General features: G+C 42.9%; 4 protein-coding genes and 1 non-coding gene across 5 annotated transcripts; all 5 read left to right on the forward strand.

Moving 5' to 3' along the window:
* The first annotated feature begins 5,702 nt into the window (after positions 1-5,702).
* LOC139211340 (gamma-aminobutyric acid receptor subunit pi) lies at positions 5,703-36,463 on the forward strand. Its single transcript, XM_070841631.1, has 9 exons — positions 5,703-5,755; positions 25,339-25,451; positions 27,356-27,423; positions 28,101-28,318; positions 30,104-30,186; positions 34,343-34,480; positions 34,658-34,810; positions 35,683-35,873; positions 36,101-36,463. Exons 1-9 carry the CDS (start codon positions 5,703-5,705, stop codon positions 36,461-36,463), a joined length of 1,380 nt encoding a protein of 459 aa, XP_070697732.1.
* Positions 34,094-34,175, forward strand: trnal-uag (transfer RNA leucine (anticodon UAG)). Its single transcript has one exon. It is a non-coding gene; the product is annotated as a tRNA-Leu (tRNA).
* A 49,530-nt stretch (positions 36,464-85,993) lies between the features above and the next one.
* On the forward strand, positions 85,994-222,959 carry LOC139210718 (adhesion G protein-coupled receptor A3). Its single transcript, XM_070840850.1, has 19 exons — positions 85,994-86,323; positions 100,692-100,763; positions 110,820-110,891; positions 112,894-112,965; positions 113,109-113,180; positions 113,422-113,585; positions 120,131-120,344; positions 129,571-129,735; positions 131,910-132,129; positions 132,583-132,732; positions 134,048-134,209; positions 134,552-134,785; positions 177,107-177,317; positions 177,883-178,091; positions 196,715-196,842; positions 203,482-203,605; positions 213,399-213,544; positions 221,094-221,189; positions 221,515-222,959. The coding sequence occupies exons 1-19, from the start codon at positions 86,106-86,108 to the stop codon at positions 222,944-222,946; spliced, it is 4,161 nt and encodes a 1,386-aa protein (XP_070696951.1). The 5' UTR covers positions 85,994-86,105; the 3' UTR covers positions 222,947-222,959.
* Positions 222,960-240,208: 17,249 nt separating this feature from the next.
* On the forward strand, positions 240,209-276,600 carry LOC139211341 (kinase non-catalytic C-lobe domain-containing protein 1). Its single transcript, XM_070841632.1, has 32 exons — positions 240,209-240,397; positions 240,572-240,775; positions 244,935-245,133; positions 247,804-247,862; positions 250,065-250,211; positions 251,977-252,094; positions 252,185-252,324; positions 252,825-253,457; positions 254,158-254,272; positions 254,538-254,609; positions 254,792-254,853; positions 254,947-255,105; positions 256,908-256,985; positions 257,182-257,269; positions 258,569-258,761; positions 259,267-259,970; positions 261,106-261,244; positions 264,556-264,803; positions 266,073-266,446; positions 267,215-267,308; positions 267,388-267,485; positions 267,587-267,771; positions 269,654-269,764; positions 269,874-270,021; positions 270,422-270,577; positions 271,042-271,248; positions 271,413-271,495; positions 272,442-272,595; positions 273,735-273,857; positions 274,241-274,300; positions 274,731-274,888; positions 276,372-276,600. The coding sequence occupies exons 1-32, from the start codon at positions 240,209-240,211 to the stop codon at positions 276,598-276,600; spliced, it is 5,727 nt and encodes a 1,908-aa protein (XP_070697733.1).
* Positions 276,601-281,839: 5,239 nt separating this feature from the next.
* Positions 281,840-282,837, forward strand: LOC139211246 (homeobox protein pv.1-like). Its single transcript, XM_070841531.1, has 3 exons — positions 281,840-282,128; positions 282,239-282,471; positions 282,580-282,837. The coding sequence occupies exons 1-3, from the start codon at positions 281,864-281,866 to the stop codon at positions 282,835-282,837; spliced, it is 756 nt and encodes a 251-aa protein (XP_070697632.1). The 5' UTR covers positions 281,840-281,863.
* Positions 282,838-288,358: the final 5,521 nt, after the last annotated feature.

Below are 288,358 nucleotides of genomic sequence, written 5' to 3' on the forward strand. Positions count from 1 at the left end.
GATGACGGAGGCTAAAGGTCGGTGAACAGGTTGGTGGCGTTGCCTCCTTTTGCTGTTGCTGTCCAAAGGCATTTCCTGCAGACTGGGGTGAAAAACAAAATGGAACTCAAAAAGCTCCGGCACCGGTGAGCCGACTTTTTCAGATTGGGGTAGACATTTTCGGTCACACTTTATTAGGTTACCTTGCTACCTAATGCTGTGGCAGAAGGATTGTGACAGAGGGTGAGGGCTTCATCAAGTTCATTTCTTTATGCACTTTCCTACCATATGTGTGTGCTCACCTTTGTTTCCTAGTTTTTCTGCCTGACTGCATATGTCGTTCATATGTCATCTGATTTGTGACAAAGGCCTGTTACTGCTACAGTGTGCAGCACTACTACTACTACTACTACTACTACTACTACTACTACTACTACTCCCTTCAGAGTAAAGTACTTGGTTTTCATTATGCAGCTCATAGTAAACGAGTCATTTTGGATATCTGGTCTTTGTTTGGGTGCTAGCCTTGTCTAGGCCAGCACCCAAACCTGGCTTTTATATCAGGTACAGTGGCAAGAAAACGTATGTGAATCTTTTGGAATTTCATGGTTTTCTGCATTAATTTGTCATAAAATGTGATCTGATCGTCATCTAAGTCATCTAAGGGTATTGACAAATATAATGTGCCTAAAATAATAACGCAAAAAAATGTTCATGTCTTTATTAAGAACAACCATAAAAACCTCATAGTGCTAGTGGAAAAAGTGTGTGAACCCTTGAGTTAATGACTTCAAAAAAGCTAATTGGAGTCAGGTGTGAGCATACCTGGAGTCTTGTTAAGTAAATGAGTTTGGAGGTGTGGACTAGAGCTACTTTGACTGATAAAAGCCACTCAAAGCTTTTGAGTTTGCGCCGCACAAGAAGAATACGCTTATGTGAGTCATGCCTCGCTGAAAAGAGCTTTCAGAGGATCTACGATCAAGAATTGTTGGTTTACATAAAGCTGGAAAGGGTTACAAAGGGATGTCAAAGACTTTAGAGATTCACCAGTCTGCAGTCTACAAATGGAGACACTTTGGGACTGTGGCTACTCTACCAAGAAGTGGGCGCCCAGTCCAAATGACCCCCAGAGCACAACGAAGACTCATCAGTGAGGTAAAGAAACAACCCCGAGTGACAGCCAAAGATTTGAAGGCGTCATTGGAACTGGCTAACATCTGTCTTCATGAGTCTATAGTACGTAAAACATTGAACAAGCAGGGTGTCTATGGCAGGACACCACAAAGGAAACCGCTGCTTACTAAAAAGAACATTGCTTCATGCCTGAAGTTTGCAAAAGAGCACAGTGACACTCCACAGCGGTATTGGCAAGATGTTCTGTGGACTAATGAAACGAAGATTGAACTATTTGGAAAGAAAACACGGCACTACATCTGGCGTGAAAAGGCCACAGCATATCATCATGAAAACATCATCCCAACCGTAAAGTGGGGGGGGAGTCAAGCAGGTATTAATTCTAAGGGTTCACTTACTTTTTCCACTACCATGTTGAATGAGTGTGTTCAATACAGACATGAAAGATCAGATTTTTTTATTCGTGTCATTATTTCAGGCACATTATGTTTGATTTGATTTCTACGAAGATCAGATCACATTTTATGACAAATTAATGCAGAAAACCATGGAATTCCAAAAGGTTCGCATACTTTTTCTTGCCACTGTATGTTAGCATACGTCTACGTTGTTTATATTGGGTATTCTTAACAGTGATGGTTAGCTATCTAGACACCATGTTCGTGCCAGATCGTGATTTTCTTTTTCCTTTTTGCAGCGGCTGTGGTGCCTGCTGGCGACTCTTAAGGCTGGTCAATAATCATTCATGCAGAAAAAGATGTTTTGTTGTATATTTTTAGGGCTTTGAAGAAGCACAAGACTAAATGACTTAAAACATCACTGCCATCCTTCAGTAAGTCTATGACAGAGAGAAATGAGAATATGGAGGAAAGGGTGAATTTGTGTATGGACTAGCAGCTCGGAGGCCACGAAGGTTGATGTGCTATTGATGTGACTCATCCTGTATGTCAGGAATAAGTAAGTACCTCAAAGATCAACAAAGGAGAGAAAAGCCTGAGAATTAGATCAAGTGACTCAGTTCTGCCTGACATATATTTTTATATTTACTGCTGCCCTTTTCAAGTTAGCTTAAAATCAAATTGCCAGCAGTTAGAGTCACTGCTGAAAGACAGGTTTCACTTTCAGAGGGCTGCTACCTGTCCTCACGTTCACTAGGATGGTCACTGAGCTCGGAGTGATGCCGGGACAGATGGGCTGACAAACATGGGCTGAAGAGTGGAGATATCTGTGCATTGGTTAGCTGTGGTGCTGCGGTGATAAAGCATGGTCTCGTCTCCTAAAGAACAAGTAAACAAATACGTGGTACTTTGAAGATTTGGGTTAAAACAGTGGTAGTCAGCAGCCAGCTCTCTATGTGCTCGATTTTGCACCCGTTCGTCTTTCTAAGTGTATTTTGGCTGGAGGTTGTGTACTGTAAATGTAAAATAAGGCCATACAAGCTTGTTGGAAAGCTGTGTGGAATTTATTTGCTAAGAACAAAAGGATGTGAGCAGACAGATGGATCCAAACACACCAGATAGTGAGAAAACTAAAGACTAAATTGTTATGTAGTTTTCTCATTAACTGTCTGTTCCATCTGATCCACTGACAACTAGGACTTATACAGACAAGACAAAACAATCTTATACCTACAGATTTTTTTTTTTTATCACTAACGTGAATGTTGTCAGTGTTTTGTCTCCCTAGTTAGTGTCCAGAATTTTTTTCAGGGTTGAAAACAACTCATGAATGGATGTTTGCAGGATTAAAGTAAATGCATTATTTTGAAGGCATATGTCTTGTTAGCTTGTTACAAGTTTGCTGCATGGATTCTGTTCATTTTTAGTATTTTCTCACAAGCAGTTAAGTTTTCTCTTTTCTTGCACTGGAGTAAAAACTCTTCTGGATCAATATATGATGAGCGATGATGCAATTTAAGAACTGGATCATGAAAATTATCGTTTTGTAGGATGCATCCCACTTTTTTGCAGTTCACTTGGTTTGTATTGTGGATCTTACATCACTGTTTCAGACATCATAACTATCCTCTTGACATAGAGTGAGGGTAAAGTAAACACAGATATCAGATAGAGTCAAGCATTCGGATTGAAAGATCAGTGGAAGTCACGCAGGCTTACCGACTGAACGGCTTCCACGTGAGCAGGCATAATTCATCCATTTTAATTCATTACCACCGTGCATGTATAGATAATCATTTCTAATGGCATCTCTCAGTAGGGGTCCCAGCATAATGTGCCGGGAAAGAAGAAGCAGAAATAGTAATGCATTTACTTGAAGTATTTAACATGCACAATAGCGCCATGTAATTTGTAATTTTATATTGAAATATTTCAATGCTCTGAATTTTGACTATTTTATGCTGAATTTGCTCACTATTCTAATTCCCCAAACTTTACGTTTGTACCATTTACAGTACGGACTAACACTGTTATGTCTGGTTTTGAACATCCTTCATTGAGCTTACAGCACTCTCAAATGCGCACTCTGGGGTGCAAATGTAGTACACTCAGTCATTAGCTCAGCCGGCTGTGAGTGGCAGGTCAGTGAGGAGGTGTACAGTAATCAGGTTAAACGATTTAACATGATGGCAACGTCCCTTTTTTACTCATACAGAATATAATACATGGCTGTTAACAATGTCAGGCTTTCATAAGGAATGAAAAAAGCCAAGTTAAATTCATTGTGCAGTAATGGTAAAAAAAAAAAAAAGAAAAGTTAAAGGACTGCTTAACTTACACAAATAACTGGAGACACGTCGCAAAGAAACACAACTGAGGAGACAAAAGGTGCCTGACTGCTTATAATTTATTCATTCAGACATTTTTGCTCTATTTTGAATACTGACATTTGGCAAAACTTGTACTTTGAATCAAAAACGTTCTTTCTTTTGTGGAACTATATCATAGCCTATCAAACTCCCTGTGCAGCGTTTGTTTATCGTGAACATCGCTCCATGGACGGACACGCTTTGCAGGGTGTTTTTGCATCATTGCAACATCTGAACTAGTCATATCTGTAAATATTCCCTCTCACTTTCTCTTATATGATGTAATCAGTATCAGAGGCCTCATATATTACATTTCTGAAGCTTACCCAGCGCAGCCAGTGATGGGTGGGTGGACCTCTCGTGTATTTTGATGCTTCAATTCAATCTCTCTGATGTTATGGATTGCTGTTTTGGAAAAGATTCTCGCTAGTAGTGTTTGACGTGGCCACAGCCCACAGTATCCTGAGTCTTCTATTTTTAAGCTTTGATTCAAAAGCCTTAACTCTGTCTCAGTGCAGACTAAGGAGAAACACTACAATGGAATAAGTAATGCTAGATTTTACAGCGTAATGCTTTGTGTTACTTCTGGTTGCTGTGCCTGAACATTCATCTGAACATCTCCCAGAATGCAGTGAAAACTGCAATAACAATACATGATAAGTAACAAGTTAAACAAATCTCTCAGTTTTCTCTTTGCAGCCAGATTGATGCATTTAACGTGCATTTAAACATTTGTTAAAATCCAAATCTTCCTCTGAGGGGATATTCTCCAGACAGCCCTAATTTTCTTTATCCACACAACGTTCTCAGCTTTCCTATCCCTGACCTGTATCCCTGAAAACTGAAAACTGAAGCTTGTGCAGCGTTGTAGCACTGAGAATTAGTGTCAGGAACATCACAAAATCTGCCTCCCACTTGGACAACCATGCGCAATAATGCCATGTCTCACCTGCTACAGAACCACACACCGTGCATTATGTAATCAAAACTGTAGTCACAGCGCTAAAATTACCACCAACAGGTCTTACTGTATTTCAAGCCTCCACCACTGAGAGCCACTTTAACGCAGCAGCTGAAGAACTTTCAGCTTTACATTTAATATTTCTTTAGCCCATCTTGCCATCTGCGTTAGACAGGTCTCTGTGGTTAAGTCATTCTGGTCTCTGAGGGTTCTCTGTCTGCTTTCATCCTAAAAGATGTATGGGAGAGACAGAGAGAGAGAGAGAGAGAGAGATAGGAAACAAGAAGATTCTCTTTGAAGGAAACTGCAATATGTTTTATTACTTTCCACCCAAGTCTGGAGCATACAGTGCCGCACTTGGAGCTGGGCTGAAATGAGCAACAAGAGGTCATTGAGCTTTTGAGAGAATGTTCCTCAGGCATGTCAGGACTGTAGCTTCCTATTGTTTGATTCAGAAGTCCAGGGGAATTGTCCTACGTCTCAGTGTCGGTGAGAGAACTGCCGTTACCTGGGTGATAGATATCGCCTCAGTAAAAATCATCTCAGTAAAAAAAACATTTGTGGAACTGCAGACTGTAAATATTAAGATAGGACACGGGTCACAGACCATCTGTGATGTGTGCCGGCTGATTCAGTTTGAAAACTGCTCCTGAAAAAGGAAGATGTAGGAGTGACTGAATTAGTGTTATCTCACATCCTTGCTGATGCGTATCAAACAAGCTTGGTTTCACAGGGAACAACGTTTCTGTATCTTCTTTATGTACTATCATCATCTGCATCTGTCTAAATTGCATGTTATTGTCCTCTGTGATCATTTATTCCAGATAAACTCCACGTGGCGTCTCCAATCCTTCGGCAGCCATGGCGTTCACCGTATCTGGGGGGACCGTGTTCACCATCCTCCTCATTAGCAGGTAAGAGGTAGAAATGCACCAGCTACGATGTACCAGCCACACAGCTATCTAAAGAGGCAGGAAGCACGCATGAGGTGAGCTGAAGAGGAGATAGAGAGGTACTCAGCTGTATCATTTTCTCCCAAACCATCAATACTCAATGGCAACTCCCCATGCATCTGACAAAGAGCACTGAGATTCCGCTGCAACTTTCACGGCGATGCGGAGCAGAACCGATGAGGAAGGATCGAGCATCACATGTATCAGTCAATGCATACAATTGGTGTTATAATCCCTGCAGAGGTCATACAGAGAGAATGATGGGATGTTTTGGTGCATATTTGTCTGTTACCGTGAAGAGAACCCTCTCCTCCTCTTGCAGTTTATTTTCAAAGCACAGAATGCACTTTGCACATTTTAGATAAGGCAAACCCTCTGGGTCTCGCTGAATCTTGCTGTAAGATATTCTCTGTGTAGTGCAGCGCTTCTTTGCACATCATCAACATCAGCTGGGATTAATGTGCTTACAGCAGGTTGCCTGCCTCACTAGTACAGTATGTTTCCATATGCATATGCTTTTAGTGTAAATACCGTATGCTAGACAAAATGATCTCATCTAATGAACCTGTGAGCTTCCAAAGAACCCATGCAGATTACCTTTGCATTGATCTGTGTTATTTTTGTGTCAGTCTCCGATGTGTAATGACACTGTAGTCACTATACTGTGGGCACAGAGAAAGCCTTAGGAACATTTGTACAAGCCAGACCAGAAACATGACTACCAAATATATATTCAGCGTAATTGGTGGGTTCTAACTGTATTGCAGCAGGTCTTTGTTCTATTTGTCAATTTGATCGATTCAAGCGGATATGCTGTCAGCGCTGATGACATGACGACAGAAACTTTGCAAGAGAAAAATATGTTTTCTGATTTGAGACAGAGAGAAACTGTGGGGGGGTGACATGTATCATCATGCTGCTAGCAGAGGTGACGTTCTCTCTTTATTTGGGCATGTTCAGGTAATTCAGGGTCAGGTCTAATTAACCTGGGTCTGTTCAGACAAGGTCTGAGTGGTCTCTGCTCCCTTTTTAAACTTTGACCCCATACTCTTTTCTCTAGTGTCGTCATCAGGTCAAACTAATGACATTCCCATCAGCCTCAGCTGTACTTTGTGATTAGTGCTAATAAGCAAATGCTAATCTAAGATGGTTAACATGGTGAACATTATACCTGCTAAACATATATCATTGCTGTAGAGTCTAAAGTCTTGCTGACGATGTATTCTTGCAGGTAGGGTTTGTGCAGGTTGTCATTTACATCTATGTGAAAGCCTATTTTCAGATACATACATATACAGTAATAACATGTCATGATGTTATAATAAGAAATGGCAGTCTCTGCAGACCAACCCTACATGCAGACCTCTGAGGGTAACGGACTCTCATTTGTAATAAAAAGAAAACGGTTCAGTGTGCAGCTTCGCCTTGCGATGCTCAGCTGCTTTGACTTTGACTGTTTCTGCTTGCGACTGGAAAATAGAACAACGTCTTGTTTTCCTGTGTCTCAGTGCAGAGATGTGCAGCCCACCATAAAAAGGGGGTGTTTTTGAAAATTCAACTTGAATTTAGTGACAAGTCGCCTCTTTATCTTGTGATTTGTAGCATTTCAACATCAAATGTTTGCATGTGTGCAGGATAGATTCTGACTCAGACAGACCTTTATCCTTAAATTACATATTATGGATAACAAATGCTATTCCTGCTCAACGCTCAGTCCTTTTCAATTACATCTCTTTATTGCACATTGAGACAGGCCGCCAACGTAACAAATCTTTTTTTTTTTGTTTGTTTGTTTCTAATTTGGTCTGTTGTTGGCTTAATAAACAAACTAATCCTGTGTTATTTAATTATGTAAATGGTAATCCAATGATTTCAGATGGTAACAAATTACTCAGTATGTAATTACTATGATCTCCAAGACAGTGTGAGTATGAAGGTGATTTACCATGGCCTGCGGTCCATCAGCATTCAGCATGAGGGACTCAGCTCAGAGGCCTTGATATCTTGACCCATTAGCAAACACTGCTTGCCCTCCGCCACTGTAATACAAATGCACTGCAACCATTTCCACTAATATAAATGGCCACATTATTGACCGTGCAGCTTTACGACGACTGTCCCTAACCTTGACAATGCTGAAACTGCCAGGACCCTCACCTTACAGCAAACAAGTACCTCATTACAGGTCAGGTCACAAGCAACATAAGCTCATAACCAGTCATGGAAGTCTCACATTCATCCAGCAGAAAAGGCTCATGGGACGTGAATGGCCTCTTTGAGAAGACTGATGTGTTGTGCTTCATGTTGAGGACACAATATATCACCTATGTGGCTGAATTCCAAAATGACATGTCGGCACATGCTTCAGTGTCAATCCAGGCCCTAGATAACTTCCTATTTTTCTCCCTGAGTCAAAAGAACAAAGCAAAAAAATTCAAGAGCATAGGCTGAAGATCACAGCTGAGCTTGTTATAAAAAAACCCAAAAGAAAGCTTAAAGAAAAAAAACCTTCAGTGTTTGTCCTCTGAGGCAGCCAGCCTTGACTTTGGCTGGCATGCGAAGTATTTACTGATTGTTGACTAAACATAGCAATGGTCCAGAACAAACATTTAAGTCGCCTTGAAAAATGTATTGATTCATCTGCTCAAATTTGAACTGATGATCACTTTGAGGCTGGTGTCTTGCAAGCTAAAGGTCAACAGAATAAAAGGAGAAGATGCTTGAGGAAAAACAAAGCACCTGCCAATAGAGTTACAGTGAACCTGCAACATGGAACATTTCAAATATTTTATTTACCCAAATAAACAGAAACAATAAATGTGACTGCTGCAATATCTGACTGACCTTTTGCTGAGCCCATCCACCTTTGTTACTGTTGTTAAAGTGCTTCACACACCCAAGAGTGCAGAGAATGTTTTTTTGTTGGTATGAGGAACTTTTTACTGGTCGTTCTTGGAAGAATGAACTCGTAACGTCACGTGAGACAATGCAATTGTGCAGGTACATAAATTAAGCATCTCTATATATATATATATATATATATGATGCATCTGTAAAATATACTTAATTTCTTCCAAACTGTAAAAACCCAAGCACCCGCAGTGGAATTTCCTTTCAAACTTCATGTTAGGCAGCAGCTAACATTAGCTGCAGCAGTTAGCTTAACTTTAACACAAATGGTGTATCAAAAAAAGCAAAACACTTTCTTAATTAACAGTCTTTCTAATGCATCAGTATATCTGCACATCACCATTATTTCTTAAACCCATTCCAGATGCAGTTTTTAATTCACTAACACTTTAGCATAATCAAGTGGGATTTTACATGGTGCCACCATCACCTTTGCAGGTAGCGGTTTTTATAACAAACTGACAAAAGGTCAGTGGCGTTTAACATAACAAAATTAGCGTCATGTCTAGTGGACATTTTCTCCAGTCAGCAGCTTTGTCTAGTTGCAGTCAAGCCAGCTACCGCCTGAATTTTGATGGACGTCTGTTACGTTAGTGTTCTTGCATCCTTTTTTGGCCGCTCCAAGCACCGGTACTGTAACAGCACAGATAAACACACATGAAAAGACCGGCTGACATGACCGGGCTTTTGTAGTTTTCTACAGAACAGATCCAAAACACCTTCACACTTGACATCGCACTCCCTTGGGTCCTCAGAAATACACTCGCCAAGTGTGAAGTCGATCAGATGAGCGGTTCACTAGAAAATCACTAGAAAACACACACTCACACACACACACACACACACACACACACAGTCACATATGGACAGAGAATCTTGTTAGATAAAAATAAACAGAATAGATACAATACAGTAGATACAAAGTGATGATTTATTTGAGCACATTAAACTACTATAGACTCTGCACACTTGCCTCATGTCAAAATAGGTTCACACTCACATTTGCTGATAAAACAGGTTTGATAAGCCTTGTACAACAATATGAGTAAAGTTTATGTGAATATCCCATTACATGTCTCGGTGGGCTTTTCACACCCACATTACAACACTCTCCCACTGACTTTAACCTTCCTGAAGATAAGGAAAATCATTGGTAGGAAAAGAAGTAATGGAAGAAACCTCAGATGGGCATTTAAATAAATGGCAGGAGATATATATAGATATATAGATATATTTACATATATATTTATTGAATTGAATTGAAATATTATAAAAACTATTAATGGAATACAAATGGACATTTTAGACATTTTCATATTAGAGACAATACAGAGAACAATGGAATAAATGATAAGTCATTTGTAATGTGAACTTGTGAAAAGAACAATAAATATAGATATATCTTAGATTATATACTATTAAATGCATCTAGGTAAAATGCTCATGAACAAATAGTAAGCAGATGTAAATAAATTGTAACATGTGTTTATTTTTTTAAACACAAGTACGAGTAAAGCGTATACAAGTGAACTGTGTGCCTACCGTCTCCATGTTCTCCTCTGAGGCTGACCTGAAACCAGCCCTGAGGCTCTCCAGGGACACCTGGCATCAGCAGGCCGGTCCAGATGTCGCTTCGGCAAAAGCAACACGGATGGAGCCATTACAGTGAGGTGGCTGTCTGTCTTTACTGGCTTGCATGCGGCACCTCATGCAGAGTGACAGCAGACATCTTCACCACGCTGAGGCAGTTACAACAGTTTGTAGAATAGCCTGCAGTTTAGCGGACAGAGGAGATGATGGTCATCCTTCACAAAATTATTCATTTCCCCACGTCGGAGGAGACAGAGGAGCTGCGGGGCAGGCTTTGCTCGCCTGGCTGGCCACGAGGCATTCTGCTGTGCAGCAGGTGCAATAAATAGGTGTCATATTAAATACCCCCACCTGCTGAAAACACAAAGGAGCGCTACATGAAGTGAAAGCTTTTCCCATCAGTGGCACCCCAGGGTGTGGGTCACAGCAAAGGCATTTCTAGATATTTACATTGTCAACACAGTGTCTGTCTCAAATCAACAAAGAGTTCCTCCAGTCATCAGCTGGCTCCTTTTTTCCTGGAGACAGGGTTACCCACCTGCAGTATCCTCATGCCACATCACCAGCCTGTAGTGGGTGAGAACACACAGACTGAATTATTCATTACTGTTACTTTGTTACTTAGCATTTAAAAATACCACATAGATTTTATGTTACCTGTAGTTTAATCATCAGGCCAATTTGAAGTACCCTGCCAAGGACCATGCCAAGGACCCTGCCAAGGCTAGGAGCATCATAGAGCACACCTTTGGCATGCAAAACACCCGCTGGTGTGCCATCTTCCAGAGAGCTTTGGAGATTCATTGTTATGTTTCATTAAGTTTGTTAAGTTTAATTTGTGTGTCTTCTGTTATTTCTTGTTTTATTGCTCAACTTTTCCCTCTTGTTTAAGGTCCCTTGACTTCCTGCCCTTGTGTGATCCTGCCCTTGTGCCCCCTTCCCTGGTGCATATATTGTTCTAGTATTGTTATTAATATTGTTGTTCTAGTCAGGTTTGCATCTATTAGTAAGTATATTTTGATAATGTCTGTTGTTTGGTGCCTTGTCCTTGTTGTTTTTGTACAACATTATTACAGGTATCTAGAGTTGCTGGATTTTAAACTTTCCCAAATTTGATAATAAGTCAAAGCTGTTATCGATACACCCTAATAGCATCCAACACTATCCTCCACACAGTGAGGAAATATTAGACACAGTGGCTGTGCCAGTCAAGAATAGAGTTTTATTTTCATGCAACTGTAACCCCCCATTAAGGTGTTTTTGGCCCTGGAAGATGACACATTTACTCCTGTAATAAGCTTGCAGGCTAGCTGCACATGCTAATGTTTGAGGCTAATGTTAGAGTATAATTCCTTACGAATTCACTCTTGTGGTTCTGGTTGTGGAAAAACAAAAACCACGCACCAAACTCTTAAAAGCCTGATTAGTGAGTGTCTAAACTAAGTGTTCCGTATAGTCTTCCTTTAATTTACAATTATCTATATTTACTGTGAATTTGTGAAAACAGCCTCTGGGTAGGAGGGGTATATTTGTGATTTAACCAAAAGCACTATAACTGCATTCCTTTGCAAGTCATTCAACAACCCACATCTACAAATCCAGGCCCCAGCATCAAAGCAGTAGGACTCAATTTCACATGTAATCTCCCTCAATAGAGGCAAAATAATATGTAACACCACAATACTGCATATACAGTAGGAACCAATGGTTTCACAGCACTGGTTAGAGAAAGCATGGATAAGATCCTACTGAAGCCTATTACAGGCAGATTAAAGGCTTACACTATGCTTTTCTTGCTTTTACTGGAGCGACGTGACTTTCCCCTGTATAGAAACTCGTGCTATTTCAGTTTTTTTTTTAGCAATTGATTGTCACAGGAGAGATTACTTTACCCCTATGCTCAGATAATTACATAACCAAACTGTTTCAAACCTGACAACATTTCAGAGACTCATGGAGAGAATTAAATGGTTTGAGACAATACTGGAACGTGCACTTTGTTTTTTTTCTGTGCTGAATAGGAAATTAACTGTTTTAGTGCCACTTGTCAAAATGACTTCGTCATGTCAGTGACAAGTTTTTTAGATTGTGGACTAAAAGGAAATGTTGGGTTTGGAGAAGTTTATTATTTTCACTGTTAATTCGGAGTCACACAAAGTCTCTACATGCGGTTTGAAGGTATGTTGAACTCGGATCATATAAGAAAATGAGATTGGACTTCAACAAGTGCCTTGGCAGATTGATTTGGAAGAGTGATCCTCAATTTTACTGCTTCTGATAAGTTAATGCTTGAGGCTGCTCACTGATGTCACTTGTCAAGGGTTACCAAAATACTACTGATGTGGCAGAGCTGATGCTGGCCCAGCAAGAGCTTCTTCTTTAAAGAATAAAGGTAGTTTTTCAGCTTCACTGAATACTTCAGTGCATTGTTGCACGGTCAGATTTTACAAACGGTTCTGTATGAAGCACCAATGAAGTGATATTACATTTTGTTCGTCCGTCTCCAGTAAACTATCTTGTGTCTGCAGGAGACAGGCAGAGAAAACTGAACCTTTTTTTCAGTGTCATGGTCCTTGGTTTCCTCACAGTTAAATAATGAGGCAATTGAGATTCTTTTAATTTTCACAAAATCTACTTTTCTCTTGACTACAGTGCGTGTTAGTAATTGCCTCGGCTCGCCTTTTTGAAATTCATCATTTATCATTTTCTGAAGCAAAGCGAACTGAAAACTGCTTTTTTTTTATATTCATTACATTTAATTGTAGGTCCCCCATCAGAAACAATATCTTCCCTCCGCTGGGCTTCTCTGCCATTTCCTTTTTCACAGCAGTTAGTCATGGTACCATTGTCACTTATATTTTCCTTCAGCAAGGAATTTTCTTGCTTTAGACCTGATTATACTATAGTGTTACATTTTCTGAACCTGGTGCTAAATGTACTTATTAGACTCTTTAGGTGTGTGAGAGCAGCTTGTCGTCGACTTATAACAGATTACTGGGGAACAATCCAAATACTTACCGGCTCTATGACTTATGAAAGTCGAGGAAAATGTATTTTGTTGGGCATTTCCACCATAGAAAAAGGACCAAGAATTTTTTTGACAAACTTGGGACCGAACTTAGTTCCTCTTCTTGACAGAGTTAATCATATTCGTCTAAAGTGAGTCTATTTTACATTTGCATGCAGAGTTGATTTCATTCCCTGCTGCTCGTGACCAATGTGACATGTATTCCCCTTTAGAAATGTGGGATTTATGGATGCATTTTTTAAAGTCTAGCTTTGGTCGAATCAGAGTGGAGCAGAAATGGAGCGCAACAACTTGACAATTCTGCCTGATGTCAGGCTAGCTTTAACCATAGGCCATTTGAAGTTTATATATTTAATTTGCAAATTTATAACCCTGCATGCATTTATTCTGTTAATCCTGTTGCTGACATTCCCTCCTGGAAACTGGTGCCCTGTCCGCCCCACCATCCCCAGGAATTATGTTCATACTGGACAATTCAGCACCTCACAACTTACGTCCAGTGCCAGAGCAGCACATAATGTGCCCACTAGGTAGCCAAATGGAAGGTTGGGGTGGTGTGTTGGCTTTCACTTTGTCCTCCTTTCTTGTGGGAGTTTGCACCCTGTTATAGACTTGCAAATATAATTTGCTTTTCTTGACCTACCCCTTGTTTTCCCCTAACTTTAACCAAGTGTTTTAGCTGCATAAATATAACCATAACTCCACTGGAAACTTATCAACTTGCCACAACCTTTTTTCTAACCACAACCATACAGATACTGTCAGACAGGCCTCCAGCTCTTTGGCAGCATTAAGTCAATACAGTCGCTTCAAGTCCACCAACTACTATTCCAGCATCTGGATGTGATTTGTTCATGAATTCTACAAGTGATTCCGTATCCAATAGGAAAATTGGATATGGACACAGAGAGGAGCCTGGATGTACAGCATTTGTGCATGAGCTCCTCTAAAGCTCCAAGGTCCATTTTATATTAGAAGACTATATAGCTGGAGCCAGGGATAAGGCTCCTATTACCATGATAACGCTTTGTAGTGTCATTTTGATTAACACAAACCAAGATCTTATTTTGGCCTCCCTTTGAGCTCCTGAAATCTCACAGCTTGTTAAAGAAGATTTAATAAAGAAGCACACACTTGCCTTAAGAGGGATGTTACTGTTAGCTGATAGCTTATCCCATCGGACAAGGACTCTAAAGTCAACATCATAGAGATTTACATTGTATCACCCTCTACCATGGAAACTCTTTCTCAAGGTTAAAAGCCACTTACAAACTGAAGCTTTACGGGCTTCACTTGATGATCGAAGGATAAAGTTTGAGATTACAGTGAGAGTGAAATTGAATCATTATCTGAAGGCATAGGAAGTTCAAGTTGAGAAACTCCAGAAGATTATTCTGATTTTTCCACATTTTTCACTCAGCATGGAATAAACAGTGTGTTCATATTCTTCTTACGGGCTCAGATAGTATAATAATCCCCTGGGGAATGGTGTTGGGCATCAGTGATGAGTAAATGATCATAAAAACTAATCAATCGCTCATTATATATCATATACAAGTACTCAACAGCAACATTATTACTAACATTTTATTAAGCTCCTTCAAATCAGCTACAGTGTTTTACTGGTTTAAGACATAATGGTGGAAGAAGCAGCCAGCCTCCAGTGTGGGGACTTTACTGACCTTCACCAGCCAGTTTATAGTTAGCCACAGTGCCTGACCAGAGCGCCCCAGAAGTGTCATCCTTATACCCAACAGTGTTAGGTGTAAACCTTTGTGACTTCCAAAATAAAACCCAAAAACGTTACGATTGGCTGGAGTTATGTTTTACTATTTGATCTCCACAATAAAAGGAACAATGAAGGACAGACACAGTTCAAATATCCTCAGCAAGTTTGTTCAGTTTTTTTTAATTTAACAACCAAACACATTATTGACTCCACAGTATCTCTTGTATTACGCTGTACATTGGCAGCTTTTAGTGTCTGCTGGTTTTACTGAATCTGCTTTGGTGGATTTGACTGATTAGCTTGATTGAAGTTCTGATGGACTTCCACAAAGACTCTTGTCACTGTTTTTGAGATCAAACAATTGGAACCACTAGGTGTGCTGGTAAAAGGTTTTGAATAATGCTGTTGCCCTTTAACAGGAGAAAACAAAAAAGTCAGATCTGATAAAAGTCACACTAATCATCCACACCCACCGTCCAGCTCATTCAGCAAAATAAAATGTCCAGGCCTGGTGTGCACTTCTAGTGCTTCTGAACTCAAGAATTACTTCAGCAGCGTATTGTCAATGAGCGCGTGTTTTAACCTTTAAGCCAATGGCCTTCCTTCAGAGTTTCTTTTGCAGAATAGAAATACTTACCAGCTGGCTGAGTGTGTCTGCTCCCTGCAATGTGGAGATTTAATGCAGCATTTAACTTCCGCCATGATGAACCCATCAAAACTTTACAAAAAACAATATTAAAGAAAAAACATTCATTCTTAATCTGCACAATTATGAATGGTTGGCGGCTTTTTTAGAATATAATTGGTCTTTTAATATACTTGCCCTGCAGAGTTTCCTCTCCATACCTGCCTTAATCTTGCTCCTTAACGAAAATCTTTAAAAAGAAACTCTATTAAGTGCTGCTTGACTAACCCAGGAACACCCTGGGGATCTGATTTCATGTTCAGCCTGAAGGATGTGACATAAAAGCTCCACTGTTATTTTCTTTGTCAGCAGTTTGACTCACTTTTGATAGCTTTTAATTTGAGAGTTGGGGGTGGGTGGAAGGGGTATTTTAACCCGGACAGCTGTGAGGACATTTAAACTTCTATGTGTTGTCGATCTTAAAACGTTTCTGGCACGTCAATAGTAATTTCAGCCCCGCAGCACACTCGGGTTTGTAAATCTTTGTTATTCCATTGTTGAGTCTGCTGTGCAGTGCTGGTGTGTTTTTTTTTTTGGCACAACAGCTTTTATTAGCTGTCTGTTTTTAATATTTATCCATATTCAACCACATATCCCAATGCTATCATTAAACATTTACATTTTTAGTTTTTTATATATATATATATATAAACATGAGATAACCTCACTATTCTTAGCTCACACGCTGTTGTCAGTACAGTAATATTGTTTACTTCATGGTGGCACTGAATTCAGCATAAATTTGCATAATGCGTCTTCCTTCATTTACAATATGCGTGGACACGTCTGGTGGAGGCATCCATTAACATGCTTGTTACTCTGTTTCATCTGGCGTTGAAAGGAAAACACAGTTAATTATCCTGCTGATAGGAATTTTGTGGATGGTTAAGTCTTTCTTCATAACTAATGAGGTTTTTTTTTTCCTCAGCAGCGGTACAACTTTGTAATGGGCAGGGAAAAGATGCTTTAAGTACTAGATTATCCATGGAGGCGTAAAATTTATCTTTGATGATTTCCCTTAATGAAAATCTAACTTGTTGATTACTGTTTTTGGTTGGATGACACTTACAGTTTCTGTCAACATAACATTAAGCTTCAGTGTAATTTTTCAGTCCATTTCATTGGATTTGATTTATACTCTGTTAGCAAACATTCGACAACAATCATTTCAGATGTTGCCCGTGGTTCTATTTTAGTGCCGCCAGCTTTTTAGCTCAATTAAGCAATGTCTAATGCTTGAGTAAAAGCCGTTGATAGAAATACCCATTAATTCCTATTTTCTTGTGCTGATCTTTTTGAAAATCTGGTTAAAATATTTACGCTAAACTAGCATAGAAACCTGGCTGTTGTCAGACAACCAATAATGTCTGCTCAAAATTTTTGGGCAATCCATCAAGTAGATGTTAAGATAAGTAAGTACTTCACAGATTTAGTGAAATAAGTGCTGATGAGATGAAGACAGGGGGTCACCAGAGTCATTGGAATTCATCCTCTGGGGACCATCTCTATATGTGTGAAATGTCATGATAATTCCTGTTGTTGCTGAGATGTTTCAGTCTGAACCATATGACTGAAAGGAGAATGTGGAATTTGCATAAAATGCTCGGCCACTCATTAAACCTTCTCAAAAACAGCCATCCAGTGAACGTGACACCGTCTGTACTGACAACAGACAAATCCAGTCTTCAAAATGAGTCAGTGAGGAATAAACTGAGTCAGTTTTGACACAGTGTTTGCTAACATGATTCTGTACCATTTGTACTGTATGGCTCTTGGACTCTTTTCTTAATTTGCATCGGTTATTTTGCAGTCAGATTAAATTGCATTATCTTGCAGCACTGGGCGTAATTTTCTCTAGCATTAAAAGAAAGGAGTAAGGGACCTGCTGGCCCAGCAGGGTTGAGCGCACTCTGGAGAATATGCACACATTCAATCAATCACCCACGACTGATTCTCAGACAGCCATCTTGCCATAACTGCGTGACGAGAGGAAGTTAGGATCTCCAAACTTCAGACTGAAAGCAGGCCCTCAGTGCTCCCCACAGGCTGCTAAATTTCTCTCACAGCAGGCTCACAAAAGCTGTGTTTAATCACTCTGAAAAGTCACTAAAGAATGATGATGCTTTGGCAAATTGCATTATTCGAATCATGCCCTGCCTGTTGTTTAGTGGCCATATGTGGTTTGTCATTTTGTATCTTCTCTTTCGTCAAGAGTTTAACCGTCTTCTCTTCTGTTCTCACTGTTAGCGCAAATAATAGGCGCACCCACATCAAGCTTCACACACTTTGCAGCAGTACTGCAGCAAGCCCCCTGAGTGACAAACCTCCTCAGGATAGTGGTCCTGTGTGAAAGCAGCAGGAGATGTGAAGATGTTAAGAACGCAATTAACACAAGGACATGCTGCTCACATGTATAATCCAGTTCATTTACCGTATGAGTCAGAATACTGGGTAATTTCTGATTGTGCCGGTGCTGTAATTGATTGAACGCAATGTGGATGTAATAGGGCATGACAAGTTGATAGTGCAAAGTGAGCAATACTTCAGTTTAATTGGCTGGGGGGGTGAGGGGGTTGAGCACTTTCATTGACAAATATCTCTCTGGCCATTCAATAAGCAGCAGAGAAAGTTTCCTGGCCGGCATGTATTATTAATGAAAATGAGATCAGGATAATAAAGTGGAATGTAGCAAAGCGCTTTACATCTGTGTCTGTAATGATTAAGAAAACGGGATTGTTAAGCATATAAAACCTTGTAATCCCTCCAAAATGTTTGACAGTAATGTTCATTTTTTAGCCTATACTGGTGAATTACAACCAATCTGCCAAGATGATTCTACAGCAGGCTTCTTGTCTTTTAAAGTTTCAGGTTAGACATGAGACCAAAGTAGCCAAAACCACACAAAAGTGTAACATAACATCTGCACTTGCTGATTTACCTGAAATAAAGTGACACGTTTGTATGTCACAACTCACATTTTTTTTTTTTCTGAGATTCTGCCTTCAGTAGGCTTATGAAGACAGTAAATGTTCTATTCTCCTATGTGGAGGGGCTTAGGGGAGCTGCCTGGGACTGCATGAAAGGGAGAAACAGCTGCTTTTATCCACAAAAGCCTGCAACGTGAACTCAGGAAGGCAGCCTGGTTGCCTGCCTCTGCATCTCCGAGCGTGGAGTGGCTGAGGGGTCCGAGGAAGCCTCGAAAGTCCCTGATGAGCGAGAGAATAATCTCTGTATATGAGAGCAGCAGTGACTTTCCTCAAATCCCATTTCACAGCAGAAAAAAAATGAATATTCTCTGCAAAAGAAGAAAAGAAGACATTTAATGCAACTTGACAGGCGAAGCATTCGGTATGGAGCGAATGTTTCTAGCACACCTTGAGGATTGAGCTAAAGCTTTATGTTCTACCTGTTTTCTCCAGCAGCCTGTCACTAGACAATGGGTGCCTCGTATGATTTATGGCCTACTGCACCAAAGACATCATTAGGGTAAGCCGTAGTTGAAGCCTTCATGTTGTGAAGCAGTGGAATTTCAGCTCTGTAAGGACAGAAAGTTAACCAATTTCTATGGTTTACCATTGGATGTGGGGCAGTGAGTTGAGACGCAAATGTCATTAGTTGTCATCTGAATATGAATAAGCTTGAATCTCTGACTCTGAAGGTCAAGTGAGGACCCGCCTTATTTCATGTAGTGTGTTGGATAACAAATTCATCCTCATACATCTGTAACTGTGGTGGCATGACTGGAATCGGTCCCTGAAGGAGGCGTCCTCCCATTTAGCACATCAAGTGTAATTAAATGCTTTTGATTTGATTGATATTTTACAGAAGAAAATTAAATCATATAGTATTATGAGTAACACATAGAGAAACTTATCATCTATTCGCCAGTTTTGGGTGAATGTGTAACAAAAAAAAAGACAAATCATTGTTGGAGCTGCTCTCCTGTCTCATCATATCTCACTCTGCTCTGCTGATTCGTACAAGCTCCTGGATGGGGAATATTCCGACAGATTGCTCCCTGTGTGTATACAGAACACGCACGTGTTGTACTCCTCTGTGAGGCTCCAGCGCCATGGCGTGCCAACGGCTGCAGGGATCCCTCTGCAGCAGAGACAAGGCCAGCTGAGGGAGTTTGGGGAACGGAGAATGACATGAATCAATGAAATAGGAGTGAGAAGTGGGTTGGAGTTGATTATAATGCTGAGTGGGAGGAAGAATGGAAGAAGGAGAGGGAGAGGGGTGAGTGTTACTCAGCTCTCTGCAGGGGTTTTGTTCAACTGAATTAATATGTTGTGAAATGTGCAAGTGCTGCCTGGACTGATGCCTTGTGTGGATTGGAGATTGGGAAGAAGAATAGGGGGAGGGGTAGGTCTGTAGGGAGGCCATGTCATGAAACAGGATCTGATAAGGCGAATTCCCCCACAGGGTTTGAGTCCTTCATTCCAAGCCACCCTGTCACCCCTGTACTTCTGTCTGAACCTATTCCTCCACCCACGCATCCAACATCCAAACACAAGGCGTATCAGCGTAGCCTACAGGCCCTGGAATATACAGTACAGAGGCATACAGTAGAGACCATACTGTGGTGGCAGACATCGCTCATGGCTGCACCCTATCAGCCGGCCAGATGTTCTGTGTGCACTGCGTTCCACTCAGTTTGACTTTTCTTAAAGGGATAGCTCTTCCATTTTTTAAAATGGGGTTGTATGTGTAACTCATTCATAGTCAGTATTTTACCAACAGCACGCTCCCACTTTAGAGAAACAGGCGGAAGTCCTGACACAGCCGCTAAGCAATGTACTGTTTTTAGACCGGGGGGGGGCAGCAGGAAAATGTACTAAATGTATAAAAAAAGGCCCAACTAGAAAAAAATCTATCAGTTTAAGTGCATGTTATATTGTGAATATTTTCCCTGCTTTGCGTTGATGTTAGACAGCCCTTTCTGATGGGAAATTTAAAGGGGTGTTCGCTCTCTCTTCGCTCTCCTCAAAGCCATCAGACTCCATTGCAAAAGGAATAATTTTACCTGGCAGCACACAGGAGATGCTGGTCGGCCGCTCCCTCGATTGGTTGGTTTGTTTGTGTTATTGTGTGACTTTGGTGCTTTAAAAGGTTAGTTCAGATTCAAACTAATGTTTTAGTTTGTAGATTGAGGCAGTGGTAGACCAGCAACTCCTGTGTTTCACGGAGTAAAAAAACATTTTTTGTCAAAGGAGTCTGGTGGTTTTGAAGGGAGTGGAGAGAGAGAGAGAGGGAAAAAGAATGAAAAGGCATCAGTTCACCATCAGAGAACATAAAAACATATAGAAATTTACTACACGTGTAATCTGAGGTTGATTGGGCCTTTTTAGGTGGCTAAAATCCATTTTCCTGCTGACCTTGTCCACAGCGGTACATTGCTTAGCTTCCATCCCGAGAATCCTGCCTGCTTCTCAAAGCCGCTATCTTAGGTATGTAACAGGCTCACTATGGAGAGGCACCTCATGCTGCCCCACGTCACATGATTTGGCTCAGTTATCTTGGTCATCATGGCGCCGTAAAGCAAGACTTTGACTGCAGACAACATGAGAGAGAGAGAGAGAGAGAGAGAGAGAGAGAGAGAGAGGAGAAGAAACATGGAAGGAACAGCTTCAGACAGGAGAGAAGCCGAGCAGAATAAGCAAAGCAAAGGGCTCATTACTAGAGACTAGGAGAGGATTGTGATCATGACAAAGAGAGACAGACTAATCATAGCCTGCTGCTGGCACTTCCTCCCCACCAAGTTCAGTGGGCTAAGAAGCAATCACTTGGGACTAGCTAGTTAGCACATTAGACGGTCTTGTTTAGATCCACGGTGTCATGTGTCTGGACAGATAATGCGGCAGATCAAACCGCTCAGAAATGCATGAAACTCTCCTGCTCATGTCAGCATCTCACTGTTGAGCTAGTTGAAGGGATAATCTTCTAGATGCATTGTTGGCATGTATTTTGAATCTCTTAGATGTCACCACAAGTGTCCATCACTCTGGTATTTCTGCACGGCACTTGCCTGAGATCTCTTGTCAGCCAAGCAGTGTTTTTTTTTTTTGTTGTTGTTGAAGCAGTCTGAGTTTCTGTGGTGGAAGTAACAAACACTCTTTAATTTTGTTGTTGATTAGTGCGCCATAAATGCCAAATGTAATGTTTTTTTTTTTAAATCACATCCATTTTAAATATAGTGTGTCCTGTTCAAGGTTGTGAGAGGAACAGAGCCCATCCCAGCGTGCACCGGGTCAGAAGCAGGGTGCACCCACACAGGCTGTCAGTCCATCACAGGGCTAACACCCGCAGACAGAACAACACATTCACACCTACAGGCATTCAGCTTATAACCTGCATGTGTTTAGTCTGTGGGTGGACTCCCAGCTGGTGCTCTCTCATGATGAGGTGTGAGGTGACAGTGGCACAGAGTACACATATCAGACCGCATTATCACCCATTCAGTGTTTTGCTCTGCTTAAGCTACTTCACCACTTGTGCACATTCTAATATTCTTCTTGGAAATTGCTCGTAGGTTATTGGGTGGAGCTTAAGTACTCTAGAGCTGGCTCCTGAGCTAGCATAGAGGCATGCATCAAACAAAACACAAGGTCATTTTTAAATTCATATTTATGTTTTTGCTGCTGTGTTGAAACCAGACAATAGCTTGTGACTTAGTATGGCAGACGCCCCTTCAGCTCAGTTGTGGGCATTCAACGTGTCATCTTGTTATTCTTGATAGGCAGCGTGGTGGGCAGGTGTGTCGGGTCTGTCAGCGTGCATTCTGGGAAACTGCGCAGTCCGCATAAGGTGCTTTCATCTGGGGAGAGAGGGACCCTACAGTACATAAATATGAGTGATGTTTGTGCGCATTTATGCATGTACGCTGTGCAGTGTGAGTTTACGTGTGGTCGCCACTGTGGCACCGTAAATATCTTCGTGTCCTTGTGATTGTACATAAACAGCAAAGATGAGTTGTGTTAATATTAGGAGCCTGTGCGATTGTGGGGGGATTCTAAGGAGCTTCCTTTTTCCTTTTTTTTCACTGTCAGGGCTCAGTGGATAGCGACTGTTTGGCAGGTTGGAGAACCGAGGTCTCATCCCCGTTTGCAGGTGAAGGTTTAGACAGCCAAAAGTTAGAGAGCCTGGGGATTTACAGAGATGGATAGAGTGAGAGGAGCTGGGGGCTGTTAGCATACACTCTGGTCGTGTTTCATTGTCAGACTGCAAAACACTGACAAACATCAAAGATGAATAGCTCAGCCTCTATCAGTAAGTATAGCAAATGTAGTTGTATGTTTTCTGTATCTGACTTGGATCCTAATCTTTTTCATGTTTTATCACATTGCCCCCTCATCTATATCACTGCAAGACATATTGGAAACACACACACACACACACACACACACACACACACACACACATATATATAAACACACTGATACAGTTACAGAGATGCAAAACTATATAAATATAATGAGGGTCACGCAGAGCAACCCACATTGATAATGCAGAATGCCAGAGGCGGAGTGCTGTCTACACCATCACTAATATGGCTTTCCCATCCAAGGCTGTTGTCTGCTGAAACAACAGGCTGGAAGCCAAGTAAGTGAGACTTGATGCAGCATAGCAACAGTGCACTGGGAGTGAGGCACTCCACTGTCTAAGCTGATTTGACACAGTCAGGTGAAACAAGTTCTGAGTTTTATAGGGAAGATTTTTTATGTGTGTGTGTGGTTTTTTTTTTTTTTTGAGGCCTGTGTGTGTGTTGTGTGGTGGATTCTCCAGTAGAACAATCCGTCCTCTCATATGGGAGAAATGGAGAGGACCAGTAATCCTTTCACAAAATCGATTTGGACACTCACTGCGAAGTGACTGAGTCTTCTGTTTGGAGTCAGTGGAGTCGCCCCCTGCTGGCTATTGGGAGGAATGCAGATTTAAGGCACTTCTGCACTGGTTTCGCTGCTCAGACCTGGAAGCTAGGTCCACTTCTGTTGTCACACACAGTCTATTGTCAAATAATACCTTCTAGCATCAGGGCTCCAGGGATGGCGGTGTTGGCAGGTTGGTCCACCATTTTGGTCCTGGACTGAAATATCTTCACAAATATTGCAAGCATTGGAATGAATTTTGGTACAAACATTCGTGGTACCAAGATGAAGTATGCCACTGACAAATACAGGATGGATTTCCATACAAATTACCACAGGTAATCAAGGTCCTCTAATTTGAAAGTGAAACGTCTCGACAACTATTGGATGGATTGCTGTGAATTCTGCTGCAGACGTTCCTGCTCCCCACAGGCCATCAGGCTAAATATCTCTCAGTCCAATACTTTGATTTTTTACTAAATACCTCTAAAACTAATGACATTTCCCTCAGCTTCATTTGTACTTTGTGTTTGGTGCTAATCACAAATGTTAATCGCAGTGCAGCCTCACAGAGCTGCTAACCCCAGCTGTAGACTTTTCATTTCATTAAATGCAATGACTGTGTCTCCCCACAGCAAACAAAGCTGTAATGGGTTACATGGAGCACTTTAATAATTAATAAATCATTACTTACATCTTGAGATGTTTCTATAATTAATATCTACAAACAAGGTCATCACCGAGAAGAAAAATACGTCCCACAGGGTCAGTTATAGTGGCAAAGCTACTGGATTGCGTAGCGACAATTGTTTTATAGCACAAAATAGAAAAAGGGAAGTTGCTTTGGCAGCCTGTTATGACGAGAAGCAGCAGGGTTTGTGGAACACACTGGCATGAGACAGGAACAACCACTTATCTTGACCCAAGTAGATTAACTTGTTTACAGAGACTAAGGTATGACAATTAAGTGCAGCGTCTTCGCCATATTGATGAATGACTCATGAATGTGCGGATGTTTGATGATGCTGTGGGATGAGAAAAGCAGGCCATCCTCCTTCGATATTCTTGCCCTCCTTGTCACACATTTGACTACAGCAGCGTAAGAGTGACAGAGGGGGTCTCTGCCTCTGCACATGGCCTGATCTGTCTTGCTACAGCCTCTCTTACATCATGGCACGTGCCCTGGGGCTTTCTCTCTACAGAGCAGGCATTCTGTATTTAGAGCCTGATTTATACACAAACACACATACCACTGGGGAAGGCGCAATGAGTGTTCTTTTCCCCTGCTGCAATTGCCAGCAATATAATCATCTTCCCACACTTCAATGTGCCTTCAAGGATAGCACGGAGAAACAACAGGAAAAGAAAAAAACGTCATGAAAGCAAATGGTAATTTTAAAGGCGTAAGTGAATAGAAAAATGGAGAAATGAAAGATTTCAAATTTACTGAAACTGGTCAATTCAAGGTAATCTAATAAATAAGAAAGGCATTTTTTTTTTGTGTCCTGTTGTTCTTTCTCATCTCATTTTCCCGTTCCACGTCTTTTCTTCCACTCAGCGTGGTTTGTAAGGTTTGCTGTGGAACTCAATTGACACCCTGCAGATTCTGTGAATAGTGCAGTGGCTACGAAGAGGAATCTGCCGGGTAATGCACAACAGGAGGAGACACGGGAAAAAATAAAAATCTTCTTTCTGTTTTTCTCCACCTCTTTCTTTCTCTGTCTCTGTTCTCAGGTTGTTAGAGAGCTCATTGCTCAACGCAGAAGTGAAAGAAGGAGAGATTCTGCCTCCCACTATTCAGAGGCTGATGAAAGGCTACAACAAGTACCTCAGGCCCTTCTTTGACAGTAAGGAAACTGCAGACACATGCAGCCACGGAAATGACAGAGCACTCAGGGGAAATGTGTGTTTGACAGAGAGCGAGAAGGGTTCATATAGCAATTTTGTGCTTGCACATCCCATCGGAGTAATATACGCTGACATACATACATTTAAATTTACCGCATATGTATAGTATGATATGAGATTAACTCAAATTTCTCTTTTAAAATTAAGTTTGTCCCATAAGTGCTTTGAATATCATGAAAAAATGATAAGGAAGCACACGCAGGCAAAATCAAGCAAGGCCTGATTTGAGGCCAGTAAGAGGATTCATGATATACTGAAATACTAATATCTAGATAAATCTGAAAATATAATGTTGTAACTAGTTTAACCAAGATCAAAGCGCGTTGTGATTTCGATTCCAATTTTCTGCAAGCAACTCATTTGTTTGCAATAGAGAGACAATCTCAGCGTACGCTTTCAGAGGAACAACGTTCCCTGAAAGCGTCATTCCCTGCAAATCCCTCGCTGTATTGTTCTGAGCCCCCTGGAATCCGTCACAATGAGATTATGGTTTGTTTACGTGCTGTTTGATCTGTAATAACACCTCGGACTTTACCAAGGCGAATGCTATTCAGCGTGAGCACTAGTCCTCCCGCCTAGGAACACACAGTTTGGCACACAGTGATGGTAAAAACGATGGTAAACACACATATTCACACACCCACATGCTTGTATTAGCATTACTAGCGCCGTGAGAACTGCCAATGATGTTCTTCATACCCTAACCCTTGAGGACAAAGAAAGAAATCAACCAGAAATATGTGACACCTGTAGTGCTTTCACCATGCACTCCTCTCTAATGCTGTACTGTGTGTTTTCATGGCTCTGTACACACAGTAGCATGTGAGTTCAAATATTTTCAACATTTTGGTGCAAGGTGCAGGTCCCAGTGGGTCCCAATGTCCCGTCACTCTAAACGTAATCATGGTGTCTAATGTGCAACTAGCCATAAAAGATTAGTTTGACATGTTGTGTAATGTACTTATAATGTACTTAGACCATTAGCATAGCTTAGCATAAAGACTGACGTGCTTTGTTTTTACACGTCAGTATTTGTTTTTAATTAGTCAGCTTTAGAGGTGTTGGTATGCTTATGCTAAGCTAAGATAAACTAAGCTAAGCTAAGCTGCTAGCAGAAGCCCCGTTTTTACAGGATAACATGAGAGTCATGTAGATCTTCTCCACCACAAAGCGAATAAGCATTAATTCACAAAATGTTGAACTATTCCTTTAAAGCTAAACTGTAAAAGAATCAGACAAATGTCTTCATTTAATGTTTTTCTTTTCATTGTCTGATGTTGTGTGCAAACATGAAATGTCAGGAAACACGCTTGCTTACAGTAGATGCACATGCGTGCAGTAACTGCACACCCATACACACACACACACACACACAGCTACAGCAGGCACACAAAATGACACATATACAGTATCTGCAAAAAGACGGCAGGCTCATTAATCTCTCTCAAAGAAATGAAGATTGATAAGTGAGAGAGAAGGAGAATGGGAAGATGAAACATAGGAGTGCGCCAAAGTTTTCCCTCTTTGATGGTGAATCAGGGAGAACTAATTCCCTCAAGGAGGTTCACACTCGACAGACTGCAGCTGTTGATTTGCCAGCGATGAGGGGTCTTTTTAAATATGCTGTCCTTTAATAACCTTTGATTATACAACTCTGTGTGTCATTATACAACCCTATATCCCTATACCTCCTCAATATACCCTGTTTATGCCGTATAAGCCGGTCACATGTCTGCACTGACACTCACAGGCATATGTTTGAACGGTGGGGTTTATGCAGCGTGGGAACATGCCATACACGACACATCCAACAGTTTATCACTGGTTTCCTCATTGTTTCTAGACGGTCCTGTGACGGTGGGTATGAGCCTGGACATCGCCAGCATCGACACCATCTCAGAGATCAACATGGTAAAACAAGTTCAACAGTTATTCAGTTTACAGGTCGCTGGGTCCTGTTTGTCTCGCTTAACACTTTGAATCGCAGGCCAAAAACTATATTGTTGTTGTAGTGCCATTGTTTAACAGAACTAATAATGGTTTAAGATATAGATGTATTACACTGTAGATGTATTAACATTTTTCATAATTTAAAAATGTTTAAACATCAAAATGACGAAACATTTGATGGAAAGCATTGCGGTCATTTACAAAACTAGTATTATGTAAACTTAAGTAACAGAGACCAAAACCGATCAATTATTTTTTACTCACATACTTTACCTTTTTGACTTCAAAAGGGTCAGAGGTCAACAAAGTCAATCAGATAATCATGATGGATATTTTAAGAAACTGATTCCGTGGCTACACATGATGTAACATCAGGACTTTTTGAACTGGTATCCTGTACAAAATATGCTCAGTGTTCAAAAAACCACAGCAGACTCGCTGACTTGAAACAATGCTGTGGATTACTGTTGCTTCAGGCACAGAAGGGCTTAGGGACCGAACGGCATCAATACCCAACAATGCAAAGAAAGTCACAAGCTGCCTAATGAAGCACAAGAACACAGGGGGAGCTTGGTTTGTCAGCATTTGTTAAAATAGCCCGTCAGCCCTGTTGTGACCTTTGATCCCCCGTCCTGCAGGACTACACCGCCACCATATTCCTCCGTCAGCGCTGGACGGATGAGCGCTTGGTGTTTGAGGGCAACAAGAGCCTGAGCCTCGACGGGCGGCTGGTGGAGCTGCTCTGGGTCCCCGACACCTTCATCGTCGACTCCAAGAAGTCCTTCCTCCACGACATCACCGTGGAGAACAGGCTGATCCGCATCTTCCCCAACGGGACCGTCCTGTACGCGCTGAGGTGCGGTAACGGACAAGCTTTGTTTGTTCATTGCTTGTTGTGTTGCTGCTCCAACAGACAAAGAAAAGTACAGGCTGGGGAATGGAGAAGAAATTGGTCGAGGGAGGACGCGTGGGTTGAATTTGAGATAATGTGACTGCAAAGCAGGCATTTGTGTCAATTCTATTACTTGGGTATTGGCTTGCATGAGTACGGGAGCATGAGATCTGTCAATACATAAAGCTGTGGGCTACCAAAGCAACATAAGTCCCGTTAGAACCTTTCCAGCATTCATTGCTCTGCATGCAAGAGTTTAACGTCTGACAAGCTCTTGGCAAGCTTGTGGAACGTGCTTTGGCTTTTTGATTAGATAATCGGCCACGCAGACAGGTTATAGATGATCCAGCAATTTAAGCCTGTGATGATGGGATTTAAACATCCTACTGTTTATCTGTCACGTGCTTTAACCTCAGCCTGTCTGTGGATTATATATACGCATATGTAAGAACTGTCCATGGTCCTGATTTCCCTCCACTCACTCAATGCTTTTGTGCCTTGATCCCTGTAGTGCTGAACTTCTTTTAATGCCGAGGTAACACATGTTCCGATCACGTGGGAGATATTCGCACTGTTAATGGCAGCTAATGGCAGCTTTGTAACCATCATGGGGGAAGAAATGTATGTTATAGTCTATTGGGTCTGGTATTCAGTCATGCCATCGCTTTAATCACATCTCTATACTGTCTGTGAGTTCTGATTTATTTTTAAGTGCATGACATTGTTATGTACGGTGATTTATGTTGCTCTGAATGCGTGTGTGCCTCATTCTTCACGGACTTTTGCCTCCACAGAGAACCGCACCGTTTCTGGGCTTTACCGTGACAGAGGAAATGTGGCTTCACAGTCAGAGAGCAGGACTAGTGAGAGTAAAACAAAGCAAAAAAAAAAAGATAGTCAGGAGAGAGATGGCCACCTCAGGGGATTGAGGCTGTGAAAAAGGACAGAGTGCAGTTAGAAATGTGAGGTGCTGAAGGAGAAGGACAGCTGTGGTAAATGTTTCAGTGCTGTGCCAGGGGGAATACACGGGAAAGCACTGAGGTGAATGGAGTTAAAGGCTGAGCAATTAAGAGGGGGGATTCAATTAGAACTGCTGTATGCTACTTTTGAGGTAGGGGGATACACTTCATACTTCTTTGTAATGAATAATATCGTGGAGACAGGAATCAGAAATCCAGATTCCCGATAAGACTAGAGATGCCAATCAGACAGCACAGATTGTTGTACCAGTCGAGGTGCATGGTAGACTGCCCTGCTGGATTCTCTGTGGCTCTGCCTCCATTTTCCCAAGTCAGTGTGCCACAGTACACAAACAATGTTCATTTCATAGATGAAATCGGTGCCCCTTTCACTAACTATGAATCAACATAAGGGCTGCTATTTATGTAACGATCCTAATATTGACTTCTGAGTCAAAAAATGCTTAGTAAAAGGAAGCGCTGTAAGTTGATGTGACTGCAGTGACTGCTGAGTGTTGTGAAATGTCCACTATGATTATATCTACCTGATATATCCTCCCTCAAGCACTGATTCAGCCACTGGAAGGGCTCCAGAGACAATGTGTCATGGTTACATCACACTGGTCATTACAAATTCATGCACGCATTATTAAGACTGCCAACGATCACTTGTATGGAACCCTCCCATGATATATTTACGCTTGCAAGAGAAAGGTTTAGAGAGCATCTTGTACCTTGTACCTTGTACCTGCATACGTTCCCCTTTAATGACAGTGCCTTTATTTTTCAGGATTACCACCACCGTGGCTTGCAACATGGATCTGACCAAGTATCCCATGGACAAGCAGACCTGCACGCTGCAACTGGAGAGCTGTAAGGACACTTCACACTTAATAAAGACAAGCAGAGCTGCGCAGCTTGAGACTGTGGCAGTGAGCTGGTGGGTGGGCATGATGTCAAATGAATCTGATCAAACCGAAGGATCAAACGGATCACTTTCTCTCATCTTCTAAACTGCTGGTGCGCGTATGTGCCTACGTGCTTTTCTGTCAGACAGACAGAAATTGCAGGGGCAAATTTTGTCATCCCGTGTGTGTTTGTCATGAACTACCGTCATGAGAACTAAGATGAAGCTGGAACATGACTTCTGTGAAAATTGTCTCATGCCAAGTTGCTTTTTTTGTCTGTTAGATGAGTAGATCGATTAACTCTTATGTCTGTTAGCGAAGCATGCAAGAGAGCTTTACTCTTAGCTTAGCAGTGAGACTTAACGCAGGGGTAAACAGCAGGTCTGGATCACTCCAAAGCTCAAAAATCCACCCACACGTTGCGTGTGGAGAATAATTCTCATGAGTCGGTCCCCATTTTGTTTGTTTGCACACATGCACTCCAGAGACAGTTGGTGGGAGTAATGAAACATAGCAGTGCACTAACAACAGGCAGGTGAAAAGAAGAAAAAAGAACCTGGCTTTGCAGACGGTAGGAAATCCACGTATTGAGAAAACAAACAATGTGTTTTAGCGAGACGTTTGCACACCTTTAATGCACAGTTCCAAAAGTTCTGCCGCAGTCATTTACAAATCCAGATATGCTTTTCATAGCGGCCTTTTTTCTGACAAGCCCATAGGCACCGTATTTCAGTGCCGCCGATATCGAGCCTAATTTTACAAATCTTTTAAATCTCCCATTAATATTTTAAGAACTTTAACATCCTGCGATAGGCTTAAAAATATTCCCTTTCAATTCAATTTCCTGACATTACCCTGACAGAAGTGAGTGTTTTAATTAATTTTGACATATTTTCAAAGGTTTCAAAGTGGAAATGTGCTGGCAGTATATTTATAATTAAACCAAATTGTTTTTAAGATGAAATAACACGACAAGAGGGATTTTTTTTGGCTGTGTAAGAGATGGAAGGAACCATCCCCCCCCTTCCCCCTCTCTGAGCCTCCCTCCCTCATCTACTGTCTTTGCTTTCCAGCTCACTTTTGCTCCATGTTACTAAATGACAGGCAGCCAGGCTAAGCTAAGTCTGATCCCTGCCAGAAGCCCACCAGGACCTCAGCGCCAAATAAAACATTTAACGGCAGCTTCAGTCCCACTTAACAGACAAAAAGACATCTGGAGGTTAAAGTTAGGTAACTGAGAGGATGATGGATCCTTCCTCTGCTGCTCCAGTAAATCCAGGCTAAATATCTGCATCGTTCCCTCTCTGTATCTGCCACTCTTACAATCTCTTTCTCATCCCGCTCCTCTATCTCTGCTGTTTTTTTTCCTCTGTCTTGCCCCCCGTTCCTCCTCTCCTTCAATTTTCATCTCCCTCCTGCTCAGTCTCTCTGTCTCCTTATGAGGATGTATATTCAAGGATTTATTTCTTTTAATGCTGTATGCCAAAACTGGATCCTCTGCACAGGAGGAAGATTTAAAGAGCGAGTCGTTGTGGGAGGATGCTTGGCGTTTAGATCGGGATTGCGGTAAAATATTTATTGCCTTCCGACAGCGGAAAGAGTCAGAAGAGTCTTTAGTGATTTTTGCATTTATTTTGCATTTGGTGGCGGCCCCTTTTAAAAACTCTCTCATTGTGGATGGTGACTGCTTGTTTTCGAGGGGGCCACAGGGCACCGGAAGGTTGAATGTACCCCCATGTTGCTCTTTCCATGCTATTGCACAGCATGTCACTACCCATTTGTGTCTCTAACTTGTACAGTAATGCCGGGGCTTTAGGTCAGGAAAATAATGAGTTCTTCTAGTAAGAGAAAAACAATGTGAGAGAAAACAGTTAATTTACAGGACCTTTCAGCATCAAAGCCACCACTGCCCTTAATTAGGGGACTTTGCTCCTTGGTTAATGCTCACGCTGGTCAATAATACATGACTCTATATGGATTTAAATGGGGAGAGCAGCAGCAAATTAAAGAGCATTTCATGTGCCACAGACTACAGAGGCGTATCCTCGCTTCAGCCAACTGCACCAGCTCTTACTTTTCTTATTCTCTTGCTCCCTCTGCAGATACATTAGAAAAATACACCAAAGAGGGTTAGCCTTGTTAATCCCACCTTTTGTTTTCTCGTCAAAGTGCCACATCAGCTCTTATTGACTGATGTTATCATAGTTACGTTGCCCGATCAAACTCAGCACCACCCTTAGCAGGGGCACCTCATTTTGAACGCCTTCTTATTCCAAGTTTTATTTGGGTTACCAGGGCTCTCCGGGGCTCGGTGCAATATGCATGATTAGTCTGTTGTTGCATGGAGCAAGAGTTAAGCTCTTCATCAGGACTCTTTTGCTACCCCCTTTGAAGAAGTGAATGAGCACCACAAATGCATTTCCATTAGCAATTCCTGTTGGGGCTCTGTGTGTCAAACTGCGTTAGAGTGAATAATGAGGGGAAAGTGCGTTTCCACTGTGCGTGTAATTACATGCATGAAACATTAACATTGTCGGGTTGTTGTAGTTACATTCTATGTCAAATTCATGTGTTTTGTTGCATTTTAATAGCAAGTGGACTTGAGTGTTGCGCTGCGCCGTCCTTCCCCATTCGCTTCCCTTTAACACAAAGTCTTGAACTAGATTTTTAAAGATGTTGTCACATTCCCTGTGATTCTTGCCAAATGTTTCTCCTGCGCTGATATTTAGCATCAGAGAGAATTTACCACCCACTATGGGTTGCAATCCCAAACAACTCAACCATAAGAGGATCAGGCTTTAGCATAGCTTGAGCAATTAACACTCCCAACTGTTCCCTCCATAGCTGCTTTGGGGTTTAGTGAAGATGACTAATACTGTTTCTGTATCATCATCATCATCATCATTATCATCATCGTCGTTATCGTCATCATCACTAGCAGAGGAATTCTATTCCAAGGCTGATGTGTAACGTCCTAATCATCTTTCCACCTGCCCAAGTGCTGAAACTGTTCCAGGAGAAGTAAATGTTATGGGCTATGTGTTTTATCTACCCTATAACACTGACACACCGTCACCTTATAAAGTTTTATAACGAACATGTGCTGGCAAACACTTGACTGTGTGCACATCAAACAGCCATGGAGCAACATTAGCATTCATTTGGAGTTACGTTTGTGGCCACGCAACGAATGTAAATCAGACATTCGCTCTCCTTACACTCACTCTCCGTTCTACTCCTGCGACACATTTGAGTTCTCGATCACAGCGATCTGTTGATCATGAATGCACCTGCACACTGTTTGCACTCGTTAGACACGACAGCGCTCTGAGATGTGTTTCAAACTCATCATTGCACTCTTTACGCCAGGGCTGGTGGGTCATCTCTGACCGTTCACAGGCTCAGTCATTGGTACCTGTTCGTTCTGGATAAACTCCCGTCATACGTTTGCACTTTGATTGCACAGAGATCTGACTGTAGTTATAGCCTCAGGTCGCATCAAGTGTTTTTGTTGTCTATTCCAAGTGCACGGGTGAATTGGGGAAGAATACTTTTATGTGCTCTGCTGAAACTGAGGAATGCCAGCTCTCTTCCAAATTTCAAAGCCCTTCTAAGAACAACAGTGAATGAGTCAGTTGACACTTGTCTAGATTTTAACGCATATCTTCTATGTTTTGTTTCCTTGCTGTGTGCTGTTTATTGTTGTTTTGTCTGTAGCTTGCCAATTCTCCCTGGCAAGATAGATAGATTTTTAAAAATGTCAGTGTAAGGCAGATATAAGGCTAAGTAACTGGGTGATAACTACCTGTGGGTTCTGTACTATAAGTGACACGTTCCACATTCTGTAAGTTATTTTCTATACTGTAAAGTAAGGTAGTGTGGCCGAGTGGTCTAAGGCGCTGGATTTAGGCTCCAGTCTCTTCGGGGGCGTGGGTTCGAATCCCACCACTGCCAGGGTGTGAACACTTTAGGACACAATGTCCAAAACAATTTAACACTTAAATCAAATGTAGTTGATTCTCCCGTGTCCTATCAACCTGTATATAATCATTCCACTACTGTCTTTTATCACTCTTTAGTTTTATACTTCTGTAATCTTCATCTACATTTTTCTCTTCCAGGGGGTTACAACATCAATGATGTCATGTTCTACTGGACCAGGGGAAATGAGTCCGTCAGCGGTTTAGACACTCTACAGCTGGCTCAGTACACAGTAGAGGACCACTACACATCTGTCTCAGAGGCTGTTTATGAAACTGGTGACAACGACCTTCAAAACTAACGCCTAATGTTACTCCCGGGGCTCTACTAATGTTTAAACAGCAGTTACATATTGTAAAAGTAGAGCCCCCATGTGCTGGATCTCTGATTTGTGCTGATTTGTTGTAAGTTTTCTGTTATCAAATATACTGACCAACTTTTGTCTCTTTTCAAAGGTAATTACCCCAAGCTGGTCTTCCACTTTGAGCTGAAGAGGAGCATTCTGTACTTCATCCTAGAGACTTATGTCCCCTCCAGCCTGCTTGTTGTCCTCTCGTGGGTTTCTTTCTGGATATCCCTGTCCTCCGTTCCAGCACGTATTTGTATAGGTATGGAGCAAAGCACATATTTCTTTAGATTTTCTAGATGTCGTGTGTCTTTGCAGGTGCTGTGATAAAGCATCCACCTTATCTCTCTTTGTCATGAGTAGTATTTACTACTACACAGATATAAGAGACTTTTGCTCACCTTTAGCGAGTACAAATGTTGGTTTGAGGGCTGAGGTCTTGAATAGAGCGTGTGTGACACTGGTGTTGTCTAGTGAGAACATCCAAACATAGATGTTGCACTGAATTAGATCCAGCAATACTGCAGGGGGTTCTCAAAACAAACAAACTAACTACAAGGTATCCTACTTCTTTGCACACCAGATACAAAGGGATTCATTTCACAGATAGACCCCAGGTGGTGCTCAAGCACCTGCTCTTTTTGCCTCTGACTAGATTATTGCCCATGTGCATGTTATTTCGGGAGCGTCCGAGTCACGCGGAGATGGAGAAATCTCCATCTGAGATGCCACCATGATGCTACCTCCATTGTATCTCTATGAATGTCGAAGGATAAGGCAGAATAAGGCAGAATATATCATTGTCGACAAACAAGTACCGGCGTATCCAGTCCACTTAATGTAGAATATGTCTGTGCCATAGACCTCTATCAAAAACCACTTTGAAACATATTGTTTTGCATTGGGTCTCTTAGTTTCAGTTAACATGAACAATGTTCAGTCATTTTTTTCAAACAGTAAATATACTTTACACTTTGTTCACTGAACTATTTATTGGGTGGCAGCTTAAAAGCTCCTGAAAATTTGAGTATTCATCCATAGTCCATTGATTATGCATGACTAAATAACAATAACAACCTTTTAGTGGTCGATGGAACAATACGTAGTTCATCAAGTGTGCGTTTGATATGCCAGGAGTGACCACAGTACTGACCATGACCACTCTGATGATGGGAGCCCGGACATCACTGCCCAATGCCAACTGCTTCATCAAGGCCATAGATGTTTACTTGGGAATCTGCTTCAGCTTCATCTTTGGAGCGCTCATTGAGTACGCCGTGGCCCACTTCTGCACTCTCAGTCACGTCGATGCACACATGCTCATGGTGAGATTGTGGATATAATTTCTCCTTGTTGTGATCATTGCTGTTGTCATTGTCTTCATGATGGTTGTCATTGTCGTCGTCACCATCACCGTCCTCATCGTCACCGTCATATCGTCACGAGGACTTTGAGGTGAGTTGAACAAGAGCTGCAAGCGCTCAGTTAGATAGTGTCGTGTTTTGGCTTCCATTTAACACTCGTTCTTTGTTGGGTTCTGACTCTCCTGCAGTACGGTCACCACATGCACGACTTTGAGGACGAAGTGAACGGCATCATCACCACCATCTCCACTCACTCCAGGGCCAAGAGACGCAAGGAACCTGCCGCAGCTCCTCCCCCAGCTCCCACCTCCCTAGAACTCACTGTCAGCCCGTCCAGCCCCTCGGGCAGTGAGCCCAAGCCCGAGGCGTCCCCTCCGGAGCCCACCCACTGGTGCCTCACTGCTCTGGCCACCCTCCGCAAAGTGCTCCGCTCCATCAATTGCTGTCACGTGGAGAACCCTCACCACATAGACAACTACTCCAGAGTCACCTTCCCCCTCTCTTTTGTCATGGTCAACCTGCTCTACTGGACATATTATCTGTACTTCTAGCATTCACTTGAGCGCAGCATGTGTCCCAGGGAGCGTGAGACAGAGAGCGTATGTAGACAAGAAGTGAATTTTACCATATGTATGTACAGTAAGTGTTATTTATTTGTGTGTTTCGAGACGAGGGTGTAAAATTTCTACATTTGGATTCATGAGCGAAGTAGCATACTCGTAGGGTTGTTTCTGTGGGAAAAGTAATGCTTATGATTACAGCTCCATGCTGAAATGTTATTGTGTCCTTTAATTGAGTCATTGCTTTTATACAGCTGGTTTTGTTTAAAAAAAAAAGAAAAGATAAGCTCATCTTACACTGACTGAGTGAGATTGGATCAATTCTGATACACCTTGAGATAGAAAAAAAAAAGAATGTTGGATAAAAATGGCAAGTGTGCATATTTTGCGCTGTAGTATATTCATTTTAAGTTTCTCACCGTGCGGGTTGTTACTGTCTGACACGGAGAAGATGGAGCTGTAATTTAGGGCTTTATGACAGAATCCTATAGCATTGCAGAGGGAGACCAAATGCCTGCTCCACTTTGAATCTCTGTTGAGATGGATTGATCATTGATACTTTACAACCTCATTTTCCATTCCTGCCTGCAGGTACAACATTTAGAGCGAAATAGGAAAATAATGGATGGGAGAAGTGAGGTGAAAGAGAGAGGCAAAGGAGCTGGAAAAATAACTCAACAAGCAGAGTGTGTTAAAAACTATAAACCAAGGCTGATCGTTTCCCCTCACTGTTCAAATCTCTCTTTCTTCTGTGTCCTTCTGAGAGTTATTTTTAATTCGCCGAGCAGCGCTGTCTCTCTTTGCCTGCATTTATTCTTTTCATTGACTCTATAAATGTAGTGGCCTTTGATCCCTTCAGTTGTATTCTGGAAATCTGGCCACCATGAACAGTATTATGACGCTCGCCATCACACAAATCCCCTCTGCAGTTTCACTAGAAGGCGGCCTATGAAACACTATGAAGCTACGAAATGTTCAATGATAAATTCTGTGGCATAAATGTGACATCATGAAAGTAATGATAACAGGAATAAATAGAGTGAAATATATAGATATCAAGCAACAGAATGCTTCTCCTCCCTAAGTAGGGCTCAGTAACTGCTAACATTACCAGGTTTTGCTCATCTAGCTGCTTTAGCTCATCTTGAGCAACAGCAATGCAAAAGTTACTCTACAGCGCCAGATTCTGTTTTGAATTGTTCCAAATGACGAGAGAGCGTATGTGGAGGCATGCGGCCACCGAGAGCGTTCCTATTTTCTTCTGCGGCCACTCTGAGCATTCCAATCTGCTGTTGTCAGAAAGGCGCTGGTGTCAAACCTGTCGCTCTTTGTCAGACAACCAGTCATGTAAAAGAAAAGGTGGGGACACCCTTTTAGCCAAGAAAATGGAGGAGAAGCTTGCTCCAGACATGTCTGTCAATCCACAGTTTTATGATGTGTCCCGTCGGTTAGCCAAAAATAGGCCTGGAGCAGAACGCCAGCCAACCGTAGCTCTTGGAGGAGACGATGACATTCAGCTTATTGTTGACGGATTGTGACATGCCCCCACATTCTCCTTACCCTATGGCTGTCAGATTGAGGGGGGGGGCAGCTGGGACAGCAAAGGGGCATTGCTATTCAACCATACACAGTCAGGGTGGTTGTCATAGAAACAAACCCCACAAACAGCACTCCACAGCGTCCTGCCACTGCATTTAAATGTAAATAGGCCCTAAATCAACCAACTAGCTGCAAAAACGCAGTCGCTAACCTCTTCTTCTATTTGTTAGAACTGTCCACCTAGCTAGCTAACTAGCTTATAGGTTTTAGTGCGTGGTCACACATGCAGACGAATTACCATCACCTGCTGATGTGAAATTCATGTCACAATTCCCTGAAGGTGAATTCTGAACAAAGAAAGTGTGATTTTGCCCCACCAACAAAATCAATCAGGTTTTATTTGCCCCTTCGCTCACGTTGAATGGAAGTGAACGGGAAGAGAACATAGGCTGATGTTTTAAGCTTTTAAGCTTGGATTACTTACTTAGCATCAAACTGGGGAGCCATTGTTTGCAGTGTTAAGGTCTTTTCAGACCAAGTGTAAATAATCAATTTAAAAACTCATGTCCAGAGTCTGACACCCAGCCTGCAGTGGAAAGCATGGAACGCGTACATTTGTGTCGGTACTGGTGTAAAAGCTTTGAACGCAAAAATCAATCAAGGAACATTCTGCATTTTTGATTATTTTTTTCTTCCTAAAGGCCTTAAAGACGTTTCTCAGAGTAAGGTCTCTGTACTACCTGGGCAGGTGTAATGCAATGTAATGGTGTGGATATACAGGACAGGAACGCCTAGACAGACAGGTACCATGCAGTAGGGATGTATGCAGAAGTCTTTATGAGCTGCTGGTAGTGTTGCTCGCTTTGCTTGCGTTATACATAAAGCAGTAGTCAGATGTGTTAGACATTGTCGAGTGATTTGAATATGAATGAAATGGCCCAAATATTTCAGCAGGATTTCATCATCTATGGTTTATCGGAATGGAAAAACGCATGAACATGCCACGCTTCTGTCCTCTGTTTTTAGGCTGTGTCTTCCACTGTGTGAATATCGAGTGTTTCAGTTCAGGTGATACAGTGTTCGCAACCAGTGATGTGAACCAAGGAAACCAAAGATTCCAATTTGATTTTACTGTTCCTCTTGGTTACCCTCGAGTTCTTCAGCTAGGAGACTTTAAACGGTTAGTTTGGATTATTTGAAGTGGGGCTGTATTAAGCGCCCTGTGGTTGATTGGCGACCAGTCCTGGGTGAACCCCGCCTCTCGCCCATAAGCGGTATAGATGATTGATGGATGGATGGATGGTTGTATTAAGTACCTTTCCATAGTCAGTGGGTGCCATGCCACTGGTCATATCATTATTCAGAAACCCGTCTGAAATAGTCGGGAAAATGTCTCATTGGTGCAGACACCAACCAAATATTCCAACCATGTGTACCTGGGGCGACAGCAGGCACTGGGAGTGTTAGAAGAAGGCAACATGGAGACCTCATGGGAGACTCTACTTGGGGTTTAAGTAACAGCTTGCTGGAGACCGGCCTTGTGAGAGGTCTGCCAGGGCAAGACATTTTTCGGACTGCTGGTTTTTCCGTATAAAAGGCCACCCCCTGCTGTCCCCCTGCTATGGACAGTGCTGAAAAACAATATCAGTGTCAGTGCACATTACATATGGTACATTTTCATCGGTTTACAAGGTGGTAGACCAGCTATTTCTGTGAGGGAAAATGACTAGAATAGAGAGAACAGCTTCAGTTCTCTGTGGGAAAGGGCTTCCTGAGTATAGCGTCCATTTAAACTGATGTTTTTTCAGGTGGGCCTTTTTTTTAACATGGCTAAAATATGTTTTTCTGCTGCCCTGGACTGCTACAATACATTGCCTAGCTTCCGTGCTTGGACTCCTCCACGCTCCAAACCGTGGGTGTCCCACCCTCCATCTACTGTAGGTAGCTCATACAACAACACTTCAAAAAATCCAAACTATCCCTTTAAGAGTATTTTGAAATGTTAATATCATGTTTATTATCATTCATGGGATATTCAGAAACAGCATTCTGTCAATAAGCAGATGAACATGACACTGCATTTCAGACGGAAAACAGGATTCAGTTTCACAACAGAGATGCATGTTTATTTATTCTTGTATTCGATATTGCTGTGATATACAGTCAAATCATTTCATTCCAGTTTTAAGAACTACCATTCGATGTGTATTGAACATGATGGCTAGCTGAAATTGTCAATATCTATTTAATGTTCATTACCTTTTAAACTATTTACGTTTATATTTCAGCTGCATTGCTTTTCACGTTTTTTATCTATTTTTGAATATGTCATCAAATAAACTCTGTCTTTGCCTGACGATGATAGAAAAGTAGGATTTACTTTTGTTTCTGTTCTTTCTGCATGCTTATAAAGTGTAGCTTTAGTTTTCTTCCGCTTTGCTTGATTTCGTTTTTGGTTCAATATGATGGAGGTGAATGATAATTAAATGCTCATCTGATGCTATTGAAAGGATTCAATATGTATTTTGATTGCTAATGATGCAACGTTGGTTTGAGATGTCATCTGGGTGCAAACGTGCAGGATGTTCGACCTTCTGTTCTCATTTTCAGTTATTTGAACCGTATTCTTTCTAAGGATGAGTGATCAGTGACAGTCAGGTTTTATACACTACAGCACCATGGTTGTAATTTTGATAGCTATCGTCTAGTAAATGAATGCCAATATGGAGCCAAAGAACCACAAGAGCAACCACTCGAGCTTTCCTGTTACTGTGGATGTGGAAGTAGAACATTTTTGTCACCCTGTGATGAAGCTGATCCGTACACAAGGCTCAAGAGTACCAATTGTCCTATGGCTCCATGGTCACGAATACATTATCAGTGCTGGTTTGCTGTGAATGGACAGCAGCATTTTAGAGGGTTATGAATACCCAAAGAAGGAAACAAAGGTATGAAACAGAACATTATGGGTGACATTGCCAGGACATAAATGGAGCAACTATAAAGCAACATTGGGCAACAGAAAAAAGGAAAACGGCTACCGCTGGACTGCCCTTTCTGTCCTGACGTGAGACTTAAAATGCCTCGAGGTGATGTTGTTTACCAACCTCACAGCTCCTAGGACATCTTCATGTGAAATGTATTTATATACTGTGGTATCATGTTAATATAGGCATCAGTTTGCTTAACCTGTTGTAAATAAATAATAACACTATGCATGTTTATTTGGTGTATGAATATGAATGATAGCAATAAAAGAGGTTTAATGTGGGTAGTGTGGATGCTTTTTGTACACTCTTTATACTTTTTGCTGATAATTATCCAAAATGTAAATCAGAAGTGCAGCGTGTTAGACTCACTAGCCTGCAGACATGCAAATGTGTGTGTTTGCATGTCGCAGACGTTAGGGCAGCAGTGTCCTAGAAGGGGTGGTGGAGAATGTGAGTCTTTTCCCCGGCAGCTCTGTTCGCTCTGAGTAAGCAGAATACGGAGTGAGAGGACAGTCTGAGATCATCATACAGTACGAAGAAACACAACATTACTTATTATGTGGATTCAGGATGAGGATGCTCTCCTTTAAAGATGTAACTGGACACTTTGCTCTTTGGTGGTTGCAGGTGGAAGCAAAGATTTCTTTTTTATAACTTCATTACCTAGAAGTGTGTATTTTAAGTAATCTATGATTTAAGTTCTTTCTTAGTGATATTGGGGGAAAAAGTCAACTTTTAGCAGCTAATTGCAGCTCTGGAACGATTCATTACGCTGTGCTACATGTGCCAACACTGCAAAACAATAAGAAAATGTAAACCACCAGTTTAGTCTTATTGTCATGTATCAAAAATATATAAATTTTGTTTAAACATTTCTACCTCGATTTACACAATGAAATAAACAAATTAGAGAATTAAAGGACACTTATTCCAACAAGCACCACATAGAAATAGACTTAAACACTGATTACATACATATGTTTAAATATGTCAACACACAGGCTAAACAAATGTCAGTGTCACAAGCAATGTAGTGTAATGACATCTCCCTGTCTGGATGGACAGGAGCTGTGATTATGGAGATGAGACAGTCTGACAAAAATGACCTGAAGTCAATGCCTTTGTTGAATCGAACTGTAAGTCCTGATCCTCAACTGAATCAGAAATCCCTTTACCACGTATCAAAGGTGCAGGCTATGACCTTCTCAAGTACTCTCTGTTGCAGATATTTTACGTGGAGCTTTGATCATACATTGACTGTCTGATGGTCAGTCAGGCTTTTGATCCTAACCTCCCCCTGTGTAGTTCTGTATCCCCTGCAGTTCTCCCATTCCTCTATAAACACACCGCTGACACAATTGTAGCTGATTGCATGCATATGCATATGAATATTACTGGCAGTTTTATGAACTAATGATGGTTACATTTCATCATACAATAATACCACTTGCAACCGCTATCAGGGCAAAGCTCTTTGCACCCTCTTCCACAGCAGAGGGTCCCTTCAGTGGCTGAACCTAACATGTGGTGTTGCAACACAAACCACCACAATTAGCATCCTTATATATTATGAAGGTGGCTCTTTAAAGCAATATGTGAGGTTCGGATGTCAAGCAAGTGTATAACATTTGACTGGTCCACATTCAACTCGCTGTTTTTGGAACAAAACAAAACCAAAATGTAATGGCAGTTATTATAAATAAAAAAATCATTCAGAATTGTTAAGTGTTTGGAAGACATAATGTACCCTGTGGTGGAAATGTCATTGAACTGTGTTTTCATAGCTCAATGACAATGACCAGCCCAGGCTTTAGAAATCAATACCTCATTGGAAAAAAATGCAAATGTTTTGTATATTTTGTTTGCATGAATTGTTCAGAATTGTTAAATTGAATGTAATAATGTGAAATCTCAAGACCAATTAGACAGCCGACCTAATGCACCACTGAGAGACATGCAAAATAGCCGGGAAAAAATTGAATCAGCATGTATTATATGGGAAGCCAGCATGTGAAAACAGTTGGGGGTGAAGTTTCAATTTGCAAAATTCCTCTCACAAAATTAATTTCAATCATTGCTGCATTTCCTAATAAATTGGTCATTATGAAATAATGCTGTGTGAATGGCAGCTAATTAATCTCAAAAACAGACTCTGCAGCACTCATTCCCTCAACATTTTGGAAGTAGAAATGAGAGGAAAATGTTTGGAATGATGTAGTGCAGTTCTTTGAATACACTGCGTTACTGTAAACATGGACAATGAAGAATAGAGTCACACCACAGTAAATCCTACATTCATCCCTCCCTACAGTTTAGTCACTTCTTAATACTAGTAGGCAGTAATCATCTAAAATACTCATTAAGGTACTGAACATTTCTCCATGTTGAAAGTAGTCAAAATGGACAAAATAGCATTTATTTTTTCTTTTAAAAAAATCTCTTACAGCTTACCACTGCCATACTGCCATATGTAAAAATGTATATCACACACACACACACACACACACACTTTCCTATAAGCAAATGAAGCAGTGGCTTAGTGCCCCACGGCCACCAGGGGGGCCCCCACACTCATGCGCTGTAAGCTGAAGTGACTGAAGTGACTGTATGCATCTACAATGATAATGGTACCTGCTGTCACTCTAATGTATCTCAAAGCATCCGGTAAGCGAGAATCATCCAGTTTTATAGAGTCTATGCAATTATCAAGCTTGTTTGATATAAAACTGCCAACCAGCGAGTGATGTATGTAACACATTGCAGTCTGTGGGGGGGGGGGGGGGGGGGGGGGGGGGGGGGGGGGGGCTCCATCAGTGAGTGAATGAGAATGAGTGACAATAGAAACCACTGGCTGCTGTCTTCAGCCCATAGACCGTATTAATCATGGCCTCTGTGATGTCACCCAGAGGTTTCTGAAAAGACAAAGTGAGGCTCAGTGGCCACCTCCATGTCTGTCGCCATCTTTGGCACGTCCTAGCCCCAGAAGTTGCCACTTGTTCGGGCCTAAAATCCAGTTACACACAGCTAGTTTGTACAAATTCATTGTTACTCCCACTGTAGATGGACTGGGTCTGTGTAGCATCAGTTTATTCGGTTATTTCATTCAGTCAGTGGGAAAAACATTTCTAAACTGAGAATAATTGCTTATTATTTTCAGTTTGAAGTGGGTACCTTTAATATGAAACCATAGTCTTGTTTTCCTGTTATTTGGTTTTGTGCCGTTCGGTGTGCCACTTAGTACTGCAGCACTTTGAATATTAAAGTGCAAATTATTAACGGATCACTCAGTTTGCTGCATTCATGATTAAAAGCCATAAGAACACACCAGGCTCACATTGGAATGACGTAAGCAAGTTAACACAGCCACACACACACACACACACACACACACACAAAGCGAACATTCTCACAAGAGACTTCAAAAATCCCAATCAAATGCCTAATGGTCTCTGGAATGACTTTGACAGCAGACACTTTTTAACATTTGACAGCAGCTTCCCAGACATCTTTTCTCACAGTCACAATGTATCTGTATCATGGATGCATGACACTCTGACATATCAGTTACATCAGTGTAAGAACTGATAAGATGAGTCACATCGCAGGGCCTGTTACTCTCGCCGCAGGCCAGTCTGAATCTGGTTTGAAGGAGCACGGCAGAGAAAGCTATCAAGGCATCAAAACAGATCTCGGGTGGCAGATTCAAGAGTATATCAGCGCAAGTGAGGCAAAAACAGCATTCCTCTCAGCACAAAAATCACACAGCGAATGTGAAATCATGTGTGCAGTCATTTCTCCTCACAGACCATGGGCTATCAATGGTGATCTAATCAAACGGACAGCAGCAGGAGGTTGAGGCCACGAGTGATTACAGTCTTGGCTAGCGGAAAAAAGTCTGAAGTCACTGAGATTATTGACACAGAATTGATGAGACCTTTCGCAAGCATGCAACAAATTGATCGGCCCATAAAGTGTGCGTGTTTGTGGATGATGGACAGATTATAGGTTATATAGTCATCTATGGGTACACTTACAGTACCTTTACTCCACTACAATTTTGGGGCACTTGCATTTTTACTTGTGTAATTGCATTTTATGCCGCTTTAGTTCTACTCCACTATGTTTTGGAGGCAGATATTGTACTTTTTACTTTACTTTAGTTAGTGGTAGCAGATTTTATTGATACAAAACATAAATTATAATCTACTTAATATTAGGCCTAATACAAGCTGATTATCATTGTCAGTTACCCCCACATTTACCAACTGCAACATTAGTGATGTACACGTCAGTAATTATTACCCAGAAATACAATGGGCCGTTCTGCATAATGAGCAGGAATTATTTATTCAACATTTACACTGTATTGTTGGTGTATTTTAGTGACTGAATATGTCTACTGCAGTGCCTGTGTGTGTTTGTTTCACTGTGTTCTCCCCACTTGTGTTGTTTGTTGTCACAGCTGTACATGTCACCCCCCCCCCCCCCTTATTAAGATCCACATGGCTGCTTTTTAGCATCAGAGAGTAAATGGTGTGACATGTCCATAGTCCACTAATTGTGTAAACACCACTAAAGCCCTTAACCTTGTAATACCATAACACGCTCCCCTGACACAGCCAGCACAGCACCAAGGCCGTGCCGCTCTGTGCCACCATGAGATGGCAGTATGGAATCATATTTCACCATCACATCCACTGCAGTGCAAAGGAGCTGCAGCATGTAACAAAGCCTGAGAGCAATGAGATTCACTGGCATGTTGGTGCACTGAGGAAGTATCAGCTGTTATCGCAATTTATCGACAATCCCCCTTCAGTGTTTTAAGCGGATTACGTGTGTGAAAGTGTTTCTTGTTTAGCCGTTGTTTAATTCCAGTGTTCCTCTCCGGAGGGAGCTGCAGGTTACAGTCACAGGAAGACACGTGGGGGAAAAAGGATGCTCATTAAGATGAGGTTCAGCTTAGGTGATGGGATTATTCAAGTAGATTATAAAGCTGCAGCGTTAACAAGCAACTTAATGAACCGATGAGAATTTAAAAAATCGATCGACTTATTTGATTCATTTGAAGGATTGTGTTTGCTCTCTGATATCATATGAAAAGTAATATCACTATTTTATGCAAAAGGAGGTAATTCTTATCAATCACAAGTCAAATATTTATTGCTGGCTTTCTAATTGATGAGACTGCATTTATTCTTCTTCTGTGATTTTGGTCCTTCACCCTTTATGTGAAAACCTTATATGCTATATATATGCTTCCTTTCCTTTATTATAGCTTGTACATTTGCATATTCAACAATATTCTTTAACATGATTCCTTTAAAGACACTGTTCACTCACATCTCTCACAACTCACATTTTACTGCTGACAATAAACAAATTATATGTCAAATCATGTCTGTCTTTTTGAAAGGTGGTGCCACTTGTCTTTTGATGACAACGTTTTAAAACAATCCCACAGACACCCATTATACTCATAACTAAGCGCCTGTATACGGCATAAACTCAAGTCATACTTGAAAATGCTCAATATTCCACGCTGATCACCTGTACATATGTTCATTAAAGCTCTAACCCTGGGTTATTTTTTAGCTCTATGTCATGTATTAATATCTACAGTATGGAGCCCCATTCACTTCCATTGTATTTGTAACTCTGCACCTGTTTAAAGTGTAAATTTCAAAAAGGTCAGGATTGCAGTGTGAAACAACTGTGTTCATTACGATGGCATGCATAGTTTATGAGTCATCATGAGTTATTTAATGCATCAAAGTCTAGGAAGCCTATTCAGTCCCATAACTCGCATGTACACGGTTAAAAAGTGTTAACAGTAACACACCAATTAGCTGTGAATTAGCACATCAATCCCCAGTTTATGAGTTATACACCATGATGCATTTAATCCTAATGCAGAATGTTTCCACAGGCACCACTCACTCCCACTGCATTCATAAGACCGACTCCACACAGGAGGAGCAGCCTGAGCAGCACGTTCAGGCATCTTCAGCCCTCCGTCTGTGTCAACACACGATGCGTTCAGGCAATCAAAAGATGGGAAATTTGGATTCAAATGTGACTGTGTGTGATTAAGTGACACAGTAAGACCAAATCCTTAAATAAGCTACAATTACAGATATAAAGGGAACATCTTAGAAAACAAGTAGAGTGAGCAGCAGAGTGAGACAAAGCTACTGTGTAGCAGTATACACACCTATAGATTAAAACATAAGAAGAAGGGAGTCAAGAAGGAAGAATCTGCAAACTGCACTCAACTGCAGCACTTTAGCTAAAAGTAATGTTACCCTCTTCATATCACCCATTCAATGTCGATCAGATTTCATTGTAATTTGCAAATTTGGACCATTGGAACCATTATCCAACAAAATGAATGTCAATGAAACTTTTTTAATCACTAGCCGTTTAGCAGACTATGTCTGGCACACTCCTCAACTCTTCATACTACAGTCATTTGCACTGAACCCTGTTCTCTAAAGTCACGTCTAAGGGATTCACGAGATGCTTTCTGTGTAGACGTTGTGCATTATATCACTCTTGGGCCACACGGCTCGCCTGTGGATGAGATGATAGGAACAGTTGGGGGCCATATGGTGCTATGGCGCACCACAGAAGCTGTCGACGCGGGCCTTTTTCACAGCAGACATTTTGACTCGTCATTGCAGGGAAAGCACAGGTGTCACTAATCACATTAACGATGCCTCTGTTCTATTCGAGTGTCCCACTAAGCCGTGACAGTGAGCCAGCATCCACAATACCAGGACCGTGAAGCTGAAGCAGCTAAATGTGCTCCGTAAATCCAACCCAGCCGCCATTAATGTTATTATTAGCAATTAAGAATTATTACACCTGTGCTTTTCCTGTTGTGAACTGTCAAAATGCCTTCTGTGAGAAAGCCCTATTAAGGTAATATGACACTGGGTCTATTGTTTGACACCTACACCAACGTTCTCTACCAATCTCCATTTTTGGTTGAAGGATAAAACATGCATTTTCAAGAAAACCAGGCCTGAGAGCCAGTGGGAAGAGAGTTAGGGTCAGAATATTGGAGATGTGTCAACACATTTTGGCTGAGAGTGAGAGGGTGAATATCTGCTGTGTTACAATTAAAGAAGGACATGTTCAGCTGTTATTGGACAAATAAAACTTCATCATCAGTCTCCAAAGATGTTGGTAACCAACATTAGGGAGGTCCTTTCACAGCTCTCACATTATAAGCAGCCCTGGACCTTTGATAAATACAGGACCACGCCAAAACCCAGACTCTCTGCATGGTGAAGGACTTTTTAATATTTCTAGGTGATATTTATAAGAAACCAGCCAGCAATAGGTCTTCTGTAGAAAAGACATTCGACCTGTCATAAGAGGAAAAGTCCAGATGTGTTTCATAAATTAAAAACATAGAAAACCCATAAATTATCACTGTGTTTGTTACGTCAAACTGGAGTTTCTGTGAAGGAAAGAAGCGGTAATCGCAAAGGAATGAAGAGCGGAACTAATGTGAGGACGCAGGGTTGTTGCCTGGGGCGTAAAGAGGGACGCACATAGCACCTGAGGGAACTGCTCAGGTGAGTGAGGCCACGCTCAAACAAAGTTGCTGTTAAAAAACGCTGCAGAGATCTGCGGCCAACTGGGCGGGACTGATTCTTCTACAAGATCCGGGAGGCAGCCGGTAAGATGCGGAACTACGAACGGATTGAGAAACTGTTTAACCTGCATGCGATTTGTGTTAGCATTAGCATTAGCATTAGCTTTAGCTTTAGCTTTAGCATTAGCATTAGCATTAGCATTAGCTTTAGCTTTAGCTTTAGCTTTAGCTTTAGCCGCGGAGATCGGCTCGCAGTTTGAACTTGTGAACGGTTGGTCGTCTGTCGCGTAACACGTTTGATAGTTTTTTTTTTTTTTTTTTTTTTAAATGAAGTTTATTGCCGATGCTTTTGAGATTTGCACTTTATTGGGCTTTAGAAAAGATTACATTTAAATCACTTAATGCACTTTAACAGATAATTTAAAAACACAAGTTAAAAAGTATAAATATACTAAAAAGTTTGAGTAAATATGGTGAAATTTGATTAAAATTGCCTCTTAAAATGCAGTAAAGATCCATGTGGTACATGATTGGGCTAAAATTTAATTAGTCATGACATCATTTATTTGCTTCAGTTTTATTTCCTATGTAAATTTACAAAATATAAATAGAGTAAAATAGCATTCATGCCAATGAGGTGAAACTGTTTTCTTATAAGGAACTGTCTGTTACTATTTACAACAGGGTACAGTAATGTGAACATTTTTCCTTTGAGTTTCTGCTCAAAGGTTTTTCACCTTGGTACCTTGGTACTTTACTACTTATACAAGACATCACTGTCATAAATTGACACTTTCTTTTTAACATGTTACTTTTTTTTTCTATTGCGCTTTTAAATTTGCATTTTTAATTTTGTACTTTAATGTTGTACATTGGGCTGTTGCAACACCTGAATTTCCCCTATGGGGATCAATAAAGGTTTATGATTATTATAATTGATGAACTAAACTGTTAACTGCAAAACAAAAGAAGGGAAAAGAAACAGCTGTTTGGTCAATGAGTGGAATCCAGCTCAAGCTCAGGTAGACTGGATCAAGCTGCACGTGTTAAATCCACAATTAATCAATGAAGATAGCTGGTCATTGAAGTTGGGAGAGCACTTGACACTGTTACCTGTGGGTAACAGACAAACCTGTACTGACGTGTATAATGAAAAAATAGATTTGCTTTTTGCATTAGATTTTTAGTGCATGTTTAATCGGGGTGTACCTTTTTTGTTTATATAGCTTTAAACACCGTGCCACATGCACACACGTGTTTTCAGACGTTCTGCTGAATCTTAGGACTAACTATTAGGACAGTGAGGGGAAATATGTACTGACAGGAAATCACCTGTGTGCTGTAGGTGAACCATGGCTGTGTTTTTAATGTCGCTCCTGAAAGAGGAACTCCACAGTATTGCGTGTGCATCAGCATGGCTCTGCAGGGGCAGTAAACACAACAAATGAGCCCACCTATGACTGTGCTTTATTCAGGGCTTAAAGCTGTTTGGGGATGGCAAACTGTAATTTCAACCTTGAAAAAGAGCATGGATAAGGCTATGTATTGATGTAAGGGATAAAACACTTCATCATGTCCACAGTGCTGAAAAGTCTAGTAGATAATCAGTGTGCATCATGCTTTATATTCCTCGCAGCAACATCATTTACATTCTTTCATTTACGTTGTGACACAAAGAAGGATGTTTGCAGCGTATTCAGTACATTTCTGAAAAAGGAAACGACTATTGAGTCTTTCTTCAACTGTCTCCACTCTGAACAAACTCCACTGGCATCAGAAACATGCAGGGGAAAACACAAGCACACACAAACAAAATCAAGAATACACAAATGAGTCAATATTCAGACTAAAGATGGCTTGATTTTTGAGTGTGCTCCTGATGCACTTATTTGTTCTGCAGTGCAACACGCAAACAAAACGGAGGCACTGGTGACAGCTGCAGAAACTTTAAAAAGATTGTGAATGGTGGCGTGACAGCTCCAGAAGGATCGGAGGGAAAATGTCATTAAATGTAAAAGTTTTCTAAAAGTCAATCCTTGATTGGACGTGTTGTAGGACACGTTGTATATTTTAGCTAAAGTATGTTGATTTCTTGTACCAGCTGCAGGAACATAATACTGTAAAGATTAATATAGCACACGCATTTCTGCACACGCTACAGTCTGGTCAGTGTTTTGACCAGCAAGGTTTTCAGACGGACACCCGCGAAGAAAAACGGATCAACATATCGGCTCCACCTTAATTAGGACATCCCATTCACCTGCACCCAATGTGCACACTGTCCACCTTTTTTTTTATTTTGCTATGTTACTAGGTCTTGCATGTGAAGAATATAGGGTGGTGCACGCTGATTCCACACTATTGTTTGTGCAACCTGGTCATTTGGTTGATGCATATGTACCTCAGTAGAATATTATAAGCACCTGGTATCTGCACTGTTTTTTTTTTTTGTTTTTTTTTTAAAGAGTCTTTGTTGTTGGAAATGTAACTTACAGTAAATCAGGATGTGTCCGCTAACCAGGTTATTGCATGTGCACTGTAGTTGTGTCAGTCTCTGCTGTGGCCTTCACTTCACTTCTGCACAATCAACCACAACAGTCCTATCAGATGGGGCTTTTTAAGCACGACCTCTTATCAAATGTGATTCCCTGCTCCTTGTCATGTGCAGACAAAACCCTCATAAACTTTCGCCTGCACACACACACACACACACACCACTATCTGGCTCCCACTTTGCCCATCTGCAGAATGGTAGCATTTAGCCTCTATTGAGAGCCCCCGTGCTGGGCGTGCTGGAGTGATCCCTAATCTGCCCTGAGATCTGTGTTTCTCCCTATGGCCTGTGAGCACCGTGTAATTGGACTCAAATTGGAAGCAGGATCTGAGCTTGTTTATGTAACAAGCATTTTGTGTGATAACGCCACTGTGCCCTGTGGTTTGTCAGTCTCTGTCCTCTGCTTACTTGCACCCAAAGCTCCCGCGAGGCTCTGTGGCGGTACAGGGCGGCCACGTTCTCAATGGTGGCCAAAATGAATCATTTTATGTGTACAGTGGTCCCTCGTTTACTGCGGGGGTTACGTTCTAAAAATAACCCGCAATAGGCGAAATCCGTGAAGTAGTCAGCTTTATTTTTTACAATTATTCTATATATTTTAAGGCTGTAAAACCCCTCACCATACAGTTTATACACTTTTCTCAGATGGGCATTAACATTTTCTCACATTTATCTCTCTGTCTTGCAAACAGGCAGCACTTCAAAGTCACACTGCTAGCGACTGAACATTTATGTACATTTGGCAAGCCGAACGCATTCTGTACTGTACAGAGACACGGCACGGAGGAGATTGATTGACATTGGTCTACAGTCCCTTAGCCAATCAGGACGCAGAACACAATGCGTGTTCATACACTGTAAAAAAAAAAAAAAAAAAAAAAAAAAAAAAGCATGCAGAATTGCACTAAAAGAGGCCGCGAAAGGTGAACCGTGTTATAGCGAGGGACTACTGTACAGTAGAATTTTAAATCGGAGGAAGTTTGCATGGTCAGGTAGCTTTGACCCTTGATACCGCAGAAGGTGGATTTGAAGCTGTGTCCTTATTAAATCTATTTCTCAGTGCGTCTCTTCATCCCGCTCTGCGTCCTCTTCTCCTCATTCAGCCGGATGTTTTCTTGGAGGCTGTTTTATTTTTAATGGCTACAACCTGCCAGTGGATTTCAAGCCCATGTTCACGTTCTTAAGCCTGTTCCTCTTGGTCTGTCTCTCTGCCGCTCTGTCTGCCTGTATTCTTTTGTGTCTGACCTCAGAGATCTAGCTGAGAGCCCGTGATGAGTCATAGCTCAGTCTGGAGCCTCTGCATCACAGTGGGGAGTCGGGAATACAGAGCAGCTCACCAATGCGCGCGCACACACACACGGCGTCGCACACATTTGCACATTTACGTAGATTTGCAGGTAACACGGCCACGCTTACGTGCAAGTATGCATAGATGCACAAGATAAATTAGAGGTGTGTGTGCGCGTGCTCAGAGTGAGCTCAAGAGACATTGCAGTAAGAGTGTTTTCAAAGGTGAACGTATTTGACAAGGTGTAAGCTCATGAGCTGTACCTTTCGGTTAACAAAAAAAGAATATTCATGGGCACACACACGAGCACACACTCGCAGACATTGTTATTCATAATAATGCCTCATTCCCGGCAGCAGATTATCTTATTGTCTAACCCTGATCCTGTAATATGCAGCACTGTGACGTTCCTGTGATCTTATTCACTTTTGCTGGAATCGTCAAGAGCCCTCCACGTCCCTGATTAATTTCACTCAGCGCCGTGATTGAAATTCACGCCACCACCTAACACACCACTACACTAAGACAGTTTCCGCTGTTGTATCCCTGCCATCTCTCGCCGTGCAGTATTTGAGTTTCATCTCTCTGTGACTAAAGAGCGTGTTTTCCATTCTCCCACCCCTGCACCTCCTGAGACTGCAGTAGGATCTCAAAAGAACAGCATGCTGTGATGTATATTTCAGCTACTTCCTTCAGCAAACCCTGTCTTAAAACCCCCTCTTTTTTCTCTCTCTCTCTCCCATTCTCCCTCTTCTCTCTCTTCCCTCATGTGTTGCAGTGGCGGCTATGTAGTTGTGACATCGACCTTGGCAAATGTTTAGCTGGAGAGCTCCCGCCTCGGCAAGCCTCTCTTTTTCATCTTAAATAAATTTCCACTGCTCCTGTGATCAATGACTGGATTTGAGTGGACTGGATTTATATGTGATACCACATATAAGAAGTGAAGACAACGATGAGGAGACGTCAACTGTCTCCAATTGGCCCAGGTGAGCCGCACTGGGAGTTTGAATGCATATGGCCTTCAGTGAGTGAAAGCACTGTGATGAGTCATGGTTTAGTCACATTCTGGCTCAGGGAAATAAACCGCATGCCTTGCAGCACCACAACCCAGTCCACGAATAATGCCAGGTAGTCTGCTCCCAGTTGCATTTACAAAATAAACCAGGTGCATTTGGTCATGCAGGCCTTGTGAAGTCAGTGTAATAGTGAAATGTGAGGGGAAAAACCTTAATGAGCTTAAACCTCCCTCTTGGATTTCAGTCTGGGTTTGACTTAGCACATTAACACACACACACACACACACACACACTCCTGCAAATCAAGTTACAAAAATGTCGCTTTAAGAAATACTCCAGTGATTTTAAAATTGCATTTTCATAAAGTTGTGGGACTTGAAAGAGACAGATTTTAAAATGAGCAGCCAAATTTAACACAGCAGAGGCCAAGAGTGCCAGACAATTAGTCCCAGCAAACAAAAGCAAAGTCTGAAGTGTGCCAAAGATGTCGTTCTGAGCGTGCATCAGACCAGACTACCTCGCCTACCTAATTTACCATATGTAACTAAAACATCGTTCAGTTTCATTGTCCTGATCCCTAATTTAATTATTACTGCAAACCGGTAGATATCTTGCAAGTCAGTATGTCCATTGTCCATTGTTTTTTTTAACCAGTAGCTGGTCACTGATTTTGTGTGTGTGTGTGTGTGTGTGTGTGTGTGTGTGTGTGTGTGTGTGTGTGTGTGTGTGTGTGTGTGTGTGTGTGTGTGTGTGTGTGTGTGTGTGTGTGTGTGTGTGTGTGTGTGTGTGTGTGTGTGTGTGTGTGTGTGTGTGTGTGTGTGTGTGTGTGTGTGTGTGTGTTGCAGATGATGTTATTGCACCACGTGCAGACACAGTGGAATTTTTAATTGTAATGTTTTAATCCAACAGGTTTTATTGAACTGGAGTGACGGTTATCACTGTAATGGAAAATGATGGAGCTTCACAGCTCAGACTACTGTTCATACTAAGTATGTCAAATTGAATATGGAGTGTTTCAGCTGCATGGTGAGTAGATTTTGTGTTGACGAGAAATGCTTGGATATGCACTAGATTAGCAAGAAATTCTTAGCATGCGCCGTGAACTCACTGTCCAGCGGCAAAGCAGATGGTTCTAGCACCACAGTGTGGCTGGTGAGAGGCATGGCTGCATAAAATAACTAAGAATGATGGCGAGGAGGGATCATGTACGCAGAAATCATCCACCCGCCACCCACCAGAATGAATTTTTCTCTCAAATTTAGAGACGTGCACACGGATATATCCACCTCTACTGCATTCCTCCACACTGTTTGACTAGGTAGTAGGCACTACCTCAGTATGCCGTTCCAAACACAGCCACTGACTTCCTGAGGTCTGCGCCGGTTGCCTGGTAACCTCATAGCATGGATATGACAACAATAGACTCCAGCGGGTCACCGTGCTTGGCCAAGAAATAGTCCAGCATATAACCCCAAATAAAACCACAAATTGTCCTTTTGACACTCTGGATTTTGGACCGAGTTAACGGACCAGATCCAATGTGTTAATGCCTGAGCTTTAGAGGTGCTTTGTTACCTTCTGCTTCCCACTGTTCCCAGTCTCTTTGCTAAGCTAACTGGCTGCTGTCTGTCGCTGCAGCCAGCTCCTGGCGTTCATCCTGTTTGTCCTCTCTGTGCTTCGCCTGCCACCATACTAACTCTCCCATCGCTGCAGATCTAGTCAATCCCTGTTACTGCCTTTTCCATCACCTGACATTACCCCATCCACATACTTGCCTGCTTCCCATTTCCCCAATCAGCCTTGCAGTACATTTAGCGGCCCATCTCTACTCACTCCCTGCCAGGTTCGCAGTGATGCTCGTACCTTTGCCTTCCAACCACTTGAACCCGAACCTGATCTGTTCCTGTTTTTCCTGTTTGCTTTAATAACCCATAAACCTGGAGCTTCCCATAACCTTAATTTTTAAAAACCTGTAAGGCTTTGGTGCTAGGTTCTGCTTTGTTTTGTTTTGTTTTTTTGCATATACAGTAAAATGAAAAGGTGATACTATTTTGAATCCACAGTATTTAAAAAAGCTCCACGAGTGTCTATTTTATGTTCTGTTAAGTGTAGTTGGGGGACAGACTGTAAATGCACGAGTTGTTAATGTTGGTTTTTCTTTCACATTTACGCACGATGGCCTTTTTTAAGTTAGTGTCTACATTACTGGAAATAGTCACCCACAGGTGGTAAGCAGAGTATAGCATAGAGTGAGAGCAGCTGGTGGCCAGCTCTTCAGTACTAATTTCATCCCTCTGGACAGGGCGGGATTAAGGAGCCAGGGGGCCTCTGTTCATACAGTCGCTCCCTGAACCCATTACCTATAATGTGAGCACAACTTCAACTGAAATATTAAAGGTGTTAAAACTAGGTTTTCTACAGAACTACATTAGGAGCCTTGCAATGTTAAATCTAATCATGCTTTAGTGGTGCATAATATGAAGCAAATTACAATGATGATAACTGAATTACAACACGCTAATTGCCACATATACATTTTGGGGCCCTTGGGGTCGTTTTCTTGATGTAAAAATTGCATTACATGTTCTATGTTTCCAATGGATGGATTGATTCCAATGGTTCCCCTTACTGCAAAAACTAATTTAGTCTGTATAGAGACACAGAAAAAAAGCCCATGTGCAGTTGAATATCTTTTGTTGTTGGCACACCCTCAGTGGCCTTCCCATGATTTATAAGAGGAATAAAACTAGGGTAGAAACAGTCCACAGATGAGTTCTGTGATAATGTCCTCAAGTGTTTACCGTGTAGGTAAACACTTGAATGTGTCTGATCCCCCAGCATCACCACACTCTTAGATGTTTAACTGAGAAGATTAAAGGCCTGAAACTCCAAATATATGCTCATAATGGGTGGATGGTTTTTGATCAGCCAGTTTTGGAGTTTCTTTTTTATCCAGCAGGGAGGTGCCCTGTCAAATATGGCATTTTTCCTCTTTTTATTTCATTTCTATATAAAAGGTTTTCTGCATAAATGGAAGGTGACATAGTGAGACATGAAGATGAAGATCAAGGTAACGCATGTTTAAAAATTCCATTTTCATGGAATTTGAATCCTCTTACTGCTATTTTCATATACTTCAAATACATATTTAAAGTTAATGACCGTGAGCAACAGTATCCTTGACACCTGTGTAACTTTTCATATACAGAACCTTTCAAAATAGCTTCTTCCGTGTGAGACAAAGAAAGGGGAATGGCAAAAGACTGAAAAAGAAGGGGGGGAAAAAAGAAGAAAGAAAGCAGAAAGCAATTCCACACCTCTAGAATTCATATTCCATCTTTGTTGCTCCAAAGATGCAGTTAAAATTGCCAGAGAACGCAGCGCTCGGGGGGATAAGGGCAAGGAGTGGCAGGAGCGACGGCAGAAGAAAAAAGAATCTATGTTCTTGAAATCCTTCGTATCACATTTCATCGGCAGTCTGCTCCATGTGTTGAGCTGGAGAAAATGGAGAAAGTGGGTTTTTATGGCATACCCCTGTGGAGTAATCAGAGGCAGTGGCTAAGCAGAAGTGACAGCAGCGGTTTGGGATTAGGGTCAGTAGCTGCACACAGGCCTCTGCTGAGAGAAAGAAAGGAAAGGGGGAGGAGGGGCCGTGTGCCAGTGGGCAGGGGCCAGCTGGCGGAGGGATGTCCTCGAGGCCTGGGTTAAATCAGAAAGTTTCACTCCCATACCTATCAGGAGTAACACATCTGTAGCTCGGGCTGATTAACCACCCACTCGCTTGGAAAAGGAGGTGGTGTGGTTTTTGACTCGTGTGTGGGGCCGCGTTAATTAGCAGGTGTCGGAGGACTTTTTAACAAAGTGGAGATTATGACGGGGCCCTACTTCACTCTGGACTCTGCACAACCCTGCGCTCATTAATGGGATGCTGCAATCAAATGTTAATGCTCCTCTGAGGTTTCGGATAATGTTCAGCCCATAATCAGGGCACTCATGTAATGCAGCAATAAATGCTAATATTTGGCTTTCAGTGACACTTGTGATGGGTCTAAATCCTTCTGCAACCAGCTTATTTTGGGACGGAAAAGGCAAGTTCAAGCAAATGTAAAATAGTAGACTGCTCTGAGGTTAGAAACAGCTTTTTGGTATTGGATGCCTCCTCCGCACCCTTTAGTTATCTAGTATTTATTAAATAAGGTTAGTCCCACTGACGGGAAACTGGGTTTCTAAGGAAGAAGAATAAACCCTCATCATACTGTGTAATGGACAAGATAGGACAAAGTGAGCGAGACAGAGAAAGAGACATTTTATACACACAGCAGCAACTGAAACGGGCTCTAAAGAGTGAACATAATGGCATTCTCTAATACGCTCACCCAATATAACCCTAACAAGTACTTTAAATTCAGTAGGACCAGACTTTCCATGCAGGGGAGGCAGTCTTTATTGTAAAAATAACGGCTGTCATCTAGTATTCAGTCTAAAAATGTTGGAGGTGTGCTGTGTGCATTTTTAGCATCAGGAAAACTCTATTAAGAGAACATAGTGCAGGGAAACCATATCCCCACGTGCTTGATAAGAGAAGCAATGATCAATAAATATAGCTAAGTTTGTCATTGATTAATCACATAGTGACCTTATTTGCAAAGCACTTAATGTGTGACTACCTGGTGATGACTTGCCAACAAAGGTGGTGGAAGAAGTGTTGATGTAATTTGCTTAGTAAAAGTAGTTGAACACCACAGTAAAGCAGAGACCACATTACTGGCTGAAGTCCCACTTTCAAAGGCTTAGTTATGTAAAAGTATTGTCAGCAAAATAAAGTATCCAAAGTAAAAGAACAGTACACACTGGCTGAATGAGTGTTGAATAATTATGTTATTGGATCATTATTATTGATGCATTAATATGTAAATGTAAAAGTGATGTTACATGTTAGTAAAAAACATCATCATCATTAAACATGTACCAAGATAAAGTCTATTGACTACAAAATTCTTCAACTGGCAGTAATCGTAAAATATATCCGTTTCATGAAAACTAAAATAAACACAATAACACAATGTTAGATTAGAGCCTGGTCCGTACTTCCAATAAAACATGCAGTGTTCTCAGTGGCCTTCCCATGATTCATTGGAGGGCTAAAAACACTCCACAGAATTGAGCCCCTCCAGAAGAGTACCTCACTCTGAGGAGTTCTGTGGTAATGTCCTCAAGTGTTAACTGTGTGGGTAAACACTTGAGAGGACGGTACCATTACTGCAGTCTTCCTCTTTTTAAATCTATTTTTGTATCAAAGGTTTTCTGGGAGCTGACAGAGTGAGACGTCATGAAAACACACGTAAGCCATTTAATCTGTGACTGTAGGGTTAAAGGTAAAGATTTAATGTCTTGCAAATGACAACAAACTTTGCTATATCTATTGATCATTGAAACAATACAGGAAGCGTTAAGTTAAACTTTTCACGTGTGTATTATATTCTACAGTTGGTCATTGAAGCTACAGTGAAAGGTGTATTATATTGTTGGAATTGTTTCAATATCACATTAACAACATTTTACCGTTTTATTTTTGCTGTGAACTGCGTGTGTGTCTCGGGGAAAAATATTCCAGACCAGCAGCTGAGTGATGGGTGATACGCATGGCTCACACAAGCTGTGTGGCTGCTCTAGCCTGTTAACATGGATGCTGAAAAAACCCCAACAGCTTCGCACAGGCGTAGCTCTGGTAGGCGATGTGCCCCTGGGATAAAGCCCCAGATTACAGGCACACTTTCACATCGATCATTAATGTGCAAACTTGTTCACACACGCGATCCGAGAGTGATGATATGATGCATTCTCAGTGAGTTCAGAGGGGCAGTCTACTTCCTGCAGCTTGCTTGTTACCGTCTCCATCCTGTGGTGTTCCAGCGTTACACCCGCATAAGCTAAGTTAGAAAGATGTTGCAACAAATTATAAACGGGAGCTCTGACTGCACCCCTGTTGCTATGGTTACTAATTTAACATAATCTGCGCATTAATTTAGAATAATGAACAGACAGTTAAGTCAGACAGGTGGCTAGACAGGTTCTTAATTACTTCACCCTCGCTGATAAAGGCGTTATAGTTTGTATCAGAGTCGCTGAACCACACAGCCTGGATGGATAAAACCGTCCACCAGGTTAAACAAAGAGTAAGAAAGTAAAAGTGCCCTTCCTTTAAAATCTACTATATGGTGCGGGTGCAGAGTGACGAACGTTTCACGTTTTCACCTTCCTCTGCTGAAGGAGGAAAGTTTCTCTGCACCCACCTTTAATCTGGCTCGTGCATTGTGACATCACACCCAGTTTGGTGTCGGCCATTGTCCAGTGTGAAACTTGCTCATGAATGATGTGACAACTCAAAACCTCAAGTCAAGTCAATTTTATTTATACAGCCTGAAATCACAAATCACAATTTGAGAGTCACAATTTGCCGCAGTCATTGGCTGTACATATTGTAGAGCCCCCTGTGGCAAATTGTGACTCCCTCTATCCTTCGACCCTCAATTTGGACATGGACCCAACAGCCCCCCCAAAAATAAACTTTTTACCAGGGATAAAATGGAAGAAACCTCAGGAAGAGCAACGGAGAAGAGACGGACAGACCTGGAACTAAAATTTCAAGAATTTTGAATAGGGCATTTAGATGTTTTGATGGGGAAAACATATCACAAGCAGAGATTTTTGTTATGTTTTAAAACATGTCTGTGGGGGACTTTTAAATTCATCAGTGGCCTGCAGAGCCAGCAGCCATGGCCAGCAAAGCACTTGAGTAAAAAGTGTCAATTTAATGTATTTGTCCTTAAGGCACATCTGCAATTTCAGAAACCTAAAGTGTCATGTGTTGCTGTGTTTTTGCAGCGTTGTATTTCTGGAGCTGATGCCGATTTTAGTTGAGTCAACAGCTGAGGGTTTAGAAGGAGCTTCACCAGGCAGTTAACTGCAGCATCATCTGATTCAGTCATGTGTGGTGCAGATGAAACTCCATCAGGCTGCAGCGATTGTGCCTCCGGCGGCTGAAGCAGCGTCATACTGGTCAGTTGTTTTACGGGGCGGATGAAGCCACTGTGGAAGCAGGGGTGACTGCAGCTTCATCATCATCAGCTGAGCCATCGTGGCTTGATCATATGAGCGTTCAGCATCTGAGTCACTGCCCTTTATAGAAAACAGCAGGCGAGCTTTCAACACCGGAGCAACAGAGAGCCGAGCATTCCTCTCTTGGACAAGAGTCTTTTTGCCTCTGATTTTACAGACTTGCTTAAAGCTTCATCTGCAAAGGCAGCGCCATCTGCTGACCTGGCAGCACTCTGAGTCCTCATCACCAGCTGAAATCATGTCATTCGAGCCAGTAATTACAGGTGCGACTGAAGTGCATTGGTGACACGAGCTTAAACAGCAGCTCCTTCTGAACCCTCATCATTCGAGCAAACAGCAGGTATGTTTTCAACACCTGGTTAACTGGTGGCTCAGTCTTCCTTTCCTTATTCAGTGGCAGCAGTGGGTAAATCTGTTGAGCTAATGTTGGCCAAAGCTTGGTCAGCAGTGTCCACTGCAGTTAAATCACCATCAGCTATTGGCTCTCACTCAGTGTGGTTGGAAGCAACAGATGTGTTGGCTTCTTCTGCTGATTCCACCTTTAGAAGAGACGTTCGTGTGGGTACCTGAGGCCACGTCACTGGACAAAGAATGACAGTGAGGAAAGAACGAACAAATAAGTCAGCCAGCCGACCATTCCATCCAATAACCCATCCATATATCCATCCATCTAATTTAGTATCAATCCAAGTGTCTTATACTTTTCATGCTACATTTTCTTAGCCCTGACCTAGCTTTTTCTCACACACATTGTTTTCCAAGAACTATCCTAAGCCCAGGCTATGTAATTGACCCTTTTAGCATCTTTCGGCCCAGTGTTTAGTTGATTTTCAAGGGATAACTCTGCAAACTCTAACCCTGCCCTGGACCAGGGCCAGCAAGCCCCCTAGGCTAAAGTCAGATGAGCCCACTGTGGAACGTACCAGGATTGTGCCCGAGGCTAGGAGCACCGTGACAAGCCTTCCTTCTGTGTACTAACTATGAGCCCTACTTAGCATTACTCTCTTCTGAGGATTCAGATGCAGCATCCTCCGCAGTAGGCCAACAAACAACATCCTATCCTCAGAGTCCTCCGCTGGGCACAGCTGCATGTGGAGGAGCACTTTGAACTCGCATAGCATCGCAGTGATTCTTGTACTGTAAAACAAGGATTACCTGTCACCAGGTCACTCAGACAGCTGAACTTGGTTGATCTGCCTCAGTGATTTTAGGGAGGGAAGCCCATCGTAGCCTTGTACTAGTCAGTTGTCTAAAACAGATATATTTGAGATAATTTTTTATGCAGTTGTAGGAATTATGGCCAAATCCATAAGAAAAAACATCTGCTCCGCTCGATGCAGTGCAGGAAAAGGTTACACACCTTGAGCGTCTTCGCCTGCTGACACAGAGCAGGGTGTTGGTAGCATCATTTAGGATCTCACCCTCTGGCTGACCCACAGTCTCCACCATAGTTTTCGTCTGGACAGAGAATATGTACATAAAACTGCATCAGCCACAAAGATTTCAAGTGTAGGTCTCGTCGTAAAGCTGTACAATGAAATCTACGTGTATTAGACTGTATATAATACAGGTAATGCTGGCGCCTCTGAAAACACCACTTAAAGACCAGAGCAACATAAGGGGACCTGAGGTTGGAAGACGAGCATCTATTATTGGAATGACTTTCTGCACAGTTGCACATTTTAATGATCTCTGCTCGCGCTAGATCAGATACCCGAAGAAGACGAAAACTAATTGATGAGAAACTGTGCGAGAAAACAAAGGCCACCTGTATCCAACACCGCTGTGTGATGATGCCATGCTTGACTTTCAGCAGCTGGGATGGCTGAACCAAAGTCAATGAGTTTTGCTCTGAAGGCTTCGTGTTTTCGGTCCGCCAGCATGGTGTTGTGCAGTGTAATGTTAGTATGACTCACCCCGACTGTTTCCAGAGAGTCGAGCGCGGTGAGCAGCTGCAGAGACAGAAGAAGAAATGAAGACCCTGCCGTTGAAAAGGTTTGAATTGTGTTGATGTGCCGGTGTGCACGCAGTGTGCATCCTGCTTTCACTAATGAGCATTAGATTTGTATCTCTACACGTTACCATTGCTCAGTCCCAGAATGATCAAATCCGAATACCCGCCATGAGCTGGGTTTGATTTCCTGAGGAGGCTGAAGGTTGTCGTGCCTCTCCCTCAGTAGCTCGTGGATTGTTGCTCAGCATTTCAAATACTAGACAAATGTGCCCTTTGTGTTTTAAGCCCTCAAAGAACTGAACAATGTTGTCCACAGATTTCTTTTCAGCGTGGCCAGCTGGAGAGGAAACACAAGATATTATTTTTTTTTTACCTTTAAAGGCTCTGATGATCTACCTCTCTGCTGCGCTCCTGGACATGATTCATCCTCTTCTTTAGGATCTTGACGGCTACCCCTTTTTTTTTGGTGTGCATGTGTTTTTAAAGCAGGTACTCACTGATGCACCTGTGCAACACCTTCCAGTGTTGTATCCCCGAGTCACCGGGTCAGTGGACAGAGGCATGAAGGGAAAACGTGTTGAGTCACCACATTCAGTCAACACACCATACAACAAAATAATCAGATGAGTAAAAACACAGATTTTTAGACCATTTAAATGAGCACAATACAACAATGGAAGCATTTATCAATGAATTTTAAATGTCTCGGTTTATCTTGAGCCTAAAAGCTGATTTTAGTGTTGCCTGACTGTGCTGAATGCAGCTTGTGTCTGTTTGTATTTTTCTCTGTGTACAACCCGATGTCACACTTTGACTGGTGTCTGTTTGAGAAAATGAATTAGTACTTATTTAGCACTACGGAGTGTTTACCTCCTTTTTATAAGGTTGTCTAAGAAGCCTGGTGTAAAAAAACAAAAACATAAACATAACCTCACTGTGACCAAGAATAATTTAACATTAACTCAACAAGCGAGAAGAATGAACGTTTCAACATCTACCGAGGGATCAGGACTTTTTCCTGTGTGTGAGCACGTGGTGGTGTGTTTAGTGTCTCTCACCTGTCTGACTTGAGGTTCCTGACGACGGCATGCTTTTCATTCTCAGACTTAAAAACAGCATGTTTTTCTGTCTAGTTCAAGCACTTGAACACAGTAGCACACGGTTTCACTTGTGGTTTTGGAAGTTGTTGTGATTCTGGAATCTCAGCCAGACAGAACGTGCTGGTTGAATATAAAAGATTTGAAGTAAAACAATGAGGGGAAACCATGTGACTGTTTTTAGACGTCGACAAGAGTTTTATGGGGGGGGTGGGGGGGCGCATATAAGATTAAGCTGCAAAATCAATGTTATTTAGTCTGTAGAGTCGCTGCCAATTCCTACTGTCTTTGAAATCGATGAAACCAAATGGAAACAAAGGCCTCTAACCCTTCTTCGGCTCAGAGACTGATACTTTTGATTATTGATTATTGTTTTCTGTAATAGATAAATCACATGTTATATAAAATGTCAGAAAACTAGCAATACAGAGTATACATTTTGTAATGATAGGACACAAAGAAAATCCTGACATGTAAGGAAGCTGGTGAGTGCTGTGACTTTTTTTTGATTGATTGCATTAAAAAACATAACCGTTGCCAATTAATTCCCTGTCAGCTTATTAATTAATCCGTCATTCCATCACTGACTTCATTAGTATTTTGCTGCATACAACTATTTAGTACATTTTTAAAGTTGAAGGATGTTGTGTTCTCTCTAAGCAGTGCAGAGTCTCAGCGTTGTCAGTGCTCCTCCAGACATCTGGTGTGAGACATGTTGATGTGGGCTTTCAGATCACATTGATCAGAGCAGTGTGAGAACACATCAATGTCAGAGACACGCAAACGGTCTAAAACACAAGAAATTAGTGATGCATAGCAACCTGGGCTGCATGGAGATTGTAAGAGCAGTGATTGGCCGTCTGTGGATGCTTTTTCCTTTTACATATTTCCAGTAGCGGCTGTTTATCAGAGACCGATAACTGCGACTTCATCCTATCGCAGCAAACAAAAAACAGTTTCCTCGTCCCCAATCCTCACCACCTTTTCTTTAATGTGAGACAAATTTGCATTTTGTGATGGAGCGAGCCCAGCCCAAACCCTCTGCTCGCCATGACTGCCACTCTCTGTGACACAGTGAATGAGAGCATGTAAAACTTCAGGTACATAACAAATGCACAACACTGCCTGATGATGCACAGCACATCCATCATGTGCCGCGGCGGAGCTACAGCAGTCAGCAGGTTAAATATCTCTCCGCTTGCCGTGAAATGAATAGCCCAGTGGATATTGTGGGATTGGTGGAAACAAATGGGAGCTTTACTGTGTACTGTAAACTGAATTGATTTATTTTTTTTGCTTCTATAAATACAGGTGGCATTAAACCTTGTTACGGCATCCGCAATGAAAGCAGAGGGGCTTTTTGTGCCGCAGTGCCAGATTTAGTGGTACATGTGTTGAAATGCCAGAGCAGGAAGCAATAGAGTGGAACAAAAAGTCAACTAAAACTTTCAGTGTGTGCACCATTGGCAGACAACGAAAGGACTGAGATCCTAATGGAATAAATATTTCCAACATATTTACCCTCTTTTGACGAGATAAAAAGAAAACAGAATGATGGTGGGTGAAGTAGAGGCGACGCGGCTTCTCGATTGTCTCCTTTTGTTTGCATAAATTAAACCAAGGTGTCATAATTATTGTGACATAAATGCACTGAGAGAGTTTCAGTAGTAATTTCCTTATTACTACTGAAGAGGCAATTATTTTAGAGGTTACTGAATTGGCAATAACTGACGCTATCTTGCTTTCAAACGCTTAAACTTAAAGGTCCCCTTTCATGCAAAATACATGAACTTAAAAAGGGGCAGAATGTGGGACCTCTAAGTGCACGACGAAATCATTTGCTTTCATTTTAAGAATATGCGATGCTTGAAGTGCGTTTGCTAGAGACAAATATCATGTTTACGTTTCAAATCTTCTCCACCCCCATGTGTTCTGACCCAGAGAAACAGATCAGTCATCACTTCCACGTAAGCTGTGTCACCCTTGACTGTTGCCATCCAGACAGCAATCTAAGTGAGATTTGGCAGCCGCGGGGCTGCGCTCGCCTCACCTCGCTGAATCATGATGCATGATGTTTACAAAGCCATAAAATCCCCTCCAGAACTGCAATGCTCACTGCTTCCCCTAATTAAGAGCAAGTAGATATAAACATAGACTCAACCTCACACACACACACACACACATTATAGGTGCATGGCTTAACACTCACACACACACACACACACACACACACGAGGGAGGATGACAGAAAATACACACATAACACATCATATTAGATAGATATCAGACTCTGTGAGCGTCAGGTTTCCAGTCTATAAACATCAGCAGGAACATATTCACAAGAGACAGATGCCTCCCAATGTACTCTTTATACTCAAACACACAAAATGAGGTTATTGATCACTATAAATCCTTTAATAATCCCACTCAAATAATACTACTTGCCCATCTCCTCAATTCATTATACAGGAATGCAGGCGTCTGGGGACAGTAAAAGCAGGGTCGGTGTAATATTTATAAACGGGGATGGGAAGATGTTGAGAGAGCTATGATTTTATTGTCAAAGCTTGAAGTGAAGTGTGTGTGCTGCACAAACACCTGGTGCAGACATGTCTTCACACACACACACACACACACACACACACACACACACACACACACAGAAATAAGTCCAGTTGAAGAGCAGCCCTCTCTAGATTAACTTGTCACTGAAGTTGAGGGCCACAGTCCTCAGGGGTTGTCTCATCCCCGGACAGATTGGCCCGCTAGCTGCTCCGTGTTATTTAGTGAGCTCTTATCTGCCACTCTGGGCCCAGCAAAGTCGAGCAAGGATGGGCACACATAGCTGCTATCTGCAACACGCTGCTAAAAATCTATTTCAAGCCGCATTAAATCTCAAAGTCTTGATTGGAAATTGTCTAAAAAAAATGATTGGAATTGATTTTAAAATTGATATTATCTTACATCATTATTTAATTATTAATTGATTATACAAACAGATATTGTTGAACTATGTTACAATTGAACTACGAATGTTTAGGTTGGTTGGTTTAAGTTTGCACTCACCCTGCTATGTTTCAACCATTTATATGATTTTGTTTTAGCAATTTTAACCTCATCCACTGCTTTTAGCTCATATTCCATTCATTCAGTACTTGTATTGTTTAGGCTTTTGCACATTTTTTTTTTTTTTTTTCAAATTAGTTGATCCATCCATCTGCACACCTCATGTCAACGGCTGAGGTACCCCCCCCCCGGTTGGGAATCACTTTAAGGCACCATGGAGTGACACTCAAAAGTGAAGTACATCTCCTCCCAGCCCCGTGAGAAAAGAGTCTGATAGGTGATCAAATACATCGACAACCGCTGAGTTGAAAAGCCGCCAGCTACAACCTCACTTGAAACCAACTGGTGTCTGAAAGCACATGCCTGACTGAGGCGGAGTAATAACTTTTCAATAAAAGCCGTGCAGCCGGGGTAAAAGTCGAGCTGAATTTACCGTTCCATACGCTGAGGAGTTACAGGTGAGGAATGAAGAAAACGAAATGCAAAACAAAAGACTGATTTAAATCAGACATGTATCTAGACAGATTAAAAATGACTGTAGATCTCATTTATTCAAACACTCTGGATCAGTGGCGGCTCATATGTGCAGCAGGACTTCATTCTTCTAAATAATTTGAATCAGCAACTTGTCTGAGGTACAGTATAAGCCAGTTATGTGTCAGAACGGAGAGCTGGAGAGTTCAGGGTCTCCTGGGGAGACATAGGACGCCTAAACAGAATTAGATCTTTACTCATTATACAAAGTCATGTCTTCTTGTCACCTCTCGTCACAGGCTGCATGAGAATGAGCCGCGAGCGGAGCTGAAGAGAGCTTCTCATTTCAGATTGTTTCATTCGGATAGTTCTTACGGGCCTGATGAGGTAAAAAGTGTGTGGGATTTCACAAGGAAATAAATTGAATTTGGTGCATCAGAATTTACTTTTTTAGCATTCCCATCCGTCTTGTGAACCTTTTTTGTACGGGTCCCTTCTCCAAACTGTGTTTCTCAAAGCACGGAATAGAAAAACACTTTTCAATAAAGTCCAAAGAATCGATGCTTCTTAGCTTCCCAAAGTAAAATGGCAGTTTGATAAAACATCTATGAGAAACAACCACATTGTGTGAAAACCAAATCAATAACAGAAATGAATAATTTCTCCAAATTGTGGGAGAGCAGGCTGGTTGGATGTTTCTGCTCCCATTATTTTTAGTATTTTGCATAGAGTTAAAACTGTTTCAGGCCGCTGGAGGATGAATGTGGTTTGGTTTACCAATGACACCCACATATGCAGTTAGTCACATATAGTCTAAAACATTCTTTCTCAGTGTTTACCAACCCATGACGGAAGCAACTGGCTGTTGTTTACCTATTATCTCTCATGACTCACACGCCTGCACGACAGTCTGCTGTTCGTCTTGAAGTTTTCCTCTAATTGTGAGTTCTGTTTTTCTTGGTGGAGCGAAGGCGGTCACAGGCGCTTGATTGGGATGTTACTGGCCCACTCGCGGGCCTGCTGAGCTCATAGACTGTGTGCAGTTCGGCTCTGCATTCTCAACACAATGACAGGAAGTGATGTCACGCCGCGCCGGTCTCCAGGCTGCAGGCAGCTTGGGCTGCGGCCCTCTGGTGTTTGGGGTGCAGCGGTGACCAGTTACCCACAAATGAAGATTCTATAAAGAGCTCAGTCTCATACAGAACCAGCGCAGAGAAATCAAAGGGTCAGGCAGTTTATTTCAATCCTTATTTAGAGCGTCCGGGTACTTCTTTGAGAATATGCAGTAAAAAAAATTCAGTCGTCTGTTTACTTTTGAATGTTTTGTGAATTTTTGGACAGGAACTTTGTTGAATGAAAGGAGGTTAAGTGTGCTCATTTGGTCGTCTTCCATGCCGAATTAGTTTTTTTCCACTGGAGGTTCTGAGAATAGCTTGACCCCTTGGTGGCTGACCAGAAGGCACATTAGACATGTCAAGGCTCTTTGAAGATAAATCCTGTTGGACGTCTCCTTGGAGACCCGGGGACTGACAGTGCGGAAGTTATTTCAAAATATAAAATCAGAGAAAAATGCTTTTCTAAAGCCTAAAACAGACTTCTGTTCATTTTTGGATTGCTAATTTCTGTCCTAGTGCACTAGTGAACTGTCTTAATGTATGATACCTGTTGACTCTTGACAGCCAATCATAGCTCTGCGCTGCTTACCAGCAGAGCCCTGCAGAACCAGCTTTTCATGGCTGACGCCAGGGAATCAGGGTCAACATTTTGTTTGGCACAGTTCCAGTGTCATGAACTAGAGGGAGTGAAAGGAAAGAGAAAGGAATGAGGGGAAAAAAAGAGACCAGGAAAACCAGAGCTAATATTTTTAACTCCTGCAGTGCGTCACAGGGATGTATGGGCCCGTCTGACAGCGGCCAGAAAGAGGAGTATCCTCAGCCAGGATCTCTCATCAGCCTCTGATGTCATTCACAACATACAGCTTCCCTCAGGTTGTGTTTCCATGATAGCCATAAGAGGTAGTAAATATTTATTGTAGCCATATTTTTTTTTATAGCTTTTCTCTATATTTCTATGTACAAAAGAGACGGAGACGCTGTGCATGTACGTCTGTCTGAGTGAGACGTTTTCTGTGCATAGACTGTTGATTCAGCTGGAGCCTCCTGAATGCCTGACAGCCAACTGACATCCTCTGTCACTGGGCGCCGGAGCACAATCATGACTCAATAAGCCCAGGAAATCAGGGGGGAGCAAAGAGAGTGAGAAAACACACATCAGGGCCGAGCGGAGTGGGGAGCGGTGGAGCAGAGGTTAGCCGGCCTCGGGGGTTTGAGGGCCCCGGCACTGTGCTTCGAGTTACATCCATCTTGTTCCGAGACCTCCCCGGAGAGTACAGTATGTGTGAACATGAGAAACCTAGTGGGGTGAGTTGACTCTAACCAGGGATAATCTGCTCGCCAGAGGACCACACTAAAGCAAAAATGCACCAGATTGATCAAAATCAAGTGTCGATACTAAAATAAATTCCAGTGTTATCGTTGTTATGCCATAGAACCCCCCCAGGCTGTAGAGTTACTGCATTCTGACTTTGCACATTTGTACATTATATCAAGAGTTTAGCCTTAGCTAATGTAACCGGTGGTGTCTGACTCTGCGTTGTGTGTGAGACAGAGACTCGGGCGCCGATAACTTTTGAAAGCCTTATCTGCTTTATTTGCAGCTCCTGACAACAGCAACGTGTACAAAATCCTCCGGTCAGTCTTTTCAGATGCATGCCCCTCTCCCACGGAGACCAAAAACAAACTCGAGCACGAGGTAAAAATTCCGGAACCCTTGTCTTCCGGGGTGTGTCACATTACAACCAGAACGTAGGGGTACCAACTAAAACTGTTGCACAATAGTTCCACATACCGACTCGGAGGCCAACCTGTCAGGTGTTAACTAAAATGAATATAAATAAAATAAACTTAATGTAACACAGATTTTGTGTAATTAAACAATAACAAATCTATAATATATGTACACATTGCTGTATAATTGACCCTGTTACACTCACCCCCCTAGAATTACACAAAATTCTGGGTAGCAAAACAATCCACGCAAACACACTGGCCATTAAGAAAACAACCAAATGACATGAACCAGCAATATGAGCTTCCTATTAAAAGGATAAGAGAACAAGAGATCTGCTTGGCGCCTAGCAAGAACTCACAGTACTCCATAGACAAGATGAGGTGCCTTATACACCACACACACAGGCCAACGATGTGGGCGAGCACAAAAAAATACAACTCAAGGTCCTACACAGCAACATGTAACCATTACAACAACAAGAGCAGCTCATATAACACGCCACCCTGATTCACACATTTTACACATGAAGAACAGCAGGACGGGTATCTAACTGAACCCCTAGCATGGAATCAAGTTGTGCCATGGACTCGATAAAGCGGCACACCGGTTTGATGATCCTGCCGAACCGTGAGGTAAGTAGGCCGTCTGCACCAGATGCCTGAGGCGGACTGGCAGGCGGTGGTTGCGGTAGGGAGTCCGGGAGAGCCGTCGGGGGATCCAGGGCAGTGGCAGGGCCACCAGCAGCAAGCGAGGCTGCTACCGGAGGAAGTGGTTGACAGTCTGGATTAGGGAGCCCATCAATGGAGGACCGCTCACGGACCCATGAGGCAGTGCGGCCATCATCCCAGTCACCAACACTTGAGAGAGAGTCAGCAAGGGATGGCTCAGCCGTCGCAGCTGCAGTGTCCAAATCAGACACATCCGCCTCATGCCAACCAGATCCAGGGGGGTCATTGGCCATACCGGTGGCGGCCATGGACATGGGAGCATCATCATCCACAGCTTCCTCCAGCGGAAGGAAGTTGACCTGAAGCAGCAGGTTCCGGTGAACGACACGTTCATGTCCCTTTGGATCCCTGATCCGGTAGATATGCAGGGCAGGCTTCGAGGCCACCACCGTAAACACAACAGGCAACCACTTGTCAGAGAGCTTACGTTTCCCCTTAACGCCTTTGTTCGCCAGCAGCACTTGGTCACCGAGAGACAGAGGCTGACCTTTGACCCGTTTGTTGTACTGGTCACACTGATGTCTCTGCTCAGCTGTGCAGTTCTTCTGAGCCAGTGCCATGGCGCAGTGCAGGTCTTCCAGAAGGGATTTCACATAAGCTCCATAGTCACCCACAGTCAAATCATGAAGCACGTTCTTGAAGAGAAGGTCAACCGGCAACCTAGGGACTCTCCCGAACATCAAGTAGAAGGGCGCGAACCCTGTGGTCTCATGAACAGTGCAATTGTATACAAAGGTCATGGTCTGGATCATTTGTGGCCACTTCTGTTTGGAGCGAAGGGGTAGAGATCTCAACATGTTGCCTAAGGTGCGGTTAAACCTCTCCGTGCTGCCGTTCCCCATAGGATGGTAAGGTGAGGTGTGGGACTTGCCAACCCCCGACAACTCCAAGAGCTCAGCGATCAGCTCACTTTCGAAGTTTGCTCCCTGGTCAGAATGGAGGCGTTGGGGGAAACCGTAGATGCAGAAAAAGTTGTCCCACAGCTTCTTGGCCACCCTCTTGGCAGTTTGATCCTGACAGGGAAACGCGTGTGCCAACTTCGTGAAGTGATCAGTCACTACAAGAACATCCACCGCCTTGTTGTGGTTGTCCTCAGCTGACCAAAAGTCAATGCACACGAGCTCAAGAGGGACGGAGGTCTTGATGCTCTCCAGTGGGGCTCTTGCAGAAGGCTCGGGAGTCTTGCTGAGAACACACCTGTGGCAGTGCTTCACATGACTGCGGATATCCTTCTCCATGTCGTACCAGAAGAAACGCTGGCGGGCCAGGGAAAGTGTGCGGGGCTGACCTTGATGACCAGCACGATCATGAACACCCATCAACGCATCCTCCCTCAGGGACTCAGGCACAACAAACTGGAACCTCTTCTGTTTGGTCAAAGGATCCTTTGTTACCCTATAGAGGATGCCATCCAGGAGCGTTAGCTTATCCCATTGCTTCAGGACTCTCAGAGTTGGCTGACTCTCATTGCAGCGTTCACGTCTGGAAGGTCTACGCTTCCTGTCAACATAGTGAGCGACTCTTGAGATAACCGGGTCCTGCTGCTGATGTGACTGAAGCTCAGCAAGAGACAACGAAGGCAACATATCCTGGTCAGGAAGTCTGAGGGTGGTGAGATGGTCAGCTGCGGAGGCCGCCCGCTGCCTGGGGGCAGAGTCCCACTCGTCCAATGAAGAGAGGAGGGAGGAGACATCATCTTCAGACATTGAGCCCTCAATAGCAGCAGAGTGAGAGGCACTCCCCAGTGACTGTGGCTGGCACGTGAGGCGGAAGGCATCCTGCACGCATCCATCACTGACATCACATACTTGGTCCAGCAGTTCAGAGTAAGGTTCACACAGCAGCCGCTGCCTCAGAGGCCTCACAAATGGGTCTCTGCTGAGGGCATCTGCCACCACGTTCAGCCTGCCAGGGATGTGCTTGATCTCAAAGCTATACGGAGCCAGCTTAGAGACCCACCGCTGCTCACAAGCATCAAGTTTCGGCTTGGTCAAGATGTATGTGAGCGGATTGTTGTCAGACCAGACAGTAAATCTGTGACCCTTGAGCCAGTGGCTAAACTTATCACAAACTGCCCACTTCAGAGCCAAGAATTCCAGTCTGTGGGCAGGATAGTTGGCTTGACTGCGACTGAGAGTCTTGCTCGCAAAGGCAATGGGTCTCGCCTTCTCCTCACCGGCAGGCACCTGAGATAGAACAGCACCGAGACCGTCAAGGGAAGCATCGGTGGAGAGAACAAAAGGCCTATCAAAATCCGGGTGAGCCAACATCACACTGTTGAGGAGTGCGCTTTTCAGATCCTCAAATGCTTTATCACAGGCAGGGGTCCAATCCTGGGGAGTCAGTTCTCGAAAGGTGCCAGCCCGTCTCCGACCAAAGGAGCCTTTAGCTCTCCTCTTCTGTCCTGCAGTCAAGGTGTAGAGTGGCTTTGCAATGGAAGAACAGCCAGGGATGAAATGCTGATAATACAGGACCATCCCAAGGAAAGATTTGACCCGCCGCTGAGATGGGGTGCAGCCGTCATCGTTCATGAGGTCCTCCCGCTTGAAAGCTGAGATGGCCCTCACTTTCTCCTCGTCGACTGAGACACCACCACAGTCCACCACATGCCCAAGAAACCTCACAGACCTGCGCAGGAAGTAGCACTTCCTCTGTGCCAGCTTCAGGTTGTTGGCTCTGAGACGTGAGAAGACAGCCTCCAGCCGTTTCAGGGCTTCCTCCTCAGATGGAGCGAAGACGAGAAGATCGTCCAGATAACAGAGGAGGCTGGAGAAGTTCAAATCCCCGAACACACTGATCATCATCCGCATGAATGATGCGGGACTGTTGCATAAGCCCTGGGGAAGTCTATTATACTCGTACAGGCCCAAGGGTGTCGTGAAGGCCGTATACCGCCTGTCAGACTCATGGAGGGGGATGTTGTAGAATCCTGATGTGAGATCCATGGTGCTGAAAAAGGCATTACCACCAAGGGCGGCAAGACAGTCGGCCTGGTGAGGCAGTGGGTGGGCGTCCTTGACGGTCTTTGCATTAAGCCAGCGAAAGTCAGTACAGATCCTTAGTTCTCCTGACTTCTTCCAGACAAGGACCAGCGGCGAAGCATATTCGCTGACTGACTTACTGATGATACCTTTCAACTCCATCTCAGACAGCACCTCTCTCAGTTTATGATAGTGAGCTGGAGGGACACGGCGATAGGGCAGTCTGAAGGGACGATCATCAGTGAGGTGTATTCGATGGACAAACTCCTTCGCTTCCCCACAGTCCAACTTGTCTTTGGAGAAGACATCTTGGTAAGCGAGCACAAGTTCACCGAGCCGCTGTTTCCACTCACCCGACACCTCACAGTCTTCAAAATTGATGTCCGCCAATCCACAGTCCTTAAGCCGCTGAAAGAGGTTAGGGGTGGCACCTGAGTTGGGGTTAGGGTCAGTCTGACTGGTCTGTGGCCTACTCACACCCTGGGAGAGAGGGAGGTCCTCCACTGCCACACAAGGAAACACGTCTGCCACTTTTGCATTGCGGCGCAGTGTCACAGGTTTCATTGTTGGGTTAAGGATCTTCATTGGGACCCAACGATCTCCCCACATGGGTGTCACAACCCTCCCAATGATGATATCTTTAGGGGCTGAACGGGAAGAGGTGGGCTCCACAATGACAGTGCTCCCAGGAGACACAGGAGCACTACTGGGTAGCTTTCCCCACACCAGATGCTCCCCCTGTGGTGCAAGAGTGATAGCCTGCCGCAGTCTGACTGTTCCAACTTTATCAGGCAGTTCAGGACCAGACCAACGAGTAATGCAACTGAGCAACTGAAGAAATTGCTCACAATCAGGGTCCGAGGTGCTGGAGTGGATGAGCTCCCAGTACTTCTCATCGGACTTCATCCTCTGTATTATGGGCCTAATGACGTTGCTTCCAACGATGAGCTCGTCTCTCTGCCCCGGGACAAGGAAAGTCGGCACAATGAATTTGGACCCATAAAGCTCAATTTCCAGGTCATAAATACAACTGGGTTGTGTTGTAAGGCCGCCACAGCCGACAAGGACTACCTTCTCAGGCACAAGCTGACGATCAGGGAGAACACCAGCAGCTCTAAGCTTGGACTCCGCCTCCACACTGAGCGTGCATGACATGCTCCCTGAATCAAGCATCCCTCTCAACGTAGACTGACCCCCGACAGACACTGGAGCATAAAACAGGTCACTAGCTCCTTCCACTCTATGTGAACCCACAACAATAACTTTTTTGTCATCAGGGAGACCACTACAGCAGTTCACGTAGATTGATTGCAAGTCATTTTCCTTACTGAGGGTGTCACCAGTACCGCCCATGTTACCCCTCTCCTTACACAGGCGGCCTAGTTTAAATCAGCACTGGAGGGAGAAGGCAGTGGCATGGCTGGAGAAGGGGAGGCCAGCTGGCACTGACTCTTTATGTGACCGGGACTGAAGCAGTTGAGGCACAATCTGTACAGCCTACAGTGTGCATGGGTAGAGTGATCCCTGGAGCCACAAACCTTGCATGCAAGAGGCTCAGAAGGCAGTGGGTTACGGGGTTGACCAGTTCGATGGTGGGCTGGTTGACGGTTGCCCTGCTGTCGGCTGACTGGCCTTTGAGTGGTTGCAAGGGAAGCGTTGCACAAGGACAGAACTTTGTCAAACATTGCCACAACCTGTTGAACACCAAGGTTGGTAGTAGGTGAGTCAACGGCAGCATGAGCAGGGTCAGAGACGGCAGAAGGAGGTGGAGACAGAGAAGCAGGCTCACGTGGGCTCACTACAACATTGTCTGACTGGGGCTGACTGCAGGCCAGGGCAGAGGCCAGTAGAGAGTTAGAAGGTGTCTTTGGTTGGTGTGCTACTAAAGCAGCCTGGGACGTGCTAAGATCAGGAGGGTGGAAAGAATCAGCCACGGGGCTCTGACTGTAGGCCGACAAACCCACTGTGTGCTGGGACTGGGCTGCTGTCTTCCTCAAATGTCTCATGTGAGCATCCAGACGCTCCTGAACCTCCGCTGTAGTCCACTGCTCCGGTGCCTTCAGTTGGAATGACATGGCAAGCCTGGGGTCAGGACAATGATTAATGAACATTAAGACCACTTCAGCACCGGGGTCCTCCACAGATTTACCCCGCCTCCGCAGACATTCGTCAGCGGCGTCGATGGACTTGTTAAGGCGAATCCAATAGTCCATAGCATTCTCACCAACACGGGGAATGGTGCTGTAGAAATCTTTCATGGGTAAGTTTGAGTATGTGAGCTCACTGAAGTTACCTTTCAATATGTCAAACACAGCTGTGAGCTGGTCGGCTGTACTCAGTTTAGGGCGGCTGCGGAGCGACACCTTGACCACATCCCTAGCTTTGCCTGTCAGTCTCGACATTATCAGGTCAAACATTTCAGCAGGAGTGTCACATTTCACCCTATTCAGGTAACATCTCATCATGTCCTCCCATTCATGAACAGAGAACACATCAGCATGATCACCCCTGAAGTAAGGTGGAGCTTTGGTGTCTGACTGCACAACAACCTTCAACTGAGACAAACCTGCATTGCTGGATGACTCACTTTCAGTGGGAGACTGAGGCTGGACAGTACTGGGTTGGTGAATGGTGTTAAGGCTGGCTGAGATGTTTTCTCCAATTTGTTTAGCCAAACTTGCAATCATGTCTCCAAAATCATCAACTGATATGACTTGTGTGGGCTTGGGGTTTGACTGGGTAATTGGCGTGGAACTAGCAGTGGGGGTCAGAAGTGGGTTAACTGTCTGATCAGCTGTGTATTCTGGAACACCAGGGGACATGAACCGACCCCTTCCAGCAACCCATCTGCCCCTCCCCACTCCAAATGTGACATCATGTAAATGTCTATCCATATTATGAACCACACAAAAAAAATCTACCCCTGGCACCACAAAGAGCTATGCTAATATCACAATATGAGTGCAATATTGGCAGAAAAGAAAAACTGTGACAGTTATGCACAAACCAACAGTATGAGTACAAATAAAGAGCATAAAATCCCCCAAAATGTAACTTAAATCCTCATATGCATGACCACATATAAGAGATCAAGAAAAAAAAATGAAATGATCCAAAACTGATGTAAAACAAAAAGGCTCAGTTCAAAAACTCGACCAATATAAATTATGAGCCCATCAACCTGTCATCAGTTATAATATGCCCTCTCAGGTTTGTCCTGTTCCTGCTGTTAAATGTCTTCACCTTTTTTGTCCTTTAATGCACTGGCGGGTCATAGTAGTATCACCAGCATAAACCAACATGAAATAAAATCACGGGAGAAAGAGAGGAGGAAAAAAACAAAAGTCACACACTCCAAAGCAGTGGTCCGGAGTCTCTTTGACGAGTTTTTAATCAGTCAGCAAACCTCGCGCACCCGCGGGAGCAAGCACAGTTCTCCGACGCCGCGGAGCAGCAGCGACAAATAGGCAGGAATGACGAACAGGAGCCAGGAGCCAGGTGTCAGCAGCCGTACCCCGGGAACCAGACGGGCGCTGATCGGGGATGCAACGGGTCGTAACGGCACCAAGTGTAACCGGTGGTGTCTGACTCTGCGTTGTGTGTGAGACAGAGACTCGGGCGCCGATAACTTTTGAAAGCCTTATCTGCTTTATTTGCAGCTCCTGACAACAGCAACGTGTACAAAATCCTCCGGTCAGTCTTTTCAGATGCATGCCCCTCTCCCACGGAGACCAAAAACAAACTCGAGCACGAGGTAAAAATTCCGGAACCCTTGTCTTCCGGGGTGTGTCACATTACAACCAGAACGTAGGGGTACCAACTAAAACTGTTGCACAATAGTTCCACATACCGACTCGGAGGCCAACCTGTCAGGTGTTAACTAAAATGAATATAAATAAAATAAACTTAATGTAACACAGATTTTGTGTAATTAAACAATAACAAATCTATAATATATGTACACATTGCTGTATAATTGACCCTGTTACACTAAAACTAAAATGTCATTTTCTTAGTAATTGAATAGCACTCATTTTGATGAATCAACATTTTGGTAATTCAGTTTATTGTCCCGAATAAGTGAAAGAGGCAGCGGCTAAATCCAATCATGATGGAAATTAAAAAACCTTGCTAAATTCCTGTGAATGCTAACAAGTTTAGCAGAGTAGCAACGACAACAATGCCATCTCAGTTTTTGACTAATGGAATTCAGTCGTAGTCGTTCAGAAACCTTTGTATAGATTTATCTCTACTAATTGTTATTGATTAATCGTACTGATTAAATAATAACTGAGTAAATAATAAAACTAAAGTTTATTTTCCTAGTCTTTTATCCACAGGTATGCATTTTTTAAGTGTTAGGAATGTTTAATGAGCAGTGATTGTTGAAGCAACATAATAAATAGCACTAACTGAAGGCATTATTTCTTTCTTTTCCTGTTGTTACTGCTCTGTGCCTTTGTAGTGCAGCTTATAGATGGCAATGAAAGGACATCATCAGGTGCGTCGCTCGCCCTTTAAAAAATGAAGAGGCTGTTTTTCAAAAGATATCAGAACCCATCTGTTGAAGCAGCTCTTGGATGCTCTCCTTCACTAATGATAAAAGTTCCCTTCATCGTTGGTGCACAGGATTGAATGAGGAATCGTTTTTCCTATGTGGAGTAAATATGTACAAGTGTTATATGAGCTCGTCTGTGACAAATGTGTCTAACGCAAACGGCCACCAATAACATTAAGAGTAAAGTGGGGGCAGGGAAAGGGTGCTATGGTGGATAATTCTAGCAGAAATCAGTGGTAAAATTCATGCAGATGCTCTGTGGCCCTGAGCTACCATGTCCAAAAACATGGGGGACTGAGATGTTTATTGCCTCATGACAGAAATGTAATACATGTAATAAATTCCCTGCTTGCTCGTGTGTTAAATGTATAGCTGTTTTAACAGTGCCCTCGTCCATGAAGTTGAGAAATATATTTTACTGAAACCCTGCTTGTTTTCCTATCTATATTTTGCGGAGCGAAGGGAATTAATCTGACACGAACACTAAAACCAAAAAAAGAACTTGGCAAAATGCTTGTTGTATTTCAGTCAATAAAACATGCCAATGGTCCGGTAAGTGAATTATGAGGCACTGCAGCTCAGAAAGGGTCAATAGCAGCTGCAAATTAGTATATGGAGACAGATGGGTGGAGAGAACCTGCATAGAATACTGAAAGGGGCAGAAGACCACCATCAGAATCCTTTTCGTACATGTTTGGCACGTAATAACATTCTTGACACTATTGGGGTTTCCCCAATGGTAAATATGTGGTAAATCTCTTCCACTGAGTAGTGATAGTAGTAGAAATGAATTATTCCCAACTGCACACAGGTCAGTTTTTACCTGTCGTCAGTTGGCAAATACTCGACACATGCTGAATGCAGCGCTGGCCTGAAACACCCTCCAGGTTCTGTGCTGGATGTGGATTTCTCTGATCTGCTGGATGGTACCGTGGATTGCTGTGTTGTGCAGCAAATGGATAAAATGCAGGCATGATAGCAGCTCTGCTTCTCAGCTGTATATTCAGTCACTGGTACATTTGTTTAGTAAGAGTAACCTTCTAGATTTTCTCACAGAAGCCCTCGGATTTAATAAGCTCAGCTGTTCAAGGCTGTCTGCTGTTTTAGCCCGTCTGGGAACGCTCCATGTATGACCCTCTGGTTTTTGAGGCCATGCTTTTTCTTTTTTTTTCTCCTGCCAATGCCAGCCACGCCGGACCTCCTCGTGCCCACAGCCCGCTGCGTCCTCCCTGTCTTTGCTGTGACAGAGCGGTGGAACATTCTGTGTGCGCCGGCCAAATAAGCGGTTTTGACCAATTACGGAGCGTTTTGAGTGCAGGGTTCGGTTTGGATGGCAGACTGAGGGGCTCAAGAAAGTGTGAAAGTATTGGAGCAGTTGGACGTAGGCGGGGGAAAAGGCCACCAGCACATCCTGACCATGAAATGTCCATGAGAATGTGTCACTGAAAGGAACGGAGTTGCTTCACTCTCTTGGCAAACTGCCTCTTGGTTAGGCAGGGCTTAGCTGGAGGTTTCTGTGGTGAGCGACATATGCTTTCTTGATTTCCTCCTACCCTTTTGCTTTGATGCGGGTGGGAAACACAAAAGAGATGTTTCTGTATGAAGGCCATGTCGAGGATGAGTGGATTTGCAATGAATTAAGAATGGTTAAAAAAAGAAGCACTTACTTGGGTGCACACTGTAGTGCAGCGGGGATGAACTCGGGTCTTGATACACTTTCAACAAAGTGTCCGGCTGTAAGCCTATTTCAACAGCCATGAAGAAGACGTCTCCAGAATGAGCCAAAGCGTGTCTTTTTAATAGAGAGGGAGGCAGAGAGATAAAGAAAGATCCACCGACAGGCGTGAAATATCTGGCGTGGGAGAGCTTGGGCTCTGACTCCGTGATGACCTGTCTCACCACTGAGAACAAGTAGCAATTATGCCTCAGAAATGGGCATGATAGGGCAACGCTATGGGAGCCCTGCTCGCTGCCCTTTGCTATTCTAAGTTTACAGCCATCGGGGTCAGAGATCACATGCAAGCTGCTCCTCAGGGCTGTTTTTAGATTCGACCTATCAGACAATGCATCTTTGTTTGAAGTAAGTCCAGAATAGATACTGGTAATATGTGCTCATTTTAGACATGTTTTTGCTTTTCTGTTTCCTCTTCATTGTTTGTACTGCAAACAGTGAAAAGCCGGTGAGCTAGTGTATTTACCCCATCTTCCAAAGAAGAAAACAACATATTGTGGTTTCCTTCCCCAATAGGGCCCAGTATTGTCACTTAATTCCCATATTCATGATCGGTACACACTGGTGGGACTGTTTGCTGCGTGCTTCTCTGTGTGTGTGTTCATGTATGTATCCTGCCCTTTCCCAGCTCTGTGAAATAGACACAAGTGCACACAATCCAAGAGTAACTCAGATGGCAAGCAAACGGCACCGTGTATCAGTTGTTGTTTTTTCACGCTGCAAAAAAATGTCAATAGAAATAAATCTGTTATTCTAAAATCTTGAAAAACAGAAAAGCCACAGGAAGACATCTTTACACCTAAGGATCGGCGTGATATGTTTTGAAATATTGTTCCTTGTTTTAAAAGAGAGCAGAGATGAGCCCAAAAGTGTAAGTGAATTTTGTGCGCCCCGCTGGCAGATTGTTTTCAATGTTTGGTTCTTATGTTAAGACTGGAAACATGATAAAATGACTTGTCGAAATAGGATTCCTTTTGCAGTGCCCTTCCCCTCCTTCTGCTCTGCCAGGAAACCTTCCCATGGTACTTCATCTCCTCATTGGGTCCCCGCTCACGCAGGCCGGATCATGGATGGAGGCTAGAATACTTATAAGGCCGAGTTCACTGCTGCACCACAGACAGAGCTGGGCAACGCAGCCCCTGTCTCTCCACCAAATACTGTGTGTCAGAAAAGCAAAATAAAAGCCCCAGTAAACAGCCTTGGAGCACTCAAATAGCTTTTATTCGTGTCAAAAGATGGACAGGCAGGAGCACAGTGACCTCCATCAGAGCTAATGATGACAAACGAGCGGGCTGATGAAATTTCACGATGATTGTATTGAGATGTGAAAACAAGCGAGGAGCTTATGTGCAGCGCGTTTATGAGACTTTAGGGAAAACAGCGATTACAAATGAATATACTCGACTTATTGCGAGCAGCCTCCCTTGAAAACAATTTGCCGTCATGTGCCCGGTTTGCAAATGAGGTGAAAACGACTGGAGCTCAAACTCAAACTTGGCTCTGGTTTGCGATGCAGCGCGTTTATTTTCAGGCGAGGGGGGAAAGTGGAAGGAGGCCGTGGAGGCAATAACACATCCACACTCTCATAAAGGGGCCTCAGAAGATTAATTCCAGTAGTCTCTGTTTAGATCATTATACATGCCTTCAAACCTTCACTGAAGTCCCTGTGCTGTACCCTGGTGGTTGGTGGTCAGTGGGTCCACCCTGCCTCTGCAGGAACACTAACATGCCAGCTCACACCACACTGTCCTCCGTTCTCAAGTTTAAAAGTAGCACTGGCTTCCCGAATCCTCTTGGCACCTTATTACAGTGAGCCTCAGTTTATTGATGGTAAATTCATCCAAGGAGCCTTTAACTGAAAAAGGAAGCCAGATAGTTCAGTGCAGAACATGTAATTAGATTTTTATACTGTGTTGCTGTACTTGTTGCTCTCCGCTCAGAATCAGCAGCATCACTTGTTTGACTGTGGATCACAGAAAAAGTCGCACACTACGCTTCCCTTTCCTTGTTCTCTACAGAAAGTGATGAAGCACTCTTCAAAAAAGCGCTTTATAAATAAATCTGACTTGATTTGACTTGACTGTTCTTGACCAAAATCCTCTGGGCTTTGAGCTGGTTAAAAGCCACGGGCTCATGTTGGTGTTCACTGTGTCACAACAATACATGTCACAGGTGTCCACTGCCCACTCGCATTCCATCAAACTTTCACAAGCACATGTTAATATGTATAAAAGAAGAAGGGTTGCATGCATGTGATTAAATGTCCAGACGAGTCATGTTTGACTCACCCAGAAAGCTTCCAGTCGGCCTGCAGGGATTTGGACATGAAGCTGCCTCGCTTCTTCTAGCCCAGCTTACTTAAAATGGACAGTAAACTACACTAACTTCACAGGATTGTATAAGCAAAAAGCACATTTGGTATATACTGACCAGGAGCTCTGGACATGGCATAGAAGGTAAAACAGGAAAACCTGAATACAGGCTACCAGGAAAGGTCACGTCCTCAGTAATGTGTCTGGGCATTTGGAGGTTTTAGCAACCTAAAATACAGTTGATTTTTACTTTTTTCCCCCACTTGCATTTCCCAACAAGCTGCAAATGCAACATTGGCATATTACCACCTTTTTTAAAAGATGATATGGTGAATATTCTAGCTGACATTGACATTTATGCATCCAGAGGACACATAGCGATGTGACATTAGCATTCCTGAGGGAAATATCTGGCTCTACAGCAGCTAATTGCTCCGCCATTCTTGGCAGGTAGTGTACCAGTATTTTATTCATGGCGCTTCTGGTAAGAAGAAGAAAAAAACTGCTTTCTGGTGCACTTTAAATTGACATTGGTGAGACTGGACCAAAACAAAAGCTGCATGCCACAACACTCCACCACAACATGTTCACACGCCTCATAGAGCACAGGGGATCATTTCAGTGGGTTCATTACTGCGAACAACACCTTTTTAAAAATGTAATCCATTTGCAATTAAAAAGATATTTATGAGAGCAGCTTTAAGCTTTATTATATTACAGCATACTACAAACGGCCACAACAAGACAACAAATAAAAAAGAGAGGGATTTAATATGTAGTACCAATATATGAATTTCATACAAACAATCTTCAAATAATCTCACATTGCACCTTAAAATTTCAGCGAAAAGTGTATTTCTACTGAGGGGGCATTATCTTATTACTATTCAAACCCCACAGATAAAATAAATGATTGTGCTGAAGCCACCTGTCACATTTGCTACAAGTCAAAACGGCTCTCATCTGCATCTGCACCACATCAGCAACACGGTGGGAGCTCCATAAAGCCAGAAGAAGTTTAAAATGCCGTGAGCCTTCATTCCAAAAGTCATGGAGTAATAATGAGAGTCTGTCATCTGTAGCCTGGCCTCTTCAAGTGGAGCAGGTAAATATTTAGTGAGGACTGTGATTGCTGCCGGCCATGGCCTATTCATCTCTGTCAGCGAGTAATAATGGAGAGCCGTGAACACTAATGTGAGAGAGGGAAAACATGAGAACATGCTCTGCAGAAGAAGACTGTTTGCATTGCTTCAGAACAATTGACTCCCTCCCTCCATGTTGCGCTAATGAGCCTTTATCTTGAGCTAACACTGCGATCTGGAGGCATTTTAATGATGATGTTTGCCTGTAAAATATTTTAAAGTTCAAATAATGTTGTTTGTGATGATTAGGAATCCCATTCAAAGCAGGCTGCCGGTGTGAAAATAGAGCCCCTGCCAGAAAGAAAACCTTTACAGGACGGGCTCGTGTGCGAAGGTTCTGTTTTCCATTAAGAGCATACAAGTAGCTCACTGAACGGTCATGGCTCTCATCCAAGGGAATGTTTCTGCAGGCTCCATTAAAGATGGATCACTTCATATAGTAATGTTCGCTACACTGGGTGACTTTCCTATTGGCTTCCCAGGGGTCAGCTGGGGGGAAGATCCTCCTCTGCACTTACAGGCACGAGGTAAATATACATCTGTGTAAACAAGCCTGAGTGACAGTGCGAGGGAGTGTCATGGGAGCACAATAAGGAGGGAATAAGGGCTCCATATGTGGATAAATACAGAGGGGAGGGATGTGTCCTGCCCTGCACAGCCCGCTCCTGTAGGGAGAAAGGGAGTCCATGTTTGCCTGTCAGAGCGAAGAATAGGGAGCTGCTTGCAGGGTCAGTGGGAGCGGCTTCAAATCCTCCTTTGTGCTCTCGGGCCTGCGTCGGAGACAATGTGGATAATGAGGGAGGAATTTGGCGCTGGGTGCAGCACACACACACACACACGAACACACACACACACACACACACACACGAACACACACACGAACACACACACGAACACACACACACACACACACACACACACACACACACAGGGGAAGCACCTCGCCCCGGCCCCAGGGAGCCCAACCAGCCAGCTGTCTCAGCTTCTGTCTCCCCGGGGTGAGACGCTGCTTTACACACAGGATCCACCATCAACGGACACGATTGGTGTCACTTGATCCACTCTGTGAGCTGCTCGAACTCTCCATCCTCTGATAAGAACACGTGAAACATGCGAGACAGCGAGGCCTCATATGTCTGTTCCTGAGGGTCATCCAGTGATTGGGACCCGAATGGCTTTCATTGACACAGAACAGCATTAATGAAAGCTGAAACTATATTTGTGTTTCAGTGTATTTACATCTCTCAATCAAGAACAGAGACATTTCCAAGATAAAGGTCATTTTTGAAAGCTGTTAAGTTCGGCTGTAGAGAAGCAAGCTGTTAATCATCTCCATCCGTCCAGCATTGTGTTACTGTATCAATCTGGTCACTTTCCAGCTCATATTCTTTATTTATTGCCATCATTTCAATGAATGTCAGGTTTACAAGTGTGCTCATAAAGTGCTCCACGCCTGCATCAGCTTCAGAGCAAAAGAGAGCGATATGGATCTGTATACATTAACAGGACACCACAGTTTACCATCAAACTTTTTTGTTATTGTGGTATTATTTCATTAATTACTTGCACGGCTTCTTACAGAGCTCTTTTGGGAGGTTCTGGTGATTCAGAAGTGATTCACAGTTTAGATCATTTTCAGTTTGTGTACAGGCCTCAGAAAACAGATACAAACAGTCCCTTTGCAGCTGTCCCCCCAGTAAATAAGGATAATAAAACAAACAGCAACACTTTTCATCAGACACTGTAAATGTTTGTGTCTGAGAAATCCTGCCTGACACACATGCAGCGGACACTGCTGCAGATCCCAGAGCGGGGCCCAGGGACCTCCGGGGACCCTTGGAGGTGGCAGAGTGGAGAAATAGTTTAATTTCATAGTTATTTCATGTGGCTGATGTTTGGATCCGGTGATTTACTCCCCTTTCACTGCTGCTGCCTCTTTCTAATGAAATGGATGTGGACGGAATAGAAGGAGACGGTCTTCTTTATTGTGATGTCATGAAAGCAGATGTGTGTGTCCTCGTGTATATGTTGGAGATGTGAAAAGTTTTGAAGCCCACGCTGGAGTCTGTCAGCTCTCGTCGGGGAGGGACTTTCTGCTCCCTGCGCAACAAGTCCTGGGGCGCAAGGAGTGGATGATGAGAGTGAATGACAGCACGGCATGCAGTAGCTCAGACAGGAGTCTGATTTTAAGTGGATAATTAGGTACGATATTTACCTCAGCCTTCTATTTTTCATTTATGCTGCCGCTTTGAGAGGATGTGTCGCAGCAAAGTTTATCCGGACTTTGGACGCGCGCCGTTGGAAGTTTTCCCTACACATGCCGCCGCACACAAAAGAGTTTGGAGGACTTATTATAACACAGAACGGCAAACATGCGGCGCTTCACGCTCCTGATGCTCTTCTCTTCTCTTCTCTCGGGTTTAATCGCAAGAGCCGCGCTGAAAGTGAAAGTTTCCAGTTGTCGGGGACGCAGCCGGTGACCGGCGGGGCACGAGAGATCTGCGCTGCAGCTCGACCACGAGCCGTGCTTTAATGTCACGGAAGGCGACGTGAAATGGTTCCCACTTGTCACAGGAGCTGGGAGGATATAACTTGAGAGGAGCGTGCGTTTAAAACGAGCCCAGTCCACCATGAGGGCGCTGAGCTTACTGTGCGTAATCGTCGGGCTGTGGGAGTCGAGCCTGAGCAACAGAAACTGTCCTGACCTGATCGTTGACAGCTGTCACTGCTCGGCGGAGAGGTCCAAGGAGCTGAGCAGGCAGCACGTCCGAGTCAAAGTGGTGTGTGATGATGTGGACTTGATGGACACCCTGCAGCCCAGCTTCCTACCCAACAGAACTGTCTCCCTGTGAGTAGGCTTCATTACCGGCTCCACATCACTGCCAACACCCTGTGCCTCAGCGGGCCAATCAGCAGGGCTAAATGTGACCCGAGCAAATATTTGGCAAAAGTATAGATTTTCATTTTGCTGTGAATCAGGTTATTATTTGATCTGGACTTAATGAGAGAAATAATAATAGTGACAAGTCCCAGGTTTATTTTTTTTTTCTGAAATTGGCTCACTGTCAAGGATGGCACTTTTCTGGGGGCCTCCACAGCTCTCTAAAGGGCCCCCTGGAGATCCTTAAATCCCAGTTAGGGGAACTGAATTCATGGGCAAGAACGTTAAGTGTTATAAATCGATTCCACAAGGTTAAACAGCTTTGGCACAATTCGTCAGTCGGTTCTTTTTAAAAATGACTTCTGGGAGAACACCACACAAATGAGAGAAATCAGTAATCTGCAGCCTTTATTTCATAGAGTATTGTCCTACAGAAATACTACAGGTACATATTGATACCCATAGATTAAAACAATCACTCTATGGGTTTTAAACTCTACTGCACTTCCACTATTATAGAGGTACTGCAATGATAGAATAATAGCAAGGAAATAAACGGATGAACACTGATGTCATTGAAAATCTGGCTGCCACCATTCTGTTTCATCGTTTCATAACATTACAGAGCATCACACAGAACATCAAAGATACTGAGTCAATATAATTTATCCCTTTCTATTAGACCTGAAACAGGTCTCTGCTAACTGATTACTTGTTTAATCAAACACACATTCTGTGCATAAAGGTGAAGAAAAAGTTGAAATGCTTCCAAGGGGAAAGTGTGGTGAAGGCAGCCTTTCCCACGTTCAGCAGTTACCAGCAGGGCATCGAGAGTTAGCCGGTCCAGACCTGCTCCGATGAACGGCAGTTTTAAATTTAAGACGAGGTGTAATATACTGAGGAGGTTTTAGTGGGAGACATTTATAAACTAAAATGATAGTGTGTAGTTCTCTTCTTGCTACTGGTGGAGTGAGGACCAGCTTATTTATAGCACACAGTGATGAGTATGATATTTATCTTGCAGTCATACTGTCTACTCTGTAAGATAGTTGGCTGCAGCAGCAAATCCTTGTAAAGTCCTGCTCTTATTACTGAATCGCTGATTGAAATTGAAACGTATCCCTCAGAGTGCTCCCGGCCCCTCGGTGATACCCTGGACCCACATCGTTAGACCCACGCTGCCGCTCTGGAAGCTCACCTGCCTTGAGTTGTTATCTTCGCCACCTCCTCATAAATCTTTCGCCTTTCCCCACGCTCTTTAGGGATATCATTTGCATTGTATTCAAAGTTATTCAAACACAGATTTTGCACTTTGATGGGCAGAAACCTCCCTTAGTATTCATCTGCGCCTCTCTTGTAGATGAAATAGCACTTCAGGCACTCGAGGGGTTGATAACTTTCCCCACACGTTCCTCCTCTCTCTGCAGGTGCGCAGATCGACTGCTAGATTAATTGACTGTTTTATTCTTGGAAACTTGACGTCTGCCTGCAGAGTGTAAAAGCAAATACTAAATGTAAAGGCCCTTGACAAGTTACAGCCGACCGCTCATTCTGAACTAAGAGCGCAGTTGATTAATGGTAGCACTTTGCTTACTGCAATTTATTTGGAGTGGTGTGTTGCTACCGTGTAGGCAGGGGCGCTTTTGTTCCTTTATGTGCAGAATGGTTAAAGGCTTTGTTTTGTTTCTAACATTCATCAAAGTGGGAATGTTTTGTAGCTCACAGGTACTAACGAAGTTAGATTTCTAAAGTGGTCTACATAGATAGATAACATTAAGACTGGAGGTTTTGCTTTAAAATACACAGTGCTGTAAGCATCAAACTGACTGGATGTGCATCTCTCTCACATAACGGCACCTTTTCCTACGTTCAGCGAAGAAACCTGAGGAGGTGTGTGTGTGTGTGCGCCGTGTTATGATAAGTCCAGCACAAATCGCTCAGTCCTGTTCCTTGGTGAACTAAATCTTGCAGCCGAGCTCCAGCCGGCCAGGAAGCAGTTTTCCTGCGTTAGGAAATGTGACCTTTGTCAGGCTGAAGTGGCCTCCCTGCTCGCTCTTTTGTTTGGATGTGCTGTGCAAATAAACAGATATATCAGGGGAAGTATGCACATACCGAACTCTCCCTGTACGCTGCCCGACAAATCTCCCTAATGTCTCCCCGCGCGCTTTCTTCATTTTCTCCTGATCTCACCACCTACATAGACTGTGAACTCCATCAAGGCCATTTCCTCAATGACAAACTCGAGCAGAGTGTGCCGCGTTCAAGTACACTAACCCACATCCAAATGCCAGCTCTAATTAAAGGCACAGATTGGGCTTTGTTGCTTTTCTTTTCACCTTTTATTATTGTATCCATAAAATGTTTATAAGGAACAAATCCTGCCACATTGCAGCCCCAAGAAAAACAACTCAGCAAGCAAATGACAGAATTAGCATAAAGAAGAGAGATGACAATGACCTGTATGCAAGAGTGTGTCAATAACTCTCTGTGCAGCACACCTCTCTGCGGGGGGAGGGGTAAGGAGCTTGGAGCTTGGCCTGACAGCTCTGTTGACCTTGGGACCTATCTGGTGTAATGGTTTCAGCGCTGCCGAGCAGCAGAGGCACTGCCTCTCTGCAGAGACTAGCAGCTGAAATTGTAGCCGACACCTGTCTCAGGCAGTGCTCTAACAGGAGGACTCAGCGCCTGTCCAAAGGAGAGGAGGGGCGCATTGTGGAAGAGACAAGGGGATAGAGTGAAGACGGGGATAGACATGGAGAGGCAGTGAAAGAGCCATTAGAGGAATAGAGGGAGAGACGGAGAGGACGCTGGGAAAGCGGGGATGGGATGTGTTTGGTTAAACGTCACTTGATAGCCGAGACTGAGGCTGATTGAGACGATGTGACAGAATGTTTGGACGGGGAGGAGCTCGTCACACAGTAACAGCTGAGTGTAACTGAGCGCCCGGGTCTCTTCACTGCTGGAACTGCATGCACAGAGATACACACTGTGCACTTACATAACTGGAAACTTATTATATTCTTACAAAGTTTTACAACTGCTGTTATTTTCTCTCCTACCCAGCTGTTGTGCTGCAGCCAGACCCGGTTGTCTTCTCACACATTTCTTACCTGCTGAGGGTAACTAGCCTAATGTGTGGGGTTTTGACTGGACTTTAGTCTTTTGACAAAAATCTTTATTAGTTTTAGTCATTTGATTATTGTTCATTTTAGTCTTCAGATGAGCAGCTAAAACACTGGATATGATTTAAGCAGACGGCTGAAATCCAGCAATCCAACAGCCTCTGTACATGGAGGAAAGCTGACTAAAAGTAATGTTATAGCTACTATAAACATTGTATTTAGTAATGATCATACTCTCTGCAGTCTCCTATAATTTCCTAGTTTCTCTGAAGCTTTATGTGACTTTCAGCTCATTGTTTTGGTTTGATGGCTCACAACTTGCTTCTGTTTCACTCCCTCTGCTCTCTGGGTCATTTTTTGTAGCAGCAGGTTGCTGTTTTTTTTTTTTGTTTGTTTTTTTTTTTATACTAAAAAGGCCCATAAACCCACTGTACATCACCTGCTCAGCACTAAACAGCAGACAGACAAAGTTAGCATCTGGCTGGTGAACACAATGGAGCATTTCGCTGCCATAGAGCAGCATTTTGGCTGCAGCTGTTATTAGAGACCAGCGAACAAAAGAGAGCTAAAACAGAATGAATGTGGACCGACTGTTCCTCCACATCTGCTGGGTGTGTAAAGAGGCAAATATTAGCATTAAGTTTGTCATACCTACTTAATATGTCAGTGTTGTGGTCACAGCTTGTGTCTGCTGCCACCAAGTGGCCAACAAATCCCCCAGTTATTATTAGCTGCTAATGATAGCTTACCTTTTTGTAAATATCATAGTACTGGTCTGTCTGGTTTCATGGATCTTAATTGCTCTGTGTATGCATTTGATTCATTAATCTGTCAGGTAACGTTGGCTAACATCACTGGCTGAGGCAGAACGTCACTGAAACACTGAAAGATGCTGCCTGTTAGCAGCCAGATCAACTTCTCAGTAAAGAGACACCTTAAGGCAGCTGAGGATCCGTTTCTTTCAGTCAGACGCTCCAAAATGCAAGAAAATCACTGAAGAGAACTTACTTCGTTTCGTTTACTCGTCTGCATTATCGTTAAAGCTTTTAGTGATGTCATAGTTTTCATCTTCAAGGGTTACTTTTCGCTTTTAGTTTTCTTTTCCATCTAAAAAGATGAATATTTTGCATTTAGGAAATAAACCCTGGCAAACAGCCTAAAGCTAAGTTACTTTCTACTGGACTCTAACAGTTCATAACAGTTACAGCTTGCCGTCATTGACTGATCAGAATTCATAAAGAGAAATGGAGCCTAAGCATCTCTTTTCATTTAAATCTTTTTTTTTTTTTTTTGAATTAACTCAGCTGTTGCAGTAGAGATCCAACGTTTCTGACTTACTGTACTCTTCAGCTGACGAAATTGTAAGTGTTCTCTTGCTCCCTGTTCGGGAGGAGAGAAAAGTAGGGCATTTGGTCTGGGCACAACCCAAATCTGGAGGTGTTTGGCTGTGTGGGCCCTCATCATCATCACCACCATCATCCTGTGGGAGACAGACGGGAGGGGCTGTTTGCGGTGTCTAGAGGGAAGCGATCAGGACGGGGCAGTAGCTCGCTCCAAACCACTACAACAACATGTCAGTCACCGTGCCAGTGTAGAGAAGGACCCAGGAGACACCGCAGGAAGCACAGCTGTAAAACAGCTGCTGCGTTGTAGGTGGACAGTCTGTCATAGTTTTCTTTACGTTTACCCTGTAACGTGATCAAAGGAGTCACGGGTTAGTATTGATCTGTGTGCGTCTTCGTGATCAGACATGTAAGAACACAATACATTTTCTTGTTTCAACTTCTAAAATGGCTTTCTGCGCACTCTCCTATTCTTTTGTATCGCTATAAATATAATTCTGTGTATTCTTCTCTCCCCTCCTCTCTTATTCACTCCCTCCCTGTTATTTTCCCTCGCTGTTATTCCTTTGGGGCGTTTTTCTCGTCTGCCGAGGTGCTGTTTGTGCTCTACCCTCTTCAGAGTTCTGAGTACTTCTACATGAATATTTCATTGATGTGCACACATAGCCCGTCCATATTCTCCTGTGCATTACCTCACGGGCAAAGCCTGCGAGCGCACACAGCATCAAGATGTTCCGAGCGTAAAATGCCTTAAATGACATGTCACATGTATACATAGAGAGCTGGCTGTTAATCTGGAGAGACGTGACCAAAGTGACCCTGATAATAAATGTTGTATCTAACATCTCACGGTGCGAGGAGTCATGCCAATCATTCTCATTCTCCCTCCGTCCCTCTGCTTATCTCCAGTGATATGGAAGATTTTTTTTTTTTAAAAGAAGCAAAAGGTTCATCTTTAGATGAGTGCACTCTCCAATATCAGTCGTCTAAGCCCAAGATGGTGTAATACTTTCAGATCCCCAGCACTTTCCCCTGTGCGATCGCTAAAGCCAAGAACATTTGCCCTTGCGTTATACATGTGCGTACCGCGAGGTCAGGGCCAGTCCGTGATGTGGCTGCACGTTGGAAACTGCCAGTCTTCTTAATAAGTAGCTATTGATTAATCTCTCTGCCAGCAAAGGGTTAGTGTTTTGTCAAGGTTTCTTCCAGGCCTCTGCGAATGTGTATTGATACATCACTCAGAGATGGTGCAGGTCTGCTGGCCTTCAGATTGGCTGTCTGAAAAGCTCTGTAACTACCGTTCATGTGGTGCGCTTTACAGAAACAGCTGATCAGTTTTGCTTTAGACAATAATGATTCACTGATAGAGAGTTCATGACCGCTGGGGGAGAGAGGAGTCGGTAAATTGTGCTATAACCTTGAAAAACCAAGAATGTGTCGAGACGCAGACTTACCATCTAAAAAATATTAGGTAAAGAGAAATAATGTGTCTGCCAAGGATACTTCTCTGCTTTGCTATCCCTGCCTCCTCCCTACACTGCTGGGTAAATACTAAAGTTACTTAAAGGGTCATAAATTTGGGAGCGCAGAGGAGGCCAATGAAGAAGCTAGCTGTCTTTTGCCCGTTTCCTGACTCATTGTAAAACAAGGTGATTAAAAGCCTGATGTGTGTTGCGTCTGTTGCAGGGTGTGATCACAGTGGGAAGCATATTAACTCTCCTGCCTGTCTCGCAGGAGCCTTGGAAGGGCCTTGGAAGGCCTTTGTCCAGGCTTTGTGCTGCTGCCTGTGCACGTGGCTGTCTCTGTGTGTGTGTGTGTGTGTGTGTGTGTGTGTGTGTGTGTGTGCACGCTGTACTGTGTGTGGATCAGGGAGTCTCCGAGCATGATTACGGCTGTGTAGGTAGACCTTGTAATGTTTCAGCCTGCATATTTGTTGCTCAACACGCACCTCATCCACATGTTGCTAATCTCAGTCAGTGCAAGTCATTGACGTTAATGTTGTTTCGTCACATTGTGGCGCTGGATTGTAAGTAGTTATAGGTGGCTGTAGGGTTGCATTACAGCCAAAGATTCCTTTAATGTGCCTCACGTAGCATTTTAAACGTCTGCCTCACATGTCATCATTAATTCATCATTAATGATTCATGCTCTTGCTTGTTGAAACCACCTTTGAATCCCTCATCAAATCACTTAAGGTTTCAACATTTGGACTAGCTAATGTTTTTCTAAACTCAACTCGGTGAGGTGAGATCTGAAATCAGTGAAATGTTGTTAGCTGAGACGATGCTATGAGCCAAAAATATTTTTGCAGCCTGCTAGCTACAACCTGAAACTGAGATCAGCCGCTTGAGATATGAAATGTCGACTGAAGGATTGTGACACGCTGAAATAGTACACTCCACATACCCCCTGATGCAGAGTTATTTAGTTGTGAACATAAAATATTACAGTAATATAAGTGTCAGCGCTAACTAGAAGATCCCGAGTACATAAGCGTGTGAGTGTATAACACGTAGAGCACTGGTGTGGCGTTGGGTGAACTGGCTCACAGGCCGTGCTACTTTTTTCCTACATTCTTCTTGGCTAATAATAATAATAAAAAAAAAAAAAAAAAAAAGCTGAAGTGATAAAATGTTCGATAAGGGATTCATTAGCGACATAGCTTAAGGATTCTGGGTGTTTTGCCAACCGGGATCTAACATAAAACCAGCTATTGGCCCCCAGCACTGTATGCAGAACTACATGTCCCACATGCCCACTTGCTTCCTGGCAAGAGAGGGAAGGTGCTGCTTCTCCCTGTTTCACCATTTTGACATCAAGTAGAGCTCTTTCCGTGCCGTGACGACACTCAGTAATGTCTTTTATGAGCGTATTAATGTTTTTTAGTGTTAATTCCAGCTAACTTAACACTTTGACATCTTTAGCGTCAAAATATTCACGCCATTTCTAGCCAAGCCGGAAACAAGTGACACAAACTACGCAGAGTGAGGCATGTCACTCAGAAATTCTACTTGATTCAATTGTGAAGGGTGGTTTCACAGACCATGTGATGCTCTGTTAATACGTCCATCTGTAGGTAACCTCTGAAGCAGCGTCTGGTTCCCGTCCAAGGTCAATGTTAGTAGATATGAAATATGTTATTTTGGTTAGCTGTGTCTAGTAACTCGATCTTCTAGAATAACAGAAGGGTTTTGACTGTTTGAAGAAAAGTGGCTTGAAACCTTGAGGCCAGCGGATCTGAATGTTTGTAATAGTTCACATTGTGATCTTTACTCCACTTGGTCCTCATGATTGGTGTGCTGAATGGCGTCTGTTGAAGCTATTTTTGAGTCCGTTCTCCTGTAATAATATAGTTGGACGTCTCTGGTGCATGGCAGACAGACGACTTTTTAGTTGGACCTCACAGAAATATCCCAGCTGTGGTGTGGACGGGGAGTGAAAGCCAGAGCTCCTGTTTTAGGGAAGATATATTGATATGAATCTCTCTCGCTGTGTTTAATCACTCATATTATAGCCTTGCAGCCCAAGGACTGAAGTAAACTGTGACTTTGGAATTGTGAAATTTAAGCCTGCAGCTATAGATTATATTTATTGATTACATTGTCTCAAAAATGTCAGAAAATAATGAAAAATGGCCATAACAACTCCCTAAAGCTGAAGATGAAGTCTTGACCAGCCCGATTCTTTAGTTTTGAGGTACCTATGATATAAGACATAGAAATGGAGCAAATCCTCACATTTTGAGAATCTGCGACCAGCAAAGGTTTAGCATCTTAACTCGGAGAAGGACTTCATAATAATGGCGTAATTAATTAACAAAATAGTCGTGAAAAAGTCTTTAAATTTGCCAGAAGTCCAAAAATATTTTGAATTTAACTATTAAACATGTTTATTTCATATATTTGGAAGCAAAATATAATAAATTATCCAACTACATAAACTTTGCAACCTTTCAATTTTAAGTTAAAGTCACACAAGAAAATGTGCAGGAGAACTGTGCAACATTTACAAAGTCTGAACTTGTGGTCAGACGTCTTGAGTGGATGCTCCGCACATCTGGCAGTGGCTGGCACTGAGACACGGTGGGCAATAACATAAACCATTCGCTGCAGCCCACAGAGACAATACTGAATCCGTGCACTCTCCCCTCGGGACATGACAGAATTGATAATGTACATACAGAGTTGGACGGATGCTCCAGAAGTTTGTCATGGGCTGTTTACATAATGTTCAATTCTGTTTTTCCTGTAGTTTCCTGGATGTTACGCAGAAGCCTGAGATAGGCATGCAGAGGTCGGCAAGCAGACGCGCACGCACACACACACACACACACACACACACACACACACACACACACACACACACACACACACACACACACACAGAAACACACACTTTACAGCACAGGACAGGACACGCTTGAGTTTGCACAAACAGGGGCAGCCTGTCCCTGAGTGGGACGTCCGTCCGCAGAGGGAGGTGCAGCGGTCTGGGGAACAGAAGGGAGACGTGGGACAAAACACAGTGACAGCATTGGTATCCCATGATCTCAGTGCTGACTACCTCCACTTCATCCCTCCATATGTGGCTTTAAAAAAGAGCTGCTGCAGTTTTTCACAACTTGAAGTGATGCTGTTTTAGAATAAGGCTGGAAAGAAAAGCTGAAACTTTTAGGAGGACTTATCATTATTTCTTTTTCAATAAATCTGTGTGTGAAATATTGTGAAATTGACCTGTTTAGTCTTCCGAGCAGTTTCTCACCATGTCCAGTTGACTCCATGCTGGCTTATATCTGCTGCAATTTTCTGCACTCAGAGAGCTTTGTGTCAAGATGAATCTAAACTGACAGAAGCTCAGTAGGATATTGATGTCTGGATCAACAACAATAAAAATCCATAAGAATTGTTGCTTACTCACTTTTGCCTCCCTAAATGGCTACTTGTAAACCCTACGGTCCATTCCCACACAGCTTAGCTCTTCTGATTGACTTGTGGGAAAAGAGAGATATTTTGTACACTGAATCTTACAGACTCCCACATGTTTGACTCCTCTTTGCTTTACCCCGCCCCTGAACGGTGGTCGTCCAATAGCAGCTGCAGCGAGCCACGACAAGGCCCGTCAAGCTTTGGATTTCTCCATTTGTACTATTTCAAACAGTAGTGTCCTAGTGTTATTTATTTTATGTGCTGCACGTGACATGTTCTTAGCTAACTATATCCACGTGAGGGGTTAGGGTGGATAAATACAGGAGTGGAACGGTCACTGCTTGGAAGACCTGGGTGCCAGTGCATTGTTAAGTGTAACAACAATGTCCTCTTTGGTTTGGAGAAGTTTACATTCTGGAAGCTGGATGCCATATTGTTTGAAATTGCAAACATTAAAGCATAAATCTATGGAGCTGAAACAGTCTCATAAGTGTTCACAAGCAAATGTCAAGGTACATAACTCATAAAACACACTGCACAAATGAATGCAGAGTGATTTCAATCTGTAAAACTGTTTTTTTTTTTATCTGTAAATTTGGTTCTATATATATATATAAATCTTTTTTTTGTATTTGCAACTTGTATATCATCACTTAGAAACGCAGACATTTTAAATGGAATGTTTGTGAATTTAAACGACTTCTCGTGTATCTTTCTGAGACACTTTCACCGTGCTGTTTGCAGGGAGCGTGTGACTCGTGAGATGTCGCACAAATATACACATAGTGATTTAGTGACGGTTTTAAATTGTAAAACGCATTGTGTTTTACAATTTATGTGACTTGACATTTGCTTGCGATTACTTACGAGACTGTTTAAACTTCAAGTAAAAATCGTAAACCGTAAAAATCTCACCATGTTACTTGTCCAACTCTAAAGTTTTGGTGTTAGCATTAGCTCACACTAGCCAGAGCTTGTAGTGAATTAAAAAGCCTGCTTTTGTTTACTTCTGTGTGAAATCGAAGACCATTTGTTTAAAAAAAAAAGACTGAATTTTATGCAGTAAATCTGCCCACATCATCACTGCGAGCTGCACATGTGCCCTGTGTGATAACAGAGAGGCTGTCAGGCGTAGCAAGGGCGAAAATCAGTAATCTCTTCTAATACTATGATATGTATCACCTTTGACATTATATGCATGTATAAGCTGCTGATTTCGTCCTGCGCATGTTCAGCTCTCTCTTTTGATGGCTGCTTTGGCCATTTTGTTCTTTGTAAAAAGTTTAACTCTGAAGTAATTCAGATATTCTGAGATGTTTCCTTTTCAGGCAGAACCAAATGTAAATACAATCTTGGATGTTGACATGAATTTGCTGACACAAGTTTGTGTCCATCTTGACCTTTCGCTGAGGGGGGGACTTCCTATTTTCAATCCTGGGTTTCCTGCCAAGACAACTGTTATCACTCTGGGGAGAGATGGGTACTTTCCCCCAAAAAATATGCAAGAGCAAGCTTGTTAAATTAAGTTTTAAAAAAAAAAAATGGTACAAAGTATAAAGTAGAAGAGTAAAAGAGTCGTTCTTCCAGAGAAAGCTTTTATACATTCTCATGAGCAAATGCTGAGTTCATTTTGTGTGAGTGTGTGTCCAGTTTACGGGTCTGTTTGTGCAGTGTGTGTGAGTCTTCGCTATGACATTTTCAGTGTATACACTTCCGCTCTGCTCCCCTAGCAGTTTGGTCAGCAATTTGCCGGTTCAGCACAATGCATTGTGGGACCTCACTGCTTAATCCTAGGGTTAAAATCGAGCATACGTTCCCTGCAGCCGTAACGAGCGCTCTGTCGTCACAGAGGATACTGGTGACACATCCCAATTACCCCTCTCTCCCCGAACCTGGCCGATCACTCCCAGAGCCTTGTTAAAAGAAGATGGGAAGGTGGTGGAGGAAGGATCTGACCTTGTGCTAATGTGTGTGTGTGTGTGTGTGTGTGTGTGTGTGTGGTCATATGCTGACAGGAGATACGCAACATCACACATGCAAAGAGGGGCTCATGCCATCAGATCACATGGGCACGCACAAGTCCACAGTGTTACAGACACAGAGCAGCCCTGCAGCGGATGATTTAAGAGCTGGCTGGAGCAATCAATATTTTAGCAGATATGAAATCCAGAAACGCCATCCAAGGTGTATTTAAAATGATGTGAATCTGGGCTGTAGTATAAGCGCCATATAAATCATCAGCCACTCACCCTTTTGTACTGTAGCTTAACAGCTGTGTGACATTCTGTGCGCACAGGTGCGTGTGAGGAGTGGGAAAGGAGGGTTTTAGAAGGTTTTACCAAGTGGAACTTTTCAGCAACTGAGAAAAATAGTTTTGGACATCAGTGGCTGTCAAGTTCAATATCTGCTTAAACCACAAATATTTGTTTTCACCTTCACAATACCACCACTACTACCACTTCCAATTACTGACATATAAACGAAAAGGAAAATAAGGAAATAAAGTATTTTTATCCAAACCCTGAGCAGTTGAAAGCAGTTGTTAGCATGCTGCATGTTTCATATCTGAGGTAATTAAATATCGAGTTGCATTGACTATTGAGTCTGCAACAATCACAGTTAAATCTGCATAAATTGATTTTTTTTTTCTCTATTTGGGGAACTGCAACAAGCTGTAACCACAAACCTGACATGTTTTGATCAAACTGAGGCAGCAGATATGTTGTCTATTTACACGTCCAGCAGATATGAACCAACAATAGCATTCAGTTTTAGTAGTGTTTCTTGCTCCACCACAGATTCAACTCTGCTTTTAGCTCTGCTTCAGTGTCCACCATCTGTTTAGTTGCTAAATGCACTGATATCTTTACCAGCCTGTCAGTGTTTGATGCTGGGCTACGTACAGTAGGTTTTTATTGCTTTCTGCTGAACATGCTGATGAGAGTGGTCAGGCTGAAGAAAAACAGCAAAGCTGTGGGTTGTGAAGCCAAAACAATGCATAAAAAGTCACTAAGTGAGAAGAACTGCAAAGTCAGATATAGCTCTGTGGGGTTTTCACTAGGAGCAGCACCTTTCACATTACTCATAGTCAACCGGTCCATTGTTGATGTGAAAATACTGAGTCGTGCAGCTTTAAAGTTTGAAAAACCTTAGATGTTATTTATGCGCTGGTATTATGAAGGCTTTCAAAATGCCATGCTCAGGTAATCTGCTTTAGCACTGCCGGTGTGGTTTGATCAGATTTGATTGACGGCAGGACGGCAACGAGAGAAGCAATCCTATAACCATATTCACATTTTGACTGAAACATTTTCTAAATACTGATTAGTGCAGAAAAATGTGTGCCGTCACCTATTTCTAGCTGAACGCCACACTCCAAACCAATGAGGAAGAAACACATAAAACAGGTCCTGGTCCAACTGGTCCAACTTTGGACCAGTTACACTTGTATCCAATATTGGACCAGACCATCCATTTGACCAGAACACAACATCTTAAGAAAATACTCCTGGTAAATTCATGGAGGACGCTGTCACCCATAGTGAAAGGCTGATTTAGACTCAGAGCCTTTGAACTTTGGCTAATTTATGAGCACAATGAAAATCTACTTGTTTCTATTGTGTATCATCATATCTATTATTTACCTCATTTATTATTTTGAATTGCTTGAAAATGATTAAACTTCTCCTCACCTTCCTATAACCACACAGAAACATTTCTTAAGCCTCATGGTGTGCACTGCCCTACCTATACTGTCCTGTTGTATCAGTGTGTCACCAGCAGTAACTGGCTCTAAGCTTCTCACGCCTTAGTGTGGCCAGGTTATGCTGGACAAGCATAGCGGAAGTTATTAGCAGGGTGGATGAGTCGACCTGAGGAGTCTGAAATGCCTCTTGCATTCGAGCAGCAGGTAACACAGGTCTTATGCGGTCTAACAGGTCACTGTGGGATTTTCTCTCCTTGCATAACACCGGACTGTACTGTATGTGCTGCAGTCTGGGTGTCTGTTTTGGTGTTGTTACGCTTCCTGTCCAGTTCACATTTCTTCAAGATTTAGGTTAGGTTAGTGATTAAAGGTACCTCCAGAGTGCTGAGGATTAAGGGAGTTGGTGTAAGACAGACCTCACAAGTACAGTGATATAAGTGTGTGTGTGTTTTCACTCTGATGTGTGAGGGATTGGGGGAAAGCTCAAGTCCCAAGGCCCTGTGAGTTTGTGCTGAATAATGTGACAAGATTGTGTGTGTGTGTGTGTGTGTGTGTGTGTGTGTGTGTGTGTGTGTGTGTGTGTGTGTGTGTGTGTGCCTTTGTGCCTGCCAGTAACACACTCGCGGCGAGAAGTCCTGTCGAAGCACTCCTCTTTTTTTTTTCTTGCCAGACAAATGCATCACTTGAAGAACACATACTTTTTCATTTCACTGTTCAGAACACACATAATTCATTCAGAAAAGAAAAGAAGGGAAACATAGTGACGTCTGTCAGTGAAATAATCGAAATGGAGGCCCTGCATCACCTCTGAATATTAATTCATCGGTTAAACATCCCCGTGGTGCATTTCATTGATTTGTTTGCAGTTGTAAAGTGAGCAATGGATGATTGAATTGTGCTGAAGCGGCGTTTCTCGAAGCTTTTCTATTAGGCCGATATTTTGACATGGAGGAGTGGAGGACGGGGTGGGTTGGATCATTACCCGTCTTAACCACAAACGGCCATAAACAAGACAGAGACGTGGTCGGGATGAGTAATTTACAGCCATAATCTCATCAGACATAAATCCTTATCTCATGCCAACATATTGACAGTCAGAGGATAAACAATTTATCAGCCATTTGAATAACTAATTTATTGCGGCTTTATTTTTGTGAGATTTACACGTGTAACCCCCTTCTCTCTCTCTCTGTATTCTCACCTCGTCTTCTCACCCGCCTATGTTTTGCCCCCAAACAGGAACCTCAGTAACAACAAGATCTCCCTGCTAAGGAATGGCTCCTTCTATGGCTTGGCTGCGCTGGAAAAACTGTGAGTACTTAAATCAAGCTCTTGTTGCTGTTTTGCCCTCCCCAGAGTCCTAATAGCTGTCATCACAGAGCCGTATTGCTCTTTAGCAGGGGGAAGACAAGAAGGGGCGACACGATGGGATTTAGGAGATCCTTGTCGAGGGGGGTTCACCCTGCAGGAGCCTTGCCAGTAGTTTTCACCTTTCAGATCTTGTGCTTAACCTCAGTTGCCACAGTAAATGTTCTAAAAGGGGTAATATATAGCATCATACAAAGGCCTAATGCAGTGCAGAGCAGGCAGCTCTGACAGATGGACTGACTGCACAGAGTCCATGCCGATGAGCTCCACATGATGCACAATGTCCCGGAGGGCCGTATGCGTGCCGCCTGATGATGAGCTCTAAAAAGGCTGTCCTGGCTCGTCCCACTTGCCCTCCGAAGCCAACTATTGATTGCTTTCTCCTCCGTCCAGCCCAGTGATCACTGCTTTTATACCTGCCGGTGACATTGACAGTGGCTGATGACGAGGAAATCAGAGAGGGTCTGAAATCACACGGGCTTGATAACTCCCTCCCTCTCAGTCAATCATCCTCACATATATGCATGCACACTCTCGCTGAGCACACACATTAAGTTCTCACACACACACGAGCTACATCAGCGACTGCTCTGAATATTATTACAGTCAGTCGGCCCCTGTCTCCCTTGACTGCTTGACAGTTAAATTCAGATCAGAATAATGTCAGTGGAATAATTCTGCCCCTCTTCCTCTTCTTTTTGGGTGGCTGGGTCGTTAGTTGACCTACAGGATGATGTCACCTGTCTCCCCCGGGCTCTATTAGTGCTATTAAACCTTTCCACCCTCCAGCTCCAGAGTGAAGGAGAGACGATTGTGAGGCTTTTAAGGACACTCAGCCAAAGGTTTGCTGAGGCTGACCTCCCGAAGCAGCAGTTGGGGTGCACTGCCCCTCCCCTCACCTTACTCTCTGGGTACAGCCCGACTGTCCGTCCTGCCACGTGTAGCTTTTGGCAGAGTTATGTCCGTTTCTAGCAGTTGGTGCCAAGCCAGGTAGCCTCAGTGAGTTGAAAGTGGCGGCCAGCTGTTCCCTCGTCTGGCCAGGCAGACTGACTGCCTGCCTGCCCGGCTGTCTGACTGCCTGGATCTGAGGGTTGTGCTGAATTGGCAGCTGATTGACAAGCTAATAATGCATGTGTATGTGTTTGTCACACACTGCTGCAGCTGTGGACCTTTGGGGTAGGAGTGGGAACACACTGATCCTCAGAGTAAGTTTTTCCTCGTATGAAATGGAAATTAAATTAGAAAAAAAATAGGTTCGGTTCATTAAAGGGTCAGTTTGCCCAAATTACGCTGAATATTTTCTTATCATGATGATGAGCAGCTGATGCTGATTTCCACCCAAGTTTACTTTCACAGAGCTGCTGAGTGTAGACTCTTCTGTAAAAGTAACTTTTGAATGCTCTGAGCGTTGTTTCCATTGTTCTCAAAGCAGAACAAATCAATATAATCTACATGGCTGGATACTACCAGTACATTGCAGGTATACTGTTTACAGTGTTCACCGTATTGCGTGTTAACATGTTTACAATTGCTTTTGACAATCACAAACAAATGACATTTTTTACATGATGAAAATGACCCTGATGACATCAACAGGAGTTTTAAGACGCTCTGCACTTTCATTCATCCCCATTATATTGTCATTGGGGAAGAAATCACAGAGGCTGGTGCTTAAAAACATTCTAATCACAGCTCAGAGGGTAAAAAGCTGGAAGTCCGTTATTATGTCGCTTTTTTTTTAGCGCTGCAACTTCTCAAAACTCATAAGTTATATATAGTATACTACTTTAATCAACTGTAATGTTATCATTATCACTGCATTCAAGTCCAGCACATCAGCAGCTCCACAAATCCCCCAAGGAGAACACTTTCAATGTGATTTGCCTCTTCAGCCCCGATAGTGTCCTCTTAATGGGTCCCTGTCAGTCGGATGATGGCTATCGTCCCATATGGACACAAGCCCATTACCATCAACTGGGTCCCATGGGAGCAAAGCAGGAACAAAGCCCATCACTGTTCTCTGGACACTGAATCTAGCTTTTGCTGCACCATCATGGGTTCCCACCACAGAAGCGCTCAGTGTGTGTGTGTGTGTGTGTGTGTGTAAAGAAAGTGTGTGAAACAGCATAGGCTGGCATATTTGTTTCAGTTTTCATTCTGATTAAACTGCATTGGATGTGACACTGAGCTGTGATAATGTTTTTATAGATATACTGGATTTAAAGTACATTTCATTCAGCAAAGATTCTTTTTCAGTAGAGCTTCGTACAATATCTGCACAAACCATACCATGTTGAATGAGTCGAGTAGGAAGAAATGGTGCACTGTGTTCCACTTTTCACACCGCGGGTAAAAAAAATAGAAGATTAAATGAAACAGAAGATTGATTTTGGTGTTACACAATCCAACAATTACTTCAAACAATAAAACAAAACCTCCAGCTCAGAATTATGTCTTGATATAACGATAAGGTGGATGTGTTTTCAGGTTGTCAAATGCACACACTGGTCTTGAAATAAGCTCCTACTGGCTACAAGCACACAGTGTGTTCTTACAGTAGTGGTTATTTTTATTGTTATGGCGGTGGATGTGACAGAAGCTTTATTCTCAGCATACTGTCTAAATGTTTTTTATTGAGAACAGTGGCTCTATTTTTTTAAGTCTGGTCGACCAAATGTGATTTGTCTGGCCTGAGGAATTTAGAGGCAGGCTGAGCAGACTGAGTGGACCTCGGCCCAGAGACAGTATCAGAATTCAGACTGGCATCTGGCAATTGCTCATTCTGAGAAGTAGACGTCACGGGTCCGAGGAGGCGTCCTTTAAGAAAAGTTCTGCAACTCCTGTTGTTCCCGTCATGGAGGTGACGTTTATTCAGTCTTCCTCGTGAATGTGTCTCCTTGAGGGGGTGATGGATGAGGGCGTGGCAAACCACTGAAGGACACATCCTGTGGCGGGTTATGCATAAGAATGTATGATAGGTTGACGTCCACGTCTCGGAGGACAGAGTGCAGCTGGGAAAAGCTCAATGATCTCACATGATCATAAACCAAACTGACCCTAAGGTTCAGTCAGAGGTCAGAGGTTAGTAACAGGAACAGCAGGAAAAATGAGAGCATTATTGACCTGTTGGAATCAATATGTCTTGATTGATCTTTGAATTCAAATACATGTTAGTAAGTCAATATTCTTATGGCTTGATGTCAGTGTAAAAAATAATTTGTTCTTAACTGAGCTCTATGATTATAAAAATAAAAATTAATTGTAAATTAATGTTTTTTTTGCACTGATGCTGTAATTATGAGCCCTTCCATTTTACATCCGTTACTGAAAGCGACAAAAGTACATGTTCATCAATTCTTTATTAAGAACACTCCAAAAGTACAATTATATCATCTGATTAAAATCCCAGAACATATTTCTGGCTAATTTCCATCCCTTTTAACTTGTTCACAATTAATCAATAAGTATGGTGTAATTAAGTCATATTTCTATTTAAATTAGTGCTCTGCCTCAGTGTGTGCGCTCCACTGTGGTGTTATTTCACACTAGATTGTAGTGGCTGTACTGGTATTTGTTTCCCCTGTGTACCTAAGAGAGGACACCAAGTAAGATGAAGCCTTAAATGGATCAAAGCGCAGTCTTGAAATATGAATGGTTTTATTGTTATCTTACAGGCGACCGTTGCAGGGTCACAGCTGAGGCGAAGCATGTGAGCTCCATGGGTGTAACCGATTTACTGACCAAGTTTGGAAAGACAGAAAAAAACAGACTCTTCCTCTGTTTCTCCTGTGTTTGACTTCTCTGGGCTGGTAATCACAGATTGTCTGTTATAAAAAAAAAAAAAGGTAGCTGGATGCTGCAAAGCTGATAATTGAATAGAAATATCTACAATAATAATTTCCAGTTGGGGTGTTGTGGGAGTTATATCTTGTTTTGTTTTGCTATTTGAAACAATAGCGGGAGAGCAAGAGGCCGTGCATCAAAAGCGTCTCTTGGAAGAATATTCTTCACACTCTCCTTGAACTTTTGCTTTGTACTGATAGAAATATCTCATACTGATGAAAACAGTAGTTCCAAAATAGGATACAGTTGCCGAGCTGTTACCCAAGAAAGTATCTTTTTCACAGCTCAGGGGTTCCTAGGACTGTTTTCTCCCATCTGCTGTAAAATGGCTTCTGTTGGTTTCATGCTTTAATCGTGGGCGTAGGCTGAAATGAAGGTGTCCTTTTTACTCCTTTCTGTTCCTCTAAGGCAGAAGAGAAATCTGAGAAAATCACAGCAAATATCCCTCCAAGAATAAATTGCACTCCAGCGGTGTGGGAGAGATGTATCGTTGCCTCAACTCGGTTCAGACTGTGGAAATAATTTAAGTGGCAAAGGCTCACATCTTTGACTACCTCTGTGATTTTATTTGTACTGCGAAAAAATGTGTGCAAAATATTACCAGCTTTAGATTGACATGTGTCTTTTCCAAAAAGGCTATTAGATCGTGCTATATGTCTTGCCAAGAAGGTTGGATAATTAATCACTGTATGTAATAATTACCTTATGCAAACACACAGAGAAGAAAAGTCCCTTGTCTGATACTCTGGCAGCGGTAGCTGCAAGCCTGTCACAATGCTAACACATTCAATCTGTTTAATTGGACTGAACTGTCTGACTGTCCACCTTTTTCCCCTCCTCAATGAGCTTTCAACACATATTTATTTATAATCTAGTTGGTGGTTATCCATCTCAGTGAGTGCTGTAATTCAGTGTGTGGCTAGGCTTTCCCTCAAAGTGAACCATGAATATTTAACAAGTGAATAAATGGTTTTAATAAACAGATTCCACATTAGCATCAGGATTGGTGCTAAAATATATTACACCTCGCATTAGAACCAGTGTATCTGCCTCTGTCTTGGTTTCTCCACTCAGGCTGCAACTGCTGATTAGTTTCATAATCAAGTAACGAGTGACTTTTTTTAATTAATCATTTAGTTTATAAAAAGTACAGCTACATGCTAATATCAGCACCAAATACAAATGACAGTTTAGGTAGATGGGAGAATCATGAACCTAAGTTTTGTACAAAAAAATCAGATTCCCTCTTGTTTTTGAACGAGCTCTGTCCACTTGGCCTTTTGCCTTGAAATATTAGTATTTTTTTCACTGCCATTTTCCGACTTTCCTCTTGGATGTGTGCTTACGATCTGGCACTTGGTTGCTATTGGTTGAGTGCCACATACCCGCTGCCCAGTTCAAGTTCTGAAAACAGCAAAATAAGAAAATACAGACAGAGGGCAGGGTCTTTGCAGATGCAGACACCGCCGCAACCTCTAGTGGGTAATGATTGGGGCTTACGTTGATATGAATCATACAAGTCATTGCAGTTTATCCAGAGGAGGAAATGAATGTCATTTTGAGATGGAAGCCCAAATGTGAACCAACAGTGCTAAAAGAAAAGTCAAAGAAACACAAGAGTTGGTAGGATTCATCATCTGGGAACCGTGTATGTCAGAGCCCAACATTTTGTGGCAATCTATTCAATGAATTACCAAAGTCAGTAGGATCCTCTGGGGACCATGAATTTAAAACTATACAAAATTTCATGGTGATCCTTCCGTTGCAAACATCAATCTCTAAGTGGCAATCACCAAAGTAAGACGGTTTCATCCTCAGGTAACCATGACTGTCTGCACAACATTTCTCAGAAAGCCCTTATATAGTTATTGAGATATTTCATTCTGGGGCAAAGTGGTTAGCCAGCAAATATTGAATGACTCAGCTAAAATAATTGATCAGTTATCAAAATAGTTACAGTGCATGAGTGTTTATTGATGTGGGAGTGATTATTAGCTCTCTGACATACGCGTGGGATTCTTCTCATTTACTGAAAACAAGGTGCCTTTACGCACACACATCCTGCTCTACACACCAATGTGCCACTGAGAAATATGATACAGGTTATGCTAAGGTATACTAATGAATGTATGTCATTGTCTCATTTCATTAAGTGCACATACAATCGAATACATCACGCAGCATCACTTTTCATTTGGACGAGTGCCCGAGTGGCTGCAGCAAGCTTCAGTTTTATTTGCTTATGTACTTCATGTAGAATTTGACCTTTTGTGAATCTGGTGGTATTTTGATAATTACATCAACATTGAGATGTATTTAATGAGACTCTGCATGATTAAATAGTGTTAGCTATCAAAGAGAAAGCTGTGCTCTGCCTAGAAACTGTGCCTGGAGCATGTGTGTGGTCTGGTCAGTGTTAGTGTGTGTGTGTGTGTGTGTGTGTGTGTGTGTGTGTGTGTGTGTGTGTGTGTGTGTGTGTGTGCGCGCACCTCCGCAGACTTTGTGATGTGGTAATCATCTCGCTTCAGGGAGAATCTGCCTATTAGTGTCACATAGTGAGCACGCAGATATCCTCGGGGTCACATGGCTCAGGAGAAATTGAGCAGGCTAAGATATACAGTGCAGTTTAAATTAATTGGGCAGCACTTCAGTAGCTTTTCAAACATTAACCACAAATGTTGGAGTTTATACTGAGGGCTACTCCTGCTCTTCAAATATGCATCCGGGGGAGTAGAAAATGGTTATTGTTTAAACATTCATCTCAATTGAGCTGCTCCAGCTGTACAGTGAATATGTGGGACAAGTCTTTCCCAAAGGTAGTTATCATTTGTTTGTATGTGTGTGTGCACCATACGTTCACAAATAGTGGCCAGGGCTTTCAATCAGAGCCAGCGTTTTTCTGATTTGCTCCACTTTTCTATATTAATATTTTGTTTCTGTATGCTGCAAATCCAGTGCTTTTTCCGTTTTATGCTGAAAGCCTCAGGTGGCATAATCTTCTCTCTGCCCGGAAAACTTTTATTGCGAAACATTGGCACTAAAGTTAAAGGACAGCTAAAGTAATCAGATTGAGAAGGGCACAGTTTTAAAAAGACAAACTCAGACCGACAGAGTGGTGACTGGGGCATTGCTGTGTTGTTGCACAGATGGAAATATTGTGGAATTACTCTGAATTCAAAGTGCAAGTTATTATAGAATCAGTTTGTCTGTTTGTTTTTTATTATTATCAACAGGCTTATTCTGTAAAACCAGTCTCAGAGTTCTGTAAATGTGTGAATGAGCGTGTTTAGTGGTTAACACAACATAGGAAACCGTGTGTTTGATTCAGTAAGCCACCAGAATTCCCTGGATAGTTTGCAGCCACTCCCACAGTCCAAAGACAATCACTTAGGTACTTTTAAAGCTGGGAATTACCCGTAGGTGTCCCCCTGTGTGTTAGACTGGTGACCTCACCAGATGCACCCTGCGTTGGGATTGGCTCCGGTTCCTAACAACCCTGAACAGGATAGATGGAAATACATCTGAATAGGTGTAAAGCTAGCTGATGTGCATGACTGAGGAGAAATCTTGATCCCCAGACCTGTTGGGATCTTCTGACGATACTATGTTTGTGTGAGGGCGTACAGAAGGGGAGGACAGGGAAACAATCCGTGCTGCTCCTTCCTCAGTGAAAAGTCCGCGTTGCACCAAAGTCATCTTAAAAATATTGAGAGTGGGAAGGAGACAGTATTAATAAATTATAGGCAATTATTTCACCACATAGCGACAGTGTGAGGCCTCTGATGCGCTTCAGAGTCGGATTCCAACACAAACCTCCCAATGTGATGAATGAACTGTAAATGATTAGTACAGTTTGTTTGGACTACCACATGTGTGCAGCTCGCTGACAGAGGACGTTATGGGTCATGCCAGACAATTAATCACACCAAAGGATGCTGAAAAGGATGCTAAATCGACTTTCAAATAGTTTCCTCTGATTGTTGAAGCTTTTTGGCAGCCATGCCGTTGTATTATGTAGCAGACCCCACCCGTCTGGAACCCCAGCAGTTTTTAACACACAACCGTAATTTATAACATTTATTTGCAGATACTCGTTGGCTCAGATTTTGGTGACTGTAAACGGTTGTTGTGTTGCCTGCGATGCTGCTGTTTGTTTTATGTGACTTTAAAAATGAACTAATATAGAAAGCCATTAAGAAAATAAGACTCCAGATGATACTTAGGGCGACGGCACATTATGACAAAATTCACAAATCACAGTTATTTTCTATAGTGATGTATGATAACATTCAGCAGGTCAAATCTGCTTTTTATGTTTTGATTTAAACATTGTTATTATTGATTTTCTTGCTTTAGCTTTAGCTTTGGCATCCTTTTGAGCCACCAGAGCTCTTAGAAATGTGTCCTATAAGTTTGTTTCTTCTGTTAGTTGTGTTGTTATGTACATTATGGAATTGCACTCAGCAGGACTGACGTTACACGGCTGCAGCAGTGACCTTCGTCCCTTTGCAACACTGTCACTCAATAAGGTGAAGAAGTTGTAAACACTGAGCGCATTCAGAGATGGCAGAGCAGTGAGCGGCAAGACAGTTGAGGATAAAAGGAGGCGCTGAAGGCACAACGGATGACCTTTTCGACCTCCACCTTCCACTCGCTCTTTTGTAGCATATTGCACATGATCAAAGACAAGTGTGGATGGGAGTGAAGATGAGAGCTAGCCGCTGGCCGACCTGACTAGACCAGGAGGTTAGTCTGTCAGGAAAGCAAACCTCAGTGTTCTTCCTAAGGCGAGCTGCACCTTCCTGAGTGAATAACAAATCCTGGAGGATGTCTATACAAAGTCTCATTAGTAATTCAAATTGTGAAAAGTCAGCAGAAATAGAAAGGTATATTATATATTCAGAGGTCGAGGTCGAGGTCGAGGTCAAACCAAGAACGCAGAGTCATTCCAAATACCAGATAAAGAAAAAGGCACGGGACACATTAGATTATCAATCAATCAATCAATCAATTCACCTTTATTGATCCCCCAAGGGGGGAAATTCCATAAGATTAATTCCAGATTAAAGAAAGTGGAAAACAAATACAGTATCTGTTACACATTTACACATACTTTTTTGCCACGAGAGCTTTTGTTCTGGCCCGACCTTGTTGGAGGAGGCTGTTGGGGACTTCTAATGGTGCAGACAAAGTGTGTTTTAGCCATGGACTGAACAATTTAACACAAGATACAGATCATTAGCCCTAGATGGGAGTCATTTTTCTGCCACTAATGATGGCTCATCCTCTGTGTGTGGAACTAATGCTTCATGTTGACCAAATTAGCATCAGTTACTGTCAAACAAGCATAGATGAGGCTTTTCATACAGCACATCTAGTAAAAATGATGTAGACATCTATGCCTCCAATCATTAGAGAACATCTGCATTACTATATTGCCCCAATAAATCTTTCATTCTGTACTGAATGTAGTACGGTGAGTTGTTTAGCTTCTGCTTTGATTAGATAAAAGGGAGCATTTTGTTACAAAACTATCCCACTTGTCAAATAAAGAGAGTTCTAGGCTTACTTTTATTTTCACTTTGGGACAATGACTGTGGCTTTGATAGTCCCATTGGTCTTGTTTTGTTTCTTTTGGCTGGCCTGTGTGACTGTTCATTTAGTTTTTATTTTTTTAAAAAAGAGGTTTTAGGCTGACTTGAGCTACATTGTTGCTCACATTGGGGGAAAAAAAAAGGCACCACCGTTCTCATCACACTGGACATACATAACAAAGTTAAAGGAAACCAGGGACACAATTTCAGGAAGTTTTCTTTGGCCTGCAGAGAAAACCAGAGAGGAGATTTTTCTGAGATCCATTTTTAGTAGCATCAGAGGTTTTGGGGTGGGAGGCGGAGGTGGAGATGGGGGGTGGGGGTGGCCAAGGAGTCCCCGGCTAAAACCACAACATGTGTGTTTTTGCCTCTTGGCTGGAAGTGGTCTGAATCTAAAGCACTGAGGAAACGGTTTGTGCTGTCTAGCTGACAGGTGCAGGTGATAGACAGATAGATAGATAGATAGATAGATAGACAGATAGACAGATAGATAGATAGACAGACAGACAGACAGCACTGACTTAAATGGTGTCCCTAACTCTTCTCTCTCTCTCTTCTCCAGGGACCTGAAGAATAATTTGATAAGTACAGTGGAGCCTGGGGCCTTCCGTGGTCTGTTTGCTCTGAGGAGACTGTAAGTATCATGAAGCCTTCTAATAGCCTTCTCTGGGGCGGGGGGGGGGGACACACGGGGACAAGTGCTGAGGCTCGAGAGTCTGAAGTACAGAGAAGAGAGGACTAGAGTGTTTAACCAAGGCAAAAATGCTAAAGCTACGGTTTGGGACTTTTCTTACTCCAGGAGCAATAACCTTTTTGAAGCAGAGCCTCCCTTCAAGTTAATATAGACACATTCACAAGTGAGAGCTGCTGGAGTCTGCTGGGTCTGCGGGGTTTCATGTTTTGCAGGGGGTGTTAAGGAAAGGGAGTCACTTCCTCCACCGTGGATTAGAGCCACTGACCTTATGGTGGGTAGTGTGTTAAAGAAAAGACTATGTAATCTTTGGTGAAGGCATTCATTTCCTTCTCATTCTTTCCTGTCAAGACATAACCATTAGGCTGAGTTAGACTGAAATTGTTACTCTCGTTTGGGATTGTTATGACATGTTGTGCGATTGTATTGTCTGTTCCTATGTCTTTATGTTCTGTATCTGCCTCTCATGCTGCCTCTTGGCCAGGTCGTCATTGCAAATGACAACCGGTTCTCAATTGACCTACCTGGTTGAATATAGGTTAAATGAAATAAAAAATAAAATGAAATGTTTAACAGTAGCTCAAGCAGAGAGCCTGAAATAACTCAATATACAGCACAGCAGTCGGCTACAACTTGCAAGGCAAGGGTCAGCTGACCCACTGCTACCGCCAGGGAACCAGTCTGCTGACCACTATTGGCTGTCTGTGTGTTTTAGGTTGATGTTGTATGACAGTTTATGAAAAATAATAAAATGGTCACATTTCTGTGGAACTGGTTGTAGAAAAGAATGTTTGTTCAAAATCAAAATCTTGGCATTTTCATTCAATAACCCTTAGCAGGGAGGTTTACAGCTGTAAAGAGCTTTATTAAGGGTTCAGTTCTGCATCGTACCGTCTTCTACTGTACAAGTAGACAAGGTTAACGAAAGTTAGCTTCCTGACACCTTTGGGTGTTTCAGTCTGTCATGTGACCCTCACCTTGCAGATCATAGGTCCCTTAAGTGTACTGAAGTGAGCTAGAGTGAGTTTTCGCTTATAAATGCGAAATGTTTCATTTGTAAAAGGACATTTGCATTATTTCTTCTTCTAAAAGTGAAATGACTAAATATCTCCCAAAGGCAGGTGCACCACTCCATTGTTACACTAGTATGCATGTTGTTGGAACAAAACTTCCTTATTTCTTGTGGTTTTTATTCACAATATACTAGCTTGGACTTAAAAGTTACATAAACTTTGAAAAACCTTATAAACTCATTTGCAATGTATGCACAAAGAAATGATTGTGGCCAGAAAAAAAAAGTCTGTGTTTTTGGGTTTCTTCTACTCGAGTAATTTTCTCGACGATTACTCTCATCCTGGCTTTCTACATATAGGCTTCACAGTGAGTGACATGATTGCAGCCTGATAGTTAGTGGGATCTGGGCTGGCAGGGATGCAAGCAGTGAGTTAGCCATGCTGATTCGGGGCGCGTGTGCGCCAAGCTCAGGGAGCAGCAGAGTGCTAATTTAAGTGCTCCCCAACTGGTGATTACTCGAGTGCTCTGCTTATTTTCCCACAGCTGCTCCAGCAAAGCAGCTCTTTAATTACAGAGCGCGAGGGCACGGAGCCACGGACGCGACAGCGCTCAGCCACTCGCATATGGAAGCCCACTGCATTTACACGTGTGTGTTTATGTAGGGATGTGTGTGCCAGCAGCGGTTATATGAGGTTGCAAAAGGTCAGGGCAGATATTCCAGGAAGTTGAATAGATGAATGAACATGGACAACTTTCACAGCTGTTTAAGTTCTCTGTGTTTCAAAGGGGCAAGCATGCATGAAAACACACACTAGCAGACACATAGTTTTGCATGATTACTGTTATTCTTTCACTTGGTCAACTACAGTATCACTATTCACTATATGAACTGAAGTATGTTCTTCTCTCTTTACCTTTTCTGACCTTACAGGGACCTGTCCAACAACAGGATCGGCTGTCTCTCCCCTGAAATGTTTCTTGATCTTGACAACCTTTCAAAATTGTGAGTAACCTCTAAATTGAAAACATGTGTGACTTTATGCTTAATTTACACCAACTATGATGTCTGATATGGACTAATATAAGAAAATAAAGTAGTGTGGTTTTGGTGAGAGGAGTAACCTTTGGTCTTATTTCCCCAATCAGGAATTTATCTGGGAACATCTTCTCCACTTTGACTGTGGGACTCTTTACCCACTTTGTGGCTCTTAGAGTGCTGTAAGACAAACACACACACACACACACACACACACACACACACACACACACACACACACACACACACACACACACACACACACACAGATCACACTGTATCAGTTACACCTGTGGTTTCCTCTTATAACATTATGAAAATGTCTGTTGTGACTAACGCCATATTGAACGAAAAAAGTCGAAGAATATTTGTTCAAACAATCCAGAAACGCAGGTTGTAACTGTTGGCTGGTTCTCCCTCCAGGCACTTCAGCACTGAGACTTTATTCTGCGACTGTCAGCTGAAGTGGCTGCTCCTCTGGGCTCGAAGCAATTCGGTGAGGATTGGCAACGACACGGTGTGTATGTTCCCCACCTACCTCCACGGACTGGAGTTCCGCAACCTGCGTGAGCAGCAGCTCAGATGTGGTAAGGACTCACTGTTATCGCGAGAGGTTAGCAAAATGTTGGGTTATACTTATTAGCCCTTAAAGCTGATGCAAATGTAACCAAAACAAGTGAGTTGAATTGAAACAGAAAAGAAGAAATAAAATACGTTACGGGAAAACTGTTAAAAAGGTATATTAACCATAATGTAGTGATCGTGTTTCATGTTTTTCTGCTTTAAATGAATTTGTAGTGTAAAAAGTTCTATCCTACCCATAGTCCCCAACTAATGCTCTCAATAATACAATAACACTTATGTTAATCACCTCAGACTCCAGGTGTCCTTGAATTTGAGGTCAGAATGAAAGCCAGCAGGTCTCTGAGTTCTGCAGCATCTTGTCTTGGAGCCAGTCTGATCCCTGCAAATATGGGAAAAGGTTTGGGCTACTGTATTTAAGAGGCCATATTTTTTTTTAAATGGCAATTTTATCATGAAAAACAATGACAGAATAAGCGTGTACACGTTTGTTTTATCAATCACAAGAAAGGCCTGAAAGCTTTTTGGACTTTTGAAAATAAGCATGTTGCAACTGTCAGGAAAAATAAAGTACTGTAATCAACTCCTGAAGCTGTCGGGGAGAAATTAACATTACTTTTGAAGAGCATAACAGGTGGATGAGTGCTTTTATTTGAGAAATGAACACCCCCCATACATGTAAATGCTTAACATGCTAGCATTTGGTAATTAACTGAACACAAGGCACTGATAATGCTGATGGGAATGTTATTAATTCTGCAGGTATTGTGTGTAAGACAAGTGACATTTTGACTTAATGATGGTACGAGATGAAAGGTCACCAACGTCTGTACGTCCAAAGCCATACAGTAGGTGTTGAGATGTTTCAACTAAAACCGTTGACTTGCTGGTGGCGCTAAAGACAAAGTCAGAGCATTACTGAAGTCAGCAGGATTTAACCTCTAGGGAGCATGAATGTTTATACTGAATTTCATCCTCGTTGTGGTGCTACAGGAATGGGGTCACTAAAGTCCTTCTGTGACATCATCAGGTGGACGTCAATGTCTGTACAAAATTCCCCGCAATCCAATAATTGATGAGATATTTGTGTTTGGCCTGAAGTGGTGCAGCCATGGTACGTGCAGTCAGTCAATCAGTCAGTCAGTCAATCTCCTGACATAAATATTACAAGGTCAAAACTAGATTGGGCCTGTGTTTGCGTGAAGATTTGTTATCTAGAAACAAGAAAAGCAGTATTTTGTTTCAAGACCTCTGGTAGCTTGGAATCCTGAATCTTTTTTTTTTTTTTTAGAAATCTTGAAAACAATTAATGCACTGGCAGCTCGATTTGATTGTTTCGAGCTCTTAAATGTTAAATTTGAAGAAGAAGCAAATGTTTCAGGCCTTCAGGTCATATTGAACGGTTTCTTAATATCGACATGGTGCTGAGCTCTAACAAAAAGATATCTGTGAGATAAGGGCCTTTAAATGCCTCCTGATACTTCTCATTAGCAAGAAACTGTTTCATTTCACTAACATTGTGTTTTCAAGTGGTTAGCACAATGAGAACATGATTAAGTAGATCTATTCTGATAATAGGTTTGCCTCCACACTGTTATCTCTCCACCTGCTGTTAACTGTTTGACAAGCCTAATATAAAGCAATGATTTAGTGCAGAATCTGCAGAGAGAAAGCCCCAGGCAAAAATTGTCTCATAATGCAGTCATTGTGTGGTCTTTGCCCTGTTATGTACCGCCTGTGTTGGGGGCAGCAGTTGGCTTTAAAGCCAGAGGTAGGAGCTCGTGCTACAAAAGTTGCTAGTTCAAATCCTCTGATCAGCTGAAATATGTGCTGGGAAAACAAAGGAGCCTTGCTCTCCGCCTCGCCTCTCAAGTCTCTGTCAAAGTGCTCTCAGGAAAGCATATAACAGTTGTTGTGCTGAAATTACCCCACGATCAGTGGTAGAAGACTAAAGTTGACTCGGGAAGTTTTCAGGGGTGAAATGCCTCAATATGCAGCAAGTGGTTGGTGGGAAAAATGGGGGTCCTTCATATAGACGCAGCACAGTGTGGTGTGTGTTTGCCACAGCAGGCTTAGCACAAATCAAACAAGAAAAAAGGGAGAGTTGAATGCAAGTGCAGTTATATATATCTTAAGCAGTTTTAATATACTATTAACTAGCTGACAATTATAAGACCAAAGGTTAAATGATTTAAGGCTAAACGAGTCTGATAATGGAAAGATTAAGATTCATGTTGTTGCAGGATGGTGTCTGTCAGCACCTGGTGCGCCGAGCAGTTTTTTAAGCGGGACAAAATGGCCACTTTACTGACTGGAAGCTGTTAGCTACAGTAAAGAGAAATCCAAGAGTCTTTACTTTCTTTTTTTTTCCTGAGAGACTGCTTACAGACAGGCAATCTCCCCCTGCCTCCCTCCCTGTCTCCCCTCCGTTGCGCTATCTCCCTTCTCCGTGCTGCAGTCCACAGGGGAATTGTATCTCATATGTGATAGAATCATCCTCCTCTTCTCCTTACATCTGGTTCACGCAGGGGATATTGCTCTGGAATGAGAAAATCATTGGTTAGTAGTCTGTGTGTGTATGTGTGAAGTGAAGGGACATTATATGAAGATGTACTGTATGCATGATGTGACACTGTTTGCGGGAAACTAATGAGGAAAAATGTGCACCAGTCTGCCACATGCATACATGTTCTCCCCCCTACAGTTTGTGTTTCTACATTCACAGACGGTGCCGTCCTGAGACGTCTGCGCCACAGACATTCTGGATTTCTTCTGTGTAATCCTAATTGTATGTGTTTTTCATTTACACGGAACAATCCATAGCAATTACAGGGTAATTCTGCGCAGTCCGCAGACAAAGAGCCATGAGTGGTATCCAATGGCAGGACGAGGAGCTTCTCCTTTCCAGCCCTAAAGCATCCATTATGGGATTATAGTGATAACGTTCTGGGCTCCCTGCTCTCGCCATGCTTGGATCCATCCACCTCTACAGAGCACAGCTCCATTTTACAATACCTTATTCATCCACTTGGCAACAAGCAATTTTCAATTGGGTACAGCGTGGTGCTCTAACAAGCAAATGTTTTAATGTTATTTGATGGTTGTTATTTTCATATGGCTTCACTTTGTAGGGAATGTGCACTGGCTACGACCTTGTAAAGCCTGATGTTGCTCAGCACCTGATGCGAGGTTCCTGTTATCAAGAAAAATGATGGCATCGGATGACAAAATCCCTCTTCCACACTCGCATACCATCGAAATATATTAATATTTCTCCACTGAGATTTTCCCCCCTATTGTTTTTTTGAAGATGTGTCACAGAAGATGCATCTGTGTCTTTCTGCTGCGGCTCCGGCGTGATGGCTAGCAGATGTCTGCACCATACATTCCAGCAATGAGCCCTTGTCCCTATGCTGATACAGGTCGAGTGCTGCCTGCAAATTAGGGGGAACGGAGGAGCGCACGCAGCTTCCTGCCAGGATCAGGTGCTTCCTGTGTTGAGGTCAGGACAGGCGTCTGTTTGACTCATCTAGCCTCGGCCCTCTGGTCCTGCAACACTGTGAGGACGAGACAGGCATAAAGTCCAGAGCTAACATGGCATGTTATGGGCTTCAGTCTCTCTCAGAGTCTCTGCTTTCTATAGCACTATTTATTGCATGATGACACAGCAGTGCAATGGCCTTTTATGGGCATCATGTCATTAAATTACACTGCATTACATGCAAGCCCATGTCTTTTAGCCCGTGGTGTGCCTCTAATAATTTAATGATATGAAAGTATCAAGAAATATGACTGAACAAAGTCTGACATATGGGTCTTTGAAGTTCGTTCACACACCTATTTTAAAATCAATTGCTTTGAGAAAGGGATAATGAAGGAAGTATAATCTGAGATAAAGGATGTCTGCTCTTTTTTTTTTTTTTTCAATATAGTTTTAGTAAGGATAAAAATCAAATTTAAAAGTTAAATCTCTTATGTGAATAAACAAGGAAAGGAAATAAACCCTCCACCAGGGTGCACATCGATCACTTTCTATCTATATCACGCATCATTTTTATTTAAAGGTATTTTATTGTAACAACAGTTGCCCGAAATAACTTTGAAATGTTTACAAGTGCTGAGAAATATTGAACCTGGGGTGTGCCCGTGTGTGAATTATAAGCTTTTACAATTACTTTTGATTAATAAATTGGTGGGTTTAAATGCTTTAACAAATTGCTGAATTGAATTAGCATTTAAATGATGCAGCAGTAGGTGCTTGGATTGGCCCGACCCCACACACGACTCTCCTCTAATACAGCCGGCCAATCGAAGAAACAGCTGGCCAATTTCAACTCCTGTTTTCTCATTCAGTGATGAAAATCAAACCACTCAAAGTCAAGTCTTAATAAATGTTTTGTGATTTCACTTTATTTAGAAATGTAGGGTTTCATAATTTCGAGGCATGATGGTTAAATAGAATTATTACTGATATAGAGATGCCAAAACTGCCTTGTTTTGCCGACCCATTTTTGATGAACGGTTGCGGTCGGTGCTAACGGCGATAACAAGAACATTGAGTGGCTGCTTCACAATGACAACCACCCAGTGTTTGGTCAGTTAAATGTTTTTAATGTGAATCTGCAGCTGTGCAATGTTTCATTTGCATCAGCAGTAATTTTAATCAGCTCTGATATGGTGTGAGGAGAGTGCACTGTAAAACAGTGATTCTGTTATCGATCATGAAAATGAAAACACGCCAGATTAAATGAATGCAGCTTTTTGGTGGCTGTCTGACTCCAGCAGGGAAATGGCAGTCACTACCAATAAACAAATGCAGAATAGCATCAAAACAGGCTCAAATTCCGTCATTTGTAAAAGCATTTTAAAGAATTTGTTCATTGTTTGAACCCTGTAAGGGTCTGTGATTATTGTGGTGGCTCCATTGCTAGCTGCATGCTAACAAGGCTCACACATGCAGGCATACGTATCATCATCATGGCTCTGTCTCTGTCTCTGTTCCCCTCCTTCTCAGATAAACACACACACACCTAGACACACACACACACACATACACGACCAATAATTGTATTTTGCACTGGCAGTGTCCACCGGGCGAGGGCAGGCAGCCATTCTCTGATCCTTGGCTCAAAGCGTTGTTTCAACAGTATCAGCATCAGCCAAGTCAACAGTCAAAGGCCCACATGCTGTTTCTGCTGTGTGTCACCAGCAGGAGATAACAAAGCTCCAGTTTCTGTTGCTGAGGACTATCATAGAGCCTTAACAGGGTCTAACAGGGTCAGCTCAATTAATTACACAGTGATGTCATGATGGAAAATCCAATATTAGTGACACAACTAAAGTTTACTTGTTTTTTTTTTGTCACTCTCTAAAGCGTGGCTCTTTTGATTATGCATTCATGATAATTAATTACTTCTGCAGAAAACTGAGGTCAAAGCCCTGCGTTTATATACAGGCGTGATAGTTTAGTGGGTTATGTATTACCATAAACAGCCAACTACTCTTTTTTTGCTCAAGGGAAATGTTAACTTGTTGGCTGTAGACATCTAGTCACTTCACCTGACATGGATCCTTCAGTATTTTTTTTTTTTTTTCGAGCCAATGCATGGAGCAATAAAAGACTTTATGACCCATGTATCGAATGGCCTGTCAGCAGCAACATCCACAATTGATTGGAATACAAGCGAAGGCAAAGTGCTTGCTTACGCTGTTCTTTGGAGCATGTCCAAGGAAATGTCGTATTGAATGAAAGAACACGTTCCGAAAGAATTCCCAAGGTGGTCGAGTGCGCTGGCAAGCACTGTTCCTAATCCTGGGGAAAAAAAAGAAACCAGGTGCTTGCCAAACCAGGCTGTGCATCAATACTGATACATCTGCATGGGTTCATCATGATTAGAGACACTGCATTGTCTTATATATCCTATTTCTAGAGTATCATTAGATGAACCAGGTCCTGAGGGATTTTCACTAGAAATCAAACCCCCTCCCATGTTGTGGCACTAGACTAAACACTCCCCCCTATCTTCTAATCTCATCCTTATCGTCGTCTTATTCTCTGGCAAAAAGGGTTGAGGACTTAGCCAACTGCTAGGTGAGTAATCCTATCACTGGTGCTGCGGCAGGTTTCCATTGTGAACATGTGAGGAGTCAAGGAGAGTCCAGGGGAGCGCTCAAGGCTGCCTCCTTTATCAGCTGCTGTTCATCTCTCACAGCAACAGCAACAACATGTGGGAACAAGTGGGAGGAGTGTGACCTTGATAGAATGTGTGTGTGTGTATGCATGTCAACAGTATTTTGGGAACACGTGTGTGAGTGTTTGTAGATGCAGGCTTGATGCGAGTCTGATTTTAATTCATGCATGTAAACCGGCAGGATAGGCAAAAACCAAGTGAACACAGATCCACTGAAACCTCTGTTGTGCCTCTATCCTTCTCTCTCAGAGATGGAAGAATGACCTCTCGCTCTTTTCCTCTACCTTCCCTTCTCAGGAAGGGGGAAGGGAAGGGTTTACAAGCTGACCTTCCTGTTTTATCCTCTCCTCATTTTCCAGATGGACCTCTAGAGATGCCCCTCTTCCAGCTCATCCCCTCCCAGAGACAGCTGGTTTTTCGCGGCGACCGTCTGCCCCTGCAGTGCACCGCCTCCCACCTGGACCAGTCGGTGGAGCTGCGGTGGCGTCACAACGGCCACATCGTGACCACGCACGAGGACCGGGGCGTCTACGTGGAGGAAACCCTGCTCCACGACTGCTGCCTGCTGACCAGGTACACGCAGAGCAGAGAGGAGAGGGATGCGAGGAGGGAGACAAAGTGGGGGAATGTGAGCTAAGAGCTGATTAGCTGTTGACTGGCCTGTCGTACCTGTAGTCCACTCAAGCAGATAAGTCAGAACACACATGCAAGTAAGCTGCTGCATAATCAGTCTCATCATGTCACACAGAGAAACATTCACATGTACATCTGCAAGCAAGTGTGAAACACCATGTTCATTCCCACAGACGCCCCTCTCCCCAGCTCTCCCTCACCCATAGGAGCTGTGATTTACCTTTTATTATTGGCGCCCTTGATAAGGATGTGAAAGGACAGGATGGAGTTGGCTTGGCAGCGTGCCAACACCTCAGAGCAAACTGCGGCTCGTCTCTAGAGGTTGGCCGTCCAGCCGCTCCCTCAGCGCCGGCAGAACCGATCACACGCTAACAGGAACAGATGCTGAATCATAATTGCAGTGATAAAGTAGACTGGCAGCAGTGGTTTCACACATTTTTCGATAGAAGACATTGCTGCAAGCCTCCATCCTCTTCCTGCCTTTGTTTTCTTGGTGGTCTCCGGCACTTGTGTGTGTGTGTGTGTGTGTGTGTGTGTGTTATAGTAATGCATTTGACGTAATGCTGTGGCAACAGGGCTCAGATGCAGGAGCACATTGCTGTTGATTACTTTAACTGCTGCCTGCTCTGACTCGGCCTCTCTAACATAAATATTGATGGAGTGCTGACAGAAATATGTATCCCAGTGTCAACAGGGCCAGAACGCCTCTTGTTGTGCAGTTTATTTGGCAACAAGAATGGCAGCTACTTCTCCACTCCATTTTGGGAAAGGTATACCATTCTCCTGACTGCAAATGCCACAAATAGTCAATATTTTTTCTTTTCATTCTGTACAAGTTTAGTGAATGATTGGATTGCAGAGTAAAGGGGGGGAGAGGAGGGGGGCTTTCAGTGAGGTCTCAGTGGTGATTTTTCCAGGCATAATTGGTATAGTATTATATTTATTGAGATGATCGTCGATATGGGGTCAGTGGAACACTTTGCCATTCACTGTCTGCTATCATCAACAACACTGAAGACTGAAATACTACACTTAGGTACAGTTTTGAAGCACTTGCACATTACTTGAATATTTCAAATTGCTGCTCAAAATGCTGTATAACAATGCCATAAACTCACGGTTTGATTGTACCACTGCACCGCTCAGATAAACCAGCTGCACACTACATTCCCTGTGAAACAAAAAAAACAAAAACATTAGCGACTAGCTGACAATGAGTTGTGTTATATTTGGAGCATTAAGCAGCCAAAGAGCTCGTTGTTTTTGATCTGAGCTGTTGAATTAGAACATTTCTGACATTGGCCACTAGTGATGATATCAAAACAGACTGGGCTATGTGTCATATTAATCTTTTATATCACGCTAAAATCACACAAAAGCCTCTACACACAGTGGCTTTATGTTAAGAGTCTGAATGCCAGTATGAACATTGAATATCATTCGACATTTAGGTCTAATGTCATTGGATTCATGCTTAGAGGCCCAACAGAGATAAGGTGAACTCCTGTTGTCTGTTACAGAGAGAACTCTTATGCAACTGACCGTCTGTGTTGACTGTGTACTGATACCTGTCAGGTCCTGTTCCAGCCTTCTGCCCCTCCATTCCCACCAGCTCCCCGTCTCTCCCCATACTCAAACACGACTCTTCTAGAATTTCTACTTTTCCAGTTCAGTGTCCCAATGGAACTTGATGAATTTCTTGCTGCTCCCATTCTGATTAGAGCCCCGTTTGCAATTACCCACCGCTCTCCTCTTGTATACACAAATAATGCAATTTTCTCCTCCAAGTGGAGCCCATTCGGGTCATGTTGCTCTTGGCACCTAAAATGTCTCCCCCCTGTAGAAAACCTGCAGGGAGCAGACATCATTTCCATAGCTGATGAGCGTGTAACGGAGCTCGGTCCAACAAAAACAATCTGCCGTGCCTGGGCTGAACTTCACCCTTCGCCCTGAGCTGCAGTGTTGAGAGAGACGTGTGGGGAGACTTAACGTCCTGTGACTTCACTGGTCCAGCTCTCGTTAAGTCAGACAAAAAACGCAGCTAATGTTTTGGCCTTTGACATGCCAGATGCTGTCAATGCTTGTTTAGCCATAGTAGACAATATATTAGTCATTATGGCCCGTGTTGATGCCGTTCACCTTGGATAAATGTGCTCTGTGTCAGTCAGCCTCGCCCTGCATGCCCCATCAGAGGAGAAAGACTGAATACACAGGATTTAGCGCATGGCTTAAAGCCCTCGTGTGGATTTGTCGCACAGTGTTGCTGCAGTGTGAGCGGAGATGCCAAAGCCTCAGTGAAGTGACCTCTTTGAAGGTGAACCCAAAATGTTTTGCGGCTAAATTCTGCTTATCCTGCTGTAGGCTGTATCAGGCAAATGGCCAGAGTATACATTCACACCACGACTCGATCTTTTGCTTGCAGAAACGGGCATAACGTCATGAAATGTGTTTTTTTTTTTGTATCCTAATGTATTTTGTGCATCTTTCAGCTCCCTCCCACTTTCACGCTGTTCTGTGTCATTATAGCCTCTTATTTGCTGGCACAGGTGGGCCGATAAGCTGATCCGTTTACATTCCTCACTGTGAGCAGCAGCAGAAAACCAGGCCCCATGAGGCCTGATGATTCCACGATGTGGGCCAGACTCCTGCTGAGTAATGGTATCAGGCCAAACTCCCAGTATTAGCTATGCTAGCGGCAGTGGTGGGACCAGCCTGTGATTCATGTTTCATTAATCAAACATTTTAGAGCCCCGTAGCTAGCTACAGCAGACACTTTGGATGTATCTTTCTTAATCCTCTCCATTTTTAATCAGGCTAATCTTGCACAAAATGAAGAACCTGGTTGGGAAATATTACTGAAAGCAGAGGAAAAGAAAAAATGTCTCTCGCTGCCTTTCCCTTGGTGTCTTTTCTGGTGATCTCCCTAAAGCTTCCTTTTCTGTTTCTGTGCTCTCGCTTGCAAACATGCTGCAAACTTCCAATTTATTTCATTTCTACCCACATCTCTTTCTGCTGTGACTGCATACTGTCTTTATTTCTGTGCTTCTGTTCCACTCTTTGTTGTTTCTCCTAATTTTTTGTCTCGAATTTGTTCTGTTGACAAGCCTTTGTACAGCATCAGTTGCTAAGGAGACCAAATTTAATCTTGTCCACACATATTCAATTTAGGTTCATCACTTTACTGCTTACCAGTGTCAGTCATTAAAGAAAAATAAAACTCCCATTTACATTCGGTAAAGTTTAACAAGGATGAAGTGAAGTTCAAATTACTAACAGTCTACGTGATATATTTTGTAGAGTAATAGAGTGGTTTAAACAAGCAGCTAATTCGATATGGATGCTGCTCCAGTGGGAATAGTATGTTGATTATATCACAGTGAGTTATGGCCTCATGTGTGTGTGCCTGTGTACATACTGAACACGCACATGTGCACCTGCATGTGTAAATATTCTAGAAAACAGTTCAACAGCTCAAAAATGCACATTTGTCGTGCAACACTCTCCCAATCTGTGATGAAAACACAAACTCACCACTTGTGATCAGCAAGCTCGCATGAAAATATCCCCATCTTTGGAGCATTTGTTGGGGAGAGGGGACAGATTGAAAGTTTACAGTCTCGTAAGCAACATTATGTAAACAAATTGTTAAATATCAGTGCGCAAGCATAAATGTTCCTAATGAGTCCTTGGGGAGCTGCTCCACAATGGTGCAGTGTTACTGTGGATGTAGGTCAGTGCTTTGTGTGTGGCGTATGTGTGCCCCTTCCCCTCTGCTTTTCACATACTGGGGCAATTTCTTCATATGTTTATTATGTGACGATGACCTTTTTCTGAAAATTGGACCGGCTGTTGGACTTCCTCCTCCGCTCTCCTTGTTTTGTCTGGGTGCAGCAGTTCACCGGGGACGTCTGTGATCGTGCTGCATCAGAAAACGCCTTCAGTAGGGAGATTTTCCTTTGTGAAGCAGACGGTGGGAGACAGGGAGAGGGAGTAGCAGAGGGAGAGGAGAGGAGAGGTGGGCGGTTGGGTGTGTATGTGTTGTGTTGTGGGGTGGGGTGGAGGTTGGGGGTGGGGTGGTATTTCCCTGTGTGTTTCCCAGCATTCAGACAGTTGGCCCATGTTCAGCGATGATGTAACTGTCCCTTCTGCAGACTATTCATGCTTAGAGAGGACAAGTGCAGCAGCTCTGGCCTACACACCTGCATGCATGCAATCGCACAGTTGTGAGCACACATCACCCTGCCAACCACCAGCATCTTCATCATCAGTGTCACCATCATCATCATCACCCTTACCTTCCATGAAAATTCAAACTAATATGTTTTCTTTTATGTACTGTACAAGGACACATATTGTTCCAGTCAATTTATTATGGGAACATCTTTTAAGACTTAATGACATTGATTTATTGGTTTTGAGTTGGAAAAAAAGCCCCTTTAATTTAACACCTTTGGTGACATTTAAATGTAAAGGATAATATTATGCCTTTATTATTAGTTATTTCCTTTCTAGGGCTGGTGCATTAATTATGTAGTGGTGGGACTATTGAATTTGCAGTAAACGCATGAATAAACAATGTGTGGATGTGCGGCATATGAAAGTCTATCTACAAACACTTCTCATGATGCAAAAGCACTACAGACTAACTATAACAATTGGAGTTCTTTCAAGATAAAAAATACATAATATAAAACTCTCTTGAGCAGACAGAATTCAGAAGCAGACAACAGTCAACTTGGGGAAACTTTGACAGACAATAAAATTATGATTATAGTAAAAACAAAACATCAAAAAGACTACCAGTGTTGTTTGTCTTGTGCACGCACATGAGGAAGGACATGCATGTGCCTGAGGGCGGCGCTATGCAAATTACCGCTAATAGTTTACCACCACCCCACTGATCTACTGATGCACCGAGCTAAACAGCAATGCACTTGCAAAGGCAGGAAATGGGAGGAGTGATTGCTAGTGAACGTGAATATAAATAATGCATTTAAGAAAAAGCAGCCTTGCAAATGTTCTATTGAAGAAGGAAATACATTCAGCACATCTGATAGACATCACGGATACGTACAATGCAACAAAAGTCCACAGGGCGCCTGGAAGTAAATACATTGCTCTTGACATGAGCAACAACAACTCACCCATGTGATTCCAGTGGATAGAACGTTACTGTGGAAACTGGCAGCAATATTGGACCAGATGGGCTGTATGTTAAACACCTGGTGTGTCTTGCTGGTGCTACTGTAGTTCTTTTGAGGCCTGAGCTCCATCTTCTTCCACCCAAGCTTCGCCTATGCCTACATTGTATTTCGTTGAAAGCAGATATCCACTAGAATTATCTTCTTTCTCTTTTTTCAATCTAGTGAATTCTATAGAAGAAGGTCTTGAACACTCGTATCTATCAGGTTCTGTATTGCTAAATCAATAAGCAACGCGGAAACTCTTGGCTTTATACAGTGTTAGCAGAATGGAAAACTGGTGTTTCCTACCAGTTTCATTATCCTGTGTGAAAATGAAAAAGAGACCAATCCAGTGCAAATAGAGTCCGGAAGAGTGGCAGGTTTGGTCTTCATCTTACCTCCTGATGTGTTATCTGTTATATTATCTGTTTAGATTAGGTTTTCAGACAGCATACGTCCTCATTGTGGTTTCTTATGTGACTGTTTGGCTGTTCAGACAGGCTGATAGCTGGACTGAGCCCATAGGGTTTCAATTTAAAGCCCAGCCACACTTTAGATTCAACTTGCTTCTAGTGAAAGAGGGAGGATGTTGTTTTAAAGACAGAGGTGGGGAAAGAGACCGAGAGAGAGAGAGAGACTGAAGGAGTTTTTGATATTGTGTTTGAGCCAGAATAAGCATGTGAAGGAGAGGTAAGGCTTAGGGTTACAGCTTAGATAGACACACATCATCACAACTAAGTTGGGGAGTGATTCATTCCTGTGATAAGATTCATCCAGTCTGTCAAAGGTTTGTAAAAATGTGTCTTGGTGACAGTACTTCAAATAGCTCTCCAAACTATTAAATGATTGGTGTCAAATTCTTTCTAAACTAATTAAAAATGCCCAGAAGTGCTTTTTTGGACACCTGAAAATGTACTTAGGTCTTTGCAAAAACCCTCACACGTATTCACAGTCACACACACACACACACACACACACTGACATACACACTTGTTCTAGCCCAGAATGTCATCATCTCAGTCAAGCGTTCAAATCTGATTTAGGGCCTTTTAGAAAAGCAATCAGAAAAGAGAGCTTTAGTGGAACACAGAAGATGAAATCAGGACTTATTTTATTCATTTTCATAACTCGCCCACAGAGAGTCGTTGGAGCAAAGTCATGTGTCTGTTCAGTGCTTCTGACTTCTGTTTGTCTTCACTTATGAAAACAAGCAGCAGCGGAGAGGAGTTCACACCAGAAAGCACTGTGATTTTATTTGGACATTTGTAGGTACACACAGGTTACCTCTCCAGGGGATTCAAAACACTGGAGCTTCCTGTGCTTCTCTGGCTCAAAGTATTTTACTCACAGACGTCATTTCATTTTTTGGCATTAATATTTTTTTTTTTTATCATATATTGAACACGTATCAGGCTCTTTATCAATTTACTCTGCATTCTGTCTTTGATTGTTAAAAGAGAGATTCATTCTAATATACAGTGGAAACTGCTCATAGTGATCATGGTTGCAGTGATCAATCACCAGTGATCCATGTGGATCCGAAAGCTCGGGACTGAATCATTCCAATACAAATGCTTAAAAATCTTTGACTATTTTGCTTTTGCTTATAGTAATCAAGTAGTGTGCTCACAGTGTTATACTGGTTATATTTTTTGTGCATGAGATATGTGAAAAATAACCATAAAACTATGTCAATTCTATTTTTCTTTTACTTTACTCCTATGATTTTTTGCATCCATAATCCGCCTGCCTCCTGCTGGCTACCTGAGGCTGCTCTTGTGTGCACACTGAAATCAATACACGAAAAAGGAAGTCATTTTCCCTCAGTGAAAAACACAGTTTTCTCAGGGCTTATGATAAACTGCCAAAAATGAGCCAACAGGATCCAGCAGTGAAACTCAGTGTTCCTCAGGCTACCTCAGGCCAGCTGGCAAACCAGGATGAATCCCACATCGGTGGGTCAGCAGACCTTTAAGTTTTCTTTGGCCGTCCAGCCCCGTCTGTGTCTGGACCTGCCCTCTGTGTGCCTGTCACTCAGGGTGTGCAGGTGTGTGTGTGTGTTCTGCACATGCTCCAGGACCTCAGTGACCCCATCGAAGCACCACCGTCCCCCCGTCAAGGCGGTCCCAGCACACAAGTCCGGGGCTGAATTTCTTCCCCGGCATACAGTCGGGCTACCTGTCCACTCGAACAATGAGAAACAGTCGCGGCTGCAAGCGATGGGGACAGATAACAAATGCAAATACAGGGAAAGCACCTGTGAGGTTGAAGTCGCCCTCACTGAGTGGATTGATAATGCCCGGTCGCATAATGTGCAATGTAATAAATTGCTATGCTGTCCATTTCCTTAATTTATATTCATGTAATAAATATACAAGTGTCAATTAGATTTGTATCTGCATGTGAAATAAGGAATAAGAAAAAGAATTAGTTATTATAACCAGCTGATGGTGATCAGTTTGACCCGCACTGACATGATCACTGTAAGTGCTCTGACTGTACATAAAGCCTACATAAGCCATAAAGTACATACAGAATAAATGGCTTGTAGTACTTCTTGATAATGAATAGTCTATTATTTACACAGTAATTTGGAAACTCTGTGATTACTGAACTGCAGTACTTATTGCACTCACTGCAATAAGACTTACAGCCCTGTGAGGACATTACAATTACATGGCAATGCTGAAAACAGCCCATTCTGATTTTTAGCCAGATTAGCAAGTGTAGCTGCAGCAGTGGTATTGATCGCCATTTAGCTCAGACATTCATGATCCCAACAGGATGAATTGCAAAAACTTTTTTTTTTTTATCTCACTCCATCATCACCTCACAAACAGCCACAAGGTGTGAGTGCGTTTGTTTACGTGTCCTGTGATGAACTGGGGCGTTTCCCTGCCTGTCACCCAGTGCATGCTGGGACAGACTCACGCTTAGAATAATTGTACTAGAAGTAATCGTATAGAGAGAGAAAGGGGGACGAGGAGAGAGAATTAAGCAGACAAAATGAATAAATATTTCCCCCACACCCTCTGAGAAACATTTTCTGGGATTACAGCTTCTCCACATCACAGCCGCTCAGCCCCTAATCATATTCACTCTGAAAGATTTCACTTTCCTGTCCAGCCTGTCACTTATGATTTTATAGTCAACAGTCCTTTGAGTGGAGCATTGTTTCCTAAGTTGCATTTGAAAACTTTATACAGTATTGTGTGGGCATACTGTGACTTGTATTATGAACACATGCGACTTAATTAAATCACAAAATGACATTAACTCCTTAAATACGCACAAAGCAAAGTGCATATTTGACTACAACTGGATTGTATTTAGAAATTAAACAGCTGGCGTTTCTCAAGGAGGTGGTATTTCCATGGTGATAATGCCCGTCGCTTAGCAATCTCCTCCAGCTTTTCTCCCTTTTTTCATAAGGAGTAAAATCCTCAAGATTAGTCGCCTTGGCAAATGGCCTGCATTGGCTCTTTGTCACTGTTTCACCACCCTTTGTTTAATCAGGCATTTTCTATTGAGATAGGAATCTCTGTGACAAAGTAGGAAAGATAAGCATGAGTAATGATCATCTTAAGTCATGGCCAACATTTTAAACCGCTGCATACACATACATGCACAAGGGTCTCTTGGATGAATTAGATTTTGTGAAGCACACAATTTTTTTTGTTCTCCCATTCTGACGAAGAGCTTCCACTGACTACAGATTCCTAAAAATGTTGGCCTAACCTTAACCCTCCCCACTTTAATCCTCAGATTAATCCAAAAATAATCCAACCCCTGCTAATTTCAAGTCCTAACACAAAGATAATCCTCAGTCTACATTTGACCCTAAGCCTAAACCTAAGACCAAAGCCTAATACATCACCTTGTACAAATCCTTTAAGGGTTTTTGGAGCTCATAGGAAGAAGATCGCCACACACGCTTTATCCAAACACACAGGCAGTTTAACGCCTCTGTTCTCCTCCTCCAGTGAGGTCATCCTCTCCAACATTGATGTGGGCATCGCTGGCATCTGGGAGTGCCTAGTGACCAGTTCCCGTGGCAACACCTCTCAGCAAATGGAGATAGTGGTTCTGGAGACGTCAGCGCCGTACTGCCCCGCTGACAGAGTCACCAACAACAAGGGAGACTTCAGGTGAGTCATGGCTCAGCAGCCACGCACAACTGACTCAGTATCAGCCCCAGCACGCCGGTTCATTTGAAACAAACAGTGAAAGGAATTTTGGGTAATGCAAGAGTTGGATGAAAAGCTCAGTACCCCTCGTGTCTGTACAGTAAATGGTGTGTAAAGCTACTAGTGGCTTAGCTCAGCATCAAGACAGGAAACAAAAGGGAGCTTGCCTGGCTCTGCCCAAAAGTAACAAAATCCCAAATCCACCTGCTCACCAATTAACATAATATCTTCTTTATTTAATCTGTTCAAACACTGAAGAGTATAACTGGTTTTATAGAGATTTATGTGCTGGAAGTTACAGTGCCTGGCCAAGAAATAATCCGTTACATAACCCCCGCTAAAGCCCCAACACGACATATTTATTTTGAACCAAAAAAAAAAAGTAGATTTAATGGTAAAGAGTCTCCATTGTTTTGCGTTTAAGCTAACTGGTTGCTGGTGGTAGCTTCACATACAAAAGATGGGAGGAGTATCACTGTTTCCATTCAACTCTCAGAAAGCAAACAAATATCTCCCAGAATGTCAAAGAGTCCACTGTAGAAAAGTGAATACTGCAATCAGAGCGCTCACTCTCTCCACCATTACCTCTCCGTGTACAGCTGAGGTGCCCAAGTTGTTGACGATGTTGTGCTGATTTGTGTTCCACCGGACAAAAATCGGCCCCATCTGGTCTGCCTCGTTAACTGTCAAAGAGCAAAACTGAGTACGTATAATAGACAGTTCATATGTTTTAATAATAATGAAATATGTCATATGAACTCCTACAAACATTACAGCTCAGTGTAGTCCGGCTTTATAGCAAGGCTGTAAAAACTAGAGCGCTTGTTCTCACCGCTAGGATTTCACATAAAACGAGGAACAAACACCACACATCCCCTCATCTCCCATTCATCCTTTTTTCTGCTCTCCTCTGCTCCTTGTGACCACCTTTGAAACCTTGCAGTTTCTCACACACACACACACACACACACACACACACACACACACACACACACACACACCACCTCTCCTCCCCTATGGGTGTACCGTTGTCATGTACAATCCTTTGTAGCCGCTATACTTTACAGTCCACTTCCAATGCAGCAAGCACAGAGGTTTTGTTTCTGCGGGAGCTTTGGAGTAATGGGCTGGAAAATGAGCCACCTTTTTCGTTGGGGGCGAAATTAACACCATTTATTACTAAGTAGCTGCTGCTGCTGCAACAACGTGGATGGAGAGAGAGCAAAAAAAAAGGAATAGGGTGGGTAGCAGTGGGATGGCAGCGCTCTCCGTTCAGAACAGATTTCCAGCCTCCTGAGTGCAGCGCTCCTTTATTTTCATTTAGACGAAGTCAGAAGTGAAACATTTAGTATTGCTTCTGCTGCTTTTCTACAGTAGGTTGCCGTTAGGAGAAAAACACAAAACATGTTTCTCCTCTGGTTGTGGACAATTAGATCAATACGTGTGAGCACAAACATCTCTCTCCTAAGGCGGCAGACGCTTAAAACTAAGACCTTTAATCTACAACAGCGCCAAGAAACAAAACCTGGAGTTTTATTATCTGGGAAATTGAGGCTAATGTAGTGGAGTATGAATGTTTGTCTGACTTTTTACACTCAAATGAGCTTCATTTCACTGAAACACTAACAGGCATTACCCAGAAAATGAAAGTTTTCCATTTCCCCTGTAAAATCACCCTGGCCCCTGTCACAGGTTGGTCAGTAGAGCAGCTCCAAGCCTTGGCTCTTGATGACATTATTGACAAAGTCTTATTTCTTGCTTCAGAGGAGACTTCACTGAACTTTGCACGGCCATACAAACAACACTTGTAATTACTGTGCCAGAATGAATTTTGTCTTTAGGAAGGAACGAGCAGGAACAGGTTTCCTCTGCATATCCTCATCGTTTTTCATTGTGGAGAGACAATAATCATTAAAGTTAGTAAATTTAAGTCATTTTTTTAGTCACAAGTCATCAATAAGACAACACATTGTTTCATAATCAAGTAACAGAATCTGGCAGTGCTAGCTGTAAATCAAATATGCAAATTAACAATTTCCTAAGCACAGGGAGTATGAAATTGCCATCTGGTGCAGGAAGAATAGATTCCTAAACTCACTTTATTCTCGATAATTCAGAGATATTTTGTGTGGCAGGTGGCCAAAGACTTTAGCTGGCATCCTGGCCTTCCTGCCCTGTGCTCCTGCCACCTTTGGCTCTGCCCCCCACACCTCCGGCAGCGCTCCCCGTCCCTCCAGCCAGAGGGAGAAGAAGGCGTGGCGGCGCTGCGACCGGGCTGGACGGTGGGCTGAAGAGGATTACACTCAGTGCCCCTACGCCAGTGAACTGACCCGCGTGCTGCACGAGCTCACACAGGTGACAACACGCATGGAGAGCTTGTGCTGAGATTCAGTCACAGGTTCTAGTCCACATTTGTGTCCATTGCCACTCAGTCAGTTCTACTTTACCATGATGTTCAACATGTTTGCATTTTTGCCAGCCTACTCAGACTGCTTAACAAATTCATATTCCTAGAATGCAGAAACTAACATCTCTGTAGCCTGCAGGTATTTGCAGTTGTGCACATGTAAGCCTTTATTTACAGAATACAAACTGACTGGTGATGAGCTGTTTCATTCTACATTACTCATGGGATTACTGTACAGCATTAAAGTAATCAAATTCACGAAACAACATGCATGGCATGAAATAGCATTACGGTGATTTATTATTTATTACATGTTGTTACAGCTTTTCATGTACATGTCTCTGTTGCCTTGTGCGATCGTCCCCTCTGAACGCTCCTCTATATTTTCCTTTTTATTCCAGATTACTATTAATACCACCAACGCTCAGCCTTTAGGCCAGCAGTTAGTGGCCTTCACCAGCAGGGCGGCGCACTTCACGGATGTCATGGACGTCATCTTTGTCACGCACCTGGTGGAGAGACTGACGAGGCTGGTGGAGAAACGCAGAGATGTGAGAGAACAAACAGAAATATAACACAGCCAGTTTACTTCCTAACCTTATTCCAGGCATGGCAAAATGAAAAAAAAAACAGTTTCCTTTGAAGCGGGGGTTTTCAAATTCTGACACCCCACCCCCACACACACACTTGAATAAGTTACGATTCTGAGAGGGGGTATGATTTTTCACACAAACTTCGTGCCTCTGCTTTGAAGGAACTACTAACAGTGCAGTCTTTCTTTGGCCATCGTCCAGTATTTTTGACTCCAGTTTCAGCTCAGGTTGCAGTGAGCCCAATATTTTACTGCTATATCAAGTTGCTAAGATGCAATTTAAGCGGTGCTACCATGTTCATTATATTAGCTACTGCTCCTGTATTCAAGATCCTTTGCAAGTTTTCTGAAAGCAACAATTTACCAACTAGCTAATCTAGAAAAAGAAAGGCTTCTCAAAAGCTCCAACATAACAAACAGGTCCAGACATTTCTGTGGGTGTCAGCGACAGGCAGCAGGGGCGCCCTAAAAAGACATGGCAACACGCTGTTGTTTTGGCCTCAATTCTTTAGTCGATTCCAGACAGCTTAACTTTTCACCTCCTAAGCTTTCCTCTTGCCCATGGTGGCGTTGGACCCGAATGACAATTATGGTTATGAAGATGCATCTCTTTTTGGACAAGCCGTGTTCTACCTTAAATGAACTTCTCCTCTGTCTGTGGCCAGAGGCAATTGGTGGGCCTAACGTCATGCTGAAGGTCAGGCTTTGTGAGGGGAAGGGTGTTGAGCTTAGTCAGTGAAAAGAATCAATATTAGCTCTCACTTGTCCAATTACTCATCATAGGTCACTCGGGAGGAGATATTATTAGGAGATACTTAGAGTTTTATCATTCCTTAGACAGTGCGGATGAGACCACCCCCATTCATCCAATAAAGAACAGCCAAATGAAGCAACAATGAAAAGTACAGTAAGTAAATAGCGAACTCCCGTCCCAAAGAAGCGATTATGCCCCATTGGAGCTGCTAATCTAAATTAAATCTTCCTATAATGAATTAAGTCACCATTGCCTCCCTCACAATTCTGACTGGAGATTATAAATGTGCCTGTTGTTGTAGATATGATTGATGTGCATGATGAGTCTGCCTCGGTGTGTGTGTGTGTGTGTGTGTGTGTGTGTGTGTGTGTGTGTGTGTGTGTGTGTGTGTGTGTGTGTGTGTGTGTGTGTGTGTGTGTGTGTGTGTGTGTGTTGGGGGGTGGGGGTTTGTATGTACAGTTTGTAGAATTGTGTACATGCATTCACTTGCATGCATGTATGTATGTATGTGTTCTTGCAGCTGGGGGACTATATATCAGACATAGCCAGCAACATGATGCTAGTGGAGGAGCATATCCTGTGGATGGCGCAGAACGAGGCCAGAGCGTGCACTCGCATCGTCCAGTGTGTGGAGCGTATTGCTGAACTGTCACTGACCAGAGACAATCAGGTCATTTCCAAGGTATGGCAGGACTCTGAAACACTCAGGGCCACACTCAAACAGGGCAAAGGTTGATTATCTAACTAAATGTCCTTTAGCTTTACCTTTTTTCTTGCAGCCTAGAATAATGAGAAGTTAATCTGGCTCTATCAGATAGCTAGAATAAGGCAAGAGAAAGATAAATTGCTTCCTTTGTTTCTTCTCACTTCCGTCTATTTTTTAACCTCTCTGCTGTCACTTGAGATAAAAGCATCTGCTAAATGACTGAATATGAAAATCTCTGGCCTACGTCCTGCTGCCACCCTCCAACCCATCCCTCGCTCTCTCTCCCCTATTTCTAATTCTTGTCTCGCCCCCCCCTAGGTGTCAGCTAACATAGCTCTGGAGGCCTTTCTGATCCGGCCGTCTAACTTTCTCGGTCTGTCCTGCACGGCACTTCAGCGGCCCCCCTCGTCTGCCAGCTCGCCCCACCCTGACAGCCACTCCCACTCTGACAAGGACGCGGGCAGAGAGCGTGATGCCGTGGGGGAATCGTTGCTCAACTTCAAATGCCACACTGTCAACAACAGCGGCTCACCGGCCAGTCAGCTCAGCAAGGTAGGTTAATAAATGGCGTGAAACTTTCTGAAATGTGCTATTCCGCTCTTTAGCTCGGCTCTGTTGGCAAAATCCAGCACCACCGAATCGAGCCTGAGGTCTGGAAACAACGCTTTTGAGTGTTTCTTTCTCACTCCCAGCGGCTTTTCTTTTTTCTTTTAAAAAGGCCACACGCTTCGGTATTTTTTGACTCCGTGTTCAAATGCAGCAGTGAGAAAAGGAGAAAAGATGTTCTAACAGAGGAAAAAGAAAGTAACTGAGAGAGAAATAAAATATGGGAAATAGAGAACAGCTTGTACAGCAGCTCGTGGGCACAATAAAATGAATTCTCTAACACCACACAGTTGAAGCATGTGAGAAGGATTACCACCTGCCCTCAAGTCTGTTGTTGCCTATTTTTCCTGGCAAGATGACACCTTGTTTGGGTTTGTTGGCATGCCATAGATCAGCTGTTGATAGGTGGGTTTGTAGAGGGGGCAGGGCCAGCAAATAGGTCAGTGATTTGGGAGTCAGTAAATGCGGGCCACTCCCCTGTGATGAATACAATGGCCTTGAGTCCCTGTCAGCCACGGCCCCGCCGTGGCTCCAGTTGTGGCCGTCTCGAGTGACAAATACTGCGTTAACAGACGAGGGGCAGTCTGCATCTGCAGATGGCTGGCAAAACATTCAATTCCCCTGGCACTGAAGTGGCATAGTTCTGCAACATTTGAACAGTTTGCACCCTCCAGCTATTTGGTCCGCCAATGAATTCACTTGTGTGAGTGCACCCTGTCTGCGCATGCTAGTGTGTGTCAGTGGGAACGAGTGTACGGGCGCGTGTTTGTCTTTCAGTCTGCGTCCTTATTTCAATCTCCCTCATCATCTTCTTCTTCTCTGGTGAGACGATGTCAGGTCTCTGTGGTGTTGTCAGCAATTACAGCACTTAATTCTAGCTCCAGGCTGTGTGTAGACTGTGTGCATGCATGCTTGTATGCATTGGTACAATAGGGCCGTTCTAGAGGCCACTCCGCAGCTTCGCGAAAAAATCACTTGCTGATGATTTCCAGATGGACTTTGTCAAATTAGGAGGCGAATGTGGAGAAAACATTCATTTTGGTTAACACTGAGAACACGTCTCCATGCCTGCGCTTCGTGACTTTGACAGGTTTCTTTCAGAAAAAAACATCTGTTGTTTCTGATTCCTCTGTGCTGAAGCTTGGCTGTTGGGCACAAGTCTCGGCACTGTGTGTCCTTGAGTAGCATACTGCACTTGAACATGAAGCTCCTAGTACAATGGATTGGGCTTTTCACAAACTGCACTTCTAATCATTGCTTAATCTCAAGGAAGAGTCTTTCTATTAAAGCTGCTTAGAATATAATCATATTTCAGAAAGAAAGCTTCTGTAGGGCTTCTTTTCTATAGTAATACTGTTTCTGCTTGCAGAGGTGTTTTTTTTGTCTTAGCCATGATCTGGACAGTTTAAGGTGTAAATACTGTTACACCACATGTGAATAATTGTTAGATAGCATTGTGCAGGGGATTCTATTTATTGTTCTACAAATCAGCATATTTAACTGAAGAAATGGAATATTTGATTATCACTTAAGTTGAATGGGTAGTCGTGTATCTTAGTGGGCTGGTCTGAGCCAAAAGCCCTGTGCTGATTTTTATTCCATCGCCCGTTAGTAACAATCAATGTACAAATCAGTCGGGTTGTCTTTTAGCTAAGTAGTAAACGTGCATCGTAATGGAAAAACAGGAGTGACGGTCAGAAGCGTAGCATCACATCCTCGTACGTAAAGCTAGTGAATTTCTCACTGAAGTCGAGAGATTTTTACTTGAGGATACTTTTTCCCCTCAGTTCACGTCTGCTGTGTCCATCTCACTTAATTCACCTCCTTTAAGTTTGACTTTGCATGCATTGTATGCTGGCTGTAATGACTTTTTCCTCAAGTGAAGTAAGACAAATGCCTGTGTCTTTGCAGTTCTTGTAGCAAGGAAGCACATTTGTTATATTAGTGGTTTTCCATTCTGTTTTACAAAGAAAACGAAAACGTGCTATGTAATTGCTTCTTCCCGTAATCACTCACATCCTGACTGTATCACCAGTACAAAGCAGTGCTGTAATATATACATTACTGACTTCAGGCTGTGATACAAATTATTACTGTGTCGCTGACAAGCTGGCATGGAGAAATCACAATAAAAGCAGGGCTGCTGAACGTTAGAGGCTTAAGCCATATCGTATCTCCATTAAGTTCATCTCGCCCTTAACAAGGCACGTTGACTATGACATCACTTAAATGAAGAAGCCAAGTTAAAGCAGTAGTCTGGGGGAGTGCTTGTAGGTGGAGAGAGAGTTGCACACATTCAGTTTCATTCAGGTTGAAAAGGTGCTTTACTTGAATATTGTTAGAGTATGACAAAGGCAGTACACATGGAAACACATGAACTGTAAGGCAAAGAAGCAAAGTCATCCTGCACACCAGTCCACCACAAAAAAATAGATGTCCTTGGAATGCATGCAAGCACCTACTGGCTGTGCTTTGATTTTGGCTAATGTGCTGCTATTCTCCATTTCTGGCATTTAATTCAGATGGAACAGCCATCTTTGGTGACACTCTAGCTTTTAAAGACTTGAAATGTAATACTATTTAGTACTATGCAGAATGAACAAAGCTTGTCCTTCTTGGGCGATTCACACACTCTGCCAGTATTCATAACTCCTCTGGAACAGTTGTAAGGTGGGGAGCGGCACCCTGCTCGAGAGCATTTTAATGGTAATTGTTGAGGGGCACAAAAGTGACTTCAAAAGCCTATAAAGGGGCTCTAATCCATTCAAGATATCTCCACCATATAACTGTATCTTTCTGAATGTGCTGGAGATTGAACCCCCAAAATGCAGTCAGATTTCAGATTTGCAGTCATTCCATGGAAATCGGCTGTCACTGAATGCAGCCCTTTATAGTGAAGCAATTTCAATCAATGACTTGGTGATTAGACCCCATCTTCACATTATCATTTAAAAGGGATCTTCATGTCATGGCATGAGTCACACATGAATATGCCCCCAATAGAGGCTGGACCCCGATGGTGGTGAAAAAGTGAAGAACAGCTTAAGATCTGGATGGATGTATGGGGGGGACGTAATCTGCAGCAGTATTCCTCATAAGCCCACTGGATAACTGGTTGTGATGACAGGTGGACGGTGAAAAAGGTTGCAGCGATCTAACACTGAAGCAAACACCTAAGGCAGCAGAGAAAGGAACCATTTTAAAATTTGACAGCAAGGAGATGAGTGGCTCACAGAGGGCAATGCAAAATCTTCTTGGTTGAACTGAAAAGTGTGAACAGTCAGTTAATTGAGCTGGAAGCATGAAATGGAGGCTAAAAATCAAACTAAATTGAGTAAGCATGAAGATCGTCTTCCTGATTGAATTTAAAGCTTCATATTGAACCCAGTGCAACTAAGGCCACCTCTGGCTCATTAATGCTTTTATTATTAAGCTTCTACTTGTTTTATATTATTACGCCACACTAAGCAAATCAAGAGATTAAATAATGAGGGTGTGTTCGCAATGTAGTAAAATTAAGATGATAATCAATTTTAATTTCATAACGTAAAGGTCAAGGGTCACCTGAATGATGAGCATCTGGCTCAAGCTGCTCAGTTAAATACAGTGTTATTAAGAGACCAGGGTATTACAGCCTTGATAATGACTTCAACGTCAATGTGATAAATGATGGCCAGATTAATGTGATCAGAGGTGCTTTGTTTTAGGGGATAATCTATATCTGATTTTTAATTGCATTGGTTAAATGTTGTTAATTAACAATGTTTTTGACTAAAGAGTTCATTTTCACTTTAGTCAACATGTAATGTCTTATTGAGCTCATGCTAACATTTGTTATAGGTTCTCTTTACAGGATTTCAGCATCTCAGACCCAAAACAAATGTACCCCCCCCCCCCACATGGCATGGTCTCTTTTTCATTCTCATTTGATCTGTTTACAACTGCTAACCAACAGTTTCTCTTAGCTTTCCTGTTACTGTGTAAGCTCAGTGGATTAGCTGAGTCTTTCACTGAGCAGCAGCTCTGAATCGTTTTTCTGTTCAGTTCAGCTGCTCTACAGGTACGCTCACTTAACAAATGACATTCATTCTCATGAATCAGGACCAATTCAGTTTTTTTTTTAGCATGGACAAGAGCCTAAACACTAACTAATCTTCAAATCCATCCAAATAAAATCAGCAGTGGTCGGAGACATCAGATGTGATGCGTCACCTGCTGTTAAAAGACAAAAATGACATGATCAGCCATTCTGAATTGTGAATGAAGTCCTGTTGTGTGAAAGTAGCCATATTCTTCTCATCAGGAAGGTGATGTGATGTGTGTGTTCAGAGTGTGAACTTTGTGTGAGATGAATACATTTGGTTTATCAGGAGCATGGGAATAAATGCACATAAAGCACCCACACACACACACACACACACACACACACTCCTCTATGACTCATCAGTCAGGCTGTCTAACACTGCTCAGTTTTAAAGCACACTGTGAAGGCTGCAGTAAACACACAGCACCTCTTGTTATCTAGCAAAGGACACGCTAAGGATACAAACGGCATCACACAGTATAATTCTCTTCTAAAACCTGCTGTTTTGCATTTGGTAATGAGTCAAATTTAAACCACTGGCTTTCCTTTTTAATTTGGTCATCATTAATCTGGTTAACATTTGTTAGCGTTTGTTAAGTATATTATTATGACATTTAACCATCAGATTGTAACTTGTCAGTAAATAAGAATGAAAGTAAAGTGAAAGTTATCTTGTATGAGCCTGTGTGACATTGACATACATGTCCTCATTGATGGCCGCTATCCTTGCCAACTGCCGTCAGATACCTCAGTGTCATTAATAAGAACAGTGGCACACAAACGTTTCTCGAAAGGCTTTAATAGTGATTAATAGGCCAGCTCCCGAAAGCCTGCAGACTTCCCCATAAACTCGGCTTCTTTTCCAGGCTGTTCCCTCCATCCTCATGTAACTGACTGACTGGCTGAGTGATCTGCTCTCTGTCTCAAACTGGCAGAAGCTCAGCACCGTTTAGAGCCATTTTGGGTCCTACTGGACTAAGACACACAGCATATGGCCCTGCTGTGCCAACACCTTGCCCAAAAGTAGCATAATGAAGCACAGCATTACAACATAAGCACCTTATGTAATGCGACCTTTTGCGAAAGTATTTGCCTCCTGATTGATATTCTGTTGTCCCAAATATAGAGAGAAGTCAAGAGAAAGAAGACACTTAAGCTTTTTCCTTAGTATCACATTAATATTAAGAATTAGTTAGGTAAATAGTAGGTAAAAATGTCCCTGTTGCTTCTTGTTGCTCTTTATCAGCTTTCACAAAAACTGTATTACTCTCTAGACTGTGAAAGCAGCATACATGTTCTGCCCTGAAAATGTATTAAAATAAAAAAAAAAAATGATGTTGGAGAAATTCTTGTGCTGCTGAGATCTTCACTTTGTACAGACAGGCCGGATGGAGAGGGATTTATGTGACAAAAGAAGGCGATCCAATACTGAACGTGTTCAGGGACAGGTGATTTTTTTTAAGAATCTACAGCCACACTGTTTTAGGCACACCGGAGCTTTAAGGAAACATGCTAACCTCAGTATGCTAACATAGTCAAAGTGACAATGTTAACATGCTGAGTTTTAGCAGGTGTAATGTTTCCTGTCTTTGTTTGGCCAATAAGCATGCAAACATGAACTAATTAGCATTAAACACGTACAACTTACAGACAAGTACAGCTGTGACTGTGGTTATATTTGCAGGTAATTGATCATAAAGCAAAGTAATAGACCAAATCCAAATGATGGTGTTATATGAAAAGTTATAGGATCATAATAATGAAAATTCAGCTTGAGGGGAACATGGACATCTAATCCAATCCAATGGAAAACCTGACATGTTGACAAACGTTGAGACATTTAACTCCACTACAGATCTCATAGTATTGCTAGAGGTGAAGTCGGAAGATAACCGAAATCATTATCGTTCATCCTCTGGGGACATCCACAACTTTTTGGTATCAGACTGGACCAAAGCGATATTTCATTTCCCTAGAGCCATGCAGTTAACATGCCTAAAAACACTTCTGTATGTCTGTTTGTACGACACAAGTGTGTCCTTGTAGGCTCTCGTACTCAGTGTTGCTGATCACACAGAACCAATTGCCACTGGAATTTTATTTTCAAATCATATTCAGATTTTATTACGTCTGTGTGGAGAGCATCTCACGCATATATTACTGTTACAACATTGCATGTATAGTACATGCACATGAACACATTTTTTCTGCAGCCACTGAGTCACTTACTCAGTGGCATAGACTGTGTCAAAGGTCTGCTTAATACCTAACTGGCAAGGATAAGTCTGACAGAGCGAATGTGTTGGTTATTGAACGTTTCCAAGATGTCACCTTCAAAAACTATATGCCTTCTTTGTCTTCTACCCCGCAGCTCCAGACACAGTAGAAAGTTGGCTTTGACACTCTTGCTTCAAATGTTAAAAAAGTATGAACATCATCTGCAGGAATTTGTGAACAAATTTTTGACACACAGATAAAAAACACACTCTTGAAGCTTTTGTGTGTTTGAACTGAAAAAAGGTAAGGTTAGGTGATGTTCTCCGTACTAGGCTGTGCATATTTAGGTGACTGACAGTTTTCACTGGCTAATTATGGTACAATTGCTAGGGTTTTATTCAAGTTTTCTAAATAGTGTAACACTCTTTCCCAGTTGGTAACAGTTTTTGCTTGTGATCCAATTATACAAAGCTATGTTTACTTCATTTCTGCATCACAGGTTTCATATGTCAATGGATTATAACCAATTAATCAAAAGAGCCAGAAGAGGTGGAGTTTTTTCTGGACACTGAAAATTCCACATTGTGATTGCTGGTTGGTGGGGATTCACTTCTAGTAACTGGGCAGTATATCCAGACACCTATGATGCAGGTGATGCAGTTCTAAGCTGATATGCTAATGCTAAGCTTGAGGTTAGCCAGATGCTGTCTATTAATGCAACTGGTAGGAATTCAGAGGTAAGGAAACTATGTTTCATGGTATTTTCAACAGAAAAGTGAGGTGAAAATGGTTAAATAATTGAATGAACTATTTGATTTTAATTTTATTTGGTGACACATGGCATTATATTGTATATAAGTGGACATTGTAAAGGCGAGATAAACCCTCCAGTTTGTACTTTCCATGATTATGATTTTGCAAAGGTAACATGAAACCTCCACGTCATCCATGACAATCATGAAATGTATGACTTGCCAAATATTATGATTCAGTAAAATATTGGAAGAACCTAAAGAAAATGTTTTTTTTGTAGGACAAATAGGGACTTTTCTGCTTTCCTTTTCTGTTAATCATCTCAAGACCCTTCTTGGGTTTGGGTGCCGATTCCTAGGTTGAGATCACCGGTCTTACATGTTGTTGGTCATCTTTGGCTCGTCTTTGACCTCCCTGACAACCAGTGGTAAACTCAATCAACATATTTTCAGCATCTTGCCTGAATGCTGCATGTCTGCTGGCTGACCTTTGGTTGGTATCACCACGTTTAAACCCCAGTGTCACTTTGTTTGAAACACATTCGGAACTAATTATCCCTAAATTAGGCAAACATATGGCATCTTATCCTATTTCCCAAGTCAGTGGGTATTATCCTTGAACTGAATTGCGGAGTATATGGTTCATTGAAGATGACAGTGTGGGACAATATTTACCACTTTAGATCTCCCTCTTCCTTGTCACTGACAGGTAATTAGCGGAAGCCTTTAGGCTGAACGGGTGGAGTACTCCCACCTCCCTCTCTCCTCAGATAGCCCCTGTCTGCTCCACAGAGCTCCACAGCTTTTTAATTACAGCCACCCGGCTCTGTGTGGGCGTGTTTGTGTGTGTTTTTTTATTATTTTAGGGGGTGTATGGATGTGCTTTTTGCAATGAGGGTGTGTGTATGTGTGGATGTGTCAGCCGCACTCCAGGTTAGGAGTCTATCCAGGGACGCTATTTCAGCAGAACAGAGCCAAGGCTGCCACATAGTAAGTGAATTCTCCATGTCTGCACAGGCATCTAAAACAAGCACATATGACCCAGTTTGTCCTGATTCGGTAAACATGGTGCTTTATGAGTGTGAATGCTTAATGTCTTGATAATTCGCTTCTAATTGGAATATGTTACGGATGCGTTGTGTGCAGTTCTCTAATAAGCAATGGAGGATTTAAAGAACTTAACTCCAACATACACACATGCAAGGACCTTTCATTAACTTGTTGACCTGTGTCTCTGTGTGGGGGGGGGGGGGCATAGATTCAGGAAATCTTCCTTCCATATTTGAAATGCAAATGACTGGAGGTTAATTATATGGGTGTTGAATTGCAGTTACAGTACTCATCAAAATCAAATTGCAAATGGGAATTAACATTGAATGGGAATTAAGGTTTATTAGTTGATGTTATGCTTTATGGACAGTTGGCATGTTTTGCATAGATGTCCCCCTTCAGTGTGTGGGTGCATACATTAGAAAACATAGATGGAGTCTTAGTTGTGTGTCTTTATAAGTGAATACATTTATACACACAGCTTGCATCACACTATGTTTGTGTCTCTGCGTTAAGATGTAAATCTTTTTTAAAACAATATGCACTGTTGCCCATAAAGTTGGAATAATTGTTCAATACCCCCAATTTTGTTAAAGCCTGAATACACAGTTTGCAAAGGTTCATTGCGGTTTCAGTTTCACTGTGATATGTTTGGAAGAGTTTGATCAATAAAGTTGAGAAGATATACACTTTATTTATCAAGAATAAATCACATTGTCACAATCATTTCATGAGAAGAGGTGAACTTTATGGGCAACAGTGTAGTTATTACGATTGTCCTTGTTTCCCCACAGCAACAGCCACAATGAAGTCAACACAAACAGAATCAAACATCAGTTCCACAACACCCCCCCACAAATGTCCATAATAGCCAAGAGGAAAAAACATACTAGCCATTATAATTATAAAAATACTTGTAACATTATTATTCACAATTATGAAGGTGAGAAAACAAAATGTAGTAAGAACTAGACACATCAACAGCATAAGGCACGCTGTATATTATTCTCTTACATAATGTCGTACTGCACTCTGCTTTTTTGTGGCCAACTCAGACTTTAAATGGTTTGTAGAACCATACAGAAGCCACAGGCACCCACCAGAGCTAACGTCCAGGACCACCTGGACCAAAACAGGCAGAGAACGCGACCAGCGAATAAGACCCAACCCCAGAGACCCATCCCCACTGATGCCCTAGAAACCAGGCCCGAGAGGAAATCCTACCCCCACAAACAACTCCATCTCCCAAGCACAGCCAGCAGACCCAAGATACCCCGCAGAGCCCTGCAGTGTCTGACTGTGGACATCACAGCTAAGAGAAGCTCCATTTTATTAAACTGTTAAAAAGCCTCCCCAGCATTTATCAAAAACTTCTGAAGGGAAGCCATATAGATACACTGGGGGTCTCCCCACTTTTCCAGTGAATGGCTATACATTTATTAGCTGCAATTAGTTGTAGTCTGCTAAAGCAAATATGTCCCCTCATATTGACAGGTAAAAGTGAGAAGTCCCTGAGTAGCTTCAGTCTGGGGTTGATTGGGATCTCCACCCCAACAACTCTGTTTATGAAATCCCAGATAGGTCTCCAGTATTGTTCCCGACTTAAATAACGACGTGAATCTTAAGCATTTGCAGCTCATATATGCATGTGTATTAGTGGGAAGGCATATAGAATTTTTACTCTGTCCCACAGGAACCGCATCTTTTTTCTCTCCTTGCAGCTCGGTGAAACAAACAGGCCTGTGATGCAGCAGTGAGAGGCCTTGAATGCTAAACACATCAAAAGAGAGGGAGGCAGTAAAGAGGGGGAGGAGGGCGGGAGACAAAAAGAGAACTGCAATTGAAAAAGAAGGAGAAAGGATGCGATAGAGCCAAAAGTGACAGATGAAGGACTGGAGCCAGACAGGTGGACATATCTAGGAAACAGCAAGAGAGAAGTGAGATGGAGAGACTTAGTAGGGAACAAGTTAGAGTGATACTGAGAGCCGGAGACTGAGAAATATAGTCCTACAGTATCAGGGGACATCTGTCCGTTTCCACTGAATGAGAGACAGAGATTTATTTCCCTTTGTAGAGGAGTAGAGGAGTTGAGCCTTTACTTCCTGTGTAGACTCTTTGCTGGATAAATTGTCCTCAACTAAATCATTTGCCCCATCCCGTCTTTTCTTAAAATCTACCCTGGGAGCACTCAGGTCGCTTCTGAAGCTGTTTTATCAGAGCCCGTGGAGCACCCACAACTTCTCTTTCTTCTCTGCTCCTCCCAGTTTCCCCAGTTTATTTCATCAAACGTTTTGTTGAATCATGCAGGATGCTCATCTGTGATGTGGTGTGCGGTGCGGCGGTTACCAAGTCTCACTGTTACCCGTGTTGTCCAATGCAGTCTTTTACCACTGAAGAGATGAATGGAGATGAGAAGAGATGACTGTCCTTTTTTTTTTTTTTTCATCCATTTAACCAAGATCTCTGTGATTTTCTGTGGTGTGCCACACTGTTATCATGCCAGCTCCTGACAGCTACTGTAGAAAATGACAACTCCAGCCTGCCCACCGCTTTGGGAAGAATAACACTTTGAAAATAGGTCATTTTCAATTACATACAGTATTGTATCTGCATCTCAATAGTATCTTGTGCGACCGCATCAAAGAGGGAAGAGTAAAAAGTTTCACTGCACCGCAAACCTGCAGCACTCAAACCAGCGTCACCTCGAATGAGCGCACAAGTTTCATAGTGTAGCATGAAATGGAAAAATTCTGCTTTAGAAATGTATTTTAAAAACTTTTTTTGAACTGACAGATGAAAGATATTTTGGCAAGAATAAAAAAAAAAAAAAAAAAAAAAGCCGGTGTCATTTCAGCTTTGATTTCAGTGCCACGTTATGTGTTAGCTGGCAGACAAAGAGCCGAAAGACCAAACATTTACTGTATGTTTGAAGTTTACTTTTAAGTTTCTTTTAATTCAAGTTCAGGATGATTTTGTGCCACCAGACCTCTCAAAAGTTTGGAAAGTTATTGGTTATAACAGAGTGGAGACAGTCTGTTTTGTTATAGCTAATAAATTATCCCAAGGATAACTTTTTTTGGCAGAGAGGAAGACACTGTGGTGTTTAATCAGAGGGTATTTTGACTCCAGGAATCTTTGTTGCAAAGCTGCTCTCTCCGTGTGTTTTCTGCCTGTATCTCTATCAAACAAAATACCAAAAAAACAACATATTCTAGTTAAAACCTTTTAAAGCTCACATAGACGGTACAATAATGTAATGACATACTATAAATGTGTCATACCAGTGCCATACCATGATGTACAGTGTGTGTGCTGTGATAGTTTTCCTTTTAACAATGGTGCTGATGAATGAGCAGGACCGCTTTGTGCCTTCATTTGACCAGATTTCTGCATCTAATATGATACAGAACTTTGACTCGTCAGGTATTTGACATGCTGGGTTAGCCGAAACAGACAAAGCAGTGCCTCTGTTTGACTGGTAGAAGCACGCTCCCTTTTAGCTAATCAACATCAAACTACTTATGAAGGCAGGAGTGCTGCACTGTGTCCATGGTGCCCTCTCTAAATACAGATAATTGTGGTAATGACAGTAACAAGCTTTGCTATATAGTAAACCTGATATACTGAGACATTTCTATTCTTGATACTAAATGACATGTATTGTGATAGAGGATCCATAATGACTATGTTGTTGTGCCTTCACTGGCAGGATTACATCATCATCTATGGGTTGAGAAAATTCTCAGACTTCTGAAACCCTACAGTTTTTTTTTTTGCAGACTGAAACTATTTGTCGTGTCTAAAAAAACAAACAAAAAAAAAAAAGCCAGTCTTCCTGGGAAGTTCTGCCAACACTAGCGATATGGTTCACATCCCAGTATAACTCTGAGAGAGAATGAGAAACAACTTTTCTCCCTGAACAACAAATGAAGCCAGCGCTAGTCGACTGGCCAGCACTGGAAGCCTGTTGAACTGGGCAGTTGCCAGCTGTTTATGTGTGTCCCTGCAAATATACAGCAAGACTTTGCTGAAAAATCCCACGTGTGGTAAGTAAACTTTATCTAGATAAATATTCCAGGTCTAAATATTACATCTCTGGATTCTACCACTTTAATGACTTTGTCAGCTTCTGTGACAGCTGCTGACATTTCATCTGTGAAGCCAGTTAACTGTGCCTCCAGTTTGACATGACACTGGGTCATTATGGCCCTGTCAGGAGTTGGACTTCTTCTCCACCACAGTCAGATGGCATTCATCATCCCGTGCCCTCTCATTGGCACTTATTTGACCCCTCGCTCCAGTAATAAAGAAGCATGTTTTAGCATTGGCATTTTCCAATCTAGATACCAATCACTCTCCCGCATTTCATATTCGCACAGTTGTCTGATCTTTTGCCCTTTTTCTCTCTAGTCTCATTATCTATCAAACACACACACACACACACACACACACACACACACACACACACAAATTAATACGTTAAATGCTGAATGTTAGTTAAATTCAGATTTTACAAGAGATTCAAATGTTGCCGAAGTTAAAGAACAAGAGGTTCCAATAATCACAATAAACGTCTAATGTATTAAATGCCATCTAGAACATTACAGAAGTGTTGCTCTACTGCCTACACGACCTGCTCCGCCTTTTAATATATACTGCCATCACAACAGTGTAAAGCCTTTTAACTATTCCTCTCACTCCCTGCTCCCTCTCCTCCTTCCCTCATCCTTCTTCTCTGGCTCTTTTCATATGGCTAAAAGCAGCGAACGCAGAGCCAACTGGCTGAGTTTGCCTCCCATGCCTCCCGTGCGCTACTTAATCTCGCCTGTCCTGCTTTATCTTCCACCTTTGCTTCTGGTCTACAAATCACAGCTCAATTGACTCCCATTTCTATCCTCCTTTCTCTCCCTCATCCCTCCCTCCAAAAGTAGGGTGCAGCAGCAGGGAGTCCTTTGCAATCCGTCTCCTCTGTTCCCTGTCTGAGCTTCACACATGCAACCCCCCCCCTTGTGTTCCTCTCAGTCTGCTGCAAGCTGCTTTCATCCTCTCATCCTACATCGCGCGCTACGTGGGGTAATTAGAGGTAAATTAATAGAACATTAGGATGCTGTAAGAGCAGGTTGCCCAAGGTCGGGGATAGTAGTGTATGGCAGGCGTGCTGAAAAATGTAAGAATTAACAACTGACTGTGTTGACTCAATGTGATGAGCCGCCTCGCAGACATTCTGGTAAATCACAGCATCCCTTCAGACTGACGTCGAACAGCTGTTAGTATGACAGCATCCAGAATCCATGTAAATCTTTCAAACAAAACTTCTGGGTCGTCTATATCGACTTTGTGCGTTGCTTTTTAAAGTAGCGCCACATCAGCGCCAGCGAGGATTCCAGAAATACTGAAGTAAACACAGCGCACCCCTTTTAGAAAATTTAGAAAATGTCATGTTTTCCCTTTTTTTTGTTTGGAATTTTTTTAAAAAAAAAGAAAAAAGTTAGTTAATTTATGCATACAAACACATTTCCAGGTAAATCTTTTGTTTATTGATCTAAAAGAAGTCATTTAGATAGAATGAGTCTACAAACATTCTTTTCAAAATACCAATGATGTGTGACTGCATAATATAGGTTTTCATATCCGCTAAAGTCACAGAAAAGTATTGACCATATAACCTCCAGTAGCTTGTGTGCAGCGCTGCATGGGCTGATGTTGAATTCTGCTTCTTCACACCACGACATCATGCTGTGAAGAGATGAACTGAAGTATGCGGAGCTGTGAACATATGGTGCACCTGCACTCATAGACACGCGTGTTTTTTGGGGAAAGCACACGCTGCTGGCGGTGTTTTCTGTGTGTGAACGGGAAGCACTGAAGAGCAGCAGTCTTTCTTTGATGAATCAAATCTAAAAATATTCACACACACACACACACTCGTGTGAAAAACCCACGTCCATCGTTTCTCCTGCAAATCGTCTCTATTCACCCTTTCACTGTTATTTCCAAGTGATCCCTTCACCTTCATCTCCCTCTTGGCTTTGACTTGCCCCTCTTTTAATTAGCTCCGTCCACATGACGTTATGGGGAAATGGTCTCCTCTAATACCTGCGAAAAAGAGAGGGGAAAAAATGACTTTCTAATTGCTCTGCGGTGTGTTTGCATGTTGCACCATCTCTGGAGCTTCTGACGCTCCCTCAATTAGAATTCTTAGATCAACAAGATTGGAGTTTTACTGCATCGCCAGAGTTTGCTCAGATGGAATCTGCTGCAAGAGCGCTGGCTTTCACAAGTTATAATTACACTAACACTGTGCTCAACAGTGGGATATCTATCTATCTCTCTGTATATTTCTCTCTAATTATTGTTATTCCTCATGTGGAAATGGTAAAATGGTTTTTTCACCTCCCTACTGTATCTGTTACTGCTCTGTGCAAAGCTGCAAATTTGGCATTGTAGTTACGAGTCCTCCCACAGAGTGTCCATAATTTTGGACTTACTGAAACAATATAAGCTGCTTATTTCTGATGAAATGTGTGTGTGTGTGTGTCCCATTCAGGAAAAGTGGAACAAACAAATAAGCACACACACACACACACACACACACACACATGCACACTGCGCACACACTTGCATAACACACACACACACACTCACACATGCACACACTCACACACACACGCACAGGCTTAAACCCATGTTGTATGGAAGGTTTTTAAGTTATCCAACCTCACTGAAACTGTATGTACTGTATCATAGGACTCAACCAAACCCTGGTGCGTTTGTGTTTGGTTCATTCGATTCATTCAGTCTGAGACTAAACTGATCTGGTTGTTGTCCAAGTAAAGTCTAGTGTAGTTTTGTTAGGCAGACCAAACACACGGCATTTTTAAAAGAATATATGTAATTTTAGCATGAATTCAAAAGCTAGATTGCTTTCCAGAAGGTGCTGCTTACCGTGAGTCAATTTGATTTCTAACTTGAGTCCATGTAGGACTACTATATAGGATGACTGTCAGTCCATATAACTTTTGTTTTTGTCATTTGTTGTAGGCCTGTGTGAGTGCAAAACTGAGGGGAACATTTATGTAGAAAGGTGCGTGTCCACTTTGAATGGCGCACTGAACACGTTCCTTTAGTTTGGTTTGTGTGGACGAGTGGCAGCATAGCCTTTTGAATTTTTCTCTGAGGAATCTGTGAAATTTGTAAGAGATTCTGATCTTATGAATGAGAATGTAGTCTGAGCAATTTGTAAATGTAGTTTAATAAGAAAGATACTGACATCTAGCAGCCAGCAGCAGCTCGTCCTCAGAAACCAGGCCATAGAAAATGAACTGAGGACAAACCACAGTCTAAAATCCATCATGCTTAGATTAAAGTTACAGAGCTGCAATCAGATTTGTTTTAATTCCCCATCTGATGAGATGACAGCTCATACACACTCTGTCCAGTTAATGAGCTTCCTCTGAGCCTGTGGACTTTTGTTTACATGCACTGCTGTGAGTCTAATTGTGATTCTAAATGAGCTAAAACAAAAAAAGTTCTGTGCTTCAGGGCAAAGCAAACAAAGAGTAGGTATCCTGCATGTTTAGAATAATGCAGAGCATCCATTGCAATCCCCTTTGTCTGTCATGTCTGGTGAGCACGGCCTGCTGCAGTTCTAAATATTAAGTCTGATGTTGGCTGGTTAGCGTCAAACACATTTTAAAACTTAAATCATGCTTTCCAAAAGCTGCAGACACTCACAGCTGTAACTTCGGACACATTTCAGCCCTGCAGCACCATATATTACACAGAAGGTGATGCTGCATTCAGAGGATCCACGATATGTGGACTTTTCTCTGCTATGATGGCAGAAATAGTCAAGTCGTACTTACCTCTTGAGTTCATCGCTGCATCTACCCACCCTTTCCTTCTGCAGTGTTCTTCTCCCACGTACTCCTGCACAAACGCCTTGTTATCACTTTGGAGTCAAACACAGAATGCACATTAGCCCTCTGCTGCATAAATACAAACCATTTGCAGTCCAGTTTGAGGGGTTGTCTACACAGTTAAGTTGTCGACATGCTTTAAGGCTACATCGGGGTGATATCACATAACTACATATATATTCAATAGGACATTTAATATGCCCACCTAATTGGGCCTGCTGGGTGTTTAATCTGCTGTTTATTGTTCGTGTCTCTGTAGTAGAACGTCACGTCTCGTTTCTCTTCACCTTGTAGGTGATTGTGTATTCTGATCCAGATTTCATCTGATTCTAGTGATACCAGCATTGAAATGGCTCGCATGTTGACTCTGTACATTCTAATAGCTATCTGCTATAGATATGGAGCAGCAGTGGGTCGCTGTAATAACAATAGAGGAGAGTGATCCTGCTCCTCAGGCCTGGAATATTAATGACTTATCAGGCCTGGTGTATGTGACTGCAGCTGTGCAAGAAAGACAAAGAAACTGTACTCTGATCTATGGTTTGATTTCTGATACTGGATTTTAAAATCAGAGGGAGAATTTGGGGGTTTTTCTTGATCAAAGCTGCATTTGTTGACTGGTTTTCAGGACAAACTCTCTTTGTCTTCGAAGCAAGTCAGCTTTTAGTTAGTGTTGGGATCTGTCATCCTCTGCATTGTGTCAATTTACTGATACTTGTTTCAAAGGCACTACGGAGCAAATGGAATTGCATTAAAAAAAAAAAAAAAAGACTGACTGATACTTTGCAGCTAATTTAAAAATAAAGACATTTAAGGTGCAAGAGTAAATTACATTTAAAAAATTGTAAGAAATGTACGGTGCATAATTTCAATTTGCTTGTATCATTTTGTGACATTTGTTTAGCTCTGTCTCATTTAAAAGATAAGGCTGGTGATTTCTCTTCTTATTGTTAAGAAATCCCATGAAAAGACCAAAACCAATATTCTGTCTCTCCCAGTCTCTCAGTACTCTGAATCCTTTCAGTGGCACTGAAGATGTAAATCATTAAAGACGGGTCACAGATATATAGTTTCATTTATTTATTTATTCTCTTAAAATAATGGACCTGTTTGGCACACAGGAATAAGATAAAGCCGCCTTTGGCTACACATGAAGTATTTGTTGATTTTGCTTTATTATCAAGGGACTTGTTGACAAGTCTGAAAATACAGAATACCACCAACCTAATCCTTCAATTTCATATTCCTCCAAATCATGTATTGGCTGGATTACGTCCTACTAATCACATGCCTGACCAAGGAGAAACAGCTGATTTTTCTTTGGAGTGTGTCTTGAGCCAAATCCAACTCATGTGCTCTTGACCACATCTGTTATGTCAGGTATGATGTTACTACATTATCCGTGTATATTAAGAGTATAATTGAATTGCTCTGTGCACTATAATATCCGCTAACCATCCAGATCACATTCACTGTCGAGCAACAGGCCACTTTGATGAACTTCTCTCTCACTGCCAATTAAAACCAGAACCTGAAGTTCACTCATTTTTAAAGTTACAAAAACTAAAAAGGAATTTGTTGTGGTGATATGAGTGGAGAAGCATTGCACATACAAAGTAAAGCCCAGGAAATGGTTCTTTTACCCACGTAAACAGAACACAAGTTCGAGTAATATTCCCATCCTGTCTACATAGGAACATCTGCCTGTACTGTCAGAAGGAGGAAAGGTAGACTTCTCTAATTATCTTTGCTGCTGTGAGCTTGTTCTTTCTGTTCATCCCTCTCTCACACGCATTGAAGTGTGTAACCTTTTCCCCAGCTGTGTAATCCAGTGTGGCGCTGCTCTGTGTTCTCCTGAAGAGCATAAGCAACTCCCAGCCCCACTAATCCATACTGGAGCTCTCAACTCTTTCTATGCACAGTATCCGACTCGTATCCTAAGACGAGAGATCATCTGCATGTATTTGCCAGCAGCTCGGCTCATCTCGTTAGCTGACTTACTTTGCATTCACGCTGCTTCCAGCCATATTATTCTGCTACTGTACTGATGACATGAGGTAGCTGACAGCCTTCCTCACATAGCCAGGATGAATATTCTGGTTGGGAAAAACTGAATTCTCTACTTTTGTGTTGGTCTAAAAGTAGTCAAATTTAGATATATTCAGTCTAAAAATACTGGAATCATCTCATAGAATACCCACAACGTGTAATTTTTACCCCAGAAAAAACACATTAGCCTACATGACATCAGTGTTCTGAATGGTAGCTGCAGCCCTCTCAGCTAGAATAGCAGCTTCTTTGTGCTGTTGAGCAGTCTGGCAGATTTTCTACACAATCCGGCAGCATACACTCTATATGTTGTGCTTATAATTGACAAGTGACAGAATTCAGTATACTGAAAAGGCAGCATGCACACTAAATGTCTTTAATTTTTGAATGTGCTATTGATAGACACAGTTGTCCCACAATGCAACATGCATGTGGTGACGATGTTAGCATACTGATGTTTCAAGGGTAGTGTTTACCATGGTCAGCAACTTAGCTTTTACTTAGCATGCTAACCCTGCTAAGATTTGCCAACAGTATACATCATGTACAACTGAGGTTGGTTGGATTGTCAGTGTTGCAGGTATTAAACTGAAATATTGGAAAAGCTAAGTTATTGATATGACTATTGCACCAGGTTAAAAGCCAAGCGATCACCAAGGTGACTGCAAATCATCCTGTGGGGACGATGAATGTCTGTAACAAACATCATGGAAATCCACCCAGTAGCTGTTCATGTTCATCCTGTCTGTGGCAGGAGATGTATTAGGGTCAGAGATGTGTACCAAATGTCACGGCAATTCATCCAGTACTTAATTCAGGCTGACTTAAAATGGTGGACCAACTGGCCAAGATTGCCATCCTCAGAGCCCCTGACTTCATGTAGGGTTGTCAGCAGGTTGAATTGTTTGGCTAAGAGTGAAAAATCTTGAAAACTGTTGGAGAGATTCTCAGTAAATTTGCTGACGATCCCTACAGCCTCTCTACTGCCTGGTGTGTGGCTGACAACAGTTTCATGTTAAAATCAATACATAGAACACACAGTATACACACATATGGTATGCAGTATGGCCTTCGGATGTGATAGATTTGATAGTGAAATGCTTTAGACATTCAAAATCTAGTAGGCTGTCATTCTTCCCAGTGATTATTTACATTCATTATTTTAATGGCTCAAAGTTTCAGAAAGCTTAAAGCTGAACATGTAGTAAATAAATGCGTTGCCAGAACCGTGTTTCTCTTATCAGAGCTACAAATAGAGCATAATTACTGCACATTGACTCCGAACCACAAACGTATTTAAATAGACAGCATTTGGTGCCCAGTTGAATCTTCATCAGGTGAAACGTCTGTCCTGGAGTCAGTCATCAGGCCGTGTTGACAAGTGTTGACAAGGTCTTTCTTGTGACAGTACCTGTGGCGTGTCTGGACTGAGGTTCGGGAGGTGATCTTTGTGCGTCACACGCGAATTTTGGGGGTGGGTGGGGGTCACAACAGTTTGAATAATTCATCCCATAGGCCTGCAGAACAAGGTGTTTCTGACTGGATTGCAGTACCTCTCCTTCCTGAGCTGCTTCAACAGAGAGGCAGGCAGACAGTGAGATGTGTTTCTGTTCAGGCCACCGGACAGTGGACGTTCATAATTCATGAGAGTTTGATAAGGAACTAAAACCCTTCCCTTACTTAGACAAAAAGCAGGTGACAGAGAGGTAGAGAGAAGAGGAGCCAGATGGCAGAGAGGCAGGAGAGTCCATCAGGCGGAGAAATTAAGGTGTATAGAGGAAAGACACCGAAAGGCAGAGAAAAGGTGAGGGTAATTATAAATGTGGAGGACCGAGAGGAGAAGACAGGGTGAGAGATAGAGACAGAGGTAGACATAAATAAAGCATGAATAAAGGAGGGAGGGACTGAATTTAAAATGTTTTTTTCCCTTGAGAAAGCTCTGGTTGGCATTCCCACCATATATCCCAAGATGCTGTTTGTGCCACAAGAGAGTATATGGAGAAAAATAGTCCAGCACTGAGTCATCATCCTGCACACAACCTGCATAAACCTGCACCAGCAATCCCTCAGCACAAAACGGATTTTTCACAAGTTCTATAAAGATCTTCTCCAGTTGCATTTATATAGGCCGTTTATTATGGTATGACAGATAGATAGATAGATAGATAGATAGATAGATAGATAGATAGATAGATAGATAGATAGATAGATAGATAGATAGCCCTCAACACACTTCTGAGAAATACAGAAATTGTGATTTTCTTTTCCTCCCCTATCCCCATAAGCACTCTGGTTTTTGCAGGTCTTTCTGTGCCTGTGTGTCCCTGGCTCTGCTTCAGTGGCAGTGGGCGATCATTAGAGCTCTTTGCTCCTGGCAGCCGCACAGTGGTCCCAGGATCTGGCTGTTGTCTGGAAAGCCCGGAGCACAGAGCAGCAGCCAATCCCACCGGACTACCGGAGAAGAGGAGGCGCGAGCCACGCTCCTTGTGCAATGATTGGTGCATTGTTTCAAGGCACTCGCTGCCTGGCAGATTGACGGCGTGGGATGCATTGAAAGAGGGCGATAGGAAGGGGAGAAGGTGAGCAGTGAGGGATGGAGGGGAAAAAAGAAAAAAAAATGTGGCTGCCGCTGCTGCTGCTCTTTTAGATAACAGTTTTATTTGCAATTGTACTTTCAGCTTTGGAGGACATTTGATGAGATCTGGGTGATAATGTGATTAAAGGTGCACTTCCATAATATGTAAGGTCTCGCTCTAGGAAACAGAAACCAGAGGAGACACAAGGATAACTCCAGTTAGTTATAGTTTGCATCTTATTTTGTAGTTATCACCATCATCTCTATCCTAAAACGATGCTCAATAAAGTCAGTGACAGTTATGTGAATCCCCTCCTAGCAACCGTGACGAGGCCTCTCATGGTTTGGACGTCTCCACATGTTAAAGCAGTGTGCATGTGGCCGTAATAACAGTGTTACTCTGCATTTAAAGAGTTTGGAGGGTGAGGTATCATTGCAAACCCTCTTCAGACACAAGACACATTGAAAATCTGGAAGCGATGAGAACTGACTAGGTCTAAGCTGCCATATAAGAGCAGTGTCGTTTATCCAGTACCATGTAGTCTCCTACATGGATCATCAACAAGTGAGGCTGCTGACCTTTTACCTCAGGCATGCAGCTTTAGCCTTTCAGCACAATATTATGGATCTAGCTATCAAGTGCATACATGTATTTAAGATGTATTCCACATGTATGCTCACCCTAAATTAGCTTAATTAGCCAGCTAGCTAGATCTGATCAAAGCTGCCAGTAGCAGTTATCACTTCAGCAGGCAGCTGGCATTTGTCTGCCTCTGAAGTCAAGGACTCATTGTTTCAAAGCTAAAGTATAAGTTGCTGATGCAGGTTGGTGCTGGTGGCCTGTCTGCTACCATTATGACTGTAAACTGCTCATGCACGTGCAGCAGCACAGTTTGACGGTAACAGAGCAACAGGAGAGCTGCGTGTGGTAGCTGCAGCAGGCTGTGAACCGTGATGGCCGCTCACAATGTCAACAATTACAAAATTGCCCTTTAATTCTGTATGCAAAGCTGTATATGTACCAGTATATCAAAGTCCGTAATGCACTGTTTTAATTCTGTGCTCATTGTGTAGAGTGTTTGCACAGATGCTCTGTGTCTTTATGGGGCCAACAGCTTTATGAAAATGACACAGCTATGTGACATGGAGATCTCTTATTTCCTCATTCCTTAGGACATGTACTGTCACATCCCATTATGGTGCAGCAGCATTGGGAATAGAACAGGGCCTGACAGAGTGAGATGAATTTAGATGTAGCGATCTTGTCTGGGATAAGCTTTAATAGATTACATTTTATGGTGATGCGGCCTGTCCCTTGTCGCTCAATGTGCACTTATCCTCTGAGCTTTACACATGCATGGGCGGGCACACAAACACACAATCCCAAACAAACACACACCTGCCCACTCTCATCAAGGCTCTATCTGTCCCTATCACATCCTCACTGTCTATTACTCTGCCTCTCACTTGCCGCTTTATCACAATATTACGCCGCGGTGTGTGGCTTTCGCTCTCCACCTGTGTCTCCTCTCTGATGAGATTTGGAGGCTCCCTGAGTGATGCGTCTGTTTGCCTTGACATTAAGGAATCAGATGGGCTAATGTTAACGGCACCATAATTGCATAGATTGAATACAATGTTGTTTTGACTCGCCCTTGTCTCTCCGCTCTATTTTTATCAGGAAAGGCCCCGGAGCGATGGGCTTGTTAGCGGCTAATGGTGGCAAAGCAACAAAAACCTCAAATTACGTGTGGCACTGGGGATTTAGTGGCTCAATAAAAATCGGTTTTACCCACCACTGCCCTTCTGCCCCGCCATCTTACCAACCAGCAGCTCTCCTCCTCCACTCCAATGGTCTCTTTCCAGCTCCTCAAATCAGACCAAGTGCTCTCCAATAACCCTCTCCATGTAGACCCAAGCTTTTTTATGGCGTGCTGCTATCCACACTCGAGACAGCTTTTCAATTAAGACAACTGGCTCCAAATGACGTGGCTTTAACTTGAAGTATTGATTTTCAGCTCAGTTCCTCCCCTTCCTGTAATTCACAGTGAACTTTCTTTTGATATTGGTGAGTACCATGACACATCCCAGTTTGTCCTCACCAGGACGGAGCCTTAGTCAATATTATTGCAGTGAATAATTTTATTTGAGTGACTTCACGCTCTCCTCGTGTTGCTGAATGACCTTGTTGAAAATGGTCAAATAAATATGAATCACATTTAAAGCCAACTATCTGGGACGGATGAGGGCAAACATGCTCACAGGTCACGGATGTAATTCAAAAGCTTATATTCACCACCAAAACTATCATAACCCCTGAATACGAAGCAAAAACTGAAGTTTAGGCACCCATTCAAGCCTTTTTTTTTTTTTTTTTTTTTTACCTCTGGGAGGAAAATCCTGTGCCTCCTGATCCAGCCAGTCATAATTTATTCATTAAACGCCGTTATCTGATCATCTCCATTAATCAGCATTGTGCGTTACCATAAACAGAGCGTAGGGACAAAGACGAGATCCACCTGAACTTGTTTCCAGCGCCTCACGCCTGCGGCGCAGAAGAACAGCCAGCAAGATTTGGGTTGTGAGTGAGTGCGGGCGTCGATTAAGAATTTATAATGTGAGAAGTGGGGGTGGATAGGGCCCGTGTAACAGGGGACGCTAAACAAAACAAGCCAGTGCCAAACATGGAGCCAAGCCTCTCCTCGAGCCCATGAATAATGTAGCAGAGGAAAACACTACATTCTGTTGTCGCACCGCAGCGGTAAACACACAATTAACATAATAACAGCCACACACACACCCATGCACACAGTGGAAGGTGTGTCCTTGCCGTGCAGGGTACTACTAATTGTGACAAAGCTCTGCAAATGAACCGTGCCACATAAAGGTGAAACCAGACCTCAAAATACAGTATGAAAAGGAACTTTCTCTTTCTCTTTCTGTTTTCTCTTTGTTGGCCCCCTTTGCAGACTTTCAGTTTACCCTGCTTTGAAAATCTGTCCTCCAAAAAGTATCTTTGTTCTATATTTATCATAATGCCCTCATTCTTATTCAGTCCAGGCCTTCTCATAGATTTCCTTATTCAGTACTTATTTGAATGGGATTTTCAAGGCTGCTCTCCTCCCACTGAAAGTGCAGGTCTTACTTTGGTTATCATCACTAGGAGGTGGTGTAGGTTTGCTGATATTCTCCTCGTTTATTTGGGTCAATTAAGGCATTAGCCCATAAAACAGGGCCAACTGGGGACAGGGTCAAATTCCTTCTGTCTGGGTCTATAGGCTTTTGTTTACAGCTCGGAAGGACCTCATCTTACCTAAATACAGCCAGTTTATCTTTCTCTTGCCCTTTATCCTTTTTCTTTTTTTTTTTTTTTTTAAGAGCAATCTTATGTTTTTCTAAAATTAGGTTTCTGGTTGTAACGAAGTGAATTAAACAACATTTAAAAAATCTATTTTTAAATCTATTTTTAAACGTACATTTTAAACCGGAGATGATATGTAGTAGAATTTTGTTAGATGCATTTTAGATGATCGATCACGCTCGTTGCTAACCATGGTGACAAATACATTGCACTTCCTGTGACTGCTTCACAATAAAAGCCACCCCGCGTTTTGCCAGTTGGATGCTTTTAATGTAACCAGGCAACAGTGAGACTGGATTACATGCTGTATCGTTTCATGTAACTGCCTCCTGTGTGTGAAGGCTATTTTAATCCAGTGACTAACAATAAAACCTTCTATTTATAGAGGTCAGGAAAGTAAATACATTGAATGGCCATTTCTGAAAAATGTAGACCACAAGTAGTGTCACAAACACAAATGTAGAGGAGTGTAACCACCATGTTATTATAACAGTCGAGACCCACATCGAGACTCTGGACTAGAAATATTTACTCGTCAGGTCACTGTGGGGGCTTGTTCAGGAGCCTCTGGCTCATGAGCAGGTCACAGCAAAGAGACTTATCTTACCACAAGAATCTTGTCCCCTCCACGAGCATCGATTGACAGCCCCTGCATACACACACTGGACAGTTTGGGGCATTTATCTGGGTCCTGCAGCCCCTGGAGTGCACTTTTGCCTGGATTGGCAGCTCTGGAAGGAGCTTTAGTTGTAAATGAGAAGGTAGATGTGATACATCGTGGCCTTGAGGAAAGAGATGTATGGCACAGTGTGTAAGGTGTGTTAAGTCTTGTAGCTACAGACCTAGGCTGGAGGTCCCATGGGGAGTCAACAAAGGTCGATAGTGTTTGGGATCGCATGAGGAGTCAGTTGTGTGTTATCCAGCTCACCTCTCTATCCCCCCCCCCCCTTCCCTGCCATGGGACCAGGGACTGAGGGCTGTCTATGGAAGGTCATGGAGATAAGGTTGAATGTTGTTCTGCTGTGGAGATAGGGAACTGCCGCAATTACTGCTGCGTCAATGGAAAGGCCTTTAAATATCTGCTGCTCACTGAGGAGGGGAGGTGGGAACACTTCCTGCCAATTGCTCCCTTGGTGCATTGTAAAAAAATAAATCCCAACAAGTCATTAAAGTTTTTATACAGTTTTCAATCATTTTTTTTTTTCCTGAAAGCATGCTGGTATTTCTGTAATTTTTGCCCAAATGATATTCAGGCTTTTCTTTAAAAAGCCTTTGAGAATCATCTCATTTGATTTTCTGTATCCTATATTTTCATCAGGCAGTTTCATCGGCATGCAGACGAAGAAACTTTACGATAAATACATTATAACAAGTTATAGCTGATGCATTATTGAAAAGTCTCATTGCTCTTCTGTAGAGAATAAATGTTTCTCATGTCAAACAGGCTCTCTGTCTGTTTAATTTATTAGATGTTTCATACCAGAAACCAGTAAAATAAAAAATGGTCAAAAATCTGAATTTCAAGGGATTTCCTTAACTGATCACTGGGAATATTAACAATAGATTGTTTAATGTTCGCACTTTTGAAATTGATCATTTTTAACTAGTGGTGCAGCCCATAATGGCCACAAACTCTGCCTAAATGTTGACCCATAAACATAATTTAGAACATCAGAAAATAGAAAAAGTGGCAGTGTGCCGAGTCCCCTTTTGTTGCTAATCAACAAATGGCAAGATGACTTTGAAAATTTTCACTATGGCAAATAATGCTGCACATCCACCATTCTTTGTTGTAGGACAAAAAAAGCATGCTGGTAGAATCTAGCACTGGGCACTGCAGATAGTCTGACCGACCAGGTGTTGTGTTTTGATGTTTCTGGAGAGTGCTGCTTTTGAATGCGTCAGGCAGATATTTAGATCTCAGCTAAACTTTCATATTGGTGCTCAAACGGGTTTTGAGATCTGAAGGTCAAAATATCGGCTGTGTGAAATCTCATTTCATCCCTCGGTGTTATCTGTATTGTGTGGCTGAAGGACAGCAGTGACTGCTCTGAACGCTGTGGTCAAATGGGACAAATTACAGGTGGCACGGCGCGTCTTCAGTTTGCATACATATGCATGCGAGTATATCCACAGATTGTCTCACGCTGATTTCATTTCTCACATCTTCTCTGTGTTGCTTTCTGTCTCTCTCTCTCTCTCTCAGTCTCCTTCTCACGCCTTAATCTGGGATCTGAGGCAAGGAGGTACCTGAGGTGCTTTAGCTGAGTGAAAATTACATTTACACTGACATGGAGAGGCAGGTCCATCCCTGGAGTGGAACTAAAGTCTGGCTGGTGCTAGCCGCTGTCAAGCATCCATTCTCATAGAAATGTCCCTGGAGGCAGCAGGTTTGCAGCTCACTTTTGAGCAGCTCGTTTGAGGGAGACGTGTCACAATCACCACCGTAGCCTCATTGAGCTGGTCTCATCGTCTCACCTGCAGCCTCCCTACACTTACACATAAACAATGCAGCACAAGTGAAGCATCTACACATCTTACTCTTTTATTTTTTTAACTCGATTGTGTTCAGTGAGATCACTGTCTGTCCTGTCGCAGTTGGAATCTGCTGCACATGTACACGGTTCCCTTTAGTTGTGAACCTGCATTTATTAGCTCATATTCAGTCTCAATATACAAATGTTGTATGTTACTACAGTACATACAGAAAACCCAGACTTTCTGGAGAAAAATGAAAGACACCTGATGTCCATGATGCTGTTAGAGTTTAATACTGTAGTGATTTGCAGTTTACACCTGCACTGATCAATGTTTTTTACATGAACAATGGAACAAATTGTGTTATGTGAAAGGTGTCACTTATAGATAGTAACACTTATAGATGTTACTGATAGTAACAGCAAACTCTGCCGTTCACTCCAGAGTGTTTCGGTCTATTTGGGATCATTGCTTTGTTTTGACCACAAACTCTGCTACCCTTAACCAGATGTCTGCCAGCTGTTGTCAGTTAGTGACTAGCTGGTGAACACAGGAGAGCATTTAGCAGCTAAAGAGTCACACACTTTAGGCTGCAACTAACCGTTGTTCTCATTAGTTATTAATCCATCAATTACTATATTTTTTTGCATTTAATTGATAAATCATTTGCCTTATCATCAGAAAATAATGAAAAATGCTCCTAGATGACATCTTCAAAAATGTTTATCCAAACAGCTCTACAAAGTAGAAACAGCTTGACTGGGTAGTGATCACGAGCAGCCACAGCCACCATGACTGAGCAGACAAAGAAAAGAGCGCCACCTATTGAATCTCCAACTTTATTAATTAATGCGAGGAAAGACCTCACAGTACACTGCGCGACTGAAAAGCAGGTCACAAACTCGACAGAAAGCACTTAGCTCAGTCCAATCAGCAAATGATTGTTTTTTAAATGGTGACCTTATGGATGATCTCTTGAAGGACATGAAAACCTAATCTAGTATTGTTTGAAGAGAGGAGCATTAAGTAGTCAGATTAATCTTTAAATGAATCTGAGGTCAAATCAAGGAGCAAATCTTTGTACCCGCCCCAACACTGCTACTACGGTCAATTGTCTAGCAGTAATGATGCCTTGATGACAGTGCTAACCTCCTCTGAAGAGAGTGGCTGAGACAGATTCACTGCCATAAAGTGACCAATTAGCTCCATGTAGCTCAGATGCTGTGACACAGCGGCGCTCGCTGGGGGCATGTGGCAGACTCTTTAGTCTGATGGAGCTGGAGATGGCCAGCAGTGGTAGCCCAGGGTCAAAGGATCGCTGACAAACAGCTAGATAGTGTCTCTCTCTGGACAGAGGGGACAGCTGCAATGAGCTTGTTGGTATAAATCACACACACACACACACACACACACACACACACACACACACACATGCCCAGTCCCTCCAACATTACCACAGCTGAATCCCACTCCAGTCTGACACTAGAGAGGACAGTCAGGATGGACTATGTCTCTGCCTCTCCATGGAAAATGCCTTACAGTACTGGATGGCCATGCATACATTATTATTTATTCAGCTGTTAGTCATGTTGAGTTCAGGGAGCTCTCTCAGGACAGTATCCAGCTTAATGTTTGTGGGATGGATATTTTCATCTTGCGTATAACCCTACATTTTTCTTCAAATCTACCAATGGCAGGAGATGATTAAATACTTCCCCCAAAAATAGAATTATTTCAAGAAAAATGAAACACTTGGCGTGACTGCCCACAAATGGGAGTGTAAATATTTCCACATATGTGGTACCAATTAATTTCTCACTGGGTAAATACTGTGAGGTATACAACAACAACAACAACAACATTATTTAATATTTCATACTCTGATACTCGACTCTATAATTACAGTGAAAATAGGGTTAACAAAGACAGCCGTCCTGCTCTAGGTCTACACTGTAATAAGGATTATTGTCCTGTATTGTCACTAAATATGATGGGCATTACCTCAGCTGTGATTTTTATGACATTACAACTATAAAGAATTTCACCAGCCCTAACACACATTTTCTTGGTAACCTGAAAGTTTGACTAATAACTGAAACAATCATTTCCAACCCATTGATCATTACTCCAGTAAATCGGACAAACCCTAGACACCACTTGTCGACCCTTAGGCTCGGCTATGAGCACGAGAGATAACGTTACGTTAGCACCATTTAGAAGTCAATAACACTGCACATGCTTGACAAACAGTAAATATAATTTGACAGTATGTTCAACAGGTGCTTGGTGGGTTATCTCTGGGCGCTCTGGCTTCCCTCCACTTGAACAGAAGGTTTCTTGAGACAAGTTTGTGGAGAAACGATATCCTAATGAAAGCAAATGATTATTTCGATAATTAATTAATGATTAAGAATTATGTTCACTTAATGTTCATTTGTTTGAAAAATCAACAGCCAAGTGTGACCACTTGAACATGTGTTATTAATTGACAAATGAGCAGTGTGCACACACAGTTTATAGCAGCCACATGAGTGTGGAGTCTTTACAGAATGGATAGTGCTCCTCAGTGAAGAAGGCACAAGCCATATGCTCCTAAGATACAGTAAGCTGGAGAGGTAAATCATCAATTGCATGCTCCAACTTGGAACACGCACAAAAATCGATCAAAAACAATTGCTTCTAAATCTCTTTGTTCAACCTCTTTCTGGGCACTAAAGCCTGGATCAAGAATGACTGTAGTATTCTGAGGCATATGTTAAAGGGGGCAATGAGACAAAGGTCAGTGGGTTGTTAACACCATTACTTTGCTTGTTTCCTAATCAGGGTGAAAACAAATCTGTGATGAATGGCTTCCCTCCCCCTCCCTCCCTCCCTCCCTCCCTCCCTCTGTCTCTGCCGCTCTGTGGTCACTGTGTACACTAAGTGGGATGGCTAATAAGTCCCTGTTGGGTTACATGGCTGCATCCCTGCTAATCACATTTTTTTTTTTAGACAGAATCCTCAAAGTGTGCCCTCTTGTCTGATGCTCATTTGTGCCCAGCGGGGGCTCTGTCCATGGATGAGCACGGGCTAGGGGTAGACTGGTTTGAGTTAGAGCTACTCCATTCAAATTATCTGACTGTTTATTTCAGTATGTGGTGTGGACAGCTGTTTAAAAACCTGATAAATTAACATCAGACAATGGCATTATGATGTGCAACCATTATATATAGAAACTAACTTGCAATGGAGACACACATGACCATGAATTATTCCACGAGATACTGCACCTCACCCGTAGGGTTCCATCTAACAATTCACTTCAATATCTGCCACTAATCTGAGAGACATGTCGATAGACGATAGAAAAATGTCCGAAAATAGTGAACCATGTCCATCACAGTTCTCCCAGAATCTGCCCTCAAATGTCAAATGTCATTTATTGGCCAGCCGACAGTCTAAAGCCCCGAGAAATTCTGTTTATTATCACAGGAGAAAGAGAGAAGTAGCAAATATTCAAATAAATTTAACACATGAATGTCTGTCACTTCCCTTAAAAATAAATTGATCAAAATAGTTCCTCAGTAATTTTCTGTCTCTCAGCCCATCAGTTAATTGACTAATCACGTCAGCTCTACTTGCATGTTTACAGTAGACACATGACTCCCTCACGATGCTACCAGTGTGGTGTATCTTTTAGCATAATGAAATGATTCATTCCTGCTGGTTGTAGTCTGTTGACAGAAAGCACAGCCACACAGCCTGAAAATGAGGAAATAATGGAAGACTTAAAAAAGTACGAATAAAAGGTGTGAAGCGAGGACAAAATGGCAGCTCAGTGGTCGGCTTTGCAGCCACCTTCCAACAAGAGGGTTCAATCACGCCTTTCACGCCTAATCACTCATAATAAGCAGGTATAGAGGGTATAAAATACTGAATGTGTAATCCCATTACCTCTAGTTGGAGTCCAGCCAGGGAGCTTTGTTTAATGTCATTCCACTTTTCTCTCTCCCCTCATTTCCTGTTAGCTATCTGCTTTCTATTAAAGTCATAAAATTCTACAAAAATGACTAAGCAGCTAAAGAGGAAGGATTTCTGGAGTTGAATCTAGAAGCATTTGTCTCCTACGGTGTGTTTTTATCGTGATTTTATTTATGGGAAACCTTAAGGCTACTGCCTACACAGTACATTTGGAATTTAGCCTGGTATTTTGATATATATATTTTATTTTAGTCACATGAGCCTGACACTAGATCAGACCACCTCTATTACCACATGGCTCAGAGTACCATTTTGCTGCGATTTTGCTAAACAGGCAGTGGATTGACACGAGTTTATTACCCCTGTTTAACAGATTAAATAGCTGACGAATCGAGTGCACATCCCAGGGGATTTCATTTACTCAAAATAAGCTCGGATCATCATCTTTTTTTTCATCTTATTAAGAGAATTGCGATTCCCATCATGGTCATCACCATCATGCCACCGGAGAAATTGCTGTCTGCCTGTTTCCTTATATTGGAATGATGGTCCAGATTGAGAAATACAAGCCTCCTCCTCCTTTTCACTACATATATGAGTCAATTGGCTCTAGTCTCACTGTAGCTGGAGGGGAGAGGGGTGTGGGGGTGGTTGGATTGACTATGGATGGGACCTTCATTGATCACAACATGGAGGGGGATGGGGGAGAGCAGAACAGTCAGAGTGAGCTGATTATGGTAATGCTTCAACAGATCGATTAAAGGGATGTGCGTTTGAGGCACAGGAGCTCCAATAAATCCTCCATTCTACCCTTGCTCGCGGTGAAGTGGGTTAGATTCCTCAGCATGACCAAGACTGGAAGACTTGTGCAGAATACCAAACAGCAGCTGTGGACAAACACATCAAAAGTGACTGCATTACACCAAAACTGGTATATACAAATTTGATGAACGGAGGAACAAATGTGTGCCAACTTGTGAAAAAAAAGCTAGCTTGCTCACATCTGCATTTAAATTTCCCTCCGTCTTACGCAAAAAGGAAGACTTGCTTTCAATAAGTGGAAAACTCTCAATCTTTTTAGTATCAAATACTCACCACTTGTAGGCTTTGAAGGAACAATTTGACATTTTGGGAAATATGCTTATTCACTTGGAATGAATTGAAGTTGGAGCTGGGAGATGGTTATCTTACCTTAGAGCATAGAGAATGGAAGATGGGAAAACAGCTGGCCTGGATCTGTCCAAAGGTATACAACCCACTAACACCATCTAGTAAATGTACTAATTAAAGGGTTACATCTTGCCAATACATGAGCTATATAAAAAGAAAGTGTAAAACCAAGAAGTTGTTGTTTTATTGGACTTAACTCACCAGAATCACCTGACTCCTGATTTTCTCAACTAACTCAACACAACACAAGAAAGTGAAGAAGCTGTCTTGCTCTCCCACTTCTTCTTCCTTCATGGAGGACAACAGCAGTTATGGTTAAGGCTTGTCTACACAGGAGCCGTCTCAGGCACATCTGACAGAACAGACACGTGTAACCACATCCTAAAACATAACTTTACCGTTCAGATCTATTTTTGTATGTGTCTTAATTACAGTGATTGTGTGTTGGGCTCTTAGCGCTGCCAAAACACAGGTGAGCTGGACTTCATTCTGTGCCTGAACACGTCTGGTGTAGACACAGAGGAGTGAAATCAGAGCTGCCGCTCTGCTGCCTTTGCTATGCAGCCTGTGTGGATATTATGTTAGAGGTCTTTATGGGTCCAATAGTTTCAGTTGGATCTGGAACAGACATAAATTGATTTGATCCAAACAGAGACCTGAGGACAGTCACCTGGTCTATGACTCGTGGATGGTTTGAGCTTTTCCAAAATGCAGTCAAACCAAACAGACCCCAAAAGAGAGGGACCAGCTCAATGCAGAGGTGGGGCAAAGTCATTATTTTGTAAGTCTCAAGTCCTGTGAAACCCTAAGTCAAGTTCCAAGCTCAGACTAAAAGTCACAGTCCAAGCCCAGGTCAAGACCTACTTGTCCAAGCCCAGGTCAAGTTCTAAACAAATCCTAAAGAAGTCCTTAATTTTCTGTCTACTCCTCTGCACTGCCAAGCACACCTTTGCCAAGTTGTTGGCTGATGTAGAACTGGTTCAAAATCTGTTGTCAAGAAAACAAGTTAATTCACAACAGCCTTTTTGTGGCTTGAGGAGTCAAAAGTCCAAGTTAAATTACAAGTCATTGGTCAAAGTTTGTCAAGTCAAATCTGAAGTCATCAAGTTCATGAAGCAAGTCTTCAAGTTACATGACTCAAGTCCACAACTGTGGCAGGATGTGCCACCAATCAGCAACCAAGATTAACAGAGATAGAACCAGGCCTTACATGGACTCAATTATAATGAATAAAACTTTGGTTGGAAGGGTTACTAGGTTGGTTATTGGGAACGGAGTGAATACCTGTTGTACAACTATCAAAATGTCCATGTAACTTGTATGTAATGTAGCTTCTTAGTCATTGTGTTGCCATAAAACATTAAACCATAGATGTTTAATCACTTCTGTTTTGTCTCTGAAGAAGCAACCCACAAACATCTGAGCCAGTTTTTAATGGAGGATTCTTGTGGCTGTAGATAAATGATGATAATAATACTAGTAATAATAATATGTTAATATGTTATTGTTAATGATATATCTCCAGCTATGACTGTATTGAAGGAACACAGCCATTACTGAGTCTAAAATGTGGAGGCAAAAATTTGAATAAAGCCAATGTTATGTGACTAAGCGCAGTGGGCGTAAGCTTTATCCTTGGTGGGTTTGGTGAATACACTTATTCTTGTTTTTTTTCTGGCATTCATACAGTTACACACATCAGTTTCTAGGAACAGTTCAATGCAACCTTGTCTTTAACTGAGGCGCTTGGTGTAAACACTTTTCAGGAGCAACACTTCAGAACACCTCACCTCCACATCCTGACTTGTACAGTAGCTCCATCCGGCTGATCAGTTACTAAAGGCGTTCCTCTTACTCTTCTGTATTTAATGTACAAACCGTGTACATATTTTGAGCTGAAGGTAACATAAATGTACCTTCACAGACCACATGCACTCATTTCAGACCCACAAAAACGATTAATATATGAGTGTAATAAACTTTTTCATTTTTGGCAGCGAGTTCATCATCAGCCCAATGGGATAAAGATGACCACCAAAGCCATTACAGTTTTATTTGGTGCACCCGAAGGATTAGTGAGAAGGGATTAATATGGTAAAAGGAGGCCATAAATATACGGCACTCTCTTTCTCTCCTTTTTCTCTGCTTTAATTTCCTTCCCAGATCTGCTAGGTTTGCCCTAGCAATGCCCAAGGGCATTTTCTAGGCAAGTGGTTTAAGTGATAGAACACACCACTGAGGACAATCACATAGTGAGACTAAGCTAATGGTAGCTTAAATACATTTAAGCTAAACAACACTTCTTTTCTATACCTGTTTTTTTCACATATTCATATTTGAAATTGCTGTATTAGTCAACAAAATGGCTCCACAATTGACAACTAACACCTCTTTTAACCATGTAGCACCATCTGATTGTTCTTAACTTCATTGGATCATGATATGCCATGTTATGTTCTCAGTGCAGCCTTTGCCTTTAAACACAACGTTGCGTGATGAATTGTGTGTTGTTGTGTTTTCCTTGGCTGTGTGTGTGTGTGTGTGTGTGTGTGTGTCCCTGTGCATCTTGACTGGTTGGCTGCCTCTCTGCTGCAGGGTTCAGCAGGAAGCAGTCAGCTTGTTGCATCATCTACCATTGCGACGGGACTGTAGAAGCCCCATTATGTTGTTTAGACGTGCATGTGTGGAGATGATTCATCTCCAAAGCTCTTTTCTTTCTCCTCGCCGTGATTTGTCTTTGCTACACAGACTGCGGCGGCCCCTGGATCCCTCTAGCGTTTCATTCATTTACACAGGTGTGTGTCGGTGCGAGGCGTTCAATGCCACTCTGTAGGAGAAGTCCTATAGACGCCCTGCCTGTGTTATATTATCATTAATGAGCAGCTCTCAGACCACTCGAGAACTTGCATCATCATGCTCACGAGAAGATGTAATATTTACACTTTCCTGGGGGTTGATCAAATCACATATGAAAATTTAATTACGTCTGCTTTTTTGAAAAATCTTTGAAATCTTAACAGTTTGATCTCTGTAGAAGAGGAGGTTGAGAGGGTGGTTAATCATGTTCCCAAGTGGAGGTCTGCAGCCAGCCATCCCACTGTAGCATGTCGTACTCTGGTTTCGCTCATGAATGACTCCCAGCTCCCCATAGTCATGCATATTCATGAATACCCATGTTGTTGTAAAGGCATTTAACACATGAAGCTCCCGCTAGCCCTGTACTTTGCCAGTGGAGGGAAATTGTTACTCAGATTCATCAGCAAGTTACCATGGAGACACTTAGACAGCACGAGCTATACCTTCTTGTCACTGAATCATAAATGGGAGGAGGCACCATGGGCCAGGATATCTCACTGGTTATTACTATCGACTAACACACGCTGTAAATCACAGAAAGGAGACAAGATGCACAAATCTCCTGTGTGTCTACACGTGTGTGTGCGTGTGTGTGTGTGTGTTACAGTAATTGGATTCATCACGGCATGAGCATCACCTGTTAAGGTCACACTCCACAGCATAATTATTTCATTCCGGTTAATTTGTCGAGTTCACCTCTTTGCTTCACTCTGTTTTATGGCATACCTTATATGAGATCAATCCTTGGCCTTGGCTTGCCAAAACTCAGAGATCGTCATAAACAGCACACACCTGGTAAATCAAATAGTGACTGAAATGTAATTGAATGATTCAATCTGCGAAGCACACACACCAGTTCACATTAATTTCACCTCTGAGCCGAATCTCATATTACAATCTGAAAAGGCCCAAAGAGACCGCAATTGTTCTACCCCCTCTCTCTTTGAAAGGAAATCTACTTTAATCACATTGTTCGAGTGGAATGCACACTTTCTGGGTAAATGTGCTGCTCTGACAGCAGCGCAAGGGACGGGCAGAGTTGTGACATTTGATATCAGTGCAGTACAATTGTTTTTGGCTCGAGACACGGTGTCTGAAATAACATCATCTGACAGGTGGAACAGAGGTGAGAAATTTATAGCGAAATTAGTGGCTCGACATGACCTTGATTGCATAGTTGTCTTGTCCTTTTTTTTTTTCCCCCGTTGGCCCACTGACCCAAAAGTAGTAAAGGCTAATGTGGGAGGAATTGAACACGGACCTCTTAGATGCACTGAATTAAAGGGGAGTTCATACATTTATCCATCCGGCAGTCCAAATAGAGAAGACAGGACCCCTCGGCCTAATCTAAAGTTATGACTCTGTTTCACCTCTCGGGCTGTGTGAGCACACCCACTTTGTGTGATAGCCAACTGTTATTGCTGCACCAAATGACCACCCATTAATCCTGTCTCTCTGCCCTACAGCTGAATCAAACTCGAGAAGCGTGAGCGTGGGAGACAAAATGTGGCGATAGTAAAGCATGACCTAGACCAACTCCCAAAGCACAGCGTGGCTTCTTTTGTGTGTGTGTGTCTGTGCATGTGTGTGTGTGTGTGTGTGTGTGTGTGTGTGTGTGTAAAACCCTTACTCAAAGGCATATTGTTATGGACCTGATCTCCCCTTGGGATTCCAGTCATGCCGGTTCAGGCTTCTTCACAAACAGGCCAATTATAACTCATTCAGCAGTATTCAGAGCGATCATGTTGGTGAATAAACAGGTAATGAATGGTTTAGACGGTGAATGAATACATGAATAGATAAAAAGGCTCGGGGGTTTGTCATTGGCTCTCGCTGGAGAGAGCACTTGCTGGAAAGCCATTTCCTCACCTTAAATGGATAAGAATATTAATGTTATTTTCTTCATGACATGCTCGCACCTATACTTTGCTCATTAACATCGAGAGAGTGGAGACACGTTGCCATGTTTTCATCACTGATTTCTTCCAACACAACACAGTGAGCTATCAGAAAAACACTTTTAGAATATTATTTACTTGTACTTCCACATATCAAGCTAAACTGGAATGTCACTGAAATGTAAATGGAAGATCAAAGATGAACTCAAACCCCCCCCCCAACTATAACTAGACTATAAATATTGAATTTTATTAAAGGGTTGGGTTATCCAAACTGTACAACGACATATTCTCTCAAATACCCCTGGTGGTATCCAGCCGTGCAGATAGTTTCAGTTTTATTTCTTCAGGCTTTAAGAAATCCCCTAGAATATCTACCACCACTGTAATAGAATGGCAGTCTGATAAGAAGAAACAGAGGCTGCGGAATGGGTTATTACGAGCAGCTGAGGTGGATTTATATAGCACAGAATTGATGAGCATTGATTGCACGACAGTAGTCTCACTAATAAAGCACATTTCATGCAAAGATGCAGCCCAAAGTGCTTAATAAAAAAAAAAAACCAACACAATACCAATAATAGCAATAGCATTAAATGGGAGAAAAACAAAAACACTTACTCACATAATAATCACAATACAACAAAACATTAACAATGATACTAGCAAAGTTAGCTCAATTAAAAAGGCAGGTCTTTTCATTTCTCTTTAATAATTCCAAAGGGGTTTGCCATTCTAAGATCCAAAGGGAGGGAGCTCCACAGTTTAGGGCCATGAAAACAGAAAGCGACCTCACCAGATCTCTTGTGGGACACTTAAGGAACTTCTAAAAGAAACTGAGTGGAAGATCTGAGGGTTCTTGTTGGGACATAAAATGAAAGGCACTCGCTGATATACAGTTTGAAGGTGCTAAGGCTTTGTAGATAAGTAAAAGGACTTTAAAATCAATTCCAAAAGATAAGGGCCAGTGCAGTGCGAGCAGACGGCTAATAGGATTTTTTTTTTTTCCTGGCTGCAGTTTTCTGAATTAACTGTAATTTTCTTGGAGACATTTAGGGAAACCAGTTCAAAAAGTTGCAATAATCTGATTATAATAAAAGCATGTATCAGCATTTCAGCATTGTTTAAAAAAAATGATGGAAAATGTTTTTGTGACCTTTTTAAGATGGCTAATAAAATCAAGATCAGAGGCTAAAGACACCCACAGATCTGTAATATGTTTGGATTAGCTAACAGGCTAGCAAACAGTGAGTTTAGTCTCAGTTAAAGCACGACATGGCGCCTACATCCGTCTATAAAATAAAAACTAGCACTGCTGTTAAGTCTCCGCTTCAAGTAGGAGGCCAGCTTTAAGTTTGTCACAACGATTAATGATTTAGGAGGTGTTATTTCTGTCATTTGATTTAAAACAACCTGTGCTGCTTAATTGATCTCATTTGCCAATTTCCTACCTGAATGTAGCCTTTGTTTTGGCTCAGGTACAGGAAAATCATGCCCCTGTTCTTAATCATGCCCACGTAGCTCTTATCTCTCCAACTGGGTATCAACAATGAATGAACACCCAAGCAGACCTTTTTGAATTGCTGAAAATTGTAATGGCGATATATTCAGAGGACTTGAACCGAGCTGATACAGTAAAGGTCAGTGTTATGTAATTTGTGGTCGTGACAGCATTAAAACCTGCTTATCTTTCCACAGTCTATCCCTCACAATCCCATTCATTCAACACCAAAGTTGGAGACCAGAGTTTGCCCCCCATCACAGATCTGGTATAAATAACTGTCCTATTTATTCACTGTGTTGTTTAAAAGTGTTTTAGGTGCTCAAACCTCACCAAAAGAGAAGCTACCAGCGTGGCTCGATACCACCAGAGGCAACTATGAATGTGTTATTTTGTGATTTGGCTGAACTGAGCCTTTGAAAACAAATGGGCGATGACTCAGGCAAATGTTATTTCTTTATGTGCACCAAATAGTTTGGTTATCATTACAGTGCTGCATGGAAATATGTACTTTCACAGACCAGAGACAGCACGTACTGAGTCACACTCATGTCTGCCCTCGCTAATAATGGGCATGTAGGCTACACTGACGTGGCATCGGGAGGCTGATGAGACAATACGCTTCTGGATACGGGGAAAGCTGACAATGGCCAACGACGCTCTGCAGAGACAGTTGTATTTTTGTATTAATTACCTCTGAAAATCTGTGAATTTCCACTCTAAGATCTGCTCTGTCTCAAAGACCTGGCTGCCTCTGGCTCACAATCAATCAGCCTGCAGCTGCTGTATTAGTTATGCTTTTACACACGAGCAAATTCATTCATTTGTGATCCACAGTGCCTTTTTAATCAGCCATTGTTGTCCATCTGTTGCTGCCTTTTGAATGTTTTTGTTAAGAAACAACCCTGTGATGTGACAGTTTGAGTCAGAGCTGGCTGAAGAGAGTGTAGCTGACAGCTGAAGCACAGCTCTTCCTCCACAAAGAGCTTGATTTCCTGCTTCAAATCCCCCCCGCCCCCTCCACCCCCACCACCCCCACCCCAACACAACCTGTCTTGAGGAAACAGGCTCTTGTTGGCATGGCAACCGTGTGGTTTAATTTCTCTTGATAAGTAATGCTAACAACGCTACGACATCATAATGCTCAAGAGGAAATGCCTTTTAAGCACCAAGCATGGCAATCACTTTTGTAGAATTATGTTCCCTTGTTTATATTTCTGATGTCAGGCAACATAAATACGTTCAAACCTCAAAAGTAACTCCGGCGGAAGCGTGTGCACGAGGTTTTGCTAAATGTTGCTTGCCTGTGATTTATATAAAGCATCAGTGGTAGAAATGACCCCCTGAAGTTTCCTGATGTCTACCTATTTGTCATGGTCACTGTGTCTTTGACCACGTCTGTGCTGAGGAGGACTGCCAAAGATTACAACAAAAATTATGCAAATCTCCCATCGTGCTCGTCAGCAGTTCTTCTCGGCTGGAGCCGAGCTCAGCAAGATGCCCTTTGAGCTAAATTCATTTCATTTATAGTTAATTTTCAAGTTGCCGCCTGCACAAATAAATAAATTTATCTCTCCCACAGATATATCTACAAAGGCACAGAGCTGTAGCCTTTTCTAATTTTGGATTATACAATTAAAAAAAAAAACACTCACTGGCACTCGTAATTTTCACCTCTTTGTCTAAACAAATTCGACAGTAATCCCCCTGTGAAGTCAAGGAGCCGTGCTTTAGCGTGATGTTTATGCTGTGATTTGGTGGCTGCCCCGGGTCAAACGCCGCTGCCGTGTTGTGCCCTGCAGGCTGTTTTGCAGCTTTGTGGTTCTATCAAGCGGGGCCGCGCATCATGGAGCAGGTGGAGGAGGACGGGGGAGGGGCGGGGGAGGTGGACGAGGGGGAACAGCCTGAAATAGGAGGTGACTGCTGACATTCACCTGGATGCCCTCTGTGAGGAAAGGAATAAGTGGGGGGGAAAAAAAAAGGAAAAGGAGAGAATGATCCCGAGGCTAGAGCGAGAGACGGAGGGGACTGTGTGATTGTGGCTACTATGGCTACAGTATGCTGCCCTGCTGGAGATGGAGGGGCTTGGGAGAAGGTCAGACGGCTAAGGTATAACCAGCTAAATCAACTCTGAAGCGTGAGATCCCCCGGCGGTGTTGGGGTTGAGGAAATGTAGCTGTTTAGGTTGCTCAGGAGGAACATAGATTGTCGCTCAGAACGGGACCTTGTGTGCGCCGTGGCTTGTAGCACACCCTCTGGGCTGTAAATCCCTTTGATACGCCACATAAAAGAGGATAAAAGATGTAAAAAGAGATGAGGAGACAAGTATAGGAGATAAGATTTCTTTCTGTGAGTTGTAGGCCTTGAAAACATTTCCCCCCGGGGATGAAGGTCGCCTGGTATCTGTGTTCGCCGTCTGAGAAGGGGCCCCTCGCATGGCGTGCTGGCCCCACGTTTAACTCACTTGATTGTCACAGAGGCTCAAAATCTCTCTCCGCCTCTATCCCTGATGTCTGTATCTGGTAACACGTTGGAGACGGACTGCCAAGCCGAAGCTGTTTTGAGAAAGGAAATGATGCAACATAAATTTCAAGGCAAGGATTCTCTGTCTTCCTTCCTCTCCCCACACACACACACACACACACACACACACACACACACACACACACACACACACACACACACACACACACACACACACACTGCGGGATGAAAATCAATAGCTTTCAAGAGTGAGTCAATGCAGAAACTAATAGCTAACAAACCCGATGCTGTAAAATCACCACCGGCTCCTCGCACACACGTTGGGTGTAATGTAAAGGAATTGTGCTTAAGCGAGCGTTGCTCTTTGTCACCTGCGCTGAATTATTTTCCGAGAGAATAGAAGAGCCGGGAGGATCAAAACAAGCCAGACTCTTGTATCTGTGCCACAAAGCCTGTCATCACCGGGGCTCCCACATTTCACAAACAGCACACAGCTGCAGCCAGCGCAAGAAACACACGAGTGGACAAAGGAGCTCTTGTTTAACTTGATCAAGAAATGTGGCCCTGTTCCCCCGTCAGCATTGATTGAGGCTGAATGTCTGACTAAGCAGCTCCCCATTAACAGTAAGGGCACTTTATGTGCATCCACATTCATCTTTGGCAGGAAGCTTCCCTCCCCTTTAGGCTCAAAGTGCTGATCCTCTCACACTGGAGGGTGATGTGATTGAAAGCTGAACAAAACAGACTTCATTAGGAGGGGACCCCCCACCCCACCCCGCCCCGCCCCGCCCCGCCCGCCGTGCGACACTACCATTACCTTTACTGTGAGCACATATCATCGGTCTGGTCATCAGCTGGATGCATAAGTGTGTTGGGGTTTGGGGGAGGGGGGCATTAATGTGTCAGTGACCTCAGTTGTTGTGTTGACTGGCCTTTGCGACTGCACTGGAGCTCCTCTTCTCTGTTTTTACACATAAAGTACTGAGCACAGTCGGTGCAGCTACATCAGCTGATGGGATGCATGGAGTGGGCTGTGAGGGGGCCACATGTGGAGCTCCTTTTATGCTGACAGCGACACTTTGGAAGCTTTTTTTATGATTAAACCTGATCTCTTGGCAGGGTTAAGTGCTGCCCGTCCTGTCCAAAGTGCAGACTGTCACCGGTCCGCACACCCTTGATCAACACTTGTGTCCACCAGGGGCATCAATCCGCTCAACCTGTGGCAAAGTTCCTGCAGCTGATTTTAACAAGGATCCTGATTGGGGCACAGACAGGAGAGGTGCAGACTCCTAACTGCATATGTGTCATTTATTTACTCTGCAAAATGATTAGCTTTAAATCAGAACCCACCAGAAAACAACTCTGCTGCAATTTTGGGGTATGGCTGATGAGGGGGGTGTGGGTGGAGGGGGGTGGTGGTTGGGGGGGGCGTTACAGCAATAAAAAATAAGTTTACAAGATCAGTTTGGATTCACTTGTGCTCAAAGATGGCGAGAGCCTACACCTTGACATACCCAAGCCAAGCCTTTCTGCTAGAAACCCCTTTTCCCCAAATGTTGCCAGGGATGGTTCTGTCGGGGTTTCTCCGGTGTTTATAGTCGGTGAAAAGAAGATAAAGTCAGACCGGTTGTCTCTTTAAATCAAGCTGCAGTGTTGATGTGCCCTCAAGCTGAAATGGTAAGAACCATTTCCACCTCTGCGGCAGGGAGCCTGACCAAATAGGCGCACTAGAGCGCTTCAAACGTGATTCTCATTCCCTTGGTCACTTGTGGTCTGTAGTCGCCTCCACTCCTGGAAAGGAAGGCGATTTGTCAGTCTTTTTTCTATGGGAGTTTGTTGGCTTTTTTTCTTTCCTGCGCATCCCGGAGACATTATTTAATTTTTATTTTCTCTTTTTTTTGTTTCATCCGCAGAACTCAGTGGCAGTCGCCTCAATCCATTTACCGCTGGCTGGTACGCCTATCTCCTCCTCTGCGTTGCAATCTGTTGATAACTCCACTTGCAAGCTGCAGTTTATTGTGTTTCGCAATGGGAAACTCTTTCCTTGCACGGGGAATTCGTCAAATCTCGCAGATGACGGGAAGCGTAGGAGCGTTTCAACACCAGTTGCTTTCACCAAATTAGGTAAGAGGAAATCCATTTTTATCATCATGCCTCTGTGATGTCAAGGCTGTACTGTATCGCCGACTACATGCTTACACACACACACACACACACACACACACACGCACAGTCTGTCGGCTTGCTCTGCGCAACATGTTGACACGCACGCTTCACGGACCAGCGTGTGTGGTGCCAAAAAAAATAAAACTCAAATGACTCTGCTTGTGTTTCTGTGCCTTTCATCTCAGCGGTGGAGAGCACTGCATCGGTGTTCACAGCACACGTGCACTTCACTGCTGCATTTCACTTTCTGGGAGGAAAGAAAAAAAAAAAAAGGATATTTATTAAATTAAAGTTGATCCACAACACTTCACACACCAGTCTGGTCAACTGCAGTAATAGTCTGACACTTGGTCTACGTTATGCTGTCACGCGCGTGTGTGTGTGTGTAGATGTGTGTTGTGTATGCAGGAGTTTATATGTAGATGCGCGCGTCCATGTCCACGCTTCTTTTCCACCGGAGCACTTACAGACTTTCCACTTGGTTTCCTTAATTGAATGCCTTGCTTTTTTTTTTTTTTTGCAGATGGGTGCAGCCTCGGGAGCGGCGTGCACTCCGTTACTATTGCTCTCAGGCACTTCGCACTGGGTGTAGACCCCACCGCAGCCTATTGGGATTTTGACCTGCTGGATGGACACGGTGGCTGGAGGGCAGAGGGCTGCCACATAACAGGCTCCGGGGGCAACACGACCACTATTCATTGCACCCATCATAATAACTTTGCTGTGCTAATGGTGAGTAGTCTACTGTGTGGTACCGGTGTCATTCATTTTAGCACAACCATGCCCCCCCTACATAACGAGTCTTTCACTGCTTAGGGCCTATTATGGATCAAATGCATCTTTTTTCCTCCACCATGGAATAGATGGAGTCACGTGTTTTAAGAAGCACTTCATGCAGGGACCTTTAAAAGCATCCGTTATTGTTGCTCTTCAGCGGAGGGAGAGGATTTGTCAAATGCGCTACTGGGATTTATTGGCTTATATGCGCTACATATAATTCCTACCCCCCCCCCCCCCACACACACACACACACATACACATACACACACCCCCACCCCACCCCCCTCCTATATCCTGGAAATGAGAAGTTGCGTGTGTTGTATAGTCTGCCACCTTTTTCCAAAAAGCAGCACAGCAGCTGAAATAGAGGCGATGCTCAGGAGAAGGAGCGCCTCGTCAGGAGCTCTTCCCCTCCGAGCGCAAGTGGTTTGCTAATTGGCTGCAACCATCGCCGACCAAAAATGTTGGACTGCAAAGCATAGCATCGTTCATTTGTGTTGCTCAAGTTGGTCTCGACGCCGCCGAGATGCCTTCTCCCGACGACGTCCTCCTGTTCAAATTGATTTCATGAGGATAACACCAAAAGCGCAATGGCATCGCATCACCCAGTCGCTCCATAGAGCCGCTGCGCCTGGTCCGCTTTTTTTGGATGAAAAGAAATCCTCCGGATGTTTACCGAAGAGTGGGATTCGTTAGACTGGGAGGTCAGTTCTCGGTAGAGCATGAAAAGTGTTGTGCTTTGAGATGTCGGTGCTTTCCGAGTTGCCTTTTTTTTTCACCTGCATATTTTATGAAGCCGCTGTTCAATTCCGTTGTTGTTCGTGTGTGGAAATAAGCTGGCTCGGGGAAAAAAAAAAAAAAAAGCCGCATAGGAGCGAGAAAGAGTGGGGCACATGGGGGGGGGGGGCGGCATACAAAAAAGGCATGGGGTGCTCTGAGGGAGAGAGTGGGTGTCTGTGGAGAATACTAAGCTGTTATCAGATGGAGAGCAGATGTCACATTGTCATTGTGCGTGTATTTGCTATCAAACACGGGCTTGGGGAGGCGCACCGTCCATGGGCATGCTGTGGCTGTCGGGATAAAGCGAAATCGGCACATTTTGTCAGATTTCCTGGCTGCAGATTGATTTGAACTTCAAGACACGTCCGACAAGTAGGAGGTAGTCATAGCGATGGTGGAAAGCCGTCACAGGAATGCTCACGTTCTGGTCTTACGCGAGCGTTTGCGCCGGGGCTTGCGCGTCTCCTAATGCAGTCACCACACCCGCCTGGTCTCTGCAGTGCCCGAGAAAAGGACCCTTATTTACGGACTCGTGACATCATTCTCCTGTCGGCCTCGTCTAAAATACTGTATATTGCAACAATGACCCTTTATAGCCTGGGGCGGCTTGTGCAAGTACCAGACCTGTTGCATAATCTTTTCATGTCAAACTGAGAGGAATCGCCTACCGTCAGACAGCAAGTTGACCATTTTTAATTGATAGTATTTACAAGTGAGGAGCCTCCATCCGTGGCGCCCTCGTTTGTAACTCATGCAGCCAAAGCACTGAAATAACACTGGAGCCCCTGCTTTGGTGTTCTGAAGGGAAATCAGGTTAACAAGTTGCAAAGTGCATTTGACCAAAGTTAGACATGTCAGCTGCTGCCACAGTGTTCCAAAGGGTGACAGGGGTGTTTGCATTTTTGCTTTGTCTGGCCATGAAGCATGCTTTGTGTGATTTCAGCAGTTCCATCACAGTGTAATACGGCTGCATCACCTTCCTTGCTTATACATGATACAGCTGAATTCCTCCTTTAGATCAGCTGTCTGCAGCACACAGTGTAAGGAGCCATCTCATGGTGCAGCTGTGCTGGTGAGTGGACTGACAGGTTAGCCACAAAGCATGACAGCTTTGAAAGACTTTGAAAGATGAATTATGTAACAAAATCTTTTCAGAAATTCTTTACGTACAGCACTGATGGGGCTTCTTGTCAGTCTCTGTGTGTGTGTGTGTGTGTGTGTGTGTGTGTGTGTGGAGATTATTAGTCTACAAATAGCATGACAACCCAATACAACTGTCCCTGTGGACTAAGGTTTGGGATATAGAAAGTACTTTAATGGGAATCTCTTTGACTTGGCTCAAAGAATCACATGGTAGAGAATCTCTCTCCTCTGGCTTTGTGATCAGGATGCCAAATAACCCGCTTGGGACAAAATCTGTGTGGAAAAACTCAACAGCAACACCCCCTGATGCTTTTGTTTGGACACCCACATACTCACTCACACACACACACACACAGTTGGTAGGTGTACTAAATACATCGTCTTGTTTTTCTTGCATCAGAAAGCAGGTGAACGACTGACCTGTTACACTAAAACTAGTCACACAGATTGTTTCCCGTACTGAAAGACAGCACGCCCCTCTGTTGGATTCATCTTTCCCCTGCGCACAGCTGAACTTGAAGCTGTTAGAGAGGGGCCGTTCCAGATTTCAGCACCAGGGACAGTTCCCATGCATTTTCCCGTCTCCCTCCTTCTGTCCCGCCTCCCCCACCCCTCCCCCTCTCTGCCTCCCGTAGGCCTGTGTCCGTCTGAGGGGAGGGCTGACTCACTCGTTTACAGCAATGCAGCCTCATCATCTGTCTTCATCACAGTGACAAGCCTCACCCCCCCACCCCTTTTAACCCCCTCCAAAAGACACTCATCTTCTCTGGAACCACACTGTTGGTTCTCACTGTCTCAACAGTAACTAATTATTTCATTCATTTATTTATTCATGTAATCATTCATTGAGGTAACGACGTAGAGTCTATGCATTTGACTGTTGCAACACTCCATAGTGTTTAATATGCAGGAGCAGATCATTAGAAGGTAAGGCACACGGTGGGGGTGGCAGGCTTTTGGAAGTACCCGATCATAACAGAGGCCTTAAAGCAGTGTTTCTCAGCCCGTGCCCTTTGGACCCACTGCCCTGCATCTTTTAGATGTGAACACTCATGTGACAGGCGTTGGCTGAACATGGTAGAGTCTCATACAGTGTTGACGTAATTGCGGATGAAGGCGTTCGCATTTGAAAGTGGACAGTAATGGTTATTGTTGATCACGGTGTGCAGGGAAGAGAAGGGGAAAAGACGGGCGAAGAGAAGAAGGGGAAGAACAGGTGGAAGGTGTGTTCACACTCCCATAGAAGTACCACTACATTCATGTACACATATGAGAAGTAAAGTGCTGCATTCAAAATCTTAAGTCTTAAAAGTAGAAAAACAGCTTCTGTGACCTTATGTGAAGTTTAGTTGGGAAATTTCTCTTTTGCTGAAACTCTGAAACGTGACAAGGGGACACAACCTTGCACACAGGAGGGATCACAAGTCAAAACATTTGGGTTTAATCACATGTTGTATGGAAAATACTAATCTAAAAAGTAACTAATAGCTACATATATGACAATTTAATGTTCAAAGTACATCATATCCCAGAGAAATGTAGTGAGGTAGAGGAATAAAGTAGCATAACATCAGTGGACTGGTCTGAGTTGATGTGCTGATTAGCAGGATGCGAAGTGGCTTTTTATTGCAGTCATGTCCATTACAGAGGCCAGTAAAAACAAAAATCATTTGGCTTCATTCAAGAACTGCTGGCACAAACAGTTTTCGCCAATGATCGTGTCTCATGAAGGCGCACCTCCTTGTGATCAGGCGGCAATCATTCGCTTGGCAGAGGCCACTTGGGACACTCCTGCGACCTAACTTACCGAACTAAGAAGAGATTTAGGGTGGTACTGAGAAAATGTTCTTGCATGAGGCCCACTGACCTCACTTCTCCTTCTAAAGCTCCATGGTCTCAGCAGGACTATCTGCTGTTTCGCCAAAACGGACCACAGTTCACTGAACCAAACCAACCAAGACAAGATCCCATCTTGATACATTAGTTCTCATTGGCTGAGACTTCTACACTCTCAATACCAGAGCGACATTACTGCTGACTGCTGGAGCACAATGTCTTGTCTCCTGTACAGAGGAACCGAATACAGCGGGACGACTGTGAGAATCCATCCATCCTTACTCTAAAACGCTTAATCTGATGACGTTGAGAACGCACAAATAATCAGGGTGCTCTTTACAAACAATATATCAGCTTTACTCTGTGTTTGGCACAAAATGTTTAATGCCTAATGAATCACTGTTGTTGTCACTCAAAAGGTAGGAACTTGGAGGAAATGAAGGATGAATGGATTGGAGCAGGGTAGAGGAGATATAATTAGAAGGCCTGTAGCGTTTCAGCCTCATAGAGGAGACGCCAGTAGATTGTGATTACATTCTTAAAAACCAATCCTTTAAGGGAGTTGTTTATTCAAATTCAATCCACATTGGGGGTTTTCTTGTCTGGCAATTATGGCTAATGCGCATGTACTGTACAGTAAGTTGTGCAGGATATGTGTGTCTAATCAAAAAATAACTTCCTGGCAACTTCTGTAGCACAGAAACAGTGTTTTCTCATTTGCGCCTGGTTTTCTGGGCCTATTTCTTTTTCCCCAGCATATAGCAATCTCAAAGCTGTGTGTCCTCATTAGTCATTCGTCCACATCCTCGCTCAAGGCAGATGCAGTGAGACAACAAGCCAGTTTTCAGTTTTCGCCTACAAGCTGGCTCCGGCTTCAGCGGGGTTAACGTTATCCTCGTGCCCTGGACTTTTTCTATCTCTGAGACATTTTCATACTAAAGGAGCTTTAGCGTGTGTGTTTAAGGAGATGAGGGGATTTACAGTGATAATGACGATGACCTGTTTAGATATGCAGCAGCGTCTCGCAGCACTGTGTTGGCATTTTCTGTTGATATGCATTGTAGTGGGAGGGGACGTGGGAAGGGGTGATGACAGACTGTGATATCAACAGTAGTGGGGGTGATGCCTTGTGGTTATGTGTTAGCTGATAGTGGATTAAAAAAGAGATTTGCGTGAGAGGAACAGGGCACTGCACAATACGCACCTTTTAGCCTCTGGAGAGCCCGTTTGATGCAAAAGGGCTCTTGCAAGAGCAGTGAAGTGATGACTTTGCTGTGACGACAAGACTCCAGGAAGCCTCTGCTGCCGGCCAAGGAGTAGTCCGGCACATAATGACAGTGTGTACTGTGTTTGTACAGAGTAAACAAAGGAGATAGAATGTGTTGATTAGTGAGCTGTAGAGGTAGATGGATTTTGTTACCTTTGTGTTTCCAGTTTTTATGCTAAGCTAAACTAACGTCTGCTGGCATATTTATAGAGATGAGAGCTTCGCTGATCCTCTCATCTAACTATACGAACCATACCACCGTTTTGGTTAACCGCGTTACGAGGGGCTTCTTCTGCATGCTGGAAAATGTGTAAAACTTTCTGTGGATGAAAACGAAATCACAGATGCAACTCAAAGTAACCACATAGTTGCAAGAGGAGAAGGAGTTGTCAGTAATGCTTTATGCGTTGCTTGTGTTGGTTTTAAGCTTTGTCATAATTTTGCAGCTTAAGCTAATTATTTGGAGCCCACTTAGCACCAGCTACCTTTCACCCTTTACCTCACTTGCACTCGCTCCGAATGTGGCAGCTGACAGACGAGCACTAATCTACCTCTATCCGCAAGCAGGCAGCCGTGCAGCCTCGTCACCAGCAGTGGGCTTAACCACTTTACACTGAGGTTTAGTCTTGTGCCATGCTGTGTGAACTTACTCAGCATGAGTTGAGGTTTGGCTTAGGTTAATATTTAATAAATGCACTCATGTTCCATTTGCGAGCATTGACTTAAACTTTATGTCAGGCATGATTACTTTAGCACATGGGGATTGTTTGTGTGTGTGTGTGTGTGTGTGTGTGTGTGTGTGTGTGTGTGTGTGTGCTCGGTGAAACCACATCACCACTGCAGACTTTCTTTTGTTGCTACCGTTCTGATTTACCCTCTCAGCGTTTGCTGACTGCGGACTTGCTCGGGTGGGAAAGGGGAAGGGTCTGGCTCATCCGGCAGGTCCCCCCTGCACTCCCACAACAGATTGCCGCTGGCCAATAACCTGACCTGTGATGCAGATTGTTTTCTCCCTGCCTAATGAGTTCAGAGCTCACAGACCACCATTCATCTCAGACACCAACAGTCTTGCCCTGGCATTGCAGGAGTGAGCCAATACTTACTATTGGCCCTTTTCCCTGAAGCTCTGTATTGGATGCTCTATTTTTAATGCAGCATGTATCCCTCTTTTAGCCTGGGTACAAATTGCATTGCTGTAGCCTATTGTTATTCAAATTACGTATGCTCCTCAGCTAAGTGTATGAAAGATTCTAATTGTGCTGCTTGCAGCAGAAGCGATTGTTGCACTTAATGTCTCTGCGTATGTTTGTGTAGAAAAAACTTAATAGGCTATTCGATGGTCTCACGGTTTTGATGTTGTTTATGTACAGCCACTGATTAATTGGCAGCCAAAACTGTGCTATGAGAGGCAAACCGCTTGCTTGAAATGTAAAACTGTCGTCACTGACAAGCAGTCTTTATGGAAGATAATGATGGAGTCACATTTTCATTCTATTTCCAGGTTGATGATTTTGGCTCCCATTTTCTCAAAGAATTAGATATGAACACTTGGCTGAGGTTTTTCTTACATTGCAGTACATTGTGGATTCACACACATCTGTTGCACGGTCTATGATTAGTCACAAATGATTAAAATTAAACAGGTTCCGCTTGTCCTTTTGCATGTGACCATCTGACATACATGATTCATGTCCTAGAACACTGTTGGTACGCGCCGTCTCCACCAAACAGCGCTCAAGCAAAGAGAAAAAAAGAACCGTTCACATCATACTATGGCATCTGATCTGAAACTGTCCGTGTTCAAATGTACCCCTCCCCACCCCAACCCCCTCACTCACCAGCTGTTCCCTAGTCGACAGTGCGACCCTCTCTGAACCCCAGAGACAGCTTGGTAGAAATGAGGGCATGCCGTGTAAACAGCCTCTCTCCCTCTCTCTGTCTGTCTTTCTCTTCCCCTCTCTCTGCCTCTGTTTGAGTTTCTGTCACTGGTTTTCAATTGGGTTGCTGTATTTGTGCACTGCATTTAACTGAACCGGACAGCACCTCATTTGCACAATGCTGGGCAGTCTAGACAAACACATTAAGAGCTTTTTTTTTTCTCTATTAGGGAAGTGTAGAAAGTGATCCAGCCCTGTGTCTGGCTGGACGTTTGGCTGGCTGGCTGGCTGGCTGGCTGGCTGTCTGGCTGTCTGGCTGTCTGGCTGTCTGCATGTCCACCTCTGTTGTCAGCCAAGACGGCAGCTCCCAGAATGCCCGCCTCTGCCCTTCCATTTCACTGCTGCTGCTGCTGCTGCTGCTGCTGCTGCTGCCAGGCCCTGATTAGCAAAAGTATATCACCACAAAAGCAGAAAAGGCCGAGGGTTACAGGCGACAGTCATTTTCATAATAGAAAATTAAACTCTTGCAAGTGGTTTATTATACAACACAGCCTTTTCTGCCACACCATGACCTTTGACATTTCACCTCATGGCCATATCGCTGTTAGAGTGCATTATTCTCCTCAATATACAGCCATGCCCTGCAGTTGTGTCTTTTTTTTTTAATCTACGGTATGGGTGTGGGGCTGCTGCTGCTAGTTGCTAGGCTTGTAATTAGGGAGCAGCTATTGATGCAATGTGCCCCCCTGTGCTCTCCATGGAGGAAGATAAGGACAGCAGAAAATGAGACTTTAGTCGTTTGAAGGGAGAGCGATAACATGACAGGAGAAGGGGTCTATATTTTGGCAAGGCTTATTAAGAGCCCTTCAGATTTTTAGTCAGAGGTCTCACATTTTTGATTTTTTGATGTGATATTACGTATCCATTTCACTGTTTTCATATTGGAAAGTGTTCTCTTCCTGGCTGCATTGGGACTGCCAAGGATTTGTTGGATTAGACCCAACCTTGCAAATAATTCACAATATTCAACTTCTCTGTATTCAGTCATAAACAACAAGACCCACCTCATTGTATCTGAGACTTGTGCAATCCTGCATTTATGCACTGATAAGTCACACCACAAATGAGTAAGAAGTGTGTATTTCACAAGTAGGGAGCAGCCTTAAGTGATACTGGTGCTGATGATGTTGATGTTTTTTCTGTTGTCTACAAATCAACTATATGTTCTGTTCACTCTGGACTGTGAACTGCATTCAAAAAGAAAAAAAAAACTGCAGTAACATGCAAAATAATCCTCAAGTCAAGTCAAATTTCTTTGCATAGCCCAATCATATCACATACAGAGTACCAACTAACTTCTCAAATAACCTCAGCACACAAGGAAAAAATGAAGAAACCTCAGGGGAGTCTTTTCAAAGAGAGATTCTTCCTCCTGGACAGCTGGGTGCACAACAGCTGCTGTATTTAGAAAAATGGCTATTTAAAATGAACAGGGAATTGTAACAGTTGTACAGAAGGAAACACAATATGCAACAGTTAATAATATCATAAAAACTCCAATCTAAAATAAGAAAGTCTAAGCAAAGGGTCCCCGGCAGATCAGATATCAGTTCTCCATTGTTAGCTGTAGCAAAAAGTGGCAAGATATTTTGAAAGACGGACGAGCCCCAGCTCTTCCAGACACTCTAGATGGCTTTTCTTTGATGCTTTAGAAAGGCAATGTCAGCTTGATGAACGGCAATAGAGATTCTTTTAAAAGGAGGTAATTCTCCATTGGTCTTATCTTAAATGTTGAGTTGCATTGTATCCGCAAGTATTTTCTCTGTGTATCCATCAGGGTATGAGCTCATGTGTATTGCTGCCTTGTGTATTCAAGAGTAGCTCAAGAGTATGTCTGTGTGGGTCTGAATGTATTCATATTGGAGTGAAATGCACAATTAAGGCATTTGTATCTCCGTGTTCCAAGATGCAAAGCTCGCTAAAAAAAAAATCTGCTCTGAGAAGTCTCATCCCACATATGTGAGCAATGGGCTCTGGTATCAAAGGTGAAAACCAATCTGGAAGCTGAAAGTCCCTCCTCTTTCACTGTCCTGACGCTTTGCTTTTTGACTTACAAATGACCCTAAAGAGATGCAAACATGTAAATTGCCAGCAGAGGAGATGGAGCGTCCACTTAGGTTTAAATGGCACAGATAGCAAAACTGTCAGATGGTAAAATGGAACTGGGCTGAGATCACCATGAGCAATCTGTAATCAAAAATGGAGGAAAATTGCATTGCGGTTGGGGGATGGAGGGATGAGGCCAAGGGAGAGCTCTGAGTCAGACATATAATAGCTTCCTGGACTGAAGGGGTAATGATTTACCTATCTGTTCTTCTCACTCCATCTGTCTCCACAGTTTTAGTCTACATAATCACTCTTCGTCTCCTTATCTCCCGTATCACTGCTTTTCATTGTTTTGCCTGCTGCGAGCTGTTTTCTGCTAGACACACTGCATAACATATTCTTCATGCATTTATTCTTTGCATGGTCGACTTTTCTCAGGGGGCTAAAGGCTGCCACAGTTAGAGAACATGGCAGCCACAGTCCAGCAGTGGTCACACTTCCTGACAGTGCTTAAAACAACATCATGACGAGGCTGTTCATTTTTTAAGGTGTCAGGTGGCGAGCCCCCTCACCTGCAAACACACATTTTACTCCAGAGGGATGTGGTAACAATGTGGTTTCTATGGCGAAACAAAAAGAGCCGTGAAATGCCAGACATTACACCGCTGCTTTTTTTTGTAGTCATCCCACACTAGAAGGGCCGTTAGAGGTTTGTGGTGGAGGCAGAGAAAGAGCACATGAAAATGGTGGACAGCAACAGATGAGAGAGCTTTGTAAATGCAGCTTGGTGCCATTAAGCACCACACAGGCAAACATAAGCTTATTTATCCACGAGACCTCCATTGCCAGAGAGCAATGCATTCTGTTAGAGACGCTGTTTGCATTGTGTTGCTTGCAGAGGCTGGGTGTACACTGCATCCTCTCTATCGCACCGCCTTTAAGTGTTAACAGAGCAGAACCTGTGGAGCACCGCTCTATTCTCATCCATTGTTACAGAGGAAAAAATGGCATGTTTTGGTACGAAGTATCGACCTGCATGGGAACGAGCTGTGGACCGGTGTAATGTATGCTCTCACTCTGTGTACCAAACAGCATGCCATCTCAGGGAGCTGAGAACTGAGCGTGAGCAGTATGTGTAAGAGAGCTTAGGTGGTACTGCCGTGTGTGTGTGTGTGTGTGTGTGTGTGTGTGTGTGTGTGTGTGTGTGTGTGTGTGTGTGTGTGTGTGTGTGTGTGTGTGTGTGCGCGCGTACGAAATAGATTTGCCCTTGTGTGTGTTTTCGTGTCCATGCCTGTGACTATGAGTATGTCCATGTATGTGTGTGCACATACAGCTCCATCCATTGAGCATTCTGAAGTGTTAGGCAATTCGATGAGATGAGTCACCCTTCTCAGACAACACCTACTAACTATATCTCTGTCGTGCACACACACACACACACACACACACACACACACACACACACACACACACACACACACACACACGACAGACATGATGTTGACAGGCAGAATTTCAGGAGGTTGTTGAAGAGGCTGGTCTCAGCCTTGAAATGACAGATTATGTCAGCAGTTGCTAAATATATCTTAATTAACTTGAAGAATCTAAAGTGAATCTAGTTAACATGCCCTTTGCAAGCTGCTGTCTTTACTCCAAAAACCGTTGTTGAGGGATTAGAAACACCACTTTATGACGTCTGTTTGCGAGTGGAACTTCACAGTAGCTTACAAGATGAGCTGACTGTCAGAGTGTTGTATGCTGCTAGCATGGCTAAAAATGTTGGTCAAGACTGGCTGAAATATCTCAGCAATTATTGGATGGATTGCTATGAAATGTACTGAAATTCATGAGAAGCGAGAGGATAAATCCCAGAGACTGTTGATCAGTTGACCTTTCCTCTAGTGCTACCAGCACATTGATATTTTTGGTCATTTTCATCAGTCATTAGCATTGAGCTCAAAACTCTGCCATGCAGGCTCATAGAGCCATTATCATGACTGTAGCCTCATAGTCTCGTTGTAGTTACAGTGCAAAAAAACAGTGACACAATAAGTGTGCCGCCTGATATCAATCAGCCTGCAACTGTAATTTTGCTAATGCAAATTAAACTTCAGGGAAAAACACAACTCAGCAGCATCACAAACTACTCCATCCAAAATGATCACCATTGGAATCAACAACTCTATAAAACATTTACAACAAAAACTGAGCGCCATCATGACATTATATGACCTTCATGAAGGATTTATACGCAGGAATTTCATATTCGACTGCATTAGCTTGAGCTAGGTGTACATAATAAACTTGCAACTGAGCGTATATTGAATGAGGGATTTGAATTCAATATTGCTAAAAAAAAAAACAAGTGGAGCTACTCAGCAAACGGCCGTCAGCCTGTGGTCAGATTGGGCCGCTCCCACTGGTCATTGAGTTTAACTGTGTGAGTGTGAAAGGAGGCATCATGCTCAGCAAATCTCCCCTGGATAAACAAAAGCTAAAGAAAGAAAGAGATTAGAGTCATTCCAGTGTCTCTGCCCTATATTAAAAAAACAATCTTCTCCCTGCGTTCACATTTGTTTGTATTGATTCATTCTGTTCATACCAGACTTGAGTTTTCACGTCTCTTTGTTCCAGTTGGGGGTGGGGGTTGCCTACAGTGAATTGTGAGCTTGTACTTACTGTTGCACTGTTGTTGTACTGTTTGCAAGGTTGAGCAGTGCACGAGGCTCATTTATTTGATAGTCACGCTTTAAATATCTCCACAGAACAGCGATTACAATAACTTTTGTATAGGAATTTGAATAGCCTAAAGCTAAATACAACACTTCTAATCTGAGGCTCTGGAGAAATTAATGCTAATGAAACAATGCCCCCTTGATGTTTGAGGAGATAGATACAGCACGACTGATATGTCTGCGCCTCAAATGACGGTGCTCATCTAGACGGGCTTCATCTTTTATGCCGAGCGAGGAACCTCATTAGCTCATAATGTTTGTTGATTTGATGGATGCGTACTTGATCCTACGCAGATTTGATTACTTGTTTCACGGGGGGCTTTGCATGCCTCCGCTGTTGAACATTTGCCGGGCGAGGTGCTGATTACGAGCATGACCGTATCTCAAAGCTACGAGCTGAGTGACAACCAGAAGGTGCCGCGGAAACACTGATGACCTGCTTTAATGGTGCGTGACCGTTTTTCGGACTGTTGTCAAGTCCGGAGGTTATTCTGTCCTGCCACTGTCCTGTCTCTCTCTGTTATCTAGTGCTGCATGGGCAAGCCGAAGTGGGTTTGATTTGCTCACTCACTCCGGTTCTGTTCCAGCGTTCTTGCGGCCACTCAAGGATGATAAAATACAGTGCTGGATGGGAGCTGGGAGCCGGGAGCCCGCAGGCTGTTCACTAGAGGATTTTAATTTTGTTTTTCTCTCACTCCCTTTCTTTTCCCTCTCTCCCACAATGTTTGTGCATTCTTGCGTGCATGACTGTGATTACAAGGCAAGGAGCACATTTGCAAGGACATATGTCACAGATTGGTTTACAGATTCCCTGGATTCAACAGCATCAATTAAAAGCAAAATGCATTACATTTTGCAAGAGCCTGTGAATTGTTTGCGTGTAGGTTGTGCAGGTTCATCATCATAACCAATCACCGGGCTAAAACAAGACTGAGCCTGTAAGTCCTCTCAGATCAACAGTGCATGTGTTCCATTTTATTTTGCAGGCCTGATAACCTTGCACCCACTGCGCCTGAGATTATGGATCAAGTTTAATTGACTCTGGTAATCTGATTTTGGCATGGGGAGGGAGGATCCTGGATTAAAGTTGTAACTACAACACAAACAGGGGATCAGGGGCCTGTTTAGCTGCCGAGGCGTGGGGACAATGGAGGCATGTTTAGATATAACATGCCAGTGCTAATCCAGAATAGGCTAAACTAAGCTGCCCTGTATGTTAATATCGTTGCTTCTCTGTAATTAATTTTGCTGTCAGAGGACCGGTCACATTGTCCTGCCGCACAGACACAGTAACAAAGTGGCCACGGTGCTGTGATGTAATACAATCACAGTAATGATAATAACTTCAGTAGAGGAATCACATTCGAGGCTGGCTGCTTTGTCCTTCGCTGGCATTCTGCTATTGACTTTTGCAAGGAAGTGTAAGAGTAGAGTAGTTTAGAGCGTGCTGCGAGCTACGCCAATGGCCTATCAGTCATCATGACAACAAGAGAATTGCAACTTTACAATCTGCATCTGTAGGACAGTGCGATCCATACACAACGTAAATATACAGGAGTCAATGTAAAACTCAAGTGCAGCAGCCTCTAAGAGACTCACATACAGCAGATTCTGCACATGCTTGCAAAGAAAAGTATTACTGGGGGGTTAATAGGAGCAGTGGTGAAGAGCTAGAGTATTTAAGTTTTCACTACAAATATTGTGCTTTCATCCCATTCAAGCCTTTTCTTCTGAATGTGCTGCAGCACTTTGCCCTACATAACCCCAAGAGCATAAACACTGTTTCTAGGAGCCATATGAGCAATTTGTCCAGGGCACCCTGTAGTCCGCTTCACCATTTTTCTTTCGGCCCATCCATCTGCTGAAAGGGACGGCCTCCCTTCATCCTTCTTCCATTTTTTCCTCTCTATTCTCTCCCCCAGCTCTGCCTGCTGGAAGGTCTTTTTTTAACCTTTATTTGTCCAGGGGAGGGTTCTGCTGAGCATGCAGGCTCTATTCTAGCTTTGCCCTTCTTCACTTTCATACTATGCTGCTGTATATGCTGCCCCATAAAATGGCAGTTCCTCTATTGTTGGCCTCTGAGCAGCTGCTCAGCACCTTACACAAGGGTGCCTATGTAGCAGTTGTCGAAGAAGTGTTGCTACTCATTCACTTTCAGCCAGCCTGGTTCTCTCAGCCAGCCAGCTTCTTCTCAAACCTTTAGGCTACTGCCGTCCTTGTTTGGCTAGTGTAGTCCACTAGCACTTTTGCTTGAAGTGTTTGTTTGTTATGCCTGCCATACACTAGACGACTTTGAAAAGAGTTTCCAAAGAGTACTCTGACACCCTCTCACATCTAAAAGACAATGTGTCACAAGCCACAGAGTTTTCATAGTCTGGGGATCTCGCAGCGTTTGCAAGACTACAACTTTGGAGATTACTCGCCGTTATTTCCCAGGTTTTTTTACATCACCTCTTTAAACAATGACATGAGTCCAGGAACACCTGAGCGTCATCAGCTCACTCAAATGATCAGTACAACATGACAGGTTCAGTGTTAAGTTTCAGACAAATACATAGAATTCTTACAGTATAAGTACAACTGCTAAAGTAGTCCTAATGTATCAGGCTACAAACCTGCACTTCTACTGTGAGGCTGAGAAAGAGAGACAGGCTATACCGCAGCCGCATTTATATGATTTAGCTCGGTTATATTATTATTTTGGGACAGCGGTTAGCTAGAGCATGTAGCATCCTCCATGGAGACTTTTGGTGCTGAAGATTAAAACGCATTCATTGGTTGTTTACAATGTTCACATCATTGACATTCACTATTTGCATGAGCCCAGACTAAAACTTCTGATAATATGAAACGTGTTCGCGTCAAGATAGAGAGTTAAGACAGCTTAGACTGAATTTATTCTGAATTTGGAAATTTGTCTGCGACAGTGAAATAGCCTGAAAAGATGTTTGTTGTAAAGTCTCATGAAATTGTCTTGTGATGCTCCTGATACTGTGTCGTAGGGTTATGACTAACTAATTGTTTGGTCCATAAAATGTCAGCAGCTATAGTGATCTGGCTTCTTGTGGGAGTAATATTCTCCTTGTTACAACATAACAAGGAGAGCTAACTGAAAATAGCAGTGACTGATTCATCTGTGTGCAAACGTTCTTTCCTACCGTTCAGATATGAAGACCAGTCCTGCCCCTGCACCTTTAGTCACACCTGATTTTTAGCTCCACTATTGACAGCTCAGCTGGGATGGTGATGTCAGTCTGTCTCAGCTCACTTGGGTGCTTGGAGCAGTGCGTGCTGCTGTTAGCAGGGCTTTTAGGCTTTTAATGAACTCAAAGTGTGTTTCAAGTGTGTAGCTCTGAAAACACTGAAAACAATCCAAAATTAAGTATACTCAAAAATGCCAGCATGCATATTTAGATTGCTTGGATTGTGACAAAGATGTTAATGGACACTGTGCATCACTGTTACTGTCCTGCAATGCATTGTTTGACAGAAATAGAGAAGCTACTAGGAGCTGCTTAATGTTGGAAATAGCTTTCAAAGTTGCAGCTCGGTGCAGTTTTTGTGCAAAGTGCATTGATTTCTCTTATACTAAAAGTCAGTATACTACTTGTTATTAACAAAGCACTGGGGCACGCATATGGTTTTGTGAGTAAACACTTCAAAGATGGCTTTTGAGTAAAGCAGCTCAGCACACAGCTGTGGGTTGGAGAGAAATGGTTCGAGACTCTGGAGGTGAGAGGCTTACATTCTCAGCCAACATTTAAGCCCAGTGATGATGATAATATGTCCCATGGGAATGTGTGGCTTCCTCCCTCACACTTAAAGCCCTTCAACTGTTGCTGCCATCACTCGCCATGTTTATGTAGCATCACAGTGAGCTGCTCAATATGAGCAGGATCTAGTTTTTACCACTGCAGAAACTGATTCCCTCTGACACCATTTCTTTTTGACCTTTAGTTGATATTTGTTTGGAGGGTTTTTTTTTTTCATGATCTAAACTCCTATGAAGTGTTATTTGCTCTTTAAGTGTATAAATCAGCTTACTGGCTTAAAAGCTTCAATTCAGCAGGATTTCTTGCTTATACTTCAGGCCATGATTTTTTTTTTTTTTCCTCTGCAACATCAATTCAGCGGTAATTAACACAAGTTTTCATTGTCCCTCCATGACATCGCTCAGAGGACAAATACAAACTTAATAGTTCCCCGTAGATCTGTAACAAACATATGTGAAGCTGTTTTTGGATTTTCGGAATGTGTTTGTCATGTTGTGTTTTGCCCCGAAAGAGCCACTCTCACTTCTCTTTCTTTTTTTCCTTCTCACTGACATTTATTTTTTTTTTTACACCCTCTGTGTATCTGTCTGTGTGTTTGCTTCATGCCGCTCCCACATGATGGTATATTTTATTGCTCAGGTCTAATTACTGTCTTCTCTCCTGCTCTTCCCTCCCTCTTGTCCTTTTTGATTTTCTGGACAAGCTACACGCTGCAGTCATAAATGTCTTTATTATTTAAAGATCTGTGGCCCAGCTGATTTTCCTTCCACCCCTTTTCGAAGTTAAGCAAGATCTTCAGTGATATTGTGGTTACTGTTAAAGCTGCTCTTATCAATATTTCTTATGTTAGCGATGGATGAAATGACTACATGTATGTGAAAGGTGTCACATGCAGTGAGAAACCCATAAAAAACTGATCCCTTGACTCAGCAGTCCCCTCAGCTCTATGGTGTGTTTTAGTGTCTTTCAGAGTAATGTTTTGGTTTTTCAACCCCCATTTTCTCTGTTTTGATTCAGTCTCACCAGTGCTGTTTCCAGAAAGCAGCAGGTAGCTGTTTTTAGAAAAATCTGTGATAATCCCACTGTCCACTGCCTGTTAGCACTAAACAACAGACAGACAAAGTCAGCAACTAAGAGGTGAAGGAATTCGAGGCTTTAGCAGCTAAAGGTCCACATATTTCCCTCAGGAGTTGGTGGAGTGGCAAACAGAACTAAAATGAAAGTGAATACTGGACTCATCAGGTGGACACAGGCACAACTCTAGATCAATGCTAGTGTTTCTAGTAGGTGTAAATGATGCAACCTGTAACGGGTCAGTGCTGGTCTGGGTTTTGTTACAGACATTCTATGTGAGTTAGGTAGCTTTAACTCCATGAGTTGGCTGAAAACGTCATTTTTAATATTCTCAGCTCACTGTTTTAAAATAAGAACCCTGTAAGATCCTTTAAGTGACTTAGCTGGACATGCTATCATTCAGAAAGGCTAAAAAAACAGATATCAGACATGCATCAGTGATGTTTTTATGCTTGTAGTTTTTTCCTAAATACTATTTTTGGAACTTCAAGGCTTCAGTGAGAATAACCTGTGAATATTCTATATGATAACACTCTTATTCTTGCACTCTCTTGTTATCAGTCACTGCTGTCAATGCACTTGTCCTCCACTAGTTGTGAATTACAGTATTGCGTCATAATAGAAAATACTGATTCAGATGTTGATCACGTCGCACTAGTGTGAGCCCTATAGTAAATAAAAGATGTGGGTTGTCTTAAATTTCAGATTATGTCTACAAAACCTCTGCTGCTGAATCCAAGTAAAGACAAAGTGATCTCTTGGAAGTGGCACAACAACATCAGAGCGACGACTGCTTGTATTTGCAACAAAGCCACAAAGAGTCAGCACCACACATAGGTGACACTGAAAAAAATTACTAACATTTGAAAAGAAATCTTGGCTCCAGCAACTGAGTCTCTGTACCAGACACTCTCCTGTTTAACATCTCCCCGGTGTCCTGTTCCTCAAACCTTTAATTTCATCTCGGGCCACTACTTTACACCTGTGCTTGTAAATGCTCAGTTGAAGGTCACAACCCGTCACAGGCCCGACAGGCTCCGCAGCCTTTGGATAAACATGGGGAGAGAATATCCCACTTGGCTACTCGCAGAGACAATGATGGAGTCAGACAGCGTGTATGTGGATCACTCTCGCAGACACAAACCCACACTGAGCTGGCAGGGTTATGGAGATAAGGTGCGCTTTATTTAGCAACGTCAACACGATGAAGTCCAAAATCGTGACGTCACTGTTGTCTCCACGAGCAAAGAGCAGTGGAGCACATGTGAAGTGGGTGTACAGTTTTTGCCAGAGCTTGTTTTTGTCTGTTAATACAACAGATCTAAAGCTTACAGATAAAAAACCCTAAAAAGTATTAAAAAGTTAAAAAATCTTGTACTTTGAGAGTTTTAAGCTGTAACTGTCAAACTTTGAGCTGTAAGAGTTGAACACGTTCATGTCGAATAAATTACCAAGCAAATTGACTGTAATGATGATAAGGGCTTAATGAGCGTCTGTTAACAATGTCTCCTTTAGCGACTTAACTTTGTCTTATATTTTTTTCTTTTTGCTTGGCTGCTTTCCATTTTTGTTTTGCTTTTTATGTTGGCAGACTCGGAAGCTTATGCTATTGTTGCATTCAGTCGCTCCGGCTAAGAGTGTCAGCTAAATGCCTGAAATGCAAAATGTAAATGCGGGGGGGAAGAATATTCACAGTCGACAGGGTTGTTACTCTTTTATGCTTATTTGGACAGTGTTCTAACTCGAAGACATTTCCTTGACATTCATTTGTATTTTGCTTGCATATCTCCTCGGAGCAGTATACTGTGCCTATGCATATGGAGAGCTCATCATCTTCGTCTTTGGGCGGGTTGTCGGAAATGCTGTCACTGTGCAGGCCTCGTTCTTCTTCTCTCACTGATTATTTTTGTGATAGTGTTTTTTGCGATGACTTTGTCTCATCCTGACTTTTTCTCTCTCTCTCTCTCTCTTTTTTCCGCCTCAGGATCTGAAGAAGGTGCTGTCTTTCCCCCCGTACCCTGTGGAGTTTTTGCACCCGGTCGTGTATGCCTGCACAGCGGTCATGTTGCTCTGCCTCTTCGCCTCCATCATCACCTACATAGTGCACCACAGGTAAGGAAAAAGCACCACCTCATTTCAGTCGAAGTATACATTTAAACTTTAAGCCCCTCCGACCTGTCGCGCCTTAATTTAAAATCCCAGCCATTAACTTGGTCTGTGGACGCTCAGGCAGAATCTTATGTAATCTCGTCATTTCTCGCCCTTTTTCCTTCATGGTTTACAGTTTGTTTTTGAGTCCTCTGTCACAGATCCCCGGCTGACGGTGGTGTGAGTCAGATGCTTTAGGCTGGCGTAAAGCACTGCAGCCTGTCTGACTAAGAGGATCTAAAACACATGCACAGATGTGTGTATTTGTGTGTGTGTGTGTGTGTGTGTGTGTGTGTGTTTCAGACAGTCATAGCAGAGATGTATGCTGCTAATGGATTTCAAAGGGGTACTTAGGCCACCTTTGTTCCTTTTATTCGTATGGAGATGAGGACAGAACACACCGTGTGGCTCTCGTGGTTTGACACTGTGGCATTCGTCTGCTCTTTTTAGCTTCATCTGCAGTGGATGCTGTTATTAAAGCGGGGGGTGGGGGGGTGGGGGGGCTGACTGGCTTATTATTTCAGCACGCCATTCATCATCTGTTGTTCTTGTAGAACATCAGTCACTTTATCATGTCCGTGGCATTAATATGGTATTATTGTAATAGCTCTTCATCCATTTTAATATAAAGGAAATGTCTCAAATGTCTAATTTTCAGAAAATATTGCTTCATTCTTAGAATCACACAGTTCGCTGATGTTTTGTCAGACAGAGATATTTGGTTTTATTTATGTTTGCCTGTCCTGACTGTGTCTGACGCACAAAATTTATGAAACCGTGTGAACGTGCTGCAGCATTTGCAGTTTGCATCCATCTGTGTCACCTGGGACAGAGACAGGGTGCGTCCTTCTGCAGTCAGACAGTGATGACAGCATCTGGGGCACCAAACAGCAGCATCACTTACTGTCATCTGGCACTGCAGTATTGACGGAAGAAAAAAAAAAGAAAACTGCCACACAAGCGGGAGCAATTTCACAATTACAGGAGATTGAAATTTTTGATTCGAGTGAAATGTCAACAAACCACATTGGATATTGTGCTGTTTTGTGCAGAATTAGTGGCCTATAAATCAAGTTGTTGGTCATTTTAAAATACGCAGTCGTGATTCAAAGGATTTGAAGATATATTGATAGGTATGAGGTGAAGAAACTAAAACCTTCAATCAGGGGTCTTCTTTTAAAACAAAATAGTAGCAATGCAACACTGCATTTATGGAAAAAAAACAAAAAACCATGCATATTCCTTTCTGTTTTAAATGAATCTTTATATGAACATCGTAGGTGCTAAACTACAGCTGGTGCAAAGCAACACGGTTACATGTGTTGACTTTTAGTTGATACATAACTGTTACATTCTGTAAATTAGCTGTGTTGATACATATTTTACAAGGCGTTAAACCATATTTAACAACGGAGGAACAAAGCATCTTACCCTGCACGCTATTTCAAGTTACACTGGAATCAGAAAAAAAAAAATCATTGTCCGCATGTATGATCATGCAAGTGTGTCTTCATTTCTGAATACTTGTTTGTCTGCTGAGTGAGTTACTTCAGCTGTTACGAATTACCATCTCATCACTGCTGATGAAACGAGAGCGACAATACCACTGCAGCTTGAGATGCTGACACACCTGTGAGCATGGCGCAGCGTAAAGAATTATAGAATCGCAAACCTGGAAAAGGCATTCACGTGCAACCGTAATCACATTTCTGTCCGAGTGCTTCAGCTAGCATATCCACTTTCTCAAAACCAGGGTAAGGGCCTATCCAGGTCTCTGAAACCAGGGTAAGGTGTTGGCTTAGGCGTAACTGAGATACTCTAAAATTGTAACCAGGATGTATTAACACACTCATTCATCAACAAAGTGCTTTTCAGAGCCCAAATGCATTAATTCCAGTCCAAACTAGAGTGAGAACAAGCCCATATTTAAAATATGAAGCCAGAGCTTTAGTGGTGTCTGTCACACACAGGGGAGGGTTAGAGGCTTTTTCTTTCAACGGCACTCACATTAACAAACTCCAACACCTCCTCGTCCCACACACTTCCCTCTAGGCGCTCCCCGGCGATAGAACACATCTTTGTTTAGTAACACTTGAGTTGTGTAGTATCACTCCAGCTGACTGACGGCATCCAAGCCGTGAAACGCCGGGACCGCGTGTTAAATGGGCAAAATGTGAGGGAGGCAGTTCAAGGATAGGCATGGTAGGTTGTGTATGTTTGAATTTGTCATTTTTTTCACTGCAGCTCACTTAAACACACACACATGCATAAATGTATGCAGCGCCTCTAGATACAATTTGGAATCATGGGTGCAGTGATGATGCATGGTGCATGAGCCTTGTAAAAGACTGTATCATGTCTTTGAACCCAAAATCCTTTGAACCCACAATTCCCGCAATTTGCATCAAAAGCATTCCCAGAGTTCTAACTCAGTCAAAATGACACACACTGATGTTATTTACATACTGATGGAATTAGAGGAACTTAGTCTTAGTCAACTGGTCAGGGGCTGGAAAAAGAAATGTATTCACTAAAGTATCGCAGTGCTTCTGACTCTATTCATCTATTTTTAATGTCTGAGTTGATACTTTAGCCCATGCTGAGATGGAAAGAAGTTACTGTTTTCGTGGTTGCATTCTAGGAGTAACATGACATCATATCCTCTTCAGGAAAAACAAAAGCTGAAGCAAAAAGGAACGTTCACATTTTAAATGTGTTTTTAAAAACACACAAATGCTGTCCTCCTTCTCCCTCCCCATTCATGCACGCACCTGTCCCAGCTCACGGTAGCTGGATGGAGCTAACGCTGAAGCACAGCCCCTCACACAGCCATTGCTTTTTTATTCATTTATTTATTTTTCCCCGTGCACTTCCCTGTTCACTGGTGTTAATGATACAGTGTGCTGCTCGGGAGCACTCAGCAGCACTGTCACGGAGAAACTTGCCAATTACTCCCTCCATTCAATGAAATAAACATTGAAAACACCATCCAGCAGTTCAGAGAAAGCAAAATGCTAGCTAAGCCATCTTATGGCAGTAGCTTGATAAGCAGGAAAAGTTCATGTTGGAGATTCAATTTACTTCACTCTATTGTATGTGAACATTTTACTAACACATCATCACTAAAATGATGTGCACTGTTTCTTGTAAATATGCCTCATGGTTTACAGTATCAGTGTAGGATCCTACATCCGTTCCATGGTCCAGTGTTAAAAGGATAAAGAAAAAGAAATGATGATATCAAATCCTGATACTTGTAGATACATTGCAATATTTTAAAACCCCTAAACATATCAAATTGGCACCCACATATGGTGATAGTATCAAATTAGAGAAAAGCATATCGTCCCAACCCCAAGGGGTCATCAATACCCATTGATGCATATTTCAAGCATAAATAGGATGTTTCTTATAACTTCTGCATCACATCATATATCTGAGCGACTTTTTCTTTTGTATCAAAAGTAATGCAGTTGATTGTTTTCTGTATAATATGCTTACAGGACCTGTTAACAGTAACTTTCCATGGTGCAAATGTAACTAAATGTGAAGACATCCTGCGCAGGCTGAAAAAAGATAGAGGCTCAGGACATGACAACATTACACTCGCTTTTTACATCAGCCAAAACATCTTGGTGGACAAATTTAGAATGACTTGTTATTGAGCCCATAAGAAAGAGAAAACAATACTGGATGGAATTGAGGATCCCTAGCCTATAATTAAAGGGAGCAAAAACAACACAGGGTTCATGTGGTTGATAATATCTACTACTATTTGTGCTGCCTGGTTATGTTTGATGAAAAGTAGTGGACACAAGAATCCAAAGAGAAACGACAGTAAGCACTGTCATGTAGAGCTTTGTGATTTCTCAGTTAATTTATAATTTAATGGCTTTTAGAGGAATAATCACAATGTGATCTGATGGCAACAAATGCCAGACACATGATGTTAGCAGCTTGCTAAAGAACATAGCGGAGCAGTTACACATACATATCACATGTATTGGTATTGGGATATCTTTTAACATAGGCTTATTGATAGCCCAGGTTGCTCCCCTGTATCCTTCACAATTAGAACGAAAACCACTTCCATTTCTCCATTTAACAGCACTGTAACTGATGGTTTATGGGACTTATTAGCATGTTTGGAACGTGTCTTCCTCCAATGAAATGGCTTGGCTGAGGCTACCCATTGTATAATGTGTCATACCATACCGTCCATCGCTTTATTGTCCCCTACATTTGGTTTAGCAGTGGGTGTAGGGTGACAGAGCAGATGCAGTGAGAGGACAGTTTTATCCCCCCCCCCCAACCTTCCCTTTCCTCTGGGAGATGGGGATGTGGAGGGTTGCCAGGTTAATGTACTTGACCCAATGAAAGCCCTAAGCAGAGCCTATGAAAACCCCCTTCCAGGGAGGCCAGCGGCCGGCCTGATTTATGGCCTCATTGCTGGATGGAGTTCAGTTTTTGGACCACGGCAGAGGCATCGACAACAGCAGCTTTAACTCTCCCTCCCCTTGCACAGAGCAGTGAAGCCCGGCCCCAGACACGCCTCACAGCTCACTGCTGAGCCACTGCTTCATCTACAGTTGGCTCACGTGCAGCCGGGGCTCCGCTCCTCCATTTTGGGGAGTGGAGATTTCCAGCACAGTGTTATATAATTTCAAATGGTGACAGTGACGGTATGGATGAAAAGGAGGGAGCTGACACAGGAAAGTAATTAAAAGAACCAATGGTCTGTTACTTTACACAGTACAACAAATGTGTTAGTATATTGTCTGGCCTATTTAGTCTATTCTCTAACAGCTAGATGGAAACGGTAATGTAGGTTAAGTGCCCTGCCCAAGGCTGTGTACCCCCCCTGGCTGATGCCATATTTCACAAAGTGAGTATGAGTGCATAGTTTTACATTGTGAAAACTTCAATTGGCCCAGCCAACTGGAAGCAATCTCTTTTTATTTCATCATCAAACCAGCCTGATTCCTATTTGTGTGCACATACCACTGCATGTACTGTATGTGTGAACGTGTGTGAAGGAGCTGGAGCAGGAAGGCTGTACCCTGAATAACACACCGAGTTCCTACTAAGACTCTATGAATAGCCCTTTGGTTGAAGTCCATCGTTCTTAAATAAAGATTATACAATTTCTTGGAATAGCTACCATTTTGCCAACTGAGGATTTAAGTTATTCTCAACCCTTTGATAGTGCAGTATTTATCGCTGTGTACATGCAGGGTTTGGCCTTTTGAAAAGGTGCATATATTAAAACTGAAGCTTTTCATTATTTTTATTTTTTTTCTCATCACGTTCTCATCATTATCTGAAGATTTTAAACAGCTTTCCTGTAAACAATATTCTTCTGAAAGTTCAAAATGAACTTGGAGGCGGTGTGCTTCTGTCACTGAATGGCATGGATCTTTGAACGTTTGTGTTGTTTTTTGCTTTTTCATAAAGGAAATCTTATGAAGAAACCATTTGTTGTACAGTAGTGCCGTCCGTGCGGAGATTAAAAAAGAAAGACAGCAATGTGGTTTGGCGCAGTTCTTTGTAGTAAATGATCAGATAGTATAAATGAAAAAATACAGTTTACGATACAGTTTTTTCTTGACTACTGCATGAATTTTTCATGTAGTCTCGATTTTCAATTTCATTCTCTAAAATGTTTTTTTTTGATTAAAGTGAGTTTGAAATGGAGGCCAAATTTAAAAAAGAGTCAGCTGAAAATCGTTAGTCTGCGTGATTTTACATTGTTTCTTCTCAAGGTTGACATGTGGGCAGAGCTGCCAGCCTTCACCAGGGCCACAGACTCAAGGACATAAGTCTAATTTTATGTGTGTTCCCGGATCGTTACTGGTTCTATTGTGCTTCAGGGTGTTCTTCAAGGTTTCCACTGTTCGACAATGTAATTGTTGTGATGCACTTCGTTGTGAAGAGTGAATGCAGTTAGAACATGAGTGATGCTGTGCGCGCGATTAATGACCGACATGAGCATGACCTAGTTCTTCCCTTTGACATGTGCAAGTGTCTTCAGTCAGACTTAAAACCCCATGTTACTATTTATAATCATAATGGAGCCTGCAAAAATGATATTATACTACTTGCTGACAACCATAAAAAGAAAATTTTCCCCTACAGTTTCAAAACATAGCTCTGCTGAATGATTTGCATATGAAAAATGTGTTGATGAATAGAATAATGTTGATTCAGCTTGTGAATGCTTACTGCAAATTATTCCTTGACTTTTTAAAGTTGAGCCACGGTTAATCTTTTCATTGTATTTTAAAAGTGGTGAAAAATGTACTCAGCACATGTATTGGCAGTGGAGTATGTAATGGCTTGTTTGCACTACTCAAACTCTATGAGCAGCGTTCCCCGGGGCTCCCCTGTGGTTGTTAATCTATATGGCAGTAGCAAGGTAAAAGAAAAGGTGGGTTTATGCAGACCTTGTAGAAGACTGGCTTAAATCAAATTTGAAGCGACTGATAGGCAGTGCACCTTGAAACCTGAATCTCAATGAGATTTTTACTTTATGAGAAATCACAAAACACTGTTGGGTATGATGTGTATCTGCTAATTTGTTTGATTCTTGGTCTTTTTTGGCAGCGCAATCCGCATCAGTCGGAAGGGATGGCATATGCTTCTCAACTTCTGTTTCCACACGGCTCTGACCTTTGCTGTGTTTGCCGGCGGCATCAATCGAATCAAATACCCCATCATCTGTCAAGCAGTAAGTGCATTCCCTTTTCATTCATCCCACTCTCCAAGCATTTCATGAAAATGATTATGAATGTCTCTTCAGGTGTTGGCAACAAGGGTCCTAAAAGTGAAGTATGTGGACTCGTTGTGGCCCAGCTTTATGTGCTTTTCATGCAACAGCTGATTGTGTGGTGTGGTCACGCTTTTTAGTAACCGGCTGGCACAATGACCACTGATGATTCAGGCTTTCCCATCATGCCCTCACTCTCTGCCTCTCTCTTGTCTATCTGTGTCCAGTCTTGTTGCCAAGGGTTAGTCGTGACCGTCGTAACTTTAATTTAATGTCATTCTGTGGACATTTTGTAAAGAAGCACTGTATAGTTATTAGAAGTCATACAGATATTTCTCTCCATGGTAGTTTAACCGTACAGTCATCATATAACTGTTTATTAAATGACAGTATCACAGGTACATCATCCTCACTAAATGTTAGTATTGTCATAGGAAGCACGTTAGTATTTACAGCCTCCAAGAGCCATTAGTGTGGCTAATAACTCTTAGTCTTGTTAATCTTATTTAGCATATTCATTCTGTTGCCTTTCAATTTGCTGATGATTAGCTTTACTATCACTTCCATCAAGCTTGGGGTGCCCATATTTGCACAGATGACACCCAGCTTGAAACCAGGGCTGTCCCAGACAAACCAGCATGCCTCGTCACTTCTTCTCTCTGCCTACATAAATCTATATTTGTATGAGTGCAGCTTGTAAAGGAGTTCTTTCTGCATGCTTTCAGCTGTTTCGTACATAATGATTAATGGTTGATTCTATGTTTGCAAACTATAAAAAGACAAAGGAGAAAAAAAAGTTGTTCTCCAAAGTCTCTTTGGATCATCAGAATTTTACATTAGTACAGTACATTACCATCTGTTACTGCCTAAGAGGATGGAAAAAGGAACGCCGTCCTCTTCCTGCGATGCAGTTGGACTTTATGACCCTGTTCAGTCAATGTGTGGCCACAGTGGTGGTGCTTCAATCTTTGCCCACAGTTATGAATGAGTGATGCAGGACTTGTGGAGGGACATTGAGATTTGGGATGTCAGGACAGATTCAGAAACAGGTCGGGGAAATGGCTTTCTGCCTGCTGGCACTTCACTATTTTTACATTGTTATATCAGAACAATGGAGGCGTAGCAAGGAAGAAGACATTATAATGTATATAGTAAATACAGAATGTTGTAAAGTAACTGGAAAATATTCTGGTTATATTGGCCATAATTGGATTGTATTGTTAACAGTACGGCCAAAGCATTTTGAAATGACCGAATAGAGATGGTACATATGTTTGAGGAAGTGGAAATCTTGGCCGAGATCAGAGTCGGTGTCAAAAAGAGAGAAATAAGCGAGAATAAGTAATGTGTTTCTTTTTGTACTTTTTCACGTGGTTGGAAAGCCACATGGTCCTGGTGGATTTTCTCTCCAGCTGATTGATAGCTGGACCTGTTCAGGATGTGAGCATGAAACATCAGCTGGAGGAGAGCATCCTCTACTGTCAGCTCTCTTTAGTGAGGGGGCTCTACTGTATGAAGCTGTTAAGAGATTGATGTAAACTGTTTTTTTTTGTTTTTTTTACTTTTCACGCACCGTTTCAACTGCCTCCACTCACTTCCTGTTTTCTATCAATGGGCTTCATTCATGCCCTATACTGTGAGCTGATGGGACGCCGCTGCCTCTTGTGCTGTCACAACCGCTTCAGGTGGCCCCATATTCTCCATGCTAAAATGCAGAGTGTCGTATTTTATGCCAGCTACCTTTGCCTGAGCTGCCTAGCAGGAGGCTCAGTGACAGGGAAGTCTGTGCAAAGTCACCACACGCATCATAGCTGTCAAGTCTTCCTCCACAACTTTAAATGACACAAAACGGCTGGGGTTTGTCATAAAACACAGCTTTCCTTACTCACCTGCCCCCCTCCTGGTTAACTTCGCATTAATATCTTTATAATTATGCAGTAATTATGCACTAAATATCCTATGGTGTAAATATTTATTTCATTTCATCACAATCCATATATTTATATCTATATTTATATTTATATTTATATTTATATTTATATTTATATTTGCTATTTTTTGTCTTTTCTATTGCTGTGTTTCTTTCACTGTCCCTGTTTATATTGTTGCTGCTGTAACAAGAAAATTTCCCCCTATGGGGGATAAAATAAAGAAGTCTAAAATAAAGAAGTCTAAGTAACAACTCTATGCCTCGCTCTGCTGATAGTCATCGTGAGGATGGAGTTCATGCTCTGAACTCTCTCCACCATTGCAAGATTAAAAGATACTCACACCAATATGCAGTATTGACTCTGCAATGATGTCTTAAATCATTACCATTTTCTGATGAGGCATAGTATGCTTTGGGTTAATAAGTTGTAGCTAGAGCCGTACCAATAAATTGCCAATCCTACATTAATGGTCAATATGATTTTATCACAGATATATTGGTCTTGCCATAGATGTAGGCCAATAAGTAACAAGAAGTTGAAACGCAAAAATGTCAAAAAAAATATGTTTAAAGTTTTTTAAAAAGCAATGTCATGTTAACATAATGTACACCAGAGAATACATAAACACTTTTACTTTCCAACTGCTACACACCCTGCGAAGTACAAATCTTGTTTACTTACTTGCTTTTTAATCAAAAATTGCATGTTTATGTATAAACATGAATATTAGCCAATAAAAGAAAAAACAGATGAAAACACTAGATGTGGTACAATGAGCACATGAAACAAATAGAAATGCAAAATTCCTGTGCTTTTTGCACTGGTTTAATTACACCTGAGTTTAGAATTAGTGCCACCAGCTCTTGATCTTGATACTCTTGATTTTTCTTGAAATTTGTTAAAAATTGGCTCTACATCTGGACTGAGTCTTTAGCTCCTGAATGTAATATGTGGGCATGATGTAGTGGATGTAGTCGCTCACGTTGTTAGATCAATAGGCAAAATGTGAAGAAGACACATTCTTTGGAAATCTAAACAGCGTTGCTGACAGCTGACATCAAGCACACTCCTCTGATCCATGAAACTGCTTTACTAGTTAGTTCGACTCACAAACTAACAAATGAATGTCTGTTTTAGTCACCCCAAATCACATTTGAGCAGAAAAATGTATGTGTCTGTCGCTGAGAAAAATATTTGAATGTTTTTATGGGAGAAAAGAGAGAAATGTTGGTTTAAAATACTCGCTAGCTTTGACATATATTTGTCAACTAAGGTTAGCACTGGGACACAGATTAAGACTAATCAGGAAGTAAGTCATTAATAAAGGGTGAGCTGGGGCCAGTGGAAACAATCTATGACCACAATTTTGACATATCATCACTTTTTTAAACTGACATGGTGAACTGTTGCTCATTTACACACCCAGAAGTTACAGAGAAACATCATTCATCTGAAGTCATGTTTCTGAACAGCTAATGAATGTCTAATATTTGTTCTCCTAGTTGCTCTGTTTTTGGTCTCCACCAACTCCTGAGTTATTAACTGTCTCTTTAACTGCTAAATGCTCCACTGCGTTCACGAGCTAGCTAGTTGCTAACTGTGTCTGTCTGCTGTTTGTAGTGTAGTAGAGTAGCTGCTGTGGCCAGAAGCGACTGTAGAGAGCTGAGCACATGCAGTGAAGCTCACTATAAAGCTCTGTAAAGCTGAGGGGAGCTGCAGGACTTCTGTGGGTTCATCACTACAAGCGACCCATAGCGCATTGTGACAGTCTTTTCACATTTCTATTTGATACTTCAGAAAGTAAGTCATTCATAAAGGGTGAGTTTTTCACAAGTCAGTAAGTCCTTGTTAAATTATTCCCAATCTAGAATAATCCATCAATGGCAGTTTTAAATTTTAATCATTTGTTAATCAGTGGGTTTTGGTCTGAAGTAAATGATTTTTTTAAAGTCCTGATGAATTGAAGATCGAAGAAAAACCACAATTGAAACATGGGTTGTGCAAAGACAACTTTAAGTTCAAGTTTATTTGCTTTCTTTGCTATGACACATTAATAATATGAACAAAAGATAAATCCATTAGCTACAACTTATAAACATTCATGGCTTGTAGATCTTATTAGAAAATGCGCCTGAAGTCTGCTCACGTAGCACGCCTCCTGTCCAGCAGTGTCAGTGCAGGTGTTGTTGACAAAGCCATCTAACTAAGTTGGCCGTGCTCTTGCTCTTTAATTTATTTAGCAGTCATTCATTTATCTAATTTTATCCCGGGGCCGTTGAATGTTTCTTGCTGCTCCTCCTTTACCCAATCACTGCTAACAGGACAACCCTCTGCAGATTTGGGCAGGAGCCCAGAATGTGTGCTGTTCCGCTGGGATCGAGGCAGGCCCCACCAGACACAATTTGGGATAATTACAGGACTGCTTGAGGAGATGTGTGATCACACAACGCACACAGACACATACACACATTCAAATGCACACACTCGTACACGCAGTGCCTGCTGAGCTCTCTGTACTCATACCACCTCCCCTCTATACACACACACACACACACACATCACCCCCCTCCCTCCCTCGCCCGCCCTCCCAGGGGGACACATAAGTACACGCTCTCCCTCCGACAGAAGGAACTTCAAGGAGCTCTGAAACTAGCTTTGGCAGCTCTCGCAGCTCTTCAAGCATGCACTCCCTACCCAGCCCTCCGCCCCTCATACTCCTCCCTAACCATCTCCACCTGCATCCTATACTTGTCTTCCTGCTCTTCTCTATGCCACCCTTCAATCCTGCACCGCCCACCGTGGCACTGTCGCTATGCAGCACCCACTGTCTTTACATCCTTCAAAGTCATCTCTGATCTCTATTTCTATCTTTTCTCACAACACGGCTTGTTTTGTCCGTATTAAGCAGCAGAGCAACATACAGTAAGTCTTTTGTGTTTTGTCTTGCCTCATCTAACCTTTAGACCATCAAAATTTGGATCAGACATCTCAGTTGATTGGTCATTGAGTGTGACTGGCATTAAATAACCTATTAATTTAGCAAAGAACTTGGCTAAGGACGTGACCTAGATCTGAGGTTATATCCAACTGTCAGCTCAAAGATGCTTTACAGAGGATTTTCTCATTAGTGTGCCACTGTGAAATTAGTTGTGACTGCAATCGCTTGCAAAAGGAAGAAAAAGACTCTAGATATTACAGTATATGCAGTGATTTTCTCCATGTTTCCATTGGGTCCAATTTAAGTGTTCCTGAGCTCATTTTCCTACATGTAAAAGGCTTCCGGTAGACTGGTTACTTATGCATCAAAAACAGTAGGGAGCCAATATAATGAATGTGCCCCATAGACGACAGCTTGGAGGGACTTGAATGTAGCACTGTTAGCATACGCTAAAATTGTTAAACAATCCATCTGACAGTGCCGTCTTCACATAGAAAGCTGCCATTCTCAGTAAAGTGTATCCAGAAAATGATCGCTGCAAGGGAGGAAAGTCGGCTACACACGTCATGTGAATAACAGGTTAGAATTTGATTCCTTTTGAATGACTGAAGGGTTGAGTGAGTTACTCACTGTTTAAATAGCAACTTCTTAAGTCAAGAACAAACAATCACAGGGACAGTTTTGTCCTTCAGGCAATTAGGCTGTTCGATTTACACTTTTACCCACAGCCTCCCTATGCTTATCTGCATTGCTCTGTTTTGTACTGTTTAACTGTCTGCCTCCACCACTGTGGGTAAAGGTTTTGTTCTGGTGTACACTGTCCTCTTATTTACTGTTGCAGGGTAGCGACATTCTCTCTGTACACTACTGTAGGCTTTTATTGCTACTCTGTGCTGCTTTGTGATACCGGGTTACTATTTCACACTCTATCTTGTACTTTCTTCTCATTAAATTGTCACAGAACATCTCATATTATGTATTGTTCTCTAATGTGCATCTGATATGTAAGCATTGGATCCCAACTTACAGGATATTGGAACTGACTGAATTTAGAGAACAAACAGCACAATGTAAAACTGGTTTAACTGAGATACACTGAAAGGAGACTTCTTAATAGCTCGTAGTGAAACAATGATAACATTTATTCTGCCATTAAACGCCTTTGTCTCGTTCTTGATATATTTTGGTCATAACTTTCAAGGAACAAATACACAAATGTCAATCATACAGTTTCCAGTTTATTTGATACTAAAACTAATGCAGTCTAATATAACAGCCCTGCAAATATGACATGACATGTCTGATATTTACAGCTTGAAATCCTGCAGTGTGAAAGGAACAACAATGGAATATTTAGCAGAAACCCTCAGAAGCCAATGAAAGCGAGCTCACCGGGAAGTGTCACCAGCTGCATTTTGTGCACTTGTGTTGAACAGAAAAACAACAAAATGTAAAAAGCCACGCTGGTTCCGTCCTCTCAGCCATGACAATCAGTCTTCGTACTCGCCACTTTGAAGTCGTTTGGCATTAACAAGCATGTGTCTTGTGTCTTAGGTGACTCGTCTGGTGTGTGCGTTCTTGCGATTCAAATATCAAAAATCTGTCATTGTGTCCGGGGTCACCTGCGGTATTTAAACGATTAAAAATCCTCTAGTGTGCATCAGGCGTCAGGCAGCATCATCTGCTCTGAGGCTCGACTTATTTGAGACGTGAATGTCGCTGATTAGTTGAGAATTGAAGGTGAAAAGATGAGACTGACATGGTGACCCATAAAGCGCAGCATCACCCAACGCGCACCTTCAGTGGCAGCTGCTGTCACCAGAATGAAATAAAGAAAAGCTCTAAATTCAGATGAGAGAAATTAGCCTTTCATTACAATAATAATTAGTCTACAGAATGCACGAGAAGCTCAGTAGTTTCCCCTCTTCACATGCAGCATATCACCTATTATCCTGCAGCAGCTGTGCAAATGATTTATTTATGTGCTCGAGCTCCTTTTCATTTTTGTTAAATATTTAAGAATGTAATTAATATGTGTTCATGCGTCTGTTGTATTGATTATTAGAAATAAGCTATGTTTATGCCACCCACCTAGTTTCAAACTGAGACACCGGAGCAGGCGACTGCGTATGTGAGGAATTTGTGGCATAAATATCTAATATGTTTTTTGTATAAATGCTCCTCGAGGCTTGTTGCTAAATGATCTTCACTGCTGGAAAAAAAAAAAAAAAAAAAAACGTTTGAAATGACAGTAATTTCCCTGCCACGGTTTACCTGAATGCTTCATGCATTTTGCAAACACAACCAGGATACAGCTCTTCATAATCCTTGGTTGGACCGTTTTAGTTGAGTTGAATAGAGCACAATATCTCTGTGTGCACTCAACTAATTATGATCTGAGTATTTGTGTGGGATTTAAGGCTGTAAACACTGTGTATTGATGCTGCGGAAAGACACAGTGTCACCAAATGCCAACTTAAGCCCCCTGTTTCTCTTCATTTTGTTTCAGTGACCTCGCACGCCTGCAGAATTAACAGAATTATTGTTTGGCTGTCACAGTGTCATGAGTCTCCATCAAAGTACTTTTTTATGGGTGTGCTATTTCATTTCTTTATGCATCATTGACAACCATCTTAAGTGATGAAAGGGGGGAGTGTGAGGTGACAGGAGCTGTGGCTTTTTAATGGCGACACATTGATCAGGCTTTCTGGGGTGCTTTCCAGCTCCTGTTACGTTAACTGTGTGATCATTGTGCTGCTCACTGATCCGATCACTTACTGAAATTATGTTTTTATCCAGATTTTCCCCCGAACAAAGGCACATCAGGTGAAAGCACACAGCAGCTATGAAGAGTAAAATATCAAAATGGAACTGTCCTAATTCAAAACAACTAAAGAAAAATGATTCATTTGACTGCTTTCCCATTTGCTGTCCCAGCGGATGATGTGGTTTTGGCTTTGGCATCATTATTTGGTTGCTCTAGCCTGAGATTAGTCGTGCTCGTCATGGGATTGCGGACTTTGTGCTCTCACGCTGGGATTTTGTAACAGGTAAAGCGAGGGGGGGCGTCTCATTGTTAATCAAGCTGTGATTTTCATACCGCAGACAACAAGACAACATTCAGGCCCATCAAAACCAAACATGTCAGCTGATGACTTGAGGCCGCTTGCTGGTAAATGGCCAGCTTCTTCTGCACAGGCACAAATCTGACCCGTCACTGTCACAGTGACTTAGAAAGGCACTTTTTTTCAACCAGGGAGATAATTGCATTGTTGCAAGTTGCCTCTGAGGGCTCGTGGTGAATGAGGATGTCCAAAACCTGATTCAAAGTCAATCTAAATTCTAAAAGAGAACTCATAAAGGTCTGTTTTTTTATACCTAGACTCCCCGTATTGTGACTGACTCTTTTTGCTGTGAGCCATGTCTGCTTCATTTTATATTTCAAAATAATATATTGGTACTAGACACTGTCGAGATTGGATCTGCCAAAAATCTTTGTTATATCGGACTTATGAAATGTGGCACTGACTCTCTTTTGGGGATCTTTGACTTCATCCTCACTTCGAAGTGCGTGCAGGAAATAATCAGCTGTATCTGTTTACACTGAACAGGTGACACCAGTTGATACATGAAAGCTGTTCTTGTACACGCCTCAGAAATGTATTTACATCCTGAGAAATTGTATTAAGCAGGTTGATAACATATTCCTTCTGTATATGCTTGACAATTACCTGTGTGATCTGTATTAGGTATTTTGAACTACTGTCAGACGGACAACACGTCTGTGTTGCTTTATTTATGCTGACTAATGCAATTCAGCTTCCTAGAGGTGAGCTGTTGTTTGTTTGATCAGGAAGTTGAAACTGTAAGATAATGTGGTGGAGACATTAATCAGCCAGTTATGATGAATATGTGCCCCCATACCTTCACCAGCTCCCTACACTCCCCTTATTTCCATATTACAAACACGCTTCCTTTCTGTCTGGTCTTGGCACTAATGAACCGCTGAAGTGTGCAGACTCCGCAGCAGTGATTGACTTCCCGCCCGCTCTCTGCTCTCTATAACCAGCTCAAGGACACTTCCAATTAGCATCTGGACTGTGGTACACTAGCCTCAGTCCCTAGGCCTATCAGGCTGGAGAGAAACCATTTGATTGGGTACCTTAGGTTGTCAGCACATCATGAACAGACTGACTGGGTGGAGAAAAGACTCGGCTCATTTTAATTTTCTCCCCCCGTTCTCCTTTTGTCTCTGTCTCTCTCTCTCTCTCTCTCTCTCTCTCTCTCTTTTGTAACCCTCATCTCTTTCTATGAGCTGGCAAAGCCTTTAAACAAGTTAGATCAGTTCCCCTACTCACACATAGCTCATGAATATTAAAACGAGGACGAGTGGAGATATGTATACAGTGCGTTTTGGAAAACAATCACGCGCTGATAGCTGTCAACGTGACTATCATTTATATTCAGATTTATTATTCACAGTGCGCACCTCGTGTCCTCTAACTCAACTGATAAGGAGCTGCTCAGCATCCAAAGGTATAACCTCACCATAATGCTCTTATCCCAAACAACCTTGATGATTCAATAGCACTTTTTGAACCTGTCTTTCCGTTCTTGTATTACTGTCTTTTAGTGAAGGATAAGACAAAGCAGTCAGGTCTTGAAGGAAAAACGTCCGTGGGTACACCCTTGGAGTGACATTGATGATATTTTTGAGAGAGGAGTGACAGCTCTTCCCGAAAAAAACATCTTTTCTTTGAGTTACAGGAACATAATCAAGTCTGGCATTGTTTTCGTCAGAGAGACATGCCGTACGGTATGTAGAAGCACAAGTTTAGGCAAGTCAAACAAATAACTCGATGCACCCTCTTTCGCCCTATATCAGGTCGGGGTCGTGCTGCACTACTCGTCCCTGTCGACCATGCTGTGGCTCGGTGTGACGGCCAGAAACATTTACAAACAGGTGACAAAGAAGCCTCCGCAGAGCCAAGATGGTGACCCGCCTCCGCCTCCCAAACAGCCCCTGTTGAGGTAAGCACAAATGTCCTCTCAACCCCGACTACCTCTTGATGGAAAAGTACATAACCAGCTCTGTGTGTGTGTTTGTGTGTGTGTGTGTGTGTGTGTGTGTGTGTGTGTTTGTGTGTGTGGGACCGGCGTTTCTTTCTTACAGTGTTATTGCTGCATTTTTGTATGTGTATCCTCGAAGCCAAGGGCTGGTTCACTGCACAATTATTTGCTTTCTCATTTCATTTTTTTTTTTGTCGGTGCATGACCTGACTGACTCTGAGATGTACTGTAAGAAAGTCGCAGGCTTGTATTTACTACTTTAAAGTTAAAAAAAAAAAAAGCACTGATACAACAATGATAATATCAGGTTGTCAATGCATAAGCGGCTTTTAACTGATGTTGCTGTGCAAGTTGGAGATACTACATTATATACAGTTAGGTGGCGCAGTCCAGTGTGTCACAGCCCAGGATGAATGTAGGAGGCCGTGGAGTGATTGATGGGGGTAGGAAAGAAGAAAAATGCTCTACAACACAAATTCAGACTTTGGTTTAAATCTTTGCCTTTTCTGTGAAATATTGCCAGGTTTCACCTTCTCAGTCCATCAAAAGTTATTAAAACGAGACCATCAAAGAAAGATTAAAGGGGAAATCAATCTTTGGTGGAACCGCTAATAACTCAGATCTGAAACATGACAAGTGGCCTCAACTAGACGTTTCTTTTTTGTGCCGGGTCACAAGCCGAGCAGATTTGTCTAGTTGTGTGTGGGCTTTGTGAACTATTTGCTCCTCCTCTCGCCCACGTGTGCAGAGGAGTGTGTGCCATCTATCTGAGCGCATGCATACTTGTGTCTCTGTTAATTTATGCTAGTTTCTGTATTTTTTTTCTCAGGTGTTTGCTGGCTCATGTTTCCTTTAGAGGACAACAATAGCTTTACACAGATGAGTTATTGCATCGTTTATCTGCAGAGACATCCACAGCTAGTTTGCATTCTTCTGAGCCTCTGGCTTAGTTCACCCTGTAGTGACATATCTGTCAGGTCTTCCTATTTATACCGCTTGGCTCTCCTTGTGGATTTCTCCCACATTTGTTCACGTTAAGCAATTAGATTTTTAATCTGCGTCACTGTCTGCCACGAGGGAAGAAGTTTACATTTTAAACAGTAATGACTCATTTAATGTGAAAATTACGCTGATGAACGCCGGAGATTAGAGTCGAGTGAATTCCTTTGAATGACGCAAATTTCTGCATTGAGGCCTTTTTAGCTCAGACTGGCCTGTTAGAGGTGACGTTCAGGGTGCAAATTGCTGCTCCGCAACGATACGTCTGGCAGAGGGGTTGTATGAGAGTGACGAGCATCTGTCCTATGTCTCTACATAGCATTTCTGATGCCAGTTAACCTTATATGAATACCTGCAGTACTAATGTCACTCATCAGTAGCACTCAGTAGAGCTGCTTTCTCTCTGAGCCTGTCTGCTCATCCCGATTTGTAGGGATTCTCATGAGGTTAAAATACCGTTGAACTGAAGCAGTTTAAACCCGGCCTATGCAGATCGGGGGAACTATAGAGGACTGACTAGCAGCTGTTTTAATCTCATTACCATGAGCATTGCCATCACCATTACCTGTGGCTTTTAAAAGCCCCATATTCTGCTCATTTTAAAGTGTATTTGGAGGTCCTAGTAGAACTGGTTTACATGGTTTCATGCTCTAAAACACTATTTTTCCCATAAATGACGTGGCTGCTGCAGTTGTTTTCAGCCTCTGTCTGAACGCTCCAATCTGCTGCTTTGCTTTTGCCGTCATCATCTTCGTGCTGCTGGGAGCTGATGCTAGTGAGGAGAGGAGAATTCAGGAGGTTTTCACACACATTCACTGAAAGATGGAGCAGGAGAAAGAGAGAGACGATGGTGTTTTCTCAGAGTTTGGTGGGCTCTAGACACACTGGGGACACATATCAACGTTGAAAACACATTGAAAAGTACATTTTGCACAATATGGGAGCTTTAACATTCTAGTTCAGTGATTCCCAATCAGGTGAATGTACTTACACTTATAGCAATTCTAAGAAAACAAAAATGATAAGGTTCAAAAAACATATTCACATGTTTCTGTTTAGGAGGAAAATCAATGTCTAAACCGGACAACTCTTTGGTGTGCTGCTGATGTTAGGTGAATTTATTTATTTATTTATTTATAGCCTCGTCTCACCAACCTGACTCAGCTGTAACACCTTAAGGCTAAGAGATTTCATGAAAACTAGTTAGCGAGCAGAGAAGTCAAAATAATAGCCAATGGATAAACAGTTTTTAAAAAATATCCACAATGTTAGTGTTACTTAGCATCCACTTTAAAATCCTGTGGAACGAAAACATTTGGAAGGTGCCAGGTGGTGTTGATGAGGGGGTACATGGGCTGATCTGATAGGGGTGTGAGGGTGCATCAGACACAAAAGGTTAGCAACCACTGCCTCGCCTGACAATGATGTATGTTTTGTAGCTTTGAAATATTAAACCTCAGATTCTGCAGTTTTCCCACAGGTATAGATACACATCCTTGCAGGCATTTGTTAGAAGAGAGTGTCTGGAATAGATGAACTGGGTGTGTAGTAAATGTTTTGGCTCAGTTATTCTGTTTGAGGCTTGCTTCCCTGTAAGGTGAAAAGAATAGAGGGCAGATGAATGTCAGAAGGAGGAGGAGGCGGAAGGATAAAGAAGCCAATGACTTAAAACAACCTGTTACTATGGCATCACCTCAGTGCTGTAACTAATTACCTCAATCACCTAGGAGGCTGCTGAGCCGGGAGCTTTATCACAAATCTAAATGTGTTTAGCCTTTGACCCATTTAATTCCTATTCGCTTAGATGCACACATCAGATTGAATTTCTGCGGGTTCTTTTCTTCCCTCCGCTCATTCTCCACTCCATTCCTTTTCCGCTTACTCACGCCGTTTGGCGTGTTTAAGAGGATCAGCTTTTGGACACATGCAGTGCTCTTCCTCTGCGGTGAGAAGGTGCTGTGTGAGCTCTTCTGCACATTGCAACTGTGCTGCAGAGCTGAACTCCAAGAGCTTCAACGACAAATCCTTTCAAGGGAAGCAGAGATAGGCAGAGGGGGGGGGGGCTGGACCAGAACAAATACCTGTTAGTCATTTTATCTTGTATTCAGCTTTAGAGGGTCATTTTTTTTTTAAAAGTTGTTGGAAAATATCAAGTGCTGTTTTAGTTGATGGACTTTTCTTGAACTATATGAAATATTTTGAAGACGATACGTGTGGAATGACCCCACACAACAAAAATGTTTAAATGTGTGAAGCTGCACTGGAGATGAACCCTTGTGGAATACTTCACTTACTCGCTTTTAGACTTGCTTTCTGTCAGGATTATTGTGACACGTAGCGCTCACAAGAACATTTATCAACTAAACCACCTGAAACTAATATCTATAAAATGAGCAGTATTACATGTTTGACATTATTAAAAGTGGAATCTGCTCAATAATGTATTCCTCAAGAGCCATTGAAAGTCACTGAGGATAAGGGCCCCACCAGATAAGGATCCCCCTCCACATATAAGCAGCGCTTTCCTTGCAAAGCAAATCCTCAGACACCTGCATGACTCGGTGCTTTTAATATGGAACGTTCTTGAGGCTCTCCCATCGTGCGCCGCTTGTGAATGAGATAATTTGTCTGGGGCCAGGCGGAGAGATCGTGTGGCGCTGCAGTCGAGTTGATCCACAGTGATTGACTGTAATGCTCCCTGTCAGACAGGCTCATGCAATGAGACTTAGCAGCTGGAGACAAATCAATTTCTCCTCCAAGCACCCCCCTCCCCCCCCCCTTCCTCCTACCAACCGTCCTATTCCTCCTCATCTGACTCTTTGCCTGTCCCTTCACTCCTGACAGCATCTGATGGCATATCCAGCAGACCATCACACTGACCTTTGTCAGAAATCTGCTACGCTATGTTGGACCACACACCTTAAACGCCTCTGCTCATGCTATTAGCTGACAGTCATCTGGTGTGATGGGTGCTGATCGTTCCTCTAAGACAACACTTCACTTTGAGAGAACGTTTTTCATTCTATTGTAGAATCTCCCAACATCTTTTGAGCGTCACCACCAGCATTTCTCCCCAGTTGTCAATATCGATGGCTGCAGGTGAATTCGCTTCTCAGAAAGCACAGTTTGTAGACACACTAAACCATATTGCTGTACATAGGTCTGCTTTTCTCTGTGGATGTTTTGGAAGAGCTATTTTTAGACTAAGCTTTTGAAAGGGAAATTGCTAGTATTAGTGGCTGGCGATGCATGAACTATGAGATGAGTGTATTCAAAAATGAAATGGTCTAGTGAGGTAGAATATCGCTCTAAAATCACAGAATGGCCCATCACCACTGAAAAGGTGAATATTACATTAACTGTTACATGTTGCACTTTTAAAGCAACAGTTCAATCTGTTCTGAAGAACACTTCCATGCTGGTGAGATGAGAAGACACCACCACGTCTGTCTGTTGAATGTGAGGCTGCAGCTGGCAGCCAGTTAGCTTATCTTAGCTCAATAAATGGAAATGGGGGGAAAACAGTTAGCTGTTGGCTCTATCTGCCTGGACAAGACATAGTACCACACATAATGCCTCATTAAACCACAACTTGACATTTTTATAGTTTTTATGGGTTAAAAAACGTGTTAATTACTGAGATTTAGAGATGCTGCTTGGCCAGTTTTGTTCATTTTTGAATGGAGCTTGTTTCTACTTTCCAGTCTTTATATCAAGCTGAGCTAGCTTCATATCTAATGACTGTGGCGGATTTCAGTTTAAGGTGCTGTGCCGGAGCTAAATGACCATCAGTTGTCCCGAGCTGTGCTATGTCCTGGACCGGGTCCAGAGAGAGGAGTCACAAAACAGAGGACAGTGCAGAGGAACAAGGATGGGAGGGGAGTCAGCGTGTAGCTGCTGGCTAAAAGGCACTTCAGGGTCTATTTATATCCGATGATTGCTGTTCCTAAACTCACTCAAAAGCACAACACTGCATACACAGCCATTTTGTGAGAGTTTGAAGGCCTTCTTTAATAGAATGGCCACCATGTGTGTGTTTGATTGCATTGGCAAGAATTTTTAAGTGAAGGAGCTCCTTTTTTTTCTAATAAGACAGGGCAGCATGTATACTTGCTAATGATTTGATTACACATGCTGTTCATTTGTGCATGTGTTTTGTCGGGCACAGGCCTGCAGGAAGCCTGAGGAGGTTTCCTGAAGGGGATAAAAGGGAATGAGAGCTATAAAGCTCCGGGTGCTTTAACATCCACTAGTTCTTCTCATTTATGCTTATCTGGCTGACGGGTGTGTAAATGGCTTTCTGTTGGAGGAGAGTCCCCCGGGGGAAACGTTCTCACTCAGAGCCAGTGACAGGCCGGTAATGCCACCAACCCCCCCCCCCAACTTTCACCTCCCCTCCAACCACCCATCCACCCCTCGTCGACCAGCTCAGACAAACATCTTGATTGTAATTGAATTTTTGGGACGAGCGCTGTGTGACGGAGGACAGATTGGGAGAGAGAGAAGGGACCGATGGGGGGGGGATCTGAGGATGAAGATGGAGGAAGATGGAGTGGTGGAAAGGTTAGAGTAGTGACAGAGGTTGAGATTGAACAGGAAGGAAGAGGAAATAGCATAGTGTTATGTAGGAAAGTAGATGACAGTGCAGGGGGAAAGGACAAGGACGGTGCAGAGAGGGGGCTGCTGGGGAGTAGCCTTGTTTTCTGCAGTGAATTCTTATGGCTCGCGACGTGTGTACTTGTTGTGCGCTGTGAGTTGTTCAGATACTTGTCTGCGTACTCGTGTGCTCCAGAAGAAATAAAAAGTGCACTCCTTGAACTTCCAGTTTTGCTTTATGTAAGCTCAACTAAACACAGCAATACTCGGGGGGGTTACAGTAGCGTTAATGTGAAGAACATGGCAGAGAAAGTGGCAACAGCGACATGTTAGTTTCTCCTCAAAACTTTCTGCCCTTGTTGATGTCATCGGTTCAGAGTCTGTTGCTGGCATTGATTCACAATCTGATCCACTGGCCTTTCTGTTAATTTTCTCCAGCTGCATCCTGCAGACTTGCACTGTTCATTTCTGAGGATGCTCTGAAGGAATATAATATAAAATGCTTCTCACACAGATGTGTAGTTAAAAACAAGTGTAACAGCAATCCACTGCATGTGCGTGTCCTGAAACGTAGACGTCGGCCACTTGTCTGCTCACAACAGATAAGCTTTCAATTTATCAAATGTAACAATCCACGCTGAATCCCAGATATGGAGATTGTCACAGTAAATCCAGCCTAGTGTCTGACATGCAGGCCAGCTGTGAGCTTTCCTCCCCAGTAAAAACTCAGGTTTCCTTTTTTTCCCAGCATTAACCAACAAAGGCCTTTTGATTTATTACTGCACGGCAAAACATACAAATCTGATCGCACAACGTGACGTCTAACCTTGTTATCAACTAGTTACTAGATGACAATTTCAACAATCGCCTCTCTCATTAAATACATGGGCTTCGCTGTGTGGTTTAGCACCACTGCTCATTTCCCCTGAGGCTTAATACGCCTAATACTATATTTATAATATGTTATATTTAAAAAAAAATGTTTTCAGAGCTGCTCCTTTTTCTTAAAAAAAAAAAAAAAAATTCTGTACAAATCTCACATGTTCTATAAGTTGATGAACAAGTTGACTGTGTCTGTAATAATCTACAGTTTCACTATGAGCTTCACGGTGTCTCTGTGAGCGTGTAGAGGTGCAGTGGACAGGGAAATAAATCAATAATGAAACTTTTCTAACTGTAAACTCTGTACAGAGCATGTTCGAGATTGTGTTCACTGAGGTTTTTATATTAATGAGCCTGTGCACTGCTGCTCTCCTGTGCTGCTGAGACTCTATAGAGCTCATGCACCACTGACTTCATGCGTCTGATGCAAATTCCCAGTAAGAGTGTTCACATCAAGCATAATTGCAACGTCTCACTCAAGTCACTCTTATTTACCTGCAAATGTTGCATGTCTGCTGGTTTGTCATTCACGATAATGGCAGTCAGTATGGAGTGGGATAATATTCCAAACTAACTCGACGGTACAACCTCAGAATAAAGGTTTCTGACAGTTTGTCTTCTGCTGCTATTATCCCGGTTTCTCTTCACATCTCCTGAGCTGTTATGAACAGTAAATGCCGTAAATTGCAGCGATTAGTGCTGACATGCTTAGATCCACAGTAAACAGATTTGTTTTCATAGTAACATTTACACTTTGGTTGGTGGCAGAGAAAATGAAATGTAGGTGTGATCTCCCCCGTAGAGTGCGATCACAAACACACTGACAGCTCAAATGTTACACGTTGGTTGTCTGATTTCTTGTGATGGTCACAGTAGAATAGCTGTTTCATTGTTCTGGGTCACTTTGTGTGTGTTTGCATTTCTCTTGTGTGTCTCAGTCTTATTTTCCCGCTGTGCTGTTATAATCCAGAGGTTTTGGAAATGCATTTTGACGCCTATACTTGCCTCTGTTTGTCCCTCTTTCACCTCACAGGTTTTATTTAGTCAGTGGTGGAGTGCCCCTCATCATCTGCGGTGTCACGGCAGCCGTCAATATAGACAACTATGGCAGCGGGGAGCAAGCGCTGTAGTAAGTCCTACATTTGCTTCTGCTCTCAAGGTTAAATTACACTCCTTTGTTGATGTTTTGCACCATTTTGCACCTCATCATTGTTTTCCTCATTAGGTGTTATTAATTATTTCCAGAAATAACCCTTTGTTATATTAATGGTGTTTGTTCTGTGTGTACAGTACATGTGGGTGCACATGTTGAAGCCAAAGATTTAATTTGAAACATGCTAACTAACAAGGAATAGAGTTTGTGTCTTTCAGTGTTTCAGTTCTACGATGTTTTCTTAAAAATGTGAGCATAAATCCAAAGTATTAAAATGCACTGGTATGCATGTGTGTTACAGCTGCTGGATGGCATGGGAGCCCAGCCTGGGAGCCTTCTTCGGCCCTGTGGCCTTCATTGTCCTGGTGACATGCATCTACTTCATCTGCACCTTCATCCAGCTGCGGCGACACCCCGAAAAGAAGTACGAGCTCAAGCAGCTGACGGAGGAGCAGCAGAGGCTGGCCGCTGTCGACGTGCCGACCCACTGCCACCAGGGTGCCGAACCTGGGACCCCAGCAGCTCCACCCAGCGGGAGCCACTGTCCCGCTGGCTGCCCAGGCATTCCCATCAACCCCGCACTGCTGGCCAATGAGCACTCCTTCAAGGCACAGTTACGAACGGCAGCCTTCACCCTTTTCCTGTTCCTGGCAACCTGGACCTTTGGGGCGCTGGCAGTGTCCCAGGGCCACTTCCTGGACATGATCTTCAGCTGCCTTTATGGTGCCTTCTCTGTCACCCTTGGCCTCTTCATCCTCATTCATCACTGTGCCAAGCGTGATGATGTCTGGCATTGCTGGTGTTCCTGCTGTCCTGGAAGACGTGCCAGCGCCTGCTCCGGCGCCCATGGGCCAGCTCAAGCACGGCCCAAGGTCAACGTGAACGGAGATACCCCCGGGCACGGCCATGGTCACAGCCACTGCCACCATGACTCACCATGTCAGGGTAAAGCACTAATGAGCTGCAGTCATGGCAGCTTAGGTCACTGTAAACACGCCACCCTTCCGTCAGCGCAAAATCACGTGACGTGTCTGGCACCGGTGACGCCGTGCTGCGCCGCCCTGCATAGCCAGCAGCTGATGGAAGAGGAGCCTGCGGCTACACACGTGCTGCTACATGCTGACCCAGAGGGTTACCGGCCGGGCATCCAGTTACACCCCTGCCTAAAGAGCAGCACCAGGACTAAAGGCCGTCACTTCAGCCGCCGGGGCGGAGCTGGTGCTTGCGGAGCAGGGGGTGGTGAGAGGGAGTACGCCTATCACATCCCCTCCAGCGTGGATGGAGGCAGTGTGCACAGCTCACACACTGACAGCCCCCACAGCACACATGAGCGCCACGCCCACATCTGTCCACATCTGGCCCACGAAGGCCACCACGATGGGCATCACACATGCCACGCTGCTGCAGCCACCACTCACGAGACCCTGGCGTGCCATAATCCCTGCCATAGGCATATCTGCTGTGCCAAGGCAGACCTCTTCCCTGCACTGTGCCCGGTAGAGGCAGGCGACACAGGCGTCTTCTTGTGTGGCTGCGGCAAAGTGGCCGAGCAGGACCCAATTGCGTCTCATCACCATCTGGAGATGCACGCCCCGCGCAGACAATCCTACCCCCAGAACCCGCCCAATCAGAATGGGATTCTAAAGGGGGGCCTGCATGAAGGACTCCTGTACACCTCGGACAGCACAGGGAATATACGCACTGGACCCTGGAAGAATGAAACTACTGTGTAGTGTGGGAAGAAAAAATAAAGGGGCGGGTGGGGGGGCGGGGGAGCAGCACCCCTGCCTCACCCCGCCAAAAATAATCCTTCGCCTCCCTTTCTAGAATAAAAAAAAAAAATGAATTGAACAGCATTTTAAAGATCGCAATCAGCGTGGGATATTTTTTATTTTAATGGTCTCATGTTTTTATGTGTGCTGTTTTACTGTACAGAAATCTGATTTCATGTAAAAGCTCCCTGAAGAGCGTCCATACACAGAACAGAATCTCTTCGACCTAGAGGAATTTGTGAAATGTGTCAGATCATACCATCAGATGTAATTGAAGGTATATCAACTGTTCCATATTACTACAGATCTCTCTCTATATATATATATACAAGAAAATGAATGGTTGTATGTATGAATATGTGTGTTAGTGCTCAAAGGCAACACGCTGCAAGATTTTTTTACACTTTGAATCTGAATTCATCCAATAGTCTGCGATGACAGTGAACCTCCAGTACTTTAAAGAACTCTTGGCATCCATGTTTTAGACGACTAAACCAGCAATTTTAGACTTCATGGATATTTTTGCCATTCACTCAAGCAACTGTGAATATCTACTAGAGATTTTCTAAATAATACTCGAAGATACTGTCGCTTGCCAGAGATGTGTGGAGGCCAATTAAGTTGTGAAAAATACAAAGCAACAGAAAAAGAGAAGCGAAATTAAGCATCCTCTTCCAGGTTGGTATTGATCGTGCTGTCTGTATGATGTCTTCACTGTTGTGTTTCTTTTTTCTGGAGAGAAGTAAATAACAGCAGCATCAACAGCAACAGCGTGGCCATTGTGAATAGAGAGTTGGTGTCATTGAGTCATTGGATCCAGTGCGATTTATTTTTATCAACACTGTGCCACATAGAGCCAGGTCCTCACAGCGAGCTCATTGCCAAACTAATGTGCAGGGTTCTTTTTTTTTTCTCTTCAGCTCAGCTCGCACATGCCACCAGACGTAAAATCGGCATGTGATTCCTTGTAGAATCAAACAAATGAGTGCGAATGTGATTATAGAAGAAACAAGGAGCTGCTGAGGGAAACCTGCCTGAGACCAATGTCCCATTATTTTCCCTCTTTATAAAAACTAATAAAACATTTTAACCATCCTCACCCACTCTTAGCTTCAGCCACAAAATGACACATGGCAGAAACTGGTGCAAATGCAATCCCTTTATATTTTATCCCTTCATGTTTTATTTATCCTCAATTTGTCTCACAAAGCCCCAAAGCATGCATGCCTTGTTGTATGTAGCTATGTGCTAAGGTTTAACAGTGTAAATGAATGCTAATCAATGAACATATTATTTGCCCCATACGACTGCTGCAGCTCGGCAGGTATCTTTTTTTATCACACTGCTGATCTAGCGTGTGACAAAATACTGTGTTATTCCCCACCGGTAATCTCCATTTGACAAGAATTTACTAGAAGTGTAGGTTTATCCTAGAATCTGGTCCAGAAATAATGCTCACGATGCTCGTGGCTCTGCTTTGGTAGATAACTTTTGACAGGAGAGGCCAAGGTTGAAGTATGGATCGTTCTTTTGCTTTTTTTTTTTGCTTTTTTTTGTCTTAACATGAAGGTCACATTCTCTTTGAAGAATTGCCACTCAAAAGAGAAGGCAAAGGAGGTTCTGTATTGATTTAGAGGCACTTGTTTGTTTTACAAATGATGATACTGAGAAAGATACTCCAGACAAAACCGGTCATACATTTCGTCAGAAAAGCCAAACTTAAAGAAAAAAAAACAAAAAAAAACCCAAGCAGCACATATAATCTCACAGCAAACCGTGCTCTCGCAAAACCACCCCGGCATGCACACCATCTCTTTATCCATCTTGTGCACTCTTGTCTGTGTATATAGGATCTGTTTCTGATGAATTATTTTCTATGAGATTTAAGATATTTAAGAATAAAATAAGTCTATATGTAAAGAAAGATGTATGGGGAAAAAAACTGACCTCTCAATGTTAATACTCAGTATCTGAGTTTAGAAATGTCCTCTCCGTTATCAACTGCCTTTTTTTCTGTTGCAATTTTAGTTGACTTCATAAAGTATGCAGGCTCGCCATGTGTTGTGAGACTTATCCTGTCATATCAGAAATAGAAATGCACTACCCATAATAACATTTGGCCTGCCAGGATAAAATTGGTCACTTACAGTATGTTTATTACAACAAGTGTTTGTTCAGACAGAAATATTTGAATTAAAAAAAAAAGACCTGTGCAGAGGAGAGAAGAGACACGTCGATGTGATACTCAATTTGGACGGCAGGCTTTGAATAGTGAGAGGAGACCCTGGTAGACATCAAAGATGATGCATGAACCTCATAGCTTTGCACAGGGCCACTGGTGTTATTTCCAGGGTCTGGGACAAAATGGGATATTATGGGTCCAACTTAAGAGTTATAAAATAGTGGCTGACAATTGATCACACAATACAAGCTCCTTTGAGCCACCTTAGATGCTGGCAGTCAGTGGCCCTGGCTTTATAGTTATTGGAAATGGATTTGTAACAGTATCACAAGAAAACATTTGAAACAAGCCTCTCCCGCTCAACCCACATTAAACTGAGAGAACACTGGCGTAGGGTAAATGCTGTACATGTGTATTCGCTGGTGGTGTGTCTTAGGAGCAGCCTGAGCTTTTCAGTGTCTGTGAGATGATGTGTTTGGTATCATAGGCCACCATAGGCCGACCTCTCTGTTGTCATCAGTTGCAGATGTACTGCCCTAAACGAGCTTGCTGACTTAGTTTCGGCCCACCAGATGGCTGCTGGAATATTCACCTGTGGTACTGTGACAAAACCTAAAGCCAGTTTTCACTTTTTTCTACATTGACACAGATTCCAATAAATGTATTTTTTCACCATGCAATGGATGAGAGCATCTTTGGCTTGTGTTTTGTGTGTCCGCCACGTTTGTGCATTTAACTCCTGTGACGATGAAGGTGAGTGAAAGAAAAAGCCTGTTTTTATTTCTCAGTTCTCACCGTAATGTGTTTATTTCTTCTGACAGCGTGTTGGAGATTGAGATGCCTTACGGAGCCACCACAGGGGAGGAATTCAAATGATAGCAGGCTTGACTGCCACGCATTTGTGTGTGTGTGTGTGTGTGTGTGTGTGTGTGTGTGTGTGTGTGTGTGTGTGTGTGTGTGTGTGTGTGTGTGTGTGTGTGTGTGTGTGTGTGTGTGTGTGTGTGTGTGTGTGTGTGTGTGTGTGTGTGGTGCTACACATACATGCACAGGCGTCCACATGTGCACACAACACCCACCAAATAAGACAGTGTGTCTTCGGTGCATCACAAATCACACCCAGGTTTGACAGGCCATGAAACGCAAGAGCACATTTAATATGCAGCTGGGATTTTTTTTTTTCCTCTTCTTTTCCAAGGCCACACGCCCCCAACCCCCCCCCCCTCCTCCTCAACGATCAGATTATTCGTCCGACTGAAAGCCATGTGAAATGTCAGACCCCATCTCTCTCTCCTCCTCTGCCTGCTATGAAGACCCAGACTGAACATGACTACTGCAGGGTGTCCATGAAAGGTGAGTCATGGACTTCTGAAGCCAAAATCTTTGCCAAAAAAACAAAGCCTGTTTATTTTGTGTGCTGCAGTGCCAAATGAGCTGCAGTGGTGACTACGTAGTTAGTCCGTATAAGGCTATGACGGCTTTAATTACAGAGGGTGTCTTTGAACCTGTAAGTGCTGTCGCATTCACCCTGCCACAGAGGGTCAGTAAAACTGAAGGATGCTTCACCATGTGGTTTTTAGACTGCAGGCCGCGGTGGGTTGGACCGCGGTGGTTGGCGAAGGGAGAAATTGGCCCAGGACGGCATCTGTTTCATTAAAAATTAATCTGGTTTTAGTAACACAGATGCGTGTTTATGATACAATTAACTGTGTTTTAATTTCCTGTTGTAATAAATAGGTTTGTAAATAGAGGGTATGAGCAGAGAGAGAGGGGGAGATGAAGTGAGAGTGTGCCTGTTAAAACGCATGTGTGTTTGCTCCTGAAAAGACAATATATTGTAGCCTATGTTTTTTTTTTTTCACCCCGTGGGCATGCATGAGTAATGAGATGTGGAATAACAAACAGGAATTCATACAGTCTGATTTGATTTCACTGAGGGATTCATATAATGATGAAGGAGCTGCACATATGATCGGGGGCATGATTTTTGAGTCTCTTTGTAGGCCTGTCTCTAGACACTCGTGGAAAATGCTTTTGTCTCTCATTGACAGAGAGGAGAAGATTCTTTTTCAAGCATGCAGATCAATGCAACAACGTTTGGCACACAAATGGATTATGTTTTTTATTTAATGTAGACACATGTATGCTTTATCTTACATAATCCCAAATCATCCCGGCCATGCTATCCTGCCTCTATGTACCCTGGCATCTAATAACCAAACTCCTCCAGCTCCAGCCTTGGCAGACAAGACTTGAGATAGAAGGCTGTGATCGTCATGCTAATGCCGTCCTTGACTTAAATAACATGCTCGAGACTCGCAGGGCGGGAGGGTTGCAGAGCTGCAGAGTGAACGGGGAGAGACGGGGGGGGGGTTTGGATGGATAGTTTGAGGCTTTACGGGAAGAAAGAAACAGAGGGAGTGAGGTGGAGAGATCAAAGAGGAAGGGAAGACAGAAAGAGGTGGGCAAAACTTCTGATTAGATATCATCACTCAGTGTCTTGGAAGCTTCTTTCATAATGGGGAGTGTGGGGCGTCCGTCACATTTCTCCATGATGTGTGTGTGTGACTGAATGGAAGTCCATACTCAAGTACTGTACATCAATTACATCAATTTACACATCTTTGGGAGAACTGTCCATCCTGTGAAAACTGCTGTACGGTGTCTCTGGGGAAGCTGTGGGACAAGTGTGAGGAAATTACCCAGATGATGTCATAACCATGTCATCAGGGTTATCTCGGCTTGGACTTTAAGGGCTAAACGTTTTAACATGAGGCCTGCTTTGCTAGCTAGGAATGCATCATTTGAGAGTGTGACACTGTTCATATAATGAGTCCTTTTACTTTGGGTCTATTTTACGATCATTTTGAAGGCACTGTAATGGCTTTTTTCTGACATTCAGACATTCTGACATGTCACAGTAGCAAAAGTTCAAATGTAAATAGTTAAAATTAGCGGTGGCTGAATTCCATTTTGCAGTTTCAAGTTTCATTTTCAGATTCTGGTGTTGTGCGTGCCGGCCCACTATCACTGTGCCACGGCTTAGTGGGACTCATTGTTAATGAGACTAGTAGCTCTAGTAGCTGTTTTTATTTGGAGTTGTGCATCTGGAAACCCGACGAATCGAAGTTCGATACTCGCTCTTGTTTCAGCGCTGTTTTGATCTTCATCTTGTAAAATACATGAGGCTCTTTAACTTGCTATGAGCTCCGCTGCCTCTAGCTTGCTGTTGCTTACTTTCAACGTTAGCCATTTTAATTGAACCCACCGCTGATAGAAGAAATAGTGATTAGATCAGCTTTATGCAAACACTTCCACCACTCCACTGCATGGAAGCATCAGTGATGATGAGTTCAGTCACAGTGATGCAGTAATTCACAATGACGCACACACTTATGAAGCATGTTGCTCTGTCATCATACATTATTCACTCGGATGAAACAGCCTGCTTTTCTTTACACAGACTTGTACTGTAGTTGTCTGCCTGGGGGGCAAAGGATAGGAAGTATGCTAATGCAGCGCATGGCAGCTCCAGACGTGGGAAAACAAAAACAGCTCTATTGGTTTACTTGGATGTCGTAGCTGTGTTTTGCCTCAATGTATGGCTCCCTCTGCAGAGGTTGCCTTCCAGCCAATCGCTCTTTCTCAGCTTCCCCAAAGAAGACTTCTGAAGAGTTACATCACTTGTCAAAGCACATGAAAGTAATGAACAAAAACCCCAACCTATTTTACCAAGCTCAACCCCATTCTGCTATTTCGCCGTGGCTTACTGTCAACACAGCCGCACCTGATATTCAGTCTATGATGTGACAATGCGAGGCTCTCATTCTGAAGAAAAAGCACTCTGACGTCTCGGTGAGTGACGTGTCTGAATATTCCCTGTAACTTGTTTTCTTGTCACAGCCATTGGCCCCTGCTGCGCTGCCGAATTTCTTTCTGCATCACATCCTTTGTCAGTATTGTGATGCATGCCAAAGACTAAGTCAGGTAAGTGTGAACATTACCGAGCTCTCTAACTCAAAGCTGTGTGATGGGTTTGAAGGGAGCCAGTCGCTGACAATCTGTGTTGCTCTACATGCTTGATAGTCCTGTTGTGCCCCTCCCTCCCCTGCAGCCCCTCTTTGTTATTTATAGCTTCCTCTAATGGTGACGCAACACGGTACAACTGGAAGGGAGCAAAGAAGCATGTGATGGTTTTAATGCAACAATCCAGTGGATTATGGGGCCTAAGAGGCTGCCACTGCAGTCTGTAATATCAAGGCTCCAACACGACAGCCAGGCAGGCAGGCTGGCAGGGCTGTAGCCGGCCAGCCCCCTCCTCCTCCTCCTCCTCCTCCTCCTCCTCCTGTCCTCCACCCTCCTCCTTCACTGGAGAGAGAGCAGGACAGCTGGGGATGGCATGGTGGGCAAAGGACCAGGGAGCGCGCAGGAGAATGGAGAGGATGGGGAAGGGAGGAGTGAAGCCAGGAGATTACGCTACAGTAGCTGTTTGTTATGGATGTGTTAAATCCCAGGCAGCTGCCAATACTCCGTGTCCACCTCCCACGAAATGAAAGTTTATCCTCTAAACAGGAAAGTCTTTGACAAAGTTTGCAAAGGGAACGGCAATGATTTTTGTCATGAGGTATCCCACAAATCACACTGTGGCAGCTCTGCAGAGGGGCTCAAGTAGTTGGTGTGGGTGTAATTTAGTATTTCATGAGCTGGTTCCAATATCTCTAGATCCACTCTACTCAAATCAGAGTATTTTTAGGCCAATAAAATAATAAATAGATAAAGCATTAAGCGTTATACATATAGCTGTGGTAATGTGGTGAAGAAATATGGAGTCTCAAAGATGAATCAATTAAATCACAAACAGCTCAGTACATAAAGGAAAGTGTTGGTTAGAAAGGTAAATGTAATGTAAAAAGACAGTGTACTTTTCCTTTAACCTCCAATCACTTGGTAAAATAGATAAAAAAGAACATTTCATCTCACTTGGCGTGTGTGTGTGTGTGTGTGTGTGTGTGTGTGTGTGTGTGTGTGTGTGTGTGTGTGTGTGTGTGTGTGTGTGTGTGTGTGTGTGTGTGTGTGTGTGTGTGTGTGTGTGTGTGTGTGTGTGTGTGTGTGTGGTGATGCTGCCCTGCTGCAGCCAGCTTTCATCACACACATACACCAGACAATGTTAATAGCTAGTATAAAACCTTTTGGCGGTTTCAGGGCTCCATAGTTAAAAAAAAACAAACACAAACATCAAATTTAGACAGAGCATCAATGAATCGCTGCATAAGTAAAATATAGATAACGAGGAGCGTCCTGGTGGCTGAGGGTTTAAGGCACCAACCGGGAGCTGCAACAATCCCAGTTCACATCCAGCTGGAACCTGCGTAGATTCCCCATTCCCCATCTCCTGTAATTTCATAACATCCATCCACTTTTATTGTTTTAATAGAGGAGTGAAATGCCAAAAAAAATGTTTTATAGTCTTAATTTCATGTTAGTGGTGGGAGGCACATGTCCCCAGCATTTCTAAAATCCTGGCTACGTCCAGGGTTCATTTTTTCATTTTAGACTTCATATTCCCTCGCTAAGGATTCACAGTACGCTCCAGAAAGTCAGTCTGTCATCCTTTTCATTTGTTTTCAGCAGATGAGCTCCTGAGAATCCCAGATTGTAAATGTGCTCTTGACTCTTTAACGCTTTAAGCATGTGGCCAAATGTGCAAATGTGAGTTCTGCAGTGGAGAAGCATTCTCAAGCTCCTCTGGGTTTTTTTTTCCTCTCAGAAATCAAGTCCTCACTAAAATAGATGCCGTAAGAAAAGAGACAGTGATGTAAATGCATGATGTAACACAGCTGGTAGGGGCTTCGACTGAAAACAAGGCAAACGCATTGAAACGTCTGATTGCCAGTCCAGTCCCTGCTGTTGGAAGTCTGCCCCTCTCTGCTGTCTATACAGGAATGCCATCTAGTGGACGAACATGGTAGCTTGAGGTGTTGAAGGACACAAGCGGATGTCAACGCACAGCTTTTCTTTACAGCATCTGTCAGGTTGAGACGGAGGTCAACAGGCAGCATCAACCTGAGCTGAGCTCCTCTTTGTGGCAGGAGAAGGTTTTTCTACATAGAGACAGACAGAGAAACTCGTCATAAACCAGATGCTCCCTGCTGTTGCCAGATAAAGAAATAAAAAAAAGGATTATAGAAGTGGTTGAAGTCAAGGCACGAGTCTCTTTGAAACTTGCGCATGTATGGAGCTGTAATTGCAAGACTGATCTGCCAGGCACAAAATATTGTCTTGACCAAGTGTAGCAGAAACACTGGGGCATTGATCCAGCCCTTCTAAATCTCGTCCTGCTTATACCCGGACAGGCCTATTTAATAGATTTTTATTAAGTGGGAGATTAGCCAGCTGGAGTAATTAAGTGTTCAGCTGAACTCCGGCCCCCAGCCGAATGCAGATGTATGCGGGGATACACTCTAAGTCCCTCCTGTCTCTATTACTGTGAAGCTTTATCATGTGGTAAGTCCATGGGCGAAGTTTAACTGTTCTGTACCAACATATCAAATCTTGCTGCAGCTATTTAACCCACGCTCCTTGCAGAGAATGTCATACATTGAGGCCTGATTAATATGCTTTTTTTTTTTTTTTCTCCTCCCTGACTTTTATTCCAGAGTGCTTCCTCCCCCTCTCACAGGCACACACACACACACACACACACACACACACACACACACACACACACACACACACACACAAGCAAACATGCAGGGGGGGACACACAACACTATCTACTTTAGACTTCTTTATTTTATCCCCCATAGGGGGAAATTTTCTTGTTACAGCAGCAACAATATAAACAGGGACAGTGAAAGAAACAAAGCAATAGAAAAGACAAAAAATAGCAAATATAAATATAAATATAAATATAAATATAGATATAAATATATGGATTGTGATGAAATGAAATAAATATTTACACCATAGGATATTTACAGGAATGGAATGGCATGGATGGTAGGCAGTATATTAACATCAGCCAGTGATGCTGGTGTTAAAGAGTCTGATGGCTGATGGGAGAAATGACCTGCGGTAGCGTTCCTTCTTGCAGGGTGGGTGCCTCAGCCTGCTGCTGAAAGAGCTGCTGAGGGCCCCCACAGTCTCATGCAGGGGGTGAGAGGGGTTTTCCATGATGGACTTGAGTTTTGTTAGTGTCCTCCTCTCACCCACCTCCTCTATGGAGTCCAGGGAGCAGACATACACACATGCAATGATATTTACATGCAGCTACATGTCCTAAGTGTAAAGCAAGCAGCAATCCATCGAAGCAGAGATACATTTTCATTCTGTTAGACATTTGTGACTATGCACTGCAGCAACAGTATTACAGCTGATATACTAATTCATTTGCTCTTAAGCAAGGTTTTTTTTTTTAATGTAAGATTTTGATTATGTAAGATTTTTGGAAGTGATGAAAATATTGTAATTGTAATTTTGAATACTCTTAAACTAACTCTGGGATCGTGTCAGGAAGACTGCAGATTACTAGGTTCACATACTGTTGGAGTGACAGAAAGATCCTTGAGAGAAGAGAGAAGTGTAATTTAATGGAGATAAACAAAAATGATGAAAAGTACATTTAAAAGAAAAGGAAAGTAGGAAAGTTAGATATTGTAGTTCCGCCCTATTAAACTGGAGTATGTTCTTACTCCAGTTTAATAGGGCGGAACTACAATATCTAATCCTTAAATAGAGCAAGAAGTATAATGTTGATATGGTTTAATGACCGAGCTGTGGGCCCCAACTTGAGCTCTGTTTTGAACCTATATTTAGCCTGAATGAGCTTTTAGCTCCCGTTTGCAATGTACCCATGACAGTTATCTCTGGATTACTTTTGATACTAAGAAAACTTCCAAAGGTGTTGATTTTCAGCCAGGTTCTGGACTTATAATGGACTTTGGTTCTATGATTTCTAAGCGGATTTATTTGCAATGGACACTGGAGATATGATGATGATATCCTCAGAAAGTGTAAGTGACACTGAATCTAACAATGTCATAGTATCATATCTGAGAGCTCAGATCTGATTGATGAGATACCCAGAGAAGGAGAGTGCAGTTTCTGATACAAATCAATGGGCCTTCCCACACAGGAAACACAGAATCTTCACCTTTGGTTTTTGCTGATGTGTTTCTCTAAAATAGTCTTTAGGCAGGAGGAAATAGTGGGTGTTTTGTTTTCCTGTTTGGCCTCATTTTGTGTTACTGACAAGCATTTTTTTATATATACTGTATGTAAGAGTAGAACAATGCTAAGAGGAAATGAGCTCGACCATAAAACTGGACTGTGACGATGGATGTATCCACAAGTGCAGCATGCACAGCATTTTCCAATGAGTACAACACTATTGAACAGTGACAGAAGCCTATGTTTAACACAGTACGATATGTAAATAATCATAGAATATACCAGCCTATGTTTAAAAACATCAATATCTGAAAAATAGTGAATGTAGTTAAATGAATAATGTGTGTGTTTTTTGTGTAGCTGAATCTCTCTCACTTTATTTACAGATCTCTAACCAGGGCCTTATTTTAACATGTTTCAAATGTCAGTCAAAATGACGGGCACAAAATGTTTTGGAATTGGTCCAGCAGATCTTTCCAGCCAGCCAGCTGTGAACAGACTGTAAACTAGCTAAAATGGCTGTAATGTAATCCTTTGGGGTAACTGTTGCAGTTATACGTCCACTAAAAGTGCTTGTTTTCGCTACTGACAAGCTCAGATTGTTATTCAAAGTGTTTGACAACCTTGCGAAACGGATCCCCACAGAGATAGACCTCTAAGATCATTTTTTGTTCAACCAGAGAGTCAGTCAGTGGCAAAAACAGGCACTTTTAGCAGTCAGACTCGAAGGATGCAGCCAAATTCCAAACATTTTCCCCCCCAAAATTACGGCCCTGTTTGAAAAGTACCAGATATCCTTTAAAGGTTAGAATCTACATCAACTCGCTGATCTGATTTGCTCAGCTAAAATGTGTATTTTAGGGTTGTGCTTCAAACTGTGGACAGACTGAGCTGCTCTCAGCTCCAGCAGCTGTTCCAGAGGTGACAGAGGCCTAAAGCATCTCCTCCACAGGGCTGGGATCTGTCCACGGTAATAGCTTTCAACCTCATGTAGTATCTACAGCCATCAAGACTGTTTCTGTTTATTTTGTTTAGCCAGCGTTTGATTCTGTAATCCCCCAGATATTACTGTAGGTCTACCCACAGAAAGCTTGTCATGCTAAATGCAACTGGAAGAGTTACAAGACAAACCTTGTAGCAAGTATTACTGTGTGCCTTTGTGTGTGCATCTGTGTGTGGGTGTGTGTGTGTGTGGGTGTGCAGGCGTGCTGTTTCTCTTCACAGGGTTTGTGTAGTTCCCCTTCCGGCCAATGGGGCCAAGTAGGTTCTAGTTTTTATCCAAGATCCTGGGAAAACAGATGTCACCTTTTGTCAGATACATCTCTCTTTGTGGGCGTCTCCACACTGAGCACATGAGAGTAAAGGTGAGAGTGGGACAGACCTTTGGGAGTGTCAGAGGAGCTCGTGGCAAAGCTGCAGCTTCAACACGCTGCTCACTACAGCAAATCCTGCCAGGACAACTCTAATGTACGACGTGCTTCAAATGTTGATGTATGTGTCTGCACAGGCAGGGCATGGAGGAGCAACTCAAAACTAAGACTTCATATGATGCACTGTTATTATCCTTTATCTATCATGGGGAAACTTCTGTTTGCTTGTTTTTCTTCCAGACAACACTGAGTTTGACATATTTTCACTTTTTCTAACTTGAATGCTGCCGATGTAACTAATCATCAACTGATGGCGACTTTATTTGGCAGTTTCACTGCTGTGTTTCATCTTCAGAATTCAATTCACTCACATTTGATGGAAACATATATTTTTACTTATCTTTTACTACTTATCATTCTCACTTTTCATTCTCAGGCCGAGAAGGGGTTCATTCCAACACCGCCCTGGAGAGAGCCTAGGGCTGGAGCATGTTACACAGTACAAATTACCCAAGGGGGACAGACTCAATTTGAATAATTTATTCACAAATTATACAGTAAATATCATAATAAATCAATGTTAATAAATCAAATTTAGGGTTAGTGAAACTAGCAACATACTTCAAGTCCTGTTATGGTTCCAGAAACGTCCTTTCTGCAGCTGCTCCACTTCCACAGGTCGATACCGTCGCCTGGGAAGAACAAGGGCACAAGCCACCAGTGGGGGGGGGGACTAGGATTATCAAAACATATTTGCTAACATCTTGTTTGTTTTTTAACCTGTTTTTACACTAGCTTGCTGATTAATGTAGAAAGCAGATAAGGACTTTTACTGTGTTCTAACATCACCACGTTGGGCTCCTCAGCACACATACTTGGGATGTGTGAAGAGGAAAAGTCCTATTTCAATCATCATGAGTCAAGTTTCCATCCTAAATACTACATTTCTAGAAAGTCAGCAGAAGAAAATGTAAATGAATACACATTTCCATCCACTGCTGTTATCTGGTCATCAGTCATTGGTCCACACAGACCTGATGAATGACGTGAGTTAAGTCACGTGCTTCATGTACGTCATCAATTACTCACAAAGACAAATTGAAAATGTGCATAAAAATAGGTGGATGGAAAAGCCCTTTATGTGAGACTAGATCCAAAACTGTCTGCATGGCTTGATACGCAGCTAAAGGATTTCAGCAGGTGGGGGCCGCTGATAGTCCAGCTCTTTGATCTTCCATGATTCTCCTGCCACTCATTTAAATCTGAAATGTGATGTAAAAGACCATGGGGATTCAGCATTTGCATATTTGTAGCAGAAAATCAATACAACTGGCTACTAAATGTGGTTTCATGTGGTTCCACACATTGCTGTTACACATATTGCTTCAGTAGACTCCCTGCATACCTGAACGTCCTAAAGCCTTTCTGCTTTACTAAGTCTGATATTCTCACAGGAGTTTCCCTGCAGAGACACAAGCCCAAGCTTCTCTGGAACTGTGGACTCGAGGAACTTTTGACACCTTCTGGCAGTATTTTCCATCCCCAGGGGCTGACAACTGTCCACAAGCTTGACCTTCCAGTTTGGACACGGTTCTGCACTGTAACAATACTGTCCAGACTGCATAGGTCAGCCAGCCTGGGACACACACAGGGTCCCAATTATCAGGTCAGTGCCCTCTTTTTCAATTTGTGTGGATTTTTTGTGTCTGTGAATATTTTCTGTTGCACGTTGAGTATTTAAAGGCCCCACATTCTGCTCATGTCCAACTCCACACATGTATTTATAGGTCCTACTAGAACAGTTCACATGGTTTCATGTTCAAAAAACACATTCTTTTTCTCATACCAGACATGGCTGCTGCAGCAGATTTCAACCTCTGTCTTTTTTTTTATATGTATTTTTTTTATTGTTTTTATGTTATAACAAGACAACATACACTTAAACATTAAAACAATCCCTATAACCCCCCACCCACCCACAGTCATACTCTCAGTGCAACAAAAATACATCTAACAGTTACAACTTAGTTTTCTCCACAGATAGGTCCGTTATGAGTTACAAAAAGGATGTCCAGATAGGTCAGTTTTTCCAATGCCAGCTTATAGGACATTTCTTTAATCCATTGATTAGAAGTAGGTCCATATATGTCCTTCCATTGTAGAGAAATAACACATTTGGCCTGCAACAGGCAAACATTTAACAGTTTTCCTTTCGTTACTTGAAACTGCTCAGAGAAAATGTGAAAAATACACAAACTGGCATCCACAGGGATGACACATTCTATGATTTCAACCTCTTTCTATGCGCCCTGTTTTGGTAGAACAGAACAGTCTACGTGCTTTTCTCTCACCTCACAGGAGCTGGCATTGGTAAGGAAAAACAATGGCGGAAGAGGTCACATGATCAACAGATCCCCCGTATGACATCATAAACGGAGCCAAATCTAAATGGTGTGTTTTCACACATATTTACTGAAAAATAGAAAGGATGGTCTTTTCTCAGAGTTTGAGAGTCTTTAGAGACAGTGGGGGGGGGGGGACATTTATCTTGAAAAGACATTATAAAGCGCATTTTACATAATATGGGACCTTTAAAGTGGGAATATAAAATATAGAATAATAAAATAAGTTAATTTCTTTTAATATGTTTAACCCCTCTACATCTCAGTAATAAAGACACTGTGGCATTTTTTTCCAGCATTTTTTTGGAAAAAATGTGAACCTGCCCTGATTTATTTCATAATTTGGCCAGACAGGTGTAGGCTTAGAATCAGCTCCAGTCCAGTCCAGCAGCACTCGTGCCAGCGTTGGGCCAGTTTTGGCAGCTGGAACTGGATCACTTTGTATGGGTCAGCTCTGGGAGGTATTTCATCACATGTCTAGCCCACTAGTCCAGTATAAGGCCACTGTTGGTCCAGGCCAATTTGGCTGGGTGGATGAGGTTCCTGCTGCATCATGTCTCCTTACATCAGAAAACAATGAAAACAATGATTGGATGAACTAGTTTTTGAATATATATATATATAATATTGAGTATTGACTTTGAATTTTAGTTTTTGTAAACATTGCATTGATCTGAGTCACATGCATTTAGATTATTCTTTGATTGAGAGATGAACTGCAGGGTCAAGCTGCTTAATCTTAAACAAAAAAGACTAAAAGCATAAAATTCTTATCACAATCACGTTGTACTTTTCACAGATTTACCTTACATCTCTGATGCAGCAGACAAATATCTGCAACAGGTAAACTGTCAAAAACAGGCAACCGAGTGAAAAATGAACTGAAAAAGATTCTCTTTCATTACGAAAACTGTAGCTGAGTTAGAATTAATGAAAGCTAGAACTAGAAGTAAAAATGTTTGTGTCTAAAATACGAGAACAGACAAAAGTGAGCAGTCATAGTATGATCATACTATGACTGCAGATTCTAATGTCAAGCTCATCCCCATCAAATGCTGCCTCACTGTAAATGATTCAGCTGTTCCCAGCGAGGAGCTTGTGCAGTGTTGCCACATAAGGAGCTAATCCTTTTGAAGATGAAATACCTCCTGAATGTATCTCTCAGTTGGCTACTGTACAATGCCAACAAGGATCAAACAGAATGCCTTGTTTTCAAGTAATAAGTCATTGAGGGGATGTGCCAGAATATGTATAATCACATTAATTGCCTGGCTGCCGAAGTAAAAGTATTTCCCTCTATTATCTCGACGTGCCAGAATGCTTAGCCGTCAACAAATCTAATAGTGGTTCCCCTCCGCCTGGCCAGAAACGCCTCTCTATCACCGCTCAGCAGCCACAGGGCACCGCCAGCATAATAGCAATCTCATCCCCGCCACCCTGGGCTCAGCTGGCACCCAGACAGGCTTTCCATCATCACTAGCACGCAACACGAGATGATATTCAAATTAAGATGGATCAGGGTGTGTACAAATAGTATTGATCTAGATCAAGTGTGCAAGGGTGTGACTGCTTTAGTGATATGAAAGCGTGAAGGCTTATGTTCCCTAAGAGAGGTGATGTTCCTTATATTATGCCAGTAAAACTCAAGTGAAACTGCAGGAAGTATTATCAGGCTGCTATGGTCTCCAGCTATGGCCCGGCTGGTTTTGCCTCTAAAGTAGGTCAACATGTATCACAGTTGAGGGCTTTGGTTTAAGACTGGCACATAACAAGACTGACAAAGTCCCCAAATCCTGAACAAATATCAGTGAAGTAAAGAGCTCTTGGTGCATTTTAACAGAGCTATATATGACTGAATAAGGGAGAAGAGAAGAAGAAAGATCTAAAATATTAGTATAAGATATTATAATAAGATAGTAATAGCATGGTATGTTCTGCCACAATAAGACACATCAATATCAATATGGTTGTGGTTTGCAGAACTTAAAAATGGCTCCAACAAACAATAAAAAAAGAAAACAACATTCCCGTAATAATAATCTGCCACAGGAGGCTGTCTGCAGTCTGCAGGTTACCACCAGGCGTCATGATGGCAGCCACTTCCTTCATTCTCTGTCCGCTACTAATGAAAGACATTACATTAAGACTTTTTACATTACATTAATGATTGCTCTATGTTCCTGGCATGTAGGAGCTATAGTAATTTTGACTTTTCAACTTGTAAAAAGGGTCAACTTCCACATCCAAGTCATTATTTCAAGTGGAGAACATGGACTGTGCCTGAAAGTGCAAACAGGGATAAGTTACATCAACCAGACACTGTTGTTCAATATAATTAAGTCCAGATCCAATGATTCACATGACCAACTCTGGTCTCATACAACCACCTTGAGTTTTCCACTGGTGTGAACAGGCATCAGGCCCTGGACTGGCATGCTTTACTTGGAACTAACCCGTCATTAATGGTGTTAGTTTCAAGAAGTGTGCAGTGAAAGAGTCTTTCAAACCGTGTCATTCCCTCTCTGTCCAGCAGTTGTCTCTGGTGCTCTCCACATACACCTGCTCACCTCCCTAATGTACACCTTTTGGAAATAGTGAGAAATGTCCTCACAGTTACCCAGAAGTTATATAATGCAATACAAAATTATTAATTAATATTAATTATTAATATTAATTAGTTAATAAATGAACACAATTAAAAGGAAAAGCAGCAAATCCTCACATTTGTGAATCAGAAAACGTGGATTCACTTTACATGAAAAATGACTTAAACAATGATCAAAACAGTGGTAATTAATTGTCTGTCTTGATCAGCTGTACTTGTGCACACTGTTGGGAGGTGTAGTTGATAAGAAAACCTATTTTATGAGCTCCTTGTCAGACCAGTATGCCAAAAATCTTGATTTGTAAAGTACCAGTAACCAAAGCTACAGTCCAAAGTGGCCTGACAAGACTCAGGTGGTAGTACCCCGAACTTGTACTTGGGGGCAAGTACTCAAGAGTAAAAGTACTCAGTTACATCCCCTCACTGCTACAGTACAGTGGAGTAATGAAACTGACAGAGCAGCTCACAGGAATCACAGGACATAATACGGACTAAGTGATGAATGTGAGTCACAGCGTGGACGGAGGCGTGGATCCAACTGTGGCATGCAGGCAGCAGCAGGCAGCAGCAGGCAGCAGCAGCACCCTCCGCTCTGCCAGCACCGGCTCCTGCGCGGGGAGGAGGGAGGATTCAGGCACCACACTGCGGCTCGTGATCGCCTTGGCTGTGTCGCCTGTTTCTGTGGAGGTGGAGTAGTCATGGCAGCCTCAAACACCGGCCAGCACCCCCCACCGCCACCATCGCCGCCTCCTCCTCCTCCTCCCCCGGCACTGCGCGGACGCTCCATCGCTGCGCTTCCACCGGCGTTGTTTTTGGACCCGAGCGTCCCGCAGTGACCATCGACTGACTGTCGGACTGCAGCAAGTAGTCGACCCCCGTTTGTACCCGGCGCAGCGGAGAGCTCGGGCATGCCATCTGCCTCCACTGGGAGCACTGCTGTCTGGACCCAAATTCGCGTCTCGACTTGAGGGAATCAAAGTTGCTGCAATGGAGACTCCGGGGAGAGATGCGGAGAGAGACGGCTATAATGATCTGGAGCATCTGCCTCCGCTGCTGGAAGATGAGGTGAGGCGGGGGCTGCTGGGTGAAGTTAGAAATGTAATGATTTATATGATTTATGTTTTTTAAAATGGGGAATTACTCATGTGGTTTTGTAAGCCTACATTTAAAGAAACTCCAGCTTGTTGATAATGTCTCTTGGTTCTTGCTTCCACTCTCAAGCTGTCACATTGAGTTCAAGTTGGTTAGATAAATGCAAACCACTGAGCAGGACCTTAAAACCACCATTTCACTCACTCAAAGTGCTGAGGTTTCCACACAGTAGCAGCCTTTCTTCAGGCCCAGGATTATTAGAATATTTGATTAGCACCTCAGATGCAGATGGCAGTGACACTGATGCTGCACACACACACACACACACACACACACACATATAGACATCATAACCAGTACTCAGATTGTTTACTTGAAAGAACCAATAATCAAAAAACATGTAAAAGTCCCAGATTTAAATTTCTTCTGAAGTAAAAGTGCAGATGTATAAGAAAACATTTGTTTAATGTATTAAAAGTAAAAGTATTTTATATGCAGTGCATCTCGTGTAGTCTAGATGTTCCAAAAAGGGGTTGGGCCCCTGAAAATAGTCACAAGATAAATGAGATGATTACTGGAGAAAAAAGAAAAAACCTGAATCTCTGTTTTATTTGTTGTTGTTGAAGTTAAACTATCTGAGAAGTTTGTGTCGAGGGGCACCCCAGCAATGTACTGTGTTTTATAAGCTAATCATTCTATCTATTCAAAATACCAGTCTGAAAATTAACTCTAGCTGCAAAGTAAATGCAGTGCAATAAGTACAATGTTTCCCTCAAATGTAGTAGCATACAATGGGAGCCACCAAATACCTGATTAAAGAATGTACTTAGTTTCCTCCACTGTCCATAACTTTATTGGTAGATGTAGACTTTTGTAGGTAACTGCTTTTGAATTGTACCTTTTATCTGTGAGGGTCTTTACAGACATGTTCAGCACAAAGTTCAGAAGGAATGAGACAATACAATGCATTGGTTGTCAGTAAATATCTCTGTAATAAAATACACAGACACTTGTTTGAAGGTGTGAGGAGCTTAAGACGTGCATAAACATTAGTTTACTGACTATTAGCATTTTCTTTCACTGTTCCTCTCCGTCCCAGAGTGCAGACAGGAGGCGCCCCACCAGTCTCATCAGAACCCTGGAGCTCAGAGGCAAATTTATGTAGGACAGCATTTTTAACTTGAGGGGGGTGAGAGAGACTTCTAGCTTTCCTCTGCACTGTTCTCAGGGGAAACCGTCTATTTATGGGGCCGGTGTTGCTGCTGCTGCTGCTGCTGCTTGAAGTGGCACTTTTCTGCCCTGTAATTGTGCTCTACCCCACTAGATCACATCGAAATGCTTTGTTCGCAATCTGCTGCAACTCTCCTGCACCTACAGGAGTCATAAAGCACAACAGTCTCCTGCAGTCAGTCAGTGGCAATGCAGTGGATTTCAGTGGATGAATATCACAGGGATCACAGGCGCTAAGACCTTGTTGTTTTCATGGTCGGAGTATGAAGTCCCATCGAGAGATACTGGTGTGGTATTAATAATGTCATGGAAGAACATGGTAGTGGAAGTGCTGCATATAGCATGTAGTGACAGTCGCTGCTTTGTGAGACCCCACACTCCCCTCCTCCACCCCCCTGTCTCACTTAAGGCCAGCTTTTGTGTTCACATGCAAACCGAACAGAAGACCCGGTGATAATCAGACCACAGCATTATGCTGGATGATGCTTGGAATCTCTGAGATCACTGCATCTGCTTCACAGATGATGAAAGTGCTTTCTTGTGTGTGTGAAGAGTCACTCCATGACTTAAAAAGGTTGTGTGTGTGTGTGTGTGTGTGTGTGTGTGCAGGATGTCATGTACTTGGGGTACCAAATGCCCTTGATACTGGACAAAATTAGGGCACTGTTCAAGGTGTTGTATTTAAAGGTCTCATATTATGCAACATGACCTTTTTAATGTCTTTTCAACATAAATATGTGTCCTTAGTGTATCTAGAGACTCAAAATATGAGAGAAGGCCTTCCTCTCTCTGTTTGTCCTGCTTCATCTTTCAATAAGTGCGAGTGAAAACCCTCTGTCTAGATTTGGCTCCGTTTATGATGTCACATGGGGATCTTTTGATCATGTGACTCCTTCAGCCCTTCAGCAGCCTGACTGTCCCCACCCACTGAAACCCTGCTTCATCCACCACAATGTCCACCATTGTTTTTTCCTCATTAATGCCAGCTCTTTGTAACACAAAGATGTCGAAGGTGAGAGTAACGCACGCAGACTATTAACTCTTCTAAAACGGAGCGTGAAGACAGAGGCTGAAAACAGCTGCAGCAGCCATTTCTGGTACGATGTTTTTTGAACATTAAACCCTTTCAACCTATTCTAGTAGGACCTCATACATACACAAATACAAGTATGAACTTGTAACTATGGAGCAAGTATGAAGCGGAATATGGTGCCTTTAATCAAATACATTTCAAAGTGAAGACCATACTTTTATATAATAAAAAACTTTGATTTCAGCACACATCTCTACCAGTGCTGATCTTAGCTTTACTACAGGGAGTTCTAGCCTACAAGTGTTGACTTTGAAATGGTATAAATGTCTCAAGAAAAGCCTTAAGTTTGCATTCACTTCTTCGATCTTCACAAGAGCCAGACGATTTCCAAAGCAGACCATAGCTTTTATGTATGTTTGAATGTGTTTCAGCCTTTTGATTCCTCATGAAAATCAGTCTGTGAAGATCTGAAGCTTGCTTTAGAGAAGTGATTCATCACCGTGAACAGCACGTCAGTTTTTGTTTTCTTTGATATCTCTGCTAAAGATCTTGCACAAATGTGCCGTAGGCTTCACACATGTTTAAAATGTATTGTTAAATACAGACCGAAAATTGATTTTTCACAATTTGATTTTTCCCCCAACTCTTTTATGCTGATGATTTAGTTTTCTATTAAAGCTTCAAAGGCAGGGCAAAAACAGGCTCTTTATTTCCCGTTGAATATTTAGCAAGCTGCGCCTGAACTGTGCAACTGGAAACAACACCGCTGTCTACCCCAGCATACATAAGGTTCTTCTATAACAGAAACTACATTACCAAACATACAGAGCAGTGTGACGGGTACAGTGAGGGGGGGAAGGAGAAGTTCCTTTGAGGGTGGCCCATATAAGTCAGATTTATTGCTGAACAAAAACACTGTGAGCTTTTTGGGTTCTTTTTTGTGCATAAATTAACATACATTTTGCATTAATATGATATGAAGTGTCTTCATTTGTCAGATATTTAAAGGTAACTGATATCTTTGCCCTCTAGTAGCGCTATGGAGTAGTTTTCTGTGAGCAGGTGCCATTTTGTTTGTCTTGAGTACATGAGCGTGCACTAGGGGTAAGTTGACAGACAGTACTGCCAAAGGTGTCACATCATCCCCACTGACCTACAGCTGACAGTAAGGCACAAAGATAAGATGAAAAAGATAAGAGCTTTTTGGTGAGTAACACTGAATGTAAACACTTTTGTCTGTCTATAAGAGAGCTCCACAACCACAGGACCACTTTAATTCATCAATTAACCAAAAACAGACATTCCCACTTGGTTCCCTTATCTGTATTTTTACTCTACCCGTGTCTTTCTAATCAGGCACACTATTTAAACTGCCATGCTGCTGCTCATACAACATTGCAGTATCACTGTTAAGGTGTGCTCATCTCCACCCCAGCTTCCACCTGTAGGATCTAGGATCTCCAGGCTTTAGGTAGAACTTCGCTATCACTCCCCAGTGTCCCTCTGTGCTGCAGAGAGCGAGTCTTAACTCCAAACTTTACCCATGCAGGCTCTGTAAATTCATTTCAGTAAATCTGTCCCACATGAGTTAGCCGACTAAAATGCTGCTGACAGCAGGGACTGCTTTGAGAACTCTTCTTGGATGGTGCATTTAGGTGCTCATGGAGTGGGAGGAAATTTGAACACTCTGCCCTCTGGTCTTTATTGCTGGACATCAAAATGTAGATGATCCAAGAGTCCCTTACATTAAAAAGTTTTATATTTTCTATGTCTATGTAAGCCATCACTGCAACCCGTCACCAGTGTTGACTGGACTACACATCTGTGCACCTGGCCGTCATACTTCCATGCGTGTGTTTGTGTCCACAGGAGAATGTGTCTCTGGCAGACATCCTGTCTCTTCGGGACAGCTGTCTGTCTGAGGAGGAGGTGTGGGCGGTGTGTGCAGAGTGTGTCCTGGCGCTGCAGAGCATCAGACCCTCCCACCTCTTCCACACCCTGTGCATAACTCCCGACACTTTGGCTTTCAACGCCCATGGGAACGTTTGCTTCATGGAGCAGCTCAGTGGTGAGTCAACAGCACGGACACACTGTCATCTGTGTATTTGTACAATAATTAAACCACGTTGAAGATGTTTTATACCCCTTGTCTGACCCCTTTTCTGCTATTACATTTGGGTTGTCGTATTATATGTCTGGCTTTAACTTCAAATCTGACATGCCACTGATCAAGCTGACTGGTGAAGCTCAAACATATTTATAGAATTGTTAATATTTTTGCCTCAACATTTGAAAAGCAGAAGACATAACAGATTAGATCAGAGCTGCAGTGTGCATTGTGAGGTTGTCCCTTAGCTGGAGTTAATCTCTGTTTGGTTCAGAGTGAAGGCACCTTTTTCTCCCTAGTGATTTGCTGCCCTGAACTGTATCAGTTTCAGTTTGCAAATTCCTGCTTGGAAATACTCTATCAGTGTCTAACTGGATCTGTCAGGCTCTGCAGGCCTGCTCTGATTTGCACCGACGACATCTCTCTTCCTCACAGTGCCGTAAGGCCCCCGTGACATCGAATGGAAAACACCCTATCTGGACTGATTGTCCCCCACCTCGTCTCTTCTTCCTTCCGTTCCTTTCTCTCTGTTCTCCATCTTTATTCATCATTCTCTCTCTACGTCGTTCCCTTTCTTATTACTTAGCCTAGCACTTGTGCAGTGTGCACACTGTTGCATGCACCTATTCCGTGCCCTGATGCCAAACGGCGGATATTGATAAGCGCTGATTAAATCAACAGTATTAGAATTGCCAGGTGGAGCGTTGTTGTGGTAACAGCTGGGTTAGCCTATCAGCAGTCAACCTGTGCTCTCACACACACACACACACACACACACACACACACACACACACACACATTACACAACCAGCATGGCATCCTTTTAAGCACTGCATCCATTTATCTCGGCACAAATCTCCACTCAGTAATAGAGACACTTTGAGGAGATGTTTTGATTACTCTGTCAGCTAAAATCCTTTGCAGCCTCATTTGTTGTCATGCTTTATTGGATTGTGTTCAGTCCTTGGGCGATGATTAATCCGTGGATAGAGAAAGAAACCGCAGAGCCCACATTCCGCTTCTCGTGTTAGTTGTTCATGCTGAACACAGTGCTTCTGTATCATTAATCAAACCACTACATCCTCCACTTTACTGGGCTGTACAGTTTCCCTCTGATTCCATTTAATTGAAGTCTTTGTGCGATAGTGATGAAATTTCAGGCTGACATACACCGTGCTCACACACCAACAGGCTCTCTCTGTAAGGCCGTATAATAGAGCGACCTTGAGGGCTGTGATGATGAATCTCAGTGAGAATTGCTGTTGCCACAACGACTCATCAATAGGGTTCCGTTCAGCTAATTAATCACTACAGTAACAACAGTAAAGTAGTTGTGCACGACTGTGGGCGATGCGGCAGAGTCAGCATGACCAAAACACATGACAAAAAAATGTCCTCTAATGGTTTTCATACAGTGGTGACCAAGAAAAATTAGTAATCACAATCAAGCTGTTCCCTTTCTGATAAAGCTGTGCTCTGTGGGAAATCTGATCAGCCCGGATGGGAAGCGTGCTGAATGAGTAATGTTCCACTACCTGTTGTGCTAAAAGGCCGTAGGCATACATGACTCACCAAGCTCTCACCATCGCCGCAGATGCAACTGCGTCACTGACAACAGTCTTTCTTCCCTCCTATTCACTGACTGTCTCACTGTGCTACAGACCTTCAGGTGTAAATATCTTCTTGTCCTTCATGTCTGCTCCTCTCTGTCAGTTCTTCCCTCCTGTTTGTTGGAAGCGTCAACCTCTGAGAGGAAAAAGCAAAAGAGGGGAGCAAAAGAAAATGGGGAGGAGAGGGAAGGATGGAGAAAAAAGAGAGGAGATGAGAGGAAATGAAAAAGCAAAACAAGGGAGGAACGAGTTGTGGAGAGGAGAGGAAAGGAAAGAAGGAAGGGAAAGAGATTAGAGACTAGATGGAAAAGACTAAGGAGCTGAGGAGGAGAGAAGAGGAAAGCAAAGGAGAGGAGAGGAGAGAAGAGGAGAGGAGAGCTTAGCTCTAGCTCTACACCTGGGGGGGGGGGGGGGGGCGTCATTCCAGTAGACAAACCCAGATCTGTCATGACCCACTTTACTCCCCTTCCGTCTCTCCTTCTCCTCCTCTAACTCTGGGCACCACCTCTCTCTCTCCCCATCTCCCTCTCCACGTCCAGCCGAGGGGGTGCATGTTCGTGGCGATGTTTTCATGTATCTGTGTGTTCTGCTTGTAGCCCATCTGAGCGGTGGCCTATTTCAGGAGGAGGAGGAGGAGGAGGAGGAGGAGGAGGAGGAGGAAGAGGAGGGTGCAGCGGCACTGCTCCTCAGTGGCTGCTCCATCTTCTTATCTGCAGATAGCTTTCTGTCTTGTTTGTCAGGGATTATCTCTGACATGCATTATGCTAATAAAGGGAAAGTGGCTGCGCTAGTTCACTGGACTGTGATGGTTTAGCATGCGGGACACACCGTCTGATCAGCATGTCATTACGGTGGAGCTTAGCAAGCAGGTTACAGTACGGATGTGACATGGCCATACATCAGAGTGTTCACATCAAATGACGAATGCACCGTTTGTTCCCGTTTGATGACATTATGATATACTGTGTGCTTTTCACACGTGCGTAATGACACAGCTAATTGCCATGTTTTCATCCCGCAGATGATCCAGAAGGCTCCTTTGTGCCTCCTGAGTTTGACAACACCGGCAGCACTTTTGAGGTGAGAGATGCCCAGTCTTCTTATAGATCTGGTCACACCTGCACGCAGTCACCCCTGGGAGTGTGTCAGTACACCACACAGTCGCGGGCACCTTGGTGATGTTTGCTGAGGTGTTTGCTCTCTTTCCTCACCAATAATTCCCGTCATCATCAGCTGTCATTCAGCTGCGAGCTCACCTGATGTCCACCCGATCATGTGAAATAAGAAAGAGGCAGCACTCCCACATTAGGTACAAAGGAGAATAATTACGATGACCGCGGGGGCTCAGCCGACTGCAGCTTAAGAAAACGAATGCAAAATGGCAAAACAAATTAAGAAAACCGCCTCATTAATTTGACAACACGTGTGCAGCATTTAGATAACAGGCTGCAAATACAGAAACACACTGCAAGTTCAGAAAATGTGTTTCCAGTGGACACCAGTGCTGAACACGGCTTGCTTCCACAGTTTGTGACTCGTGAAGTTAGTGAAGTCGGTTCTGTGCATCATCCATTTATGTTTGTGTTGAGGCAACTGGCAGGACCTCAAAGACAAAACAAGCACAAATGGCTGCAGCAGGCCAGGCACTGTGATGAGATCACCTCAGTTTTGATATTTGAAAAGTTGGCCATTACACATCATCACATTTTTTGAGGGGGAGGAGATTTTTTTTTACTTATATGATAGCAAATGCTTCTCTTATGACAAAGACCATCCCAGTGTTTACTCTGGAGCCCTCCTCTAGCCCTACTCTTATCTCTACTTAGGTCAGTGAAGGAAAACACATAAGTACCAGTATTGCACGTTGGACATGGAGATATCTCGAGAAAGGTCCTTTTGACCGAAAGGTAGACTGCATGTTTAATGAATCAATGCCCCTTTTCTGAGATGTTTAAAAGATCCCCTTATGGCATCATAAGAGCCAAATCTAAGCGGCGCGTTTTCACACATCTTTACAGAAAGACGGAGCAGAAGAAAAAGAGAAATGAAGGTCTTTTTTCATACATTTGCGGCCTCTTGGCACATCGGGACACATATTTATGCTGAAAAGACATTAAAAAGTGCATTTTGCATTATATGGGACCTTTAAGTTGATCAGTAATGTTATCTGACCTAACCAATGTTAGGCCGCGACGACTAGAGCTACAAAATAAACCAGAATTATGCTTTAGGATCACCCATTTCAATGTTACGACAGACTGGTAACATCTGATTAGGCACTTCGACATGATCTCCTTCAGTGGAGCTGTGTGTTGACATTCATCATTAGGCAGAATATACCTGCAGCTCCAGGTGTGTGTGTGTGTGTGTGTGTGTGTGTGTGTGTGTGCGTATCGCCTTTCCTGCTACTGGTTGTAGGATAAGTACACATTATTCTTAATGACTGTAGTGGTTTTAATACATGTTCAAATGAATTACTTATCATCTTTTAGTATTACTATATTATAGTATATTAATCTTTAGATATTTGCCTTTACATCTGTGTCTGCTGTGCTACATGGGCAGTCTTAACATATGTATATATATATATATATTTATATATATTTTTTTTAATGTGAAACAGAATTATGTCTCTGAAAGGACTAGACTCAAAAGCTTCTTCTCTGTGGAAATATAAAATCTCACACTGGCATGGTGTCACTGTTCTCACCACAACATGCATAAATTTACAGCAGACTTATGTAACCCAATTTCAAAATAAAGCGTGCAGACTAATTTTGCTGTGTGTCGAAATACACAAAATTTCTGACAAACAACTAAACTCTTCCCCTTCGCCGCTCTGGTGTTTTTCTCAAGTGTGTTTTTCTCGAGGGAGACGTGACACACGGCCAAAGTAATAGCACAAGCAAAACAGGAGTTAAGGCCTTCAGCTGAGTGTTTGCTCTTCTATTTTGGTGACCCACACTGGGATCCGCCTTGCACATGTGTTCACCACATAAGTATGGGTACAGTCCACTTCAATTGTTGGGAGTGATCATTATGTCTGAGATGTGAAGTCAGACACACCTGGTTCAAATCTGAGAGCTGACCATAATATCCACTGTCAGTGTGGCAAAGCGAAACAAAAGCTCTGTGATAAATCTGCACAATGCCTGTCTTTTATAGCCTTTTCTACAGCCATTCGTGGATTCAGATCTCTGACCTGACTGTAAACCAACAGCTGCAGCTGGTTCCTGGTGATGATTGTAGTGTTTTCCCCTCCTTTATCCCCGGACGCCACAGGGCCATGTTTACTCTCTGGGCTCCACGCTTTCCGCGGCACTGAACTTTGTCATCGAGCCGGAGCTGGAGGCAGAGCTGGGAGAAGAGATGCAGAGGCTTCTGGAGCAGATGCAGGAGGAGAAGCCTGAGGACAGGCCGCTCTTGCAGGTAGAAAAGCCCTGCTGACTCTTTGTTACTGCTAGGATGATTTATAGAGAGCTGCATGGCTTAGCACCATGAGACAGGTGTGGAATAATTAGAGATCTCACTTGAGCCATTGTGTTGTCATAGGATCGTGATGAAAGAGTTGAGTTAAATTAAACAAGTTTAATTTCAATGCAAATGAGTGGTATCACATTATTTTTTACAAGATTTAGTGATAATAACGTAGAAGTCTAATTAGAAAGTAAGGCATAAAAACATTAATGAACGTTAATGTGATCAGTGAGTATCACTCATATTAATGACTAATGCAGCGTCAATTAAACTCTCAAATTCTTTTAGCAAATCTACATATTTTAAAAAGTATTGAGATAAAATCATAGAGATAAAAAATCTCATTTTAAAGCCATGGTAACCGAAGAGATGGAGGTCGTGTGTGCATGTGTGTGCTATCACATCGGTCCTGTAGAGGTAAATGTGTTTACAGTCATTATAGCTGTGGCTTTAGTTTATCTAACCCTCCTGTTGTCCTTGTGTTGTGAGCAGCGCTATACAAATAAAATTGAATTGAATTGACTTGAATTGATGAATAACAGGTTGTTTCATCATGCAAACTAGATTTGGGATTTAAAATTCAATTAAGCTGCTTTATTTTAGGGGCTTAGTGAAGGGGGTCATTTGTGACCCTTAGGGCAAAGGGAATATACAGAATCACAAGGGTTAAGTCTGGTTTCTCTCATGACTATCATTTCAACTAATTGGCTCCGCATGTAGTGAGAGTGAGTCAGTGCTCTTGAGCAGCATCAAGTGGAAATGTTGTGTCAGTGCAAACCACAGAGTGTGAGTTCACTGTCAGTCTGTCACAACATGAACCTCAACAGGGCAGAACAAGATTAAAATACAAAGTAAGATAAGCCTCGGTTAGTTAAATATAATAATTCTAATACTACTTATAATAACTTGATTTTAAACCGCATTACAACATTTTTGCATTTAATGTTGTGATAGATTACAGCTTGGATTATGAAATGTGATCTATGTGATGTATTCTGTCCTCACATTGATGTAATTAAACGAATGTACAATCACACAGAAAAGGTGATGTGAGAGCAGATCTATGGAGGCGCGGCAGAATAAGTTATAGATCACAGTGACAGAGATCAGCTGCTACACACTGTTGGCACTTATGGTAAATTGACTGAGTAGCAGTGTTTTGGTCAAGTGACCTTTTATCTGGAATTTCATATATTAAATGGCAACAAGCCTGCAAATACATTATATTCATATGTTCTCACAAAAACAGCATTGATGCTAGAAGGACCTGGGAAAGGTAGGAAAAGAGCATATATATGTTTTCATGGCCCAGGTGAACTCCCCACGTCATGCCCAATGAAAATGTAAAGATAATTGTCTATTTTTGATGTCAACAGACCCCAAAAATACAAAATACAAACAAAATAGCATCTTTTTTAACAGCGGACATACAAGCTTAGCAAAAGACACTTCATACAAGTTAAAGGGGTTCAATTCTCAATTCATTCTTACTACGATACACAGAACAAACAAACAGATCAAAAAACAGCAGTGACAATAAATAGGTCAATAACCAGTGAGCATCCATAATACAATACAATATACCGTATAATAAAATGCTTGATGATGTTTAGTTGATGGAAACTTTTCTTTTTTCAACTGTTGAAACAAGAAATATTTACAAAAGTAGAGCGTAGTCAATCTATGTGTTTTCTTTTGAATTTTAATCCTCCCTCAGGACATCCTCTCTCTGGCTGAAGCAAGGCTGCCTCACACCTCCTCTGCAGCCGTGTGCCGGAAACTGTCGTCTATTGGCCGGCGAGTGCTCTCCATCGAATCAGTATCCACCTTTCAAGGTCATTCTTTATCGTCTCGGTTCTCAAATGCCACTATTTTGGCTCTGCTGTGGTTCTCCCTGGTACTAATTGCTCTCCATCTCTCCACAGATGGACAAGAAAGCTCCTGGGAGGCAAGATGGCAGCATCCCAAACCCAGATGTCTGCTTAAGAGACTGAGCTCTGATGAAAATACCAAAGACCTGAGTGTTGACAGTTCTGTTAAAGCAAACGGTCTGTCCAGGCAGCAGGTATGTGACAGAGTGTAGCTCCAGTATTCCCCTTTAAAGACAGCTGAGGATGCCAGCCCACACAAGCCACAATATCATGATAGCTTTTATATAGTGTATTATTTTCAGTGTTTAGAAACAGAGCAGCCTGATAGAAACCAGTCAAATTTACTGTGTAGAGATAAATAAACACTTTACTACACTCCCACTGCCAAAATCACCCTACTTCTCACTTCATTTATTAACTCATTAAACACTTTCCTGTGTGTGTTTATGGTCTCAATCGCTAGTTTGAAGTCTTCTTCGATGATGTTCATGTAGTAAATCATGGTCCACTTTAGAGTAAAATAGACAGCAGGGTTCCATCAAAATACAGCTCCTACATGGACATATGTCAGGATGACTTAGTATTATTTATCTAAACTTCAACGGTCTTTACACCCATTGATCTATAGATAAGAGTACGTCTGCACTCAGAACAGCTGAAACAAACGATTGTATTCTGAAACCCCAATCTGCAGGTGTGTGGGGGCTGGGATTCCTCTCTCTGGGCGGAGGATATGGACGACAGTGAGGGAGACGGCATGATCTTGGCAGATGACTTGGACTGCAGGTCCCACAACAGCTCCCCGGTGAGGAGGAGAGCCCAGCAGAGGCTGAACAGGGTGAGGGGGGCTCTCAACCGCTCCTGCTCTGTCCCAGACTCCAACAACCCCCCTTGTCTCTCCCCTCCAGCCCACGGAGACATGAGCATACCTGTATCTGACCTCACTGAGATAGGAGCGGATGAACGCTTGAGCTGCAAGTCTGTGTGGAGTAACAGACTTCAGAGACTCAACCGGGGCAAGTCCTGCGAGTCTTACCCCCACAGCGGCGCTGAGGATGGTGTGAACTCGGTTGTGGACGACTTTATGTCACAAGAAGATGAGGATGCTGGGACGTCATGCAGCGGAGAAACAAAGATTCAAGGTTGCCGTGGATGTGAATCTGAAGACTGCACCCAGGATTCGGCTTCTTCCTCTACTTCCCGTCAGGATGTGGAAATGGAGCAGGACCCCTCTGGGGACCAGAGCTCACTGAACCACAGCCTCTACACTCCTAATAACTACATGACCAAAAGCATGCTGTGCCTCAACGAAGAATCTCAGGATGAGGTTAGCCGGTGCCAGATGGCTCTCAAATGTGTGACTTTGCAGTTGCATCTCAGATTGTTTCTCGCAGTCATATGTGCTGCTGTCGTGGAGCTCCACTGAGGGGGTTGGTCTGTAAATAAGAGGAGCTGTGAAGGAGAAAGATAGAAACATGGTGGGGGTGCAGGTCAGTGATAACGGTTGGTTACAGGCGCTGGAACGAAGCCCTTGTGTCAAGATTAAGTTTTGTCTATTTTTTGTTGCTATTTCCAAGGTCGAGAACGAACTTTCTTCAAAGTAAAGCTAATTTTATTCAGGACACTTTACACCAGCCATAGTTTTCCATGAGACATGTTAGGGTCTGCTTGGCTTTTTTTCCTTGCCTACTAACTATGCCTATTAAAACCTGTTGTTATAGCCTGTAATGGACCTTTGCTCCAAACATCTATTTGCTCTGAAAATGCTTCATAAATCAGTACATTCATTCATACAGAGCAAAGTGTTTTGACACAGAGGCAGTCAGCAGTGATATTCCAAAGCAATCTGCATAAGTGAACACTTCATGACACAAATCATCGCTGATAGTCTGAACATTCAAGATTTGGTAAAGTCAGGTCGGGGAGTACCTCAGTTTGACTTAATTAGGTCTACTGAGGGATCAGCTGGAGCTCCAACGTTTAGAACTTCCTTTTTTAAACTGTTCTTTCTTTATTTTTCCATCCAGTGGATCTCTCTGAGAGAGTTACTTACCCTCTGTGGACGGAGGCTGACGGTTAATGAGCTGTGGGCTCTGTGTTATACCTGCCTGTCCTCTCTGCAGACCTACATTGACTTTCCAGGTGATTTTAACCCCTTCATGCGTGACACCAGTATTTAATATGAACTGCTCCTGCAAGTTCACTTGAGATCCTGACATATTCTGTTAGTTCGTGCATCTTACTTTGTATGTACTATGTGCATAGCTTTTGAGTTAATGTTGGGCCGATAGAAAGAAACTCCGGAGGAACGAGTAGAAAAAGATAAAAAATGTGCTAATTACGTGGCACGGCTTAAACCTTTTGCCCACAGTTTTCCTTTGCAGCTGATTTCTCTCTTTTCCATCAGCGTATTTATGCATGGACACAGTGTATGTGGGCTGCGAGGGAGAAGTGCTTTTCTTGAAGCCTAAAAACATAGGTAGGTCCTGGACTGTAGTCTCTGTGGTACTGTGGAGCAATGAACCCATTTTTGTTTTTGAGTTTCAGTTGTTTGCTTACAGATCAAGCAGATGTCGATGCAATATTTACTGAAGTGTATGAGGCAAAAGTGTCTGCAGGCTTTAGTTGACCGCAATAGCTGACTTTCGCTGTTCTTTGCAGGATCCCGAGATGAATTTTATCTTGCTCCTGAATATCAAGAACATGGAATCGTGACTGAGAAGGTCTGTCTGCCTGATTTATGAAAATAACTTATTAATTAATGGTTTGCTTGGTTGTAGCTTTTCCCTCCTCTGGCCTTTTCTGTCTTGGCTCAGGTTTGTGTGTACGGGGTTGCTGCTATTCTCTGGGCTACAGCCAAGTTCAGTTTATCACCCAATCAAAAACTGGCGATGCCTCGCAAACTGAAGAGACTGCTCCTGGAGATGGCAAAGGGGACGCCCATTGAGAGACCTACCATCATCATGGCTAAAAAAGTATTATTTTCAAAATGTTCATAAAAAGTGTGCACTGTTCCTTTTAATCCAATACTGCAGTGTGTTTTTTCCAACCTTACCTAATCACAAGACAAGTATTGGCAAGACTCTCTGCCTGAAACTGGCAGGCAAGAGAGCACATACTTCATATGAAGCCGTCTGTTTCTCAGTTTTCATCTTTTCCTTGACAAATATCCACCACACCGGCCTGAAATTGATCTTGTGTCTACCATTAGACTGAAAATGATTTCTGGCTGAACCGTCCGACTCTCTTTGCTAACAGCTGCTCCCTGGTATAACACAGTGGGCTGAAAGAATGAAATTGTACAGACAAATTGCAAAAGACAAATGCCAGTTAAACTTTAATCACTGCTTTGATCAAATGTTTCTGCTTTCTTTATTGGAAAAATAACCTGGATTGTGTGTTTTTAACTGAAACCTGGTTGAAAATATAAAAAAGGCCCCTCCTAGTTATCCTTCATACTCTGTTCAGTGTTTGAGGAGGAGGTGGAGGACCTGCTGGTATTTATACAGGGAAGCTGAAGTAGAGGAATATTGACTTCTTCGAGCGTGGCTCCCATACAACACTTCACTTACTAGTTATATTTTACAGGGTTGTGTGTATTCCACTCGCTATCCGATGGAGTTTTCATATTTACTATCACTATCACGAGTTCATGCCCGTTGCAGGACATTTCTGAACATCTCTGCATTATGTATACTCCGTTATCGAACTGAAGCCCCATATGTCTGTTCTTAGTCCCACCTTTTTTACCTTTGTCAAAGACTGTTGGCTGAACTGCCATAGAATGTGGTGCAGATATCTTTGTCGCCCAGAGGAGGAACCCTACTGGATCCTAATGACGCCTTCTTTAGCTCCACCAACAGGCCAGAAGTGATACACATTGTAAAATATCTCACCGTCTACAAGATAGATTGGCATAAATGTTCCCTACAGACATTCATATCCCCAGAGGATGAACCCTAATGGTTTAGGTTAAGCTTCTAATTTGTTCAATACTTTGTTTTATGACCACATACCTGTGAAACGAATTACATTCCCATCAGCCTCAGCTGGACTTTGTTCAAACTAGCCCATGCTTACTAGCTAGAGCTAACTGCTCAATGTTGTAGTACTTAAACACAGAAATGATTTCCTCTACATGATAATGTCAGCATGTTAATACGTTCAACATGTAGCCTACATGCTAAACTAAGCTCCTGGCATGGATGTGAAGTCTTGTCTTGTCTTGTGATTAGGCTTCCACAACGAAAGTCCACCTTTTACTGATCATTAATTTTCCTAATCGCTTTGCATTTCCTTTTATTACTAATCATCTATTTTCTGTTTTTGCGTCTGTGTTATCTTATGCTTTATTTTGCCCGTCTACCTTTTATGCCTCTCGATGAAAGCACTTTGAATTGTTTTTGCTTTTTTTTATATATATAAATGAAGCCTGATTTAATGTTTGTATATCAATGTGCAGATATCACAACCTCAGAAAGGGCACTGTTCCAAATAGATATAACCTTTTAGAAAGAAAATTACTTGTTATTCAAACATAGTGAATCCAGTTTATACAAGTGCTTTGTCATTTTGTCAATGAAGGACTCTTCTAAAAAAAAATGCCATCATTTACTTCTATTGTTGGTTATTGCCGTCAGTCATTTTGTAAAAGTAAGTGTTAGGTTTGCAAATACTGGATGTTTTATTTCAAGTTATTTCCAGGGGGGAAATAATGATGACATTAGTGATGATTGTGTATGAAGAGCCCTGTTTTGTTATCACACTTGTGTTCCAGATCTGTCGTGACTACTTATCACGTCAGGAGACAAACGCTGAGGCTGTCTGGACAAACCTTGTCAGCAGAGTTCACCCGGTAAACTTCTCTGTGTTTGTCCCCATAGATACACTTACACCGCTGTGTCTTGATCTGCGTATTTATTGTGTATTATTCAAATCCCAGTATCAGAGTCAGTGAGTCTGGTCAGTCTGTTTATGTCTGTGCTGTTTTGCTCTTTTTGAAAAATGAGCATCTCTCTCTGTTACAGTCAACCAAGTCTGTTTTCTCTCAGTCAGCCTCAAAATCCAGTGACGCAGATGATTTGAGTGCAACTGAAACTCATCAAAGCTCGTGGGAAGAGCCTGCACAAAACAACAGCGGTAGGACAGCCTCACTTTACTACGGATGACCCTCATGCAACACCGTTTACCATGAAGTGTACAGTATTATACGCTAAATGTGCCAAATATTCAGAAGACCCTTTGAATTGAGGGGCACTGCCAATTAGGTTTTGTCTTTAAAAAGTCTCGATGACAATAATAATGATAAGGATGAGTTAAGAAAGTAGCATGGCTGTTAACGGGGAACAGGGCTCTAGACTGTGCAACCATTTTTTTTTGAGTTTGTGAGTGAATTTCATGTGATCCCATTCACGTGAGTGTATGATGATCCGCTGGCACTGTGCCATACACACAGTGTGTGATGCACATGTACGCACCAGCTTAGAACTTTACAAAACAACCCATTTAGCTGTTACAGTGTTCTCACAGTGTTCTCAAAGCTGATTGATGAAGCTGATTATTTTGAAAAGCAAACTGAGGAGAGAGAGGAGGAGGCCTGTTTAACTTCAGTAAAAGCAGTGATTACACACTATGGAATTAACAAAGTCCTGCATTAGAAATGTGACTTAAAGAAAAGTACAAAAGTATTAGCATGAAAATACACTTAAAGTACACGTACTTATGATGCAGCATTTTATTTTATTTCAAGATCATTTATATTATATTATTTGATTATAATTATCCGTACATTAATGTGTTCATCACTTTAATGCTGCCACTAATAAAGGTGGAGCTGGGTTTGATATATTTATACATATTTTACATATTACTCACTGCTGAGTAGCTTGTGAATTTGGGACCAATAAAGCCTTATTGATATATTAATATAATCTATTTATCAATGATATTTTGAGTTGTCAATGTGATTCTGCAAAGTAACTAAAGCCGACAGATGAATGTTGCGTAAAGAGTAAAGTGCTATGTTTGCCTCTGAGGTGTAGTGTAATGGACCAGAGAATAGAAATACTCAAGTGAAGTACAAGTTCCTCAACTTTGTACATAATTACATTACTGGAGCAAATGTAATGTTAACGCAGCACCTGTGGTTTCTGTTTCTTTTCAAATTTATAGTCAACCACTGCTTATGGCAGAGAAACTTGCAAAAGTAGGTTATACAAATGAAGACACTAACTCATCAGCATGCAAGAATATTGACGCAATACCAACAAAAACATGCGACCAAACCATGAGCTGGTGCGACAAACTCCAGAGCCCTGGGGAGCGAGCCGTAGTAGCAGGTCTTCCTAATGGTTGACACATTTTGTGTAATTCACAGATGTGCATTGCATGAGACAATATCACTGATATTGTATCTGGCGCTGTTGTAACTGTGTGTAGGCTTTTTGCCCACGGCCTCTGAGAGCCGACTGGCTCCTGTGCCTGGCCCTGTTCCCCACAGCTATCCTGTCAACAAGGAACTCCAGCTTCCAGAAGCCTTTACTTCCACTGCCACACACTTCGCCCCCATCATCCTGAACAATGAAGGGGACTCAGAGGAGGAGAGCGAACACATTGGAGCTGCCTTTGAAAAGTAAGATGTTCTAGAAAATAATATGCATTATCACAATTCATATTTGAATACAGTGATTCATGTGTTTTCTGCACAGCTATAGCCTTAGGTGACAGACTCTTTTGCTTTCTTGCTGAGAATTAAATGAGAATATTGTTAGCCTAGCTTGGCACGAAGACTGGAAACAGCTTGTCTGTCTCTCTCTAAAGGTTTTTACCTTTTGAGAGGTAAAAACCCACCTGCCTACCTGTGGTTAGGCTGGCTGTGTTCCCCTGCTTCCAGTCTTTATGCTAAGCTGAGCTATTCAGCTGTAACTTACATATTTAACACACACATATGATATAGATATAAATCTCAGCAAGAGATTCATATGAGTAGAGATGCATAAAGGTATTTTAATATCTTTTAATAACAGAGTTAAAGTTATAACTCCATTAGACTGAAAATGAATAAGACTGATAGCTACACAACATGCTGTCCAGCTTTGTAAGTGGATTACAGTTATTAAGAAGTGTTTATTTTACAGGACTGTGGATGGATTCACAAAAAGCAGACAACACACTGAGGGAAGGGGCCTTGATTTCCCTCCACACTCTGAGTACCCATATCCCACACACACTGAGCCCCGTCCTCATACACAGGAGTCGCCTGTTAATCAGGCAGTCGTACCTACAACTCCCAGCGACAATGTGCTGGTCAGCTCTACTCCCCGTGAAATTCCCTGTCTTGAAGTCTCTCTTCCTCCGCCATTGTCCACTAACCTCAACGGTTCTGGTGTTTTCAACAATTACCTCTTCCATCAGGATCCCACAACAGGACGCCTCTCCTTAGTGCCTGTTCAGGTTCGGGCTCCAGAGTCTCTGCTCGGGTTGGACATAAATCCCTCCCTGGTGCCACAGCCTTTGCAGGGACTGATCACAGTTCCAGAGAGCACTGAAGCTCCATTTATTAACTGTCTGAATGTGCCTGTGACGCCTGAACTCCGGGATTATGGCCCGCAATCGTCTTACTTCAAAGGTAGCTCCATCATCTCTGACAGCCCCTTGGAGAACAGTGTTCCCAGAACGTACAATGGACAAACAAATCCAGGAACACGAGGTGAGAACCAGCCTGCTTCAGAGTCCATGTCCGCTGAAGTCCACCCTGCCCTACAGGAGGTGATTGACCTGCTCAAGGGAGAGTTTTCACTTGATGGCTATTTGGACAATGGACATGAGGACATCGCCGTGGGTATGTATCTTTAGATTATTGTGATATCATTTTGTTATTGCTTCATTTACGTTGCATAGCAACAGCGGCAAACCTGCATCTATACTTCACACAGTGACTCGGGGTGCATGGGGGACTGGTACAGCAGGGGGTACACCTGCAGCTGCCAGGGAGAGCGTGGAAAGATTGTGGAGCGGCGAGACTAGTAAAAAAAAAAGAAAAAAGTATTTGATTTAAAACCACACGGTGCAATTGAATTTAATTTTTAAAATATACTTTTATATATTTATATTTTTACATTTGTGTTTGAAGTTTATTCTTATTCTTTTTGGAGCTGTGGGTAACAAAAGCAACTTCCCCCTGGGGATTATTAAAGGAATTCTGATTCTGAAAGTCTAGAAACTAGTTAGCAAGCAAGCGAGCGAGCAGAGCAGAGCAGAGCAGAGCAGAGCAGAGCAGAGCTCCTCCCTGCTCATGTGTTTGTAGCATTTTGGATGACAGAAAATAATGTGTGTTTATTTATGTAGTCCAAGTATTAACACAAGGGCATCATTCATATCAACACAGAAGTCAGTGCTGCAGGCCTCAGTGTAATCAGCAAACATGTAACATTCCCTAATTGATAATATTTCTTCTAAGCTTATAATCATTTTAGATATAGGATTGTTCAAATTCAGTTCACTAGTTCTAAGAAGATTCCAAGAACATCCTCGCACAACGTATCCCTATGATTATGTTTACACCCTGAGGCCACCCCAACTTTTTCTAATGTTCTTCTAAGGTTGTTTTTAACATCCAGAGAATGATCCTTGAAGGTTCCATTAAAATAATGTCGCGCATATCTCTTACGCTGCACATAAAATCTACAATGGGAGGCTGTTTAGCTCTGTGACAGCAGACCGAGCTGTCAGGGTGTCCTTAGGTGGAAAGCAAAAGATAAAGCTTTAACTCATCTAAAACCCTCACTGTATCCATTGACGTCAGGATGACAGAGGTAAAGTAGACAGCTGCAGTCCTGCAGAGAACAAACACCCCTTTGTGTGAGAAAGTTACAAATCTGCTTAATGTTCCTCCAGCAGCAGGAACGACAGAGCAGTAACCCACCGTGTTGTTCAGGCACATTCATATAGAAAGTTGACTTTTTCTCTTTTCCGAGGGGAGTACATCTTCTCTCTGAAGGACCTCCAGTTCCACACGTTTGCCAGTGTTGTGAGGGAGAGGTTCGCCGGTCTGTACTGGGAAGACGACCTGCTGGCCGTGTTGCACTGCCTGGTTAACTACAGCCCGTCCACACTGTGAGTAGGACTTCCAACATTTGTGTCCGTCTTTCCCTTTGAACTGGATCACTGTGTTGGCACGCCGCTAACTGTACAGTACGTCCTGATGCAATGAGACATGCATCTGTGACACTTTATAATAAGGGTACGATGTGCCTAACTAATGACTAACTCCTAATAATCTGCACGATGTATCATGAACTCATGTTGCTCACTGTGAGGAATTAACTCAAAGTCACAGTGAGATTATGTAATGAGTTAACACTTGGTAGATCAGCAGTTAATGAATGTTAGCTACAGTTTCATTTGTAGTCTACCAAATGATCTGGTCTCTGGTTGTATAGAGAAGGACTTTACAGACCCATGGTTTGATCAGCCTCTCTGAAAGCACAACACTGTGTGATGTTCTACAAACATGAGGCTGGTTTGTACAACTCTTTGTTGTAAATGTCACGTTTACAAGCTGGAATATGAGTGTTACATCTTCAAACTGTAGAAGAAGAATACTACTACTACTACTGCTACTACTACTACTACTAATACTAATACTACTACTACTACTACTACTACTACTACTGCTACTACTACTACTACTACTACTACTACTACTACTACTACTACTGCTACTACTACTACTACTACTACTACTACTACTACTACTACTACTACTACTACTACTACTAATAATAATACCACTACTACTACTACTGCTACTACTACTGCTACTACTACTACTACTGCTACTACTACTGCTACTAATACTACTGCTACTACTACTACTACTGCTACTACTACTACTACTACTACTACTACTACCACTACTACTACTACTGCTACTACTACTACTACTACTACTACTACTACTGCTACTACTACTAGTACTACTTCTACTACTACTAGTACTACTTCTACTACTACTAGTACTTCTACTACTTCTACTACTTCTACTACTTCTACTACTTCTACTACTACTAATACTACTACTACTAATACTACTACTACTACTACTGCTACTACTACTACTACTACTACTACTACTACTACTACTACTACTACTACTACTACCACTACTACTACTACTGCTACTACTACTAGTACTACTTCTACTACTACTAGTACTTCTACTACTTCTACTACTTCTACTACTACGAATACTACTACTACTACTACTGCTACTACTACTACTACCACTACTACTACTACTACTGCTACTGCTACTAATACTACTGCTACTACTACTACTACTGCTACTGCTACTACTACTACTACTACTACTACTAATACTACTACTACCACTACTACTACTACTACTACTGCTACTACTACTACTACTACCACTACCACTACTACTACTACTGCTACTACTACTAGTACTACTTCTACTACTACTAGTACTTCTACTACTTCTACTACTACGAATACTACTACTACTACTACTTCTACTACTACTAGTACTTCTACTACTTCTACTACTTCTACTACTACTACTACTACTAATACTTCTACTACTACTACTTCTACTACTACTAGTACTTCTACTACTTCTACTACTTCTACTACTACTACTAATAATAATAATACTAATACTAATACTTCTACTACTACTAATACTAATGATAACAGTTGAAAGCAGTGAATGATCCTAAATCATGTATTTAGTAATGCATTTTGGAATCATATGTTTTGTACCTTTATTTTAAAATGAATGAAGGGAATCTTTCCTCTGTCCATTCATTCATTATTCATCCATCCATTATCTATACCACTTATCGTTAAGGGTCTGGTCACCTGTCAGTCACCTGGCTAACACATAGAGGTAGTAGTGACAGTTACCGCCCTGAGTTCTGCTCACATCCTGCTCACATCTCAGATCACTCAGACATTCACACGGCAGTAATAATTATTGAGAGGCTACCTGCATCATATACTGACAGCAGCAGTGCACTGGTAATGACATGTTTCACACCACGTTTTCCCTTGGTTAGTACTGTAGTAGCTCTCTTTGCAACACGCCACAACAGCACCATGTTTGCTCTTGATGTATTACAACATGTGAAATGTTACATACGTGTTTAAGTTTGAATCTTCCACAGCGCAGTACAGATTCTGTAATAAGTTTTTATTATCATGGATCAGTAGTTAATCCTCAAAATAGATGACTGTTTTTCAGAGGGTGGATTGTCTCTGGAATCAAATCACCACAATTAGCCTACATTATGAGTTAAAGAGCTTATCTTTGGTGTCAGAATAATTACCCCAAATTGAAAAAGGAAATGTTGGCAGCAATAAAACAGTGTGATGCTCAAATGTGGCTGCTTGTTGGCACATTTTTAATTTATTCCTCTTTGGGTTCTGAAGAAGAGGCACACAGAGCGATCGAGTCCTTAATGAACGTGACCTCTCCTCCTCTGCACGCTCACATATCGCACCCAAACACAGCATTTAAATGATCATTAGTAGAACATGCACTTCATACACACACCTCAGCCTGCAGCTTAAATGGTCCCCATGGTAACAGCTTAGCAGTGTGCTTGTTCATTCTGGGGAGACTGTCTGGCAACATTAAAGATACACGTAAAGCCTCCTCTGCATTGTTTCTGATATGCCGACAAGTAGCCCTAAAGGGGGGGGGGGTGGGCCTTAAGCGTTTGAATGGATACATGAATGAAGGCAACAAACTCCATGCTTGGCACCTCTCACTTCATTTAAATGTAAGCTAGAGACAAGCAGATGGCCTGACGGGCCTGCCAGTTCCCTCAGACGTCTTTTCATCCAGGCGTTGCCATGCTCTTATGCCCCGGGCAATATGTGGAGAGACCCTTTAATCTGCTGTGGTAGGGAGACATCACAGCTTTGCAGAGAGATAGGCACTCTTCCTCTGGCAGTGGGCTTGTTCACAGGGCCCAGCTGTGGAGGGCTATTTTTTCCCACTGTTCCAGTTTCTCTGAGGGGATAGAGGGAGGACTGTGGCCTCTCTGCTGGGAGACGGTCCAATCGGACTCTAACATGGCCTGGAGTGGATGGTTGACGGGGCACAATTGAATTTTATGGATCAGTTGATGTGATGCGCAAGTACTTTTGCAAGATGTGAGCAACAAGCTGCGTAATGTTTGACATGATGGTTTCCTTGTTTGGTTGTGACTGTGTTCTGCTGCGGTCCCCAGTGCTGTAACAGGTGTCTTCTTTCATCCTTGTTCATCCTATTTTGTTTTAGCTGTTTTCTTTTATTATCCTTTTTAGTTAACTGCAAATGATTGGCATTGTTCTTTACATAAATCCTAATTGTCGCGAGCTTTGAACACACTCTGCGTGTTTTCTCTCTCCTGATGCGCCTCCTGCAGTGGCTCTAATGAACAGCCTCCACCACAGACTGTGAAAAGGGCAGCCCTCACCCCACCCTTGATAGCCAGTGTCTGGGGAGGAAAGAGAGGAGTTCGCCTGCATGGTTGTCTCGACCTGAATGGAAACGTTCACACGTCCAGTCCTGCTGCTGCGCACTCTTGGGAAGGAGCAGAGGCCCGGTCCTGTCCTGGAGAAAATGAGGCTGAAGATTTAGAACTAAGATCAGAGGAGAGTCAGCGCTCTAACTGTGAAGGTAGGAGAAAGACTTGGATACTCAATTATTCAAGTTACAGTGTGTAAAAATGATTTTTAGAATATGAACTTTACTTCAATATTATATATAAAGATAATTATATTAAATATCATATTACTTATCTTACTTACTTAAGTAGAAGTGAAATCTAAAGATACCTCAGTGCAAATCCACTACTCATTTCACTGAAAATGTCACAGAAGTCTTATAGTCAAATGTATTCACTTTAAAAATACTCAAAATGCAGAAAAAATGCCTCTGTGAGTGTTTTACTCTTATTTATGACATTCTGACTTTATTATTACTGATGTGTTCATGTGTAAGTAGCACTATGCTGCAGTAGTAAGGCAGCGTGCAGCTGATTTTAACCATTTAATACACTGTTGGGTCGTTTAATCCACATTAGTGCATCATATTTTATAGGCTGGTCGTATCTGTTGTGTGCAAAATCTTTATCTGTAAAGTAACTAGTTACTACAGTCGTCAGGTAAAGGTGGTGTTGTAAAAAGGATAATATTTTAATTGTAGTGGAGTATTTTCATTTCATGCTTATTTATACTGAAGTAGACAAAAAGTACCTCAAATGTACTACTTGCAGTAAACACACCTATAATGATAATATATACACTGCAGTTTTCACTCAGACGTTGTCTCCTGCTCAGGGAAACCAGAGTCATCAGAGTGTTTTGGTTCAGTTCGGCTCTCAGATTTGAGACGATGCTGCTGGAGTCCAACTCCTCTGTGATGTTTTGATGCATTTCACTTTACTTGGCTGCCGACTGAAGTCATGAGAGCTGTGACTGGCTGTTGGATGCTGTTCTTAAGATGGAGGCGCATTCATAAGAGTCCAAGGCATGCTAGCAGACTGGAAAGTTTGTTGTTTTTTTTCTCAGTCCTTCCCAGTGACATTCATACATACAGACACACACTCATTCACTGACGCACACATCTGCAACGTCCTGCTGTTGATAATGCTAGACTGGGGTTGGACTTTTTTCGGATTACAAACAAGCTCTTACAAGATACTTGAGATAAAATGATAGCAGTATAAAAAGTTAAGCTTCAGTTGCCTTTAAGCTCATCTGTTAAACAGTGGCTGCATTGTGCAGTGTTAGCAACAAATGACCCGCAGCACCACCACTGGATCGCTCTCTCGTTTTTCTTCACAAATCCAGTTTGTTTTTCAGCTCTCCATGTGATTCTGTCCCTCTCTTTCTCTTGTCTTCCCCCTCTCCCCTCTCTGTCCGCTGTGCTGGTTTACTGGTCGAGGTGTGAGCAACGACGGGTCGCGCACAGGGGTAATGGAGGGAGGAGATCATTCAGCGGGGGGCAGCGATGAAAGCCCCTCTGAAGCCGAGTATCCGTCGGAGAGAGAGGAAGGCCTGACGGGAGCCCACGACGAGCAGATGAGCCCGGACTGCTCGGAGGACATGGAGGACAGTGACTCTCTGGTGTCGGAGCGAATCCTCTCTCCTGCATCCAGAGCAGAGGGACCGGCCCTCAGCTTCAGCCCCGCCTGGGCCTTGGCCTTCTTTGGAGAAGACTGTTTTAGTCCAGAGGTGATCCAGTACGCGGTGAATCTGGGGCAGCACACAGGATCTCCATGTCTGGATGTGAAAACACAGGTGGGTAAACCTGTGGAGCTCCCTGCCACTGACTCATATTTGACCTTAACCCTGCGTGTTTGAGCAAACAGACTGCATGGAGCAGCTGACTTATTTATCAGCTTCTATTGCACTAACGCAATGAAATGCCTACGATTAAGCATGTGTTTCAGTGGCTGTTGCAATCGCATTAGGGAAGGTTGTGTATATTACAACATTTACAACATACTGTGATTTCATGTTTCATTTTAATCATATATCACATCCAAGTGCTTACTATGAATGCAGTTTCACACCTTAGATTTATTCATCCCCACCTGGTTGGGTTTTATGAATAAGTGCAGGAATTGTTTTCCTATCTGTAATGAAGTGGGGCACGGTCAGGCTTTGGGGTAAATAGGACGAGAACATGTGGGGGACTTTAAGATAATGGGTATATTATTCTCTCCAAAGTGGATTTGAATATTAATATGTTGAACTTAGCCCTTGGCAAAGGAAGTTATTATCATTTGTAAAAGAATATTAATGAATAGTCTTTTTGTTTGCACACTTTGATGGCAGCGCCAGGTTTGTGCAACAGCTAATAGTGCACCTCAAGAGCCGTGCTGCTGCGACTTCTCACTCATTTCACTTCAAAAGAGTTGCTGCGTTCTGTTGCCACGGTGAAGAAAGAGAGGAGAAAGAAAAACCAAAGCACTGCTCCAAACACCCAAAGGCTTCTTTCCATGAAAGGCATGTGGTGTTATTTTAGGACCTTTTGTATGATTTTGTATGATTTCCTTTGAATAGGAACTGCAGCAGCAGCTGATAATTGAAACAAGGAATCTGAAGAAAACAAGAAACTTCTACCAGAAGCTGATTCAACAGGAGAGGAAAAACAAAGGTTAGTAAGCCACTGCTAGCATATGAAAATGCCATGCGCAGCTTCCAGTGTGACCTATAACAGCGTGTGCATCCCAAAGGTTCTGAGAGCAAACTGATGCTGTCCAAACTCAAGTCCCAGTTTGAAGAACTCCGATCCAAAGTGGTCTTTTTGGACAGTGTGAAGAAATACCTTGAGGTACTGAAAAAGTACTGCAGTTTCCAACGCGGCTATTTCTCATTAGTTTCCTAACAATCTGGCTCTTCCATCCTTTGATGTGGTTCCTTGTGTTTCTGTAGATTCTGAGTGTGGACCAGTGGGGTTTGGAGGTTTCTTTAATGCCGTCTTTGGCTGCCTGTGGACGCGGCTCTTTGGACCTCCAGTCCTCCGAGGACCCGTCTGTTCTGAGCTTCGGCACCAGCAAAGGGAAGAGCACTCTGCAAGCTGGGTCCCCTCTGGGTCTCATGGCTTACCTCTACGCCAGGTAGAACTGATGAGCGTTTAAATTTGAAATGTGTTCGGTCGCTGCTTTTTCTCTGGTCCAGCCATGAGGTTCTGTGAATTGTGACAACATCTCAATAAGTGTTGTGCAGCCTGCGCAATCTGTTTTCTGTGTTCTATTATTTACCGCCCTGGTTTTATCCATCCAACAAAGGGATCTCACGAGGTCACGAGGTCAGACATTTACTAATGTACAGCAAGAAACTGAAGAAGATCTTTGACTGTTTGTACAACAGACAACAGACTCATCGCAGCTCATTTCACAGCGATATATTCCTGATATATTGCCGGGATGTTTTTTAAGCAGCCTAACAGCAACTGAAATATCTGTAGCCATGAAATTCTGTACAGATATATCATGTCATGGACCCCAGAGGATGACTACTGATTACTGACATCTCATCCACCGCCACCAGCAGGTCATCATTTGCCTTCGTCCAAACTTAGTTTTATGACCAAATACCTGCAAAACTAGTGGTATTGCCTTTAGTCTCAGCTCTACTTTGTGTTCAGTGCCACCGCTAACGTGGTGATGTACTAAACTTCATAGTGACCATGGCTGGCCAAACATCAGCATGTCATTGTGATGCTGACATTACCATTTAGCTCAAAGCACTGCTGTGCCAAAATAGCATCCCACAGAGCTGCTACAATGGCTGTAGACTGTGAATCGTGTGAACAAACGGTTAAAGGATCATTTACTATTGGCTCCTTATTGTCTAGAAAACCCAGGAAAAAATAAGAACCAACAATGTGTTGTTCTGTCTCTCAATACTTTGTAACTTCCTGACTTCCCTACCATGTGGCACTCATCCCCAAAATGGGCTAATTTCAAAAAATGTTGAGTTTCCTAAATTAGCTGGGCAGTGTAGTGTTTAACAAATGTGACTTAGACTGGAGTAAGCAGTGCTTTTGTTGCAGTGCTTTTTGTAATCGGATCTTGAAACAGTGACACTATGCTGCTCTGATGTCGGACATTTCAGCATCCGTTTGTATTCGTTGCCATGGGAAGCCGCATCAACAATTAGAGCAGCGGTGACATAATATAGTGATTTATATAGTCGCTTTTAGTTCCCGGAGCTGGAGCTGGAGCTGGAGCTGGAGCTGGAGCTGGAGCTGGAGCTGGAGCTGGAGCTGGAGCTTAAAGCATTTAGAAGGCTCGCTTTCACTCTGTCCTCCAAATGTGGCTGATTTAATGGATGACTAGATGTTTTAACATTACAGTCAACTGCAGAAGCAGTTACAGTAAGAACTAAGCAAAGGAAAAGTGTGTAAGTTCCACTGAGGGGAAAGTTACATTCTAGGCATTATAATGGAGCGATGTATGAGGCTTATTATGGATGTCACGATAACCAATGATAACCAGTTCAATCAGAACTTCTGCTCTTATGAGTCTATATAAGTGGATCTGAATGAGGGGAAGGGGTCTTATTACATACTTGTATACTCATATACTTGTCTGGCAGCTCACATAAGACCCACTGCCACTAATAAAGTTGGGATTTTGGAAACTTTGCCCCCTCACACTGAAAGGAGTCCTTTTAAGCCATCTAGTGGCGAAAAGGGTACATAGCAGTGACACCCCAGGGGCATTTCCTTTTGAAAAGGTGTGAGGAGACCCAGGGTGATACATGGTGCAAACTGGAGACATTTCATCTCCTACATGGTCTGGTACGCTGTGAAGATTTAGGCAGACCAGGATGTGGAACTGGATAGAAAACATTATTTTCTGTTAATCACATGTTGCCACAGGTTATTATATTCCTTAATTTACAAAACCTTGAATTTGTTTTATGGTTTGAACACAGTTAGTAAACTGTTAGTTTCTGTGTAATTCACCGTTGTTCTGCTCCTTTTCATCGCAGAAATGCTGCTGTGGAGGGCTACATCCAGCAGTTCCTGTACACCTACCGTTTCTTCTGCACTACTGAGCAGTTACTGCAGTTCATAATGGATAGATTCACCAGTGCTGCAAGGTACCGTATGTCCACGAGCTCGTGATTACACAGAGAAGCAGCTGTATGCACAACATCTGGCACCGATTACATGATGATTATGTTTGGGTTTTGTTTTGTTTTTTGCCAGACAAGGTCCAGACATGTCAGGAGACAGTGAAAAGATCTTCCATCGCAGTTTGGATCTGCTCCAGTTCTGGATAACGGACTGTAGACAGGTGGATTTCACACACAAGTCCAGCCTCGTGAATACGTTAGAACATTTCCTAAATACGGAGGTAAGCACACAACCACACGTTTTTCTCTGCACTTTACGGGGACATTACACACTTTTTGTCTGGACTTTGACCTTGTGAAGGCGGCTGTTTGTGCTCATGGTATCTACACAGTTGTATTCTGTCTGTGATGTTGGACGCATCACACTTCTGGTGTGTCAGCATGCTTTAGGAGTGAAAAAAGACCATCGGACACTGGCTGCTTAGAAAGAAAAAATACAATCTTACATGCAGCACACAACATAGAACCTATTATATAACAGAGCATAGCTAAAGACATCCATTAACATATAGCTATAAGCTGCAGTTTAAGCTGCGGCTGATCACATCAGTTTTTTTTCTCTTCAAGAAGTGTACAATGTCTATATTCTGCAGTTGCCTGATTTAGTTTTATTTTCCACAGGTGATTCCTGTAGACGGCCGAGGGGAGGTCCTTCTCGCTGCTCTCTACAGCCCCCCGTGTACGACTAGGAGACAACAAAGGGCAAGCCTGACCAGCATTGACGAAGATGAAGAATCTACATGTTTGCATTCCTCTACTGAGGATCTTGGGAGAAAGGTCAGTATGTGGCGAAATATGAATATAGTGTGAAACTAAAGTAATTTACAAACAGTATCTGTGTTCCTTGAAGGTCTCTGTGAGTGGCCAGTACAACAGGAACTGTGTTAATGTTGCCATGTGATGCTCTTTAGTACCCGCAGGTTCAGCCCTTGCTAAGATTTTCTGGACTTAGCTTTAAGTGTAACACTGAAGACAACAAACACTTTCCTGCCAGAATCCATACCCAACAGCGACATTTAATCTGGGTGGACACATATGGAAAATCTATTAGTTTTTAGTTAGAGAACACCTGATGCAGTCTGACACCAAGAAAACTACTTTAAACATGAATCATTTATTGATTCTACAGTCCGGAGCAGCCTGTGTGAAATACAAAGCGGCATCCCTTCCTCTGTTGCCCCATCGTCACATAATTCAGAGCGTGTACCCTCTCTTGTCGCGTTTCTGACTCAAAACTTCAGTGGAGATTCTCACGAGTGGTGGAGCCCTCTGCAGCCCTGCCTAAAGAGAAGGCCTTCTCCATCGCTGCAGCCCTGCCCATGCCCTGCTACGGCTCCATGGTGGACGACCCGTCCAGCGTCTGCCTGCACAGCGAGGAGCGGCTCCCCTTCAGCCAGAACGAGTACAGCGCCCAGCACGTAGCCCAGCAGCTCACCCTCCTGCAGCAGGTACACACACACACACACATACCGCACGGCCCCCACCCCACACTTAAGGTGTCGTTGTCTCTTTTTACCACTAGAGGGAGACAAGCCTGTATGAATGTACAGTAAGACCCAGATCGATACAGTCTACACATGATCTAATGTTGAGGTTATACTGTTTGTAACAGGAAATGTTCCAAGGATGTCATCCTGTTCACTTCCTCAACTCCAGACTGCAAGGAGTCGGGGACAAAATCTTGACCTCAAACAAGTGAGTATAATGTTTCTGCTTTACACATTTTTTACTAATGTTGCATACAAATGGGTTGAAGAACAGCTTTGGTGCTTCATGGCATAGATCCAAGTCTCTGAACTCTACTGGATGGATCAGCACCGATCCTCCAAAACAATGTTCCCTCACTTGGTACTTTAATGACAACCAAATCTCCCCAAAAGTCCTCACTGTGGTTGAGAGCTGTTTACTCTGAAGCATATGAATCACTTGTGTCCTGTATAGAAGAATCCATATTTTCTATGTTTCTCCTCTGATATGTTCAGGTTTTTCTTCTCTTTTGTCCTGGTAACATTGGTAACATGTGTATGAATATGAGTACAGTCAAAGCAACAGTGAGCTCTCATTACGTACCTGCAGTGACATCTGCTAGGCACATACACATACACAGTATAATGTGTGTCTGTGGAGGGTAACTTACACGCTGTGGTCCAAATCTGACCTCTCTATGAGAAAATACGGTTTCCCTTTTAGTTTCCATCAGAACTTCTACGTGATTAGTGATAAATCTACCGTAAATAACGAGGTTAATACAAGGCTAATTTGATACCAATAAATATGCCTTTTTATCATAATCAACAGCAACAACAGTCCTTTCATTCAGCCAGGCAGGCCACCATTGACTGTGTGTTGACAGAACATATATTGGTGTAGAAGAGTGGCCTTTTGCTAAATGAGTTGTACAGCTATTATTAGAGCTGTTACTCTTTTAGTCCTCACGGTAAAATGAGGTGAAATCTATTGTATTCCATCATTAGTATCGTAGAAGATGATAGAAACACCCCTGACCTTTGAGATCAGACACAGAAAGTTTCACAGTTTGTGGCAATTAATTTTCTGGTAATGAACTAATCAATTCCTGAATATTTTATTAATCATTTCTGGTATAACCCCCCCCCCCCCCCCCCCCCCCACCACCTTTCAGGAATGTGTCTCAGCATATCTCGCCAGCAGAGGGCAGCAGTCCGCCTGAATGTGAGGGGGCACCATCAGACAGCTACCTCCAGCAGCTGCTCACATATGCTGACAGTGTCACCAACTGGATCTCTGCTGAAATAGTCATCTGTGACTCCATCAAGGTGAGAGGAGACATAACTCCTGAAAGTAACAGGGCCAACGGGGGGAGGGGGGGGGGGTCGTTACTGTCACAGCCAAGGCTTTGATTTCTCATTGGACGTGGACTCTCGTGCCAGTCACACGTTAACCATATGTGCGTTCTGTTGCCTCTCTAGTCTCATGGTTGAATGGTTTAAAGACAGCAACGAGAACATATGGGTCCTGAAACGGCTCTTTATTAAACGTTTCTCCTCAGGGCTTCATCGGCTGTCGTCTGTGTCTCTTATTAATAAACTAGTATTGGCAGTAGTAGTAGTAGTAGTAGTAGTAGTAGAAGTAGCAGTAGTAGTAGTAGTAGTAGCAGTAGTAGTAGTAGTAGTGGTAGTAGCAGTAGTAGTAGTAGTGGTAGTAGCAGTAGTAGTAGTAGTGGTAGTAGTAGTAGTAGTAGTAGTAGTAGTAGTACTAGTAGCAGTAGCAGTAGTAGTAGTAGTGGTAGTAGTAGTAGTAGTAGTAGTAGTAGCAGTAGTAGTAGTAGCAGTAGTAGCAGTAGTAGTAGTAGTAGTAGTAGTAGTAGTAGTAGTAGTGGTAGCAGTAGTAGTAGCAGCAGTAGTAGTAGTAGTAGTAGTACTCATACTCATAGTACTGGTATTGTTGCCTCTTTTTTCAGGTTTTTGATGTCTTTCACTGTGACACAGCAGCTAAACTGCTTTCCCCTCTCGCTCTTTAATGTTCAAACTGCTTTCATCTCTCACACCTCAGCTACTTTCGGCGCAAAACGCACAGTCTGCTTTCTCCTTCTGGCTCTCGAGGCGACGGTTCAGCTGCCTCCAGTGCTCACGCTTGAAATGAAACTTTTCAGCGATGGCTGCTTTCTGGGTCTTCGCTTCAAAAAGACTCTTCAAATGCTTTGAGTGCTTCAGCTTTAACTGCATCCCCCCCCCCAACATTCGACATCTCATTGAACACTTTAAGAGATTTGAGCCTGTTCGCACACCTCCGCTGAACAGTGCACACGTTTATAACGTTGCCCGCAAGTCATATTTCTCTTCTTTTTCTAGTGGCTTTGTTATGCAGCCTCCTGTAGTCTCCTACAGATTTCTGCATTTTGTCTTGTTTAGCATTTTCGCTCAGTTTTTTCATCTCCAGCCCTCCTGTCTTGCAGACACAAGCTGCTTTGCTGACCAAGTATCTGTGGATGGGAAAACACTGCTACGAATCGAGGAACTTTGCCACAGCCATGCAGGTCCTCGGAGGCCTGGAGAACGTGATTGTCAGGCAATTACCAGTAAGGCTACATCTCATATATTCCTCCCCACACGAATTCTGGGTTTCTGTAATAAGTCAGATGCCCTCGAGCTAAATGTTTCCTTCAGCTGTGATAGAACTGGTTGGTGTTTAATTAGTTTCACAAATGAGAAATTAGCATTAATGCATTCAAATAAGATGTAGAAAGTGTGAGCGCAGTGAGGAGGAATGTGGCCCGTGAAAAGGAGTAATTTAAAATCTCACAATTAAAAGATGCCTGTGTTGAGAAAATATAAAAAAAATTCCATATTTCCTTGTGACTGCGGGTTATAGTCATTGACTCTTGTGTCGCGCCGAAGCCGAGGTTTAATTAGAATCCATTTTTGAGCTGCTAAATTAAACTTCCTCCTCTCTTGCCAACAGGCTTGGAAACATCTGTCTTCCAAGGTGTGTGAGATCCTGGAGGAGCTACGGGCCGTGCAGGTGTGTGCATGTGTGGGTGTGTTTGAGCAAGTGCACACGTAAGGTGTTTGTAACTGAAGGCTGGACTGGTCACATATTGTGAAACTGGGCTGCAGGGCAAACAAATCAATTGAAAAACAGCTTCAAGCAACTCGCCTGTTTGCTGAGGGCTTACAGCTGGCTCTGCTTCTCAAAGTTACCCTCACAAGAACCTCATGCATACAACATGCATCACTCCCATTTAGCTGTGTTAAAGAGAAGCAGGTTCGCTCTCTGGGCTTTGAAATGTAAAGAGGTTAAATCTAACGAAAATCCTCCCGGTCATATTATGCCGCTACATTGGAGGTGCTTATTACTGCATCAGGCACCTGAGATTTTGGCTTAGCTGGAAGTTTTCTGTTCCGGGAAGATCTCATTTATTTACTGTGTGGATAAACGGCTCTCGCCGCAGGTGTTTCTGAAGAGTGACGACCTGTGTCTGATGGGGGGGGAGCACACGAGCAGGAGGCCCACCCTGCCGTCAGTGCACATCCTGGCCATGCACGTCCAGCAGCTGGAGATCGGAGGCTTCACGCTCACCACCGGAGCTTACAAGTGGCCCAAGCTCAGGTGAGCGGATCATTTGTACTTCTGCAATGCAATGCTATTGGTCTTCTGTGGTGTGTCCCACGTCTGCTTTTTGTTTCTTCACCTGGCTTCCTGTGTCTTTAGCAACAGCTCGATGTTGGTATCAAAAACAAAATCAATCCCGAATCAGCCAATCTCAACAAAGATCACTACACCAGCTTATTTTTACCTGGTTGGTGAAATTCTATTATGTTATTATATTATACAATAGTGTCTAGTCATTATTATTACTATAATTTAGATTTAGGATTTATTGATTGGCATGACATTGGAATAATGAGTCCATGTCATGAAAAATTGGACTGATGATGTTAATATCTGATTTACTGGAACTCACACAGACATTTGATGGTATGAAAATGTAATTTCTATGAAACAAGTGCGGAAAAAGAAAAGACTGTCTGCTCTACAATAAAATTAATGAAGCCCATTCAAATCCTGGGTATTTACAGTGTATTTATCTACATCAAGAACCACTGAAGTGAGAAAGAAATATTGCATTAGCACATGTTTTCATTGCCCGACTGACGTTTTCTGTTATGAAAATCATACTCTTATTTATCCACATTAGCACAAACACAAATATCATCACATTCTGACCAAACAAGACAAGTATTAATAACACGACTGGCTGCTCCCATTACCATTACTAGTGTAGACAGGAAGTTAAAAGACAAAGCGTCTCTCTGGAGCTCTTCCTTGTTGCTCAGAAACACAAACACAAAAAGTGGATAAATGCCCCGGGCCTCAACCAAAACATCTATGATGGGAAGTGGCCAACACCCTCCCTTCCCCTTATATTACAACCATGATTTTACTGCATGCTGGACTTTGCACTCGTTTTATTTTAATGGTTTGTTGACTGTGAAATGTGCATACAGCTGGGGAAATTAGCCTGACATCTATCCGAGTACCGACAGAATATATTAACAGTGCGCGTCATACACTGAAAATTAGCTCTCCCCACGTCCCAAGTATCCGTCTATGACAAAGTCGGCCAACTCGCTATGAGGACGCGTTTTCCTGTGTCCTTCTCCTTCACTCCAATATGGCTGACCAGATGCTGAGGTCACAACAAGAGGCGGTGGGATGGTAATGGCACAGCTGTTGAATTTGGGTTGTTGGTCGGGGTGCCAGTGTTGCACCAGATGGCGCCCGTGGGATGGGGTTTGATTGGAAAAGAGGTTTTGGGCCAGATGCTGAGAGGCGACTGGCTGTATCCAGATGCTGGGGTCAGGAGATCTAGCGTGGAAAGGCAGAGGCACAGCTGGTTGCTTTGGACCCGGGGTTATCCCCGCTCTCTCCAAATCAGGTCACAGACAAAGCTGGTGATGCTGCTAGGAGGAAAGCTCAGGTAAAATGATGCTCCTAGGTATGAATTACTTTCATGTTTCCACTTTTCTTTGTGTTCTGTATTCCCTTTTCATGTTGCTCCGTCCTCTCATCCATCCGTCCTTGGCTCTAGGAGCATAGCAAAGGTTGTGAGCCAGGTCCACGCCTTCCAGGAGGCCGTATGCCCCTACAGCCCGGACCGGGAGCTGCAGGCCTACCTTCGGTGCCGCATCGCCCGACTCGCCACCTCTGACGTCCACCTCTTGGCCGCAGACAGCGATGCCAACTTCCAGCAGTCCAGCGATCGGCAAACGCGGAGGATCCAGGACACGCTGAGGAGGGTGAAGGCCACTTTCCAGTGAGCCCCGCCTCAGTCACATCTCACTGCCCAGAGCGAGACACCGCCATCGGGTCGCCACCCCATGTCCGAGCCCAGACGGAGAGTGCATGCCTAAGCCACGACCCTGGATGCCTGTGTTGTCCTGGCAGCTGAGCCTCGTGGACTGGAAACCTTTTCCAGCTGTTATATGTTCATTATTTGTCAAAGGCCCCTTAACTTCAATGAGTAACATCAGTTTTGACTCGGAGGCAAACTTTATGTATAACTCACACCATGTTCTGCTGTTGATCACATGTAGTTTCCCTCACAAATCTGCTTGGTTTTGAAGATTCGTGCAATGATTCTTCCTCAGCTCATATACTGACTTTTTTTTTTTAATCATTATTTTTGAACTGACTCTGCACTGACTCTGCACTACTGCCATGTTCTGACCATGTTCTGAACATGGCAGTAGTGCAGAGTGCATGTCCATCATCAAGGCTGGATTATCACCATGGCAAAGAGGGCAAATGCACCAGGACCCGAGACACCCAGGGCCTCAAAAAAGCCACAGATTCAATGCGGTAATATAATCAATGTGACTTTGTTTGGGAATGTGCACCATTAAAGCACAATGTCAGCTGACATGATGACGCATCAGCCTTTAGGTGGGATTCTACTGCAAGCAGTGTGGCAGACAGGCCACCACTCTGGTTCAGACTGAAGTATCTCACAAGCTATGTAATGGATTGTTATGAAATCCTGTACAAATAGTCATGGCCCCCAGAGGATTAATCCTAATGACGATGATGAGCCCCTGACCTTTCCTGTAGCACCACCATGGGGCTGATATTTGCGGTCTCAACAACTATTGGATGGATTTCCGTGAAATTTGGCACACATACTGTGATGTCTCAGCCAGGCTGAGCTGCTTTACTCTTCATTTCCCGGCCTCATTAGCTCAGAGTTTTAATGTGTCCAGTACACTGCTTTCTGCCCAAGTACTTACAAAGGTAATTGCAGACAGTCTGTCCTGGAAGACATTCCTCGTGTTGCACTCAGTGGTTCGGATGAAAAGTGACGGTGATAAAAAAAAACCTGACCGGTCACAGTGGGAAGTGGGTGGGAATGTCTTGTTACCTAATCTTGGGGGTCCTGTGTCCCTGTGCTCACAAGGTGCATATTCCTAAACTACACAGAAAACCTGGGAATGTGTGTCATTCAGGGGGCGAACTGGGGCCCAGTAGCTAATTTAACCCCGGCCCCCAAGCAGGTAAATTTAGCCATGTCAAACATTCAAATTAAATCTGTTTGATGTTGCTGAAATGTGTTTGATTTGTAGGAAACAAGACAAAAATAATGCTGAATGTATTACATTTACTGAACCGTTCACGGATCACACATGTTGTTTAACCTACAACACGTAGTTGTAGTTCTTTTTATTTAGCAATTAGAAGTTCAAAAATTAGATTTATATGACTACACTGGTAAATTAATTCATTTACCAATGCTAATTCTCATATGAATCCCATGTGTACAATGTGAAGTGATTGCTTTTACAATCAATATTGTGTCGCGTGGGGCAAAAAAGCTAGACGAGCTTACTGTCATGGCGATAACTTACCATCACAGAGAAAATGATACAACATAATGAGATGTCAGTGTGCAAAATGTTATTCGAGGAATGATGTGCAGTCGGTGTCTATTTTTCTATTTTCCTGCCCGCTCGCTTTCTTCCACGGTCCTCTGCCATGAAACACACCGTGGAGATGGAATGTGACGTGCTATGAAGATTTGCTTAATTTAGCCAAATAAATTAGATTTTATAAGCGCTGACTTGCCAGAGCGTGTTATTGTCAGACAGTATCCGTGATGGAATGACTGTGTGGCAGGTTACAGCCCTTTCAGGGAATGAGGAGCTGAAGCTGGTCTTCCTCTCCTCCTGTAGTGTATGGGAATGATTTCAGAGTGAACTTAGTGGGATTTTTGGCATTTCCTCCTCTTAATTATCACTGGAGAACTTGTTTCGGCATAGCGGCTACGTCATGTTTTAATCCAGTATCCGAAGCCTGACCACAAGGACACTTCATAACATTTGGATGCCTCATTTAGACAATTTTAACCTTTTGCATTTTGTTCACATTTGCTTCGCCTCCTCAGTGTTTTGGGCCCACACACTCTGCAGCTGTATGGATAAAGAGAATAATAACAGTTATGACATTAACCTTTTTTCCCCCCTTGGAATACTTTCTTGTTTTCTTCTGACCTTATTAAAACCTGATCAGTAGAGGAATGTTAAAGTGGTAATGCTTCCCTTTGCCTCAAACTGGGTTTGCACATTTTATGAAGGTGACTAAATGTGGAAATTACCTTAAAGCATGTTTATTACACCAACTCAGAATGTTTAGTGTTCTACATTTACAGCCAAAGAAACGTACAGTGTTTTGTCATCTGTCTGAGTCGATGAGTTAGATAGTAGAACAAACTGTTGCACAGTGCCAATCAAATCTAAACAGACTAATGTACTTTGTGAGTGATAGAGCCGCCTTAACAGGACTGCAGGGGTCTAAAGCCCCCAATAGGAGCATTTTCTGCTGTTTCTGTCATTGACATGTCATCAATTCATTCTTTAGTTTCATCGCGTTTATCAGAAATCTTCATAAAATAGGAAAAAGAAGTGATAAAGAAAGGTTTAACGTGTGTTCGAGCTGCTACAAAGGCCCAGGGCAGTGGGTCTAGGCCTGTAATCTGGAGCTACTTGCACTTAAGTATTTTCATTTCATGCTATCTCTGTGCTGTTTCACTACATTTAAGAGGAAACGAATGCACTTTTCACCCCCCCGCTCCATTTGTCTGACAGCTATGCTTACTTTGCAGATCAAGACGTCAAAAAAACAAACCCTGTAATAATGTCATAAAAGATGCATCGTTACAGACTACTCTATCCAACACCACTTCATTTTAATCCACTTCAACCTGATGCTGCCTAATGTATGCTAATACACTGCTGACAGGGCCCTTCCACTGCCTGATGAGTCATTTGATTCAGAGTATTATAACTTTTACTTAAGTGAAGGACTGACTTCTTCCAGCACTGATCGGGGGTCTCCTGGACAGAAAACATCCCATGAATAACCTGAAAAGACACATAAAAATACTCAAACCCTCAGATATAGTAATTTTATTTACCATGTGAGTTATAAATTGGTTTGCCTCTTCCTGCACGGCAGAAACATGACCTACTGGCTGCTTTGCTTCATTCAGGCTGCAGAGTTAGAATACAGTCAGTTCTGAGCTTCTCCTCTGGGACAGACAGACAGACAGACAGACAGACAGACAAGGCCCATGCAGGCAGAGCTGAGGAAATAGGCGCAGTGTGAAGGCAGCGTCCCGGGCTCTTCTCATTGTTATCTAACGGGATCAGGGCGCATCTTCAAAGCGCCGCAGATAAAGAGGCCCAAACGGCGGAGGGACTCCTGCCTGCTCAGCGGCACATCACCGGGAGAGGAGACAAGCAGGCCCGGCCTCTTATCTGCTTTGTCATATAACTAAACGATCAGTTTAGCGGCATTGTCCCTGAGCTGCTGCCTGCAGAGATGTCTCAGAGGAGGGTCGCAGACCCCCCCCCCCCCTCCTCCAGCTCCGGCGCTGTCTGATGGAGAGATGGCTCCGTTTATTTGGCACCTAATAGACGCGATGATGCAGTCAGTTAGTCCTGTTGTCACTCAGAGGGACGCTGGAGATTTAAAGCCACTCCTGATGAAACGGTTTTTCCCCAATTTAACTTTGGACAGTCTCAGTGAACACATGCTGGTCTTGAGTGGTTATTAGTAACTTGTATAAGGTGTGCGGCCTCCAGTGAGCTTCACCCTTTTGAGCACGACCTCATCCGTATGTGGGCTTGTTTGCGCGCTCGGCTTGTTTTGGCATATTTACATTTGAAGGGGACGACAATCAGCCGTAATTGTGTTGCTACTGTAATACCTTTGATCTGTAATGTTTGATGCCAAATGCTCTGCCTTTGGGTAGCTGGCGCCAGAGCTCACCAGGGCATCAAAGACATGTCAACACCAAACCATTGAGGATTCGTCGTGTTTCCCCATTTGACTGAAGTGAGATTTGTAGGCTGCGGCGCAGAAACTGCCGTGATGGCGTCATGGATATCTCCCTGTCCCTGCTGGGTGTCAGTATAGACCTGTGGTGTATGGTGCCATCAATCAACCCTGGTTGATCAAAATGTATTGCTTAAGATATATCCCGTTAGATTAAGTGGTGGAATAAGTTCTATAAAAGTAGCACTCCACCATGAAAAGACTCCATTACAAGTCCAAGTTTGACACCAGTGAAAGTAGAAAGGTTCCAGCAACACATTCCTATTACAGAATATCACTGATGCTTTGGTGTTGATGTGGAGGATGGAGCAGGTTAGAAGTGATTTAGAAAGAGATTTAAAGCACCAGATTTCATTGTGTTGTAGAAAAAAAAAAGTGAGGTGCAGTATTAGCTATGAAAGGGAAATACTGCCTGAATGCTGTGCTTATTTTCTACTGAGTGTCAGTAGATCATTTTCTAGTCTTTAAATCCCAAACGGCTTTCAGGCTTTGGATTTTGTTTTTTTATTGTAGATGTTAGACAGTATGTTTGAGGCAGGCCAGAGAAAGAGAGAGGTGGGTGGTGAAAGTGAATGAAATAAGAACAAGCAAGAGACACATTTTCATATCTATCTTTATGTCTAGTGTCAGTGTGCTCTCACTTCTTGCTCTCTTGGCTAATATGCCCAAAGTGTCTCAACTATCTTCCACCTCAGTCAGACAGCTGTTGGCCACTACTTCCCCACTCACAGTGCGTCACCCGCATTAAACCAAAAAAATCAAATTCAGTTCTAATGCTTAAACTGGGAGCCTTAACTGAGCCGGGCCTAATAAGACTGGTCATCTTGACACCTTTCCTCCAGTGCTACTGTATGCAGCAGCGACATGAAAGTGCGTCTCCACCTCTGCAGGACATACAGCTGTTTCTGCAGGACCCCCGGTTTCAGTCGGGGCGGACAAATGTATGAGCTCAGGAGGGTTCTCACAGACTCGGCGGCGCCAGGTCTTCACACACTCACAGGATATGTAAAGACTTCAATAACGAGCCATTAACCCCTAATCATCGGGATCCATCAGGCGTTAACAAGGGCCTCTACATATGCAAATTGTCGCCAGGGCCAGGGGCCTATAAAAGCCGACCCTGCACGGGCGCTGCTACCACACACTCCCTCTGACACTTGGCGGCTTTACAGGTCTCTGAGCAGCACTGCAAGCATGGTGAAATACTTTTCTGCGGACTGGCTGGCCCAGAGCCATCATCTCACAGCGCCGGCTGAGGAGCACGGAGCTGGCACGGATAACGCGCCGACCTGCAGACCCCACGTTCCCTGCATGGTGCAGCCGCGCCCTCCGACTTTTGGCAAGAGTTACCTGCAGCCAAAACCCAAAGCATCAAAGCCCGCCGAAGACACGGAGAGCAGCGGGCATCTGCACGCCAGCCTGGGCTCCCCTCTGCATCCAACAGGCTGCGCCTCACCAAGTAAGTATCTCCGAATCTCAACTTTAAACTCTTTAAACTTTATTCTCTGCTGAATAACTCGGCCCAGGCGCACAAAGCAGTGTTTGTAACCACAGTTTGCCTTTCTTCAGTTTCAGAAATCAGCGGGTATTCATCCGGGTACGAGAGCGAGGCGGCCTCCTCTGAGTGTCTGTCTGTGGATGAGGGGGGCGAGATGGAGAAGGAGGGACCGCAGCGCCGGGTGCGCACCAAGTTCACCCCCGAGCAGATCAGCAAACTGGAAAAGATCTTCAACAAGCACAAATACCTGGACGCCGGAGAGAGAGTGAAGACGGCGCAGAAGCTGAGCCTCACAGAGACTCAGGTAGGAGGAGACCCTCCGCGCACACAGACCAGAGCAGCACCAGTTAATCACCGAGCCTGTGACGCTGCTTTGCTCCGATATTAACTCGTTATTTCTGCCTTCCCTCAGGTGAGGACCTGGTTCCAGAACAGGAGGATGAAGCTGAAACGGGAGGTGCAGGACTACCTCGCTCCTCCGGTCCCACCGGTGATGTTCCAGCATCTGCCCCCGGTTCAGTACCACAGCATGGCCGGACAGCGACCCCACTACCCCGCCACCGGCCCGGCCTTCTACCCGCTCCCGGTCCCGCCGGTCGTGTTCCAGCAGCAGATGCCCCCCCACCACCCTCCTGCTCACCGCATCATCCACAGTCCACCTTTCTACTGAACTAACCAGAGACTTTTGCCACCCAAACACTTAGAATCCAAACAAGTGCAATCCAGAGTTGTTTTATTTGATGTCTGATTTTTATTATATTTGATATAGAAGTTGTACATAATTTACAGAAATGTCTATTTATCACTGAATAAAGTTTATCTTCTATACTGCAGCGCTGGACTCCTGACTTTTCTTTGCTTTGCACACATAACATTAAAGCAATCAAGATGCTGGGGTCTGGCTACCACGGTGCCCCCATAGGATATCTTAAAGAAAGAGCTGCTGATGTTATCTTTATTGCAGGATTAGTTCAACATGAATAGATCATCCCGTCTTTCATCTGTGAGCGGGTCAGGGGACGGGAGTGATAAAGATGGGCGTTGTCCCATTAAAGTTGCAGCTTCTTATCGGGGCTCATTGTATGGATCTGCTGGTTTGATTCTCTCCTCCTAACATGGGGCTGATATGAGGCCACAGCCCAGTCTAACCAGTCCATATAAACACATCACAGGCCACTAAATTAAATCACTGAGGACTGTGCATTGTGTTGACTCAGACCCTGTAGTTTTCTCCTTACCTGCTTTGTTTGTCCCCAGATTTGCACTTCAAACGCCAGCTAACGGGGAGATCATGGTCAACAATTGGTCCTAATTAAGCCTCTCATTGAGGGGTTTACACTTACAGAAGGAGCCCCCCCCCCCCCCCCCCAAATCACTCGGCCTGGCTCCAGAGAGTCTGGGCTCTGTGGATGGCCAATCAGTCTGACCTCTGGTTTTGAAGTCTGAGGTCTGATGAGGTTTGGAGATAGCAAACTTGATTTACAGCAATTCAAATGTCATATACGTGCCAGCTGGAGGCCTGTAGTTAGTCCAAACTGAAACCTTATGGGTGCGCTACCAATCTGACCATGGTTCTGCTTTGGGTCATGTTGTGGTGGTCTGAAGGTGCCCTGAGGCAAATGTTTCAATCAATAGGTCAGCGAAGATCAAACGGAACTTTCTCACTCCGTTGACTGCGGTCCCACCCACCCTAACAAAGGCCTCCCCATCTTCTTGTTCAATGCTCAGACAGCTGGGCGCTTCTGTCTGCAGCTGCAAAAGTCAGTCACAGATTTAACCACTAGGATTTGAGACATTTTGATTCAAACATGCTGAAATAAACCACTAGTTGATGCGCGTTTCCATTTTACGCAACGCGCAGTGCTCCAGTTCAGCCTGTGTTTGGCCAGTGGCACCGTAAGAATCGGTCTTTGATTGGTCTGCATCTGGTATTTCAGTCTCCTACCTGTTGTACCAGCTGCGGATGTGGCCCCGAATCACTTTATGCAGAGATCATTGAGTCTGAGATGCCAGGTAACTGATACTCAGACTTAGTGGCGCCAGAGCATCTAAGGCAGCCATGGACGTGAGAAAAACCACAGCCCGGCCTCTATTAACCTCAATTACGACGGCCATCGAGTTTCTGTCGTTCCGTTGAGATCCCTTCGCATATGCAAATAAAGACGTGTGCCCCTCCTATATAGCAGCCAGGAGTCACCCAGGGGGGACAGCAATGCAAACCTGCACACACACAAACACACACACACACACACACCTGGAGATTACTGCTTGGATACAACATGGCAAACTTCTCTGTGGAGTGGCTTTCCAAAAGTTATTATGAGGAGATGACTCTCCATTCAAAAGTCCATAGAGAAATGGAGGGATTTACGAGGGAATCGACAAGCCAGTACACTCCGACCTCTCCAAACAGTAAGTCCACTGGAAAACATTGTCTTACAGCTCAGATTGACAGCCCTTTGTGTCGGTATCGATGTGGACTGGATTCATTAAACACTCTGTTCTGCTTTTCTTTTTTTTTCTCCTGTAGATAGCTGCGGTTACACTTCGGGCTCCGAGAGCGAGGTGGGGGAGGACAGCGAGGGGGAAGCCGCACAGCAAAGACGGATGAGGACCAAGTTCACCTCCGAACAGATCGGCAAGCTGGAGAAAACCTTCAGCAAGCACCGATACCTGGGTGCCCTGCAGAGGAGGAGGATTGCTAGGAAGCTGAACCTCTCTGAGACTCAGGTGTGTGTGTGTGTGTGTGTGTGTGTGTGTGTGTGTGTGTGTGTGGCTGCAGCCTTCAGAGGGCCTCCAGTGAAAGTGTGGAGAAAGTGTCAGCACCATGAAGAACACTTAGTTTTCATTAGTTTAGGTTCAGTAGTCCTGTGTAGTTCTGTGTAAAGGAACTTAATGCTCCTAGTGTGCGCTGAACCTCTGTTTAATATTCCTTCCTAAGTGAGCATGTGGAGCGCTGCTTAATGTCTTCCTCCTATCATTTTAGGTGAAAACGTGGTTCCAGAACAGGAGGATGAAGCTGAAGCGGGAGGTCCAGGATCTGCGCCCCCAGTTCCTGCCGGTCCCTGCCTCCCTGCTGCCGCCTCTGCTGTTTCAGCACCCCGGCCTGAGCGGACAGCTCCCCGCCGCCAGCGGCTTCTACCCGCAGCTGCAGCCGCTCCTCCGGGCGGGCCTGCACCAGCACCAGCACCAGCACCAGCACCAGCACCGCCCCCACCCCGCCATCCTGCCTCCACACCTCTGCTGAGCCCGGTCCGCCGCCCGAACACGCTTGTCTAGAATCTAGATATGTTCCCGCTGCTCTCTCTAAAAGAGGGGATTAAAAGGTTTTAATATGTCTGAAGCACTCCACTGTATATACTGCCTACCGATGTAAAGTCATGTATGTATTTGCTGTAGATGATCTGTTTTATGACACTAATACAACTAGAATTAAAGTCAGTCACAAAAGATCGGTTATTGAATAGATTTTATTTATAGGATTGTTTTTTATAGATGTTTTACATCCGCTGCCTGAACGCATTTTTTAAACAACCACCTGAAATGATATTTCAGGTTATGACAGAAAAACACCCACTGTTGGGAGTGGTGGGGGGGGGGTTCTGTAGGTGATCATTGAAATAATAAATGGAGGATTTAATGGGATCTTTCCTCAATAACTGACAGGAAAAGTGTCAGTGAAAACACACTCAGCGATCAGAGATGAAATAAGATCCAGTGTGTCGCCATCTGTTGCACCACTGATGTTAACTAGAACCAAAGGAACAAACGGGGCAGTCCTTTCACACCACTGTGCTTTATTTAGTCTCTGCCTCTTTTTTAATAGAAAGACACTTCATACCGGCCATGAACAAGCAAGTGAGCACTTCTCTCACCGCCGCAGGTCCTGGAGGGTCAGGGCCTGAGAAGATGCTGCCTCCCACCAGATGTCTTCATCTGGTGGGAGGCTGCAAGCTGCGAGCGCTCTCCGCTCGTTGGACATTTGCATCTTCAAAGACACATCAAAGCGGAGGTAACTGCCACATCATTGACATCCATTGAGCTCCATTGTCTCCCCATTGAACAATTCGCACTTAGCTGAGAGACGCGGAGGGACGGCGCCCTCCAGTCTGCCTGAGGTGTATATTGCCTCACGTTAAAGTCATTAGGTGGCACCAGCTAAAGAGGTGACTGATGGAGTCACTCTGCTATAAAGCGGCCATGACTTGTTCACTTAGGATCTGCAAATCGGAGTCAGAAGGAAACCCTGCTGTTACACTGACTGCAGGTCTTCAGCTGATACATCACACCAGGCAGGTCTCACCACATACCTGATTCAAAGGGGGGGGGGGGGGGGGGGGGGGGGGGGGTTATTCAGTAGGGCCTACTCCCTGCATGCACAAGCAAATTTAAAAAGAAAATAAATACAGACACCTCCCACCAGGAGGCACAATTATCAAAGGAGAGGAGCAGGATGCTGTGCACCAGTGACTACTATAATGAGAAGAACATAATTCATTTCAAGCAGGGGCGTCCAAACTATGGCCCGCGGGCCAACTGCGGCCCGTGGTCCAATTTTCATTGGCCCGCAGGAAATTCTAAAAATGTATTGTAACACGGCCCACACATGGAACCTGCACTGGACTGTGTTGTACTTCTTAGTCTCACCGCTAGGGGGAGTAACGGTCTTGAACGAGGCAGCTTCTCTACAAAATGAGTAATAGAAGAAGAAATGTGCTACAGGTGACCCAACATGGCAGAATTAAGGAAACGTAAGAGAGCAAGTTAGTGTAGAAAGTTTGAGACACGGTGTTCGATGAGAGCACAGCTGATAACTAATGAAGATCACTTTTACATTACGGAGGAGCTGCTTGATGTTAGCAGGCTAAAGAGCACCAGGACAGGTGAGGATGTGTTTGAAGCTGTGCCAGGTGCAGTTGGCATGATGGGACTGAAATGGGACGAGCTGTGTGGAGGTACGACGGATGGAGCTCCAGCTGGGACAGGGGAGCGCAAAGGAATGGCGTACGGTGTCCGCCGAGGGGCAATAAAAGTGGAGGTAAGGCTGTTGATGCGAGCACCAGGGCTCTAACAGACTATTTCAAGCTTCCCTCTCTGATGCTGATGCTGGTGCTGTGGGGGGGGGGGGGGGGGGCTGAGCGGCCCAGCCCTTTGGATGTTTTTCTGTATGTGGCCCTCAGTGAAAACAGTTTGGACACCCCTGGTTTAAAGGCTTAGCGGCCCATATATATCCATTTATGCAGCTCCTCTATACAAACCAGCAGACAGTGCGCAGCCTCAGCCTGCAGGGGGATGGTTCCTGACAGTAATGGCAACATGAGCATCAATAAATGATCCGTTGTGAGAGAGCAAAGAATGGCTGACTTGAATAACAATGACTGGGTGAAGAGGTGCTAACGGGCTCACTAAAGCTGCGGCTGGATGGCAGCAGACAGGCCGGAGCCCACATCCAGGGAAGTGATTTTAACTGTTCTAGATGTGGGCTTGGCCTGTGGATTTGGATCAAAATCACTCAAGGCCAAATATGTTTTTGCTCACAGAACACACATGTGGTAGTTTAAAATGTGTAATAAAAGTTGGCTTTTGCCAGTTGTGGAAAGTATTAATCAACTAATGTGCTTCTTGTACAATTATGAGGTACCTGTGCAAATAATTTCCACCTCATGGCACTTAATTCTCCACAGCATTTCAGAAAGAGATTGTTGTACTTTTTACTCAATGCATTATGTGTAAAAATACATGACAGGGTCATATAATACAATACACTGGTGGAGATTAAGAGAGGTTAGAGATTAAGTTAGAGATTAAGAGGTTTAACCATTTGGGCTCATGACTCATTAGCAGTGTTTAGTTGGGGTATTTGTCTATATGAAATGTTAAAGCAGCAGCTGCAGCAGAGATGAAGCTGCTGGTGTGTGTGTGTGTGTGTGTGTGTGTGTGTGTGTGTGTGTGTGTGTGTGTGTGAGAGAGGTGTCACTGCACTCAGCTGACACTGAGAAAACATACAGGTTGATGCATTAAAACGAGGGGTGACAACATTGTGGGCTGGTTGTAGTGGGACAGAGAGGTTGAGTGGACTGGTTAGAATTTGCACTGAAAATAAACAAGCCGAGAAGTTGGAGCTGGAACAGACTGTTGAGGACTGAGCGGTGCACAAGACCAGCAAGTCACCATTCAGAGTGCAGAAACAC

Source organism: Pempheris klunzingeri, chromosome 12, assembly GCF_042242105.1.
Source record: "Pempheris klunzingeri isolate RE-2024b chromosome 12, fPemKlu1.hap1, whole genome shotgun sequence".
NCBI classification, from domain to species: domain Eukaryota; kingdom Metazoa; phylum Chordata; class Actinopteri; order Acropomatiformes; family Pempheridae; genus Pempheris; species Pempheris klunzingeri.

What these genes read in the sequence shown, in the direction of transcription:
- LOC139210718 (XM_070840850.1), top strand. Translation starts at nt 86,106, where the DNA reads ATGAGGGCGCTGAGCTTACTGTGCGTAATCGTCGGGCTGTGGGAGTCG. An exon ending in CCCAACAGAACTGTCTCCCT is followed by an intron (nt 86,324 to 100,691) that starts GTGAGTAGGCTT and finishes GCCCCCAAACAG; the next exon opens with GAACCTCAGTAACAACAAGA. An exon ending in ACCTACATAGTGCACCACAG is followed by an intron (nt 196,843 to 203,481) that starts GTAAGGAAAAAG and finishes CTTTTTTGGCAG; the next exon opens with CGCAATCCGCATCAGTCGGA.
- LOC139211246 (XM_070841531.1), top strand. Translation starts at nt 281,864, where the DNA reads ATGGTGAAATACTTTTCTGCGGACTGGCTGGCCCAGAGCCATCATCTC. An exon ending in AACAGGCTGCGCCTCACCAA is followed by an intron (nt 282,129 to 282,238) that starts GTAAGTATCTCC and finishes GCCTTTCTTCAG; the next exon opens with TTTCAGAAATCAGCGGGTAT. An exon ending in TGAGCCTCACAGAGACTCAG is followed by an intron (nt 282,472 to 282,579) that starts GTAGGAGGAGAC and finishes GCCTTCCCTCAG; the next exon opens with GTGAGGACCTGGTTCCAGAA.
- LOC139211340 (XM_070841631.1), top strand. Translation starts at nt 5,703, where the DNA reads ATGGCGTTCACCGTATCTGGGGGGACCGTGTTCACCATCCTCCTCATT. An exon ending in CCATCTCAGAGATCAACATG is followed by an intron (nt 27,424 to 28,100) that starts GTAAAACAAGTT and finishes CCCGTCCTGCAG; the next exon opens with GACTACACCGCCACCATATT. An exon ending in CACGCTGCAACTGGAGAGCT is followed by an intron (nt 30,187 to 34,342) that starts GTAAGGACACTT and finishes TTTCTCTTCCAG; the next exon opens with GGGGTTACAACATCAATGAT.
- LOC139211341 (XM_070841632.1), top strand. Translation starts at nt 240,209, where the DNA reads ATGAATGTGAGTCACAGCGTGGACGGAGGCGTGGATCCAACTGTGGCA. An exon ending in AACTACAGCCCGTCCACACT is followed by an intron (nt 261,245 to 264,555) that starts GTGAGTAGGACT and finishes TCTCTCCTGATG; the next exon opens with CGCCTCCTGCAGTGGCTCTA. An exon ending in AACATTTCCTAAATACGGAG is followed by an intron (nt 270,022 to 270,421) that starts GTAAGCACACAA and finishes TATTTTCCACAG; the next exon opens with GTGATTCCTGTAGACGGCCG.